Below are 288,358 nucleotides of genomic sequence, written 5' to 3'. Positions count from 1 at the left end.
CAACTTTGTAATTTAGTTGGTAATAAAATATGAAAGTTGAGCCTTTCACTTTTCCTAATTTACCTTTTTGAAGGTCAACTGCTAAGTAAGTGCAAGAATTCATTCTTGGTATGCAAAAAGGATCCAAACTTTTACTGAAAGAGTGTGTTATTTTTCTGGTTGAAGATTAACTAGTCATAAGCTCTTTCTTTCCTGAGAGAAATAGCTTTCAGACTTTTGAAAACATACAAAATAAAGCTCAGCAGCTATTCGTCTATACAAACACCTGCTCTACTTTTCCTGAAGCTAAAGATTATTTTGCTCTGCAAGAATAAAGTATTCTTTGTTGTGACAGCCACATATATATAGCGCCTTTAAATAATTTTGATTAGATTTAATTTTGATTGTAATTTTCATTTGATTTGATTTGATTAATCAAATCAAAATTTGAGTAACTGTTATCTTTTCCATTGCATGTTTTCCTTTCTCACAGATATGTTTGGTAAATACATAAACATGCTGCAGTTTAAAACACAACAGAAAAGCAGGCTATTATTTCATACTTATTCATATATAAAAATAACATTATGTGTATGGCCTGGTGTATAGCTTGGCTGGTGCTAATGTTCAGAAAAAAACAGTGCACAGACGGACACATGATGTACATGCAGATGCAATTCAGACATTATTTTTCAGCTTATTGTTGTTGACACCACATAGGAAGGGAAAGAAAGAGCATGAGGATATTTTTATGCAGATCACCCAATCCCTCTCTGTTTCCAGTCCCTCTCACTAACATGGAATGAAACACACTTACATTCATCTCAGGCTGATGTCAGATTTACTCTCTACTTAATATCTGCAAAGCCCAGTAAAATGGAATATGCTAGACTAGGGAACTGTAGAATGTTCTTATTTACTCATTGCCACATCTGTGGCAGCCTTTTTGAAAACTCTTCATCAAATTGTGCGTTTACAATTAAATGGTTACTAATTACAATGGTATAGACCTGTATGTTCTCTTTTGTTATATTTCTGTAGAAATATGAAAATAACATGTCTTATTTTTATTATTTCCTTTTCCATTGGTGTTAATATTAATGGTTTTCTTATGCTATTTCTCTCTCTCATCTCCATATACTCAGTAAAACTAACATAAAAATGCACAGCTCTGGGAATTAATACTGATAACTAAGCCCATAAAAACACTTCTCAGGCAAAACTTTTAGGAGCACAGTAATAGGTTCATTTAGCAAATACCTGAGGAACTTCCCAGATATTATTATTAAGATATTACTATATTTTTAAGCTAGCTAAAATTCACTTGTGTGCTCTTTGCTGCTGTCCCTTTTGATTTTTTTTAAATGACGCATGTTCAATCTATCAGACCTATAGAAGTGATAAAAGAAAGCTTTTGAAAGAAGAGGTTAACATATGAGAATGAAGAACCTGTTACAAACACACGACACATATTATCTATTCCTGAAAACCTACCTGGTTGATGAGTCTGCTGAAAAACATGAAAATGTAAATGGAAGTGACCGCCAGCATCCCCATGACATGGAATAACAGTGATAAGGGATGTATCAGACTACTCTGAGGCAAAGCATTGTGTTTGGAAGATGATTCCTGAGTTAATTTTGAGAGGGGAAGCTGGGTCCACAGCCCATTTCATTATATTGCTATGAGCAGTTCACCCCTTTTTATTCTTTACAGAGAGTTTCTCCTCTACCACCATCAGTTTCACTAACGGAGTGCTGTAGGAACTGCATTCATTTCTGAGACTCACTACTGAGTGCAGGCAATAATGAGGGCTGATAGAAACGGCTGTAGAAAATGGCCAAGATGTAGCAATTTAATAGATTTTACATAAAAAATAACATAGCACTTAAGAGCTCCGGCTCTTGGCAATTACTGAAAGTGCGAGGTGATTGTAGCTGTGTTACAGCAGAGGTCTTCCTCTCTCAGTACTCCCAGGTTACCATTCAGCACTTTCACATACCTGCAGCACTGTACAAATTACCATCCTTTACTAGGAAGTCCTTTTCATTTGCATCAAATTAGGTCATTGCCCAGTTGCCTTTCCCACAGGTGCAGGAAAATGCATAGATGCTTGGAAAAAGAGAGAAAGGATGCTTCCCACTTCCCAAAGAGGCAGGCAAGTAAAATGTCTGAGAAATGACACTAAGTGTAAAACAATCCTGCTCTTCTACTTTTAACATGTGTTCTTATTCCCACTGTTATGCACTGCTGCTCAAAAGATAATCCTGTGCAATGTAAGTATAACCACAGAACCAAACGAGGACAACAAAATATATACAGCTGCATATTAAAAATGACAGGCAGAGCAAATTAAGCTGTGATTAAAGCACAGCATAGCCTCACAAAGGTGGCTTCATACATCAATATGAATGGAACAGGGGCTACGGGGCAGGATGCTCATGTTCCTCTGCCACCAGCTTGCAGCAGGCACCTCCGCCACCTGCCGAAGCCTTGGATGTTGAGGCAGTGTTGGAGGCAGGAACATAGGGCTCCCAAATAACACTTAGTTCCTAATCTTGCCAAAGTGCTTTACAAACGTGAAGCTAATCTCACAGCAGCGTGGGGAGGTAGGCGTTTTCTCCTTCTGCCCAAAGTCAAATGACTTGTGTAGCCACATATGGAGTCACCAGGGCAGGACCAGAGAGAGAATATGGAAATAGCTGATTTTTTTTGCCTTATCCTAACTGCTCTCTATTGAAACCATCCCTAACTGCAGCACCCATTTCTTTCCTCAAAAACTGAATGGCAAAATTCACCCTGAATGCAGTGAATGCCAGACAGTGCCTTAAATGCAGCCCTTTCAATCCAACATGGAGGAACATCCAGCATTTAAGGACTATTTTATTGCCAGTCAGGGCTTGTTGCCTACTGTGGCTTCAACTAGCCTGTCCACCTCAGATAGTAAAACTGGATTAATCTGTCTATCTGAAACTGGCACTAGCACAAGCTAGTTTTACAAATCAGAAAACCCTATTTTCCAGCTATTTTTGCCAAGCAGCAAAGAAAGTCCACCAGCAGCAAAGTGGCTGGTTATGTAACCAGCCTCAGTTAACTGGGGCTGGGTGTACACATTATTATTTTTAAATATTTAATTAATGTTTATAAGAACCTCCCATAGGTTCTTAATGCTCCATGTTTCACTTGAGTTGCCCTTCGTAGGTGAGACAATAAGATAACAAGCCCTGTACCCATTTTGGAGAGTGGGAGACTGTCAAATGTAAAAAAACCTGTATCACAGTTTCTTACACTTTTAATGTGACTCCTGTTTTACAAGTGCCTCCCTCAAGCTTGTTAAACAGCAGCTGTTTTTATACAGGCACCGCAGCAGAAAAGGGACTTGAAAATGGATCACAGGAAGATGAGATGACCTCAGGGGGCTTCTTCCATGAAGAAGAGGATGCTACGGAGGAACATGTTATGCAGGGAAAAGAAAGAATAAGGTATCATCATAGTTATCACAGATAAAAGGGCTACAAGAAATATAACCTATTGACATTAAATCTTAATCTTCCTGACAGATGTTTGCCTAGTAAGACATGAAGTTTTGTTGATTTTCCATTCAGTATAGAGTTGGTGAGGTCTTCTTAACACAAGCTGTAGGACTTGCTTGAATTAATGCTTTCCCCAGTCCAGTAGTTGTAGCTGAAGCTGAAAACATCTCTTGGAAAAGTCTTTCATTTGGATTTTGAAGTTACTTGTGAAGGAGAAGCAATCTTGGGCAACTTGTCCAGGGGTTATTTTCCTTCCCAGTTAAGACAGTTTAAAAGATCTATCAGGACGACTCTAGGAAGCTTGTGTTGTCCTTTAAAATTGTTTTCCACACTGTGTTCTCCTTCTTGCTTATTACTCTAATGGCATTTTCATAAGCATTGCATTTCTCTCTGTGTATTCTCAGCCTGTAAAGACCTGTGCTGCGTGAACTACGCAACTGTCATAAATGACGGGACTGCAACTGAAGACAGCAGCAATAACATCAGGCTCTGCATACAGAGTCCTATTTTAAAATTTTTGCTTTGTTGAGGGGGGGGGGGCGGTTTCCTGTGAGTATAATGAAGTGGTGGCTGGCTGCATGCTACAAATAATTTCTCATGCAAATTTTACCCAAGGCTGTGCTTAAGGTTCTCTTATAGCCCTGAATGGAGAAAATAAAGTCAGCCACACAGGGACAATAGTTAATTAAAAAAAAAAAGTGATAGGTCATCTTCATGACAAACAGGATAAAATAACTTTCTCCAGAGAAACAGGTATATGAAAATAATGTACAAACTGCAATTTGTGCAACACAACTCTCATGCGTCTAATCCAGAATCTATAGGAATCTGCGGGAACCTCCCTGTAGCCATCGGTGTGCACTGGACCAGGTGCGGAGGTTTCTGAGCAGCAGCTACCAAAAACCTCAACTCCAATTCTGCTCCCTTACTGCAGGAGAGCAAAATTTTGTAGTTTACTATAGCACAGCAGTGAGGTGTTCATGTCTTCAAAGTCCTGCAACAAGCTTCCCAAGACCTTATTATGCCACTCAAGAAACAGTGGGAAACATATACTCTAAAATAACATTTTATTTCATCATTGAATCTTTCTGATGAGTGCAATGAGGATTCAGTCATCCATTATTTACTCCAAAGGTGGATTAAAATGTGCCCACCACTGAAATCAAAACAAAGCTTTTAAGCTAATCTCAGTAATAAACAGTCCAGTCAGTTCTTTCAGGTCTGAAAATATGTGCTGCACTCAAAAAAATTATTATAGAAGTCAATTAGCTCAGTACAGTTAATTGATGTGTTCTGTAGCATCCTTAGAATTTAAATTCTGTAATTTTAAATCATAAACAAATAAAATTAAGAAACATATTTTAACTCTTAATCCCATTAAATATGCACTGTATTTTAAGCATGAGGGAGTCTGAAATTCATAGTAAACCTTTAATGAATAATCTGATCTGGAAGATATAATTTGTCATAGCCACAGAAAGAGCTTGTTAAAAACCAAGGCTGACAAGTTAATTAAATAAGTCTGAAAATACTAGATAGTAAGAATATTTGCCAGCATTTATGTATTGGGTTTTTGCATTTATTTTGGCATATAGAAAAAAAAAAGAGAAATGAATAAGGGAGTCTACAGCATATAGAATTACAAATCTTGACAAAAAAATATTTAAATATCTAGTACCTACTCGATGCAATTCTTAATGCTTTTTACACAAAATTTCCTTCTCAGAAAACTCAGCCAATATTTAAAAGCATATTTTCATAAATAGCTTGGCCTTACAACCCTTTAACCTGATGAGTCATTCCAGATCATGCTAAAGCTTACTCATGAGGAAGAATGTAATTTTTGGATCCTTAGCTTCTGACCTGACAAAGTATGATGCATACTTTACTACCACGAGTGAGAAAACTAAGTGCAGTATCAGGGTGCTGGAATCTCTTGCTGGAAGAGACAGAGCTCTTGTGCTCCTTCATGGGTAGCTCCTGCTCCCCACTGATCACCACCTCCATCCACGTGAAAAGCTGTTCAAGTGGATCGAGTGCTTGCAACACCAAACCATAAGTGTCCTGTCTCCTAAAGGGCCTAGTCTGGCAGCGTGCTGAGTCTTCTCCAAACCAGCTATGTGCCTCCAAACTTTCATTAATGTTTTTTTTAGAGGGTTGTCATTGCCAGCAACTGCCTTCCAAAAACTGAAATCCTTGCCTTCACAAAGATCATGACATGGTTTTGTCTCTCTCTCCCTCCCTCCCTCCATACAGATAGATACACGTGGACGCACCCATCCATACCATATATACATATGCCTATGGGTGTATGTGTAATGTATATACACATTAAAGGTGGGTTTATTTGCTTTCTTTTTTTTCAGGCTTCAGGAAGCCTACGGTATCCAATACTTCCATGATGGCTGCCAACATCATCCTTTGGCAGGAGGGGAAGGACAAGAGGGAAGAATTTCATAAAATCCCATTACTCAGGAAGCTGGGATTCAAGATAAAACCTTGTCACTCATAAAGAACCTGTGAACATTGGCAGTGACTAAACCAAGCCCACAGCGCAAGTTATCGATGCTTACATGGTTTCCCATTTTGAACTTTTGTATTTTGAGGTATATTTTTGCTACTACAAAAGAGCAGCTAATAAGAAACTTGGTATTTCTGTGACATTAAGAAACTGTCATCATTTAAGTATTATTATCTTTCAGAGTAATAATTGACTACCCACTATTTCACCAAAAATGGTATTTTGGTTCATTTGTGGTAAATGTTTGACCCCTGGCTGGTGGTTTGTCGCCGTACAGCAAAAGGTATATTTTCTAGGAGTTGTCTCAAGTCAATCTCCTGACACCAGAGAGACACATCTTTAGTAGAACCATGTGGCCATAAAACATCCCTGCAGCTGTTGCCTTGGCAGTGGACTCTGTCCAGATCTTCCCTCCCAGCACAGAGTATGTAACAGAAGATATATTGCAGCCTGGGATGCTCTATTCTATAGATAATTTTTCTGCTGGGATCAAAGCTGACAGTGAACTCAAATTCCTTTTCATGCTCTTTCCTTGTAATAGCTCCCTGACTGCAGATGAGGGCTCTTCCTACTGTTTCGGAGGAAAGGCTGCGGTGCTAGAGAGATGAGTGGTACTTTCTCCACTCACACATACGCTCCCAAGGCAGAGTGTTTACCCCCATCCTTCCACCACGTAACAGCTAGGGGCTGCATTAGTAAATAAAGTGCCGAGCCTGGAATGGGAAGTTAAACATTCTGCTGTAAAGTCAGCAGTTTTAGTCGTAGAGTAAAACCTCCCGTGACGGCATTCCTTTCTGAAAGTCGATCCCAGAGAGAACAGCTTACAGAGCTGAAGAGATGCCAGGCAACTATCTACCACCCTGGCCTTCCTGAAATGTACTCCTCTCCAGCATCTGTGAGCTGTCAAGTCATCCATGTAGTCCTCCTGTATGTGTAATACATCCTTGAGCCATGACTTTTCTCCTGTGGTTCAGAGCTGTGTTTTCATGTGGCTCTGAATGCTTTAACTATGTGCAACATTGGGATACAGGTCCAAACAAAATAATTTTAGATCAGCTTCCCCGTTTTTAGAGGATATCTTATGTCCTGCTTGTCTGAGTGAACGGAAACATTTGGGAATCACCCCCAACAAACTTCTTGTAAGCTGGAAGTCTGAATGCCACAGCTAAATCCAGGCAATCACATGACTATGAGCGTTATCAGGACCATGCATCTGAAGGATGCCTTCAGCAGTTTCCAGGAAGTTTGGATCTGTCACAAGAATTGCAAAATTTTAAAAAACCAAGTATTTTCTGTTCAAACCTTTTATTACATACGGTAAAATTGTTTCTAGATAAATAAATCTATGAATGTTTAATTATTTGGGGGCTTTTCTTCCAGATTTTGGAAGAAGGCATGGGAGAATGAGGGAGAGAGAGTACTTCTCCTAGGAAACTTGGGATTTAGACTTTTACCAGCATTAATCTGACTCCCCCCAAAATTGTAGCCTAAATCATGAATCAGCTAAAGTAAATGAAGTAATTTTGATAAGAGGTTCCAGTGCTGAAATGTTCAGTCTGTGTAGAGTTTGGGATGGATGTACCATGTTTAGGACTTTTAGCTAACCTCTGGAATTAATGTGCACTTTTTCCATTTGAGCTGTTATGCCACAAATTCAATCTCACCATTGCAATCACAAGTTGCACAGAGAGCAAAGCAGCACTCAGAAACAGAAGGCAGCTCTTCTGCATGGGATCTGGCTGGCTGCATGCTGGCTGCATGACAGTGTCCAGGTGCCTTATTTCCTGGATAAAGTTGGACAAAAATGTAATTACTTCTGTGACTTTATCAAATGTTTTAAAAGGATCTCTAAGGGTAGTACTGCTTATAATAGAATCCTGAAATACCAGCTGAAGGCACTGCTGCTAGCAAGGAATATCTGTAACTCATGGTTCCTTCTTTTACAATCTGCTTGCCAAACCCAATATTGAACCTGCTGTGGTTTCCCACAGTTGTTGATCCTAGGATCTAGACGTAAGGTATACCTTTAATTACTGATATAATTATTTCCACCAATGTACGGTTTATGTTGTAGAATCCCATAAACTACATAATTGGCTACAGGTAGCATTTATGTCATTATCCATGTATCATAGGCACAAAACCACATGTGCTTTACTGAAAAAATCTTTGCTGTCATTTCTGTACACTTGTCTCCAGAAATTCTCCTGGAAATACCCTTCAAGATTTAAAGAGGTACAACTTTTACTTGCTAGCTTTTTCTTGGCTTCACAGGGAACCAGCGACCATCTCGTCTAAGAGCAAGCCCAGCTCTTACAGCCAGCATACTTCCTGCTCCACATTAATTCTCTCATCACCATCAGTCATTAGGGGGGGCTTGTCAGAGGTAGGATCATTCTGGGTTGCAATGATAATTCAGGGAATTTTCAGCACACAATGATATTTGATTTTTTTTTCCTGCTAAAACAGATAGTGAGAGGTCACCTTACATTCAAGGTTGCCCTACACTTTGGTAAATATGGTAGTCTGCAAAAAAATCAGCTAAAGCTGATTAAAGCTGCAGGCAGCCTTCTACTAAAGAGCATATTTTCAGTTTGATTGGCATTTTGGCTTCCCAGGACAGATAACATATACTACTTGGTGTTTACATTAGAATCTTTCCTTTCTCCATCTAAGATTACTGAAAACTTGACATGTCCACAACATTCTCTGTAGTCTTTCAAAATTATTTACAGATGACAGGAAGGGATCTGGTGGCCTCTCATATTTGTCTTGAGTCTTTTCCAGTTAAAGAATTCAGGCAGCGTGAAAACTTCAGCTGTATCTGCTTAGTCAAAAGAAGCCCATAACCAAAAGCTGTTTAGCGGTTGAGAATAAAAAGCAGTGGGACAATGGAGATATGGAAAATCATCAGAGGAAGACAAGGAGAAAGCACAACTTTGTGAACACCCAGAAACAGACAATGTCCCTGTTGTAGCTAGTATCCTTTCCACCACTTCAAATAGTTGTATTTAACTGATTTCTTTTAGCATTTTTAAAATATAGGTGGATTTGTTCTTCATTCCTGGCTTCATAGGAATGGAACAGATTGAAGAATTGAAACATGCATATATGAGTTATTCAGCAACATGAAGCATTTAGCTGCTTATTGGTTTTATATAGTACTTGCAGAAGTGTCTAGTAGCTGGAAGAATGAATAAGAGGAACAGCCTATGACTGATCTCTTGATCAGCTTAGAAAATAAGTGCTTTTATAGTTGGGTCTTTTTTTTCCTCATATTACCTCCTGGGCTCCTTTTTCGTTAGAGACTTTTACTGATAAGAAAACGTTTACAGTATGCTAGGTAAGCAGACAGTTGGATTACCAGGTATGATAGGATCAGAGCTGGAGGCTGCCAAAGGACCATCTCCCTCCTCTGTGGAAGGAAAGCACTGGAGTCACGCCACAGGGACGGCGGCACAGCATTGCAATGCCAGTGGAACAGCAGATGGCTGGGCAGATCTCAGATACCTTTGGCAACAGAGGATCAATAACTCTCATGCTTAGAATGGTGGGAAAAAAAAATTAAGTAAACCAGCCTTTCTTCAGCAAGTAGGAGACAGGCACAGATAGAAGGGTCTCAGCCATGCGTCCAGTATTTCTATTTGTGAGCACAGAAGGCCCTGCTTACTAAACAATTTCCCCTTCAGGGAAAGAAAAAAGGCAGAGCCTTCTGCATAGAGCCCATTAGACCACACTCACTGTTCAGAGCCATCTGATACCCTGGGAGAAGGAGAAAGAATTCAAATACCTGAAACCATCAGAATGAGGACTGTACAAGAGAACAACTAAGTTGTGATGGCACGTGCTATAGTTGCTAGATTGTATGGAAATAATATTCAGCAGCTGTTATTTTACCAGCATTACTAACTCTAGTTCTGTCACAGACACAAATAAATAAAAAAGCTGTCTGCTGCCTACAAATCTGAGATCACAAGCCACAGGCTTCAGAAAGGACTTTTGCCCTAAATGTCTGCATTTCATTACAGTGGTAGAGATACACTATAAATAAAATTATCTAAAATATTAGTTTGATTGGTAACTAAAACAAATTTCCCTACTCATCAATATGCTCCTCACAGTATGAATAAATGTGGACTGATGTCTAGTGAGTCACAGAAATAATAATATAATGTTGTTTATCTTTACACATCAGCTGTTGTGCTCGATGAAAGTCATTCTACATTACAGAGCTTATAAAGTTAACTGAGATTGTACTGCCACAGTAAGAAATTATTCTAGGCCTTTCTTTTCTGTGAAGAAGTAAAAAAAGAGAACAAAAAAATGTTGTGTACGATTCTAATGTTAATCTTCATAAGAACATCTATATTACTTCAGACAAAGTCTTAAACAAATATATTATTGCAAAGGTATGGGTAATGCACCTGGATCGGTGCCTTAGATCAGCCCACTAATCTTTGACCACACAGCAACCATAAACCAAATTGGCAGAGGTATGAGTCAATATTCTCTCACTCTGATAAGGAGGACAAGAGAGTTTGGCAAACTGCCTTGGTTGCTGTTTGTTTACCAAGAAAAGTATATTAGCAGCAAGCCTGGTCACCTAAAAGCAGGACTCTGCAGGTCTAGCTCCCAGTTCAAGGGCCAGATTCAGGGTCAGAAGAGTCTTGTGAGTCTCTCATCGTTGCCTTGACTTGACTTAAGCCTTCCTCTGCACAAAAATTGTGCATGGCTTTAACTCAACCATTACCTTTCTGGCAGCTCAGTTGCCTCTAGGTTGCAGGCCCCAGTCCCTGCTGTCTCCCAGATAGATGGGGGAATAAGTTGTTTAAAATGATTAGGCCAGATAGCACCTCCTCCAAAAGATGGTGATGTATTTTATTAATAACAGGTTCTACAGCTTTATACTGTAATTGCTGCCTCTGAGCCAGCAGCAGTAAAGCTGCTCTCCGCGCTGGGCATGTTCCTGCCTTTCCCTGGTAGCCCTTGAGTACTTTGTACCTGTGGCAGTGGGCTCCAAACAGAAAAAGCATTTCTTCTAAGAAGAAATTTGTTGGCCTTGAGTAGGAGGGCTTTCCAGTCACTGAGCTAATACTCTCTGAGGGTGAAGGGAAAGCAGGACAGCATCTTGACAGTGCTTCTGGATGGCAAGGTCAAAGCCTTTTGACACAATTTTTAATATGCAGGTGGTACATCTTGCAAAGCAGCATCTTACAAAACTTTTCATGAAGTGCAGGAAGGAAAAAAGCAGAAACGTGGCTCCTTGGAAATGCCGAATAAACAGAAAACCAAAAAGCAGCAAAGGGCAACCTCAACAGAGGCGGCTATTTGCATTGAGGAAGCTTTTTCTGGGGGTTTCCCTGTACTTCTGGTCAGAAGATAGTTTAAGTGAGGCACAACTTCGTGTATTGAATTTGGAATGAGTAATACAGGGAGACTGCATGCCCCGGGGGAGGCCATCAGAAACTCATGTATTAACATTTACTTTGAAAAGAGTTTGCACAAAGGCAACTCATAGTTTGTTAGCTGAGGATGATAACGTCGCTGATAATGCCATGGACAGGCTACCAACTGAGCTATAAACACTGAGACAGAAATTCAGGGTGTTTTTTTAAAGGTATCAGCTGTGAATTCCCAACCTCAGGGTGAGTCATTTAGACCAGATGCGGCATTTCAAGGAATCGTTTCTAGTGAAGTGACTAAAGAGTTGGAGGAGGCCCAAGTGCAATGCATTCATAGGCATCCCATGGGTCAGATGAAAGAAGCTGTTTCTTAAGGGGGCCCCAGGCCAGATGGTATTTGCAGATGATGCAGAGACAAAGGCCAAAGGAGGTGGAGTTGTCCAAATGGAGGGAAGCCTCATCCAGGAAAGCAGGAGCTGCAGAGATGTCAGCACACAATGACCAGAGCAACACGTGTCAAGGGCTGTCCAGGCACCTGCTGCTCTCTGCGGAAATCAACAGCCAAAAAGGGTTGTGATTTGGTGAAAACATGATCCATGAAAAATACTTGGGAGCTGAAGGGGAAGAAAACGTACTGCCAGAATAACATTGGGAGCTACTAATGACTAGCTGATGCAGACACCAGAAGAAATTCTTTTCCCATCAAATTTGGTGTGTGTGAAAACTCAGTGGATTATGTTGTGTGATCAGTATTTCAATTGCTATTGTACTGAGAGTCGCCTTCACCTAGGGACCCTGGAGGGGTTCTGGGCTACTGAAGCAAGTAAACATGCTCTGGAGCAGAACTGAACCCCTCCACAGAAAGCTGGCAGGAAGAGACATGGCTCCAGGGATTTCTCTGGGCTTCAGGTGCTTCTAGAATGAGTATGGAGTGACAAAGATTAATTGCTCCTTGTGATAGCTGTAAACTAGGTCACTGTGCAATAATACGCCTAAGTGAACCTATTGGAGTATTTGAAACTACAGCTGTGCCATCAGGTTTTCTCCTTGTCAGGATGCTGCCTCACGTGGCGTCCAAAGTTGAGCTTGAAGTAAGAAGTGGCGTCCAAAGTTGAGCTTGAAGTAAGAACAAAAAATGTGATTGATGTTACCAGTTACCAATGTCAAATGTTTCACAGCATGTCACAGCAAAGAAGTGTGAAACATCCCACTTTGTCTAGAAATTAGGGAAACATTCACAGAAGACAAAGAATAGAAGCTAATGCTCTGATACAACCCATTTTCCTTAAATTTGCAAGGATTTCAGCAACGAAACTGGGTGTAGTATCAGGTGACATATGACAATGTGCCCTTACATCTTTTTTTTTTCTTGTCACAGTGGGTAACTGTGAGGGATTACATTGGGTGGTGGAAAATGGCCTGACCATATCTACATCATCTTGAACTTCCCACACTGCAGCTATTAAAGAAAAAAAACCCTCAATGACTTCCCAAACAACAGAGTTAAAGCTTTGCAATAACTATAAGAAATGAAATTCAAAATAGCAGCACAATTTCCTGCAGTTAAGAGCAGAATGTCTTATTGGTTTTGACTGGGAGTCTGGGTCATCCAATTACATTGACACTGACAAATTAAGACAGAGCACAAAGCACCGCAAGTTCCGCAGAGTACCTTTCATATTCATGCACACGCCAGAGATATTTCAGAGGATGAGAAATTATCTAGCTCAAGATTTGAAAACTGAAGACACCCAAGAAAACTCACGGGAGGAAGATCCAGCCCAGGCCAAAAGATCTCTGAAGCTTTTTTAGAAGATTAGTTAAGAAGATTTAACTCACTGGGGATGTCATTGGCGTCGGCACTGAAGCCTTCAGGAGAAAAACTGCATGCTATGGCTGGGCCTGGGTGGCAGAACAAACATTTTTGTCTCACTGATAATCTGGAATGAAGAATGCAGTGTATGTCCCAGACTTGAGCAGGCAGTCTCACGCTGGAGCCTGCGAGGACTGGTGGGCTTCCTGCAACTACAGAGATCACAGCAGTGATCAAACCACTAATGCTTTCAAATTCTTGCTAAACAACATAGGAAAAAGTTGCAGAGAGCACCTGGTGGTGATGCTGCCTGGTTGTCTTAGTGAGAGATTGCTGTATTTGTATTATATTACTCTTTTTGTGTTTGATGGGTGAAGAAAGGCAAATGGAAATTGGGCCAGAACTTTTATTCAGAATGCTGCTCTAGGTCTTAGAATTCTACGTGTGAATGACAAAGCAACCTGGTGGAAGGCAGCTTTACATAGATAAAACTATGCCTATCATAAAGTCTTCAATGCCAAGAGTATTCCTAAGATATTTGCTTTATTCCACATCTGATCTCAGCTGACTGAGAAGAGCAACAACAGGAGTTTCACAGTGCCCCACCCAGACTCCTTTCGAGATTGGTCCTGTAAACTACAGGATCTGTGTGTGCAGGGATTATACTTTATGACTGTATAACTACATAGATTGTTTTAAAAAAAGCAAAAAGTTCAGACTGGAAATTGACACTGTTGTATAAATAAAAACCAGCCACCTGAAATAAGACCTTATCCATCACCACTTGTTCAGTGGAGGAAAGCAGCACATCTGGGCTCCAGTCCTGTAGCTGACTGGCTTGGGAACAGGGCTTGGGAGCACTGAGGAGCTACTGCTGCCTAGGAGGAAGGGAGTGCCTGGCATTAGTCACCAGAAACCAGGTCTGAATCAGTTCATGGAGTCCTGATTCAGCAAGTTAAGCATTGGTGTGAAACAGGAGATGGGTCCTCAGCACTCTGCACTGAAGCAGAAAACTGCTGGGAAAGCTGAGGGGATGCCAGCAACATGGCTCTGGAGATCCATCAGGACCTGGGACCAGGACAGGCCACCTGGGTCTCCATGGCCTTCGACCCAGGCGTGGGACATTGGTGTGCTGGGGGGAGGATATCCTGTCCCTGGGTAGGGCAGTGACCGTAAAAGGTGTATGAGGTGGTCCTGGGAGCTCATGGCCACGTTCAGAGTTTGCTTTTCTCCATCTATTTTTGCTCACCCCAAGCAGAAGATACAAAGGCTTACACTCAGGCCTCCCGCGCCCGAGAACAACTGCCCACAATTACGCAAAGCAAATGTGTGCTTGGGGAATGCCACATCAGCAGTCCTCCTAGGGTGCACAGAGGATTAGTGCCAGCCCTGTATGATGTTTACATAAGTGGATTGCTTCCTAGCATGATTCACAGGGCTCTGCCCTGCTGGAGTAGCTAAAAGTTAATTCCTGTGCTTCTGTACCTGCTCCTGCTCTCTGCTTTCTACAGCAACTGCATCAGTAACAGTAACATCACAGCAGTTGTTACAGTCCAATTTTAACACAGGTATTTTTAATTTAATTAAAAATTTAATTTAATTTAAATTTAATTTTTGTTTTTCCACATATTTTTTCTAACCATATTTTTTGAGCTTACAAACTTAGTTTTCAACTGCAAATCCTGCTTGCTTTATTTAGATGAAAACCAGAACACTAACGTTTAGAAATACAAAGTTGCCAGCACTGTTTAAACACCCTCCTTTAAATACATAGGTTTGCAAAAATGAAACTGGTGCCCCTGTATTTTGAAGAGCTAAAAATGACACTGGTTTCAAAGATATAAAGCATGAAAAGAAATGTTAAACTACAAATAACTCAGTTTTCACTTGTGCTCTAGCAATTTGCACAGCTGTCTATATAGGTAGCCTCTAGGGTACCAACTTACATAGCAATGACCAAATGCAGTAACAAGTTTGAGAATTTCACAGAATGTCACTGTAGCACTAGGGTTGGGGGGGTTTTTTGTTTGTTTTTTGGGGGTTTGTTTGTTTGTTTGTTTGTTTTTAATTAGGGACTGTAGTTTCAAAAATATGGTTTCTCATCTCTTTTCTTATAAATTTATAGGTTTTCTATTCAAAGCCTTGGTGTTCCCTCTTCCTGCCTTTCAGTGTACCCATTTTGTATCTCAGTTTTCTGACTTTAAACAGATCACGAGACTTACAAACCACACAAGAATCTAAAAAAGCTTCACTTACCAATACTTTTAAGTGTTTTGCCTTCCCTGTCTTTTAGGAGGGATGTATAGGTGAACCAGAAGGGATAGTAAATAACCATGTTTTGAGCAGGATCGAGAGCTTAATACCTGCAAGTTCTGGACGTGACCAGCCCTCGATGGGCTCAGACTCTTGCTTATGATACTGGATGATCTTTGCTTTCTGGCATGACTACTGCTACGCAACATTTTCATACCACTTTATTGTTAAAATGCAGGTTGTCACAGCAAGTATGTGCTTTGGCTGCTAATTTATCTTGGTTTGTTCTTCTTCTTGCAGATTTATTTGTTTGTTTCATTTTTAAGTGTGGTGTGGCTTTCTGGATACTTCCAACAGCAGCAGATGTTGCTTAAGGGAGAAGCCAGACTACCCAGATCCATCTGTTGTTGTTGTTTGTCCAAATGGTTCTCTAGGGATATTTCTATTACTAGTGTTTCCATGAAAGCAGGCTGATGGCTGGCTGCACAATCCCCAGCCAGGAAGTCCCCTTGGCTGCTTTTCATCTAGTCCTTTTCTTCTGACATGTCCAGCTTTGGTGGCCTACAAGGAGTCAGGCCTCCTCCTGGAAGAGCTGTTGAGTTCACTCAAGGCACTCACGCAATCACGCTGTGTCAAAGTACAATGAGAAGCAGAGGAATGTTGGCAAGAGAAAATTGGGTATAAGCTGTGATTGAGACATTAACAGAACCATTGTTTATTACTCAACTTTCTATGACAGCAACCAAGATCAGAGGTTTTGTCTTTTATCCTCCTATGAAAACCTTATCTGGATCAAGTTGAGTCATGTCAGTATACAGATTTTCTGCAGGAGTCCCTCCTATGTGGGTTTTTCAAGAACTTGCAAATGTACTTTATTCAGCTCAGCCTTCTCTTCCCCATTCACCACCTGAATCATTTCTGTACAAGTAAGTCTGGATTTCGTTGCTTACTGTTTGTTTTGGAGCCACAAGAAATCCATTTGTCTTTGAAAAGCTTATTTTAATTTCAAAGTAGTTTTAAATATGTCAGTTTAGAGCTGCTCTGGTTTTAATTTGTTTTTTCTTTGGTTTCAATGTATTGTCATTTCTACATTTTACTTCAACAATCCAAAGGGATTATATATTATGAAACATGAAATTATATACTAAGAGTGGTGTTGTCACAAGAACAGTTTGCTTCCACTGTGCAATGACTGACAATTCACTCTGTATCCGTGTACAACTGCTGCAGAAACCGTTGTGAGACCTGACTACTGCAACTAAACAAAAGTGTCTGTGCAGAGTGGTGCATGCAGTAACTTGATGTCTGAGCTAGCTGGATGTAAGCCAGACTGGTCTGGAGATCAGGTAACTGCATTAACCAAAAGCTCAGAGCTGTGTTGATAAGTCCTGCAGAGAGAGCAGTTATGGTAAATGCAAGCAGAGTGTCACACTGCTGCGGTTTCAGTTTTCGTATCAGAGCTGGCCTGCATCCTGGTAGCTCAAACTGTAAGAGTAGGCAAGCAATTCTCCAAATCCATCCATGCCATGTAGACATAACCCCTGAGGTATGTATAAGGTCTTTTGATATTCCAGAGAGGATATCAGTTCCCAAATGCTCTGTCTTCTCTAGGTTCTCAATTCTCCACCCTGTTCTTTCTGTTAGATGAAATTCCACGTCTGTCCTGATGCATGCCCAGATGTCTATACCTCAGTTCAGATGGGCAAGGCTGACAAATCTTGCCTTGCTGATGGAGAGCAGCACCTAGAAGAAGAGCAGCTGGTTCTTATTAAACACAAACTTGTTCAAGAAAATCGACTACTTATTCAGGAGTCTCAGCTCTGACTTCCTTGGCCCTACAACCTACTGCAGCTCCTCATCCAAGGCAGCGCTTCATCTTTTGAATCTTTTTGTACTCTGGTGTATAACAAAAGACAGGGATGTCTCACACTCAGTCATATCTCAGCTTATGCAGACTGGGATTTGATAGACACTAGGTACAATTTCGCAAGACAGTAAGACATGCTAGCCCAATTAGGATAAGCCAGCACTGGGAAGCCAATTCCTGAAGCACCAGCTACATCCCTTTTGCGGGACTGCTCAGCCCCATGCTGTTACTGAAGCCTCTTGCAGGAGCTGTGTTGCTCCTCTCCCACTCAGCTGGTGCCACTTCTCTTTTTTTCTGCCCTGACAGATCTGGTATCTCCTCTGAAGGGTGAAAGGGAGGAGACAACACTCACAAGGTCTGTACCTCAGGTCTGCAGACCCCACTCTTTCCCCCAGAGCCTACAGCACAAAGGACAGCACAGCACATTTTAAAAGAAGGTGGGGAGATCACAAATAAACATGGAAGCTGAGGGAATAGAGCCTTGAATGATCATACTAGCAGTCTATAGACCTTGGGGCTAACCCTTACCCATATATATCTCTGTATTGCTTGTTGGAAGCCTTTCCTTCCCAGTGTGAGATGAGATAATAAGCACTTGGAGACATTTTTAAGTGATGTCAATCAGTCCACAGCAATAAAATACCAAGAAATGTCTTTTCAAACCTACAAAGCTGCACCATGAGAGTCTACCCTAGCTTTTGGTCTCATCTCTTTTTTTTTTTTTTTTTCTATTTTAACATGCAGAACTGAAAGAGATGCTTACCCACAGCAGCAAAAGGGAAGTTGGACAACAGTGAAGAGCCATCATTTATACAATCCAACCCAGAAAGAGAAATGAAAGAGACAGCAGAAGACCAAAAAAGAAGAAGTGCACACCCGAGAGCCTGTACCCAGAATGCCAGTACTACCTGAAAGGACAGGAAAATCCAGACATCCACCTATTCATTCTTCATATCATGTAGCACATGACTCGGTTAAGATGGAGAAAATATCTAGCACTGTCCGAAGGGCAAAGAGAAGCTAATTACCAAACTATTCACGCTCTTGCAGAAGAGAGATTCTAAAAAGATGGAGAAGACACATCACAAGCACATAAAGCAGGAAGAAGCAGATGGAGCTGCTTGCAAACTTTAAGGCATTTAATCAAATTCTACCATCAGAATTTCATCCTGCCTCATCCTGCAAGTTGATCTCCATGCACAGATGTCTCTGACTTCGGTCTCCTTCTTTGAGGCTCAGGGGCCCAGGCAGCAACTGGAATCCACAGCACCTGATGTGTGCCCTTTTTGCATACTTCATCTATTGCTCTGTTCAGCTTGTGAATTGAAATCAACAGCACCTCATATAAATGCCCTCTTATGACATAGTGATATCTGGGTTCCATGTGCATTGGCAGGTAATCTGGGACTGAATAAACTCTGGCCAGGAATTTCAGATGGAGGTGTCTGTGGCTGGGCTTCTGGATCTGCATGAAGACAACTGGATAAATAATCAAGTGTGCTGATCATTTTCAAATTGCCATGAAAATCACTCACACTTCACTTGTCTCAGTATTAGCTAACATCTTTTCACCCAGGCATGGATACCCTTTGGCACTGGCACATCATTGCAATGTTGTTGGATGTACTCATCAGAAAAGATACACGTAGCTGAGTATATCAGCATTTTGGTAGAACCCCATTTAACTGAAAGAACAGATTTAAAATGAAGTTTCAACACTCAGAAAAGCTTTAGGAACTTAAGAATGTAGTCTGTGTATCTTTGGGCTGAACAGGGTATTTGGCTGGTCAGCACTCTGCTCAGGCCCATTCATTTTGTATTTCTTCCTCTCTTCTCTGTCTTTCTAATGCATCAGTGGATTGTTTCTGCAGTCAAGGGTGGTTTTGCACTAGATGCCTCCTCTTCCAGCAGAAAAATGAACATACAGAATTTACAACACAATTAGCAGCTACCTAGCATGATTCTGTGTGTACCACACTACAATACCACATTGGCAGTCTTGGTTTTCTACCAGACTATCATTGAGAAGAGTCCTGGGTTACAAAGTTCCAGCATTGCTGAATCACTGTGGAGTACAGGGGGAATAAATATCACACACCTTGCTGTCACACAAAAGTACCTGTCAACTACACCAGAAATTGTGCCAAATTGCCAAATATTGAGGAGGCAGTACTACTGTGCTGGCAGCAAAAGGGGGCTGTATTGCTGCACCCTTGGGGAATGAATCTGGGAAGTCTGCAGCATACTAGCAAGGCATCTAACAAACACATGGTCGATCAGGAGTAGTTCCCTTCACTGACAGTATTCTTATGCACAGATCTAACCTGGTGTTGATGTCTTCTGCTATGTTGGACTTTGCAGTGGGATTGAGCCCTTTGTGCTGTTATCTCCCAAGTTCTTTATGTCCCAGTGCATAGCACCGCATGGGATAGGGCATGAGGACACTGATAATGCATTATGTCAAGTAACAGTGGTCTGTTGCTCAGCATGGAGAGCTCATTTCACTATACTACAGCCACACAACGCTCATGTCTAGCTAGCTTCCTCTGGGTGCCTTCACCTTTTATATGTCAAACCGATATGCCAGATGCAACTAATTAGGTCATCCCAGATCAGACCAGACCACTCTGGTGCGAGGATCACAGTAGGAGAGAGGGGCTATGAAATGGCAATTGCATGGCACTGATGTAGCAGTAGGTAAACATGAAGTGATGGTCAAATGAAGTGATGGTCGAATGAATGAGGCTAATGCTTACCGCATGCAACTTTCCAGGTATGTACCCACAGCAACAATTCACATCATAGTTTACAGTAGTGATACTACAGCTAGCACTAATGCCAGCAAAATACTCCACCATTTCTTTTATTAGAGGAAACCAGTAAACCAAAATCATGCAGAGTGTCATGGTTTTTACCATGGCAAAGCTGAAAGCAGGCTCTCATTGGGCAAGTGTGTATCATAAATGACAAGCCCGATCAGAAGGCGATCATTCCTTTCTCTGAGAAAGCAACTTCTGGATCATTAAATTTAGTTCATAAAATGTAAAATTCTTAAAGAAATGAAGGATATTTTTTCTCAATGGGTTAACAAAAATTATATGACATGTCTTGGATTTTAATTTAGGTGCATGATCATACGTGGATTAAGTGAACAGAAAACAGAAGTAAAACAAGTAATAAAAAAGCAAATTTACCACTGTTTATCTAGAAAATAAAGTAATTAAGCAAAACATAACAAGGCTTCACTGAAAATAAGTTTGTAGACAATCTTGAATATTAAACCCCCAATATATCATATCTAGTCTGTTTTCTTCATGCACAAGTTTCACAATGCCATAAATAAAATGTTGGAAACCAAGCTCTCCAATGACTTGAAGCTGGCACGGACAATGAAGTGTTGGGGGAGAGCCCTGAGCCACTTGTCTTTGCTGCAGAGTTGCCTTCAGCACACAGGTCCAGCCGAGTACCAGAGCTGCAAAGTATCAGCAAGTAAAAGACACACCACAGATTCACAGGGTGGTAAACCCAGTTTTAGGGTGCTCAAAAATGTAGCCGAGTGATGCAAAGTGCTGAGGTGACGCAAACTCATTTTGGCAGCTCAAGCTTATTGAAACATTTCTGAAAGGACAACTTTTCCCTAGCAGACTCAGTGCTGGTATGTGCATCATTTCTGTGCAATCCATCATAATGTCAAGGCAAATGAGACAATTAAAGGAACAGCAGCAAGAATTATCTGGGAGAGTGGTTTTATAGAGAAAGTTTAAAAGAGCTTAATACATCTAGTTTTGTTAAAGCAGAGGTAGATGGAGGCATGTATCCAGCCAGCAAATGCTTAAGTAATGCAAACCTTAAGGATGGGGAGGAAATACTTGGGCTTATACATATGGGAAAAAGTAGGAGTAAATGAAAAGAGGGTGGGGAAAGGCTGAATATCAGAAAATCTTGTTGGCAGTGAAGAGCAGTGCTTGTGCAAATTTTTCAGAGGAAGTGGTGGGAATTCTTTTAGTTATTTTAAAAATAATTTGATAAATACTAATAAACAAGCTAGCAGAAGTAAGTCTGTACTAGCAGAAAAGTTGATTGGATGATCCAACAGCCTCTTCTCTCCCCATTTCTTTCTTTGCTTGGTTTATTTTCTACCAATTCACAACGTACAACATTTGGTAAAGGCAAAAGTGAAGAGAAAGTAAACTGGGGCATATTCACAACAGAAATCTCAATGCCAATTTAAGAGACTGTATTTCCCACTGTGAGTTCCTGTCCTCCCAGCAGAACCTGAGAAAGAGACCCCACAAACATTTCTCATTTATTCAAGTGCAACATCACCTGGATTTGATCCATGTCCTGCGGAAGAGGTAACCCCCTGCAGGTGAGACAAGGTGATTCAAACATTTGATTATTGCTTTTGGAATCTGTCAGGCAGATAACATCTAATGAGTACCAGCAGTTGAAGAGGTTACAGCTTGTAACTGTTCTGCCACTCTCCCAGAAGTTTCTGCCTCCATAGCAAAGGTGGCAGGACAGAAACTACACATCTGTATCTCAGCAGTTCTGGTTTCTTGTCCAGAAAAGGAGTATAAACTACCCATGAATGTAACTTCCATGACAGTTGGATGCTGACACTTGGATGTGCTTAGGAGGAATACTTCAAAGTACCATAGCTCAGTAAACGTTGCAGTCTTTAAGTACACACCTTTCCACCGATGGTAGGTAAGACTGAAGGTAGACCGACCATACCTCTTCTGGTGTTAAATTTACTCTGTTTTAGGAATCATGCTAACAAAGCAGACAATGGCTGCAAAATTCAGAGTATGGCTCCCCATTTCAAAGTCTTTCTGATGTCTTCTCCAGTAGAACAAGGCATTTCTCCATCTGATGAGTCAGTCAGCTGTTGAACTTAAGTGCCTAAGTATTCATGCAACTTCCATTTATCATCACAAGTACATTTTCGTAGTTTATTATAAGAAGTGGCGTTTTTAATATAGGAATTGTTTTTTAAAAAACTGCTCAATAGGCTCAAGCAATACTGCCATATCCAAATGTTAATATTTATATGCACCACATGCATAAACCAAGCATCTTGAAGAGCCTCAAACATGTATGAAATAATACAAACCAGATTAATTCAGAAATAAATTAACAGAACGCTTCTTGCTTTATCATTTACAGACATTGAACCATAGTGTATTGTTTTTCCTGCACAGAAAACAGTGGGCGTTCTGGACAAAGATGAAAGGGAGAATATGTACTGCGAGCTATCTGTTTTCTACACATCTAATATCTATTTAAAAAAGACATTCTGTGTATAGAACAATTAAAAATCGCCTATATTTTAATGCTGTAAGCTTTAAGAGTCATACATACCATGATGGTAGGACTCATAGTTGTTCTCTCATTTATATCATTGCCTTTTTTTTTAATAGCACAGTTGGCATTTCCATTTTTACTCCCAGGCAGATTTTGCCATCCTTACATCTTAGTTTCATTAGAGTTCCCATTCATTTTAGTGGGTAGGATGCTCTACAGCATGAATTAGAGCAATAAAGTCTGGCTGCTCAGTTGTGTAACACTGGATTTGAAATACAACAAATAGAAAATAGCCGACTTCTTTTTCCAGAAAAGTAATGCGTGTGCAGCAAAGCCTTGTTAAGAAGGTAAAATCAAGACCAAACAGAGTCCACTGTAATAAAGAAGCAGCACTAACTGCTGTTTGTCTTTCTGAGTTCTTTACTTAGATTTTATTATGCTCTTTGATGTACATACCTATCCCCACAGAAGTCAACATGTGGGCTTCTGCTCACAGCCATGACTGGCCTTTATATTTACTGTGGTTTGTGTGGTTCTGAGAACTGTGAACAGAGACTCATGCTCCTAAGTCACTGATTCATGTATGTTCTTTTTCAATGCAGCGGTCAAAAGATTATGCAAGTGTGAAAGATTAGTAATTATACAGAAGCCTCTAACTTGACTCCTCGCACATCTTCTGGAAATTATTACTGTTGCTGGGGAAGGCTTTGACCCAATGTTTCCAACTTTCCATTTCCTCCCTTGAAAATAAACCTAGTTGGTGCTGTGGCCATAGTTCAAGTAAACAACAGTATCCAGAATTTCAAGGCATCTTTGGGGTGTTCTGACAATAAAGCACAGTGTATGTTAGGGTTGTGTAAGAGCCATAATAAATGTTACTATTTTTAGGCTGTGTATTAGTCGGCCCTTTAGAGACTCTGGATCTATTACGCTATCCAAATCTCTTATACTGTTGTGACAGTTGAAGTTCAACCATGCATTCAAGCATGTCAAACCCAACGTAACATGTTGATCATGTAGCAAAATGGATGATTAAGGAACAGAGAGCATGGGTGCATACAGCTTTTTACTCTAAAAAGCTAAGCCAGTTCCATCACTGAGCAGGAAGTGCTTGTACTACAGACTTTTCCCTCTGCTGCTTTATCCAAGATGACTTTGGCAGTATCAGTCCTGATCTTGGACAGCCAATATCCTGAGCAAGCGATGGCCACGGTTCGTATCTCTTACTGGCAACCTCACCACACCGCACGCCTGGTTCCACAGCTCCTTTCAGCATTGCCAAAATGCACCCATTTGCTGGGGCAACATCGCATCCGCTTGACAGATACCAACCTCCTACTTGCAACAAGATACCTGCTCCCCCATTGCAAATTTGCTTCATGTGTTTCACCAAGGCCCCGTGGCCAACCGTGACGCCGAAACGGACGGGAACAGGTCTACGTCTTTCCGTGCCAACTGCAGACGCGTGGTATCATGCTCCTGCTGTAGCACAGGACCTCGCACCACCCCTCAGGCGTGCAATATCTCATTTTATTGCTGGCGAGGGTGTGTGCGGAAAGGCCCGGCCCGGCAGCGGCGAGGGCGTGGGGGCGGCGTCGGCCGGCTTCCTTCACTGGGAGGCCTACCGACATCCCTGCCCCACGACATCCCGGGCCTCCAGCAGCGCGGCCGTGGGCCGGGAAGCTAAAGCCCGGGAAAAGGACACAAACACCGGAGAGAAACGTCCCCGCCGAGGGGCGACTGCCCCCGGGAAGGGGGACGGGGAGGGGACGGGGCCGCCGCCGCCACTCCGCCCCGCCAGCGAGGCCGCAGGGCGTCGCGCGCAGGCCACCCCGCCCGCCGGAGGGAAGGGCCGCCCACCGGCGCGTCAGGCCAGCCCCCGCGCGCCGCCACCCTCCCGCCACCATCTTGAATGTGGGCAGGAGAAGCGCCGATGCTCTCCGTAGGGAAACAATAACGGCGACACCTCAGCCCTTCAAGAGGCAGGGAGAGTACTAAAGAGGCGGGAGGACCCCACCGCGAACAGTCAGCACCTGCAGAAGACCCAAAGCCGTATTTTTAAAAAACAAACACCAAAACATAAAACAAACCGAACACGACCCCCTTCCCAGACTCTCTGCCCCAGACAGGAGAAAGGGGGCGGCTTGCCCGCACTTATAATGGCACCTGCTTCCGCCCTTGCCTGGTAGCCCCGCCCCCTGGGCGCAGGTACGCGCCTCCGTGTATGTGTGCGCGCGCTCCCGTGGAATGTCCTCGCGGGCGCGCGCGGCGCTGGCCAACCCCTCCTCCCCCCTACCCCCCCCCCCCCCGCCACCTCCTCCTTCTCCTCCTCCCCCTCCCTCCCTCGCTCGCCCGTGACACACGCGTCAGGAGACGCAGCGCGCTGCGGGGTGCCCGCCCCTCCCTTCCCCCCCCTCCCCGCCCCTCCCCTCCCCGAGCTCCTCCGCGCGCGCGCCGCGGCCCGGCCGGAGACACGGCGGACCCGCACCGGCTGCGGCAGTGCGATGACGGCGCGGCGGGAGGCGGCGGCGGGGGCGGCGGCGGCGCCCGGCTGTCCCGGCTCCCCCTTCCCTCACGCCGGCAGCTGGGCGGCTGCCTGGCGGGGCGCGGCGCTGCGCTTCGCCCTGGCGGTGCTCCTCCACACGGCCCGGGCCGAGAAGGAAGGTGAGACCCAGATTTCCCTTCCTTTCTTGTCCCTCCCCGGCCCCCCATCCTCCTTCTCCTCCTCCGGCAGCGGTTGCGGGGCCGTTGGCGGCCGCGGCCCGCGCGCTCCCCGGCGGTGGTTGCGGCCTGGGGGGGGGGAGAGGGGGCGGTGCGGGCGCGTGCCGGGGGGGGGGGGGGGGGGGCGGCTGGGGAGGCTCCCGGCCTGGCCGCCCCTTCCCCCTCGGGGGTCCGCGGGGTCCCGCTGTCCGCCATGCGTGTGTGTGTGTGTGTGCCCGCGTGTGTCCGCGCCCCCCCACTCCCCCACCCCGCGCCCCGGCTGCCGGGGGGGCTGTGTGCGTATGTGTGTGAGGTGGCGGCGGGGGGGGGGGGGGGTGGTCGGTGACGTTGGGGCGAACTTGGTGGGGTTTGTCCTCCCTGACAGCGGCGGGGATGGAGCTGGAGCTGCCCTTTGAAAAGGAGAGAGGGGAAAGAAAAAGAAAAAAAAAAGAAAAGAAAGAAAATGCTTTCTCGTGTCGAGCTGGTTTCCCTGCGGCAGGCTTCCAGCTGGAGACCGAGCCAAGCCAAACAGAAGGGCAAACCTGCCTGAGAAAGGGCGAAAATGCACGCTGGAAGTGACAGCGAGACCCCCTTTGCCTCCCCGAAGTTCTGACAGGTGTCTGACGCCTTTGCGAGGTCGATGGCGTTTTCTCTAAACTTTAGGGAAAGTCAGACGGGGACTTTTAAACTCGTAGTGTCTTTGATTTTTGGCACACTGTCTTTTCATTGTGGTTTAACAAGGGAAAAAAATGCCCCGAGCGAAACACCTAAGCATATTCTGTAGCATTGCTGAGAACGGCTTTCAAGCATTTCCACGGTGCAGACTCAAGGTCTACTTTAAAGCGTGGCAGTGTTAAAAAGCAGCAGATAATTGTAACGTATTACAGAAGTATGTGAAACAGATTTACTTAAGCTGACATGAGAATTTAGTTTTCAAGCAACTTGCTGCACTGGAGGAGTATGTATGATATGAAGATTGAAATGTATCAGGCCAGATGAGGTCTGAGAGGATGAAACAGAATAAGAATAAAAAAAAATAAGAAGGGTATGGAATAGGAGTTTAGCAAGGAGGCTGTAGTCATGTCTCTAGACCAGACTTGAGGGAAGAAATACGTGCATTATTAGGATGCATCAGAATAAATGTAGATACACCCTTCATTTTCTAACGAAGGGTTCCATTTAAGTAATTCCTAGTAACCTGCTTGTACAAATACGATGTTGTTGATATTAAGGTGATTAAAAAAAAATAAAATCAGTTTTGTGTCACAGCCACTCTTGTTCGCTTCATTTTGTCTTTGGAGAATTTAACATTCAGAAAACAGTGTAAAGAAGATATAGTATCCCTAGAGTGATGAGAATTTCTAAGAATCAGTTCAGTCTGTCATGCGTTGAGGTACTAGAAAAGCTGAAATGCTTCGGAAATACCTTTTTTTAACTCTGATTTTGACTGCATTCCTTTACAGGTAATAGCTTATATGAGTTTATAAGATTTATCAGTGTTGTTGTATACTGGTATGGTGGAATTGGATCATGCGTTAAAAGTTGTGACAGCTGAGGCCATGTTCATCTGTGAAGGAGATACTGTTTTTTCTCTGTGGGTTTCCTTGTCATTCCTAGGTAAACAAAGGCAGGTTTAGATTCATAGAGTTTGAACAGGTATGATTGAAGTCCTTCAAGAAAATGGAATAGTTTGTACTCATACCATTTTCTTCTATAGATATAGTCTATTAAAACTTATCCCAGCAACACTCTTGTCACTTTCAAATTTTTGATTCTCATACAGAACACAGATTTTTTTTTTTTTTTCTTCAGTCCTTTCTGATTTCTGACACTCATTTTTTCTTCCCAAGTTTTCTGCTGCTTGAGTGTAGTATGAGTGGTTCATTTAAGCTCACTGATAAGTCTTGGTTTGGTGTTTTGGGTTTTTGTTGGTTTTGTTTGGTTTTGTTTTTTGTTTTTTAAATTAATCTTCTATGGACTCCTTAGAAAAATTCCTTGACTATCTGCATTCGTGGATCGCATGTTGAATACTGTTGTCTTGCAGTCTTCCTTTTGCTTCCTTTGCAATGCCTGTTTGTAATCTGGATAAAAGATCAGTGGAGTTTTAAAGCAAGACAAAGTCACAAGTGACTCCTGAGATCCAGTCCCACTGATGTTAAACTACAATCTAAGTGTCAGTCTGCAATGGGCAGTAACTGAGCATAGGAGAAGGACCAGCTTGGACAGTGGGCCTGTAGACCAAGGTATGGGCTCAAATGAAACAGTAGTTCAGAAGAAAGGAGGGGGGAGGGTCTTTCAGGCTCTGTCCTTCAGTGCCTTAGCTTCTACCAGGGGATGTCAGGTTAAATATAGTAAGACACAGTTTAAAAAAAAAGTAATCTGAAAGTGAGGAAATAGCTAGGAATATCCTTTCCATCTCCCAAATGTGGACATACATGTTTCATTACAGCTGCAGGAAGGAAGCTGTGGAGAGGGAGTAGAACTGAGGTTGTGCATTCTTCTTGCTCCTGTACTGTTTCTACGCTGCTGAGTCAAAGGTGACTGTAGTAAGACACAGTGCAGTATATATTCCAGAGAAGCTGCTGCAGAAAAAAATGATAGAAGCAGGGGCTCAGATGAATGATAGGAGTGAGGGAAGAATAGATAGAATATCTCAAAGTGAAAAATAAAGGTGGAGGACACTATTTTCTTCTTACCTTGCATGTGCATGAGGAGAAACTGGGGAAAGATGGAGGTGATGCACAGAAGAATATGCTGCCTTCATGCTTCTGTGGAGAAGGAGCAGCAAGCAGTTCTTTATGGAGCTGTCACGAGTAGGAAGAAGATTGATGCTGGATTATTCCAGATTGACGTGACTGCTTCTAGTCCCCAATCTTAGTTAAAGAGTTTGAGGGTAAAGATGTAACATAAACAGCTTTGCCATTTGTCTAAAAGCAGAACTGAAATCCTTTGTGTATATAAGCTGTAAATCAAACTCATGGGAAACAGTGATACCGTTCTGTGCTAGAGAAACAGAACTTGTGGACAGTATCTGGTATCTGGACAAATATGAGAGCAGAGAAAACTGCATGTGGACTAGCCAAAAAAACTGAAAACATCAATTTCAGACTAAACACTGATACGTGACTTTTTTTTTTTTTGGCCTAGCTGGGTCCTCAGTGCCCCTGTATTGCTGAGGAATGAGTCAGACTGAGAAGGTTGTACAATTTTTTGCTTGTTTTTTTCACTGAGGAAACCTGTGAACCCAAAGAATGACATGGCAGGAAAAAAAATTGTGCATTCAGTCTCAAAGAGCCTGTTGCCATTTAGGAGAGGCAAAACCAACAAGAGCTTCTTTTACAAATACATACCATTTTCAGGCTTTTTGTAGGCTCATCCTTTCCTAGTGTAATTATTATGTTCTGTATTGCCACATGGATTGAGGACAGCTTTTAGTTTATATTTGAGCATGTGTGGTTTTTGTTTTGGGTTTTGTTTGGTTTGTGGGTTTGGGGTTTTTTTTGAGATGTTGGGTTTTTTTGCGGGGTGGGGGAATGACATAAAACAGCCTTCTGGGCTTCAGGTTGAAAGAAGCCATAGTAATGCAATAAACCCTATGTTCAGTAAAATATTTTGAAGGCAAATGTCTATCATCAGCATGCTTTTTACCTGAGAACTGTTTTGTGTTTGTTCCTTTATATTGATTTCTATTTATTTATATATTTAAAAAAAATAAATCTTTATTTTATACAGAAGCAATTTTTTTAATCACTTTTTATTTGACCAGCTGACTAAAAGCCTGCTGAGACTATGTAGATAGTTCTCTTACCTACCCATCTGCTTAAAAGATCAGTGCAATTAGAGCAAGATTGATATTTAGACTAGGTTCAGTCCCTAACTGTAGCTTTTGAAGTTACATCTTGGTGCTGGATCTGGGAAAAAAGTTCTATTTAAACATCTAAGGTCAGTGAAAATGCAAAATGTTCTTGTTTTTTCTAAAGCTTGACACATTCTCTGCTAACATCCTAGAAACTTAAGATAGTTACTAAGTGTAAATGATAGGTAAAATTATCATGGAAGAGTTGAAGGGAGATGTCAGTAGAACAGTGCACTGAGATGCTGGAGTTCCATTTTTGTTATTCTGTCTAATCTCAGGCAAGTAGCTTTTCCTTTTTGCTTTTTACCAGTATCTAAAATGGCAATCCAGGATACTTCATATGAGTATCGAAAGTAGACTAATGCTGGAAGGTGATGTGGGAGAAAGCTTATATGTTTAAAATAACATTATAAAAAACCCTCTTCTCATATAGTGCTTGTTTGTCATACACTTCTGTCAGAACTAGTATGTAGCATGCTACCATTTATTTAATGCTAATGTTTTGACCCTGACTTAAATCAAAATGTTATCCAGAAAGAATGACCTCAATCAAACTGAAAACACTCTAGTAGCACATCAAAGTCATGAACAGTGTGGGGAAAACACAGTGAATAGAAATTGTGCTATCTCACTATGTTTTTGAAACTTAAGTATGGGAGAGCTGATTAGATTTGCACTATGTCTTTGCTTTTGTGAATGATAAATATTAACCATGTGCTTGGATTGAAAGGTCTCATACTTGTCTGCAGAACCTTTGGGCTAAATTAAATATAAGGAAAAACTGTAATGCGATGGACAGGAAGTTGAGACCCTGTGTTCTGCATGACCTTCTGTGTAATCTCGAAATGGTTGCTATTCCCACCTCTGCATCTCTTTCTCCCTCACCAGTGTCCAGTTATATTGCATGTGTGAGGCAGACTGAGGTACCCTCACCTCCCTCAGGTGATTGCCAGTGTTGCAGTATGGGTTACTTGAGTCATTTGGCTACATCTGCGCATGTTAAAATTTCAGCTGTTTGCAGTAAAGCTTGGACATTTGCAGTGTGTCACTTTAAGCAAGCAAAACTGGGTAGGTTTTGAAATAAAGTGATAAATGTTATGATTCTGTGGTGTGATTTACTAAGTTTATAAATATAAAGAATCTTTCAAACTGTAAGCGTGGTAAATCACCTGGGAGTTTGACAGTGAATGGTGGATGTTGTGGTTCATGCGTAACCAACAGTAAAAGTTGTGTGACTGAAGTGCAGGCTAGAACCAGTTTGGTTTGTTCCTGTGTTTGTAGGTTTGCAAGAATAAGTCAGTAAAGATCCGTTTTATTTCTCTTGCTAGTAACTGCTATCCAGTGTGGTGCCTCTGACTTTGTCAGTCTACAGCATGAACTTACCTGGGTGTAACAGGAGTTGCGAGAAGGTGCCTTTTTTCCCTGAAAGACAGCATTTGAAGTAAATCTGCACTCTTCATGGTATTAAGTGGGGGTACTCAGAACTGGACCCGCTCTGAGCAGGTGGGCTGGAGACTTCTGGGGTCATGTCCAGCCTGCGTTATCCTGTGGTTCCAAAAGGTGAGCGCACTGGGTGCTTATTACAGAAGCAACTGATTCGATCCATTCACCTGTGGTAGGCACCAAATTTGAGTTTAAATGACAGTTATTTTAAAAAATCCTTTCTGTTTTTTTTTTTTTTCTAAAAATTTGTGTTGGCATTTCAGCATATTTAATTATTAATACCAAGACAGAGGATGCAGAATTTTTTCTTGCATAGGGAGCATCTCAGTGCATTGCTGGAATGGCCTTTATTTTGTCATTGACTTGTTTGGCATTAGTAATCTACCTTGTTAATTTGGAAATAGGAACATAGTCCAACTTAGTTTGCTCACTGTCACCCACCTTTCCAATATGGAGGAACTGTTAACAAACAGTCCAGATACAGAGGCAGTAATTCTTGCCACCATCTTCACTTTTTCCATTTCATAAAGCTTGTAAACTGAAAATGTAGATGCCTGATTTAGGAAACCAAAGGAACCAATGACCATGAGAGTTAAAGGGGAGGTATTTATCTTTCTAGTCATAAATACAGGCAAAGATTAATCCTGTGTCAGATAGGGGTTTGTTAGAGGCAGCTGATAAAATTTGAACACGTGCTGCAAGAGTGTTGGTTATTTCTGTTTTCTGAACTGTCTACATGGAATAATTAGTGATTTACTGACTGTAGCAAGGATGTGATGCAGCATCTGCATTTAACACTTCTAAAATCTGTTTTTAACATTTTCAGATTAGCAGGCTTGGATAACTTGTGCTCTGGAATATTAAAGGGACTAAACCAGCATTGGGTGCACTCATGCTCTCTCTCCTTTTAAAAACTTTGGATGTAATGGGGAAATAGCAAAGAGCTGAAGGATTGCAATGTAATTCCACTCTCTGAAAAGGAGAAAAGAATTGAGGAGTTTTACACTAGTTTAAGGTTTTCCTGCTACACTTACCAGATCTATCCTCTCACTAAGACTGTCACAGAAGCATTTTTAATAGTTCTCCTACTGCCTGGAACGCATCGCGATAGAGAACCATCCGAGAACAACGGGAGTTTTACTGTAGTTATTGAACTGGTTTTAAGGATACCTGAATGAAATTTAATGGAAGGAGGTGTACAGGAAATGAAACTATGTACTTAACAGCTCCTTCTGTCTATGTACTGTATAAAGTTACATAATGTTATTTCATAGAACTATTTAGCTGACTGTAATACAACATGCTTAGGTTTTTAAAGTTATTTGATCAGTGTATCCATTAACTATTCTTCATAAAGCAATCTGTCCTAACAATGGTATCTTGAGGCTTATCTGAGGGTTTTTTTCAGTTGAACATCTAGATCTGTGTTGGACTGTACAGATTTGGTGTAAGAGAATGAGCACAGACTTTTTAAAGTTACTTAAACTTAAAAAAATCCCAAACAACCCTTGGTTATAGGTTGTTGTTGTGGGTTTTTTGGCTTTTTTTGGTTTTGGGGGGGTTTTGGGGGTTAAGTTATTTAAGTCAGGAAGTACAGCTGATCGTGGTGTTAAACAGGTTAAATCACCATTTGAGGGAGTGATGATAGAATGGAAGACAAAGTTGTAGACAAGCATGGTACTGATTTAAATAATTGGAAACACTTGTTTCCACTAAACCTCTTATATACCCATTGTTCATCAACTTGACTTTCTAGATCCATAGATCTGAAGCAGAATGGGGTCCTTGTAGAGGAGGGTGGTACTGAAGAAGAAAATGGCTGAGTTCTCAAAGAGAAGGTTTTTAAAGAGGGAATTTTAGCTTTTGAAAACAGAAATCTTGTTTCCTTACAGGCATATACTCTGTTGGAAACATCTCAAGGTAGTTTCCTCAGTGTGAAATTTGATGGCTTCAGCATAGTTTGATGTGACTGGCTTATGAAATTTCTTTAATTTTGCAATAGATAAGCTGCAGCCTGAAAATGTCTGGCTCAGATTGAAGCTGATAGAAGATACTGATATTGAGATAAAGAAAACGGCTATTTTTCATGAAATCTGCTTCCAGTAGGGCATTTTTGGGTCTCCCATTTAAGATCTTGATACAGTATGTTAAGTGAATTTAAAAACTGGTTATCTGAAGCTTGTAAATAAATATGAAATCATCTAGCAATGCAGAAAAATTCTTAATGAATCAGTGATTTACACAAAAATGCTGTACAAATATTTGCAGGTAGAATTTGTAGATAATGATAAAAACTATCCAGGCAACTAGATAAACTGCAGGGGGTTCGGGTTTGGTTTATTCCCAGCAGTGGTTTGTGTTCTACCTTGGAGGCTGGTTATAGGGACTTCCTCCTGGCTCTATTCTGGGACCTGTCCTGCTTCATATCTTTGTCACTGATCTGGAGTTGGAGTGTACCAAATCTGAGGAGCTGTCAGTATGCTCAGGGGCAAGGCTGCATTTCAGAGAGATCTAAACAGGACAGAGCAATTTGCTGACAGGACCTTCATGAAATCCAAAAAGGACAAATGGGAAGCCCTTCATATGGGACAGAATAACCACTTGCATGTGATACAGGCTGGAAATGCTATACGTGAGTCAGCAACATACCCTGGCAGCATACAGGAGCACAGCCACTAGTCTGAACAAAGTGATTATTCCTGTTTACTCAGCACTTAATAGACCACACCTAAACCACTGCATCCAGTTTTGCTCTGTACTGTCCCACTGGAAGGTCGCAGAGATGGTCAGTGGACACATGACCTGTGAAGAGGCTGAGGAACCCAGAGCTGCATGGAGATGAGGCTTTGGAGGGACCTCGTGGCAGCCTGCCGGTATCAAAGTAGACATTATGAAGAACATGGAGTCAGACTCCTGACAGAGATGCGTGGCAGGAGCCTGAGAGACAATGGTCATAAAGTGAAACAGGGTAGGTTTGTTTTGCGCCGGGACGTGCTGGTCTGTGATGATCCGAGTAAGAAAGGCACTCGGACACTGTAAAATATTATTGAAAATGCTATGTATTAGAGCTAACACTATAAAGAGAGAATAGTATAGATAATCTTGCATCTGTTTTGATGCTGGGAACCCTGAGTTATGCAGCATCAAACAGGCCTCCAGTCCATGTGCAACATACTGTGCAGACCCTGTCCATAGAAAGGGTTAGCCCCTATTGGTCCTGCAAGCTATTGTTGGATTTCCTTACAAGAAAACAACTCTATTAATAATAAATTTCTACTGCTAAGCAGAAGGGATACTTGCATGAGAACTTCTAGTTACGCTTTTAGATAAAGGCAAGGCCACCCAGGTGCAATAATTGCCAGTACCATGTGGGAGCTGCCTGCAGGCTCCTCTGTTAACAGTGAGCCGGCTGAGCTCATCCTGCAGCCAGCGGGTATGTGCCACACAGCACCGGCCTGAAGGCCAGCCTGTACATGCTGCACAGCACGGGCATGGGCCTGCTCAGGTTAGCTCTTGCATGGATCACTAACTCCTCCATGTATCGTGGTCTGCGGGTCAGGATCACTACAGTGTTCTGGCTTGACATTATGAGACTGTATTTCACCATGAGGGCCGTCAGGCATTAAAACAGATTCCCTAGAGAGGTTGTGGAATCTCTGACCGTGGAGGTTATCAAGGCCCAGCTAAACAAAAGCCTAAGCAACACCGTCCAAATTCAGCATTCACTGTGTTCCAGCAGAAGCTTGAGCTAGATGACATCTTAAGGTCCATTCCACTCTGAATTGCTCTGTCTCTGTGTTTTGGATCTCCCTCCTGATGCTAAAAACTGGGTTGCAAGTTGCAATAACTTTGTTGCAACTGATGGGAATATCCGCAAGAGGGGAGAATTCTCTGTTTCTATGTAACTCCATGGTGAAATCAGTGCTATGGTAGTAGTAATTTAGATATTATTTTGAAAGAAGCAGAGTTGTAATTGGATCCGGGAAGTTTCATGTGTTGCTACATCACTAAAGAAATGTCATAGCTGAATAAAAAAAAGACCCCGTTGGCTGTTCCTTGTTTCTGTATTCATGAATCACGTACGCTTTATTTGTCCCCTAGTTTTCATGCTTTCTCTCGAGAAATTTCTTTCAACAGGAATATTTGTATGCCGTCTTGCCATTAGTTTCCACCTTTGCTAGCTGCTGGTAATATAACAATAAATTGGATTGTGGTTGACATGTTAATATACAAGATGTATTAAACTAGTACTTAACAATCTGGTATATCTGAGAAAATACTGAAAGATCTCGATATTGAATGTTGCCAAGTTTGGCTGTTCCTACTTAGTCCTTACTGGAAACTGTTTTCTTCTAGGATGTTTACTTTGGTATTCTGGACACGTGTGTAACTTCAGTCTGTGGAGCCATCAATGGGCATAAATGACGATTATCTAGCGAGACCCTTGTCCCCAGGCATAATGCTGCTTAATTTGGTGATAGAAAGCACAGACACTTCTTGCCCTCTAAATTTTTGCTCCTAAATACAAGATAAGGGAGGTGTGTGGGGAACTTTTATATTATGGTATAGCTGCTTTTATATACAGCTTGTCAGTTGCCTTTCATATAGCTTTACTAGGTCACAATCTTCCTAAACAGCTTTGGCTAAACTGTATCTTCCAAAATAATGAAAAGATGAATAAATGCCTTGTTTTGGTGGAAACCTGGTTATGTCTGATGCTGAAGGAAAGATCATTTTCATTGACAGAGACTGAATCTTCTGCCAATTAGTACTACTGAATATCATTATCTGATGGAGAAAAGACTGAAACAACCTTCCAGTTCATCAGGGAAAATTTCATCAGAGTTCCAGTACTTGATGAGTCCCATGAATTCTTCCTTTGATTAAATTGAATTTCTCTAGGGAAAAAGGCGTTAAGAGTAAGGAACTCAGAAATGGAATAAAAAAATTCTTTATTCAGCATGATTTAATTGTGCTTTAAAAGTACCTGTATTGGGAAAAAGAAATTCTAATACTGAAGGGCCACTTAATCTAGCAAAGATGTGCATATTTAGGTTGAAACTTGGTGCTAAGCATTTCAAAGTAGAAAGGAGAAGTAATTTTGAGTGAAGATAATTGACTGTTATCGACTGTTAAGGGACCATTTAGTGATGTTGGATATTTGCAGTCTTTAAAGTAGAACTGGGTGTTTCTTCAAAACCTATTCTGCAACTGAACCTAGGGGTTTGGAATCATTGGGTGAAATTGTGATCTGTGTTGCACGGGCTGTCAACCTAGGCCATTGTAGCAGTTTCTGAAAGAGTCTGACCAGACAAGAATATTTACTTCTGAGGGGTAACTGCTTCCAAGGTATCTTGGGTAGGTGAATTTCTGCGGTTAAACATACTTAAGCATTTCATTTCCATATGCCTACTTGGCACCTTTAATTTCTTATTAATGTTTTCAGATTTCCCCCCCCCCCCCCCCCAGACTGGAATTCTCCTATTTTGTTTCACTCTTCTTGCCCTATATTTTATTTTCTTTGAAAACTTGCTTCAGTTATTCTTTTCCACCCATTTGTTTTCTGGCTTTGTCAGATGTTGTGGCCAGCTTTTTCCTGCTGGTCTGTGTTCCCCCATGGCAAGTCAGCAGACTGCTTTGCTGAACAATCAATAAGTAGCATTATTACTACATCATTAACACTAGGGCTTTAACGTTAGGCTTTTCCTACCTTTTCTTGACCTTTGATCATTGTATTTATAGACTTCCTATGGTAGCTGATGAAGCATTATCTTGCTGCTCTTTTACTTGTCCTCCAGGCTTAATAGCTGTTTCCAGTGGACACTGGTGGAACAGTTGCCACATGAGCACAGCGAGGGTGGTGATACTGTGCTCCTTCCCAATAATTCTCATCTCCAGTTGTAATTTAGTCTTAAACAAGTTGCAAGTGTTATGCAGCAAAATCTAAATTAATGTGCTGTCCAAGTTCCCTTGTTGTTCTATGAATTCATGCAGTTCCACCCTGATAAGTGACTAAACAAAAAAAAAGGGGGGGGGGGGGGAGGGGGAGATTAGCCCACAGTTTCTGTGTCATAACATTGGTTAAGACCAGTGTTACAAAGCATCCTCTAGCAGGTAGCAAGGTAGGAGTAGGGATTGAAAACTGAGCAGTGTATACAGAGCATAAGCTGTAGGTTGTACCAGATTGCATTCACACTGCAGCAGGACATTTAGATGTTGGGAGGTATCCATCTGCTGCTGTCATCTTCCTGTTCGGGGGCGGGGGGGAGGCTGGAAACTCTGAAAATCCCATCCTCCTTCCTCTTTTCTACAGTGTAGAGAACAATTCTTGCTCTCTGTGTAGGTTTATTACGGTCATTAATCAGCCTGGGTGTACCTTTTCAGTAGGTCTTTGCACTGTGTTGGCACAAACCATTTTTTTGAGTAAGTGGGTTTTGTGGGTCTGTTCAGTGGCTAATTTCCTAAGAGTGCAAGTCTGGAAGGCTGACATTAATGGTAATAGTTACAATTATTGTCAGTTAATGCATTGTTCTCCTGAGGCTGCAGAATCTATGAGTGGACTATCATTTCTTGTAGACTATGTATTAAATGTTTCTATGTGCTGAAAAGGTTAGAATTCCAGTAAGTCCATGTCATCTGCACACATCAATTTGCAGTGAGTAGTAAAACTTATTGCCACAATTAGAAGTTTATGATCTAAAATATGAGAACTGAAGTGTGATGAAGATTTAAGAATAGTTTGGAGAGGCTGCTTCTTTCCCCCTCTCTAATTGCAGGACAGGTTATCTTGTTTCTGAGGTTAGTTCCAGTTAATTTTATGTCTGTACAAGCTCAATAATGACAAATTTATAGATGTATAAGCTAATTTAGCATATTGAAGTTTTAAAATATTTAAAATTGCCATCATTAGAAAGAATAAAAAGCCATAATTTGTATGGCCCAAAGCCAGAAAAAAAGCATGCTATTTGCAGATGTTGGGATTCTCTTTAACTTCCTTTTAATTTTTTTCCCTCTCTTTAAATGATTTATGAGAAGATTCCATGAGTATCAGAAGTATTGTTCTCTTTGGCTTAAAAATGATGGGTGGTAAAGTCTTTCTCCAGATGAGAGAATTATTTGTCCTTTTTTTTTCTTTTTTTTTGTTTTCCAATTTATTTCAAAGTAAGTGTTCTCATTCATACACCCCTATGAAACCTTCATGAAAAAACAGAATAGGATGTTATTTTCTGAGAAGCATTTTGGAGCCAGCAATTAAATATCTTTGGAGGAACAAATGAAATTATTGAAAAATTTAAAAGTAAAGCACCAACTTAAACCAAATGTTTTTAATACCTATTTTAAAGCATCTAGCAAATGTTAAAGTAGTATTTGGGGTTTTGGTGTGGTTTTTTTTTTTTTTTAAAGTTAAGTTTTATGATATTTATTGCTGCCATCTGAAATAGACCATTTTGTTCAATGGCAGATAACTTTTTAAACTCTTACTACAAAACAAGTCAGATTAAAATAAAAATTGCTCTAGCTGAAGTGGATGAAAATGCAAATTTCTGTAAGGTGGAAATACAGGCTGGGTACCGAACAAGCATCTGAGAGTAAAGGTATTTGAATAATGTGTGATTCTTTTTTCTGTCCATCTAAAATAATCTCAAGTAATTATTTTAAAAGAATAACTAAATAAAAGCAAACTGCTAGGTGTAGTATGTGTTCCTTTCAGTGAGCTTTTTTGTTTCTAGGTATGTTTCTATAGTTTTGTTGCAAGGATATATCTATTACACAACACATCCAATCAGTGCAAACTCTGTAAAAGAAACCTTCAAGCAGTTGCACCATCTTTTGAAGCGTGAAACAAATGTCATGAGCCAGAGTGTGAACTATGTCTTCAGGACAGAGACCTGCTTTCTTCCTTTCTCAGACTAAGCCGTAGCTTCATTGTCTGTCCTGGGCCTGTGTTCTGAATCAGAATTGTGCTGTCACTTTCTGTTTTGTGGCTGGCTTTAAGAACTGAATTGATCACTGAATTCCTAAAAATCTGCATCAGCCTTAACTAAGGGGAAAAGAGATGAGTGGATGAACACAATGTGACAGCTCTCCTTACTAGGAAAGGGCCTTGCTGTGTAAAGAAGCTTGCCTTGTATCTAAAGTCAGAAATGACACACAAGTAAGTTAGTGAAAGATTATATGCAGACTTAGTCGGATAACAGTGTATACACTCAACTTTGTGCTCTTGTGTGCAGTAAAATACAAATGATTTAATCCCCCCCCCCCGTGGAATAGTGAGTTGTGCGCTCAGGGATTGCAGTGCAAGTGATCTACTGTCTCTGTGTAGCTTGTATTAACTTGGGCATAGGTTGGTGCATATGAACTTATTTGAGTATGTGTTGTGTAAAGTCACAAAAATAGGGTTTTTATAATCAGAAGTAGAAAATGAGTTTTTTAATGAAAATCCTGTCTTTTTGTTATTTAGCTTAATATATTGCTTTTTCGTTTCACATGATGATTAAAGTGCAATATCTATGAATGTGTCTATTTCAATCCTCTAATATGTAAACAGAAAATAAAAATTTGGCAAGCTGACTTTTTAAGGGGTGGTAATTAGGGGTTTTAATAAAGAAAAAAGAATGAATATATTTCTAGGTAAAAAGACTTCAAAGTGAGTTATTTTTGCATGTGATCTTTACTACTTTGTGTGTATTTACTGTCTTGGCTGTGATGGCTTTTCCAGAGGTCTGCTGAAAAAAGTGATTAATTTCCCTTTGTTATGGACTACTGGAAAAGAAATGAGTGAATTTGCTATGTAAGTATAAGAGGATTTAGCTGGAAAGGAAGCGTGCTGGCTAGTGATTTGCTCTCGGAGCCTCTTGCCTGAGATTCACTGGCTCGTAAGAGAATGATCTTTTACATTTCTAGTGAACAGTCACCTGTTGTGATGTAGGCTGAAACTCAGGCTGATAGCTACACTGACTGTCCCATCTTGGAGAACAGGCCTTTCTTTAAACAGCTTTTATTGTGTTTAACACTGAACTAGGACGTGTTTCTTGAGACTCACCAGACTTTTCTATTCTTGAAGCCGATAAAAATAGTTGCTTGCATTACAGCATAATAGTTTTCCTTTGTCTGTGTGGTATTTAATTTTTTACAGTGTTATTTTCCTTTTGTAATAATGTTATTTTATCATTCTACATCCACCTGCCTGTATTTCACATGCTGCTCAGTTTTCCACTGTTCAGGATGATTGAAGTTGTGTGATTGCACATAAGCAGTTAATTCACAGTCAAAACTTTAAAACCAACTCGTCCAGTTTTAGTTGTGCTGTTTAACCGGTAGTGATACAAATGCTATAATTACAATTACATAGACAGAAGGGACTGACATTTAGCACATTGTAATTGGCTCATGCGGTTATAGTTACCTTGAAGTGAGCTTAGTCATTAAGACAAGGGGTTAGAAACTGGACTTTTAAAAAACTTAGTGTAAATTAGGTGAGATTTAAATAATTGATCTGTCCCTGTTTTAGTGAGTTGGGACACTGTTTCCAGAATGTGGAGAAAATTCATAGGCTAGATGATACTGGACTGTATAAATACAGCTTATAAGAAAATTGGTTTAGATAAATTAAGGGAGAAAACAATTCTTACAAGCATGTAAGAGGATATATAATGATCATAAAAATAAATGAAAGCACTGTGTTGTGGAGTAGCTGTTCCAGAACTAAGTAATATTTCAGAATAGTGGTTTTTCTAAGCATATATGCCAAATATACACTCCTATTGAAATGAAGAAATTGTCAGTGGCTAAATGAAAGAGAAAACTTGCAAAGCCACCTTAAAAACCAGATCTCAGTCAGAGTAGGCCTCATAACCTGTGAACCATGGAGAATTTTTTTTATCATTGTGCACCAAGAGTCTTGGCATATTCAGTGGTCTCACATTACATACAAATTTATTCTGTCATGTGTAATTCAGGCATATCTAAAGACTGGTGTTAGCTAAAGTGATTTTTGATATTAAGTTCCAGTTTACTTTGGAGAAGTGTAGGACTTAAATTTTCTTCTTGTTACTTGATGCTTTACAGGTCTGTACTTCCCTGATTTTAAGCTAAAATACAAAAGGCTGCGACCAGAGACAATTAAAATAGGAATGTGTTTGAGCAAAATTTAGCTGCTAGCTATATAAACTTGTGAGAAGATGCTGCTTAAGCTTTGAGGAATTTAAGTGAATTCAGTATCTTTTTAGGCAACTATTTTTTCCATTTTTGTTACTTTAGGTGTTTACCATCAAGCACTGTGATGTTATTGGAAAAGGCTGGGGAAAGCATTTAGAAATCTACTGCTAATAATGACTAGATAGTGTTACTACACTGTGGTTTGGGGGGCAGGGTTTATGGCTGTGGTGGTGGTTTTTGTTTTGCCATTTTTTAAAGAGTTTGTAAAAGCTTAGAAAATGCTCTCTGTAGAAAAAGGTGTTTTGGAGCAAGTGGAAGGACCTACATTCATAGTCTTTTTCTGATATCATTTATGGGCTTTTCATAGTAAAGCTGACTTAAGCAAAGAAAGTGCATTTCAGAGGCTGATAATTGAAAACAAATAGAAAATGAAACTTACAGTATTTTTAGTGTTTGCTGTTGCTTATGTCACTTCGGTTGACAGTGACCTTCTGTCTGAAAAGAGGAAACCAGGATACGCAAGCTAGAAGCTGGAAAAATTTGACCCTGAAATCACTTAATGTCCCAGTAGTGAGAGTGACTGAAATTGTCATGGATTCTCATGAATCTGATAAATTTGCTTCTTGTGGGTGCTTGAAAGGATAAACATTTTCTGCTGAGAGGGATCTGTGCATACCACTTAGAATAAAATATTCTGCTCAGTGTAGGTGAGGAGGAAAGGAGACTGATTTTTCTGGCCTTGTGATCTGTGGGTATGAATCTTCATCCTTTTCCTTCTTTGGGCCATGAGCATGCTAATAACATTTAAAGTTTGACTAATAACTATTATAATCAGCCTGCAGGGCTTAAATTGCCTGTAGGGTCAGGAAGAAATTATTTTCCTAATGTGTAATTTGGCTTCTTGGCTGCTGATTTGTGCAGTGGCAGATCATGCTGTAACAGCTGAAATGCTTCCCACCCAGAATGTTATGTAGTGCCCCTCTCATAGCAGTTGCTAGTCATGTGGCAGGGGTGACTGAAATGGCACAGTCAGCAGTTCTTCATTTGCTGCAGTTTACTACTCCAGAGTATTAAGGTGTTGGCTACAGTATTAGACTGATAATGGAGCATGGTGGTATCAGCCTGGACTTTGGGAAGAAGTTTTTCCAGGATAAATTGTTAGGGGCTTTGCAGAAACAGTCATCTTCCTCTGTAGCATGGGGAATGGTTCACCTAATAAAGCATGCCCAAGTGATCTCATACTTAATTGCTTGCAGTCTTTTGGCATTGGTAATAACCTATTCTGTATTGGTGACATACATATTTTGTGTAAAAGGACAGAAAAGACTGTTTTTGGACTTGCACTGTAGAAGTTTGTGAACTTAGCTCAGGTAGTAGAAGTGCAAATGGTGAGCAACTGCTTCTAATTCTGGAATGGGCTAACACCCAGAAGGAAGCATTCTGTCTGCTCTTTGGGCGCTGTCTGTGTTTCACTTTGAAGAAGCCTTTGTCCTCGCTGTGGTTCATATTAGACAGTTTGAGAGCTGCTCTTACAGGGATTTGGGTGATTCTTTATGACTCGTCAGTGGAGCTTTTTTAAAATGTAATTGGCTTTGCCTCATCTGAATGAGGTGACTAGTTGCTTCATCCTGACTTGAGAGCCTGAGAAGTGGGTTGCAAAAACAAGCTTTTGTCTCGCAAAGGTGTAGGTATTTACTTGTCATTTCCTTGCTTTGATGAAATAACTGATAAAGTAGAAACAAAGGCTTGAAAGTTAGTCTAAAACAAAGGAAAAGGTATAACCACAGAAACTTCATCACAGCCTCAGTTGAGATGCGACTGCTGCGAAATGGCCAGCAGCCAAGTTTTGCAGTGCATCTGACTTCACCTGGCACTAACTGTCATTCTGCTTTCTGAAAACATTTCTTAAATGTTATGATGATGAATGGCACTTCTATTTAACAGTGTCACCCGCTCAAAATGTTCTGTAACATCTGTTGCTTTGTTCATGAGTTGTAGCAGAGATGAAGTAACTGAAGGGTGGTTGAGAGTGTTTGGGGTTTACAGAAGGGCCTCCTGCATTTAAGCTGTCTGAGTAGAAAGCTTTGACTAGTTTCTGTGTGTGTTATCCTTGTGGATATTGTTGCTACTTTCTGCTCTTTGTACCTACAGTGTATCATATTTAAAACAGGGAAAAAAGCCTCGGGAAAATACTAAGAATTTGTGAATTGATTAAATACCCTTTTTATGTTTTACTGGTTGTTGATAAATTACGAATATAAAAAGCTGTTTTCTAATGATTTTTTTGTTTGTGCCTGATGTCACAGTCAAGTGCTGTGTATTCTTTGTTTCCAAAGCAGAAAGCTAGAAAATGAAGGAATGCCTGAAAGCCCAACCTCAGACGTGCAATTCCTTTTGACTGTTAGGAAGGTGTGCTTGTATTGACAAATTCTTTTATTAAGTTGTGATTGTTAAACTTTCAATAAATCAAATAACATGAGAAATTGTAATTTCATTCTGGATTTCTCCCTATCTTAAAAATTGAGAATTTTCCCTCCCTATCAGCTAATCTGTAATTTGGGTTTTTTGCACAGAGGATAGGCATGACACTTCTATGAAATTGTGATTGTCATACTTTGCTTTTTAAACTAATATGTCAAAGTTTCATTTTCTTACATCTTGCACTGCAATTCACTTATAGATTTTTTTGAGTGATTTTAAAGACAAAATTAAACAGTGACTTGAATGTCTTCCATATGTAGTGCCAGTTAAATTAATAAGAATCCACTTGTTCATTGTTTCTAGAATTAAACTTTAAACTGATAGACGTGCTCCAGTAATTTAAATTTTAAAAGTCCAATTCTTCATAAGCTGTAGGACTTGATCTAATAACAGCTGTTTAAATGCTGTTTTGTTTTTGGTTTCGTTTTAATCTTTTGCCCTATGTGCTGTATAGTTCTTCAATATAAACAATTGACCAAACCCCCAGTTCTTGGATTAACGATGACTTTTGTTTGTTTTGGAAATCATTAAGGTAATAGCAATAAATACACACGCAAAAAAGTATTTCTAAGATACTGCTGACATGACTGCCTAGTACCACTCATGCCACTGTTTATTGCAGGACATGCATATTGTTTATAGTCTGAGCTCCACCGCTTCTGCTCTGTGGTGATTTTCACATTTCCACATGAGATGGGCTTCTTTTTCAGCCTGTGTCACTAAACGTTAGAATTCTGAGGTATGGTAGCTTGGAAAGTGATTGCATAAAATTTAGTCGTTTAAGGGTTTTGTTTATTTGTTTGGTTTTTTTCTCATACCAAAAGAGACTTTTGGAGCTGACAGCAGTAATCTTTGTTTTACATTAACTTTTACTTTTGGTCATATGAAAACAAGGTTATGGAGTTTGTACCTTTTAGGAGAAGGTATCAAAATATGAGGGGAGTCAGGGATGCAGAATGGGATCTGCAAACGGTGGTATGTTAAGTAGCAGACTGAAATTTGGGTGCTGAGTGAGGTGTCACTAAAGCAGCCAGTGAGGAAATGCTTGAGACAAACATGCATCAAAAATAGTGTTTCTCTGTGTGGTAGGTGCCTTTACTCCTGTCTGATGAGAGTGCTTTTTCCTTCTTTTTGCTTTCTGAAAGTAATGTCACTTTTTCTTTTAAAACATTGTAAAGCCAAGTGGCAATGTTGCTGACCTTACAATAATTGTTAATGTTAGAACACTGACTTTCAAAGTGGGAGATAAAGATTTAAATCTCCTTTTTCTGAGTAGGATTCAAATTCTATCTTCCAGAAGCACTCACTATGCTTCTGTGTGCTGGGAAATCTTTAACTTCTTCCTGTTGAAGTTGTTCCTTTTTGTGGAAAGAGGGGTGTGTTACCACTCTCTCAACTTCATCTAGCTGAATGGAAATGGAAATGGAAAAAGGTTATAGGGTAGGGGAGGAGTTATTTATAGGTATTTTTTAAAGGCAGTTTTCTGGTTTGAGGTTGTTATTGTATTTTATCCTAAAGACCTGCTTTTGTGTGCGTGAATAGTCTTTTGTGGAGTAAAATTTAGAGCTCTTTGAACTTTTCTTTCCCCTTTAACTCATGTTCATTCTTGTACAGAATACTATATTTTGCAGGAAGGGCAATGCCCTTATTTCTTTGTCTTTAAAAGAAAGTAGCATTCCCTACATTTTGAGAGGAATTGAAGAACAATTGCCTGACCAAACATTTAGAGGAAGTGAGTGGAGGAGGAATGCTTAATTTGAGGATCCTGTATGTGATTGAGGTGTGAACTTTTCGTGGAGTTTAGTCATATGGTGCAAACGTTTCTAAACCGTTTCAAATTTTATTACGTTATTGTCAAGTTGGAGCAAGCTGTTGCCATGCTGAGGACTAGGGAACAGTGTGAACAAGGCTTTCCAGATGTACAGTTAAGATTTTAGGTGTATAAATGCAACTAAAATTCTGCTTGTAAATGTTGGAATTCTTTGTGGGCTTAGATGTATTAAACTCAGTTGTTTAGGTACCCAGTCAGTCATATTGGTTGAAGTACTGAGTTAGCTTGGTACAGCCAGTCTTTTTAGGGAACCTAAAAGAAGTTGTTCACTTTTGACTTAAACATTTTTATGCCAAAAGGCTGATTTGCAAAGTGTGGTACTTATTAATATGAACATATTGGAATTAGAACTCTCAGAGGAAAATTAATGTCACAGAATTGTGTTTGGTATTCTGTTAGACTCTTTATTGTTATTTTGGTTTGTCATAGCTCTATCTACAAAATTGGGTACAGCAGATTTTAGATGTTTAAATAGCTCTTTAATTTAATAACGAAATGTTTTTCTGTTAAGTTACTTATTGTTTTTCTTTGCAGCTTTCATCCAGTCAGATGGCATAATAGAAATGCTACGTTTTGATGAAGGAGACCTATTGCAGGTACGTAGTCTGAGAAAATCATCTGAACTAGCAATGTTTCATCTTCTTTTTGATAGCAGCTTTTTGAAACTCATGGGTGAATGGATTTTAAAAATAAGCAAGGATCAAAAATAAGTAAGTCCAAAAAACTTTTGAACTTTCTAGAGTTATTTTCAACAGTATGCTTTTGTGTGTCCTGAGGTTCTGGTTCCCTAATCTTTTGTGTTGGGGAACTGGTGGAGTTTACCACAGGTTCTCTCTGGCCTGTTTGTCCAGGGTTTTTTTCCCCTTACAAAAAATGGGAGATGCTTTGTGTTTAAGACTTATCTTGATGTAGAGTTGGGATGCAATTGGATAGCACAACTAGAGGAACTGGGAAGTGTTGCAAGATTCTGAAATGTAAAGGCAGCCCTTGGGACCAAGTCGCCACTAGATTTAAAGAAAGTTCAAATTACTGCAGTGAGGTTATTGCTGTTGCAAATATGGATGTTTTCAGGTATAATGTTGCCATTCCTGTCAGCTTTCTTTTGTCGTGAGTCAAAAGAGACAAAAAGTTAACTAAAGAATATGTGCTGATATTTTGAGGTGGTGATAGTAGTAGGAATGAAATATATAGCAACTTGGCTTGATACTTTAGAGCTATGTAGTTCTGAAGTTCTATTGATTAGAATTTCATATGCATGCATTTTGTGGATTGTATTTATGTTGGCAATATCTTTTGTTAAAATTCCTTGATGATGTTAGTCCTGGTAGTTGAGAGAGAGGAGAGGAGAAAGCAAGCAATGAATTGTTTAAATGATTAGAACACATGGCACGTGATTGTGTTTAACTTCATTAGATACCAGTGCAGTGCTTGATTTACAATTCCTACCTCCTATCTGGTCTGGAAGAGTCAACAAATATAAAAGCTATATAGTTCTGGGCTCATGATAATATTATTTGTTTCAGATTTATGAAGCTGTTTTTTTCTTTTTCTACCACCTACCTAAGGTGTGTGTTTGTTTTGTTTGGTTGGGTTCTTTTCCTTCTTCCACAGCTTGGTCCTTAATGTAAATCAAGAATAACTTAATATAGATTTTTAAGATTATAATATAAAAGGATAAGATCCTTCAAAATGATCTAAACTGGTGACAGAAAAGGTTGCAGTTAAAAACAAACAAAAAACACCTCCCCCCCCTTGCCAAAAAAAACCCGAACAACTAAACCCATCAAACAAGCTAACAAAAAAGCCCCAGGTTCCTCATTAAACAGTTGTTCAGATGTCATGTGCTGAACACGTTGTCATAATAGATATCTATGTAGGCTTATTTTTGGACATAGAGAGTAGAATGGTGGAAGTTTTACATATCATGGTTACAGTCTGAATTATTGCAGTTTTTGACTGGGAATGTCTTTAATGTGCATGGAGATACCACATATCAGTATAAATATAAGAGAAAATCACTAGGCTTAGTTTCTTTTCTTTTACATATGCTATTAGAATATATTTTGTTTGACAACAGTGGTTTAATAAAAATGACAGACAGGTCTTGGCCCAATTTTTAAGGTAAAAATGATGTAGTTGAATTCTACATTTTAGGGGGTTTTATCCCCAGGATTCTCTTTTTTTTTTTTTTCCTAATTAAAATTAATCCTACAAATCTGAAGTTAACTTACTTATTTTAGCACTTTATTAATCACTATAGTTCTCAGGACTAGAAAGTAACGGTGCTGCTGTGAACCACCTCAATAATTCATATAAAGATGGAAAAGTAAAACAGAATTTAATCATTCCAACTTTATTGCAAGATGCAACAGATACAGGAAAATTAGTTTAAATATTGTGGTGGGACAAAGTCAAGCAATTCTGGAAGTTGCACTATAAACTTTGCAGTGCTTTGGATTGCATTTGGCTGCCAGTTATCCTAATACACTGCCGAATATTTGATTTAAAACAAAGCAAAAGGGACAAAATTTCTAATAAATGGTTTATATGTTTTATATTACAGTTGTGGCTCTCAAGCCAAAAATACCTATGTAAGTGAAACCAGTTCCTTTTAATCAGAATGATACAGCATGTTTTCTCTAGCTTACAATTTATTGTGTTTTTTCCTGTAGATTTTAATATGGTGACCTCTTGTGACTACTTACTGCAATTAAAAAAATAAAAACCAAAGCAAATACATTGTTGTAAAACTAGATTTACGTTGTGAACATCAGTTAAAAGTTTTAAACCTACTGTAACGTCATTGAATGTTTCTCTTTCAGGCTTTCTGTAAATTTTCACAAATGTTTGTTTGATTTTTAGGTAATCATTTCAGCACAAACATGATGATGTGGTAGTTACTCAGTATCGTCTAATATTATGTCACCTTCAGGTGATTTTTTTTTTTTTGCTTTTTTAATATTAAAAAACCCCCACAATTCAGTGCATAAAGTAATTAATAATCACTGAAGTATCAAAGCCATCTCGAGTCTTGGTTTACTTCTGCTCCCCCCTCCCTGGAGCGTGATATCTTTACAGTGGAAGCAAGCCCTTTTCTTGTTTGAAGGAGTTGCTTTCCAAGTAAGGCAAATCAAATGCTGAGTCTTACATAATTTAATCATTAGGGATTCCCACCACCTCCCTCCAGTTAGAGTATATCCTCTTGATACTGTTTGTTGTACTTACTTGGACTACATACTATTGGTGAAACACTCCTTACACGTTTCATCACATTTTAGGACTTTTGTTGTAAAAGATAAATGAAATGTTGGAAAACTGGGTTTGAGTAGAGTGACTTAAACCAGTTATATATTGAAAAAGCATAAGTCTTTAAATATTTAAGTCAAAACCCCTTGCATTTAGTAAAAATTAACTGGCAATGGACATTTCATTAATTCGTACTGGTGGGTAACAGTAGTGAGGTAGAGACTACTTTTTGGGTGTGGACTTCTAGTACGTGGGTTAGAAAGTGCTACACCATGAAGCTTTGCCCTCTGTCTTAACAGAACAAAAGTGAGAATTTTATTCTTTAGAGTAGATGTTTACATTAAAGGTTTATATCTAAATCAATGTCTGCTATTTCTGCCCATGGATTAAATAACAATAATGAGAGAATTTCCTAATTCTTTACATGAGTCAGTCCCCTTAAGGACTCAACAACTTTTTGAACTCTTGAAATAATTTATTTAGATCCTGAACACAGGGTAAGAATTGTATTAATGTAAATTGTCCATTGCTCAATGCAATATAGGGTTTGGGTTTTTTTGTTCAATAGCAGGCAATTTGCAGATGTCTATATAAATTGGCTGGCACTTCAGAGTCATAGGTTTGGTTGGAATGGACTTCACTTCAGGTAGTGTTATTTGTAGATGGACTACCCTTGGCAGATGCTTGACTCTTCTGTTCTTAAAACCTCTAGAGAATTAACTTTCACAGGTTTCCTTATGTACATACTTGTTTCAGGCCTAAGCTTGTTTTGCTGCTTTTATTCTCCAGTTGTTTTTTTGTTAGGGTTTTTTTTTTTCCCATCTTCATAACGGTAATTTTGTACTAAAAGACACCTATAGTTTCTTAATGCAAATTTTTAAAAACACCCTGTAACTCTCTTTAATGGATTTTTGTCTACAGATTACTTAAAGTGTAGCATTTAATTGGGACATTAGTACTCTGAGGCTTTGAGAAAGGACAGAGTAGTTGCTTCCCTGCATAATAACACTTGTTTTACTAAAGCCAAAATGAATTGTAAATATTTGACAGCATTTGGTTTGCTCATATAGTTTGTATTTCACTATGTTCTCCAGACACATTCTTTTGTGTAGTACCACTTAGTTAGTTATTCCCAGTTTTAGATTTGAGCTCTCCTTCAGCTGAACTTTGCCTTGTCAGTGTCAGGCCATCTCCTCCGTGTGTCCTGATTATTTGAACCCTTGTCCAGACCTGACAAATGCTTCAAGCCCCCAACGATGATGTCATCTGCAAATATTAGGAGTGCTGAAATAAGCTACAACTGTTACTTTTAATAATGTATCCTTTCATGTTAAGCCAACATACTGTCTCGCTTTTTGAGGACTTTATTTTGAAAAGTGAACAGTAAAGTAAAATTTATTTTTCAGAGCAAAGTTTTCATTTGCTTTTAGTTCATAAAGCACTGTTTCCCAGGTCATTCTATTTATTGTGAGAGCTCTTGCCTTGGGTATCTAGTGTTCTGCACAATGTAGTTGGGGCCACTATTTTCCAGAGTGAGCAATCTTCTATTCAGATTAAGTATTTGGAAAGTACTTCTGCTTATGTAGTAGTATTTTTAAAGTAGCTTATTCCTACAATGAGAAAGGAAAATGGTAAGACTCTTCAGTCAAATTCTCTTATAACATGAATCACTCACTACACTTACACTTGTTGCAATAATCTTAAGTATATGAAATGCTTTTTTTTACAGGTGAGCTCCTAGAAATTATTTTGCTGATACTTCTGGTTTGCAGAATAGCTAAAATAGGGGGAAAAGAAAACCTGTGTGATTATATATACTTAATACATATTTGCTGTCTTTGTTCATAAACTGCTAGTCACAAAAGCTGGTAATGAGAATAGCAATGGTCCTAAATGTCAAATAGACAGAACCTTAACATGACTTGTGGTGGCTTTGCTACAAGGAAGCTACAGGACTGAGTTATGTGCAGATCAGCAATGCTGATTTCTTACTGGAGGAATTTTAGTATTTTCTGCATGATCTGTACTTCATTCTGTATGGCATGGTAGAGAAGTATCTTAACAGAAGTGGTAACCATTTGGTTCTGGTGTATCAGCAATACTGTTTTCAGGGTGTAAAGTTTAATTTTTTTGTTTGTTTATTACCTCAAATTTTCATATTCTATATTGACTTTTAAAAGGGGTTTGGTATGATCTCCATTGATATCCATCTAGCCAAACTGCTAAGATATAGACCACATAAGTGAGTAATAAAATAGCTGGACCATTGACCTTGATGGGTGTACTTTACAGGACAAAGTTCAGCTGGCAGTCCATTACCCATGATGGAGCTTGGTACTGAGGACAGTACTGCTTAACGTCTTCATTAGCAGCCTGGATGATGGTATAGAGAGTCCTCTCAGTAAGTTTGCAAATGCTACCAAATTGGGCAATGTAGTTGATACACTGGATGGGAAGACTGCTATTCAGAGGGACTTTGGCAGGCTGACAGGAACCTTATGACATTCAGCTAAGGCAAATGCAAGTCCTGTACCTGGGAGAGAATAATCCTGTGTAACAGGACAGGCTGGGCAGTGATGGGCTATAGAGCAGCACTGCAGAAAAGACCTGGGGGGTCCTGGTGGACAAGAAGTTGAACATAAGTTAGCCGTGTACCCTTGTAGCAAAGAAGGCCCCCAGCCTACTGATGAACAAATGTGGAGTCAGAAGTTCCTACCCCCCCGCCATTTGTGGGGCTGCAGCTGGAGTACTGTGTCCAGTCTAGGCTACCCAGTACAAGGAAGGCACTGGCATACTGGAGCAAGCACAGCGGAGGGGTACCAGGATGATCAAGGGGCTGGAATGCTTCTCATGTTAGGATGTGTTTCTTCAGCCTTTAGAAGAGAAGACCAAGGGGAAAACTTAATTGCTGTGGGCAGTGTAGAGTTGACAAGAGGCAGACTTTTCATTGTGCACAGTGGAAGTATGAGAGGCTTTGGACACAAATTTCAGCATGGGAGACTCCAAACCCATGTAAGAAAAAAAGCTTTTAAACTTGAGGGTGATCAAACACTGGACCAGGTTACTCAAGTTGTAGAATTTCTATCTTTGGAGATATCCAGAACTCAATGGCCTAAAGCTGTGAACAACCTGCACTAACCAGACGTCCACTGAGTAAGGGTTGACTAGATGGCCTCTGGAGCTTCTTTCCAATGTGTGTGATTTTTATAAAAGAATAAAAGCTGTCTCAGTTCTTTGCCATTGCTTGTGAGCAGCTGAAGTCCTTCTGCTGCTCAGAAAAAAATGGCAGTTTCTTCTTGTACAGGAAGAATTGCCATCCCCAGGCTTTAGTTTAAAAATAATTAATTGATGCCCAGGAGTAAGTGACTGTTGAAAAGTCGATGTCAACAGCATGTGTTGCATCAGCTAAAGTCAACTGATGTTTTTGTTTCCTTTTGTGAGTTTGGGTCATGAAAGAGCATGGCAAGAATGACTCAGTTAAATCCACTTTCAGCTACCTTTCAGATTACGGCATTCATTTTCTTCATTACCTTAAACAAGATATTCATCATTAATTATGTTTCTTTTAATTAACCTACTTATAGCATAGAGCTCATGAATGCAGCAATAAAGATTTAAGCTGCCATCTACGTATCGGTTTTGTAGCTGTCTCTCAATGTTTAGTAGCAAGCAGCACATAGCTTTTCTACAAGAAGGAACCAGCCTTACTATAAAATAACAGTATGTAAAATGTTCTGAAAGAGTCTTTTAAATTAGCGTGGATACTCTTGTGCAGGAATACAGAAAGCTTTTGTTGTTGAGAATTTTGGTGACATTAAAGAAATGTATTTGGTGTCCAGAAACCTCAGGTCCTGATTAAGAGGGCCTCCCTGCTTTGCTCTCCCCACACCAGCCCTGCCATCCTTGTTTAAGACTTAGGGCTTTAAATCAGTTGCTTAAACATAGGTAACCAGTGTTATTTGAGATGTCCTGGACTGTCTTGGACATCTACGTGGACCTGGCAGTTATGGCACAGGGCATAGGAGAAACCGTGTGCCCTTCTGGGTGTCAGTCTGAGACCAGGCAGGTTGCCCTAGGACATTAATCTCAAGTGGCGGCGGATGCCTATGTTTAGATGACTGAATGTAATGCTAGGTAATATGACCTCTTACTAAGAAGTGAAGAATAGCTATTAAAACAAACTGGTGAGGCATTAAAATTAACCTCTTTTGTTGTTGTTGGTTGGTCAGGGGGGTTTTGGTGGGATTTTTTGTTTTCTGGCTAAAGTTAACAACCATGGGTATGCCTCTAGAGATCGCCTTCAGACTGTAAGGTGTGGGTTTTGATTCTCCATGTGCACAAGATTGTTGTCTTGTGTTGTGCCACAACTGAACTGAGTCTGTAAGGTGTGCTTTCAGGTAGAGATTCTCTGTGAAATCTTACTCGAGCAAGTCTTGAAACTGGTGCTGACTGACTGCCTTCAAATTTTCTAACTCGCTGCGTGCAAGTTGTCTCATGATCTTTACTCTGAAATCCCTTTGGTTATAGGGTTATACAAGATAGAAGTTAAGACATGGAACTGTTAGTAGCAACAGCCTAAATGCATATGCTATCTTTAAATTAAAAAGAATAATTTATTTAAAAATCATCCGTCTCCAAGACCTGAACCCAGCCTTTGGGGAGGATTTTTTCCTCTCCCACTTCTTTTGCCCACTCAGTTTTATATTTCTACTATTTCTTCTGTGCTGACCTTAGCTTTTGTTGTTAGGCAGTCGGATCAGGAAATTAATCCAATTTAATTTTTTCCCCTGTAACTTAGCTTATTATGTCTCTTGAAATATTAATAGTGTGCACATGCAGCCTTCTTCCTGATCTGTACATTGCAAGGTAGTATTTTGTTATTTGTAATACTTCTCCCATACAGGTAAGATTTAATAAAATTTTCCTATAAATCATATTTTGCTAATGCTGCTCTATTAGAGATGAATCCTTTACAGGAGAAAAAAACCAACTGTATTTATTAAAAAGCATGATTTTATTTCTCTTTAGCTGATAAACCAGCAGTATTCAACAAAACCTGCACTTTAAATAGTGGATTGATCTGGTACATGGTTTTAGTTCTTGGCATTTGTTTGACAGTTTTGTGCAGTCACACAGGAAAAATAGCATGCCAGAATGCAGCGCAGTAGGTCTACAGTTTTACTTGAAGATCAAATTTTAAAAAAAAGTATTTAGAACATGTAACTGAACACATTTGTATGTTTTTGTTTACTGCACGACTCTAAAGATTGACGTGTAATAAAAATGAGTGGTAATTATAGAAACTGCCACATGAGATTTATTTTTGGTTTAGTTCCATGATGCTATGGTTGATGAGCTGCTGAAGTTGGTATGCTATTTCTTTGCTCTTGATTGACCCTGATTTAAAAAACAAACAAACAAACAAAACCAACAACAACAAAACCAAACCAACCCCCCCCAAAACCCAAAACAAAACCCACATAACAAAATACCCACAAAAAAAACCCCAAACAAACCAAAAAGCAAACAACCGCCTGCTCAAAACACAAAAAGTCATTGAAATTAATTTGTCATTTTGCTTGCATTTAACAGACATCTGAATGCAAAAAACCAGGCTTTTCCTTAGAAGTGTGATCTTTGATTTTTGCTCTTAATTATATTTCAGCCCTATGATGTCTTACCAAAGTGATTTGTGATTTTAAACTTTAGGTACAGATATTAGACTAATTTTTTAATAGAAAATCTGCAATTTCAGAACAAGGAGGGAAAACTTGAGTGTGTAATCAGCCATAGAATTCAACTCCCAACAGTTAACTACAGCTATGGCTATGTAGTAGTTCAGCTATTGTCAATGATGTGTATTTCCATTTGTTTTTGGAGTTAAATTTGATCTCCACTGCCCTCTGTCTAAAAGTTGGCCTGGGTGGGGTCTTAGACTAAGGCTGATATTAGGGGCATTGAATGCCAGTTACGATGCTTAAGAGCATAGATGACAAACAACTTTACTGAATAATTTCAAACTTAATAGAACATGCTGTCTTGTTAGAGCCAAAGCTAGTTGTCAAGGGTGGGACAGTGTTGGTAATGACTATTTTGGTTGCCCTGTCATAGGATCTGAACCTGTTAGCTCCATCATCTGACCGTCAGGTAACTGCTGGTAGTTTAATTATGTGCTTTAGTTATGTTTCTAAAGAAAAATCAGTTACTGAAAGGAAGGTTGTATTTAATTGTAGCGAATAATGCACTTTAAAGGACATTGGTAAGGAATGCAGGGTGTTTAGTTTACGCACCTGTTAGCTTCATAGAGTAAGTTTGGTGGTTGTTGTGGTTTAAACCCAGCTGGCAGCTCAGCCCCACGCAGCTGCTCAGCCGCTCCTCCCTGGTGGGATTGGGGAGAGAATCAGAAGGGTAAAAGAGAAAACTCATGGGTTGAGATAAAGACAGTTTAATAGGGAAATCAAAAGCCATGCACACAAGCAAAGCAAAATAAGGAATTTATTCACTGCTTCCCCAGCCATCTCCAGGAAAGCAGGGCTGCATCACACCTAAATGGTGACTTGGGAAGACAAACACCATCACTCCAAACGTCCCCCCTTTCCTTCTTCTTCCCCCAGCTTTACATGCTGAGCATGATGTCATATGGTCTGGAATATCCCTTGGGTCAGTTGGGGTCACCTGTCCCGGCTGTGTCCCCTCTGGACTCCTTGTGCCCCCCCAGCCTGCTCGCTGGTGGGGTGGGGGGAGAAGCAGAAAAGCCCTTGGCTCTGTGTAAGCACTGCTCGGCAGTAACGAAAACATCCCTGTGTTATCAACGCTGTTTCCAGCACAAATCCAAAACAGAGCCCCATACCAGCTACTATGGAGGAAATGAACTCTATCCCAGCCCAAACCAGTACAGTTATATAACAGTATTTCACAGGAACACTGTCTTAGCAATTTTTGTTGTGTCCCTCCAGTAGTCAGGAAAGTCAGTGGTGGGAATGCACAGCATGGAAGAATGGAACTGGTGAAATCGGGAGAAGAATGACTTTAAATGACTGTGTAAAAAAGAGAGGGATATGTGCAGGTTTTTTGGTAGGCAGGAATAGCAGATTATTTCGTTTAGTAGAGAAAACACTCAAAATGGATTTGGGTCATTTTTGGGTACATCTGCCTTACTGATTGTGTTGCATAGAACTTCAGATCCAAAACTTCATTGTCAACACTTGGAGCGTACCACTTGCTACATGCATCAGAGATGTGGAGAAAGCTTATAAATGCTGAGACTTACTGAGCAATTTGTCCGTTAGCCTGTATCAGTGGTAGCTGGCTGTGGTGAAGATCAGCATCCCTCTCCGCTGCAGTCAAGTAACTCGGGCTGTTTAGTCCTTATATGCAAGCACTAGTAAGTTTCTATTGAGTAGGCTGTGCAGCATCTCTTGCAGAGCCAGTTGTACTCTGGTGTGTTTTTAGAGAGAACGGGTACATCTGCAAGCTGTAGGCAATAGTTACATAGTTTAAAATAAAAAATTTTTAAAGAAAAAGAAAATGGGAAAGTGTTGTGGTTTAACTAGGAAGACAGTTAACTCTATCCCAGCTGAAACCAGGACAGAAAGGCAGACAGACAGTGATTCACGGTTGTCAGATTTATGATAGAAAAGTAGATAATAAGAATAGGCACATGTAATTATAAGTAGCTGTTTGAAGCTTATTAAAACCATTTTTAAAATACTCAAGCAATATGTATTTTATGCAGGGCTTATAAAATCATGCTATTGTGAACTGGCTTAATGTTTTGAACAAGTGCTTGTATGGAATGTTGAATGAGCTTTTGACAGCACAAGTCCTTTTTGGATGGAGGGAAGATATTTTCAGCTGATTCACTTTGATTCAGTTTCCTATCTGTTTTCTTAAGTTGAGAAATTAATGGGTGGCAGTTTAACACTGGAACGTTTGCTCTCAGCTTTTCAGTGTGAGGAAAAAATAAGGTATGGAAGGCAGAGATCTGTTTTTTCTGATTAAATTCTTTAGATTTTGGAGTTAATCAATTAACTCGTTATGCAGTACTTGGATACAAAACATTCCATATCTTAAGCATTCATCAATTAACTAAAAGTGATTTTAAATTTCTTTCTTCTTAATTTTAATTGAATTTCTCTTCCTATTCTGAAACAATTCACTGCAGGTTGTAAGTATTTACTTATATCTTACTGGAAATAGAAAATGGAGGGTGACATCAGAAATTAAGAAGCTGAACTAAAAGCTTATCAATATCTGCATAGTATACCTTAGTTAGGAAAGCTTAATGGAAACATTTGCAAGCCAGTGTATTTTAATAAAAAAATAAGAAGTACCCTGTTTTCCTAATTACAGTACAAATGTAATACCTAAGTTTAAATGAAAGCTTGCAGACTTTAAATGAAAACTTGCTGATTTTTAGATTATAATAAAATTGGCAATATAAAACAACTTACGTTGTCTCTTAGCATTCTGTTCAGTGAGGAAAAAGTGCACTGGTCATGCTGTACAGCAAAGCGTAATTTCATGTGAACCCCTTCCTCCTGCAGTGTCCCTTTAGCATGGCAGTCTGCCCCTCTATTTCAGAGGTTTTAAAGCAAAAAAGCTAATTGATGCTCTGCCTAGACATTTAAAATTGCAAATAAATCCTCAAGTTACAAACTAATTAGCTTTGTTTTACAATGGTAAATAATACACTTCCAGCTTTCTTTAGTTTGATGCAAATTGGAGGGTCAATAAACCAATTTTTAAGTAAAGATAATTTTTAAAAATTTATTTTTAGAAAAAATACTTTTATCTTGGGAAAAACAAGGAAAGAAAGTGTAATTTGTAGTTGAAATAAACATCAGTGAAGTGCCCAGCCAAGGGACTTGATTTTAAGATATGAAAAATTCACATTCCCCTTGCAAACAAACAGCATCCTTATACTAGAGGTGAACTGTGTCAGATGAGCCAAGGTCCAACACAGACTTTATCCAACCTGTAAGCTTTCTTCCTGCTCCCAGAAGATAAATATTTGTCTTGGCCATGAAATGTCTTTAAGAGAAGGACTGAAATCCTCGATTTGATCCCCAAATCCTGTGGGAAGACAGAAGTTTTCAGTCAGGTAGGTTTTAACATTAGCTGAATCAGGAGGACGCTTCATACACAGCCTTTTAAACCAGTTGGGATTTCTTAGACAAGGGTAAACTAGTTGGAATTTCCTAGACAACCTAAACTCTTTGTTTTCAGGTAACTAGCTGTAATGTCCAGCTGAGTGGTAGTAAAGGTATGAATAATAAAGGCTAGAAGATCATTAGCAGGGAAGGAGATGAAGTTTCCTAATCCAATGGAGATTATAGCACTTTCTTTTCTAGTTCGTTAAATTACACCAGTGAGATAATTGCTTGACTGTTATTTGTTTTAGATGCTTTTCTTTGTAATTTGTTTCTTACATCTATGCTAGGTTTTCTTTTTGTTCCCTTCAATGTTATAATTTCCTGGACTTTTTTTCCTCATCTCAATTTTTAAGTTGTTAAATTGCTACTTGTCTTACAGTTTATAGGAGTTCCTACCACCAGAACTGACTGCGGTTCTTGTCCAGGGCCAAATAGTCTTTCGGTAGAGGCTTAATTTCTTTAAGTAAGTGGAAAAAGCCAATTTGCATTTTCTGCTCCAGATCAGAACTTTTTCTTTTGTCTTTCAAGATCTGATCTACTAACTTGTTAAAGTTGCTGGGTTTTTTTCCCCACAGGGAATAAAATGCTGTCAGTGTCTTAAAGTTAAAATTAGTTTTTTCTTTTACAGACTGAGACAACTATAGGCCTCAGTTCATATCAACAGAAAAGGTAAGCATGATTTTCTAAAAGTTTAAAACAGCCATACTATTGTGAGATTTGTGATATTTTTCATAAGAATAATAGTTTTAATGTAAATGAGATCAAATACAAATGTATAATTTTTCAATTATTTGTCTCAGGAAATTTAAACTGAAATGTAAAATAAGTTTTAATATTGGTCAGCCAAATCACTTCACATATGGAAAAAGAAATGGAAGAATTCTTTAATTCTCTTTGTAACATATACCACAGAGTAATTCTGTGTAAATGAAGACGGGGTAAACTGAGGCTCTGCTTGTAGATTTTTTTTTTATCATTTTACAGAAGTTTTATTGAGAAATGAGTGGGTTTGATTACTTGCTTCAAAATTTCTTTGGGTCCTTTTGAAGAAAAACTTTATGAAGTTACTTTCAATAGATTCCTCCCCGCCCCCTTGTCTGTCTGTTGCATTCTCTTTGCAACAAGTTTTGAAAAATCTCTGGAAGAAAAGCAACATCTTTCATTTTACACTTAAAATCCTTGATCCTATTTGTATCACTTGCCACCAGTTTCCTGCCCTCTGATTAGTTATGGACCTAAATCTTGCAATGTAAATCTTCTGAATTGTATGAAAATATTGCAGAATTTGGCTTTTCTAGTACTAGTTTTCTGAGTATACTTGGAATTCAGGGTTCTAGGGGAAAGAGTGAACATGAAGGTGCTGAAGAATCTTATGAGGATGTGGCAGGTCTTTCATTCCAGGTGAAATTAAAACATAAATTCAAATTATCTTTATTGTGATAATGTAAAAGAGTTAATATTATGTATTGAAATGAGGTAGTTACTTCATATTTTGATCTGAAGCTTGAGATAATTTGTGTACTATGGTAATGTGAATTTTGTCTATCTTGTGTTACACGACCTTCTCATTTGCTTTTTAATTAAAAAGTTTAGCTTCGTCATTCTGCATACAACTTGAAACTTTGTATTGCTGTACCTTCCCTGAATCTGTCGTCTTTCCCCTTCCCCAGCATTAGAAGCCCCTCTCTGCCCTTCAGGACTTCTGCCTGTTTATTTCTCATCTATGAAGTTCCTCTAATTAAACTTTCCACCTGTTTCTTTTACTAAACTATTTGTTTTCTACTTGCCTGTTAACATTGGATTAAGCAAGCAGAACATGCATTTCACTAAACTGCTCCCATAAGTAATCACTTCCAAAGATGTATTCAGTACTGGTTTCTCTGTTAACTGCTTACACATACTATATATACACCTCCATGTGTGTAACTGTACTGTGGTAGGAGAATGAATTACCACATGTAAAGTTACAATGCATTTAGAGTTACTTGAATATAATTCTCCTGTATGTAATCATACAAATCATAACATTTTGGTTAAGATAAAATAAAATAGTTTTTTAAAGATCAAATTAAAATGATGCAGTTTCAATAATTGATTTACTAGGTATTTTACCCATTTTGCTATCTTAAACTGCTTGTGTGAAGCCCTGTGCTCACTACCCTGTAGTGGACTCAGACTTTGCACGGCAGTAAAAGAATCTCTTCTTCTATGTTGAAAGATAAATAATATGATCCTTAATACTTCCGGAAGAACACAATCAAAGCAAATAGGTTACAGAGCAGTATAACTAATATTAACTTCCAAAACTTGCATTTCTGTAAGCGAAGTAGCTAGAGATAAGTGATCATTGTGTTCTTCCCTGTTATGGTTTGTAATATTAAATCAACTGAACTTCTGGTCATTCATAACTCACAAACAGCATGAGTGGTTTAAGATGGTAGTATCCCCGTTGTTGTTTACCTGTCCTTCTTGCCAAGGATTCTCTCTCCTGTGACAGAGAAAGTGAGTATGTGTGCCTGTGGCTCAGCTGCTGCAGTTCATGGTCCAGTGACTTATTTTACCCTGCCAGCAATGATGGGTTTGTACATGGATTGTGAACTGGTGGTGGTGTGCTGTGGGTTTTTGTTGCATTCTTCCACCAGCTCTTAGGGGATTGCAAAATGGTAGGGGACACAGCTGTGGACAGGAACTTAAACAGCTGTAGGTAAGTGCTGCAGTATGCCAGTCAGACTGCAAGTATGAAAACCTGAATTTAGGAATGACAATTGAATTTGAGAACCATGATTAGTGTATTTTGCGTCTTGGGTAGTGTCAGACTTTATGGAGATAGTTTAAGTGGAATATTATCTTGTTTAAATCATTGAATTTCAATGGCAGAAAGAAGGTGCCTTTATTGGGACCTAGGGATTATGAGCAATTTTTTTGTCTCCCAGGAAACAACTGAATTTGGTGGTCCCTGAGAACGAGACTGAAGACATGGATTAGATATGCTTCCAGGATTTTTTATTTTAATTTATCATCTAAGAGGATCACCTCCTGAGTTTGAAATTTCAATGTTCTAGAGTGTGTTCTAATAAAACACTGGCTTACAGATTTGAAAAATAGTCCATTCCACTTCAGAGCGCTGGTTTATTTGGGGTTCAATCACAATGTGATAAAGATCTGCACTGCAAACTCTTCAATGCCATATTACAAAGTAAATACCCAATTTGCTGTCTGTCCGTTTCCTTCTCTCTCCATCATTACTGGTTTTACATGGATCTTTTAAGTATTTTTCTAGGTGATATTTTTTTTTTCCAATGACGTTGCTAAAAAGTCTAGGTTCATTGTCCTTCTTAGAGACTATAATATCTTCTTCTTGGTATAGCTTGCAGATATTTCTTCCCTATCTAGGCAGTTTATTCGCTTATTTGATCTGCTTTTTAACACTAATTGGAAGGAGGGAAATGAACTAGCCATTTAATTTGTTTTGTTCTTGCCCATGGTCAGGTTACAGTGCATCTGCTCAAGCTTCTCTCTGTTCTTTCCCCACCCTTTCCCCAGACAACCCCCTCAGGAAGTGTTAGCTTTGAAGTTTAATGTCTGACATCATGAGTATGTTTTCTTCATGCAGGGTTAGTGTTGGCATACCTGAGCCAACCACTGGCTGGGTGTAGCTTATGAAAAACTTTTGTTGCTAGTCTTTTTATTCATCTACACTTAAAGCAGTGGCTACTGCCAGATATGAAAGTAGTCAAATGTTTTGTGGGAGTTCACTTTCTCACTGAGGCTGTGTTTAATACCCATATTTCTAAAATAATTTTAACTATAAAAATTTAAATAGTTTTTCTGTTATATGCAGCTCAGACTTATTTTTAAATATTAACAAGTCATGGATGTACCCAGGGAAATGTGATTGGTTATTCTTTTAGCCAAAAATGTTCTGTCTTTGAGGTGGCTCTTTCAAGGATGTTGTGGCACAAAAAGTACCCACTGTGAGGTATTTGCCTGTCATTTTAAAAATTCACGTGGTTATTTTTGGACACACTTTCATTTAATTTTGTGGTAATAGAAATAACAAAGTAGTGGCTTTCTAAGAGTTTGTGTTGCTAAATAAAATCATGAGATCTCTTGCTGTTTGACGATTTAATGCCATTGTCTTTATTTCTTGACAATTTGTGGCACAGGAGAGGAAATAAAACCCTTTAAACAACTGGAAAAGTAATGTGAGAAAAATACATGTAGAGTAACACTTAGACTTGAATCTTCCACGGTAGCAATTAAAGATAAGATCCCACAGAGCACAGACCTCCCCCAGAAATCCCAGACAGCTAGAAAGGTAAAGTGAGGCTATAGAGAAACAGTTATTGCCCAGCTTTGCAGAAATCTTTAAATACTATATTTGACAAGCATTTTCTTAATCTCCAAATGCAGAGATGTGTATGGATTATTTAAAATTGAGTGCCTAGTACTTTGTGATAAACAGCAAAACATTATAGAAGTGCTGCAGAATATCCCTAAACAGAAGAAAATTGTGTCTTATCACAGATGGACATCCATATCACCTACAGTCTTTCCAGGCATTGATATTTTGACCATCTTTATACTGCATCTGTGACTAACCTTATTAAGACATGAAGTTGCAGTTCAGTGAATTGCATCTGGTAGTAGGTTGCTTCTGGGTAGTAGCAGTACAGTAGTTAGTAGCTGCGGTAAATGCCCTCTCACTTGGATGACAGAGTGGATGGTATGGTGAGGGTAATGATTGTGTCAGGGGCTGTGCATAGTTCATTCTGAAGTCTTATTTTTAAAACCAAAATCCTTGCAGAAGGGAAAAAGTGTCGGGACTGTCTTAAATCATCAGCAGGAACTAGTCATTCCTGGTTCATAGGTTCACGTGACTCCTGGCCAGTTCTTGGTCTGCTGTAGCTTGTTGGCAGATGTCAGTAGTCTTCTCTCATTCACATGCATCTTTTCATGTTGTTCTTCTTGACTTTGAAAGTTGGAAAACTTGGAGGGGTAGGGAAAGGAAAATGTTTAAATTCTGATATAAGACCAGGAGCCATAGCTCTACATGCATACAGTACTAATTAACTTAAATGTCATTATGCTGTAAAGTTGCCCTACCCGTGGGAGTATCCAGCCTTCAGTGAGCAAGTGCCCAGCAGAGCAGACATTAACATCTTTTTGTAAGTCTGCTACAAGTTGACTCATGTTGGACCTTTCAGTAGGCGAAGTTTGGGAATTCCAATATTGCTTGTTCCCATTTGAATCTTATTACAGTTGTTGCTTTTATTCTAATAACTGGCATTCATTATGATGTAGCTGCCTTTACCAACCTTTAGCCTTTTAAAATACTGTGTTGTCTAAATGGCTATCCAGGATAATACAGCTATGCAGTCTGAGAAAATGTTGCTTAAACTTTTCATGTATGTGGAGAACTGTGTATGTCCTGATTGTTCAATTTAGGTCAGTTACTCTTAACTGTATTCTCAATGCATTTGAAATAAAGATGTTCATTATCGCTTTTGTAAATACTGTAAATATTTCTGGTAACTTTTCCGTAAAAGGAATTGATATGTCCTTTTACCAATAATTACCAATAAAAAAAAGAGGTGCTGGCTGACTGTTCAGAGTTTTGAAATTGGAAGAAACCGACAGAACTATTTTAAAAATCATTATTGAAGAAGGGTAGTTTCTGTTTAGTGTTATCTTGACAATGGAGGCATGTGAGTTTTTTGTCCTTTCCAGTTTAAAAATGCACTCTAAATGTTTTTAAAAGTGGACCATAAACTTTGAAAAGTGAGGTGATCACTTTGAACAGTTATTATCAATTTGTTTTATCCTTTCAAAATATCACTGCTAATATAATTTTCCAACTTTACTCTCTCACGTCCAGTGTCTTTATAAATTTCATTTTGTTGAGCACTTTTTCCACGAGGTTTGATTTTAGCCTGAGAAAGTATACCCAAGTTCTCTCTTATTTGACAACCATAATGAGTTGCAGCAGCACTTAATAGTAGCAAAAATTGTAATTTTCTGTAGATCTGAATACAGTTCTTCCTATTAGGGTCTTACACCTTCGCTTCTACTGTTTTGTGATGTATATATATACACACACATATATACACACATGCATGTGTGTGCACACACACATAAGTATACACTAAAGCTGACTGTACTATGCCTACTCTTGCCTCAATAGTGTTTTACTTTTGTTGTGTGGATAAAGCTATTTTTAACAACTGAGTGCTAAGTGGTATTGAAGAGGCTTCAACATCCAAACCTAGAGAGCTGTAAATTGATCAGCGTGCATAGATCTACCTATTACACGTGTATTATACTTGAAGTGTGATGATTCAGTTGTGGAGTACTAGAGTGAGTCATTAAGACATTTTATTTTTATTAAAAAAGCTGTTGATTTGTTACACTGTTGTCATTGCCCAGATCAGTGCTATTAGAAAATACAGTTAAGGTTTCATACCCTAGTCTTAAATTTTTACTCCTGTAAATAGCCTCCTTGTTGAAGTAGTTCTGGAATATGGAAAGATATCTAAATTTGATCAAGAATTAGTTTTTCTGGAAGTATGCTGGATGGAATTAGATTGAGTCCAAGGCCTCAGCTTTCATAAGGTGAGCCACCTGTGCCTGTCCGAGGGCATCTTCCCTCTCCTGGCTTCTCCCTCTGTTGAGGCAGAGCTGTGTGGTTCTGCTGCCCTGGCTGGGTTTGTGGAGCTGCATTTGGCTGCAGCTCTGGTTTTGGGTGTCTAGAATTGATACAAAGTCAGAAAACAAGGATCTAAACCAAGAGTGCTATTTTAGTGTAAGAAACAGAAGCATTTAAAGAAGAAAGCAAGCCATTGGTCTTGAGCCATTCTTTAGCCTTTCCTGTTTATTTCTTTTTACATTATTGTCTCCCTGTTTTATGTTTTATTGTATGAATATAATTTTTACTCAGCCCAAAATAAAGCATTACTGAATTATAGAGATACTTAAGTGTAGTCACAGTCACATCATTCTGAATAAGAAAATGTTTCAGTCAACAAAGCTGCTTTGTATTTTTTTCTTGTAACTTATGTTGTGGGTTATTGATTGTGCTCTATATAACTGTACTGGTAAAATAAACAGTAGTAGAGAATGTTTCTAGATACTTTGTTGTCTTTGCTGCTGGATTGTTTGAGTGGTATCTAAGTTTTAGTTTTCATCTACTAGCATTCTCCTAAAGACTTCTCAGTGGGAGGTTAGTATAGGCAAAGCTAAGGAAAGTTTCTAGAGCTGAGTCGCTGTCTACTGGAGATTATGAGTTTTTAATAGCACAGACATGGGCTGTTTTCTCCTCTGTAGCCTCAGTACCATCAAATGGGTCCAAGATTGTTTATGTCCTAGTATAGATGTAGATAGAAACTCATAATGCATATGTAAATTACTGTTATACATTGAGGAAGATGTTTGGATATTGCTATGAAAGAGGAGATAAACCTATTTAGCTTACTGTTTCATTTAGCCATGACTATGTAGAGGAAAACTAACACTTCAATTATGTCCATTTCCAAGATACATACTCTTGCATAACCTTTCTTGGAGAGACCACATAATCATGTAAGTGGCTGGTAAAATTATAGTAGTCTGACTGGACAAGTTTGTCAGGCAGTTTCTTCTTTTGAATTAGTTGTTCTATTATTAGTATTAATGAACACTTTGCTAAGAAAGGGCAATTTGATATGGGGAGGGAGCAAAAATGTATCATTTAACAGTATCTTTTACAGGATTTTAATTTTTCTTGCAGTGTATCCCTGTATCGGGGAAATTGCCGACCTCTCCGGTTTGAGCCACCAATGCTGGATTTCCATGAACAGTAAGTTGAAAAGTCTTTTGACCTGTTTAGTTAGACAAATGGAAAAAAAAACATCTCAAGAGCATTTAAAACTGATGGAGAAGGTTGTACACATAAATTGCATTGATAGGTTGTCTGTAAGTGTAGTTGACCTACTTGTTCCAGAGAGCCGGTGTACTTGGTCTTAAACATCATGTAGTGACCTATCAGCTGCCATGGTTTTAGTAGCATAGGTACTTGTACTTACTTTTTAGGTACTTGTACGGCTGCTCTGCAGAGTGGAAACAGTTTTAAGTCTGGAACTTAACGTGCTGAGGTGAGATTACCTTTCTGCTTGTACATAACCCATATCAGACAGCATTTATTCTAGTATATTCATTTTACCATTGCTTTGGTGGGGAAAAAAAACTTTGTCAGTGAATCTGCAGTTATTAGAACAGTTGTGAAAATAACAGCCTCAAGGAGAACAAACAGCCTTCAGGAACCTAGCTCTGTGCTCCACCTTGCAGCTGGTTGCTGTTTTGATTCTCAGTGGCTGAATGTAATGGTTTACAGCAAACTTACCTGTGACTTCTCTAAAAGATAAAAGAAAGATAGGAGGAAGGGAGTTTAACAATTTCAACAATGTACCTGTTTGTAATCAGTTCCTCTGAGAACTACTTCAGTCTTAACTTTTCCTACCAGTAACTGGTTCCTCTGTATAGGTACCTACAAACATTGTTCTTGTTAACAGTCAAAATCAAAAATCAGTTCTGGAGTTGGTGTACATGGATGCAGCCTCAGTGCATGTTTGATACAACATGGTGTATACTTCTGTGTTTCTGAAATAAGAGAGGCTGTAACTGTATATTGTTTGCATAGAGTAGTTTTCCAGAAAAAACCTTTATACAAAAAAAAATATGTAATGCCACTAAATAGCAAAGCTCTATGAAAATGCCTCATTTTATAGAATTTATTTGTGCGCAGTCTAATAACATTGTAACTGTTACTATTATGTAAAGACATAATAAATCACTCTGTCCCTTCTTCCTTATTCCTTCAAAATTTCAGATTCTCTAGCTTTTGGTGTTGTGCGTTTTCATTGTTTTGTTTTTTGTAATGTCAGTAACTGGTCCTAGATAAGAGGATGTTGAGCTTCTAAATTGAATAGTAAAATACCTAGTCATAAGCCCTGCTCTACTGCATCTTTGCTATAATTAAATTAGGTTATAGTTAACAAATTAGTGAGTGCAGTAAAAACTCAAACTTGTAGAGCAGTTTGCTTCTTGTTAGAGTTACTGTAAACTTACCTGTTGATTTGGTTTTAAGTGATTTTTCTCTTAAAAATGTAGAAATTTTCAGTTCATACTAATAACAGAATTTGACATTGTATTTTGTACACCTTTTTCTAATATGAATAAGGTGTTTTGTTGAAGTGCTCTGAAATGTCTTGCTTTTAAAAGTCATCTATAGTTTGCATGCTTATCTGAAGAAAGCTACATGTACTTCTTTGCTTTGTGGATTTCCAAAGATGCCTTTTTTTTTAATTTTTATTTTGCTAAAAATAGATCCCAGACAGGATCATAAATACTTTAAGCTGTTCTTAGTACTATTTTGGCTTTTAGGTAAGCTGTTCTTGTCAGAGCTGAAAGCATTGAAGAAATAGTGTAGATCTAGTATACTGTCAAAGTAGTGCAAATCTCTTACTTTTAAGAAGGGTTCTTTACAATAAGTTCAGAACTGCAGTGGGGGTCACTGCCTTCTATCAGTTAAAATAAAGAACCTGTGTGTTAGATCTTGGTTCATTATGTGTTCTATTTAATTTTTTTTCTAACAGCATATGATAATTAATTTTTCTGTTGTAGTTTAGGTCACAATCTCAGGCAGAAATTGTCTTTTGATTTATTAAACTTCAGTAAGATGTCAAAAACAGTTTTAGAAAAGGTTTAGATATAGAGCCCCAAAGTTCATTTTTAAACCTGTACTTAGGAATTTAAATAAAAGTGAACCAACTCTGAGAAATGGTGAGTAACTCAACCTTATGGTGGGAACAATCTGCAGGTGCCAAGCTTCTTGGAAGTCAAATAAAGCAGATTGAAGCTTTGGGCTTTTTTGCCTTTTAAAATAGGGTTTTCACATTCAAATTCTGGCTTTTCTTTCTTTGGTAATAATGATTTTTAGGAAAGGCATAAAATGCATATTTAGTTTCTGAATAAGTATTGTACCTAAAAGGTGTTTTGTTAACAGGTAGCATTTAGTAGAGCAATCTTATTCAAAGTTCATGTCTATGCTGAGTTATCAACATGTATCATTCCTAGGCTTAAGAAAGTTACAACATCTAATTTCACTTGTAAGCTAGCCCATTCTTCCTGTGACCTTTTTTGTCTGCCAAGAGTGTGTGGGTTTAATCAGATGTTTCAAAAACATGCCAACTTGAGCAGAAATAATATTTATTAAAAGTTATTTTATCTAGGGATCTCAGAAAATTAAAGTCAGTATTAAGTTGATAAATAGGTGCTGTAGACAATTACTGTGTTTCACCTGGGGACGAGATTACAGTGGCCTTATACATCTTTTTTATAACAGTTGGGGGGTGTGTGTGTTAATGCTGTTTTAATATAGAATAAGCACTACCATAATCTACCACTTTGAAGGCAGTCCAGGTAATCTCACATTTATCAAAGGAAATGTAAATGTATGCTGTATGTTAGGATATGCAAATCGTTAGCTCACTTGAAGAGATCCCAGATGTTCTCTGTATACATTAAACCTCTGGGAATGGGGTAGAACTGAGGCAGTTTCTCCCATATCACTGTTCCAGGGGGACTGCTTGGACTAAGTGGAATACTCATTTGGTTATTTAATGTGCAAGCCTCCTGCTTGTGTTTCTGAAGCAATAAAAGCCTTCCTCTGGTACAAATTCTGCAACATGTTAGATATTGGAGATTTGGGGTTTTAAAGTAAACAAAGCAGCAGAAAAACCTCCACCCAAAACCAACTCCACAACTAGCTGCCTTTATTCCTAGCTGTGTTTTCTTCCTTGTAATCTCTTTTAATCTGTTACTCTCCCCTGTTGTTAAATGGGAATGAAATAATTGAGGTGTTCTAACATACAAACAGTAACCACTACGTCGTCATCCATACATAGCTTTGGGAGTTGGTTGCTCAGAGGCTATTTTGGCAGAACAGTCATTAACTGTATGGCTTTCTGTGTTTGAGACAAGTCTTCATATTGGAGCTCTTGCAGGTGGCCCATCTGGGTGAACAGTGAAGAATACTCTTGCAGGGCAGTTTATATTCAGTTCTTCCACCTGCCTTGTGGGACAGCTTGAATCTTCATAGATCTTGATACATTGCCTTCATCTGTGTTAATTCAACTCTGACTATATCAAAAGTAAAGTTTGTAAGTTCTTCACAATTTTTTCGGTAGCAGTAACTTTTGGTAGTGGAGCATAGGTATTGAGTATTTTAGGATATTAACACAATATCAGCTAGAGCTGCTTACCATCTAGATTTTAAAATGTGGAATTATTTTAAAGATGAAGCTGACATCTTACTCCTGCTTCATAGAAATGACTGGTAGTGTACAAAATACTTTTAGCAAAAGTAATGTTTTAATCCTTGATCAACATATACTTCTCTGGTGAATGGAGGTTCTTGCTTCACTCAATTTGAACAAGGTTCCATTCTCTAGTCAAAGTTTGGCCGTTGGTAGGACAGCATTCTGAAAAATCTGTCTTTTGGTTTTCTCTTTATAAACAGTCTTGCTTTGCATTTCCTTTGAAATGTTTTCCTTGGGGTTTTTTTGTAACACTTTCATGTTTCTTATTTGTGAGCTCTAGTATTTGGCAGGATATTCTATGAAAGCTTGAGCTGACCTTGAAAGCAATTGCTTGGTAATGCTCAAATATTTGAGACCTTCTTGCAGGTCTTGAGACCTTATGTTACTTCGAGTAACATAGGGTTAGCATAAGTTTAGCAAATTGGTCTATTTTCTTCAAGAACTCCAATCTCTTAACAGTAAATAGTGGAGAATTGTAGCAACTGGAGAGTTTATCCAAATCTCTAGTTTTCTTACATTTTAAACAAGTATATTTACAAATGGTGAAAGGACCTATAAGGTACCTATAATGTGCAGCCAAATATTTACACAGTACAATTGATACACTTCTAATGTATGGGAGTTTGAGATTGTTGGTGTTTTTAAAAAATGTTGCAAAAGGAAATTTTTATTTCCCTTGGAGTTTGTTAAATGTAACAACTGTTGACAGTAAATTGATATTTAGTCCAGATCTACCTCTGGTTTTGGTCGCATCTCATGTTAGACTGCAAATGCTGCCTAAGCAAATAATAGTTTATTACTTTCTTAGATTCATTCAAATCACAGTTGATGACATGATTGGATAAGATTCTACTACTGGTGTTTTGTCTATGGGGTTTTGCTAACTGTTTGGAAAAGATATGATTTGTTGTATGGGATCTAAGTTAGATTTCTAACATAAAATGGGGTGTTTGCTCCATTTAGTATGTTACATGGACACTAAATTTTGTCAAGTGTAATATAAAAGAAATTTCTTGATTTGTTGAAAGCCAGTGAAATCTGGAAGCTGAGAAACAATTGGTCTATAGGCTAGTGCATATACAAAACTAATCCCCTTCTCTTTTCATTCACTTTTTCAAGTTAGAGACACATTTGCATTCTCAGACTTATGTGCTTCTGTTACTCTAACTTAATTAAAGCAGCAACTTGTCTGTTTCACTCAACCAGTGATGCATACAGTTTCACGTGAAACAGGAAGAATTCTGTAGTCACTAATTCTCTAGTCTGTACATCATGCAGGCTTCCTTCACGTAAAGGACTAGCATTTTCTACAGGATGGGATACAAAAGGCATTTCCTTTCAGTATCTATAGAGGTAACCTTGTAAGACCAACTCATTTCATTTCATTAAAAGTATCTGGATACAAGTCAACACCCAAGTTCTTATTGATGGAGCTCTCTCTGATCCTCTGGATGGTTGAGGAAATTCCCAAGCTGCATATATTTAGAGGCTAGGAGAGTTTTCTGCGCACCTGACTTTGTATGCTTTCCACATTGTTACACTTCTACCTTCCAGGCATCTGCTACTCATTCCTGTCTGACCCAGGATACTGATTTAACCCACGTGAAGCTTTTGATATGCTTTGTGACAACTGGTCTTAAGATTGTTTCAGCAGTTGTCAAAGATGCTAAAAGGAAAAAATACTTGGGGAAAAATGTGTTAAACTCTCAAATTTATGAGGAATTTACCTGAATTGAATCTTGAGTTTGTTTATCTATATTCCCAGCATTCCAAAATGTAAGTGGGAAGCTGTTGGTTGACTTCAGTTCTCTCTCCAGTCTCATTAGAAACAATAGGAGACAGAAGAGGAAGAATGTATCTGCTGAATTTATATCCTTTGCTTTTCAGTAATAGATTAGTATCAGTTTTCATAAATCAAGTGAGCACTTTACAGGGGTGTCTAAAGTATATGCGGTAAGAATAAATGTAATTGCTCTTTTAAAAGGCATTTTCTCAATCCATATTTGCTTCCCAGTGAGTAGCTAGATATTTTTGCAAGTTAAGTTTTGAGCCAATGAATCAAGGGCTCATCTCCCCAACTTTTTGCAGGAGGTGGTTTCCTTTTTTAAAATAATCCACCTCTTGATCCCTAGAGCAGGAATGAATTCCATTACAAGGACATGCTTACAATACACTGCAGATATTAACTCAGACTTTGGAAAGTTGCAGCAGTAAAGAACGTGAACACAGTTGTCTTTACCCATTTGAATAGGCACCTCACCCTTGTTAATTACCATCTTTGCATCTAGGTTGTGGTATCTGGTTTTTATCAGTGTAGGTGGAGCTAGCATTATGCAGGGACAACAGATTAGGAGCAAAATCTTAAGTGCTTTGACAGTTCATGTTTGCCTGAAGGTGTATGTCTGCACCAGCTTCTTGCAATGAAAAATGCTAGCTGAGACTGCTCCAGGAAATTCTGCTGTAAAATTTAATACCAGGTAACACTATACTTGTTCAGATCATTTTGGCTTGATAATCTGCAGCCTGGAGAGCATCCCTTATGTGATTATTGCTTGGGATGTAGGTTCATTAAAGGTGTCTGGTGCACACTGCTTTACCTGGATTTTACCATGTCTGATAGCAGAAAAAACAAGTGAGGTTTGTCCTATCTCTGTAAATTTGGCTACCATCAAGCTTAAAAAATTTAGGGAAAGCTGTGTCTGAGCAAAACATAATACTAGACTCATTGTTTCAAAATCAGAATGGTCAACAAAATAGTAAAATAAACCATAGTCCTAGCAACAGAATTCCTTTTTAGTGACTTCTGCATTTATCACCTATAATTATACTGTGGTGGTTTAGTCTGGAATCTGAAGTTAGTGAACTGTGATGTCTGTCATGGCTGCTTCCCTACTAGTTGTTTTTTATAAGCTTTAGCCTCTCAAATATAGTGTGTTATATTCCCCTATTTTCAGAGCTGAAAAAGCGTAAAAAGTCTTAAAATGTCGTTAATATTTGAAACTTTTCCTGGGATAATGAGTCTTACTTCCAAACTACTTTTCTGACAGGAACAGGCTGGCACTTTATTTTTATTGCCGGTTCATTCAATGTAGTTTTCTTGGCTTTGTGGTGTTTTACACATTATGCATCATAAAAAGTATCACTTAAGTCAACTATGATCTTAGGTTTTCTGGCTGGCTGTAGAGACCGCAGGTGATAAGCTACTCATGTCGTTTGCTCACACGTAATACAGTGCTTAAAATCTACCTCATCTTCTCTTGCTTCCTGCTGTTGTGGTTGGTGGGAACTGTTCTGCTTGATTCTTGTTTTCAGCTCCTAAGCTCCTCTTACAAAGACAGGTTGGAGTGCATTGTAATAGAGGAGGAGTATGTTTTCCCCTTCTTGGGGAGCTACTGAATCTGATCTGGGGAAGAGAAGTATCCAGAAACTGCACTGTGGCAAGCAAAAGAGTTGCAACAAGGTGCTGGGAGGACGTCTTCCACTGAGGAGAATAAGAAATTGCAGTGAGAACTAGGGAACAGACAGCTGATCCTCAGGAGAGACTGAAAGAGCTTTCTTAATGTTAGAGGAGTTGGACTCTTTTTTTTTTTTTTTTTTTTTTTTGGTGTTGGTAGAATCAGAGAGTATTTGTTTAAGGCATGACCGCTTTCTCTAAACAACAAATTCACTGCGAAATTGCTGACTGTTATAAAAGCTTGCTTATGCCTTTCACAGTTACCAAAGCAGATAAAATACTCAAGCCCATCTGTACTGATGTCAGTGACGGTGTGTTTGAAGCAGTGGGTTCAGGATTCAGGGAGTGCTGGGTAACTCCATATCAGCCTTTCTCAGCTGTGTTTTTGTGGGTGGTGTTTTTGTTTGGGTTTGGTTTTGGGTTTTGGTGGGTTTTTTTGCTGGGTGTGGGGTAGAGATGGGGAACTTTGGAGGGCTGTTTGATTCCATTGATCAACAGTGTAGCAGTTGCAGCAGTTAATGCAAAACATCACAGGTGATAAACCGTTTCCCTTTCTAATATCCCCATCTATACTGGCAACAGATACGAATACTTTTATGTTATGGTTTAACCCGGATGTTAGGTTTTGTATGGGTTTTAAAAGGTGGGGAGATAAATTGTCGTCTTCATTACTAGTTAAGTTAGAGAAGTCAAAATGAGATTTTTTTTTATTTTTTTTTTTTTTATTGACAGTGAAAGAAGGATCAAATGTTTGAGGGAGACATGGAATTAGGAGGACTCAGCAAGCAAAGCAAAGAGATTTACAGCAGTAGAGTGCAGATATATTCTACTGTTAGTGATGATGCAGTTTACTGAAGGTTAATAATTGTTTCTTTGAATTAATATCATTGGTCTTTAGCATCTATCTGTTTAGCCCATGTTTCATAACTAGGAGATTCTGTCTGTTACCACAATCACTTTGTAAATTGTGGTATAGGTTGATTACTGTCAATAAATCTTCCATTCAATGCAACCTTTAATTTACAGCAAACCTATGTTGCTCTATCTATTGAGACACGCCCCCCTCCAAGTTGAAAAACCATGCAACTACAATAGTGCTTATTAATTTGGCCTGATAAAGTTAACAGAGGATGGCAGAACAACTGCCTGTTACTGGTCGTCATCACTTCAGGTACTACAGATAGTAGTTCTTAGCAATTGTTTTGCAGTACTTGCAACGTTTGGAGAAGGTGACATTGGAGGGAGTGCTACGTGGATACGTGTAGCCTGAAAGTTAAGAGTTAACTATTTTGAATTCCAAAACTTAATTTGGAGCAAACTGTAATCTACATGCTTTATTAGTGCTTTGGTGCTGATGCTTAACATATATGTGATAAAAGGCATGAAAAAAATTCTGAAGAGATACCAAAGTCTGAAAAATAATTGGTGAAACTGAAACATTTATTGTCACGTCAGCTGTTGTAAGCAAAAAGGAGCAAGCTAAAGCTTGGGTGGAATAAATTGTTAGCATGTCTTGTTACTGAAAAAGTGTGCTGTTGTTTAACTGTTTGACTTCTGTGGTTTAGACTTGTAAATTCTAGAATTTATCTCAAGCATTTCTTATTTTTTTTTCCTTAAGGTATGAATTCAAATGCACTATACAAATAAAATAGTTGTTGCTGCACATGTCTGTGTACTTAATTCTGTAGACCATATTATAAAATATAATATCAGAAAAATTCTGGGTTCTAGGTAAGACTACTTACAGTCTATCAGGAAAAAAATTGTGCTTAGACTTTTGTCTAGAGTGTGTTCTGTTTATTTTAAGTTGTTGTGTGCAACTTTCTTAAGATAACTACTTAGAGTTCTAGGACAGGAATAGAAAACTTTGCCTCTTCTGACTCTGAAGTAAAACCCTGAAAAATAGAATTTCGTTTTGGATAGGTGTCATCTTAGAGGATGATAACAATGTTAGGTAAGCCTTCAGGAAAAGTAATCAATAAAAAAAAGGAAAAGATGTTAACTAAGTAATTCTTCAAGGTAGAATTTATGTATGTTACTTGAAAAAACATTTAATGCAAAGTTCTATTGTCAGTGTTTATCACTGTTATGTTCCTATCTGGTTTAATGGGACAAAGCCCAATGCTCTATTTTCTATAATTCTAACACTTTAAAAATATTGTCTCTCTGTTTTGACAGGCCAGTTGGAATGCCAAAAATGGAAAAAGTTTACCTACATAACCCCAGCTCAGAAGAAACAATTACGTTAGTATCAATATCTGCTACAACATCACATTTTCATGCATCATTTTTTCAAAATAGGGTAAGTTATTCTGCTTTCTCAAAATTAGTTTTTTCCTTCCCCCTTCCCACCCCAAATGGGAGCTTGATTTCCCTCCCTTCTTTAAATGAGGTACTTACTGCAATAATTACGTACCTAAAAGTATTAAGATACTGCAGTTCTTGATTCTCACATCAGTTACCAAGCAAATTTGAACTGAGCACAGAAAAACACACAAACTCTACTAGAAGAGGAGTGAAATACTGCATAGGAGTTCTGACTATGTTGGTAATGTGTACTGTAACTGACAGTGTAACAGCAGATCTCCATTGTTGCTGAAGTGACCAAATGTACATTGCCTTAAAGCACATATAGGAACAAACTGTTCTTACAGTTTTCCGGAAAAGTGTGTTAGTGTGAAGCAGTCACTAATGCACTTATGACTACTGCAATTATGTTACAGGAACTTGCAAGTTAAAAAGCATGGTGTCAGCAGGGTTAACTCTTAACCACATTGCTGTCAGATACAGTCCTCTAGTTTCAGTTTTGTCTGCAGGGCCTGTGGTTTAACAGGGACCATGCAAACACTAAAAACTTCAGAAAACCTGTCTATAAGCAACCTTTCTCACTTATGGAAGTCTTGTAGGAATTGCCTTTCTCTAATGTTCTGTAAACTACCAGTCCAAAATATTTATGTGATAAGCTGAACTCTTGAGAATTCAAAATAAAAATTAAATTAAATATGATCCTGCACTAGATAATGTAAGATATTGTATTTAGGTTGTAAAGTATTGGTATTTTTTATTATTTTGTTACACATTTTAATTTGTCTAAAACTTCTATTATTTTTTTCCAAATCCACAGTAGACTTTCTAACTTCAGTTTTCCATAAAGAACACGTGGAGATCTTCTGTAGCACAAAAGCTATTGTTCATCTGCAGGGTGGAATGTCTTCAATAAACAGTTTTGCTTATTCCTCTGCTTGCTTGCTTTTTTCCCCAGAAAATTCTCCCAGGAGGGAATACGTCCTTTGATGTAGTTTTCCTCGCAAGAGTAGTGGGAAATGTAGAGAACACTTTATTTATTAACACTTCTAATCATGGGGTATTTACTTATCAGGTAAGAGAATTACACTCTTTCAGAAAAGTTGTGAAGTGTGAATCAACGAGAGCAGTATCTATTATGGCATGCTTAACAATCCAAGGATATTTGCACAATAGTGGTGGGGTTTTTTTTATCAGCCCAGCTGAAGAAGTTTACATTCCTGCTTCTTGTTGTAACACAGAGGTATACCATTGTAAATATCTGTAGGGCAGTACTGTAAGCCAGATTGATGAAATTATGTAGGGTTTAAAATTCTCCCAACATTTTTTTTGTTATTTTAGTGGCTCATTGCAGTGATCTAGCTCATTCTTTAGCTCTGTACTCATCTGAGATTCAGAAAGATAAACCAGACAGAAGAGAGAGTCTGAAAAGTGAGAGAAATCCTTTTGTTGAAAGAATATGACTCTTACCATGGTAATAGTTTGAGAACAACAAAAACACTTCCCATATGGATAGTCTGTTCCATGATGGTATGATTAAAGGATATTTCACATCTTTTGTAACCTTTAGCTGGTATCTAGTGTTTCAGAGTATCAGAAAAAAAGATGTTATTTTCACTTCTTGTGTTCTAAATATGTCAGTGTAAGTAGTAGCTATGAGAAATATCCTTTAGTGGCACGCTAAACCAGTTTATTTCAGTGTGTTAGCATGATACTGGTTTTACATGGTCAGTTAGAAGTATACATAAAATTAATTAAAGAGAGTACTTGGTAGATTACTAAAATTGGCACACATGTTAGGCTCTGCAACAATTATATACAGCTACTTAAGCTTGTTTTTCTTTTTCTGAACTAGGTGTTTGGCATTGGAGTACCGAACCCCTACCGACTGCGCCCATTTATTGGGGCACGAGTTCCTGTAAATAGCAGTTTTTCTCCTATAATAAATATACATAACCCTCACAGTGAACCTTTGCAGGTGAGCCTAAGAGAAAACCATTAAATGCTCATTTATATTTATGATATTAAACTGATTTTTTTTTTATTTTGGTGGTACTTAAAATTCTGTTTGAACTGTAAAGCTATTTGAGACCAAGTCTTTCATATTATATAAATGTTTTTCCGTTTAAATGCAAATCAGTTGTTCTAAAAATCATAGCTTATGCTCACAGATATCTTAATTTGCTAAATTGAGGTTTACTGTGAAATTTCCTTTTTTAAAATGGTCATAATTACTGCAAAATAAAGAATTAAACTTCACTGGTAATTAAGAAAAATACTGAAGTAAACAAAGTAAAATAGATCTTGTGTTTTTAATTCAGGCATGCCTTCTAGCTTCCTTCTGCTTGTATTGCACAGCATAAGGTGTCTTTATGGTATTCATTAGTATGTAATTATAATACCTGATAACTAAAACAGGATCCCTTTAAAGTTGAGTGCTAACATTTTCCTGTTACCCGCCTCAGGTGGTAGAAATGTATTCCAGTGGAGGTGATCTCCATTTAGAGCTTCCAACAGGTCAGCAAGGAGGTACAAGGAAACTCTGGGTGAGTAGTCATGTCTTGCAGTATTCATTGTACTTGTTTGGGGAGGTTTTATTTTGATATGATTTTAGGTTTGGGGTTTTTTTTACCAACTTTTCTTCTTGTCATCTAATCATTATAAATACCTCATAAAAATTGAAATGATAACAGGGTCTGTTAATTGTATGGTAATTGGAATTGAAGGAAAGTTTTATTTAAAAGAAGCCACCTGTATTGAGCTGTGCTTTTTTGAAATGAGAGGAATAAGATGATTCCCTGTAGAATGAATTACACCTGCCTAAGCATTCAGGACAATGTAGTCCTCTTGATGGCCTGTGAGCTGGATCTAACCCACAGGAAAAATAAATGGAATTTTTTTTTTTAAACTGAGAAAGTCATTCCTGCAAATCACTATGAATGCCTACGTGGGTAGAAAAAGCAGCTGAATGAACTTAAGGAAGAAGAATCTATTAAGAACTACTAAATAATACAGCAGTATGTCTAGCTGCAATAAATCCCTAGATCATGAGTCAAGAGTGGCTGGAAACTGTTCTGGAAAATATTCTTACATGCATGGCCTACAGTTACTCTTCATGTCTGCTGCTGGAGACAGGGTAGCGGGTTGGATGGACTCACAGTCTGGCCCGTTAAATCTGTTTTGTTGTGTTCTTCACTTAATGTAGTTTTGAAGTAACACATACTGATATTTTTAAGTGAAATAAATTTTAGAAGCATCCTGAAGCTACAGTATTGGCTCTGTGCTGTATATCACACTTGGTAATGTCCAACTAGATACAAAACCTATTTTCCTCTTTAATTAGAATTATTCCTTTTTTTGATGACTGCTTTTTGTCTAGGAGAGACTTTAAAGTCATTTGGCTCCAAAACTTGTCTCTTGCTCAAGTGTATCTTTACAGTCACTGATGGTTACATCTGTTGTAATGAGTAAAGCCAGGATATTTTCAAGTGAGCTAAGAAGGATGATCACAAAACTTAATTCCTGGCTTTTCTGGAGAAAGTCCATGAGAATGGCAGTATTTTAGTTTTAGATACAAAAGTTGCAAATAAGTGAATATGAATACAGTTCACAATCGTTTTAAAAAATGCTGAGGGTTAGATGTAAACATTGAAATAGATTTTTTAAAAATGAATGTCCTAATGTTTTGACACCGTTTTAGTCAAATGGCAGTGCTTCTAAAGATAGCTCCTTCCTTGTTGTCAAGAGAACGCAAGGGGAATGTTGAATTCTGTACCCATTAGTAGGTATGTATTGTATGTACATACATACATATGTATTGTAGGTAGGTATGTATTGTATTAGTACAAACATGTTAGATCCACAAACAAACGAATAGAAGATTTTTAAATGTCTGATTTATTTCTAGTTCTGTTTTTTGAGCATGTACCTTTTCAGAGCATGTAACTCTTCAGCTTGTCTAGGCCAGGTTGCCAGTTAAAGCAATGATGACAGGCATGTGAAAGCTTCCAGTGTATTGCATGGAAAGGCAGTCAGGTTAATGCTAGTCAGTACTAACCCTCTTGTTTTTCATGTCAACCATTGCTATTTCAAAACAATAAGGCAATTAGAAGAAGTTAAACCAGTGGGAGGAAACACCCAGTTATATTGTTGTATTGGCTATGTCAAGAGCTGCACTGCAGTTAAAAAAAGCTGCAAAGTAGAAGAAATTATTTGAAATATGGGATGATACTTTGACATATGGATGCACATAATCATCTAAAATTGTTTTGATGCCAAATGTTGTTTGGGTTATGGACGAAGCAGTCTGCATATGTAGGAGTATTTTTGTAATCACTGTTCAAAGTTACTTCAGGGATCTGACAAACATTGGATCCCTGGTTACAAATATGGAAGAGTCAAATCACATCCTTTGAAACGATGAACGGCTACATTATGTTAGGTCTGTGAATAAGTGCGAAAACAGAACTTGAAATGTTCTTTGTTTAGGGACTCACTAAGTAGTACCAGTTGAAACTAGTTACTTTGATATTCAGCAGTTTTCAAAAAATACATCTACAGTCATTGTGCCGTGGATGTGCCAGCTTGACATCCCGAATGGACTGGCATGAGTTTGTACTACAGAACACACAGAAGAGATGTATGAGACAATCAGCACCTATATGGATTACATCTTGTCCAGTTTCCTTTCCTTCATCAAAAACACAAAAGAAAGAAGCTGTCAACTGAAAAGACATCAGCTGATGCAAGGACTACTCATCAAAAATTCCTGCTTTGTGCCATATTTATTTGCATTTAAAGTGGAGGAAGCTCCAAATTTCAAATCAAGGTTTTAATCTTCTACTTAAAAAAACAGAAGAAAAACCCAGTTCCCCAGCCCTTCCGTAATGTGATGGGGAAGAATATGCAGTGTTAGTAATTCAACTATGGTTCTGAAGCTAGTCTTGTGCTGCAGCTGTGTCCAGCAAATACAGAAAGAGTTCTCTTTCAAACCCTGAATGCAGATTGGAACTGATGAAATAGGCTTGGTACAGAAACTAAAACACATTTTGGCTTTTTGCTGTAAATTGCTTCGTGACTAATAAACCTGAAGCTCCACAGGCTTCTGGCTACTTGCAGTTCTCCACTGTTTCAGTTTGTGTTTAGCACTGAAACTGTATGCCTTGTGTCTGCTTTGGAGAAAAAACAATTAGAATATGCAAACCCAATGTTTGATGTTACTGTGCTCAATAACATTTTTATGAATAGATTTTGTTTATTGGTAGATGCTGTCAATTTAGTATACTGTCTTTTTACCACAATTTTAATAGATGAAAGTTAATGAAATGTGACATAAGTCCTCTTGCGTATACCTATTTTTAATCAGTGTCATATTAGATGATTACAGCTACGCTTACTAAATTTAATGGTAATTTTAGTAACATGCAGCCTATCTCTTACTGCTATTGCAGCTTTTTCTCTTACTACAGTCATACTCAATGCTTCTATTGTAATTTTTTGGTGTGGCAGCTTTTTTTGTAATTATTGCACTCTCATAGACGTGCTTTGATTATTTATCAGGAAATACCTCCCTATGAAACAAAAGGAGTGATGAGAGCCAGCTTTTCTTCAAGAGAAGCAGATAATCATACGGCCTTCATTAGAATAAAAACAAATGCCTCAGACAACACAGAATTTATCATTCTCCCTGTTGAAGTAGAAGTTACAACAGGTTTGTAGAAAAGTGGTTGGGTTTTTGTTGGTTTAGGGTTTTTTTGTTTGTCTGTTTTTAGGTTATTCAGCTTAATTAACTCTTAGTATAATAAGAAAATGATAACTTTTTTTTTTCTTTTTTTTTTTTTTTTTCTTAAAGCACCAGGAATCTATTCATCAACAGAAATGCTAGATTTTGGTACGCTACGAACGCAAGGTAAACTATACTTCAGGTCTCAAAAGTATTTATGAGGATTAGTTTGGGGAGAGGAAAGCCCAGTTATCTGTACTATTCAGGGTTGCTGGTGGAATGATGCTTTTTAAAAGCCAGAGTTTCAAAAGCAGAATAACAGTGTGTTATAACAATGCACAAATGTATTCACCTGCAAGTATACTTGAGATGTGTACAAGCAAACAGTAGTTTGCACATCCAGTTATAAGTCTAGTAATAAAATTAGTCTTATACAGTTGCACTTGGCTTAGTCTGAAAACCACGATCAGTTTACTTTATTTGTGAATTTGTTTTGAAAGATTGCTTTACATCTGCATAAGTTTTAATAATTTTCAGACACAGGGAATAGTAAAAGTGTGCAAACTTAATCAAGTCTGTTACTTATGATAAGATAAATTTTTTTAAGTGCCACTTACACATTTGTGCCTAACACTTTACATTTTAAATTAATACTGTTTAGCAAAATGAAAAAAAAAATATATATGGCAGAAAGCAGTAAAACTGAAGGTATCTTTTGAAACTTTAAAGGGACTCGTTACTAAAGAAAAACAGTATGTATCTTCTTTCAACTAAAAAAAGGTAGCTTCTGAAATACTTTTCTTAGCAACTTAACATATGACGATTTTTAAATAAGATTAGTTTCTGCTGAATATTGGTGCATCTGGCAAAATCATTCATTGTAGTATTTTTAGCCTCTTCATTTCTTAATGTGTTAGAAATACGAGTGGTTAGCTGAAGCATGTAATACCTACTAATACACAAAAATGTAGTTAAGTGTGTCAGACTCTTGGGACAAGCTATTTTGACTGGCTGTACTGTCATGTTAGTCTAACTTTTTAACACTGAACAACAGTGGATTTATATGAGAAGCCAGCTAGTGCAGATGACTTTGTATAAGGTTCTTATGTTAAAATAGCCTAATAGCCAGGTGTGTTTTTTGTTCTTTAACAGATCTGCCAAAAATTTTAAATCTGCATTTATTAAATTCAGGAACAAAAGATGTGCCAATTACAGTAAGTTTTATTTCCTTTCAATTTGAAACTTTCTACTTGGATTTACTTTCTCTCATAAAAATTGATCATTCACAGGTTCACCATTGTAGTGTTCAGAATTAGAAACTAGGTGATGTGTGACTGAAAACGTAACTTAATAGTAAGACAAATAATCTATACGCATGGTAAAATTCATTTGCTTCATAGCCTTCTTTGAAAGGCTGTTTCAGCATTTATAGGCTGTGCCTGCAATATCTGAACCTCTGGATGCTTTTATACTTGAGAACAGTAATTCCTGTTCAGTGAATGAGAGATTCTGTGGGATTCGTTGTCCTCATCATACGCTCCATGAGTGTATAAAGTGGTTGCCCAACACAAACTTTTAAGATGAGCAGAGTGGCTTTCAAGAGCAGACTGTAAAATGACTCTTGTTTTCTTGAGGTTATGTACTTTGTAGCTTGAAATAAGAAAAAAGCCTGAAAACGCTCTAGAGCCCTTTCCAATGAGATCACTGCAGCTGCATGTAAAGTGCAGCCAGCTTCAGAATTCTAGGTTTGGGATTTTCTACTTTCTATTTTTATTACAGAATTTTGGCTCTAGTCTGGTAGTCCAGTCTGCCTTTGTTCATTCATACCTTTTTCCTGTGTAACTTTTCTCATTGCCCACTATTTTTCTCACTTCTTCCTTCTCCCATTCCTGTCTTCCTTTTTTCCAGATTTAGTTGTATAGCTATCTATACCTTGCCCCATTGCACTTCAGAAAGTGTTGAAGTGTTGAAAAGAAACCAGAGGAGCTGGAAGAATGACTGAAGGATTGGCAAAGGTTTCTTACTGAGCTCTTGGAGAGCATTTCTGTGTTTTTAAAGCTGTCACTGTAGGGAATAGTATTTTAATAGTAGAAGTCTAACAAAAACTTAAAATATGATACTGGAAACAAGCTAGATGAATTTAAACTAGAAACAGTACACGTTTAGTAATGAGGATAACTTTCCACTGTGATAATAGTCCATTGCAATGCTTGCTAAGTTGTTCTTCAGTAATAATTTTCAAGTTGAGAGAAACTCGCAGTATAGCGCAAACAGAATTTAATTCATCGAAGTTCTAATGCTTATTGCATTAATGAGGTCAGATGATCCAATAAGGTCTCTTGTGGCCTTGTAAACTATAAACCAGCTTCCATGGAGGGTTTTTATTTAAAAAAAGACCTGTATATGATTTTTACAATCAAAGGGTTGGTAAACTTATTGAATTATTTTTCCCGTTATGTCTGCTGTCTTATGTCCATTTTTGTGGATTTGCCAGTTTTTTGGCATAGGGACAATTTTGTGTTTTGTTTTGTTTTTCGAGTGTGTAATATACTTCATGAGTACAATGCAAATAACCATATATTGATACCATCAGTATCACTTCTAATATCTGATAATGTAGTACCTAATTCATAGTCCTCCACTAAAAAAACCCTACCCATTTTTTTTAAGCTATGGTAACTAAACTATAGACTATAGACCATAGACTCCAGTCTAATGGAAGGCTATCATTCAATAACCATTATACATGTTATGACAGAACTTTTCCAGATGAATTATTCTTTTACAGTATATCAAAGCGGTAAATTTAGTGGTCTTAAAGCTTTTAGGACTCACTTTTGTAATGATAAAGTTACCACATAGGTCCAGATATGTATTTTTCAATGTGTCACATATGGCACATCAAGTCAATTGTTCTTCTCATTAAGGCACAGCTTTGTTGTGAAGTTTGTAACCTTTCTAGCATTTGAAGCACTGTGTGAATTTCTGCTGCTGTGCCAATCAAGGAATTTCAAAGTGGTAAGCAAGAGGAAAGAATTTTTGGAAGGAACTTGGTAGTAGCTTACTTATAGGGAAGCTTGAAAAATGGATTTCTGACCCTTTAGAGCTAGGGTTTAAAAGCAGTGAGACAGGGCTATGTGACAGATTTCATCTTAATGTCAGAAGAAAAGGCCAAGGCTATATTTAGCATATATTTAAGCCGGGTGCTGGAGGAACTAAATATCTTCAGGTCATCTGTGTACGAGAGACTGCTATTACTGTTGCCAGAGTTGTAGTTGTTCTGCCTTAAAGTACTTACTCATGCTGTGGTCCAACGAATTGGTTAAGGAAATAAGAGTGAGTCACTTGACTTTCATTTTTTGAGTTCTAAAACTCTTTATAAAAACTTGTTCATTACATTTTGTAGGGTTTTCTTCATTATTAAGGAGAATCATGTTTATTTCATGACTGGATGAACTGTTGTCATGCTGCAACAATTAAGCCATGCTGTCAAAAATCTAGTAAATGTAGATTGCTGAACACTTTCTTATCCCGTCTATAGAATGAAAATTTTGTATTTCCTTAAGGCAGTTTAAGCCCATTTGATTTCTAAAAGTAAGGATACGCTTTAAAATTTGAGCTCCTGATCATGTTTGCTGCACAAAGAACCAGGAACTTCAGGACAGACATATATTGAAGCTGAGTTCTATCAGTTTGAAAAAAGAAGTGTTTGTATGAGAAAGTATTTACTTACTTCTGTCACAAATCACATACTTCAGAGTAGATTTTTTTTTCTCTTACCAACCTGGGAGAAGTAGTTTACTTCTGTGTTATGTTTTCAGTCTGCACATTTGAGTGCTTGCATCTCAAAGTTATTAATGGAAAGTTACCTTAAAGGATTAAAATCTAGTAGTAGTTCATTCCCTGGCTGTTCTGGATGGTGCTTTATGGTGAAAGTGAACTTTACTTAGTTAGGTGTGTCCCTGTTTAAAGTGAAGGCCAAGTTATTACTGACAAAATAATTGTCTCTAAAAGCAAATAAAACAGTATAGAGGTGTTTCTGAAACTAATGGAACCAGCCTTACTCTGCTGCCTGTAGGCATGGGGACTTTTCCTCTTGCAGCAGGGTAGCTGTGTCTTTACTGTCTGTAAGCAAAAGTCTACAGCTTGCTTAGTCTTTAGAGCAATATGTTAGGTGGACAAGACAAAACTATGTTCAGGAGCCTGTTGACAGGTAAACGGTGTGGATGAACATGTGCTAGTGTTTCAGCTCATGCTCTTCTCCTCTTTAGTTTATTAGAATTGGTGTAGTCTGATAGTTTGTAAACCTTTGAAGTCTTTCCCAGTAACTGCTGCAATAGCACAAAGCTTACTCTCCCTTCTGTGTTCTAGAGAACACTTAAGGTCCTCATTTTCTGCTCTTATGCTAAATATTGGATGTATCTTCATACAGCAGGGTCAGGAATCTTGACTGGGGCACTCCATGGGAGAGCCATGTATTACTGAACCATGTCTATTTTAAATTCTTCTTCCCTACAGAAGTTGCTGTTGGGAGATTTTGAGAAAATTGCTGGTATTAGGTTCTTGATGGAGCTTGTTTTGCATGTATTCTCATGACTTGTCCATATCTGATGATTCTTAAGGCATATCTCAGGACAAGTTTCACTTGGGCTTTATTTGAAATAGGGTAAAGTTTGAGGAAAGTGAAGTTGAAAGGATTCTTAAGGATGTTTGTTTTTCCTTTAGTTGTCTTAATTCTTTATTTCCTTTTATAGCATGTAATTAAGCAACAAATGAGAAATGTGCATGATGTAGTTAAATTTTCAACAAAACAATGTAAATTCCTTCCTTAACTAAATTCATTAACTGTAGACATTTTGAGTAAATACATCTAGGTTTGTTACACTTGTAGTTTAAGAGATGCACCTCTGAAACCTGCCATTTTTCTGGCAACAGGCTGTCCTTTTGAATATTTCCAATTTGATTTATTAAATGAAAGCAGCATCATTTTGAAGTTCAATAGTTAAAAACCAGCCTTTTGCATGAAAAGAGGTACTAGAAATGGTTATCCTTTCTGCCATGCAAAAGTTGTGAACTTGATTACAGCTTTGGTTTTGTCTGCTTTAAGAGGGGTGTTTTTTTCTTTTAAAGACACCTCAAGATCTCAGGTTTTTAGTATGGATTTCATTAGAAGAAAATTGTTATAATCATGAATTGCCTTGTGAAGAGAAATAGCAAATATCTGCAGCACATGTATTCAGATGGTTGACAAAGGTCAGTACTATAAATCCAAAATACAAAACTTCTAGTTGAGTTAACAGAGATTATTCATTAGCTCCAGGAACAGTGCTGCTTGTTTCCTCTAAGGATCACGTGGTCTGCAGAACTTAGTTATGTATGCACAATTTTATGGCTTTAATTTACAATCAAGGACAGCTTAGCTCAGAAGAACTGTAATTGGTTTGTACCACTAGCTGTCTGCCTTGCTCCTCTCTGACCAAGAAAGGCTCAGCTGCTTATGAAGCAGGTGCTAAACCTCTGCAGCCCAGCATAAGATAAACCAGCACTCATTTCAGTTTCCTTAATGCAGCATCCTGTAATTTGCAGTAGCTTAACAGCTGCTACATGAGCAGCTGGACTGTTCTTACAGCAGAAGACAGCTGGGGAGGAGGAATCATGGCAGCCATCCTAATTTTAAGCAAAACAAGAATAAGCGTTTAAATGCTCCATGCGCAGTTTCTCTCCATGGAATCTAGATAAAGAGTTTACTAGCAATCTTTATAGAGTCTTCAGATGTTGACATGGAATCCATAATCCTGTTGCATAGCAATGAGTATTTCTACAAATCAGCTCTGGCTAATAACTGACACAATTGCTATTCCAGTAATGCCCAATTTACATTGTCCATTTAGTTTAGAACAGTAATTCTCAGATACAAAGGTGATCTTGTAAAATGTTGGTATAGAATGAGTGTCATCTCAGACTTACAAAATGGTTCTCTATACGGTTTATTATTTTTTTTCTCATGGCAGTTCTGCAGTCTTAGCATGAGATCAGAGACAAGGTGGATGTCTATATCATCACCAGTAATTACACAAGTCATTTAACAGCTTTGTTAATGAGTGCACCAGAAACAAATACTCCAGCTATTGTAACCCTGCAGCATTAAGAATAATAATAAAAAATCTTAATTTAAATAAAGCTTGTTTTCTCTTTTATTAACATGTTTCTGGCCATACTGTCACTTCATCCAACATTCCCAAGGAGAACTCTCTATTGCCCATTTTTCTGCATACTGACTGAGTAATTTGCAGAACCTGAAAAAAATTCTAAGGCCTCTTATAATGCTGCTTTGTTATAAGAAACACAGACCTGTAAGAACTCAGCCAAAACTAGTTGCAGTTGTATCACTTTGAAGGATATGCGAAGGCTGCACAGCATGTTAACAGTGATAAATTTACAAGTGCTTCATATTTTGATTGTTTGCAGAGTGTTAGACCTACACCACAGAATGAAGCTATAACAGTACATTTCAAGCCAGTTACGTTAAAAGCCTCTGAAAGTAAATATACCAAAGTTGCAAGTATTAGCTTTGATGGTAAGTACTGCTCCTCTCTTTTTAGAACTTGTCAAGTGCTTCTTAAAACTTGCTGAAACTTCATTAATTATTTTCACTCTCTTAACAAAATGTTATTTGTAATTTTGAGAAGGAAATGGAATTTTCCTACCTGGAAAAGGCTTACAGTTCTTCTAATTTCAGTTTTTTCTGAAGGGATTGTCTCTGATCATAATCAGCAAGTACCTTAGACTGGTAAATACTGGTGAGAAGAGAAGGAATTCTTAATTATTCTATTAAATATAAGCAGTATTCTTATGTTAAGACACTGATTATTTAAAATGTATTGGTAGTCTAAATAGGCATTTATTTTTGAGAAATCCTAACCAGGACGTGTTCCTCACAGTAATGTATATTAGAGGAGAGTATATCCCTTGGATTGCCTTTGATCCTTCCAAAGTTTAAAAAAGAATCCAAAATCTTATTTCTGAAAAAAAATTACATTTTATGGTAGGATGCCCGTGGAAACAGGGCTTTGTCATGCTCTTGAGAACCTTACTAGGAAAATGGGCTTATTTTATTTTGCTATCTTGATTTCGTATTAAAGAAAAAGGGAAGTGAAGGTGGAAAAAAACTTTTACTGGTACCTTTCCTACAAAGATATGTATGCTAATACTGACTTTCATTTATATCTTTATGAAATAAGTGTTGGGTCATTTTCCTCCTACATAGTGTGACTGTAAATACTATGCTGACAATTTGTAGAAGGCACCTCCATTTTTATAGATATTTTAATCAACTGTCAGAATGCTGTTGACCTACTCGGATGTTACTGCTTTAAGATACTGGTTGGTGCTGTAAGTCTTTCTGCCTGGACTGCTTAAAAATGGAAGTTTATAGATGCAATGTTTTTTATTTCAGGTAGACATAATTTTAGAAGTTGTATGGATAAAGAGGAAAGGATTGATTTTTATTATTGTTATTTATTGATTAACACTTTAGGTATTTAATAGCTTATGGCTTGTAAGGTGAGTGAAGTATGTTTTTAGCCTCTAAATAAACGCTGAAATAGCTGAACTGTGTCAACCTGAGGTGGTAATATGTTCAGATTTTGAAGCTGGACGGAATTGTTATATGAGGACGTACTGATTAACATCTTGGAAGGAATGGTAGTTGGGGAAAAATACCCAGTTAAGGTGCTTAATGTGTTTAAGGGCTTGACTTGGTGAATTCTTTTCAGTGATGCAGCCAGCCCTAAATATTTGCTATTTCAGCTGTCCTAATACATGCAGTGGCTTTAGGGGCTGGTGGTTTCTCCTAACTAGTATTTGAATCCCTTGACTTTTCTGGTGATAATGCTACCAGGCTAACGTTGCTTGTTCTGTGATCTTGGAGCAGACCTGTGAGTGTCGTTCTTGGTGCTTGTATATCTGATTCTATTCCTGTAAAGTTTACCATGTCTTTGTTTACTTTGTTATTAAAATGTTGCTGTGTTCCTAGCCCAAAGTCCTGCTTGACTGGTAGTTCTAAGTGAGGAGCCCAGCCATCTCAAGTTTCTGTTCTGTTAGTGGAGGGACAGGTGTATTCCATATTCTTAAGTGGGGAATTCAGCTCACCTGGGATCTGAATTATCCTCTGGACATGTCCAAGTTATTTATTTGATGGGAACAACCAGGCTTCCCTATCGCAGATAGGCTTACTAACTCAGGCAGGTCAACTAACTGATGTTAAGGGGGAGGAATTCAGAACTTGGATCTCTTGCTTCCTAGACTTATTCCATGTCAGTTGCTTATTGAAATTTCTTTAAGAACAATTTTTCTCTTTGTGATACTTCATTTCTGGGCTAGCTCTGTGCTTTTATTCTTCCACTCATGCTAGTCTAACCTAATGGATCATTTTTTTTGTCCGCTTTAACAAACTTCTTGTGTTCTTGTGTGTATAGCATCAAAAGCAAAAAAAGCATCACAGTCTTCTGGGAAAATAACTGTTAAAGCAAAAGAGAAGAGCTACTCCAAACTTGAAATACCGTATCAAGCAGAAGTGTTGGATGGGTAAGCTTACACTAAATGAACATAGTTCAAAAACTGAATGCTGTAAATTAGCTGATGTAGCAGGAAATTTAGCCTTCTTAGGGGGAGAGGGGATATAAAGAGGTAATACCCAGGTTTTCTAAATCTGGAGCTCATTTAGAACTTGTTGTAATTTTTCTGGTTTTACACTAGTAGATGGGGTAGTTGTAGTAATGCATAAGCTGGTTTCAAGGCTTGGGTTCAAAGTGACATTAGTGAGTTGTTTTTCAGAGCAGTTGAATGCTGCAGATGAGACATTTTAAAAATGCAGTATTGGAAATTTTTCCAGTTTTGCATTTGCTGTTCTATCACTATATGAAGTAAGGGTAGAGAAAATATTTTTGGTTTTAAGCAAAATTTTGGAAGAACTCTCAGTGCTTCCATATTTTTTGTTATTTATTTACAATGTCTGGCTAAGTTGACTTTAAAATTATTGTTGAAATGAGGTGCTACTTTATCAACAGAACTGACAGGGTATTTTAAAGGGAAACAACATAAACCTTACCCTTCAGAATTTTTCTGCTGCAGATGCCTGATTTGGTTAATAAGGAATATGCATGATTTGCAAACTATGTTAATACTGTTTTCTTATCTTGTTTGAATTACTTGATTATCAGTGTCCCTGTAGTGCTAATAATACAGGTTCAGCATGCAGTGGGCTGTGTACCTTTTTTGCTGTTTGATTGAATGACTTCTACTTTTTTATGCAGGAAAAACAGTTTATGTTTGAGGAGAGTCTTTATTTTGCTCATATTGTTTTCTTTTAATAGATATTTAGGATTTGATCATGCTGCCACACTCTTTCACATCCGTGACAGTGCTGCTGATTCTGTGGAAAGACTGATCTATCTAACAAACACATTCAGTTTTGCAGTCCTTATACATGATGTTGTGTTACCAGAAGAAGCAAAACCAATGTTTAAAGTAAGCCCCATTTCAGTGAATGTTTTTACCTAATACTAAATGTTTAAATGTGCTGCACTTTGTTGCATTGTAACATTGATCTTCACTGTTCACTGATCTAGGTCCAGAACTTCAGTAAACCTGTCTTAATTCCACCGAATGAATCCAGATATATTTTTACACTTCATTTTATGCCTTCCACATCATCTGTTCATATAGATAATAATATTTTGCTTATCACCAATGCTTCTAAATTTCATCTACCTGTCCGAGCATACACAGGATTTTTAGATGTAAGTATTTTCCTTTTTTTTTCTTTTTTTCTTTTTTTCCCCCCCCTACTTCAGTCTAATTAGGGGCTGACTTGATAGGACTGTTTTTAATTCTTTATTCTATATCTATAGGAGGATGGCTTTTTTAATTTCAAAATGATTTTACCAGTTCTTCCCTTAAACAGCTTTGGTTACTGCTGAAAAATTCTTTTTTGTTCCCTTTAGTTTCACATAGAAGATGTATAAATTTTGAGATTGTCATGGTGCTGCTATTTTAGACTTATTAATGCATTTGTTAATGAGCTTAGAGTTTCAGAACATTTAATATTTATCTTATGCTAAAATACTTTTATCAATCTTTCTAGTACTTTGTACTGCCTCCAAAAACTGAGGAACGATTTATAGATTTTGGCATATTGAGTGCAACAGAAGCTACCAGCATTTTATTTGCAGTCATCAACAGCAATCCGATAGAGGTAAGGAGGTATTTATTTTTAGTTTGCCTTTTAAAAATTTTACGTCAGTGTTGTTACTGAAAACAGTACCTTTTGTTGTTTTTAAGCTGGCTATAAAAAGTTGGCATATTATAGGGGATGGTTTGGCCGTAGAACTTCTATCAACCGAAAAGGGAAACAGAACAACGATAATTGCAAACCACCATGAACTACAAAATGCTAGTGCATCCGATCAGTCTTCAGTAAGTAATCCTTTGAATCCATTGCTTAAAGCTAGATTTAGGAGGGGAAAAAAGAGACAAATATGTGCAACTTCTTGCACAAATATGTGCTAATTTCACTTTAGCAGGGGGCAGGGAGGATGAGAATGCTTGATTTTTGTCTGAATTTGAGTATGAAAAAGCATGTATAATTTTTAAAATTTATTTTAAGAAGCAGTATTATGTTCAGATTTGTTAGATTTTGGAAGGGGAAGCTTCAGAAAAGTAAACTCTATGCCCTCAGATGATGCTCATCATTTCTCTGGGAAGAGTGGAATTTATCACCTCAAGTAATTGATAATTTTTGTGTTAGTAACATGTGTTTGAATTCTTTTTACCACTGACAATTGTTTTGAATGGATTTTGATTCAGTTTAAAGAAATAAGAGGATGTTGGGTATGTTCGTTTAGTGAAATTTCTTTCCTTTTAATGGAATGCAAATGGATGACTTTTTCTACCATTTACAGGTGATACTAGCATCAGGTTATTATGCTGTGTTTAGAGTAAAACTAATAGCGAAAGAACTTGAAGGAATTCATGATGGAGCTGTACAAATCACGACAGATTATGAGGTATATTTATTGTATGTTCATGGGTGTTGCCCAAATGATATGTTAAATTTTTAAGCATAAAGTTTTAAGAGTTGTATTAGTGGACAGATTGCAATATCGGGGAGAAGTTGAGGTTGGAAGGGACCTCTATAGGTCAAGTTATCTCTGCAAGTTAACTCTGCATCAAACGACAGTAATGCTACTTGTGCTGTGTCTTCTCTGAAGGAATGAAGAATGACTTTCACTACGATTTTCATCTGGCTTTCAGAAATATCCATTTAAATCTGAGCTAATGCTTTGAGGTATGGGTTCTTCAATGACTCGACACATTCTCAAAGCATCAGTGCATGGATCTTTTGGAATAACACATGCTGACAACGTGCTTTTTGGTACATTGTTGGTTACTGAAATCGAGCTATAATTTCAGAGGGTTTTTTTTGTCAAAACCCAATGTGAAAGTTGTTTTGGAGTAATTACAGTTTGCTGACAGTGGAAAAACCAGAGTTCATTACACTAAAATTAGTAAGGGAGAGAAGGAACAACCAGTTAATTCTCAACTTCATATGCCTTTTCTGTTAAGTTATTTTGCAGGAGAGGGAGATTCTAGTACATAATGGAATCTGTATTTAATATCTTTGAGTGATATATGTAGGGAAAAAAAAGTGACACACTGTGCTTATGAAGTCAGGAAATTATATAGCTTATTGTGTGATTCTGATGAAGCTACAGAAAATGGGAAATTTCTAATTTCTGCAAGTTATCTGAGATTTTAGGCTTTTTTAATACATCCATACATGTATGTGACCCTTCAGTTGTAGACTCTGAAGCACTTTTATTTTCTTGCTTGTTCTTACAAGTTACTTGATTTGTATTGGTAGCTTTAATAATACACAGAAAGGAAATCATTGCCATCCCTTCCACACTCCTTTTTCTATGTTTACGTCCATCTTGAGGTCTTACCATGACTTCTAGTGGTTTTTGAGAAGTTTGGTATATCTTCTTCCCTCATACTCATTTACTTTAAAGATGTTACCCTCCTGTTTTCCAACAAAGTAAGCCCCATTCAAGTAAGACCTATATAATGCCCCATTGGAGAGCTTATATTTTAACTGTGCTTTTGTGTTCCATATAGATGGTGCTAAGTATGACTGGGCAAAGGTGTGCTTCCTGACAATATGGAGTGACCATTCTGAATATGATAATGTGTTGAAATCTTAACTCATGTCTCCATGTCTTAAATGTGTATATAAACCTAGACTACATTAATTGTAGAATTTCAGGGTTTTTTTTATTCTATGAAATTTGAAAGTGTAAGAGACATTTAAAGGCTGAAGTTTAAGTATTTTTTTTCTAATCTTTTCTTGTTCTTTTTTTTTCCCAGATTTTAACTATACCAGTGAAGGCAGTGATTGCTGTAGGTTCGCTGACCTGCTCCCCAAAACATGTTTTTCTTCCACCTTCTTTTCCAGTAAGAGTTGGGTCATAGCACTAAGTGTTTTCTTGCTGTGTTTTTTATTTATCTGTCCTTTTCAAGAGAAACCACTCTCTTGAATTGTTGCATGTTAAATTGCTGGAGAGATTGTGCTACTGAACTGTCATGATTCAGTTTGTTGCTATTTTTTGGTTCCTCCCCCCTCCCTGCATGTCCCAGCCATGAGTTATCCCTACATCTCCTTTACTGGCCCTTTGAATGGGATTTTGGAATACTGATATGATCTCAAACTTGATTCTTTGAAGCTTCATTCTAACGTAGCTGTGGTCACCTAGTTATTACCAATTCATGTGAGTTAGCACCAAGAGTGAGAGAGAGATGAAATTGCACAAATGCATTTTTCAAATTCCTAAAGTGTAATGCCAAAGACAACAAAGTCGGCTAATAAACTGATGTTTTAGTGTAAGAAGTCCTTGATCTCTGTGAAAGCATTATTGTATTGTTTCCACACTGAAAGTAGATCTTCTTGAGGGTACAAAGTGGAGTACATAAACAGGAAAGCAAGAAAGCTGTGTGGGTCTACAGCTCTCTGCAGAAGTATGTAATAGCTGTTTTCATCCCTCCTCCTGCAGTAGTGTTCATTCAGTGAGTGCTGAAAGCAGCTTCTTTGCTCAGGGCTACAGACTCAAACAGCAAGCTATTAACCAGAAAATACTTTGTTCTCAGCTGGCATCCAGCATAACCATAGAAACATGGGCAGTAAAGGCATATTGACTTTGCAATTGGTATTTCATTGAAGTCTGAACTTCATGTGACTTTCTGATGAATGGGGAATTTAATATGATGGAAAATCATAGGGAGAGAGATTGAAAACTGGGGGGGGGGAAGTAGCAAAAGGAGATGGAGATGGCAGTTTTGTGAAAGGATAAAACTAACTCCATGCATGTTGGTGGAAATGGTTTTTGTTTCCTTGTCCTGCATAATCTCAATCTGTCATAGAGCACTGTCTGTTCTCACCTTCTCTTCTGATAGCTGCTTAGTATCTCCTGCTTATCTTACAATTAGTGTACTCTTAAATAGTACTTTTTCACTAGCACTTTATCAAATGCTTTATCTCATGCCTTGTAGGTAAATGATAATTTTTGAACAAGTGATGCAATAGGTCTTATCAGAGGAAGCTAGGAAGTCAGCAGGACTTCAGTAAATCACTGCTACGTTTGCCCCATTACCCATTCTGTCTTCCTTCTGATCTACTTCACAAATTGTTCTGAAGTCTTTTGCTACTCTTGAGGTCAAACAGTCATGCCTACAGTTGCAAAGATCACTTTTTATTTTTTATCTTTAGGATCTATGTTTCCTATTTGACTATATGGCCTCACTGTTATATAGATATTTATTACACTGACTACTGTATCTGTAACTTCATCTATGAAGTGTTCCATAAGCCTTTGTTAAACTGAAATAACTTAAAGGTCCACTTCCCTTTCTTTCACCAAAGATGAAGCAATTTCTATATTGTGTAACCTAATTTGTATATCCTAATTGCTGGCTAGATCATTGTCCCTCTTGAATGCCACGTTAAAATACTTTGTTCCATTTTGGGCCATAAAGAAGGAATTTTTTTTAGTCTCCCTTCATTTTGTTCTAACTGGAATGGCTAAAGAGCTTCTCAGTGTATCTTAGTGTACTTAGGTCTTGGTAAGCTTGGGTTGTTGATTTCTTTGATATTTGGCGGGGGTGGTGGTGGTGTTGTTTTTGTTGTTGTTTGGTTTGAGTTTTTGCATTTGTTTTCTTTTGACAGGTACTACGTGTAGCACCTGTGTTTCTCAGCCCCGAAGGCTGACTTCCTTGCTGTCATCATTCTTTCTCACCCCCAGATGGCTGTGATTTTTTTTTTTTTTTTTTTAAATTGGCTTAATCCTCTTATCTAGTAATGTTTTCACATAATTACTCATTCAGGGGACCTTTGGGCTCTTGCATTTTGTTTGGAACTGTAGATTCAGATATAATTATCACCTTTGACAAGATTCTAGACTGTTTTCTGCATTCAAGACCCAAGCTTTTCAGAGCAGTCAGCTTCACTTAGTACTTCTGTTAGTTGATCACTCAGCTCTTCTGATATTTGAGAACATTGACAGCAGACTTACTTTTCCTTGTTCTTGGATTCATTTCAAACTATACTTGTGATCACTGTATTCATGATACTGTTACATCTAGTTGTTCTGTAATGCCTCCATTACTTATGAAAATAAGCCTAAAATAGCATCAGTTCTTCTTGTTTCAGTGTTTGGTAGAGAAATTTGACAGCTATAACTAGGTGCTACAATTTTAGTAACACTAGCTTTCCAGTTCATACCTAGGACAGAATTCTCCTGCAGCTGCCTGCTTCCCAGTGCTGTCTGTTTATAATTTTACTGGTTTTGTACCTAAGTCTGATTTCTGGTATTCTGTCAAAGTTTGTCAGTAATACACTAACAGTGTATACAGGCCTTGTAAAGATCGGTGTCTGGATGTAAACAGATCTTGTGTTGACTTTTGCTTCATAATGGCTTTTTTTAGCTCACAGTGCCACATCTCAACAATTCCCTGATCAAAGCTAATCTTTGAGGACCTGTATGCTAAATAGCATTGTTCTACTTTTCTTACTACTGATGGGCAAAGTCTTCTTCCCTTACCTGTTTCACGTCTAAATGCTGTGTAAGGGTTTTAGTAAGATACTGTTCATTTGTTATACAGAGTTTAACAAACCTTTATCTTGCCCAATTGATGGCAGTTTGTTACTCATGGGATTCCATAGATGAAGCTCAGACATACTCCTATTCAGGTTAACAAGACTATACTGTTTAGAGACTTATTTTTGTAGTTTCTTTCCCTCTGCAGTTGCTACTGTTGAGACTGTTACAGTATGTGACTCTTTCCTGAGGCCACAGTCAAATTTTAAGCCTGCAAAAGTGCATCTCTCCCATCTCTCCACTTCAGTCCTTACCTTAGAGAATTTTTTCAAAAGCTGAAAGTATTGATTTAAGGGGAACATGAAAAACTCTATTCATGTTTATTAGAAGATAGTCTTGGGTATTTAAACTTGTTTGTATTCATTTATTTTATATGAATCTGATAAGTTGTCACTGGTCCTGGGTTGCACTTTTTTGTTTGTTCGTTTTGTTTTTTATTTATTGTTCACTCTATACTTGTCAGGGTTAGGTTTTGAGATAAGGTGAAAAACATGGCCACAGAGTCATTGATTTACAAGTGAGGGCAGGGGGAAAACTTGACCATTGTAATGATTGTGATTGTGACAAACAATTAAACTACATGTTCTATGCTTAAGAGGTAAAATAATGTTTGGCTCAGAAGAGGAGGCAGGGTGCAGAGGTGTAGGGAAAAAACTTGCACTGTTTTCTTTTGAAATGTTGTAATTTTAATGCCTGGTGTCTTGATTTCATTGGGGGTGGGAAAGAGGGTTGTACCTATGTTTTTAAATGCCCTCTGTCAGGTGTAGTGTTTGTAATCTGCAGCTTTGCTCTACTGTTCCTTTCAGGTTGTTTCTAATTGCTAGCTACTATGTACTAGATCTCTTACAAGAAGCTTGTTTCCCTTTTGTAATAGGAGGCTCAGAAAACTGAAGTTTTTTTCTTGCCTTTCCTCCTCTGGTACTTTGCTAAAATGATTTGATTAAGCAGAACTGTTGTCCTAGCTCTTCAAGACACATAAGGTGTACTTAATTTTGGAAGAGGGATGAGCTGTGTTTGGAAGCAGATGGAGGAAAGAATACAACTTAACAGAAACTTACCCTGAAGTGTTACAAGAATTTTTTTTTTAAGATAGCATAGTTAAAAATCTCAATTTAACGTTTCAGCTCTCCTGTGGTCTTTGCCAGCCTGCATAAATAAATATATATGCTAGGGGAAATGGATATCCTGCAGAGTTTTTTCATCCTTTCTTTTCTTTAGGGGAAAGTAGTTCACCAGAGCTTGAACATTATGAACTCCTTTTCTCAGAAAGTGAAAATACAACACATACACTCCCTGTCAGAGGATGTAAGGTTTTATTATAAGAGGCTAAGAAGTAATAAAGAAGATTTAGAGCCAGGAAAAAAATCAAAGGTTTGTTTATGCCTTATTTCTACATGTTTACAAGTTCTCTCATATATAGCATACATTAAGTTTCTGTGGTCATCAGAAATCTTCTTTCTTTTTTCTTTGGTCTTTAGAGTTACTGTGCTGTTTCTTAATTGATCTGCTTTTATCTGTTTTGCAGATTGCAAATATTTATTTTGATCCTGGTTTACAATGTGGAGATCATTGTTATGTAGGATTGCCTTTTCTATCTAAATGTAAGTAACATTCAACTTTATTAATGAAAATCTTAAAAAAAATTCTCCTTAAGCAATGATTTTTACATGAAGAGTTTAAAAAACACATTGTTTCTTAAAGCGGAATCTAAAGTTCAGCACAGCGTAGCAATGCAAGAAGATGCGTGGGATTCTGACTGGGATTTGCATGAGAACTTATTCAAAGAATGGACAGAAATAAAAGAGAACTCAAGCCATAGGTAAGTATTTTATCCCCGTTACTTTCTCAGTCCTTAAATCACTAGATAGTTCTGTGTGCTGTTATAAAATACAAGATTTCTTAATATTGCAGTGCTCTTTGTGAGGGGGCCAAGAAGGAGTTACTTGGCCTTCTCTGCAAAACCTTTAAAGAGAACATTTTAAAAGTTAAAAACCAGTAATAATTTCCTCAAGTCAAGCACAACACTAGAATATGCTGGAGTTCTTAAAAAGATGGCAACAGCAACGCAGTCTCTACTCCGCAGAAATTTCCTAAAAAAAGATTATACTCTTTGTGCAATATCCCTGCTTAATCTGTTTTAAAGTATTAACCTCAGTATCCCTCTTATGATTTCATAAGTTTTTTCTATTGCTACTATTCTGAGATTATTGCATTTCAGTGAAATATCAATACAAAATTGTATTTTTCCTTGAGATTTCCTAAGTAGAAGATGATTAATGATGGCTACTCAATATTTAGAAAACGTCAAACTCTGTAGGCTCCTAATATACCTTTTAAACATCTGCCTTCTCATACAGAAAGTGATTTAATCTCCAAGAGATGTAAATTAGCATTAACAGCAAGTGCATGTGTCTTTTGTGATGATAGCATCCAGAGTATCATTTCAAAAAAAGTATGTGCATTTGTGGAGAAACAAAATGACTGTATGTAGCTAAATAGAGTAACAAAAGCATATGTCCTTTATTACTTTTTTGTTATAATGTTGATAAATTAGTAACTCCTGAACAAATTTGATGTGAACAGAATCCTCTATTTAGTCACACCAGTAACTTTCAAGAATGTCCTATCACCTACAGTAAGAGGACAGTAAAGGAAAATTCTATTAAAACTACTTCTGAATAAGTAGCAGTTCTAGCTAGAATATACAGTGCTCTAACATTATTTAATATAATATACAATCTAGAATCTATAATGCTTTTAAAGAGAGTTAAAATGAACCAGCTATCTAAGGTAGTATTAAGCAAAGGAGAAACTGCTCCTTCTGAATAGAGAGGGGTTCTGACGTGGGCATTTGGAGTCTCTCCAAAATGCTTCTCTAGGTTGGAAGTCTAGTGTTTCATCTGTTCAGCTGACTGGAGAACTCAATACTGTTAGTCTTGTCTCAGCTTATGGTGGAGAGCTTGTAGGAGAACAGGAATCCAGTCTGTTGCAGAAGCTGGTTAATAGCAAAGAACTTCTTTCACTGATGGAAAGAGTAGCTGGCCCCAAGTGTGACTAGTCCAGATTTGCTTTAGATTTGTTAGATAGAAGTATAGGCATATACTGTTCATACCTTTGCAAATCATCAAATGTATTTGGGGTTATATTTCTTAGTGCTCTGAATTTCAGTTATGTTCTCAAAATTTGCTTTTGCAATAGTAAGGGCTAGGCACTTCCTAATGAAAGATAAAATTTGTGTCTCTGTCCAGAGAGCAGTGATTTAAGGGAAATGCAAGTACTGAAAGATTTGTGATGGATTGCATAAGTCCTACCACATTTTCTGCTCACCTTTATCCATAAATAGGCCATAACAGAACTTGGAATGGATGGATGTTGGCAACAATACTTAAGTAGAGAACATATTAAGAATCTTTGGGTTGGTCTCACGTAGCACATTTTTGTGGTTTCTGTCGCACATTTTAATAGCAGTACATATGGGCAGAGCTCAATGGCTTTCTTAATTGCATATAAATACAATGTACCCTTCTGTTTCTCAAACTAGTGTTGTTTTCAGGGTGCTTTTAAGCACTCTGTTTTTTCCAGGCTTTTCCTATTTTACTCCTGTAAAGTAAGTTTTATAACTGTTTCTCCAGGCTGAATGCTGTATTTGAAGTAGACACAGATCTTCAGAAGGATGTCCAGTTGAAAATTACAGCAGAAATGGCCTGGCCTTCCGTACTTAGCTCACCACGCCATTTAAGCTTCCCTCTGACCAATACAAACAGTTCATCAGTAAGTTATTTTGTTGATAGTATTACTTTATGGGGACTGCATTTTTAACAACTGTTTCTAAATAAATTAACCCCAATGTAAACTTTACAAAAATGGTGTTTCTGAATAGGAAGAAGAAATTTTTCTAGAGAATCCAGCTGACGTTCCTGTGTATGTTCAGTTCCTTCCTGTAGCTCTGTATTCTAACCCAACCACCTTCGTTGATAAAATGTTAGAACGGTAAGTATTGTTTTAGAGTAGTTACGCCATTCTCGCTCTACAGCAAAATACATTTTACAAAAAATCCACGCTATATTTGGCAGCTGCGTTGGTAGTTACAGTTTTGGCCACTTTTAGAATTTGAATCATTAGGCCAGTTGGGAACTAAATCTAAGCTGATTGCCGTTGAACACACATGTGTATTTTTTGCTAAGCTAAATTGATCTTACATTCTTTCCTTAACTTGAAGTATAAGGGGGAGAAATAAGAAAACTTGAATGATCCTTTCAGCTGCATATTATTTGAGTCCTACCATAAGCTCTTGATTTGTGCTAAAATCCTTAAGTGCAAATATGTTGTTATCTTCTCTCATGTGGGGAAAAAAAAATTATATGTCTGTTTCAGGTTTAATTTGAGTAAGCCAACTAATTTCAATCTGAGGACTCTAGAGTTCCAGGTCTTCAGAAATTGTGTAAGTATGTCGATATATTCTTTAGATTTTTAAATTTAGAAATTTTAATGTTTTATTAGGAGTTCAGTTGTACATGTCTTCAAGTTTAGGTATCACTATGTGAAGAATGTGATGCTTCTGTGGGCTATTTTCAGGGAATTAGGAAAAGTAGTATTTCTTCAAATGTGACAGTTAAAATGTAGCTTTTTCTGTATGCTTACTTTATAATAGGATTGTGGAAGTTACAGGAAAATGCTTTTATTCATTCTGTTACTGATACAGGATTTTTTTTTTCAATGTAGTGGTTGGTAGTTCTAAAATTAGCAAAATATTGAGTTTTCCATTGTTTTGTTCTTTATTTTAAATTATTTGAGTTTTGTGGACATCTTTAAGTGTGTGCTTTTTCATGTAGAGCATGCCACATCCTGAACACTTTCTTTTCTCATTTAATATGTATGCTTTTTTCCCTCCATTTGCAATTAGTTTTATATTAGCGATTTGATGTTTGCACAGTATCTAAAGGCAAATTTAGCAAAATACACTTTTTTCAATACTTCTACTATTTTAAGTTTGCTTTTTCCCCTTTTTTCCTTTACTTATGAAAAACAATATTCTAAGAATGTTTTAACAATGGAACATTTTGAGGGTAGAAAATTTTATGTAATGGCTGAATGCTAATTTGGTGTTCAAAATACACATTTAAAAAACTTCTGAACTCTTTCTTCTACCAGAGGTTTATGAATTCACATGTGTATAGTTGAGCTCAGTTCTATCTTGCTATGTTCTTCTGCTTCTTAATAAACACAGATGGTTTACTAATAAGGCAAAATTCCTGTGCTGTCAGACTTTCTGGTTAACAAAACCAGTATATAACATTGGGTAGTACACTGCTTTATGACAAGACCAGTCTTCTACTAAAATAATATAATTTCTGTCAATTATATGTAAAAAATTCCTATATTTTAAAGTGTTACTTTGTTTTCCCCACTCTCTTAAGGTCCAGCCATTACAAAGCACTGTAGGACTTACAAAGGGCCTGGCTCGTCATTCAGTTTTAAGCCTAATATTAAAACCTGGTGAGAGAAAGTCTGTCAAAGTAAAGTTCACTCCAGTTCTTAATAAAACTGTTTCATCATTAATTGTTATCAGGTATGATAGATATTTCTGAAATGAGTGTGAGTTTTTCTGATGTTTTTTATTTATATACAAGATCATACTTGTGATCGGCTGCCAATAAGAAACTATCGCTTTTACAAGAATAATTGTAGAATCATATGTGTCTGGAGAAAGATTTAATTTAAATGTAATTGTGATATGTTTTACAGTAGTTAAACTGCATGCAGTACATACTTTCTAATTTAAATATATAATCCACTGTTATACTTGGAGATTTGAATTCTTAAATATGTACTACACTATCTTGAAAGTAGGGACTGTAGTTATAGATGCCATTTGCAAGATCACACTGCAATGCAAATTCAGTCTTTCTAGTAAAGAGCTCTGTTTGAATAGCTATTCAACTTTTGTGTCAGGTATGATACATTCCTATGATGATGAAATATAAACTTTAACTAGTACCTCATTGGAGTTTTTATTTGTATACTATGTTGTGATTTCTTAGCTTTTTGTCTTGTAAACACAGTGTTTGAGACCCCCACTATTTACTTCCATATTGTGGGGAATTATCCGTGGAGCTGCTTATATTTCTGTCTTCCAGATTTGAGATATTACTTCATAGTCTCTAGAGAAGCTTGCAGGAGCAATAGACTGCATAATCCTTTTATGAATGTTTCCCCTTTTTTCTTTGTACACAGAAATAATTTGACTGTAATAGATGCCATAATGGTACAAGGACAAGGAACGACTGAGAGCTTGAAGGTTGCAGGCAAACCTCCTGGTCCAGGAAGTTCTTTACGATTTAAAATCACAGAAGCATTATTAAAAGACTGTTCAGAAAGTGAGTACTTCATGAGCAACTATGCTGAACAGAAAAGAAATTACATTTTACATGTACAACTTGAAACGTGTGGAAGTATTTTTTCCCATGTTCTAGTGCCTCAAAACTTTAATTCCTTTAAATACATTAAAATTACTTCTTCATTTAGGCAGAGAATTAAATATTTTACCTTTTTCATTTTAGTCTGAAAATTAGGAAAGATGAAACAAAAGCCCTTCATCCACTAAAATTCAAGATAGAGGAGGTGAAGATCCTAGTACATTTACTAGGATAATCTCGAATTCCTAAATTTAAGTCAAATTGGATCACAGATTAAACTTTGTGTATTTTTTTTTTTCTTTCCCCCTCACACCTTCATAATCTGTATGCACATAGCCAACAGGGAAAAAGGTAGTGTATGTTCCTTGATGAAAATTAAATCCCAGCTGGATTCTATTCTGGGGCCAGAGGTTTTCTGCTTTGTGGCCCCAGGCTTGCTTCTGAGAGGAGAGCTAAGAGCACCGTATTACCAAAGGAACTGGTAAGAGAGGTTTAGTTGTTTCTGGTATTAAAATCTGCTTTGTTACCTTTGCAGATTTCCAGACACGTTTGTAAGGTGCCATGTTAATTATTATCTGAGATTATTATGCTTTTTTTAAGGGAAGAGTAAGAAAACTTCAAGTAAAGCTTAGTCATTACCTCTTACATGTTGTGGTTTAGGGATTATTTTTTTGTTGTTGTTTTTTTTTTGTTTTGTTTTGTTAATAAGATATGTGTAGCTCAGCCACGGATTTTATTTTTAAGACACAAAAAAAGTAAGCTTTAATTCTCCTCATGCTGAGACTTTTCACAGAATACCACAACACTAAGCAGTACATCAAAGAATGTTACAGCTTAGATGATTTTTTGTGAGGCAGCAGTGCTATTGGAGGTCTAGGGTTTTGTGGTTTTTCCCTGATGAGTTAGAGTACTCTCTGGAATTGTACAACTGCCCTTCCTTGACAGTGATGAGAATCTGGTTTCAGAGATCTTTCTGCAGGTTACATAAAGATTTCCATGGGCCTCGCTAGTCCTCTTTCCTGCTAGAATATTGACAAGAACGCTCTTCTACTGAAGAATATGAATACAGTGAAGGATATCTGTTTAGCATAACACTAACCACTTTCTGCTGTTTGTTTCTAGAAATGAAATACAAAGAACCGAATTTCACACTGAGAAGAACATTTAAAGTGGAAAATACAGGGCAGCTGCAGATTAATGTGAAAAGTATGGAAATTAGTGGCTATACATGTGAAGGATATGGATTTAAAGTAGTTAACTGTAATGAGTTTGCACTAAGTGCCAATGCCTCTAAAGACATTGTCATATTGTAAGTGTTTTTTCTTACATCTAAATGGAGTCTTACATTAGGAATTCTGTATACCTAATTCTGTTTCAGAGGAAAACTGATTAAATTCTGAGGTTTTTTACTTGAGCTTTGAGTGTTTCGGGGGTTTTTTTAATACAACTTAAAGCATGAAATGTTTATCTCTTCTTGCAAACACTATTTGATTTTTAAATAACTTCAAGTTTTCATGACTGACTATAGTATTACTTTTATTACTATCCAGTAAGTATAACTTACTGAGTTGGAATAGTGTTACTATATGGGTTTTTATAAATTTCCTTCATTTGGGTTGTGAATGCACATGAGATCTAGATTTACATATGTTTTTGGTGCATTGCAGTACGTAGAAAAGAGCCTTTAGACTAAGGATTATTATCATAATGCACAGCATATTAGTTTTGAATATTTTGTCTGTAGCCTTAATGATAATGATTGTTTAATTCTGTCAATTTTTATTGTAAAATATCTTTGCACTAAAACCTGATCTTTTAACACTGCTTGGATGTAAAGTTAACTATTCAGAATGGTATCTAAGAAGTTCAGAAGATGCTTCTGTTCTGTGAGAGGATGTATGAGGTACTGCAGGCAGTGAAACTTCACTAGTATTTCTGCAACAATCTTAGTTTGTGATGAGATGGGAACATAGTGGTGATGTTTTTGAAAAGGCATGCAGTTGTGACTTAAAGGCGAAGTGTTTAAAAACTTTATTAGCTGACATAATGGTCGGTTCCATTGCTTGCTTACCGCTGCTGTTAATTTTTTACTGCGTTCATAGCTTTCTTGTAGCAGATTTGGTCAAAACTTAATTTCAGTTATAATATATCTTCATATGGTGTATGAGGGGTAATCTAGTATCAGATGTGTTAAGCATAGGTGTTTATGAACTTAGTCAAACACATCCTGAGGTATTTGAAAGGTACTCGTAAGTATTTTTAGGTTAATTGCATGGATGGTTATTAGTCATACTTACTAGGGCTATTTGTTCTAAATGTTTGATTGGGGTGCCAGTCATGGCAGTAACTGGTCAAGGTTTTAGTTTTTTTTATTTATGAATAATATAAATTATTGCAAACTTTCGTGCTGTTCGTATGAGAAGTTCTAATGTGCTTTACTTTTGTTTTCAGGTTTACACCTGATTTCACTGCTTCCAGAGTCATACGTGAATTAAAATTGATCACCGCAGGAGGCTCTGAATTCACATTTATCTTGAATGCATCCCTTCCATATCACATGTTAGCAACGTGTGCAGAAGCGCTACCCAGGCCCAACTGGGAATTGGCACTGTACATAATCATCTCAGGAATAATGAGGTAGCGTGTGTATGTTTGTTCTTACTGGTATATGTGCACGAACTACCACTGCTTGAATACAGGTTACAGAGAAATATGTATGTATTCAGTACACGCTGTAATTGTTGTAAAATAAAATAGGGTGAGGTGAAAAAGGAGAACAAATTCATAAACGCTGCTATGGATTGAGTGCAAACAGTTTAAGGCTGAGGGGTACTGACTTTCTGCTCAAACTCAGGACAAAATAATATGCTTCTTGCATGGGCCTGTTTCCTTAAGTGAGATACATATTCCTGTTAACCCTGGTCATGTGTAGTTTTTTGAAAAATAATTAAGCCAAACTTGAGTCAAATTAGGTATTAAAGCACTGCTAACTGTGAATTCGCATAAAAATTTAAGCATCTTTCTGGAGTATTGTGCTTTAGAGAGATAGGAGGCAGTGACTGTAATGAGCTTAGCAGATGCCTTGGACAAGTTTAACTTTGCTGCCACTTGTATGTGACAGACAACTGGTGATACTAATAATGGGATTTCTGAGAACTTGAAGGGCATTGTTTGCAACACTGCACACTCAGAGGTTACGTAGTAGCTTATTAATGCACTTTTTTTCTCAGCAGACCTGTGTTAGCTATGACTGGTTGAAATGTGAGTTGAAAATTCCACTGTGTTTTCCTAGTCTAACCTCTACTTGTCTTTATTTATTTGAAATCTGAGGTTATAAACAATGTGTCCCTGTGCTCACCTCTTGGATGTGAGACACTTCCCCCACTGCCTTTATCCAGAGAAAACCCTAGCATAGAAACTTATCAGCGTAAGTTGTTACTTATCAGTAACAACAAATGCTGTTTTTCATTAATGTTAAGCTTATATCTTAGTGTGAGATGGATTGCTGCTGTAGATACCTGTGATGAAAAAGTGATCTCTCTGTGTGCTGCAAATCCAAAGCATTCTCACAGATGTGAAATATTCCTGCCTTTTTTTTTTTCTTTTTTTTTTTTCTCCTTATTAAGATACTGGCTCTTCCATTTTGCTGTACTATATCACATAAAAGTTCGGTTAGGCAGTCTTTCCTTCTAGGCACTGATAAAAAAAGTAGAGAAGATAAAGTTACAGCCTGCTTCATTCTCTTTTTTGACTCTTCAGCACTTTCCTAAGTGGTGCAGTGTTACTTAGGAAACTGCATTTTCTAAGTAACAGGAAAATTTCTGTTACTTAGGAAATTTTGTTTCCAAACTAATATTCCATTACATAGAAAAGTGCTGAGTAAGTACTGAAGTGGTTTTCTTCTGTATGTTTGCTAGAAATTTATAAGCTTAGTTTCCCTTCAGTATATTGACAAAGTGAATAATGCTTGTCAGCTCATTAAGGGTATATTTGCGTGGATAATTTTATGTATACTTTATTTGTTAATTATACAAAAGAATACAGAATACTAATCCTTTCCCTCACTATGTCTTTTTCCTACAAGTCCAAAACATTCTTCTTAGCAGCAAACTAGAGGAGTCTGAATGTAACCATTTCATAATATTCTAAGGATCCCGTGCACAGACAGCCTCTAACTTTTAGGTTGCCATCACGTAGGGGTTTGCTAATTGCCACTAAAACAATACTTCTATACTGTTGCAAAGCTGTCCTTAATTTCTAGGAATGAACAACTCTAGGAGTTTGTCTAGTTCATGTTTTTCATTTGATAAGCTGGTGTTTATTGTTGCCTTCCCTAAATCACTATTGGTTTGGATTGTTACCATATTTGTGGCTCCAAGTTTTGAAGTCCAACTTGATAGGATCTGTACAAACATGACAAAGGAGCCAGTCCTTTTTATGAAGAACTTACTATCTAGGCATGTGTGTGCTTCAGGATAAAACTGTGAGAGGAAAGAGGGATGTGCCAAGATCATTCTTAGGTGTCTAGACAGTGTTACTCCCCACTATGTGGTGTTCCTCACACTAATTTGTTCTATAATTTAAATGCCATGCTCCCACCACACCAAAACCAGAAAGTGCAGTTTAAAAGACCACAGAACAAGATTTGTTCTGTTTTTCATTTCAAAGCTGGTATTCATTTATCAAAACACCAAAGTTGGCTTATGTAGAGGGAGCAGAGTCCTTACCCAGGGAGTGGCAGAGGAGGAGAAGCTGCCAACGTGACCTTTTGCTGCAGCTTCCCCTGTACAACCTCTGTGGACCCCCACATCAATACTGTGAGGGAAGTGCTGGGGGACTAAGGGGGAAGGGTGCCACCCAGCCCACCAAAACCCTGCCACTCCATCCCAAGTTTGCGTAGAGATGCGATGCTCTTGTTAGTATCAGTCTTGTGAAATTTTAAAATAGCATCATGGATCACAATTAACAATTAAAAGAAATTATACCTTATTCCTTACATCCCAAAGGTAATTCCATTTTTGATGGCATGGCACCCAAGGTAAGTGTTACTCTTTTGAGTAACAGTTTGTGTAAGCTTGTCAGAAGAACTCCCCTATTTCTTTAACTTTTCTGTTTCTTGTAACGTCTTGGGTGAAAATTATCTTTCCTACCTTCTGCCATCTGGTTATGCACCTAGAATCCTTTTTAATCCCTGTGACTGGGAAAAAAGCACTGACAACCAGCTATCAACAGCTGACTGGGTCTCCGGAGTTTCTTGTATTTTTGATGATAGTTAAAAAGATTATATCTAAACTAGATTTTTTTTTTAGGTAAAATTAAGCAAAAGGTATCTCATCCTTCGTGTAAATTGATGCTGGTTTTCATACACTTGGCTTAGAAAAACTGGCAATCAGAACAGGGGGGAGAACAGAAACTGAAGTTGCTAATGTAAAGTTCTTTTCTCATAAACTTTCTAGGGTAATAGGCAAGGCAAGCTTTAGTCATCGTCACTGTGTCTCCTTCCCCTGAAACTCCCACCTGTTAGAAGATGAAATCGGTAGCAGTGCGATGAAGGTCTCTGCAGTAGTTTTATTGCTTCATTCAAAAATATAGTTCACTGCAGTGCGTTATGTAAGTGGAGAAACTCCTATGCACGGTATTGCAGCAGATGCAGTTAGTTGTAAAACTCCTTGAAATAATGCTCTTCAATTTTACTTCTCTGAGCAGCAGTACAATTCTCTGCAGAGGATCTCTGCTTTTAAAACGGAATTGCACCAACGAGCTGCGAGAGCTGTGACCACTTGGATGCCATTTAAATATTTTAATTATACCTCTTTTTTTTAAATTTTGGATTAATATTCTTGGCAACTGCATGTCAGACTTGCATCTAGCTTCCATTCTCAGCGTTAAGTGATGTGTATATCAGGCTAGACTTGTGTATTTCATGTTTCTATCAGACAAAGTTGTGGTTTAGATGCAGTTTTCAGCTTTTCGGTAGAAGATACAAACTTTTTGTCTTGTGCGATTAGATTCATTAACCTTAAAATGCTCAAAAATAAGAATACTGAGACGACTGCCTCTCTTCTCTGCAGTGTACTCTTTCTCTTGGTAATTGGAACAGCCTATCTAGAAGCTCAAGGAATTTGGGAGCCATTTAGGAGACGCTTGTCTTTTGAGGCCTCAAACCCTCCCTTTGATATGGGAAGGCCACTTGATCTCAGGAGAATAGTTGGAATTTCATCTGATGGAAAGTAAGTATATGTTTGGAGTTTTTGTGGGATGTTCTCCCCTTTTTTTTCCTCGTTAGCTGTAAGGCGAGTAAGAAAGTAATACTGTTCTTTAGAACAGGTGAATTAATAAAGATCCTCCTAGTTATTTATAAAAAGATGGCTTGGATAAAAAGATGGATTTTATGATTGTGAAGAATATTCATCTTTTGAAAGAAAGAAAGAAAGAACCTAACCAAAACCAAACCCTATCAAGTTTCCTGTTAAAGTTCTCAAGAATGAAAGGTATAGACTGCAGAAAAATTGCAGAAAAAGTTCCTACCTTTGGTGTCTTAAGTTAAAGAAAAATAAATCATCTTCTTTCAGTGTTCCCTCCAACATATATATTGACTGTCATTTTACTGTGTTTTTGCTCATATGTACAGTGAGCAAGTGAACAGGAAATGGTAAAGGCTACTGACTTGTCAAACAAGTTTGGGGTATTTTTTTTTGGTTATATGCCAGTAACAGTGTAGTTCAAGGATTCTTTTGGACATAGCAATTCTTTTTCTTGTGTGGAAGAATGGAAACTTTGTAGAGTATGTATAAACACTTGTTGTTCTTCCAGCTTGAATGCGCTTGGATCAGATTCTAATCACAGTTCATCCAGAGGGATCTATGGAGCAGGCAGTTCATCTTCACGATCCAGTGCAGGGAATCATAAGCAGTGCAATGCAACAGCACACCTTCACAGCAATAGAAATGCACCTGATGTTGAAAACATCAAATCCAAAACCAGTTCAAGCATACCTAATAGGACTTCAGCACAAGCAGCTTCCATGCAGTCAGTGAACAGAGCAGGCCCCTTTACCTTGGATTCAGGTGCTACAGCTCAGACTCATGCCTTGGGCAAAAGAGCCAAGGGGACAAGGCAGAACCAGCAGTCGACGCAGCAGCAGGCACCAGCTCTGGCAGAGCAGCCCCTCCAGCAAGCCCCAGCATCAGGGCCCCAGCAGCAAGAGCAACAGACTGAAAGTGCTTTGCCACAGCTACCGCTTCTCAGCCCGCCTCACGGCGAATGTGCCAGCAGCAGAAGGCACAGCTCGGAGGATTCAGATCTCACTGGGCTCATAGAAACTATGGAAAAAGACTTTGACCACCCAGAATCCCCTTCCCCAGATGTGTTTACAGAGCAGCCCCCATCTCCACTAGCAAAAAGCAAAGGTAATACAATTCTGCTTTTTTTAACAGGATGATTCATTATGTAAGCCACAGAACAAGATTTAATCAACTGTAAAGGTCATGTTTTCATAGCATGGAAAGTGATAGCTTCTCAGCTTTTCCCTACGCTGCTGTATATGCCTGTGTCTTGAGCACTTCCTTTATTTGTTTTATGGCAGTGAGGTTCTCCATGCAATGCTAGGTTGTGATTCTTCCTGAAATTTTTTTTGAATGTTTTGATGAAAGCACATGTGAATATCTAGCCATCTGACCCTCTGAAGAAGAAAGATGCTTTTGGTTGCTACTCCCTTTGCCTTTAGGTTAACATCCATCCCTCCTACCTCTGTCGTTTGTACTTGGGACTGGGAGTTGAGGAAAGGAAAAAGAAGTTGTCCTGGTGTGTTACAAAAACTGAGATGGGGAAGAAGGGAGGAGGGGAAGAGAGATGGCTAAACCCCTGTGGGATTGTTTGGGAATGGAATTCTTTGTGCCCAGACTTGCAGCTGTAGAAAATCCTTGATGTCAGGTGGTCAGTAAATTAATATATAGCACCTGTCTTTATAAGTTGCATTCATCTTTGCATGAGGTTGGAGTTGAATTTGAATTGTTTATGCATCTTTTCAATTGTCTAATGCTTAAAATAACTTACTGGATTTCATACATTTAGATACATTCAGACTTTTAATATTATATGTCAGTTATTTTCCTTATAAAATTTTTGTTAGATTAGAACTTCTGATCATGCTTTTTGTATTAGCCATTTCAGTTGTGTCCCACAATTACATGGTTGTAAATTTAATCTTAATGTGTCTATTTCTAAGTGATTTTTCACTTTTTTCTACCACCACCATTGTATATAAACAGTACTGATCCTGTGTTGCTTATTAGAGATAAAGTTAAGAAAATGAATATAAACCCTAAGCTTCTGTATGATCACACACCACCAAAGAGGAAAGCTTCACTCTGTTAAGTAGTAATGAGCAGGAAGGTCTTAGCTCAGAAAGGATACAATGATGCATCTGGACTTTCAAAGTGGAGTTTCTAAAGTGATAAGAGGTTTTGGCATCATGCTGAAATATACTACTTTATTTCTGGGCTTGTTTGTTTTTAGTTTCGACGAAGGGGATGTGGTTGGGGGAATTAATCCTATGAGAATTATGACCAGTCTGTCAGTTATTAATTTCATAAAGGCTAAATAGTACTCCAGCAAAGTACATTCCAGCATGACTGTAAGTAGGTTTCATAGGCAGCGTCTATGTTAGCAAATATTACAGTATTGGAGCTCTGGAAAACAAAATGGCTGTTAGCAAGGATGCAACATCTTCATGGGGCATGTCTGAGTAGATTTACGGTGGACTGATCCAGTCCCTGTACTGGATCCAGTCCCTGTACTGAATGCCTGAAAGAGCTGGAAGTGCTTCTGGAGTGCATCTTCCTTCCATTTGTAGTTCAACCTAATAAGAAAGCAGCTCTTGTGCTCCAGTCCTGCTGTATGATCCAGCTGCTACACAGCATGTGGGGACCATTGAGCTTGGTTTCAAAAGCACATTCCTGATCCAAATAATGTGGTGTACCTATGTTAATATTTTTGTACCTATAGTAATTTCTAGTAGTCTATGTACTGGGAGCTTGACTTAGCAAACAGTTGCTCCTAAGTGTTGATAGACCTTTGATTACATTTTTTCAACTATATTTAAATGCATTTTCTTGAGATGGGTGCTTGTGTTGATTTGTCTATCAATTTCAAATGGTAAAATACTTAGTTCCTAATCACTTACATGGGTTCCATTTTTTGGTGTTACTTTCCTGTTTCATAACTTTCTCCTGATTACAAATTCCTTCGGAAAAATTCACATTTTTCCTCCTGTTACAGAGTCTTTGCATCATTTGTACTTTGGCATGGTGGTATACTGAATATTTAAACATATTCTGTATTGCAAAATATATTATGTTATATTTTGCAATACAGGTAGTTTTCTTGACCTCTTCATTGTCTCAGATCAATAAATCAGATTCATGCATGTAGACTTCTTTTTTGACAAGCTTTATAAAAAACCCCCACAACATTACGTGTAAACCATAACTTGACTGTCAAAAGCTTAGCGCATCAAATAAAACTTGCCCATTTCCATTTGCCCTCCTTTAAAAATGTAAAGCTGTAGGGGAAGTTCCATTATCTATCTAGATCTACATACACACACCAATATTTGTCTTTAGATAAATAGCTAGAGCTAGTCACAAACATTTGCAGAAGCAGCAGCTTCTGGACTAAAACTGGCTGGCATAATGTCCTGTGCAGGATTCCCATCTTTATAGTCTTCTGTTTCAGCTGCCCAATACTTGGGTCCTAGCAGACTGCTACAGAGTCTACACCAGGTTTTTGTTAAACAGCTGTTTTACATTGTAATTTTATGTCATGGTAACATTTTAAATAGATTTTCTAATGACGAACATTAAACTGTTTAGCAGTCCGGAATGTAGACTAAATTTTAAGCAAATCTTAGAACGAGACCTTCTGAGGCAAGTTTGAAGGCACTGCCCTTTGATATGTATCTGGTATTTGCCAAAATAGTGAAGGCAAATTCATGTTTCGGTACAAACTTTCCCTGAGGAACAACTTGCCAAATAAAATATGACAGCTGTCATTGTGCTTCCAGACTCGGTTCTGATGTGAGCTGGTACAAATCCCAGCAGGGGCTAAATCCACTTATTCAGCACAGGTTAATTGAGTCTTTACTTGAGTGAACTATTGCGTCCACCCTGGAAGCTGTATGCAGGCACTGTGCGGCTTATAAATAAGAACACTTAGTCTGAAGGGCACTATCTCAGAAAGATCTTATTGGTAAAGGTGTATGTTACATTGAATGAAAGACATAAGAATATTGTGAATGCTCTCATCCTGTAAGGTACTAATGACATATATGCACATACAGCTTCTCTGTATTGATGCTTTTTTTGATAACGTTTTTTTACTCCCCAGGAGCCTAATCCTGCCTATTTTCCAAGCCGGGACCTCTGGCTTGATATTGAAGGTTCTTGAACCTCTACATTTTGAACTTACACTATGCTACATTTCAGCTAGCCTGTAGGAATTGCAGGAAAAACAAGCAATTGTTCAAGTAGCATTATTTCTTTGTATGTGGATTGCTTCAAGAAAATTGATTAAAGATCCCCTACAGCGTTTAATGCATTGTTTTACCTACTTTGAGGTGCAGTAACACTTTAATGTGTCATGCCAAGTTATTTTACATTCAGCTTAGTCATACCTTCTAGGATAGTACACTCCCAAAGAATAGAATATGTCAAGGGAAGAAAGTATACTTGGGTGTGAGATTTCAGGTTTTGGGGGTCTGGGTTTTTTACATCTTTGCTGGACAAATACTGTTAGTGATTTTTCTCATCTGCTGTAGTCTTACTGCAACTTGTTGTGTTTTTTTTTTTAACAGACAAGCATGCTACTAATTATTCTTCATTTGTTCAGATGATAAAGCTTGTACCAATTTCTGAAGTTCATGTTTAAATCTAGTCTTACATGGTTAAATTGTGAAACTGGATTCTAAAGTATTTAAAAGGAATGCCAGGAACAGAGCAGGGAAGAATTATAGGTAGCCAGGTGCCCACCATCTACAGAGAGGCAATGGAGGTAGGGCTCAGGAGCATAAATGCAACAGTGCCGATCAGGGTTCTTCAGGTTTGATGCTATTGCTCACGTTTGGTGTGAAGTGGCTGCAAATAGTTGGTGTATCGTAACAGATGACAAACCTCAGAGACTTAATCATGTGGGTTAGCCTCTAAAATTAACTAGCCCATCTCAGAGTACTGCTGCTGAGAATCTGAAGCATCCTTATCTCCCTAGGGAAAGGGAAAACACTTCAGCGCAAGACTAAGCCACAGAAGAAGCGGGAAGAAAAGGATAAAAGAGGGAAAGGAAAGCAACAGGAGGATGAACTGAAGGATTCCTTGGCAGATGATGACAGTTCTTCAACCACAACCGAAACCTCCAACCCAGATACAGAACCACTTCTCAAAGAGGTACAGCACTGCTCATAAAATGAGATTACTGTGTAGCTGGTGGGTCACCTGTTAGAGTAGGAATACAGTCTTTTCGCCCCACCCTACCTGCAGCTTTCATATACACTGTAATACCTAACAAAGGAAGAATGTTAATTAAAAAACAACTTTCCCAATCCGTACCTTCACTTCTTCTCTACAAAATTTGGTCCTCTGTGTAAACATGCTTGAATCATGTAGTCTCAGGACTGAAAGTACCTGAGTGACTGTGGGTTGAATACGCCACCGGTTGTCAGCAGCCTTGTGGTAATTATCTCTCTGCACGCCCCTCGCCTATTCTATTTGCAGAATAAAATGCCAAAGTATGGACTCTAATTTTACTTGATAATTAAGGTGTATGCTACACTCATGCATTTCATCAGTTACAAAGGGTCCGTTCACTGGTGGTAACTTGTCAGCAGGTAGTTAACTTAATTACCTTTGACAATACCTCTACCTTTTACTCATTTGGCTTACATGCTTCTAGGTAATAAACTAAAGCTCTAGCAACTTGTGTAGTGGTCAGGTTGTCATAAATATTTTATCCTAAAGCATGTGCTAGGGAACCAAACAAAGCAAAGGTAATCACAAAGAGAAGAAAACCAAGCCTAAATTTTGACATGTCTCAAATTTGAACTTTGGAAAATATAGAGATTCTAGCTGGGGGAAAAAAAGAAAAGAATTCCATTTAATACATTTTAAAAGTTACGATTTAGTAAGTTTTCATTTGAAAATCACCGTTGATTTTTCAGGATGACTATTTGACAGTATACTTGTATTCAGAAAGTCTTAGAAGTGTGGTTAAAGAAAAAAAAACCAAGAATGGTAAAATTGCTCGTATTCTTTGCTTTGTTGAAGAGTCTGTTTTAGACAGCTGGGACTCTGTGCAACAGCTGCAGTATAGGTCCCAGTACAGACCTAGCATCCTTTTAAGTAGATTTGGAGGCTGTGGCCTGAGAAGCTGTGTATTTACAAATATCAGATCTGCTTGAAGCACATTAATTTGCTAGATATTTTGATTTCTACTTCTCTAATAGCAAAAATAGATACCATGTTTTATAGATATACTCATTAAGAGGTAAAAAGATACCTTCTATGCTGCAAAAATGCTCATGTTTTCAAACAGCATTCTTTCCTCAGCTCTGTTTGTACTACGTATGTTGTGATGCAAGAAGAATTTCACTTTTCATTAATATTAACTTGTTATTATAATGTCTTTTATAGGAACCTGAAAAACAAAAGGGAAAAGTTATGCCAGAAAAACCTGAGAATGAAATAGTCCAAGTAAAACAGAAAACTAAAAAACTGCTAACAAGTATCAAGAAAGAAATCCCTGTAGATGTGAAAACCAGGTAAGCATAACAAAGGCTTTTTAGTAGGGAAGGCATTGTGCTTGAAGGGAAGATGGATTGATAAAAATCTGTGTTTTCAACTGTTGTGGCTGCCAGTCTGTCTAATGCCAACAGCAGATACCTTTAAGCAGCTTCCTCTTCCTTCCTGATATCAGGGAATATCTGAAGCTTGTAAATAATAAATTATTTAATGGGAGTACAGTGTGTAAGTGAGAACTAAATCTGGAGAAGAAAACCAGGTTAAGCAATGTTAAGCTTTCTGTAACAGGTATCACATACACAAAGTAGGGTTAATATTTCTACAGGAGCTTCTAGTGGCAGCACAGTAAGCCAGCGCTAACATGAGTGAGTGCCTTTAGTTGCCCTTGGTGAAATTACAGCCATGCAATTTCCTTTTTTGTATCATAGAGTAAGATCAGAGTCTTGGATATGTTATTAAAGGAGGCTGCTGCTGGTGCCAGTCCCTTTTCCTTACTGGCAGGTGGTTGATTGCAGATGATAGAAAACAGAAAAATGAAGAACTTTAGTCTTACTGTATCTAGTTCATTCTGAAATCAGATCGGTATCCAAGTGCCACAAAAGTAAACCCAAACTGAGGCTTGTGTTTTCCCTGTTGCTGTAATTAATACTAGACTAACTGGGATTAGTAGTTAGTATAAATTTATTTTCTTCAAAATATTCCTGAAAACATTGCCTGGCAAAGTCTCCTTCTCATCCTATTTATTCTTACCATTATCTACTTTCCATTATCATATAAATCACAAGTTCATTACATGTGACAATATTCAAAGGCCACAATGAGAGCTGGTTTGGAATTCTTCTGCAAGAAATGGGTAAAATAGTTCTTCCATAGAAAGTGAGAGACATAATCAAATAGTTGGAGAAAAAGAACAATATATAGCCAAATGGATTTGGTGGTGGGTTTGAATAGTTTTATGTCATCAACTAAAAGTTGATCCTGTACATTCAGGGCAATGGCATTATCAGGAGCATGTGATCTAACAAGAGTGTGTGAGGGCAGAGTCGAAACATGGCAGTTGCCATCTCTTGTTGCCTCTGTATAATCAAGCAGGTTTTGTAATCCTGGCACTCCAGGGTGAAAGCTTCTCCTGGAAGGTGAATGATCCCTAATAAATGTGTGGAGCACTGTGGGTAGAAAATGAGCCAGGGCTAGGAAGGATGGAGTTGCATATAGGAGAAACAGAAAGCTCTGCTTATGAATAGCTTTGAAGATGAGTGCAAGTTTGACATAGAATGCCACACGAGACCAGGATTTTGTAAGACCGTATGGTGCATATACATACATTTTAAAAAAAAACACAAAATAAAATCTCCTTCAGCACTTCAGAGAGCTTAAAAATAAATGGATCTCTGTTTTCATTTAGTTCCTTGGATTTGTCTTATGCTCCCCCACTGGAAAACAAGCAGCGCAAAACCTTTCCATCCAAGATATCTACACAACACCTTTTGGCAAATGGGTCTAAATCAAGAAACCTCCCCAAAACAAGAGGTACTGTTAGGCTATTTTTTATAAATACCTCGGGAGTTTTATTCAGTTGTTTGTAACCCCTCTTGAATGCTTAATTCTAAGTCTGGTGTGCGAAGAAAGCTGTTCAGTTTACTACCCATGGACTTGCTTTTCTTCTTTTGTCTTAATAGGTCCAAACAGTAAGTTAATGGAGAGCAGGCCATCAGTATTAGCAAAATTTCTCCCCAGTGGTTCTGGTCAGGAGCTAGGAAACACCAGCAGCTCAGAAGGGGAAAAGGATTCTCCACCACCAGAGTGGGACTCTGTGCCTCTTCACAAAGCTGGGAGCTGTAAGTAATTCCTAGAGGATGACAGAATTAGTCTTCTGCAACTAATATCCATAGGTAGGCTTGGTCTGTTTATAGATCTTCCTATCTTTTCTCACTGCATGGTTGTGCTCCCATTTTTTGCTGTAGGCCTTATTGATAGCATCAGGTACAATTTGGGAGGTTTGAAAACCGCTTGGGCAGAACACGGACCATTCTGCAGTTCTTCAGGGATGAACAGGATTCAGAAGCTGCTGGGGAAATTGAGAAAATGAGAATTACTGCTTGAAAACGAAATGTATTTTGAGAAGCCTTTGTTGTAATGTAAATACTATAGGAAGATGGTCTGTGTTTCTCTCCATAGCTACGGACAACCTTTATAAACTCTCTCTGCAAACCCTGAATGCAGATGCTTTCCTGAAACAGCGACAGCCCTCACCGACACCTGCGTCTCCATCTCCTCCTCCCGCACCATTTGCTTTTGGGCCACGAGGAGGCACTTACAGCAGCATTGTGAACAGCAGCTGCAGCAAGTGAGTCCAAATCTGCACCTCCTACTGATTTCCTAAGCACAGAAAGTTGTGGAACCCATGTGCTTCATATGGTGCATCTCCTTTTTCTCAGACCCATTTCCTCTTCCCATGGAAACTCCTTTTTTGCAGATACTACTGTGCATATCTTACCATTCTATTTAATACTTTCCTGGGGTTCCTTAGGACTTGGTAGATTGGAAAAATGTGCAATTACATGAACTGTTGAGCTGTTGTTAACATTTTCATGAATGCTAGCTTAAATTGCTGCTTTTTATCAAACTGTTTAAGTCCAAAACCTTACTCTTTTTTTTTTTTTTTTTTCCTCCCCCCCCCACCTTTTTTTTTCCCCCTTAAGTGAAACGAAAAGCAAGCAGCCTAATGGTACCAAACATAAGCTGGCAAAGGCAGCTTCTCTTCCAGGCAGGAATGGTAACCCCACATTTGCTGCTGTAGCTGCAGGTTATGACAAGAGCCCAGGTACTAGAACCAGTTTGGAGTTCTAAATATTTCTGCATATTTCGTGAATATTCTGTTATTTTGTTTTCTTATTTCACTTGTTTTATATACATATATTCTTGCAGGTGGCAGTGGTTTACCAAAGGTTTCTCCAAGCAAGATGGACGTTTCCAGTAATGTCAGCATTTCCCACACAGTTGTTGACAGCGATGGCTCTGACAGGTAATTTTTATATTCTTTAGGCAAATACCTAGGCCCCTAGAAAAGAAGATTTTAAGCTGTTGATCTGTTAATCTGTTAATGGCATTTTGAAGGTAGTGACAGAATACATTCTGGTTCCCCGCTTCCCCCCTCCTTTTTTTTTTCTGCATGTGATGGGGACACCCTCCCCTCCTCGCTCCAAGTAACTCAACAGTTTTGTGTTCCCCGGCATCCAAACAATGAGAAATCAGCTTGGCTCTTTACGTATTGAGGAATGTGTACCAAGGTCACTTGAAATAGTTTACAGGCAGAATATGCACTATCTTTCACTCCCAGTTTTAACACTGAGACCAGAACTATCACTGGGCTTTGTGTTATGAGTAAGAGCAGAATATAGCTGTGCTCGGTCATGTTCCCCAGTGCATGCTCTCTTTTCTGACATGTTGTGGCAGTGCATGTCTGTCTTGGTTGTAAAAAGCAGTGAGCTTTTGGTAACCTTTCTGGAATAGGAAAAAGACTTGAATTCAAGTTTCAATACACAGAGGAATTGCTTTTCTGAGCAAAGTTTGTGGGTGGAGTTTTGGTTTGGTTTTGTAAATGTTTATCACTGGTTCCAGTTAACTCATCTGTATTTTCAAGAAGCTTGCCCACAAGCTAGAGTGTGAGTGTTTGTATCCCTTCTGAGTGGTTCTAAATTTTATTTTCTTGTCGAAAAAAATTCACCATGGCTTGGACCCTGTAAGTTTTCTGAGAAACTGATACTACGGTTACTCTCAGGTTTGTGTTGGAGGTCAGTCTACAGATTAAAGTGCATTATGTCTATAGCAGTGTGTTGCTCCAAGGTGGGTATATACACAGGAAAATGGTATTTCACTGAAATCTTTTGTTAGAACAAAAATAAGCTGATTTCCTAACTCTTGATCCCCATTAAACCTATATATAGAGAGAGTTAAATATATATATACACATATACATTTGTATATAGGTCAGTAAGTTAATATTGTCAGTAGTACTGTGTTAACGAGTTGCCTATTGCTTTCCCATTACTCTAATATTTAGTTCAGGTTTGTGGAGTCCTATCAGCAATCCCAGCAGTCCTGACTTCACGCCTCTCAACTCATTCTCTGCATTTGGACATTCTTTTAACTTAACGGGAGGTGAGTCTTTTGTTTTCAAGTATTTTTCTGTATTCAAGTACAGGTTAAAGAAATGGTGTGTCTCCATTCCACCAGTCTAAGTACAGACAGCATTCCCATCCCTGCACCCAAAAAGAATGACTACATAGGAAAGCATGATAAAAATTTGGTGGTGTATTCTGTGTTTCAGCCCAGAGACAGTTAGTGGAAACTCTTAGAGTGTTGTTTGGGCTGGAAATAAGTTTCTCAGTTTCAGTAAAATTTCTTGAGATTTGTTTCTTCCTTAGTCTTCCTCTTCTCCATCCCTCCCCCTGAACTTTACTGTAGGTCTCAAAAGTGTGCCACTAGGCCTGTGGTTTCCTGAGCACTCCCGCCTGCATAAAACCATTGCTCTATAAATGAGGCAGTGGCCCATCCATTGTGTTGCTTTCTTCTTGTGTTCTCCTTTAGTCTTTGTATAGCTGCATGATGTACCAATGCATACTAAACTGAGCAATTAATTCCTGTATTTAAATATTTAGGCAAACTTTGACTATTGAGATGGGCCTTGATGCAAGCAGGCTATATTGTAGGGCATGGATGCTCTGTGTACTTACGCAGATTTGCATACCATGTTTGGGGATGCATAATAGTTTTTAAGGTGTCTGCAAAAGATGATAAACAAAGCAAGTTTTTTGTGTGGCATTTGCAAAATGGATTGTATGTCTACTGAAAAAATTGTATGTCTACTGAAAAATGCTGGGGGTCTGCAATCAAGAGCAGCTGCTGCTGTGGGGTTCTGTCATCTTCATCAGCAATACTAGGCACCAGTGACTGATGCCTGGGATCAGTTTTGTGTATGGGGACCAAGTGAACCATGAGCACTGGTGCCACCCTCCCCTTCTCATAGCACAGATGGGGTCTGGGCTGGGGCATAGCCAGTGCTGCCTCCCATACCATGAGTTAGAAGGGAGCGCTGCAAGGCAAGCAAGTGCTGTGATTATGAAAGGCTCCTTCAGCCTGGTCGTTTATTCTACCTGCAGATAACTTGTTATGAGGAACTGTCAGGGCTCTCTGTCCAGGCTGTGCTTCTGCCTGGTTCCCCAACTGCTTTTGGGTAAATAATACCAGCAACCACAAATCCCATAGGCTGATACTGAATTATACACAGTAAGCATGTAACTCCTTTTTTCCCCACTGTAACCATAATTCTAACTTTGTAGCTGCTGTCTGATGTAGGGCACATGAGATGAGGTCTGTATTACTGTGTGATCTTTTCTAATCTCAATTCTGCAGCAGGACCTGCTAGAAAAATATGGGAAATAACTGTGCAGAGTATTAGTTTGCTGTGGTTCTTGGAAAAAAGAGAAAGAGTAATGTACTCAGTTTTATTTCATTTTATTTTTAGAGGTGTTTAGCAAACTTGGTTTAGCTCGATCTGCTTATGGGCAGGATGTTCAGAGAAACTGGAGTGAATTCAATAATGTTCCATCATCCATCTGGGATCCTTCAGCTACAGATTCTGTACCCTCCTGGCCAACAAGTTCGAGTTCCCCAACCCATACAACTGCAGTAAGTATTAAGTCCAAATACAGCATTTTATTATTGTTACCAACCTGTTCTGTATCTGTTATCTAATTTCATTTAGAGGATTTTTAAATTTGAATGAAAAAAATCAACTGAAGAATAAAGGAAAAGGGAAGCTATACATATTTATCATTCTGTGTAGTTAAGTTGACATGGCTGTTGGACAAAGAGTGATTAGTCCACTCACTTGCGGATGATGAATCCATGTAAATTGCTTCACATAAAAATATTTCTCACGAGAGCATCTTGCAGCACTTAACAAATGTGTGTTCCATTTCCATGTACGTCAGGATTGTAGAAAGAGCTGTTCTGCTCCTGTGCCATGGCTGGACACTGCCTCTGTCACTTCCAGTTTGATGGACAGTTGTAAAATAGCCAATGTGGTAATGTTCAGACTTTGATTCTGCTTCTTGAATCCAGTGTTGCACCTACTTGTAAATTAACAAAAGGTCAAAAAAACCTTATCTAAAAGACCTCAAATGTATTATTTTCAGCTTAGAAAAAACACTAAAGGACTGAGCATAAGGTGAAGCCTTTAAACTGACTACTAATTTTGATGGAGATCTTGAGTATAGCCAAAGAAGAAGAAAAAAACAAACTTTTACACAGATTGCAGCACTGCTCTCATCCTTGTGCCTCTCTATCTGTCAGAATAAAACTTATACTGCAACAGCTGTCTTCAGTGCCAGCTGAAATCATTCTTCATCTTGTCTTCTGAAAATGTTTTTGTAGTGAGTAAGAGGCAGTGTTTACTTCACCTGGTAGCAGTTCAGATGAAGTAGGGGAAGGCAGGGGACAGGAGAAGCCAAAGAAGGTCACACAGCTTCTCATAGACACACATTCACTGATCCCACCCTTGTCATGCAGTTACAACTATAGCTGTAACCTCACTAAAACTATGTAAGGAGAGATTTTTGCTCTTTGGTCACATGGAGAGCAGATTTCTCAGCATTCGATAGAAGGAGGGATTGGGGACAACCAGAACAATCTCTCTAGCTCCTAACTGCTAACCTATTTCCTGGCTGCTTCTGAAAAATATTTGGAGGTGTGCTTCAGGAAGCATCAAGATGGAAGCCAGAGAAATTGTATAGAAGAATTGTCAATCTCTCCGTTTAAATATTTTGGGGAAGAAAAAAAAAAGCATTTTAGGAGCTTATTCAAGGAGATCACTTAAAAAACAAGAAGCAGCAGACAGACTGAAATGTTCAAAGCCTTTTTAATGATAGTGATTTTTTTCAAGTGCTTATGGTGAGCCATAACAGGAAAACTTAGCTATTCCTGCCACTGAACCTCCTTGCTTCAAGTGCTAGATAAGAGAGCAGGTACCAGGCCAGGGCCCTCTCCTTTCCTCCTTCCTGGCACAAGACCCAAAGCTGTTCTTGCAAACAGCACTTGTATAGTGGCTTCTGTGTTACCCTCTTTTCTAGGAAGGTTTCTGGGGAGTTTTGATCATCCTCCTTTCTTATTCCTCTTGCTTTCCCATTTTATGTATAACTCTGCTTCTGTACTAAATAGCATTTGACTTCTGGGTCCCATCTCACCTCAGGCCTTGCTGCATTGCTGATACTTCTTTGCAAGTTTCTTTCTAACCACAGTCCCTTATTCCTCTTTCCTCCATTTCCCTGCATGTAGTTCTGTCTGCCAGCCACTTTGTACCTCCCTCCACCAGCCTTAAAAGGGAGTAGCAGCCTAATCTAAGGTATTCTTCTCTACCACTGCTTTCCTGGTTGCTTCTACTTTATCAGCAAGTGTCTTTCTATCACGTTCAAATGCTTCTGGGACACATAGGAATAGTTTATGGCTTTTGCCCACAGGAGGAAATAGGGTGGACTTTTAGTGTGTTAGGGTTGGTGTCTGAGCAGTAGAATGAGTTTCCTGCTGTAGGCTTAGTAGTTTAATGATTGTATAGCTTAAATATAACCATTTAGTTATATAACAGTAATAAACTGTGATCCTAGTTGGCTCAAGTTCTCAGTGGCATTGAAGAGTCCTAATGATGTTGACCCATTTAACCCCTGAGTATGCTCAAAATTCCTCTCCAACCCTTGATATCAAATTATTTGAGGACCCTTTGGTAATGTGTTGGTGTCCAACCAATGTCAGGTATGATTAGACTGAACATATATCTTCTTCATTCCAGGGGACAAAATAAAAACCTGAAATGAAAGCATTTTCAGAGTTTACCTTGTTTACTTTTCTAAAGGGATTTTTATTTTAATCTTCAGATGCACAGTGCACTGATACTGGTTAACCTTTAGTGCGCATTCTCTGAGGGCTGAGATCTTGGGAAGGGATGCCCTATCTCCACCCAGTAAATCCAAACATAAGAATGTTTGTACCTTTACAGCACACACTCAAGTCCACTGCCTTTTGGATGTGTCAAGTTTACTGTATATTTGCAAATTGAATTTACAGCATATGTACATTAAATCTATTGGCACTGAGGTATGTAGTGCATTAAGCCTACAAGTAGCAGGTTCTGTGCTAATATTAGCATGAAAGTTATGCTAACCTTTCTCATCTCCATCTTTGGCTGCTTCTGGGTATCACTTCCCACCACACCATGGGTTAGATTCCTCTACTTGTTGCTTGCTACTGTTTGGGCTTCAATAAAACAGGTGACAAAACCTGGGCCTTGTTCATTTCTGCATGTGTTCTCTAGGCTTGCTGTACCTATCCTATGCATCTCAAATGCATATGTGACATGGCTTGCAGCACACCTGCATCTGCACCATGACCATTTGTCAGACTTCCAGATGTCTTGAGCCAGGACAGACTTACTGGAACTCCATGACAAATGGCCAGTTCTCTGATACCCTCTCCCTTCATCTGGAGAAATTTTGGATGGGGGAGAAAGTATATACTGGGAATATGGGGAGGTACAGTGGGGCTGAACACAGGTAGGTTCATCCAAAACGTACAATTTATAACAGATATGTCTGAATACAAGGAGATAAGTTTGCAAACAGCCAAAAAAGGATTAAGGAATAGACTTTGCTGCTACCTTCCATTACAACTTGAAATTTGGTTTTTTTGAGAGTTGAACCATGTTTATCTACATCATTCTAAGTAGTTTAATTAAACTTGAGCTCTTTGGCCCTTGTGTGTTAAAGCTTGAATGCTAGTAGTGCTTAAATTAGTAATGGTATGGGGATGTATAAGCTCAAATGAAAACAGTTTAAAAGCCTGTAATGTAATTGCACTCTGCAGCCCATTCAGTTACCAGATGTGTTTGATGACCATTAGTAGTGTGGTTCCTCTGGGGCAAGCTCTATTAAAGGGAGTTCTAAACTCCCTGTTGCAGTGAAGACGGAAGGGGTTCCAGTGAAGTTGGAAGCAGGCTTGCTGCTTCTTAGATACTTTTCTTTCAGGGCGGCTGTAAACAAGGTGAAAATAGAGGTTACCAAACTGCTACTTACCTGGCTCTGTCTTTACTGCAGTCAATCCTTGGCAACCCAAGTGGCCTGTGGTCCACCACTCCGTTCAGCAGTTCCATTTGGTCAAGTAATCTCAACAGTGCCCTTCCCTTCACCACTCCAACAAATGCGTTGTCAGGCATTGATCTCATGGGTAGTGAGAACTCCTCCACTGCTCCTCCTCCACCCACTGCTGCCAATGTTGCCAATCCTGCTGAAGACATGGGACAGACCTACAATCCTTGGAGAATTTGGAGCCCAACAATTGGAAGAAGAAGTTCAGATCCTTGGTCTAATTCACACTATCCTCACGAAAACTGATGTTAAGCAAAAGGAAAGAACTCTTGTCCAGGTCATGATACAATTCTGAATGCAAATTTTTGAAACATCATTTTCAGGCTGTTGCTGGTCATTGCTTCCCTCCCCCCTGCCCCACCCCCCGAAAGTCATGCTTTCATCACTTGCTCCTTTTTGAAGTCTGTCCTGCAATATGGTAGTGTGAGATTGCAGATAAGCTTGAAAAAGTCTGGGTGTGGTCACAAATCCCAACTACAGCTGAAGCCTGTAAATCTGAACAATTTCACTGGTTTCATATTTTACTATCTGCCATCATTATTTAGGAAACAATTTGAACTATAAAACAGTCCTGGCATGCAATACTTTTATGAAAAGTACCAGTTTGGGTTTTTAAACTTTTCCAGTATTATCCTCCAAGTTCTAATTTAAAATCAAAAGGCACTTTGTGCTAAAATGCAGAGTATTTTTTTAAAAACAAGGCGGTCTTTGTTAACACAGGTTCTAAGAATGTAAAAAAAAAAACAAAAACAAACAAAAAAACCACAACCAAACCAACACAAAACCTTAAGAGCAAAATGGCTGAATGTAAGAGCATTCTGTTGAGACTGTAATACACTTTCTGTGCTGTTTGTACATTTGTAAACCTGAATGCATTTTTAAGTTGAACTGAAATGCACACAGCCAAGACTTGTGGAAAATACAAGATACCTTGTGCGTTTCTTACGGATACAACTTTGGGTTGTACTTTAAAATAAATACTGCTTTTTTTCAAGATCTGTCTGCTGTAATTCTGTTCTCCTGGTATTTTCTAAACTTGTGCATGCATGAATCCACTTGGCAGTGGTAGCCTTTGGTTGAAAATCTACTGTGCATAGAGCCTATGTTAACAGAAACTTCACTGCAGGTGAAACCTGGCTTCTGAGCAGCATGGGTTTGTGTAGCAGTGGAGAAGTAGAAATTGTTTTCAGGGTCACAGTGCTACCCACTTGAAAATTTGCTGGCTAGCAAAATGCTGGAAAAATGTCTACACTGTTTAAGTTTCCAGGCATCAGACATGGTAGCAGCTGCTGCTGTTTATGCTACACCAATACCTTTGTAACACTGTTCTTGTATAGGTCTGAACAAGAACATTACTACTTTTATATATGATTTATCTGTCCCTTTAAGATGCCTGTTTCCCTTTGTTAACAGTAAGGCAAGCCCCAGTGACTACATATATTCATCTGAGCCAAAGCCAGTTAAAAATGAACCCTTCCATTACAAGACAGCATTAACAGACACTAGCAACATAAATTTACTTATGACTCAGTGGCACTGCTTAAAATTTACAGCAGCAGATTTTTATCAGAATTCATCCTTTAAGAGTAAGAACTCTATTTTAGTTAAAACCTTTATGCTACAAGGAATGTTGTATGCAACAAAGTATGAGAGTTAAATAAATAATTGAGACTATGTGACCACTTTTCCAGCTTGCATTATGTAAACAAAATCTCTACAACTGTCAGATTGCTGTCTTCTTGCTGCCACCAGCAGAAGCTTAAAGATACAGATCTCTGAAAAAAGAACCTGCTGGAACTCCTTTGTTCTTAAAATTTGGGTATTTCTAGAACCATGCAAGGTCATGAAATGTTCAACTTGGATTTGTATGCAGTTTCCTTCTGAGTTACTGGGCAAACAATTCTCCTGCTGCATGCAAAATGAAGAATAAGCAGTTAAGCTACTGACATGCCAGGGCCTGCTGCTGGGTAAATGGAACTTGGGAAGATAACTAGCAGTAACTTCAAGGTGAAAGGAGCTCCTTAAGGTACTGTACCACCTCTTTTTCCCAGCAGGTTTTTATATTAGAATTGATTCCATGGAGGATAGGAGCAGAAACAAATTCTGAGACACTAATAGTCCTCAGTGGTTTAAGCAGTTGTGAGGACAGGAAAAATTTTCTGCTTTAAAAACATTTCCCTTTGAACAAGACAAGGCGCCACATGAGTAATTTAGACTTTTTTCCTCAAAAATGTGAGCCATTCCCTTGTGTTGATGCAAATAATCTCTGCCACCTTTAGAATATTCTCAGCTCTTCCTTTTGAAGAGTTTCCTCTTGAGGACCAATTAAATATTACTTAAGTTCTAGGGGTGAAAAAACCTGAATGATCAATATCTTTGACACACAGTTTTCAGTTTCTTAAGCGAGGAAAAAGCATGCCCTTCTTCCAAAATTTATAAGGAAAATGGCCTAGGCCTAAAGACTTCCTACTTCTGAGTGTCCTATCTTCCTTCTCTCTGTCAGCAGCGGTATGTACCATAGCTTGGCCACTGCCCTGCAAGAGAAATACCAAACTGGGGAAAACTCAGTGACATAGGCTGCAGAATGCGAGTAAACAGCAGATTCTCAACACTGGAGCATCATGGTCAAATTGTACTGAAGTTGTCCACTGCACTCTAGCTGACCATGAACTGTTTACCTAACCCAATGAGAGGTAAAATTAAGAGTGCACAAGTGTTTATCTTTATGAGGAAAGAAGCTATCTTTCACAAAACTGTTTCACCCGGAGTGATGTTTTACACTAAATACAGCTTTGACTGGGCCTTGTCTGGTTTTCCCAACCTGTAATTATGAGCAAGTTTTTGAGCTTCGGTGTTTTGACCTTGTGAAACAATGATGACTTCAGCTCACAATGAGTCAGTCTGTTAGAAGAGACACGCCAGGAATGGAAATAATGCAGCTTCTACTGCGTGTGTGCTGTGATGGGAAGAGCATTCAGTCACCTCATTTTAAATAGGCTCTGCTTCAAAACTGAATCTTTTGCCCAGTGCTTGTTTTCATCTAACGCCAGTCAAGGACGGACTTCATGTTCAATCGGTGCTTTAGTCACATCAATACTAAAGCAGTCTTCAGGTTGACTGGATCAGCATGCTTTTCAGCAGTCCTCTGAATACCACTGCTAACCATACTTAACTACTACTAGTTTGCTACTTAGATGCTGTGTGATCCAGCAGCAAGTGGAGAAAGACTTTGTTTTTTGGGGTTTTTTTTTGGTATATCGCAAAGAAGGAATCAAACAACCAGACAGCAAAGCCACAAGAATCTGCAGGAGCCAGAGAAAATACATTGAAGCACTAGCCTAAACTTGGGGGACTAATAAGAATTGAGAGTCTTAAGAAGCAATGAAATCCCTAATATCACTATATTTGCTGGTACATGAGGACTGTCCTGAACAAAACTTTTTTTTTTTTTTTTGAGCAGAACTGTGTAAAGGTGGCTGCTCAGACCCAAAAAACATCAATTGGTTCATTTAACCTTAAACACCAGATTACATTGTACCAAGAGAAATGCAGGAAGTGGGAGGAAGTGTCAAGAAAGATTTTTTATGGCCACTGCCTAAGGAAAACCCCTTGAGGTGTTTTTGTCAAGCTAGGATCACCAAATAGTGGTCCTTCAGGAAGGACCCTGTATCTGAGACCTGACTTCACTCTCTGTCTGCATACCGTGAAGCAAATGTTTGAGTTGGAGTGCTATTAACACTCAATAATACGGGCTCTTCAGGTGGTATGCTCAGTCTCCCCTGAAGTTTTACAAGATAACAAGTAGTCCTCAAGTGGCAGCAGGGAGTGGGATGTTCTAGCACTGTGATAACGAGATTTACATGGGATACATGCCAGAGAGCACCTACAGCAGGTGAAGACTGTCCTGGAGTCTGAGCCAGACTCTCTTGCAAGCTATGAAAAATCACAGTTCAATTACTTGCCCTCAAAAAGACAGGGATCTGGAGATCTTATCCTACAAGAGACAAAAGGTATTGGCTGGGGCGGGTGCAAGTGGGGGAGAGATACCTCTAGGAAGGAAGTACAGGCTGTCCATTCTGTACTTCTGGGGCTAATAAAATATTCCCAAGGAAAAAAAAATTAGCTATTCTGGAAAGTTTCCTGGGCATTTTTTGGTATGGGTCCATGGGCAGAATGAAGTCACTTGTGGTGTTTTGGCTTAGTTACAAGGAACCTTGTGGGAAGAAAGTACCAGGAAAGCAAGCACCTGGAGCAGCCTCTGCCTCACCCGGTATCACTCACCATTCCATTCCGGAGTTACTGTCAGGGAAGACAACACTCACTGGAGAGAGCATGTTAATCTGCTTTATGGCAATGTAGAAGACAACAGAAGCAAGGGAGGATGGCTCACTGCCTCTCAAGAGGGAAATAGACAGAAACTGGAATCAGACAAGAGACTAAAATGCTCCTTGGTATGCTTTTTCACTGGCTGCTGTTGGCTTTCTGGAAGGGGAAAGGACTTTTAGCCCCTTCAGCTTTACATAGCCCATCCTAGTATAGCCTGTCTTTAGCAGTCAAGTTAGTTACCAGCAAAATTCTGCCAACACTGAAGAGTTTGGCAACAAAGAATGAAGAAAGTCCCTAAAAACTACACAACACACTGCATTAAACAGGTATGACTCAGCATATGCCTCACAGGGAATTTCCTGTTGTGATGTATAAACTAGGAGTCTTTTTGGACAACAGTAATTTCAAGGAATTTTCACTTGTCTCGTTCCAAACCAGCAACACAGAAGTTTCTTCCTATGAGCTTCTGGTGCAGGTCTAACTGCCAGACCTTGGTCACATTTCCCTCCCTGTGAAATTCTATTCTGTGGCTGAAGACTTGGCCTCCATTCAAGGGAGCAGTGGGGTGTAAAAATAAAAAGAGCTTAAGAAAACATCAATAATGCCTTCATGCCTCATTTAAACTAAGCAAAGGCCATGGCAGCATGGAATATCTTAATACTTGGAAATACTATGGGTGAAAAAAAAAAAGACACAATGACTAAAACAGTTCAGCTACATTTAGAAAGTTAGTGACAAATTCAGATGTCATGTATGTGTGAGGAAAGGAGGAGGAAAGGTGGGATAAAAGAGGGTTCCTTTCTTTGAAGCAGCTGAACTCAACAGTCTAAAGAAATGCTCCGAAAGGGTAACTCATCACTGTTCAAACAGAAAGCAAACATCCATGCTACAAGTGGCACACCGAATGTCTCACTATTACGCAGAGCTTAATTTCAGATGTGCAAATGTGGAACTTGGGCACTGGTCATGAGTTGAACCCATGGTTCCAGGTACGTGCAATGAGAATGAGGCACACTGTGTGCTAACTTAGTGCCCTCGCATTGATCAACTGCATACAAAAATCCATATGATGCGGTTATTAGAACAATAAAAACTGAATATTGCTGAAGTCAGCAGGTTCAGCACAAGAGAGCTTCAGAAAATGAACAGTATTTAACTGTGCTGGCTTTGTTTTTAAATGGAGCCTCCTTGTGAAAAGTCACTGATTTGGTCTATACAGCAATATTAACTCATGGGAAAAAAATCCCTGTAGGCTTTCAGAAATTCTGATTAAATCAGCAAACTGAAAACACTTTCCCTAACTCAAAACATTTGAGTAATGCAATTTCCTCTCTCTGTACAGTGAATAATAAGAGACCTACTATTTAGATAAACAGCACCCCTCTGTGGCTACAAACAGAATTCGGGTCATCACAGTGGAGCTAGCTGGCCTTAAAATTTCTTCTCTGATTTTTTCCCAAAACCTTTAAAAACAATATCTCAGCTATAATAGTAGCATTTTGCTTTAACAAGTTGTACACTGGGAAAATTAACATTACTTTCCCCACTGCCAGTCTATACAACTATCATTCTCCAACAGGAATTTGCCAAAAATCCTAAACCAAGATTAACTGGAAATTCTTGAAATTCGATGGTGAAAGTCCACCCTGTTAGTCATATCAGGCTTTTGCTTCTCTTCAAGCATAGTATCACAACATGCCAGACAAATCTAATGCAATCAAACTATTTATTTACTACATTCATTTTAAAATATCTTTCATCAAACTATCAACAAATGAACCACTTTTCTTTCTTTCTTTCTTTCTTCTTCTACATGCTTTCAGTATTTTTCTTCTATATCTGCTCATCTAACAAAATTATTTCCCCAGTACTGAATCCTTTTAACCTGTGATGTTGTGTACATGTTCAAGGCACTCAGTTCCTCCAATGTGCACAGAACTTTTTTACAACTCATTTCTATACCCCTACTTGACGAATTTTATGCAGTTATTTTGCATTTTTGTTCAAATCCCCAACACATTGATTGCCACCCTCCCCCTCAGTCTTTCAGTCCAATTTATCATTGAGAAAGACCTCTGCAGAGCTTTTTTCCAGGGCTCTGCATTCCCTCCCCTTTGAGTATTTCAGTTCTTACTGTTCGTTCTGTCCCACTTAACTAGCTGCTGCAGCCCAGCCCTCTTCCACGTTGTATTGGGAGCCTTGTGGAACAGGTTGTATTCGAGGAGCCAGTGATCTTGGGCAAGCAATGCCCTCACTGCTGGGCCCACTACTTCAGGCTTGAGAAGCCAGTACGTTACCACGAGTAACCGCTGTACAACCCCATGTATGCAGCACTGTAAGGGGACATGCTGGAATGCCCTGTGCCTGCAGTGCTGCGCTCTGGTGATCATCGTGAAAGAGAGGACAGGACACTCCTACCTGTCAGCAGGAGATAGATGGTTTGTTCCTTATGCAAGATAAAAGGAACCATGGTGCAGGAGGGGACTGAACCTTCCCAGGGATACAGTTCTGTATTCTTTAAATAACTATCAATCTTGATTTACAATATGAAAATAAGAATAATGATCAGATTACTGTCTATCTGGATCCATAGTCTGACAGTAGACAGGAATGGATCAGTAAAATGCAAAAAACCCACCCCAGCTAAAGTTTGTTGACAAGCCATCAACTTTCTAGTTAACTACCTCCACCATAAAGACAAACTCGTATTATAGCTTAATTCAAGTACTCCATGCACAACCTGCATAAACCTCATAATCCTCATTCTTTGAGGACTCAAATAATGAGAGCCCAAAAAGAAACAAAGAAATGAATACCCAGAGAAGGGGAAATAGAGACAATGTGACACAATGGAAAGCACCATAATGGCACTATATAAATTGATTCAGAGCTAGCACTTCTGACACAGACACTTCTGAAAATGCAAGTTGTAAACAAATTGTACAAATACACTCGGAAATTCCATGCTATATTTTATTCTGTCCTTTCACAGTTATAAGATAAAAGCCACTGTCAAAGACAGGACATGAGGCTGGGCTGGTTTTTCCTATCACAAAGTACAGATTTTTTGAGGTTCCTAATTTAGGTTGGTAAGCGTCAAACATAGCTGGCTGCCCAATCTTACCTGTTAACTGCCTGTTTAATTAAGTAATTCTCAAGACACCTAGAACTACCTCTGCGTCTGCCCAAGCCCAAGCAGGACCCAGAAAATGAGCACTTCTCTGGCACCTGGGGATCCCCAGCAGTGTGAGCATTCCTGGAGCAGACAAAACACCAGCAGAATGGCACCGCTCATGAAATGTAAGCCTAACCGCAAGAACCCTGTACCTGGGGAACATTTGGCCCATGGAATTACAAACAAGAGGCTGCTTCTTGCATTCACCCCAAACCGTGAAAAACAGGTGGCTAACCTAGGTTAAGGACACTCCAGGAAAGAGTTTGCACCTGGAAATGCCCCATGGCACTTGACCTGCCTGCCCTACTTGACAATCCCTCCAGGCAAAATGAGAAATCACTTTCCCATCTTGTCCTGGGTTCAGCTGGGATAGAGTTAATTTTTACAGGAACCTGGGAGGTGGGGGCATAGCCGGGGCAGCTGACCTGAACTAGCCAAGGAGCTATTCCATACCATGTGCCATCCTGCCCAGTATATAAATGGGGAGCGGGCCGGGGGGTGGTCTCTGTTTTTTTCGGTTGCACTGTGCATCACTCTTTTTGTATACTTTTTTTCATTAGTGCCGTTGTTGTTGTTGTAATCTCTTTTGTGTTTGTCCCAGTAAACTGCCTTTATCTCAACCCTCGAGGTTCCAGTTTCTTTTCCTTTTCTCTCCTCCGTCTCCTCCCCATCCCACCGGAGGGGGGCGGAGGAGTGAGCGAGCGGCTGCGTGGTCCTTTGTTACCGGCCGGGCTGAAACCACGACAGTCCTTTTTGGCGCCCAACGTGGGGCAGAAGGGTTGAGATAACGACAGATCTGGCCAGAGCGTGTTGAAACAAATTTGCCAAACGCATTTCTTAGATATATAGATGTTAGTCACAATGTTGTTTCATTTGTTTACATGGTGGCGTTTTGTAAGCTCTTATATGCTCTATGTATTGCCTGTAGTTGCGTATCTCATCTCTGGGAGAGTGATTGGGATTATCATTTTGCTGTACTGGGCAATGTCGACTTATGAAATGATTACATCACTGGTCATGAGGTTAAGCTGGTATCTGTATGAGGCAGTGATATCATTTCCATACTTTGGGCGCCTTCTGTCGGATTTTATTGGTAATTACACCCAATCCATGGGGAAATTAGGGGGGGATACCTCCCCCCGTCCGTTCACCTCCCTCTTCTCCTTCCGACTAATTACAACAGCTTTTGAGAATTTTGAATATCCTTGGGATGCGCAAGCCAGTGTGCTGTTAGTGCTATGCCTCCTGAATATGTTTCAGGTCTTGTTTAGGGCTACAAAAACGCTCTTTAAGAGTACCACTCAGAGATCTCCCCCAAAGCTGGAGACTCATGGGTGGCACGGCATGTGGGAGCATATGGGCAAGTATCTAGAGAACTTCTCACCGCCAGTGACTTGGAAGTTCACTCCCGAACAACTACAGAACCCTTATGAAGTGACAGAATATTTGAAAGAAAAATGCTGTGGCTATTCCAAAGACATACAACTCGCTGCACTGTGCTGGGCTCTGGCCAATATCTACTAAACACAGGCTTTCTTAGGTGTTGTGGGTTTTTGGAGAATGCATATTCCAAATTACAGTCAAATTGTAAGCCCTCTCTACCAAGTTACTCGGAAGAAGAACGATTTTAAATGGGGGCCTGAGCAACGACAAGCCTTTGAACAGATTAAGCAGGAGATTGTTCACGCAGTAGCTCTTGGGCCAGTCCGGACAGGACAAGATATTAAAAATATGCTCTACACTGCAGCTGGGGAGAATGGCCCTACCTGGAGCCTTTGGCAGAAAGCACCTGGGGAGACCCGTGGCCGACCTCTGGGGTTTTGGAGTCGGGGATATCGAGGATCCGAGGCTCGCTATACTCCAACTGAAAAAGAGATCTTGGCAGCATATGAAGGAGTTCGAGCCGCCTCAGAAGTGGTTGGTACTGAAACACAGCTCTTCTTAGCACCTCGACTGCCAGTGCTGGGCTGGATGTTCAAAGGGAAAGTTTCCTCTACGCATCACGCGACTGACGCCACGTGGAGTAAGTGGATCGCACTGATCACACAGCGAGCTCGCATAGGAAACCCCGGTCGCCCAGGAATGTTAGAAGTGATTACGGACTGGCCAGAAGGCAAAGATTTTGGAATGTCGCCAGAGAAAGAGGTGACACGGGCCGAAGAAGCCCCGCTGTATAATAAACTGCCAGAAAATGAGAGGCAATATGCCCTGTTCACTGATGGGTCCTGTCGCATTGTGGGAAAACATCGAAGGTGGAAGGCTGCTGTATGGAGTCCTACACGACTAGTCGCAGAAACTGCTGAAGGAGAAGGTGAATCGAGTCAGTTTGCAGAGGTGAAAGCCATCCAGCTAGCGTTAGACATTGCTGAAAGAGAAAAGTGGCCAGTGCTCTATCTCTATACTGACTCGTGGATGGTGGCAAATGCCCTATGGGGGTGGCTACAGCAATGGAAGAAGGGCAACTGGCAGCGCAGAGGTAAACCCATCTGGGCTGCCGCACTGTGGCAAGATATCGCTGTTCGGATAGAGAAGCTAGTGGTAAAAGTACGTCACGTAGATGCTCATGTACCCAAGAGTCGAGCCACTGAAGAACATCAAAACAACCACCAGGCAGATCAGGCCGCCAAGATTGAAGTGTCTCAGGTGGACCTGGACTGGCAACGTAGAGGTGAGCTATTTATGGCTCAGTGGGCCCACGATACCTCAGGCCATCAGGGAAGAGATGCAACATATAGATGGGCTCGAGATCGAGGGGTGGACTTGACCATGGACACTATCTCACAGGTCATCCATGAATGTGAAACATGTGCTGCAATTAAGCAAGCCAAGCGGCAAAAACCCCTGTCGCATGGAGGACGATGGCTGAAATATAAACAGTGGGAGGCCTGGCAGATTGACTATATCACACTCCCACGAACACGCCAAGGCAAGTGCCATGTGCTTACAATGGTGGAAGCAACCACTGGGTGGCTGGAAACATACCCTGTGTCCCATGCCACTGCCCAGAACACTATCCTGGGCCTTGAAGAGAAAATTTTATGGCAACACGGCACCCCAGAAAGAATCGAGTCGGACAACGGGACTCACTTCCGAAACAACCTCGTAGACACCTGGGCCAAAGAACATGGCATTGAGTGGGTGTATCACATCCCTTATCACGCACCAGCCTCCGGAAAAATTGAACGGTACAATGGACTGCTGAAAACTACATTGAGAGCGATGGGGGGTGGAACTTTCAAGCATTGGGATACACATTTAACAAAAGCCACCTGGTTAGTTAATACTAGAGGATCCGCCAATCGGGCTGGCCCCGCCCAACCAAGAGATCCACATACTGTAGAAGGGGATAAAGTCCCTGTAGTGCGCATGAGGAGTATGTTAGGAAAGACAGTCTGGGTTAGTCCTCCCTCAAGCAGAAGCAAACCCATTCAAGGGGTTGTTTTTGCTCAAGGACCTGGGTACACCTGGTGGGTGATGCAGAAGGATGGGGAGGTTCGATGTGTACCTCAGGGAGATTTGATTTTGGGAGAGAATAGCCAGTGAATTGGGCTGTATGATATTTAACTGCTAAATAACCTGCCAATGCATGTCATTGTATCTATAGTGTCTATATGCCATATCAAGGGTATTATTGTGAGAATTATCCAAATGACTACAGGATGGACTTTTGAAACTGAGCCAAGTACAACAGCGATAGAACTTGAACTGGCACCCACCAATTTCCTCAAGATCAACATCTTCGACCTGCAGACCAGGGGCATGAGTTGCACCAAATGTACTAGCCACAAGTTCCAGAGGCAGCGTACAACAACCCAACATCTCACACCATCTCTCTCTTATCCTGAAGAACTGTTACAACAGATAGAGCCCCAAAATTGATGGACACATTAGAGGGATAGCCCATAGGCTAAAGGAACACCGTGTGTGTGTGTGCGAGGTCAGGGGGTGGAGTCCATATACTTATATATAAGACAAGGAAAGTTGTAGTGGTTGATTGGAAAAAAATAAAAAAAAGTAAGATCTGGGCATGATGTAGATGGTATAGAATAAGGGGTGGATAATGTCCTGGGTTCAGCTGGGATAGAGTTAATTTTTACAGGAACCTGGGAGGTGGGGGCATAGCCGGGGCAGCTGACCTGAACTAGCCAAGGAGCTATTCCATACCATGTGACATCCTGCCCAGTATATAAATGGGGAGCGGGCCGGGGGGTGGTCTCTGTTTTTTCGGTGGGGGAAGTGGCGGAGCGTCGGGTCCCGGGTGGTGAGCAGTTGCACTGTGCATCACTCTTTTTGTATACTTTTTTTCATTAGTGCCGTTGTTGTTGTTGTAATCTCTTTTGTGTTTGTCCCAGTAAACTGCCTTTATCTCAACCCTCGAGGTTCCAGTTTCTTTTCCTTTTCTCTCCTCCGTCTCCTCCCCATCCCACCGGAGGGGGGCGGAGGAGTGAGCGAGCGGCTGCGTGGTCCTTTGTTACCGGCCGGGCTGAAACCACGACACATCTCTTCACTCAGCAAAATCCACACCAAGTTCCCACAACCTAAACCAGCAGCACTGCACTGCCTTACTGGAAGGGGCTATGCTGGATAACAGCTCATGCACTGAAAAAGCCATCTGGTGCTTTTGGAGGTGTCTTCCAAGGATGACTGGGGAAAGGGAGAGGCACAGAAGAGAAAAAGAAGAGCTCAGTTTCCAGCATCCCGTGCAAACAGCCTGTGCAGTGGAGCTGCAACAAGGATGTGGAGGGGAAGAGCGGAGCATGCTGGTGACTGGGTTCATTGTGGCTGCAAAGCAACAGAGAGCAGAGGGTGCAGGCAGCAAATGAGGACCTTGTCCACAAGCTCTGTTACTTAATGGGGTGTGACAAATGCAGCTGGGTAAGGCTATGGCTGTGCCTGCGAGGCTAGAGGTACAAAGCCCTGTCTCTTCTCCCAGCACTGGGGTGGGAGAAGGAAGCCCAGGCCAAGGCAAGTCTCAACAATAAACTTCCTCATTAGTAATTCCCAATATAGAAAGCCTCAAGAAGCTCAACACCACATCAGGCAACAAAGATACCTACAAGTTAGGCAAGCTATGGGTGTCGAGCACCCTTTGTAGATTTAGTGCTTGCAAAGCTTTGCTGATTGGCAGCAGTGGAGTCAGATCTGTAATGTGTAACTCCATGCAGAACCAGCATACACAGCCCAGGCTGCAATGTGGATTTTATGTGCTGAGTCAGCCCACGTTACAGTAGAGAACCGATTTAGATACACATAGTAAAAAACAAACATTGTCCATTTTCCTTTTTTGCTCATGAGGGAAGAAGGCAGGACAAACAAATCTTCCATCCTCCTTTCACATAGCTTCCTCTTCCCTTTCGTAACACCTGATCTCACTTCGCTGCACTTTGCAGAGCATCTTAATACAAGTGTTCTCAAGTGCAGAGGTACAAAAACCTGGACCTGACACAGGTGGAAAACAAATCCCACACCTTCTGTTTGCATCAGCTCCTGGGACCAGCTCTGCAGGCAGCCCCTGATACTGCTGCCATGGAAAAAGACAATTAAGGGGATGCCGCTTTTCACGGTGACTTGGAAATTCAACCAGTGCCTCGAGAAATGGCTGCCAGTCAGCTGCACTGTGCTGCTGTGCGCTGCACCCCACCATAGGCTGCTCCTGCACGCTGGCCTCCCGCAAGCGCTGAGGTGCCCACTGCCCCTCTGGCAGATGAGGGAGTACGCCTGCACTTTCCGAATTACTGCTGTGCTGATGAGCCTTCTTAGAGGAAAGGGGCTTAGACTGAGGAAAATAAGCCAGCTGCGCTTTTTAGTAGCACTGCCATATTTCAACTCAGTAATTAAGCACTTCTATTGGCTGATATTTCTCAATAAGCTTTATTCTAGCTCCTGCCATTGAGCCATGTCTCACAGTGGTGGTGCAGATTTATCCACTCCTAGAGACTACTCCCACAGAGATTTTGTGAAGCTTTATTTCACTTTTTTGGAAGATCTAGAAGTTTCATGAAAGTATTCTAAATCTGGCAAGGAACGGAGAAAAGTCAAAGATACTCATCTTCAGCCATTTGCCTATAGACCATGAAGCTGTGGTTATTGCCACAGCATTTCAAGGAATACCCACTGTCTCATACAACTTAAAGTTGATTGAAAATGTAACTTAAATGTGCTGTAACTGAAAGGCCTGTCAAGCTCATGGGAAATTTGGTCAAAACACGACATGAAGAATGTGCATTAAAATCTCACGGTCAGAGGAACAAAATGGTGCAGGAATAACCCTGAATCAGAGAGTTCTGAGGTCAGAAAGAATTTATAGAAAAAAAGCCATCAGAATGACTGTATGCTATTATACCTAACAAACGCTATTCAAGACCTGACAGATGTCTCGCACATCTAGGCTAGATCACCTCATGTTTGTCACAAACCTGTAACGTGAAGGGCACTTTTACAGACATTTTCAAACAGAGCATTTCTATAGCAACGGGTGATCTCCAGGATTTCAATGTCAGATGCCAGAGCCACCACCTGCCCAATACCAACATCAATCAGTGGCAATTTAATAAACGTCTTGAAATACCAAAAAAAAAGAGTAAATTATTTCAACCTTGCTTTTCAGGTCTTCTCAAATCCGCACTATTTGCAAACTGCAGTATTTCAAGACATGGCTACAATTTAAGCAATTTGTAGTCAAATATTAAAAGCACTTCGCTATCTTTCCTTCATATAAACGTTTTATTGCTACAATACCTTAAGAACTCTGGAGATCAACTTGCCTCACTTCAACGTGGAAATTGCAAGTCTCACCAATATGCCAGGTCAGTAGAAATCTAAACGATAAGCAGTTACCTGAATAAAATTTTTAGGAAGTTTCATTTAAGTGCAGGATCCAACAAATACTACAACAGGGTTCTCAATCCTGTTGGATTAAAGGCTACTAGATTACTAGCGCATTTCTAGAAGAGATGCCGCAGGCTGGGGCTGGCCCACACTGACGAGCATCCCTGGTTTATGAGGAACGATAATCCGGAGTAACACGTAGGTGTGGGGAGGCTCTACTCCCGGCCGAAGGGACCAGCCAGGCTGCACCTTCCACAGCGGCCTCCCTGGCTGGTGGTGTCCCTCCCCGAAAGGAAGGCGGCAGCGACCGCCGCCGCTGCCCCTCACTGCCTCTACCAACCGCCGCCGCGGCCGAGCGGGGTGTTGACGACCGCTCCACACACCGGCCGGCACCGGCGGACCCGCCCGCTTCTGCCTCCCGCTCACGCCGGTCCCTTCGGGGGGCTCCCGCCGCCAACCCCACCTGAGGTAACCTCCTCCCCCGCCCGGCCTCGGCCTCCTCGGGCCGGGACTTAGGAGCGGCCCCGGTACCGGGGTCAGCCCCGCGGGTGTGGGGAGAGCGTTCCCCTCAGGGCAGGGCCGCCCCCGCCGGGGCTCGCTGGCGCGCGAGGCGGCGGCCGTCGGGGGCAGGGGGCGGACGTGCCCCCCTCCCGCCCCGCTCTAACCGGCGGCCGCGCGGCGGGGGGGCGGCTGTGGGGCGGGACCGGCGCCTCGCCGGGGTGCGAGGCTGGCGGGGGGTCGATGCGTGTGGAAGCGGGCGGGGCGGGCCGGGGGGGGGGGCGCGCGGCTGGAAGGCCGCTGGCAGGGCAACGGCTGCTTTCGCCTCAGGTGCTGAGCGCCGGGGCGCTCCCAGACCTCCCGCGCCTGCCTGCGGCAACAGCGTCGTCGTCGTCGCCGGCTTCGGGGAGGTATAAAATACTTGCCGGGCCTCCCTGCTGCAGAAACTGCCAAGGTTTACGGGTTTCTTTAAACCCTTTGGTCCCGGTTAATCGCTTTGTTGACGTTAATCACTCCCGTTATTAAGTACTGATTGCTGGCTGCTTACGGAGAAACCGCATCCATCCCGACTTCATTTAAAACCTGTGAGTTCAGCAGTTTTTCCCTGCATCATACTGGTACGTAAGCACAACTCACATAGGGCCTAGGCAGCAGCAGCAAGATTTTTATTAGTGCTTTGATGTGCATATTGAAAAAGCTTCATGGGCGTGTGAGAAGTAGCAGACTGAAGCAATTAAGCACACACCGTAGTTACCAGAATCAGGGCTGATCTGGAGGTCCTGCGGATAAGTAACTGCTATTTATTCCAGTTCTATATTCCTTGTCATTAAAACTTAATTTCAAATTAGATTGAGAATTTTCTAAAACTCCCCCCCCCCCCCCCCCTTTTTCACCCACCATTCAATTGGGACATACTTCCAGACTCCCTTCCAAAGGTTTTTGCCAGGAATCCCTGTGTAGTTTTAGCACAAAAGATTTCTGATGACCCCGATGGGAGCACTAAGCAAACAAAACCATTCTTGCCCCAGACCACTTTTTTCAGCCACAGTGTAATCTGTTCATATTCCCGGTAATGCCTTTCCCATTGGCTGTTGTAATCTCTCTTAACTTTTCAACTTTATGAATAACTAAATGTTCAGTGAGCCTGGTGGGCCGCAACTGACTTCAGGCCTAGCAATCTAGCCTGGGTTACAGCTGCCGTTACTGTTGGAGACATTGTGAAGGTTTCTCCACACTGCTCTCTCCAGAACACTCAACAAGCATAGCGATTTGGGGTTAGGTACAAAATGATACACGTAAGTATATACAGCACATTATCTCAAGTATTTTCAATGCAAGGACCAAAACTTTACAATAATTACATTAGGGGATGTATAGTACGTTCCTTACGCTGTAAAATCTGTGAAGTACAGAATTGCAGAACTTTACATTCAGAATACTTAGGGTATATGCCCAAATACAATAGCCACCACAAAACCCAAGAACTTCTTGATGCTGAAGTCTCTGCGGAATACAGAAAACATCAGAAATTATGGGACCAGACTGGCAAACAACATGGAACGTAATATTGGCACGAGTTAAGAAAGAAATGGGATGCTTGGCAGGGACACCAGGCTCTTATAAACTGTGTTTTCATGCCATCAACCAATAACATTGGACACTACTGAATAAAGTAGGACACAGGTCCATGTGTCACTGTCGTGCTGCCAAAGGGAGTCAGTTGCAGTGGGCAAAATATTTCATTAATTGGGAGCAGAAAGTTTGTCTGACATTTAAAATCATGTGAGAAAAGGGGGTTACTGTTGAGTTAAGCTTTCCCATTCATAGCCTGAAAGTCTTGTCATTCATTTAGGGAGAACTATTTTAAACAAACCCACATGCAGTTGGCAACAGTATATAGATAGAAAATTTCTGAGGTGGATCTTGGAGATGTTTAGGAATTTGCAAACTGAAAAACACTGAAAGAGCTTACTCTTGGTCACCAAAATTAGCTACAATTTCTTCTGATGAGGACTCTTTTTCTGGTTTAAACAAATGTTTTGCTATTTTTTTGTTGTTGTACTCTTCCTGGTTTTCTATTATCATCTCATGCATTTTTTTGTATTGCATCTATTAACATTTCCTCTCTTTTGTCCAAGTGCACGTTTCAAACTTTAAGACGTTACATTTGTGACATCAGGTAAGCCTTTCTGAAGTGCAGGTGCTGCGCATACACAGAAAGCTGCACCAGAGCTTCAAGTCCTGCCTGAAGGCTGTCGTACAGCAGGTCATGGCAAAGAGACGGAACAAGTTCTGGTCCCACACCAAAGCACACAGTCATTGCTGCTCCCAGCAGCTCCCACAGCATCATTTACAACCCATGGAGACGCATGTGCCCTTCATACGGCCACAGTTCCACAGGCAACCCGGGTTATGGAGACAGGTACATCAGCTTCAAACGAGTGGCAATTATTTCCCCAAGAGCTCAGAATGCCTTTTAAAGATGTTAAACTTTCAACCGTCTTTTAAACACCTCACCTTTTCAAATTAAAATGAACGCTGGTAGATAGTTTTTGAGACCGATTTAAAAATTCTGAAATACAGATATGCATATATACACACATGTATGTACATGTATTTTGCATTTGCAATTTAGGAATTCCCACCTGTCAAGCATCTTTTCTTTCTACATTTTGAATGAAAGCAGTGTGGGTTTCTTCCTGGTACTGTTTTCCTTTCTGTGTAACAGGAAAAACTAATTCATCAAGCCCCCCCTGTGGCCCTCAGTCCTCTTTCATGCAAATAAGATTGTATTTGGCAGTTCTCAAACATCCAGTGACAGCAGCATTACATTTTTATGTTCTATGATTTGTATTTTATAGAAATCAGAATGCTCTGGATCATTGTCTGTTACATTATTATATAAAATTTATATTTAACCTGAAATCAAAATGACAATCAACAACGACAACCTATCCCTGCTGAAAAAGTAGCACAACTACTAAAGCTGCTGGAGGGATGAGCTGGCTGAAGGGGAAGCAGCAGCAGCAAAAGAATCCTATTAATGAAAGGAAGAGTGAAAAACAGAGAACGAAGCTCAGGAAGGTCTTATAGAAGATTCATGGAGAAAGTATGTAAAATTAAAAAATCTCACAGTGCTTCCTTGTTTAACTGTTGTTGCTGAATGGATAGCATGTGGGACAAACTGGTGCCTGGCCTAACTACAGAAAATTGACAGCAGCTGTACTTTAGCAGGGTTTAGGAGAAACTATTTCCTGACTCACGTATCTGTTTAAAGTATCTCCATACACAACTTAGCTCAATCTATTTTCCAACAGATAAAGCGTATCAAGCCAAGGTACCTGAAAGTGTTTATTTTAATTTACCACAAATGCATTAAAAATAACCCATGATTTGTTATTCTTGTCAGTTCTTTATTGGTTTTCATCCTAAAGACTAGCACATTTACAGCATACATGGATTGGATGAACTAGAATATATAAAACAGTAGCCATATGTTTATGATATATTAATACTGCCCAAAACCAAATAAATAAAAATATTTCAATGCACAAAGCTTGGCAAATACAATTGTGTTCGAACAAAACAGTGTTGTATTATACAATAATTTTACATGTATAAATGAAACAAAAGGCAACTGTGCTGTAGGTATTTTCACAGAACATACACAGAACATACTTGGCAACAGTTTTCTTTTTTTACTTTTGTATGTTTCATAATTTAAAAAAGGTACTCAAAAGAGAACATTAGACAGAACTTCATTTTACAGTAATCCTTTAAATTTGCCTCTCCTGTGCAACAGAAAAGCTTACTCCACCCTTGTGAAGCATCCTATGTGGATTTCAAGTTTCACAGTTTTTCTTTTTTGATGAACTCCTCAAGATCTTACTGTTCATTACGCCCTTTAAACAAGCCCGTCGATGTGCATGTACTGACAATGGCATATATATAAAATGTTAGCTGGACAACAATGTTTGACATGTAAGTGTACTAAAATAAAAGTATTTTAAACAAAATAATGCAGTACTTGAGACCAGTATTCCACCACTTTAAAAAGGTGAATGAAATCCATGCACATACAAAATTCAGCAACTTCTTCTGATTACATTGGTATACAAAATAAATAAAGGATCGCTAAGCTCTAGGGTAGATCTAAATGATTGTTGGCCACAGTCTAAGAGAGTGGCTCTGCTAATTGTTACCATAGACCTCGTTATTTTCGTCTGAAGCTGAACATTGGAATATTTTTAGTGTAACAATACAGGACTTGAAATATAATTAACTATGTTTGAAATATACAAAATAAAATTATCAACCATAAAAACTAAGGGATATAAAGAGTATAGTTTATACAAAAATAAATGTAGCATTTAATAATGGGCCAGGGACTGAAGGTTCAGCAGAACTAATGGAATTACATGTCTAAAGAGATCCCATTGAAGAGTTTTTCACCATACATTTGTTTACATATTAGCAATACAATAAAATCAACAGTAATGTATTAATTGGCGAACAGGGTTTGTAAAGTTTCCAAGGGACTGTTCTACTGTAGATGACTCATTCAGACCTAGGATAGGTAGTACAATACATTGATTTTGCACAGAATTCAGTGTTTTGTTATCCTAGAGAGACTTTCTGAAAGAGTGGTAACAACCTAGTTCAGCAGAACTCTCTGACCTGACTTTGTGACATGCTGCTCAGTGTTTGACTGCAAAAAGCAAAATGCAAAAACTGCTAGACCTGTAACCCCCAAACCTACATGGGAGCAGAATGAACATGACTGATTGATAGAGCAGTGACAGCACAGACAAACATCAGTGAGGGAGAAAGAAATCAGAAACCAGCCACATACTTACCTGGCCGTTGCTACTTGTACAAGAATAATTGAACGGATTTTTCTATTCTAAAACTTGCATCCTTAGAAACCAGGAAGGAAAGGGCACAGTGTGCTGAACAAAGCTAGCTAGAGATGACTTAATCCTGTTAAAATTTGGAAATCAATGTTGAGCTGCTTTTTAAAAAGGTATCTTAAATTCAGAGGCATTCCTTGGGAGATTATTTCCAAGGAGATATGTTGAACATTTTTTATCAAATGCTAACAAACTGAGCACCTTAGTCATAAGCTAGAACACGTGAGGCTCTCACGCATTAGCAGTAGCACATGAGCAGTTCCTTTCTATATCAACATGGGCCATTGCTACCTTCCTCAGAAATACTCTGAAAATGGTCATACTTCCCCCCCCCCGGATTCTGAACATCTACCCAGGTAAAATGCAAAGGTAAACAGAAACCAGTTTTGGTTATGGAGTAACGAGGATGCGTTGGGCACTTTGAGCATTTTTGTATTGATGTACAAAATTGAGGTGGAAAAAAAATCAAACCTCAATCAAGAAAATGTAACAGCCCCCCCCCCCCCCCCCCGCCCAGATACTAATGCTTACAATCCAGAAGCGATATAAAAAGCCATGGGTAAAAGTGTTGTTAATTAATACAGAATACCATGGAACATAGTGAACATGTCACGTGCAACATTAGCAACTTGCTTGTTGCACTTGCCTTATAGTAGGGAAGGGCAGGGGGAACTGTTGCTGGCATTAATGGTTAGGCATCATTATGTTTCCAAAACACTTTTTAATATCAGTTAAGATGTGTGCCCAAGTCCTTATTTGTTGAAGGTGACAGGAATTTGTTTTATTTGGACAGAACTAGAAACTAGACCTCATATGCCTGGCCTTTTATGTATTGTTAATTTCATATATGAAGATGGCATCCTATATACAGTAAAACAATTTATACTCCTGGCTTTTGTTGCGCTGATTTTTTTTTTAAAGTTGAACTTCTGTTTTTTGATTGTAACAATGCATTCTACAGTTATTAGACTGTCTAGGATCCAATCCCTTTTTATTTACAACTTCTGAATTTTACTCTCAGTTTTAAAAAGTTTATGAAAAGCTCAATCTCAAGTCAACTCAGTATAAAAAGATGTTATGTGAAACAGCTGCCTAAATGCCGTTCCTAGAGTCCTTGCCCATCCAGGAGTTACCTAGCTATTTGCATATAGGTAATTATTAAGTAGCACAATATCTGTTCATCTTACACACACTGAAGGCTATTTAAATGGGCAGAGAGTCATCACACTATTCTCAAGCTAAGGTGTCAGAATAACTGTTACTATAGATTCCAATTCTGTAAGTAACATGCTCTGTATAACCTAGTGAAACGTACAAAAAGGTTATTTATCTCTTCTGGATGACAAAATCATGTGTTAATCTAGAGTGTATCCACATGTTTTAATGGAACAGCAATTAAAGGACATAGTATGATTATGTTTCAACTTTTCCATAAGTTCCTTCTGGAGGCCTGTAATACTTTGGGAAAGCCTTCAGTTGCAGGGAATTAAATGCATACTTGCGACATCCAACATTCTTCATTGTATTTTCTCGCCGACAACCCTCACTGGGGAAAAAAAACAAGCACAAAAAATGACAGCAGTAAAAAGGAAAAAAAAAAAAAAGACTTTAAGATGAAATGAACTGGTTATTTTATAGCATTAACAAAAAGTTGGTTATATTTAATGAGCGTTTAATTAATTTGCCACCGCAAATATTAAAAATGATGACTCATCATACAATGCTAGTAAGAAGCACACAGAATGGACACATGCTATGTCTGATTGCTAGTTTTGCATTTCTAAAAAGCAGCAGTGCATCTACTGAAAAAGTTCTTTCACGATGGTTTCATGTATTTCAGGGTACACTGTTGTGGAGTACACATGCCGCTTCATTGCACAAGGAATCCCAAGAGATTGCTTACAAGCAGTTCTGCTAACTTATTAGTATATTATGCTGAAAAAGAAAAACTGCTGTACTTTCTGTAAGTGCTTTAAAGTAATACTGTTGTTCCCTGTATGTCAGTATTGTAAGTACGTACTTAAAGATTAGAGCTGATACAAAAATAATGACTTTCCAGTTATCTCTGCATGCATAAATTGACTTGAAAACCAACATAGTCTGGAAAAAAAAATCTTAATCATGAAATAGCAGCTTTGTGTGGGTGCAAAAAAGATTGGCTGCGTTGACAGTCATCACCCCAATGAAACAAAGCTGTGCAGAATTTAATTTTTACCCAATGTTTTGGTGCAACTGCCCCACATTACAAAGAGGTTCTGTGCTACAATAAAAAACTACTCCAGTTATAAGGCTTCTGTATGCTTGTGAATCTACTTCAGAGTTCCTTTGATTATATCCAAAAACAGGCATCCAAAGAGAAAGCATTATCTTTTAAATATATATTATAAATCAATTTAGGCTTGCAGGAGAATGTCCTTCCCCGGTAGAGAACTGAAACCTAAACAATGAATACTAGAACTTCATGGCAAAGTGTACAGTACACCATCTTATGGTTGAAGCGTCACGTTATTCCTGTCTTGGAGATGGCTGCAGCATCTACCAGGTAAACTGTGGTCATCTGATTCAAAAGGAAGGTTTGGATTTTGGTTCAGTTTGAAAGCTCTCTTGCTCTTACTGACCTCACTATTCTTCTAATTTTAGCTAATTAAACTGACTGTGTTCTGTATATACCACTCTCCTGGTTTCAGCTGGTGCAGTGCTATGTTTTTGAGTTAGATATGAGAAGAATGTTGGTAACACTGATGTTTTCAGTTGTTGCTAAGTAACGTTTATCAAGGCTTTTTCAGCTTCTACTGCCCAGCCAGCAAGAAGGCTGGAGGGGCACAAGAAGTTGGGAGGGGACACAGCCAGGGCACCTGACCCAAACTGGCCAACAGTGTATTCCATACCATGGGACATCATGCCCAGTATATAAACTGGAGGAAGTGGGGGCAGGGGGATTGCCGCTCAGGGACTAACTGGGCGTTGATCAGCGGGTGGTGAACGATTGCACTGTGCATCATTTGTATATTCCAATCCTTTTATTATTAATGTTGCCATTTTATTAGTGTTATCAATAAAATTATTAGTTTCTTCTTTTCTGTTCTATTAAACCGTTCTTATCTCAACCCACGAGTTTTACTTCTTTTCCTGATTTTCTCCCCCATCCCACTGGGTGGGGGGGAAGTGAGTGAGCGGCTGCGTGGTGCTTAGTTGCTGACTGGGGTTAAACCAGGACAACCACCTAGTTTAACTTCCTAAAACATTGTAACTTTTTGCTCTAATAAAGAGTTTAAGTTTCAAATTTGCCTCTGCAGCACATTCTGTGACATGGCTTTTATAGAATGGATCATATGTGTTGACACTATTTTTATGTCACTCTTTTGTGTTTCACAGACACCTCCCCAAAAGGCTGTTGCAGTCAGATAGATTAAATAAAAAAATTGCACAAATTATAGTTCAGAGCACTAATAAAACCAATAAGTTTAAATAGCATATATGGGATAGCAAATGAACATTTTCACTCCAAAGTGAATCATTCTGTTCATAACTCATTCCACTGCATCTGGTTATTGCACATGTCACTCCATGGCACAGGTGGGCCACAGAGATGGTGACAAAGATGTATTTCACACACCATTTCATGTGCCATGTTTCTTCTGCTGGAGGCATGTAAGCAGTATGCATTACAATATTTTAAATCTGAACGCCCGAATGAAAGCACAGAGTAAGCTAAAGAAGAAAAAAAAAGATGAAAACTCGTCCCCATCAAAGTTTAAGAAAAAAAATTTAAAAACTACATTGTTTTCAAAAAGCCTAGGCTTTCATTCTAGATGAATTTAAGGGTGGTCTTACTGCAACCGTAATGATAGTCATGAGCAAAGCCTTCATACTTTATTTAAACAGATTAATAATCTCGTGGAGTTCAGTGGAGATATGCATACTAAAGTTACTTTCACATCTTGTTAGATTGAACCTAGGACACTCATCACATTGCAAGAACAAGGCCACAGTCCAACCTGACATTCATTTACTTTGTAAAAGGTAGATTTTGGTAGCCATAGCAAAAGAACCAGTGTTAATCAGAAAGAAGAAATGATTTGTACAGAGACACAGTGCTACTAGATATCAGCACAGGACATGAATATGTCCAATATCATCATACCATGGTTTTAAAGCTAATCAGCAGTAAGGATTTACCTAAACTCATTGCAACTAAAAATAAATAGGATGTATGCTCAAATGTGTATATATGTATATATAAAAAAATATATATATTTTTTTCTTTTAAAAACAAAATTGTGAGAATAGTGAGGAAAAATATCAGAAGATAGTGTACTGTACAGTCTTATTTCATGAAGACACAAATATAACCACATACTTTTTTAAAGTTAGAATATTCACCAAATTTAGGATTTTATTCTAATTTTTATTCTAACTCTGCTTTTTTGTTTTTTTAAGCTTACCTCTCTCAGAAGTGTTCAAATTCCATTAAAATTGATAATAAAAGCTATAGCTACTTAGTTTTTTTGAGCGAGTTAATAATAGTAGAAAATAGAAATCACAGTACTAGAAGGGTTCTCCTCAGAAGCCCTATTTTCTGTCATGTCAGGCACCAAGCGAAGTAAATCCCTTCACAAATTTAGCAAACTACATTAAATGAGGTTAGGTTTTTTGATCAGCTATTGCTATTGACAAGCTCTGCCAGACCGCTGCATCAACAAAATTTTTCAGTTTAAACAGGCCTCTCCCAGTTTGATGTTCTATATAAATGATGATAAAATTTCATCTGCAATTATTCTGCATGACTAAACTAGGTAAGCCGCTTTAGTCTCACCACTTAAGTAAATGTTAACTTAACATCATTCGTTTATCTCTAAGTCACTATCAACATCATAACTAATTAAAGCTGTCCAACACTTAAAAATGGAAATAATAGTAATATTTAGTCTACTGTAATTAAAACAAAGCCAAAAGGAAAACCTCAAATCCATCTACTAAAGGAGCTAACTGATATCTCCCTCTTCTTGCCTGAAATATTGAAGACCAGTATCTTTAACTTCTAGAATGATAATGACCCTGTTTCAGAATAAGTTCTGTAACAGAGCACCTGAAACAGGTAATGGATCATTAGCAGGCTAATGCCAATTACATCCTTTTCCTAACCACAGGTCATTCTCTTTATGTCTTTAATACATTACAAAATGGAGATCTACAAATAGAATGAAATAATTCTGCATGCAGCACACCGCCAGTTTTCTGAGTGGGTATACTAGTCTATTAGAACATACTTAACCATGAGAAAGGAACAAGACTATGGCTCTACAAACTGTTCAGCAATGTAATTTGGATATTATGCTTTGAAATGAAGGTAGAAATTTGTTTATTTCTTTAAATAAATTTCTTACAATTTCTTATAAACCCCACCCATGTTTTTATTTTTCTCTTCACAGCTTGTAAAAATGAAAGGCAAGATTAGCATACACCTTAAATATACAAAAAGATACAAATTCTTTTCAGACAGAGTTCCTTTCTCTGGAATACATGAAACAAGTAACACAAAACTATATTTGGTAAGAGATCTTCAAGGCCGGCTAAAGTAACGAGGTAACAGGCCAATGTCAGACTATGTTACAAGCACTGAAAGCAGAACAATAATTTAAAGTTTCAATACAATTCTTTTTGATAAAATAATTTGATGTATATTTACAGTTTAGTACAATAGAAACGTAAATTGTAAGGCATAATAATAATTCTTGGCAGACAATGCTATGACACATTTCCTTTGTCCAGCAGGTACCAAGTGGCAATACACATTCAAGAACTTTTTTTGTTTTTGTTTTTTTTTAACCTTATCTTCACTTGCAACGTAATCTGGCCACCAGGTATGCTATGCTCAGAAACAGCCACACAATCAGTAAATTGGGGCTGAGAGCTAGTAAAGGAATAGAGTAGAGGAGGCTGGGATCTAGTCTGAAATCTCGGATGGGCACCAAGCCACTCAGGTTCTTCTGGGTGACTATCTCCCGTGTTCCAATGCTGTGAAAAGGAAGAAGGTTGGGAGGAGGGAAAATAAAACAGAAAAGACGACGGACATGCAGATGAATGTATAAAAAGAGATGGCAACACAGGGTGGTCAAGAAAATGAAAAAACATGGAAGAAAGCACAACAAAACCAGAAGATGAAGTAAAGAAAGAGTGGAAAAACATCTCAAAAATATGTATCAGCACAATTACAGAAATAAGGAGAGGGAAAGAGAATAAAAGAGAAAAATAAGAAAGAAGTACTGTAGTCTACTGAAAATAAACACATGTAGGTTGAACATAAATGGTTTTCCATGTTCATTCTTTCAGATTACCAAGCAATAATATCCCATGCTGCTCTGCCATGCTTCTGCATGCTGCAAAGAAGCGGAGCTCTGAAAAGCAAGCTGAACATGAATAACCATTGTAGTATTTGACCCTTTCAAACATCTTTCCATGTAGGCTGAAGTGAAATAATTTAACCTCTTAACTACCTGCTCAATATGTAAACAAAAAACCCCAAACCACCCACTTATTTTTCTGCTTCAACATGAATTCAAGTGTGTACCAATATGCTTTCCAAAATACGTGTTTCTGAAGTGCCTCAATATACGCATGTGAAGACAAGACATGCTGCACAGCCCATCTCATTATGCCTCTGCCTCCTACATTGCTTTGAGCACCAAAGGCCTACCTACAGTGGAGAACACCTCTTCAGGTAACCCAAGGCTTTGTAGTGTGCTGTTTCATTTTGGATCAGTCTTATACCCTGTGCAGTTCAACTCTATTTTTAGTTTACAAAGCAACAACTAAATGCAACCTGTGAGCCTGATCCTGTTAGAACAAGTGCACTCACTCTATCCATAAAAGGTGATACATAATCTTGCTGGTTGCGTAGCAAGGTTAGGTAACCAACAGACAATGTCTTGGAAGCCATCAGAGATACACTGGAGGTGGTGAAAGAGAAAACAGTCTTCAGATGCTGGCGACACTTTAAGTCAAATGGAATTAGGTGGGCTGGGAACTAAACCAACTGTATTCTGATCCGGATTAACACATCCAAATTGGTGATCAAAATATGTTTTCACTCCTGGTGCCTACACTGGGTAAGGGCAGATTGAGTCTGTGATGCCTACAAATCCCAATTATCTTTGTAGCAGTGGGGACAGGTGTGTGTGTGTGTGATCAGGAGAATCAGTAAGTGGAAAGCTAACGATGACTGCAAAGTGGTGGACAAAGGCTCAACAGAATAGTCTAGGGGAAGGAAAGTGTTTTAGGATATAGATAAGGAAGTAAAACAATGGGAGAGGGAAAGAAGGAAGAAAGGCTCAAAATGACAAGATGACATTATGAACATCACATGCCACATCTCTACCATTAAAGATTAGTATCAAGCTACTCATTTTTACACAAAGACATGCACAGACACGTACAGTGGGAATGGAGGCAAGAGCTGGAAAGTGCTTTCCTTGTCACTGTTGGCCCACGTAGATGCTTCCACCCAAGGGGTGAAAAGCCACCTTTTGGAAATATCAAATACACCAAATTGTACAGTGTCTTAAATCAAAACATTCAGCAGACTACCTCTAGGAAAGGACCAGGGTAAATAGACAAAGCAAATTCCCTGCTAATCCAGTCTGGATAGGGGAATCCTCTCTGTGAGGAGAGGCTGGGGCTGCCCCGTGCTGGACACAGCTGGTTCCAGCTGGCTCCAATGGACCCACCGCAGGCACGGCTGAGCCCCTCAGCCACGCTGGTGGTGCCTCGGGGAAAGTGCACGTAAAAAAAAGGCAAAACACTGCATGGCAGTGAGGAGAGACAGGAAAAGATGTGAGAAACAGCCCTGTGAGCACCAAAATTAGGGAAGGAAGGGAGGAGGTACCCCAGGTGCTGGAGCAGGGATTCTCCTGCAGCTGTGGAGATGACCATAGTGGAGCAGATGTCCACATTGCAGCCCGTGGAGGACCCCATGGTGGAGCAGGTGAGTATTTCCTGAAGGAAACTGGAGCCCATGGAGAGCCCATGCAGGAGCAGGTTTACCCTGAAGGACTGCAGCCCATGGGGAGGGCCCATGCTGGGGTGGGGGAAGATATGCAAGGAGGAAGGAGCAGCAGAGAGGAGCTGTTACGGACTGACTGCAAACTCCCATTCCCCATCCCCTGTGCACTGCACAGTGTGGGGAGGAGGTAGAGGAGTTGGGAACAAAGAGCGTGGTACCTGGGCCTGGGACAAAAGGGGTTGTGGAGGGAAGGTGTTGTAATTTTTGTCTTTGTTTCTTACCATCCAAATCTACTGGCAAAAAATTAATTCTCTTTGAGTCAAGTCTGTTTTGCCTGTAACAGTAACTGGCAAGGGATTTCCCTGTCTTTACCTCAATCCACAAGCTTTTTCATCATATTTTCTCCCCCTGTCTTGTTGAGGAGGGGAGTGAGAGAGCAGCTGGGTGGGCATCTGGCAGATAGCCAAGGTCAACCCACCAAAATTTTATTCTTAAAGCAGGTCAACCAGTGAAGAAATTCAACCAAGCTGTTGAATTCAATCAAAGCTGTTTTATTGCAGTGAGTGGTCATAACCAAACATGACTGTCAGGGCTTTATTATGTAGTCTTTTTAGTTAGCAACCATGGCAGCTAGAAGACATTATTTCCCTCCCCCCATTTCCAGCTGGTTTTCAAGAGCACATCAGACACAGCTCTTCTCTGTTGGCTGAACTGCTTGTGTCACAACTTCCTAGTTGGTTTAATGAAAATGAGCTGGGCTACCTTAAACATGTAAAGCATTTTGCTACCCAGGCTGATTTTGACTGAAACTGGATTAGAGCATATTCACACAAACAGCTCCACTGGCGTATCTAATAGGACAGTAATCTGGTAGGGGAGGGAAGGCAGGGAGTCACAGGTCCAGTGGGTAGTATTGGCACTGCTGCAGTTGGAAGAGGCTATGTGATCCAGTTGGACCTTGACTCTTGAGCTGCCTTTATTGGCCAGTTAGTCATTTCCTCTGTAGCTTGGACTTCCAGACATACCATCATGATTTTACTATTTGTAGGCTATGAGTTACCATATATTTGATTTAGGACTGGAAAAGCTGCAACTTATTTACAGAAAAGTGAGTTTATTCTAATAGGATATTTGTAAGGTGAAGGCCACAAACTTGTATCTGTGAATTTCTACAAGCATCTACAAAGAGCACTCAATGTTCTCTCCCTGATGTCCAGCTCACTGAACATAATTATCATGGATACATAATTATTGCAAGACTAGGAAAGAAAGGAGGTCCCTGAGGACAACTAAGTGGGAACTAACACCTCTGAAGACCAACATCACATGGAAGAAGAGGGTGCTTTCTTAATTTTTCAAGAACAGTGTAAGCAAGGATGCTTTTGTTCTCTAGAAGGTTACCAGTAGAGAAGAGATGAAATACTTTGAGTCCCACAACTTAATAGTACTTCTTCCCTGCCATTCCAACTGCCCCAGAAACTTCAGAAGTCTTCAGGACCGAGCCAAGCCTTCAATTTCCAGTACACTTACACAAATAAAAGATCCAAGTTAAAAGAAAAAGCAAGTTTTCTGAATGCCGTGGAAGTAATTTGCTACCCTTTCACTTCCTGTGCCTGTTATCTAGGTCAGGTCATCCTGTCCAGGCTGAAATGGGTTTGGGTGGAGTTGGACTCCTACATACTTGTTCTGTAATCCTATCTCTCTTGTTAAGCTTTGTTAATTCTGTGCCATTGTTCCTGAGCAGAACTGGCAAATAATTTTAAAACCACAACCACCTACCCCAAAGAGCAATGACATGTGAGGAAGAAAGAGTGATGGGCTTGAAAAACGGTCTAATCCTAGTATTCCTGCAGGACTAGTCAGTATTTGTTCTGCACAATCTCTCTTAGTCAAAGATTTAACAGAAGAGGTCACATCTTTCACCTGTCAAGCAAGTCCCTGGTGTTGCTAGAACATACAAGCAAACGTTTTGATTAAATTGGCCCTCTTTCAATATCCCTGTGCAGGTCAACATACAGCAATGCATTTCTTGGGTCAATATTTTATCTGATCCTGTGTTCACAACTGCATTAAAAAAAACCCTAAACATTAACTCAGTAACTAATTTAAAGAAAGTAACAAGATTCCTAGTATTATACTCATTCAGTTTTTATTCTTACTAAATAAACAACTGTGCAACAAAGCTTTTTTTTTCTTTCAGATGTCTAAGTTGACAAGTCGCATAATTTAAATAACGATATTTGAGAGTGACTTGGCTCCATTTTAAGTTAATAACTTCTTCCTCACAAAGCCGTTCCAAGTTTTGTTTCTGGTATCAAGATTTAATTAGTTTCTGAATGCAGTTTTCACATACTGCACCAACTCTCTAACAATGCAGCAAGAAGTGCAGCAAAAAAGTGAAAGTACAAAAGTCCAGTGACATCCAATTGGATGTAGATATAAAAACCAAATTATTAGTGTAAAAGGCTGCAAGTGTTATTATATGAGACATTGTCCTTCTAGGTAACCAAAGAGTAAGAAAGGGTCAAACAGCAAAAACATACAGAAAGGATAAGAGAATTGAACACTCTAGAGAATTTGGTGAGAAGACGCACAGTACAGTACATTCAGTAAGAGTGAATGTTGAAAAACAGGACTGAACAGCATTGTTGAACTACACTGATAAAGACTAAAGCTAGATTTCTTATCCTTTCTTTTGGTATGTGAGTTACGGAGTTTTCCAGCAGTGCTTGAAACAAGGCATTGAACAACAGTAAACAGATTTTCTTTTTTTTTTTTTTAGTACAGTATTTAATTCTGCAAACATCTCTGCTGCTTCAGAATACAGAACATCATTATATTGATATGACAACAAGACACTGACAAGTTGTGATGAAATTTGGTTGCTGTATTGTGAAACACCCATACCGACATTTTGCCCAGTGAGCAGTGTTTCACTGCTGAACAATACACGTGGCAAACCAGTGCAAACTGCAGGTGTCTATGTTTCCGAGAAAAAAAGACAGGTCATCCCTGAGAAATCTGCCTGATCTAGAACTAAGAAACCCAGTGCTATGACAGTTCAGGTAACCTCATCATTAAACAACTTTCAAAGAAGCACCAGTTTCCTGTTCTGTAAGCTCAGCATTAATTGAAAACACGCTTTTACATGCTTCTCTGAACTCCCAATTCACTACTGAAAACTAAAGCCTATCTGATGCAAATCTGGTAGCAAGCAGCTTTAGCATATGCAAGTCACTAATACAGGCAAGGGAGGGATGAATTCTAGCAGTTGGTTTTGCAGTTTTCTGACTTTATTTTATTTTTTTTTTCGTTTTGATAGAAACAGAGACCACTGTTCCACTGCAGTTTGCATGGTTCCTTATTTAGGAGTAAGTGACACTCAAACTCTTACCTCCTCATACATTCCAGAGCCTGGGTGAAGACCTGTGGAGCCATTCCATGTTCATGCTGTAGGATCAAACACTGCTCTAGGGTGACCGACATGGCAGTCCTATCCTTGGCACTTTTACAGCTTGTAAATCGAACACCATTTAGTCTGCGGCATATCTAGAAATGGGACATACAATTCATCATTTCTTCCTCATGCATAACCTTCCGCCAGAGAACACACCTGTACTTCTCCTTAGAGAGACACAAATGTTGCATAGGACTTTGATGTCGAAAGTTGTCATCTTTGAGAGAGCAGAACTTCATTGCATGAGTTGTAAGGAAAATACTGATGTGGAAAATACATTTTATCTCCCTATGTCTCATTCTAGAGGAGGTTTAACCTGGCAGTATTTCCAAGCTACATGCAAGCAAATGGAAGAAATTTGAACATATTGGTAATAAAAAAAGGGGAAAATACATATGCATAGAGAAAATGACCTGAACTATGCAGAGATGCTTAGATGAATAAATACCTCAGCAGCTTGCCAAAGGATATCAACATTCTTATTTTTCCTTGCATGTACATTTTGTCCCAGAAATCTTAACAGTTCAGGCAGGCACGTCTGACTACGAGATCGAGGTAGACCTATAAAACAAACAAAACCAACTCCACTTACTTACCATATGCAACCCTTTTACAAAGATAAGTTACATGGAAAGTGTTCCTATATGCCTGTGCAAACACAACTGTGTTTTCTTGAAACTATCAAAGCTTACAACAATTAACCCAATTCTTAATTACTTAGTACCACCAACAAAACAAACTCAAGTTTAATTAAAGTCAACTGGAAATATCATTCAGGTTATTTAAAACTTCAGGGGCTCAGAATCTGATAGCATTATAATAATAGAGTGAACAAAGGGAGCAAGATTGGTATAGTATCTTGTTCTGTGTGTCACAGATGTACTTGCTTTCGCACACGATTCATAACTGCATATAAACATATAACTGCCTGTATTATCGCCCCTCAGAGGTGATAGGGTATCATGCATGTCTCCACAGAAACTCTGAAGATATTTTATACGCTGCTCACATTTTCAATTTTAAATTTGCAAGCTTGCCAGTTTCCAGTTACAAGAAACACTGTCTCCAACAGGACACCACACTGTCATGATATGTTTACTAATATTTCACTAAGTGGCAATAAATCAGTTGAAATTTTTCAGTATTTTAGAATGCTTTCAGTAGTCATATGTTCAAAGTGTTACACATCATCTCTTACATATATAGAAAGATACTCAAGACAATCAATGACAAGTATTAAATAGGTCATCTTTTTGTGTTTGGTTTTTTGTTTTTTTTTTTTAAAGAGGTAACTACAGAGGACACCAACTAAAGCTATGACTGGATAAATAAGGAGGAATGCACTGCTAAAAAATGACTATGCGACAAAAAGAACCCCACATGGGTGATATATGAGGTTTTATTTTTGGACCATGTATCTTCTCACAGCAAATCGTATGTTAGAATAACCTGATCTCCTTCTATGACAAGGCGATCACTTCGTGGATGGGGGAAAGGCTGTGGATGTTGTATACCTGGACTTTAGTAAAGCCTTTGACACTGTTTTCCACAGCATTCTCCTGGAGAAATGAAACTGGCAGCTCATGGCTTGGATGGATGTACTCCTTGCTGGCTAAAAAACTGGCTGGATGGCTGGGCCCAAAGAGTTGTGGTGAATGAAAGTTAAACCCAGTCGGTGGCTGGTCACAAGAGGTGTTCCCCAGGGCTCGGTTTTGGGGCCAGAATTAAGAGCACAGGGACAAGGACAGCAGATCAGGAACCAACTTTCCTTGTGTATTGTTCTTGAAGGGAAAATTTCCTACAAGCTGCCAGCAGATACTTCACTAGGCCTCTTGTCTCCTAGAATGACCTGCCTGGTTTTCCTTTTGCCTCTACTTACTTACCACAGACTACACCACTGGCTGGTCATAACCACCACCTGGTTTACAGTTAAATGTAAAATGTTATTCACTTTGTACATCCTAAATATCACCACAGAGGAGGTACAAAACACACCCTCATACCTTCCTTATGACAACCACAGTCCCAGGTTTGTCCATATAATCTCAGCTTTTCACAGAGCATCTCTAACACACTTGGCTGGGACACTCGCAATATTTTTTTCACACTTCTAATCAAAACTTTTGCTTAATGTTTATAACCACAAACCATTTGTCCAAGCTGGATTGCAAAACCAGGCACAATATGTCTGCATTTACCCAGGAGAAACAGTGAAGCAGAAAGAAGGTTTGGCAGAAGGAAGATTCTCCACCTTTGAGGCATTCATTTCATGTGGCAGGGATCAATGTAATGACAAGTACCCAGAGTAAGGGAGAAAAAGCACGTGGACACAAGACTATTTTGTTTTCTTTCACTGTTAGGGATCATGTTAACACCATCTGTCCAACACTGCATGCCAGCCTTGTTCACAACTTCAAGTTACTTGAAGAAGAACCTCTGCTATAGAGCGTTAAGTGTTACTGGTAAATAAGAAACTCAAGGTCATGGCACCAGTGCTCTTTAAAAACAGAGGAGAGTAGGTATAAAGTTAAAACAGAGTTCAAAAAACATAAAAAGAGAAGGAACAAATGACAGAACAGAAGACAAATTGCAGGATTAAAAAAAAGTGTCAGGAAAAAAGGCAAAAGCTAAAAGGTGACTGGATCAACATATGAGGTTTGGGGACTTGAGAGGAGACTGAAGTAAAAAAAAAAGCGAGCAAAATCAAAGAGGAGAGGAAGGAGCTGAATGGGAGCTATTATTATGGAAGACTAGACAGAGATATAAAGTAAGGGGGAGAAAAGCAGAAGAAAAATCACTTTAAATTGATTAACTTTTGAACTTTACAAGAAAGTCTGATGCTAGACTACTATGTAATAAAAAATCAAAACTTTGCAGCTAAAATTTCAGAGTACTAATTATGCAGGATTATAAATGCCTGGAAGGAGGGAAACAGCTTCTGCTCTCAGCTGCATCAAAAAAAATCCAGGGTAACTGAAAGTACAATAACGTACTTTAACAGACAGAATTCTTACTATCCTGTGGCACATTGCTGCATTTGTATTTCTGCAATAAAACTGCAGTTGTGGGACCCAGGAAATCACCCTACAAGAGGTTTGATACTAATAATGAATTGATGAATTTTCACCATTTTTATGGTCACATGTAAATAATATTTATGCCACTGCCTCCCAAAAAACCAGTAACAAGCAAGAAATTTTCTTACATAACCAGTAAAATTCAAGCTTGTAGCTATTGTCTCTCTTCCAGGTGCTAGACTTCTCTGTTGCTGGCTGCAGATGCAACAGAGAAAGGAAAGTGCCAAAGGATAAGCAGAGGGAAAGTGATTAAGTTCCTAAAAACTGTCAGTTGCTTTCTGTGCAGGTTATCACAAGTGCAGAGAATGTGACCAAAAACTGCATATACAAGTGCTGCTGCTATAACCTGTAACTTTTATGCCTTCCCCTCACGGTAATCTAACTGCCTAGCTGCATGTTTACACAGCACATAATGCCACTTAGAAAGAGATGTAAAGTAAAAGTAAATTAAAAAAGGAAAGTTAATCAGACTGCCCTTTACACCTCCTGAATCTGCTCTACTTAGTACTAATGTATTAAAATAGAGTTGCATCATTTCTTGGAGGTTACTACTGCCAGTGTTATCATCAACATTTAAACAACTAGCATGAAGCAAACAAATGAAAAAATCAGCCTGAGTTGTGTTGTTCAACCAAATTTGCCATTAATTACCAAATACTTACAATCATCAGGCAAAACTTCCTTGAACTGCTCAAAATACGAATTCAACCGCACTAAGCTTTCCATGTTAATTACTTCTTGCAGTGAGGTGTCTCCAAACCTTTAAAAGGTAAAGGAGGGAACAGTTAAACTCAAGGTAAAAGGTTTCTCCTCTTCTTTGAAACAACTGCACTTGGCAATATGACTACCAGAAAACAGTTTAAAGATTCAGCCCATGAAATTCCTAACCATTCAAAAGCAGAGTAAAGTGTAACAGAGAAGTGTTGTAGTGATTCATTACAGGAAAAGAAAATATATGAGTGTGAGGGGGAAAGTGGGAAGGAAGGTGAAAGAAAAATCTTGTAGAAAATAGTACTTAGAATTCTTTGGCTTTTGTGTCTCTCTCTCAATATTAAATACCCATCTGGTAAATCATTTTGCCTAAATTCAAACTTTTAATAACAGATTTACTAGTTTAGTTCATAAGCTAGTAATAACTATAACACCAGTAGATAGGATTAAGAACTTTGACTTCAGATATGTAAATGACAAATACAGATCTAGGAGTAATAAACCATGAATGTAATAAGTATTGTCAGTGATGCCATGATTCATCTCATCTAACTATATCTACATACATAGATACACACACAGTGTTGACATCTGTAACTATGCTAGTCACCTTGGGCTCCCTTTATAGGTAACACAGGACAACAGTAACTGCTGGAATGCCTTTGTTAGACTTTTTCTAGCTGTCCACCATCATATTGTATGCTCCACCCCAGTACCAAGGCTGCTGTCACAACATGCATGTGCCTGACTTCACTGGAGTTCTCCATCAGAGCAGTGCCCTATCAATGTATTCTTTACAGGATATGGCCATAACAAAGGGAAGCCCTGGTGGCTCTTCCAAAACTGAACAGTTTCCCTAGCAAATAGAATTACATAATTATATTTTTTAGCTTTACAAGAATATTGTTGCATTACATAAGCACTGCAAAGTTATGTTAAAACAAAGGTCAATCTAGCCCATTATCCTGTGTTTTGACAGTGGCCAGAAGAGGAAGTCTAGGAGAGAGTGCAAAACCAAGAAGGCAAATAAACAGCAATATCCAGAATGATCTCTCAGCCTCTAGTGATCTGTCACCCACAGAGGTCTTGAGTCACAAGCAGTATAAATAGCCCATGACAGGTTTCCTTTTCTGTAATTTCACTTCTGAACCACATAAACCTGCACTAGACTCAAACCCATGAGGTAAGGAGCTCCACAGCTATAGGCTGTATAAAGGACCTCTTTTTTTTTTGTTTTGCATTTGACAGCTTCATTCAGTATTCCCTTGTTTGTGTATTGGAGAAACTGAATCACTGTTAGTAATGCAACAGTGCAACTCCATAGAGACATACTTCCATCAGAACAGGAGATTGCTGAACTACCATTAAGTTTGAGCTTGCATGACTGAATACATACTTCTCTGCTAGGGTTTGCTGCTCATTGATTCCCACATTGAAAAGAACAGGCTGAACCCTCAGTAACATGCCACTTTGAATCTCTCGTGGCAACAAATCAAACAAGGCGCTTGGCAAAGGGATCCTCACATTAAATCCATCACTGCAAAGAAATAAACAGCTATTAGACATAAAGATCAAAAAGCTACATTCCGAGAATGTGTTATTTATGTAAAGAGGGATAATATCTAGAACATAATACAACTATTAAAAAATAAGTATCAGTCAAAACTGACGACTTTAAGGAACTGCCACAGCTTGCTCTTAATTAGAAAAGCTATTCTAGTTCAAAAATAAACCTGCAGCAACCTGTAATGCTGATTTTGCATCCTCATGGACATTTTAATCATATCTGCCAATTTCCTGACAAAAGCTGATTTTGCTCTGCTCATTAATACTGCAGCTCTTGTACAACTTGGGTAGAAAAAGCCAAATTTTGGCATGTCCCCATCTGATCAAGAGTAAAGTATATTTGATTTTAAAGTGATAAAGGCTAGTGATGATGCATGTGCATAAAAGGACACATTTTTGGATACAGTAAGTAGTACTGACTTTTCTGAGCAGAAGGATAGAGGCAATGATAGTAGCAACCAAAGCTTAAATTGAAGGGGGAGCTAACAAAAGCACTGATACAGAAACATATCACTCAGACCTACAAGCTGCTCCTGCAGCACAACAGGTTACCTTGGGTCAGCCGAGCTACAGCAAAGAGCACTGTGTATGCTTTATCTCATGGCATATGTGAGGTAACTCAGCTTACCTTATCTCATAACATCAGTGCAGACTAAGGTATGTCATACTACCCTACGTTGGAACTGCCAAGACACAAGTTACTGTGGTTTGTGTGCTGTCTGTTGACCTATCAGCAACAATACCTTGGTGTTACGTCCAAGTCTTTACATTGCAGAACTCTCAAGTGCAGCATATATGCTCAAGTATAACAAAAGAACTCTGAGAAGTATACAATAAGGTAATCAAAATTGGTCTGTCCCACACTTACATTGGACAGACATGCAAATCCTATGCTTTGTCTGAAAGCAAAAAACCTATTTTCACCTCTAAATGTAAACCTTCCAATAGTTTACACCAAAATAAATACACAATTTCTTTCTTCTCTTTCTTGAGTAAAATCTAGACAGCAAAAGAATAAGCAACACTATCAGACCTGCAACTAATGAAGACTGGTTTCCTGCTGATTATTGTCCTATAGCTGATGGGAAGTTTCAACTAAAGATTTCCTTGGAACGGAATTTTGTGTCAGCTGTCAGCCATTTCCAGAGGTCTCAGCAATTTCTGTAACATACATGATTGTACTGCAGACCTCCTTCAGCTGAGGCACTTTTCATTGCATGTGAACCTTAACTTAAAATTCCTCTAAATATTTTTACCTTTGAGAACTCTTGCTCTTTTTCAGACGTGGATGAAACTGGGCAAAGCTCCAGTGGAGCTTGGTACAGCACACTAATCAAATAAGCCTTATTTCCTCCAGAAATGAGATTCAAAATTAAAAGATTCTAAAGACTGGAACACAGAAACATTAAAACATCGATTTCTTTTGCTGCTTTCTTTCCACAGCTTCATCCCCATCTGTGAACTGGCTCTCTCTGGGCAAGATTTCTATTGCATCAGCCCCATGTCAGAAACGAGTGCAAGGCCAGCTGATAAGCAGGCTGAGGCATTCAAATTGAACTGTGACTCTGTTGTAAATGCTTCCTATCATAATACGGCTGTAACAGATCACTCCCACTCCACTTTATGTGAGGATGTGAATGTTTGTTACTTCAGACTTTTAAAACAAAAATTGCTCTTAAGGTCAAACTTGAAAATACCTCTTTTCAGACAAGTGGCCAAAATGAGCGGCAGTCTGGCCCCGATAGTTTGGAAATTGATCCTAATTGGCCCTAAATAGGCCTCATAGTTTGGAAATTGATCCTAATTGGCCCTAAATAGGCCTCACCTCAGCAACAGCCCATCAACTGCTTGATATACATTCCATGTCCGGTTGTGCTAACAGCAGCCCATTAGTCAGTGGCATACAGTGAAGCAGTGACCAACTGAACAACAGCAGTGAATTTCAGACAATGAGATCAGCCTCAAAAGTCAGTCTGAGATTTAAAAACAGCACAAGTGCTTAAGAAAAGATTGAATACTTCTGGCTTATGTTTGTGGATGGCTAGGTCAAGATGATATTTATTCATAAACCAATACTGCCATGGTTCGAGCCTTGCCATATACCCCTTTCCAGCTTAGCTCCCTGTAAAATGAAACATCAGTAAAAATGAGTAACTCCAAAACATTTATTTGAAGTTCTGAGAAGAGAAACAACACAGTACAAAAAGCACATAATTAAAGTGCACTATCACTGCTTCTTGTGCCTGCAGTCCCACCCCACTTCCTGCTCCCCGCCCCCATTTTTTTTTTACCGATTTCCAGTGATGACTGGCAGCATGTCAGTAGATGTATTTGATGTGGCCTGAGTTACTTTAAAGGTTACATTCCTCAAGTCCATGATTCCCAAACTCATGTCCTCCAGCATTGCCAGCTCCTCACCTAAATCAAGGAGGAAAAAGTGAATCGTAACATTACTTGTTACGTACAACTTCCCTTCATCAATTTGATGACGTCCGTAGGCCATTGGTCTCATAAATAAGTTCTATGGACGCGGAAGGTCTGGAGCCCAGGCCTTCACCTTGACCTACAGACTGCACACAATGTCAGGGTTGACTTTATGAGTTTAGCAAGTTTAGAAAACACCAATTATCTAGCACAGTCCAGACTACCGCTCTTCAAGTAGATTATATGCTGATTTTCCAATTTAGATGACTCTAGGAAGTACTTTTCAGCATTGTCACAGCCATGATATCCTTTGTGTAGGAAAAGCGTGTTGGAAAAGTTACAAGGTATTCTGGATTCATTCAGTAAAGCATGCCCTAACTGGCATCCAGATGGCTGTTCAGACACAGGAGTGAAACACTTTCGACTGAAGTACTTTCCCTTTTTGTATTCTCTCTTCAATCTCACTTTGCACTGCAGGATTACAGGAGGTCAAGAAAATTCAAAAAGCGTACTTTGGGCACAGTTTCTCTTAGCTTAGCAGAACTTTAATCCATTTCTTTTCTGAAAAAACAATCCCTATGATATGTTTTGTCTTTTTTTAAACCTTTGACATTATATTATAAGGCAAGTACACTTTATCTTTTAGAAGTAATTCAATTAAATGCAAAGAAACTCAGAGTTGTTAACTAATTTAGTACTCCACATATAATCTGGTTTTGCAGTTCAGTTTTCAAAATTGTTTTGTAGCTGAGCTGCAGATTGTTCCAAACACTCATATTCTGCTGTAGCCCATTTCATGCAGAATTTGCTGACTCAGCAGCTAATACCACCCACTTGCCCTGTGCTTTTACCATAAGTGCTCAGCAGGCTCTCAAACTGTGCCAGCAAGCCAATGGTGTAGAGTTGTCTTAGAAATCCATCATCATGCAGGCAGTTCCTCAGCTTGATAATGAAACCACAAATGAGAGCTGTCAGCTGGGAGAGAGAAAACAGATAAGAGTGAAATGATTCAATACAAAAAAGGCTCTTCATTCCCATACAGAAAGAATACCACATACAAGAGATGCCATAACATCTGTCAGACTGATGCTCTTTTCCCTTAAATGTCACTCTTTTTTTTCTCCTTGCAGCTGAAGAGAGACAACCAACCAACAAAAATCCAAAGCATTCATAAAATCAGACTTAGGGCACACTGCCTTCATCTTGCAAGCTCTCCCAAAATGGGACTGCTGTTGATCTTGCAAGCTCTCCCAAAATGGGACTGCTGTTGATCTTGCTTCTATTTGTTTTCTGGACACAATCACCTGTACTAGGGGTCTACAACATATGAATTACAAGAGTCTCCATGGAGAATTGTTTTAGTTACAGATGGAAAAGCAACACAGCTAGTTCCAGGCCATGAATTTTGACAGTATAAATAAATGATTTTTTTAAAAAAATGACATTTTAAGAAAGCTTAAAAATCCAGTATCTGTTTGTACTATGCAGAGACTCAAACTCCACTGTTACAAGATATTCTGGACAAGGTCCTGAACACCTTGTACTAAGATCTAAGTTCAGTACTAGTCTTAATTCACTCTGTTAACAAAGGAATTTCCCAGGTGATTGCCATATGCTACGTACACAGGTGTATGACTGTCACAGAATTAAACAGAAGGGAATAAAGTTCTGTTTACAACAGGTAAACATATTCAATGCACTGAGTTTAAAAATTACCTGCAATATGGAGTGGGTTTTGTATAGAAAAATTCCCTGAATTTACCTCTATGAGATATTATGTTTTGGGACAACAGCCCTACCAAACAATGTCCAAGAGATGAGCTGTTTGAAATAAATGAACAAGATACTGATTTCATGGTATAATAAGACACAGTACAGAAGCATAGTGGGCAGAAATGTGGAAGGTTTTTTAAGTGCAGACACCTGCTAGTCAATGGCTGACACAAGAGACCCTAAGAGGCCCAGAAACAGACTTCCAGGAAAAAAAACCAGCACTCATTTCTCTCCCTGTAGCTGGACTTTTTTTCCTTAGGTACCACAAGTCCTGTTGGTTTTCTCAATATGTAAACCAACAAAAGGTAACTGAGGGAGTACACTTTCTGCTCCTGGGCTTTTTTTTGCCCTCTTTCACATCTTACTTCTGGTTTTAGTTTGGTGGCATCGGAAGGCAAAGGTTGTTTCTGTAGAGAGCAGTATATTTTCACTAGTTCTGGAATAAATTTTTTTAAATAGTGAATGTATATCCAAGGGGACACTTAAGTTATATATTGTCAAATGCATGTAAGTGACCAGTAAGGACAGGACAGCACAGCCTGTGAGAGGAGATCAGTGTTAAACCTGAGAGTAGAATAGATCTTAAAAATTCTGAAAATGGTATCTTTCATATTTCATTTAAAACCCACCACATGTTGAAGTGCAATCAAATCATGCATATTTGCTTGCTTACAGTTTGGCAGAAGACAACATCCCTGCGATACTGAAGGCTCAGGCAGAGCCCTATTGTTGGGGCACTGTCCTGCATTAATAAAAAGACCATGGCTTTCTTTGCCTTGTCACTCATCATGGCTACGCAGTCTGTGAGTGTTGTCAGCAAGGGATAAAGAGCTTCGCTCCATTCGCCTGGTTAAAAAAAAAAAAATTAGCAGCACTAAGTACTTTATTTGAAACAAACAAACATGCATTAAGAAAAAACATCCCGTTGCAAGTCAAAGTTGTTAATTCACATTTAGGGCTTGTTTTATTTTGGCTGGCTGGTTACTCCCTTCTTGTTATCAACTAAGTAATCTTACAGACTGGTTATCGTATGAGGAAAATACGGAGAACTTTACTCTGTAAGGCTGTTATGACTTTCCTGACCATGTAATAGCTCCAAGATTTGTGCCCACAAAACAGGCTATACAATAGCTGATTCGGAAAGTATAACAGAGAGATGAACATCTATATACACAAGAGTGTATCACTGTGTGTGCATGTTCAAACACACCCTTTCACAGTGCATACATGGACAGATAGTATGGAGTCTGTCATATAACAGAAATAGTGAACATCTGCTTAGCCATTTCTGTCCATGAGACTTCTCCCATATATCTTGCCTTTGAATCTTTTTTGGGCTCACAAGTTCACCATTCAACTGCCTCACCAGCTTATTGATCCTTGCTGCACCTCAGTGAGGTAAGACGATGCTTATCTCCCATTTGCAGTATAGGAATAATAAGGCAGAGAGGTGAAAAATTCATGTAGGTACTCTCCTAGGTGTCCTCTGTCTGCTGAGTGGCTTTGAAGGCTTAGAGCTAGCTAGCAAGAAACACTAAGTACAGTGATTTAGATGGGATTTAGCTAGATCCTTGGAAGTAGGTCTGAGCTTGACTTCCACTTAAATACGTGAGGTATGTCCCAGAAGGACTCTGTTCAAAGTCCTATACAGGAAGCATAGAAATGAAACTGCATTGCCAAAGTCCTATTTTAGTATCCCAAACATTGTGCCTTCCTTCTCCCTAAGAGATTTCTCTGCTTTAAAATGCCCTAGAAGCTCCATTTCTTTTCTTTCCTTCTTTTGCTTTTTGTCTTAATCAACCACAAATTTTAAAACCCCATTTCCGTGACCTTATGAAAAATTATTCAGATGCTTTAACAAAATCCATTCTCTCTGCAATATAAAAAGAAAATAGAACAGTGCTTTGGTTTTGCCCTCCTTAATGTAAGGCTGAAACAGAAGAACACTTCTCTTTTTAAAAGGAGGGACAATGTGTTTATTTTTTTAAAAGCACTGGAGCTCATAAACTGAACACACACAACCCCCAGCCTGGTTGGCTGAGGAACAAGGCAATGTACAGATCAGAACCTGCATGAATGGGGTACTTCAAGCCCCTGAAAGGAAGTTGTTTGGGATTCTGACTGAAAGGCAGGACTAAGAGCTAGTAATAATAAACGTTTCTTTGATAACCAGCCAAAGATGGGAACTTTGGAAGTCTGCTAACAGAAACATAACTGACAAGATTAACAGAACTATCCTTTTTGCTTTTATTCTATGCAGTAGATAGATAACCTAATAAACTACACAAAGGGGAAGTTGTTTGGCTCTGTTCCATTGCCATAAAAAAAGCAGGAAACATCAAAAGAACAGGCAAGGAATTACAGCTTATCTTTTATATTCTATTAAGTATTTTCTCTCAAAATAAATCAGATGACATAACATGGCCCCATGAACACTTAAAAAGCAGAACACAGATGATACTAACAGTGTTTCTCTTACTGCATTTAAGTGCTTTTCTATAAACAAATGAGAATGATAAAAAGAACTGAAAAGATCTTCCAGCACATCATCATCATCATCTTATTGCCTGGATATATATACATGTGTCTTGTTATTAACTCAGTGGAGATTTAAAATTGTTGTGTGTCTGGCAGCACTTCATTTGAAAGATATGTTTACCGGTGGTAATCACAAAGTACACTGGTGGTATACCAGCCTACCTGAAGATAAAGCAATTGTTAGATATTTTTTTCCTCCCGATACTCATATGCAATGCCATGGCTCATCCGGAGTAACGAGTGAATATCCTCTGTGCTGTGTATTCGCTTGGTTTAAAATTTTGGCCATGAAAAAACAAACCCTTGTCAGTCTGCAAAATTCTAAATGCTTTTTGCTGCCTCCTTCACAGAGGTGTCACCTGTGTTCTTTTAATTTTTTAGTCAATGGTACTTGCTATTAACAATAAACAGGAATAAAAGGAATTGCACTCCCAGGCTCCTATCAGGTTGGCACATTTCACTGGCAGCATTTAAATAAACATGAAAGGACTCTAAGTGTTCAACTTTCACCTGGATTCTCCTGTCCTTCTGTCTTCCCCTCATTGATTTTCCTAACAGAACTATATTAATGAAAGTGTATTTATTATCAAATCAATCAATGGCACCTTCAAACATCATGAGGCACTAATTCTAATGTGCAATCTACTCTGAGCTCTGCTGTTATGTTCTATGAGACAACCAGAACTTTTAAAAACTATTATAGACTCCACTGGGCAGACCCATAGGTAGGGTGATTTGGTGTAGGGGCTGAAACAATGGAGATGCAACAAGCTGTTACAGATTTACAACAGCCTGAGACCTAGTCCAAGCTAGCTGTTGGTATGTCTGGGACACAAATCAAGCTTTTTAATCAGAGGTTTCTAGCTCATGTTAAAAGCTATTCCATTTAAAACCAAACCAGCAGGATGACTGTCATTTGCTTCAGGTGCCTTATATTTTACAGCAAGAGACAAATCCTGCAGTCTCCACTCAGACAGCTACAACTGAATTCTGGCTGGTAAATAAGGGCCAGACTTTGGCCTTGTAAGTCTTTGCTATTTTTCTTATGACTGCTGCTGACCAAAGTCATACCTTAATGTACACTTTGAAATGTGTCATTTTGAAAGGGGGTGGGGGGAGAGAGAGGGAGGGAGGGAGGGAAAGAGAAAGGGAGGCAGGGAAGGAGGGAAGAAGGGAGGAAGAGACAGAGGAAGGGAGGGAGCAAGTGAGGGATGCTGGGAAGGCCTATTAGTTCACACAGTGGACCATCTCTGACTATACATTACTGACTATTTTATAAAAAAATAATGTCTTGTTAAAAGAACCTAATACATAAAGCCTGTATAAATCAAGGATGTAATGTCAGGTTGGAAAAGTTTTTGCTTTTTTCCCCCTAAGACTCTCTCTTCTCCACAGCAATAAAAATATTATTAAAATAACTGTCCTCCAGAGCCTTGAAAAGATATTTTTAGTCTTTTCATATTAAAAAAACCGTAGCATCCATAAATCGAACTACTGGGCACCTGCAGTTGCCCATGGTTTAGGTCAGGGTTGCAAGGACTCATGATGTCTAAAAGAAGAGATTTATTAACCAAGTTGTAGTTGCTTAGCCCTCATCCAGTGAAGTGTAATTGGCAACCCATTTAAGCACACAGTCAGGTCACATTTGGCTTCAGAGGGAAGCAAGCATTAAGTGCTTCACTACACTGCAGCTTCAGCTACTTAAGTTTAAGATGCAGTTCTGGGTATATTTGGGTACCCAGTTGGGGTGACCTGACTGCTGTTAATTACTCCCATCTTAAAAATAAAGAAAAAGCATTCATTTATGCACCACATTCATGTTTTGCAAGTACTATAGGGATGTTCCAAGAATTAAAAACTTGTGGAGTCTTTTATTGATTAAAAACATTTTCTCAGTGATAGAAGGAAACAGCATGGATAGCCGAATATACTTTGTGAAGATGTAAATCATACCTGCACTGGGGCTTTAATTTCCATTGGTTTCACTAAAGTCAGAAGCCCATGCTGTAACAGTTCAAGTACTAAACCTTCACTGAACTCAGATTAAACTACTCTCAAATAGGAGAAAGTACAGCCATCTAGCTGGGAGACAGTGGTATTACAGAGGCATATTATTCAGACCTTGTAAACGCAACAGAAGTGTGCAGAAGTACAAGGACAGAGGAAAGGTTAACAGTGGGAAGAAAGTCTCCTAAATTCTGTATTCTGTAACGTTAGATTTGCAGTACCCAACACTGCTTGGTGTGTACCCACAACAGAGACTTTCCATCAGCCTTGTTGACTGCTCCATGTTTTGCTCAAGTTCTCATTCAGAAAGGCCAGCTCAACAGCACATATGAAAGGGCATGTCTGAAATGTCTGAAATGTCAGACTCCCACAGACTTCAATGACATTTGGAACAGGCCTCAAATCATTGTCACCTACAACAGTTGCTGAAACACATCAACTGGAGAAACCAAAGGGACCATGAACAAGTGCTCTCCCATACCTGGACATGAGAGGTTACCAGATACTCCCTTGCACTATTATTTAGGAAATAACAACTTCTTCATACGCTTAGGTAACTCACATGATATTGCGGAGCATTACCATTTCAAAATGGTCAATCTTAACAGCAAGGCACTTGTTCAGTTGTTAATTATGAACAAAATCCTGCAATTTTCAGAAGAAGCAGAAGCCATGAATGCACATACCTGGGCCAGATTCTTCTGGAGCGGGGCTGCAATCTGCACAGAAATGGAGGGGCAACATGCATGATTAAGGAGCAGCAACACAGTCTAAACATAAGCAACTCAAATGCTCAATGCAAAGGTTCTCAAACACTTTCACTGAGTGAAGAGGAGCTCAGCAGGAAACTCCTTTGCCTGCAGGCACCGAGGGCATGGGCTGTCTCCTCCACTCCACTGTTTCTGATCAGAGGAACATCTGGATGGGGACTTGGAGTAAAGCCAGTACCTGCTAGCTCAGGGGCTCTCTGTGGATTACCAGCAAGCGTACTGACAATCCCCAGTGATCCACAGGGCGCAATTTGAGAACCACTGGTTTAGTGCAATTATAGAATAAGCTGGCAGTAAGGCTGCTAAATAGAATAGCAAAAGACTAGCAATAAGTTCAATGCACTGAACAGAAAATGACATTAAGGCATCCACAATGCAAGAGTAATAAAGAAACAGTACTTTGCTATCTTAGACAAATTTCTGTTACACAGTTTCTGAAATAGTTACCACAAGCATTAGATTGTATATTAAGGGCTGAAACCTCACCAGTGAAGCCTGTGAGTGTTCCACACTCACTTCAGTGGGAGGAACAAGCTGTCAGATGAAAATACACTACACTGTAATGCAAACAGTAAAAAAATAATATACACCCTGTTATAGTAAGTCTTGCATGAATGAAAAGTAGTTTATTAAGCTAACAGGATGTAAAATTCTGTTGTTTATATCCAGATTCACTAGTCAATGAATTATGAATTTGAAAATAACAACAGAAAATATCAAATTCAATTGTATGCATTAGGACAAACAGCTGAGCTAGACAATCTGAGATAAAAACCTCTCAGTAAATTAAAACTCATCATGTTCATTAAAGAAGCTATATGCCCCCATGCAATTTTAGTAATGAACACCTAAGCCTATAAAAAAAGTACGTTTAAAAATAATTTCTTAAGTCTCCCTTCTACTATTTCAGGCAGTATTTTCTTTCACAAACATTCATTTCTAGAGAGATCCTCTAAAGTTCTTCAACAGCATTCCACTGTCTCTCTCTTACAAATTCTGGAACTATCTTGGTTTGCTGGTTTTTACATTTGTTTTCAAAAAAAATTTCTGGCTGCTCTCTGCTCAGTGTCATTTATTCAAAACTCAGAATTGCTAAGAGAAAAAGTGTTAGTTCTTTGAATAGATGACAAGGAGAAACTTTAAAATGTTGTGAATCTGAACTTAGCTAAAGGATCTTCTTTGTCCCTAAATTACTCCCACGATCAGTTGTGGAAAGTGCCAGCGAAAGGGAAATAATAGAATCATAGAATGGTTTGGGTTGGAAGGGACATTTAAAGGTCATCTAGTCCAACGCTCCTGCAGTGAGCAGGGACATCTTCAACCAGATCAGGTTGCTCAGAGCCCTGTCCCATCTGGCCTTGAATGCTTCCAGGGATGGGGTATTTATCACCTCTCTGGGCAACCTGTTCCAGTATTTCACCACCCCCATTGTAAAAAATTTCTTCCTTGTATTGAGTCTGAATCTACCTTCTTTTAGTTTAAAACCATTTAACAGGCCAGGTTTGGTGTGGAGTCAAGGAAAGTAACTCAACAGGAAAATTCCCACTGATTTCAGTAAGACCAGTTTTTATAGTATTGAACCTGTTCCTCTGTCAAAAATACTGACCGTTAATTAGGAACTACATCTGATGAGAATGTGATCAAGTACTCAGCTTGCCCTTGCTTACAATAAACTTCCCAAGAGCAATTCAAATTGCTCATTAAGACCTATGAACAATGTTTGCACCAGATACCTAAGAAACAGGATTCCCTCTCCAGGACTTTTTACATTAAATTCACCCAACATGGGTTGACAGTCAGACTTCAGATCTAATCCTGACACTTAGGTACCAATGGGAAATGGCAGCAAGCCCCTTTGTTTTAAAGCTTGTGACACTTCTTGATTTAATGTTTCTGTACCAGGTTCTGTGGATTAAATGGAAAGATTTTTTCCTATTTTGGAGGAACAGCAGGGAAAGGTTACAGAAACTCTTGGCACAAACCAACCCATTGGTAGGTAAGTGCAGCTAATTCCACTTTTATATGGCATAGTGTCAAGATCCAGGGTACCTTTAAAAGACCGACTGAAAACAAAAGAAAATGATTGTTCTAAGATGCTTTCAGCATCAAATTGTCTTGGGAAAAGCTTCTGATATCACCCACCACAGGTTTTTTTCTATTTTTTTTAACAGTAAAAATCCACAACTTTTAAACATTGATATGAAGGTGCACTGAAGTTTACCAATAAAACTTTCATGTACATACATATAAAACTTCATGTAAACTAGCTAGCAAATAAAAACATTTAAAGGTATCAAACTGGTAGAAGAAATTTTGTCAAAGATTAATAGAGAACACATTCTGAAACAAGAACCAACTCTCCTATTCCTTTATAACACACAAAAATGTCAGTCTAGTCTAGAAAAACATGGTCATTTCAGATACTAAGCAAACCATATGTAACATATACAAAGCTACAAAAAAATATATTAACATTTATTTTAACTTCCATCTTGCTTTCTTTTTCTTAAGGTACTGCCTTCTACTGCAACATTAACAATGGGATGGACATGAAGTCACAGACACATGTAAGAGACAAAGGGCCATCAAACAATAAGACAGCACAGCAAAAAGGAAATGAAAATACAAATCAATCTTTCTAGAGCTTAGCTTGGCACACCTGCTCTATTAAGCGGCCAAATCATAGAGACCACACATACAGAATGTGAGAATAAGTCAAATAAGTACATATGTAAATGAAATAATTCTGAAATTTAATGCACAGCTGCAAAACTGTCAACTTAAACTGGTAAAAATATCTTTCATTCACATGCTCATGGCATTAAGCTGAATTCAATTCAGCACCCACTTTACCTCAAATTTTGATAGGATTATTCCACTGAGAGCTTGCACTGCCAGTTCCTACCTTCCAGCTACAAGAAGTCTAACTAATTGAGTGCCTCAGCACCACAGCTTTTGACAATTTGGGTTAAAATTTGCTTTAAACTCTAGTAGGTTCATCCAAGTTCAGCTCAGTCTAATGGTACTGCTTGGCTCCCCTCCTATGATTTGGCAGCCCATCTGGGACCATTAGTGTTGCAGTAGTGCTGCACTTCTCTCATGTTTTATTTATCTTTTATAAAGGTTCACTGTAATAAGCTTTGATTGCTGCAAAGAAGCCGAAGCCAACAGGAAAGCTACCAGAGGTGGTGTTTTACATATTCTAACCCAAACACCTGTTTTACCAGCTTAAAACACCTGGTGTGAAAACCAAATGCCACTGTCATCAAAGGATTTGGCAATGATTTCAGTGGGATCAGGATTTCAAACTAAGCAATGGGCTTAGCAGCTCCCAGTACACCACCAGCCCTTTCTGCCTGACATCAGTGCTTAACTTCACCACTGAACTAAAAACACATGGAAGGATGTAACGGAGGCTTAGGAACGATGCCAGCGCACAGCAAGAGAGCAGCAGCGAGAAGCAGCGTCTGGCATACGCACTTGTCTTTCTGAGAGAATGGCATGCACAGGATGGTGTGGATGAAGGTGGTGGTGAGGATGATGAAGGCGGTGAGGATGATGAGGTCTCATTTAAATCTTCTGGATTTATCCAGTAGGCACGAGTGTCCCGATTACCTTTCTTACTAGTACAACTGATGTCGCACTGGAAAACATCTTCGCAGCTGTCACTTTGCAAGCGCTCCTTCTGCAGAAGTTTGTCCACTCTCTGTATAATACACTCCAGACTTTTGTCAACATTCAACCAAACTTTCTCCTTAAAAGAAAACATTTCTTTCTCAATTTAAAAAGAAAAGAGACATTAGGTAACAAATCCCTTGGCAATATATTTTCTCCTGTGATTCCAGTCACAACTCCTCTGCAAAGTTTCCTCTGGGCTACCGCATTTACATTTTTGCACACACAAACTCTGGATATATAAATAACATATACCAGCATGTCAACAATATGTAGCAACATGACTTGTGTGGTAAATTGCAAAGCTATTTTCTAAGTAAATTTGCTGAACAATTTTAAGTGCCTCTTCCTGCACTATTATTCCAATTTGCAGTTGGCACTATTGTTTATTCCTGAAACTCATGTTTGACATAATAGTTGTATACAGTCACACATCTTTTTTCCTATATAACTCAGTGAGTAACAGATAAAATTACTATATTGTATTACTATCTAAATAACTGAATTGGCTTTATTCATATCTCATTACTGTGAGTTTGACTGTAAGGCAAAGTATGCCAAAATGATTAAAACTAGCAAGGATCCATTTCCAAAATGAATTGAATCTCATTTCTAGATTGATATTTCACAATATTAATAATGGTTTAATTAATCTTGACTATTTTTGAGATTTAGCTCACTTCTGTTTATATTACACAATGACAGAATTTACACAGCCCAATTCTCATTTCAGTTGGCAGTGTGGTAAGGAAAACCATTTGAATTCTTTGTGCAGACAGTTTTAAAATGCTGTTCGTAATCAAAACAGAGATGGACTGCAAGTTCCAAATATTTAGATGAGAATAAAAGCCAGGAAGGCTGAATTGTACAGCTAACACAAGCAAAACATGCTTTATCTTGGAGAAGTGCAAGAGCCCTTTGTAGTATGGTCAGTTTTTTTACTTTAAAAGGTATTTACTTTCCCTTGGAACCAACTTCAGAAAAGCCATGCACCTACTGTAATGATCTCTGCTGTTTAGGAGATCCAGAAATATTTATTAAGGCCTGTTTGTATCCCCATGCCAAGGAAGAACTGAGCAGAGAATGGAGGGAGCGTCTTTGCTAGTTGACCAATACCTCCAAAATAGTCATCCTATGTGTTTATGGTGAGCAGTTACAGAACTTATAAACAAAAGAACACAGCAAACAAAAACTAAGAAAATATTCATCACGCCACTTAGCAAACATACCCATTCCTCTTCATGCCAATCCACTTGCAGAGAAGATCGGCTATTTCTTCCTGTCCATCTGGCCACGAGTGTATCTTGATCATTCCTCAGCATCACTTGCTCCCCTTCTCCAGAAGTTGGAGATGCTTTTGAAGCTATATAGTCTGGCCTTGCAGCATTCAGTCCATGTATTGAATTTGCCAACAGCTTGCAGTCACAGACTGTGACAAGTTGCCGGGTCTAAAAAGCAATAAACCCCCCACATTTTAACACTTTTTCATTATTCTGTACACAATTTACACCATATTCTTTCTCAGAAAGAAAAAGAAGAACTAGTATTCTGTAAAGGAAGCTAACCATTGCGTAGGACTCTCTAAGGTGCCTTTAAAATCATTTAACAGAATGGTCTTAGAAAGCGATATAGGATACCAAAACACAAAAGGTACATTTCCAAAGTCTGTACTACCATATTAGCCTTGCAATTGTTGCAAACTTTACTAATTTTTGTGCAATTCACTTTTATTTGCACTGCACTTTCCATTTGATGAAAGCTTAAAACAATGTGCATATTTATACCTCACACAATAGCTGCCACACCAGAGAGACCATGCTTAACTTCCACCGTCCTGTCTGAAACGGTAACAAGACTTAAGAGGAGGGCTGACGATATAACCCATTAATCAATGCAACTTGTTCCCTGTCTTATTTAGTTATGTTGTATTAAAGGATTTCTGTAAGTTATGTAAATATGAAAAGTATCTGGCCTGAGTCTCCATTAAAACAAACAAACAAGCCCTTACTACGTTATATATACACATTGTCCAGCTGTAGAAAATCCCACAGATCAGTTATACACACTGTACTCGTTTACAGTGAATATTATAATACATAATACATTTACATGGGGTCACATTATTTTTTGCACTCTACATGTACATGCCCTCCACTGGGACAATTTACGGTAAGCTGATTGGCCATTACTGCCATTTACAACCTTCAGCTCTGCTTCAGGGACAGAAAAGGTCAGTAAAACTGCATTTGTTCTTCTGTCTCTGTAATCAAGATTGTGTTCAGCTGCAGGTCCAGTCTGGTTTCTGTTAGCACCCAAGCACATCAAGAAATAACTCATTTGCACCACTATAATTCAAACAAAGGCTGTGTCACCATTATTCCTTGTTTCCCCAGTGGAAAAATACAGAATTGTTTCATTAACTTTTGCCCAGTTGCTGCTGCTTGACAGATGACTCAGAGGAACATTAAAAAACCCCAGGTAGTTATGGAGAAAAGGGTAGAAAAGAAAGTGAAGAATGCACATTTCTGGAATATGATGAATGAAGAGAGGGAACCAGAGGACATTGCCCTCCACTGCAGTCTCAAGAGGAGGTGAAGGTAAGAGTGTGAAAAGTAGGAGACAATCTAAATAAAAAGCAGCAAATTTTAAAGGCTGGTCTGATTTTGCTTTTTCTTTAGGACTGTACATGTTACAATACACTACTGAACAAGGTAAAATAGATGTTTCAAGAAAACCTACTGGAGATAGAGACAGAGAAAAAAAATACATCGTGTTTCAGTGTGGAAATGTATTATTCTCCTACCTTGTCTGCTAGGATGGCAAGTGTTCTTTCAAGGCCATTAGCTGATCTATCCTTGGCAGCTCTTGAGAGCCTTTCTGCATAGTAACTGACTTGCGTTTTCAGGGTGTTGATTTGTGCAATAATTTCCTTTGCTCTAACAATGTCCTGTGGGATGTATATTATAGACTGGGAACTTGTTGAAGTGCTGAAAAAGAAAGACTGATTTTAGGGGGGAAATTGATCTAGAGGTACACACATTACAGTGGCATGCTGGGGAATTAATGGCAGACAACAAAAATTTACCTAAGCTAGCAATCAACAGTGAAAGGCCAGTGGGCAATTGCACAGCAGGAACATGATCCTAGAGCCTTCTCTGCCTTTACTGAAAGCATTTAGATGAAGATTTACTAATCCTTTATGCCAAGGGGTTGTGGGCAGAGCTTGTACACCAGAGGGACAGTTTTGCTGAGGAGAATGCGGGTGATAAGATTTTGCCATCTATCCACTATTTGCACAGACAGCTTGCCCCACTCTCCCTCTCCTTACAACACAGACACTTCACTAGGCCCTGGTTTGCAAATCTGTTTTATCACATAGATACTAGCACCATTAAAAGAAAATCTGCACTCCTTGTAACATAGAAATGCCACCCAGATCTGCAATGCAAACACTGTGGTTTTAACAAAAAATCCTTCTGCTAGTATACCATTTCCTCTGTTGCAGGTCTGATTCAAGTTACACCAGCAAAAGCAATCTTAAGATATATAAAAAATAATCTCCAGGCTAATCCAAGGACCCTGTCCTTGGCGTAGCTTCTGTTAGCACGCACTTACTGTGCTAAACTAGGGACATGATACAACTCTCCCTATTATAAACTCAGCTGTAACAATTTAAAGCAATAACAAATTTTGGCCTTTTCCAAATAGTAAGGGAAATAAACTAGACCAGTTAAGTATATCTTTATATTGCAATACTGCAGATCCACTAAGACTGCTTACTCGGCAGCGGAGGAGAATAGTTTACAACCTCTAAGTTTAGATGTCTACAGAAGTTGCTTATCCGGTCCAAGACAGATGCTTGGACTACCTCTGTAACTGCTGGAGAGAGAACAGCACTTCTAAAGGGTGATTTAATCCTACCTGAGAAGAGCCACTCACAAAAGCTGCCTTTTAGCTTAGGAAATTTAAGCTTTAAACTGAAGTTGTGTTCTTAGTTAACTATTTGGAACCAACCCACCACTACTCCATTTACCAGGCAATATGCTGGGGTTTTTTTCCTCCCAGTAAGAAAGCCATGCAAAGATCAGGCCTTTACATCAGCTCCAGCTGTGACAAGATGTGACTTGGCATCAAGCATGAGGTGACATCAGTTGTGTATTATCTTAATTTTATTCATTTTTTTCCAGTCATGAATGGTTTCAGCATAGTAACAGCACAGAGGAACCAACTATTTGCCCCAATCTCAGCACTGTTGATGGACACAGCTACACTGAGAAACTACACAGATGGGATTCTCTTTTCCATGCACAGTTACCTCAGGTCATGACCTCCGAGGAGTATGAATTCCTGTACTAACCTTAGACCAATACTGTTAATTTCTGCAGTGTGTCTGTGAGGTAAGACAGGAGGGTTGCATGGGGCACGCTTTAAAATCATTGCCACAAATGCCAATTCTAGTCCCTTAATTGATATTAAGGCAAGGGAGGAGCTTAATCCCAGTATCTGTCTGAGGTCCATTACAATAAAAGATGGGGGATTTGTTTTCAAAGGACATAATGCACAAGTGATTCTTGAAAGAGTTTCCTTATTTGTGTCCCTCTGGTTACCCACCTGAGTGGAGCAGAGAACAACCACTCCCCAGTACTGCTGCACCATATAGCAAATTAATTTCGGCTTTTAGGACTTTACCTGTACATGATTTGTGCTCTCTATTAACCGGTGATCTTAGCGACAATTCCTCTGAGCAATTTCTTTCCACGACAGTGTGGTTAACATGCATAAAGACATATTTGGAAGGAAAGGCCATGCAGCATATTGAGGTCTGATTTAGAATTATTACATTTTTAATCACAAACATTTGCTGGGATGATTGGGGGGAAAATTTATGGTGTAAAGTTCACATATATTTACCTTCCAACCTGCAATTGCTTTTTCAAATGAACAGCTCTTATTGTACTATATCAGCAAACTTTAACACATCCTTAAACTCTCAGTGAATTAGGGGTTCAACTTTTAATATGAATAATTTAGAGCAGAACTTCTGCGCTGTTGAACCATCAAGTATTATTTCCTTTTCATAGCACTGAACACCACAACATGAAGAAAAATATAAAAAAGGTAAGTAAAATGTTTAAATGAAGACATGGATTACAAAAATATAAACCATGCCCAATCTATCACCATAAAGATTTAAAAATACATAGAGTTATCTTAATTATCTTCCACCTCTGGCAGAAAGTTTCTCTCTCCAGGCAGTTTTCACTGGAAATAACAAGAGGAAAAAATATAAAATTCTTGCGTTCTGATCTTCAGCTTTCTAACTTCTTATGATCAGAGAGAGCCAGGAAACCAGCTGTTCATTACAAACAAACATTGCAGGTGAAATGAAATTCATTCACACACCATGTTCTACAAAGCAGCTACAATTACTTAGAGCACAATTAGGGATGCCATGATACACGACATTAAAAAGCCCTGCACACTTTAAAACATACCAGATCTTTGCCAAAGAAAAGAAAGAAAAGAAAAATAAAACAACCCAAAGAACAGAAACCCTCTCTACAGAACTCTCAGAAACAGAAAACTCACCAACACTCCTCATAACTGCTAAAAAAAACAAAAAACCAAAATAAAATTAGCAGATTGTTAGCAAATACTAAAAGCGGAAAACAAAACAAAGGATGTCTGTGGAAATAACTTATCTGAGTCATCTTTTCAACGAGGTGGGTACATAATGATTAAACTTGTAAGCAAAAAAACACAGATTGCCAGATGCCCATGTGTTGTTCTGGGGAAATGTTGTAGATGTACCAAGCACAGTTTTGTCAATGAAAGGAGAAAGAACTGAATGATATCTATGTAACAGTGAAACTGAGATGGATCTCAGGTCTACTATACCGGCTTTTATGATAACATAGAAGTACTTAAAAGGAAAGTTATTCTTCAAATGTTGAACCTGCAGTTTTCATGGACCCAGGCGGAACAATTCTGTAAAGCTTAGAGGAAAAGTACTGGATAGAAATTAAGCTCTCTAATCAGCTTAATTACTGGGTGAGGGGAAGAGTGTAAAAAAAAAATAAATAATAAAAAGACATGGGAACTTAGATATTGCACGAGTGAGGCCCACTTCAGTAGCTAAGCTGACAGAAGGAGGTTATTTCAGAAAGCAGTAGTGGTGTCAAAAGAACAGGAAGGATGAGCCTAGCATACCAGTATTGGCAGGTTTACAGCTTCCCCTAGTCCTATCCTAATGCACTCTGTAAGTCAGGAATAATTACACCAGGCATATTTTTTGCACCAATCTTTTTCTCAGTACACATCTGACTGATGTTCACAGGATGCTGCTATTCACTTCTCCACTGCCAAAATTAATTTTGCAGTTGGCAGAGCCTTGTTCCCACATCACTCCCTCCTCCCATCAGCTCGAAATCCTACAAATCCTCTCTTTGGAAGGGCATTATCAAGGTCTCCTCTTCCCTTGCTACAATGACTCCTTGTCCCGCTGCTCTCTTTGTTCCTTAAATTCTCCATACTGCAGCAAAAGTGATGCAGACCCAGACACCTTTATCTGTTCCTTGGGAGCTGGAGCAGGTGCCACGCAGGTCTCTCCCTTTAGCATATATGACCTCCCCAATTTCTGCCCCTGCCTCTACTACATATGATTGCACTTCCAGAGAGGTCACTAGACAGTTCCTGAAGACAGGACTGTGGAGGCCCAGTATCCTGCCCGTAGAGCAGAGCGAGGCCAGATTCAGAAGCCTAATCTGTGCACAAACCTTAAGGCAATGCAGAAAAGCCTCCAGCAATAGCCCCAGAACTAAACCCAAGTTTTCAACCAGGAATTTGCGTATCAGGCACAGCTGTTCTGTACTAAAGAGAGTTCAGCAACAAGACCTTGAAGGTATGAGAAGGGTGAAAGTCTCCTGAAAATAATGGGTTGAAAGTATGATGTAGTGCAGCTAAGGAGGCTCTAAAGACAGATTTTCTAATCCACAATTAGGCAGAACCCAAACCCAACATCTAAAATAGCTAAACTAAATGAACCAACAAGTATTCAGGAAAATGAAAGATTTCACTAAAAAGACTATTAGAAAGGGCCCATCAGTAAACAAACAAATATGGTAATATAAAAGGGAAACTGTTTTCCCTCTCCTTCTTCAGAAAAAACATGGAATAATCTTCACATTGTATAGTAGAACTATTGAATGAAGTGCAGCAAAAACATAGAATGGAGTGATTTTCCAAATCACTAAGCATGGACTAGGAGGAAAAGGCACAGTAACAGCTGACACATTTCTACTTACTGTTTCTTTGCCTCTTCAAATTTATGCAGCTTTTTCCGCAAGCCACCTGATTTAAAGCCTTGACAATGAGCTGCTGGTGCTCCTATGGTGACTATGTCGTAGTTCTGATCTGGAATGGACAGAAAGGACTTACAGATGAAAGCTTATCATCTCTAATGTGGACAAACAATCGTGGAAATTCAAAAACTACTCTGAAAGTAATTTTTGTAAAACTTTGTTCCAGTGTTTTGAAGGACAGGGAAAACTGAATTGTTTTATAGGCCCTGGAAATCCATCAAGTACTTTTGAGGTGAAAGAACCATACTTGAATGCAGGTCCTCTGTTTCTTAATCTAGAAGACTGTCAGTGAAAAAGAAGCCTTGAACATCGGTCTTTACACAAAACTTGCCATTACTGGAATCCCTCACGTGGATACATGGGACAACTGTGTGTCCATAGTTAGTGGGAATTACTGATAAAAGAATGGAAAACCTAGGTTATTCATGAAGAAGCAGGCTTGATGTGAACAAATTGGTGTGATTTTGCATAATTGTACATGATGGTTCCAGCAAAAAAGCGCACAAGCTTAACAACAAGCAACAGTCAGAATCTTTGCTATTTTGCTACAATTCAAATAACTGGAAGGGACATAGCAGCTTAACCCAATATATTCCCTAGTACAAAGGCTGACTTGTGTCACCTAGAGTACAGTCAACTCCAGAACTTAGTTTTGCCACCTGTAGAATAGTGATAATTATATTTACCCCTCTTCTTTTGCAAAGAGATTTGGAACTTGAGGATAGGAGGCGCTACAAAAATGCCAGGTAGCACTAGTACTGCAGAGAAGTAGTGTGTAGAAACTTGGCTATATAGAGGATATATGAGGATGGAAATCATAAAATGGAGAGAAAAGTAACAGAATAACGTGAAGAAAGAAAGAAACAAATACCTGATCCTCCATCATCCTGGACTCTCATTCTCTGTATATGTAAATTCGTAGGAACAAATTCCAATTTTTTATCAGCTTTCAAGCTACTGGCTTTAAATGAAGGACCTGAGAAATGCAGGAGAAAATTAAGTATAAAACCCCTCTGCTTATGCTAAAACATTCAAGGAGCTTTGTTCATCATTTGCTATGGGCTGAAAATAAAGCAGAGAAAAAGAAAAAAAATAAAAGATGTATCGTTCTGTTACTGTTCATAATTGTTCTCTACTTTCAAGGTAAAATAAGAGAATGAATAAGGCAGACAAATATTCCCAGATCATTAGCAAACTTGTAATAAATGTTAATAAGGAAATCTAATAATAGTATTTTTTAGTCAGTAAACTAAAACCCTCTGGGTTCCCAATTTCAGAGAAGTATTAACAATCACAGTTGAGAAATATCATGTTATTATGAAAAAGAAATCACCTTTATACTGGTGCAGGTCAGTTAGATTTTCCTGATAAGTTAAAATAATTGTTTGGTACTGAGTAACTATTTGTCGACGAAGGCTTTCCCAACAAGGAGACAGTTCTCCCAATTCTTCTAGTTCACAAACCCTGGGGGGTGGGGGTGGGGGGTGGAAGGAAAAAAGACAGGTGTTTAGGTCCATTGTCCACTTGACCAAGAACGAGTTTCACATTATATCAGCGTAGCACCATCCTCAGCTGACATTCTCAATTCACTCTGGCCTAAGTTACTCATCAGACTGGGAATGCTTCCAAACCTATGTCCCAAAGCTCAGCTGTTGAGCTCTGCTCCAAGGTGCATAGGTTCCTCACAGGCAGAATGCACTCTGTTCCTCTTAGGAGACTCAGGTGCCGGTCAAAACCAAAGCCTCCCACCTTTCTGCAGGAGCTCTCAAACTATATGGTGATCTGCACATGATGGGCACTGTCATCATGCCAGGTGACTTGGGATGATGAAGACCTTTTTAGGCCACTCAAATTAAATCAGAACTGTGACAGAGGTTAGGTGGAAGATTTAGCACCTAACTGACATTAGGTACAGGAAGTATCTGCGCTGGCCAGGTATCTACACAACAGTTTTCAAGGCCAGGCAGGGAAGGCCTAAGAAGCGTAAGCAGTAAAAAGGGTTTGTAGAGACAAAAGATGAGCCAACAAAACCTTCATCTGAGATTCAGGATTTTACGCACTTAAGTTTCACTGTAGGTGGAATAAAGGACAATTGGACACCCCCAGATATGAACAGGAAAAACTCTGGCATTCTTATTGCCCCCTGACTGCTAGGTTTTCAGTCACACATGGCAATCCTGTGTTACATACTGTTCCTCAACAGCGCTGCTGAGAAAATATTCAATGTGTTTCATGTCATGCTTGTATTACTGTCTTCTTGAATTAAGATATTATTTGGAATAAAGGTAGAAGGAGAAAAGTAAACAAGTCAACACCAGACACAATTCAACAGCACATTACCCCAGAAAAGGTAGAACAATCAGCTGTCAAAAGGATCCATCAGTTCTTTTTGCAGTTCTCTCAATATCCCTAATCCATAGTTTTAATCAATTGTCTTTATATAATTTAAGACAGCATTTAACAGAACAATTTCTACTCCACAGTATTTAGGATATTATCAAAAGGAAGCAAATTTTCAAGAAAAACATCAGATTGATTTGCCAATAGGCAACAGTTTAAACTATATTTATCAGTGACTTTGAAAACTACACTTCCAGCTTCACCTTGTAAACTGCTTCTGCATAAGATGCTATTATGACTACCTTGTCAAACTCCCTGCTCAAAACTAGCCATGCATCTGAGCCCACGTCTTCCTGATGTAAATTCACAGCTTAGCACTTCAAGTTTACGTTTTTGTCCCATAGGGCTAAGACAGCTGGGGATGTGCACACCATAAATAATTAGGTAGTCAAAATATCCCCCCCCAGTTAGATGTTTCCTTTCAAAGAGCTCTGGCCCTGAATAGCTTTATGTAAGAGAAAGCAGTTGTGATTATCCAAGGACGTTTTAAAAGTCACCAGGATGTTAAGACAGAAGCAGCTGTGCTTGTGTAGCTGTCCAGCATTCCTCTGGGCTGCAGCACAGAGAATGGAGAAAAAAAATGAGCTTGGCCAAATCTGAGAGATCCTATGAATACAAAGTGTGATCATGCCTATCATTGAGGGTCACCTCAACTGAACAGAGAGAACCGAGTTTCTCTTGCTAATTACACAAAAGTCGTATTTACCTTTGAGCCACACAATTCAGAGCATACAAAGTTGGATTAGCAATCACCTGGGCTGCTATTAACCCCTAACAGCATACAATATGTATCCATCGATCTATATATGATTTTAGCAAGAGCCTCTGAACAGTCACATTTCATGGCTACCACCTGAAGAAACTTCACTGTGCACAGTCTTACAGAAAGCCACATCTTTTTTCCCCATTCACCCTAAATGCTCCTCTTATTACCTTCAAGTCCTTAAACTACATCCATCACAGATGGCACCTTATGGGTAAGCTTGCCAACTCTTTACATTATTATGGCTGTACCTCATAATGAATTGGTGCTTTTAAATGTACTGTGAGGAAAGCTGCAGAGAAACAAAGATATAAAATAAACAATGAATAACCCATGTCTAAATGAGTAATGGCATATCCCAAGCCCCCTCCATCAAGGTTGTAGCAGGACAGCTAGGCAAGATACAACATTCACTCTCTAGAATCTAAGATCTGACTACTCTTACTAAGTCCACGTCACTAAAATCCAAAACTCAACAGCAGGAAAAAAACCCAAACCAACCAACAACCCCCAAAACCCAACCAATGTGACCCATGTGGACTTCGGAAACTCAGTCACATCATGCATTAGTTTTTCCATACATTACAAAAAGTCACTGACATCTTCCAGTGTGAATTTATCATTTCTGCAAAATATGAAAATACTTGAAAGCACCGTAGACTACTTCTGCCTGCTCATATGGATTAACACATGATTTTCTTTCACAATATCCCAACGGAATTGAAATGTATTAATATAGGATAATGAGAGCACTAGACAGTTTTACTTTTAATTAAGGTCAGGCTTACTTAGGTCTCTAGGAGTGAGTTCAAACACAGCCAAAATAAAAACCCAATACTCAAAAATACAGCTAAAATTCTTTTACCATCCCCATCTTGCTTTTATAAAGAATACACAAACCACTATGCAAACCACAGCCTACAAATGTAGGGAAGTAAAACTCATAAATGAGTATGTTGCCTGGAAGAAAGTTAACTGCTTCAAAAAGAAGCAAATTCAGAATAAACCCACAAAATGCAAGAGATTTCCTTCTCCCTCCCACCTCCTAAAATGAGAAAAAGTCATTACTGTCCTACAATGTCTTATTTTACTTGCTTTTATTCTGTTTTTTTTCCATTCAGAACTACTCTTCTGACTCTCAAAGCCATCTCTTAACTCACTGAGTGAAGCCAGTGCTCCTGTCATCTATCTTTGCTTTGCTTTCATAGCACAGAAGTCAACTGACTTTCTCAAAGTTCACTTTAAAAGTGATTCAGATTTTTCTTTTCTGTCTGCTACCCTAATTACTCATTCCACTCATCTGGTTTCTATGTTGTCTCTGTTCCTTTCTCAAAGTTCTCAGCAGCTGGAGTTATTACTCTTTCATTTATGCTGTCTCATCTATCCAGACTTCCCCCCACCTATGAAACATTGAGATATGTTTTATTTTTAATTCAACTTCATTTGTGTCTTTATATTAAAATAAACCATGTTTAAAAAAAAGTGTAATGAAGTATATAGATGATGATATATATAAAAAGATAATGTATTCTAATGTGCTGGTCCTAATACAGTCACACAACTACAGAATAATATATTCTGTGGCCTTATCAATACTTTTGTGAGAGGAACAGATAACCCCTAAGTGCAGCTAACTGCAGTCTGATCCTAAGTGTTCACTATGCCAACAATTCTCTCCCATCAGTACCTCTGTATGTTCACATTACCATATGCTGAAGGCCAAACACTATACTCTGACATGAAATTCTTATGCACTGTAACTGTACAGTCAGAAACTTGCTTCTTTTACTATTTTTTTCTTCAGTGCCTCTGTGCATTAACACATATATATTCCTTGGTAACTAAGTAACAGCCATATCACTGCTGTATTACTACTGCACATGTAAACCGGCATGAACCCACCTTGCTGCATCTTCTTCTAGAAGAAGCTTCACAAATTGCCTGGGGATGTGCAGCGACAGGATGCTCTCAGCCATCTGCTCCAAGATTCTCAAATGATTTCCATCAGTGGTTGGGAAGCGATACATTCGGCAAATGGCACCACCAAACACTAAAGAATTAAAATCTTGTTATTTAAGCATAGGGTTTGAGTTAAAAGCATACAAAGGCTCTCCTTTTTAAAGTAAATGGCTTTGATTGACTAACGTGCTGTAACACACTGCTGTAAAGTTCTGGTTTAACCAGGCATCAGTCTAGCTTTTCCAAGCATGGTTGTTCTGCAAGGACCATTCTTCCAGTGTTTGCAGGAAAAGCCTCCAAATGATTTAAAACACTGGTAAGGAAATGAAATATATATTCAACTTCTGAAATATTTTTTTTTAATGTACTGTGCATTTTCCTCTCATACAATCATTTGCTGGAAAACTAACCTTTCTTCAAGAATTTTTTTTAAAACCAACCGCTTTCCTCTGTCTCTCCCCTCACCCCCCTGAAGATTGCTTAGGAATAGACTAGCAAATTGCATGGAAAATTTTATACTACAGTGAACTTTTTGACAAAAATTTGCTTCTGCTGTTTTTACTATACAAAATAGTGCAAATGATAAAATAATTTATTCTTGTATGACCCTCAAAGGGCTGCTCAATCAGCAGCCTGTTCCTATTCAAATGAAACATCTGCTTAAATGCCCTGGGGCCACAGGCAGACAGCATGAGATTAGCTTTTATTGATACCTAAAGCTTACTTGTTACAGCCTACAGCAGCTTACCAGATTTCAGTAGTGCATCTTTCCGTAATGAAGCATATTTGGATCTGATTCCTAAAGATTCTGTTAAACTTTCATCAACTGGCAACACAGTCTAAACAAAAACAAAACCCACAAATAGTAAAGAATAAAACCTCAGTGCCAGGGCAATATGCAGTGATGACCCTATTACACAGACTTGAAAGGAATACTCAGCACATCATTAAATATTTGAAATATGTTTATTGTGGACAAAAAATACTGCAGGCTGAAATAATAAATCCACGTAAAACCTCCAATCTAAGCACTCTTATTTACTTCTACTACACAATACAAAATGCAGTAAAAATTGTCATCCAACCCTTCAACTACTCTATGTTAGCACAACTCCAGAGTCCTTAAAGGTATTGCATCAATATGGGGCAGCTACAGGTGTGGCTGGATACAAAGTGATACTAATCCACACTGTGACTGTGATACACAGATACCAGTGCAATTATCACCAGGATATTCAGAACACAAGGTTTACAGAATTAAACATATCTCTAGGCTGAGAAAGCACTATAAATATCTGCTCTTAGACAAATATTTGGGGATCAGAAAAAAAAATAATAATCCAGTGTTCAAGTAACCCATTCAGTTTTATTAAAATCTTCCAAGTTGCCTGTGAAAATTCTGAAAATTCCCTGAGCATCCCCCTTACAGCTTTGCTTAATGCCACCTTTCAAATCTCAATGTGAACTGGAAAACCACATCTTTGTGAAACTGGTTATCAATGCACCAAGTGCACCAACGTACAGTACCACAAGCCTATTCTGATGAAGGGCATGAACACTTGAAGCTAAAGCTTAATCACTGTAAACTAAAATTTTCCCCACAACTTTTAACCCCAAACATGAGCACCAGGAGCTCTGCAAAATAGAAAACTGCTTCATCATCATTAGGCTGCTCTTTACAGTATTTTGAAATTGTAAAGCACTACTAAATATCTAGATGGACAGGAAAGTTGACAGCAGATGTCAACCTAGCTCATTTCAATGCTGGCAATAAAACTGCATTTTTCTGAATTTGACAGAATGCTCATACTCACCCTTCCATTAATTGTATCAGGTGACCTTGTCACTGGAGGCCTTTGGTCAGTTTTTTCCTCCATTTGCCATCCAATAACTGTAATGTTACCTACACGGTCACTTTCAGCCGACCTGCAACAAACACTCTGCGTTGAGATTTTTTTGGAGGTGGACCTGTTTATCAACAAGGGAACACTTATAAAAGGCTATTAATCTTCAAACTTAATGAACACTTAAAATAGGAAGCTTTTCAACTTCATTTTACGTATTTTTATAATGCATTATTCCAACAGGAAAATGCTCTCATCATTCTGCAGGGATGCTGTACAGACCTCCTAACTCAAGACAAACTAAAACCATGCATGTGTTTCAATACTTCTGTAAAGCCAGAAAGAGTTCAGATTTTACAATTAGCCTGTTGTAGGCAAAAGCAGCTTAAATTGTGAACATTAACATGGAGCAGATAATTGGATGTACATGCACACGTGTGTGTGTGTGTGCCTGTGCATGTGAATGTCTGAAACGGAACTTTCAAACTCTTTATCAGAAGCCTGCTACCTGCTGGCTGCAACTGGTACAGTTGCAACCGGTAAATTTTGATAATACGTGGACTAAACAGAAGTAGCACATCCCAAATCTTCCACTTAATAAAGAAGTCAGTCAAGGCCACCAGTTAGGAGGCTGATCACATCTTGTGCTTCTGCAGATAGACTATTTAGATTAGGAAAACTGTGGGCCTGACATTCCAGAAAGAAAAGCTGATGCTAAAAAGAAGGATCCTGAAAAGAAGTGGTCTAGGGAAGAAGAAGGTGAAGATTCTCAATGGAGGAAAGATCCTCGAGGTGGAGGAAGATCCTGGAGATCAGGGAGTTGTGTGGAAACAAATGCCAGGGACCGCCAGGGACCCAGCCAGTAACCGCTGAGACAGGTCACCAACAGCTGGGCAGCTGCACAGCACAAACTGATACCACTTTCTGTCCCACCTTCCCAGACCAGCAGCCACCTCCCTGCTGGGGAGAGAGGCTGACACTGTGTGAACACATGACTGAGAGGGGGAAGTGAGGGACTGAGTCAGAGAATCAAGTGGCGTAAAAGCTCTAATCTTGCTGGGTTTTAAATACACAACAGTAATCCACCATGGCTGTCATTTATTCTGTCTCACCCATGACACAGTAATTCCGGCAGAGACTTTATGTTAGTATTTTAAGACAGATTCTAAATGGTATTTTAAGATTGTTGTTTACATGTAAAAAATGCTTGGACAACTAAGACAAAAAAGGCTACAGAACAAACAATACTGTGGAGGCAAAAGAAATAAGCACACAAGATGACTACAAGAAAAGGTTTAAGTATTCAAATCATGCAGCTTGTTTACAGACACCGCTCAGCATCCAGCTTATACATCCGAGGGGTAATGTGACAATGAGAAGACATGCATGTATTCACACACTTTCATAATCAGAATATACTTGGTATCAACACAAGAGAGTTTAATAACGTCCATTTTCAACTTAGTCATGAAAGAATAAACCTAACAGAATAACCATGTCTAACAGACAACCATGAAACTCCTGCTGCCACACTCCTGCCCTTTTTCATCTCCCTCAAAGCACCCTCATCTTCACAGTCTGATAAATTAGACTATTTTACCCACCATCAACGTCATACTTCTGGTGCCTTTTCTGACTCATTTCGCTCATCTGCTTGTCCCTGTTAAATCATGTCAATTTTTTCTTTACAACACATTGTGGAAAAGCCAAAAACCTTACCCGTCTCTTCTCTTAGCATGACAAGCTTTGCCCATGTTTTATTAGTTGTGTCTGGGCTAAGAAATTTCTGCAAGTTTATCACAGTCACTGTTTCTAGTGCTGATTATGCGGATACTACCAACATCACCTTCCTCAGTCTCTCTGATTATGCTTCCCCCCTTCAAGTGACTTCCCCTTGCCTTCTCTGACAGGGATGCCTGTCCTACTTTCAACACAATACTACTACAGTGTGCATTTACACATCAGAGCTCTCCTTCCTTAATCTCACTTTGCTTTCTTCATTCTTCCTCAACCCACTACTTAACTCCATCCCACGCTGGCTTTCAAGAGTGTGGTTTGATTCCTATGATTAGAACTACTACCTTAAGGATTGGTATTAGACTCACACCCTCTTTCATTCCCTCCTGGATCATGTTCCTTCCACAAAAGTTCCCAATATGAATTAAACTAGAAAATTACAACAATCAATGTCGCTGTAATGCGACTCCTCCTATTCCTCGTGCATTATATTGATAAATACACTATTTAGCAACAAATACACAATTTAGCAACAGGTAGGTGTTGAAACAGTAAATAGGGCCTAGATTTATCTAAATCAAGGTATTCCAAACAGGTAAGATAACCCCTTGTTTCAGTGGGTTTCATTCTCCCCATCACAGCCTCTTTATACATCAGCATGGTTAAAAATACTTTATTTTGCCACTCTCCACAGACACATACACTGAGGAGATAGGTTGAAATGCACAAAAATGGAATTGGTCTTGACAATACTTTCCTGACTTGTAGAACTAGAACCAATGTGTAATATTATTCACCGTGTTGGAAAGGTCTTGTTCACATGTTTTAATTACCATGCAACATAAAATAGTTTTTCCTTAATAGAGGCCTGGAACTAAAAAACCAACCAACCAACCAAAAGGTTTTCATCACATTTCACAGACAGTTTTCATCGCATCTTAAGCATGCTTTCAAGAATTAAGCATTAATTCCTAAATGGAGGAGAATATTACAAACCTTAGTGTTAAGTGCAACCTGTGATTCTTCTCCTGAAGAAGTTCTTTTACAGTGAACATCCCAGAACCCAACAAATACATCTGAAAGAATACGAGTACCAGAATTGTAATTATTTACTTTTACAACGAACAAAGGCTTTGTCCACAGCACTAAAGCCCAAAATACAATTACTATGCACAAAAGTCTGAGAAGAAAAATATAATTATATATGCCCATACGTAACTAATTAAAATGCTTTAAAATTTAATAAATCTGGTAATTTATCAAAAATCCTTTTCCTGCTGCAGGACAATAAGCATTTTCCTTTCTCTAGGATTTGAGTGGAGGCACCTCAAGATATACAGGCTTAGGCCCAGCAATACAGGAACACTGAAAGCAATGACTGAACAGGGCTCAGACTAAGTCAACAGTTCATAGTCCCTCCCTGACCCAAACTTGGCTCGTCCTGACAAACTTACCTCCTCTGGAGGCATTCCTTTTCCCCCAGAGCCTCCCCATGAAGCACTGTATGGAGATGGACAGCTCTGCTGCCCCCGAGGAAGCCATGGAAAAGCGACATGTGGGGCCTGAAACCATATTTTGGGCAACAGTCTGAGAATAAATGGCCTGAGCTGCCCACAGATCCAACTAGTTACATGGGAGGGCTGGCACTTGAACTTTTCCAGTAAGGGAACAAATGCTACCCCTGAACAAAATCACTAAGGTATCAGGGCAGGGTAATTTCTGGGATTTAGCAGTCCTGTCCAAAAGGACTGTTTCATTATGGGCCCAACAGACCCAATATTTTGGCACAGGTTAGAGGCCTCAGTTAGGGGTGTTGAATCCTATTCATTGTCTAGTTCAGTAAAGAGGTCCACAATGTAAGAGAACAAGTGACAGAACCTCTTAATTTAAATCAGTGGTTCCCAAACTTGCTGCAGACAAGCTTTATTTGCGAAAACTGGCAATGCTCCTCACTCTGCCAAGTCCATCTCATGGCATTTGCCCTCCTTCCCTTACCCATCTTGCTTTCTCTAGGATCAATGCCGCTACCCTTTTGCTTTCTTCCACAGAAGTTACTAGTTTTATCTCCTTGCCTCTCATTTCCTTGCTCCACACTGACTGGACAGGCAACAGAATAAAGAAAACTTACTGTTCCCTGAGATCTATCTTTGACGTCATACACAGAGAGTTTGATTTGTGTCATTTGATTGATAAGAGAGTCTTGGAAAAAGGCAATGCTGCTTAGAAAGATAGGATTACTTGTTCCCTGTAATCACAAACAAAAAGGGAAAAATTAATGCAAGTTGGTATTTGTTAGGAAGAAATGCTTCCTGTGTTAGCTTCAATTTTATATCTAATCCAGGAGTACCTCACCACTTACCTCAATAATCTCTGTCTGTGCATGCTTCGTCCAGAATGCCTGAGGTGGTGTAGTTACACTCACTGCTACAAAACTATTTGGTTTTCGATCTAGCGATGGAGTTAGCAGCTCACTGCAAGCTTTAGGTATGCAATAGATAAATAAATTTAGATTCAGGATCTTTTTTATGTTGCTGTAAGACTCTACATTTTTACAAAAGCATATTATATACCCACAGAAAGCAAGCCATGAAGGGCCGAATGTTCATTCTATCGCCACACTATAGAGGCAGACATCACTCCCCTTTGTGCATGCAAACAGTAAACATGCAACCAGATCAGTTTGGATCCAAGCTGTAGAGCTGTAATTTAAACATGTTCTCTTTTAACACCTGCCTATCCACCCCCCTAGCACAGCTCATTAAAAGAGCATACATGCATAGGTTTTCCTCTGGGAATCTCATGAGCGTGGCTGCATTTGATTTGAAGTCACGCTCCATTAAGCCCATTACCAAATGGCATTTTGCCATGGAGAACCAATAGAAGTGCTTGAATGTTGATCAAGCAGCACTACTATGAGGAGAACTAGCTTGTAATTGTAAAAGGACAGTAGTTTATTTCCTCTAAAATGTTACTGTGAGTTTAACTGCTGGGAAGGGACTATGGTGAGTAGGAAACAACTATAAAAAATTTCAGTGAATGACTCTACACATTTACACTAAACTTCAGAGCCAAATTCTATTTAGCTAGATACAGATAACTACAGTGTGCTCCACCTCTGCTTCAGCTAGATGCAGAAAGTTAATTCTGAAATTCACCTGGGCAAGCAAAATGTTCAAATGTACACTAAACAGCTTTGCAGTTCTAGATATTTTTAATTTATCTGAAAACATATAAAGTAACTTATTCAGCTCTAAGGAGTGTTTAAGATCATTATTCATAACAAAATTACATACATCTGAGAAAATTTTCTAATTTTTCATTTTAAACATACTGTTAAAGAACATAACCTTCCAAACATTAGTCCACTATTAAGCCAAGAAAACCATGCTGCAGTTAAAACTGTGAACTGAATTTTCATTAAGAAAATATTTTTCACTTATTCTTCAAGTGAGGTCACAGGCTTCTTGTCCAAATTTAACTATCCCAGAAATTAGGTCGCCTCCATTTCACATTATCACTTGACAGCAAAGATCACAGGAAAGAAGGTATGTGTAATAGCTGGTAACTCTTAGAAAATATTCTGTCCTAAAATGGTGTTTTCAGCAAATCTTCAGTTTGTTTGAAGACCTGAACTGCTGATATAGTGAGACTGAAGACAGTTTCACTGTATCTTCACATAAACAAAATAAACATTTAAAAATAACATTCACATAATAAACATTTAAAATTTTACAGGACAGATGTTTTAATTACAGACTTTTAAAAACATCACAAAATCAAACTACTGGCTGCTTATCAAAAGATACTGTACAGGCAGCAAGAAAACTGTACCACATCTCTGTAAAAATCAAAGCAAAGTTTCAATCCTTACGATATGAAAGGCACTTCAAAATCAACAATTAAAAAACCGCACACAAACTCAGTAGCATTTATCATCAAAATTAGCATGAAAATCACTAAGCCTACCTAAGCTAAACTCTAAAATCGGCTCATCTGGATCCTGAATGTTTCCTGTAAATCAGAAGAATTAACACAAGATTAGCCAAACATTGCTGTCATGTGAAACCCTTCCTGAAGTTGCAGTCATACAGAGAAAGAAATTAAATTTACAGAAAAAAATTAGTATATTTAATTCAATAAGCCATGACTGGTATTTAAAATATTTATTAGCTAATCTTTGGTACCTAAAAATTATTTGAAAAACCTAAGATGATCTCATTTTATAAAACATGTTAAAATATGTAAAACTATGCAAGGTTATATGGAATATGGGAATATAAAATGTGCAATCTCAGTAGAAAACAACAGGATTAAAGCCGCTTAGTGTCTGAGCCACTATGAACTCCAAATTATTAAACTGGATGCATCTCATCTATGATCAGTAAATAGGGAGAAGTTTGAAAGTACCTGTCTCTCTCGCTAATCAAAGAAAGCCTCTGGGGGTTACATTCCTAATTTACTCACCATAAAAGATGAGGGAGATAATTCTCAGCTCCCGAAACTCTCTTGAAAATTTTATACAATGTCAAACAAGGAGGTTGCCAAGATTCTTTCTAGACCTTGACATTCTTTTGTTTTTTTTCCTCCCCTTGCTGCTTATTTTTGAATGATAAATAGAACTGTACAACATCTAGTTTCTTTTTTTTCTTCCCTCTCCAATTTTAATTTTTTGTCTATTTTAAAAATGGTAAGTTTAAGATTTTTTAATTTTTTAGTATAATTCTTTTATCTCATTCCCTCCAGATAACTAGACACATGTAAATCTTCTAGCAATTAAAAGAAAAAAACAACATTAGTACGAGGTAGATTCTGAAAGGACCAACAGAGCAATAGTTGACATGAAGGTACTTACCTGCTAGAGAAAGGCCTAGCATGTCAGAGGTGACATCAATGGTGGAGGCCCGTTGCACAGTGCGGGATTTTGCACCATGGCGGGGACTGTGTTCTCTTGCTGTCATTTTGTCATGAAGAACCCTTCTTTTCTTGCTGCTTGGCTTTACTGATGTTTGTCTTACAGAGTAGCAGAGTGCAGCAGGTTGTCTCCAATTGCTATTCCTCTAACACTACCACGCTAAGCAAGAAAGAGAGCAAAAACATACACCAAAATTTTAAGCCACTGTCAGCTACTGTTCTTTTTAACAGCAGTAAACCTACTGCCATAAAATTGCCTCAGGTAATTAAAATAAAATGCTCAAGTTAGATCCAATGCACAGTAACTCAATTTGCATGAACCGTACATCTGTAGCATTTTACTGCAAATTGTTGAAGACTGTAGCACATGCAAGAAAGGCTCTTCTGTCAGAGAATGGGGGTTGAGACTCGTTAACAGACCAGCTGCTCTTCTCCTTTGTCTAAGTTATTAAACCATCCTTAATGAAGTTTCCTGGTTTTCATAATCCCTGGGGAGCACAAGTAAATTCATCAGATGGGGTCTCTGCAGAGGTAGGACAAGGGATAAGGACAAAGGGACAACAGGGTCAGCAGAATGCAGAACAAAAGGGCAGGAAATGTTGTTAGTGTCAGCACACTGTGTCATTCCAGGCTCTACTGCTATGAGAAAGGGATATTGAAAACTATAAATAAAACCTACTAGGCCAGAGTGAGGCTGAAATTCTGGGATGGTGATGGAAAGAAAAAGCAAAATGGGATCCCTGCTGATGGGGCACATGGCGGCGTCTGTGCTTTTCTTTCCTTCACCCTACACTTTATCGGACTACAGATATCCATGACAGTTCTTCCCCTCACATTGCCTACAAAGTGAGATGTTACAGTAGGAAAGAAACATACAGTCTATAGAAAATTGGGTTCTGTTGTTAAATGTGGTGCTTTTGGTTTGGCTGATAAATTTGAATGTTCCTTCCGTCAGCCACATTAGCACTGCAGTAATGGAACTTTTGTATTCATTTCATGCTATTATGACAAACTCCATTCATTTAGGAAGTGAGATTAGGAGTAAGATCTGATAAACCTGAAAGGTAGTAATACAGTGACTAACACCTTCACAGCAGCCCCTCATTCATTCTACAAAACATTTGAACCATGCTGCATAATGGGAGCATATTTTTTTTCCTCTTAGGCCGACAGACCTAACAATGGGCAAGAGGCATTCTAATTAAATAAAGCACCTAGCTTTTACTTGTGTTTTAAATAGGCATTTTAAAACTGTCTCAAGGCCTCCAAAGGAACATTCAACTTGCCTAACTTAAGTCTCTGAATTTAACTAGTCAGCATCTCCCTCTGGAGGATTTCACTGGTTCATGTGCGATCTAAAATTCACATCCAAGTTAAGCATTTAAGACAACTGAATTGAACACAACCGTGGCCACCTACCTAAGCTTAGGAATGAGATTTAAAAATGGGGAGCTCATTATAGGGAGGCAGGAATTTGGGCTGTACCCACCAGATGGGGCACACTGTTGCCACTCAGAACTAATAATTTGCCTTAGTGATTCAACTCAGGTTTATACAATATAATGTCATAAGCCAATTCCAAATAGGAAAAAAGGGAATTCTTGAGTGGAAGAAGCAGAAATTGAGAGCTCTGAACATCCCATTCCCAAAAGCTTCAAAACTCAGCGACAGCATACAAAACAACACCCTGCCTATAAATATAATTTATGATAGTCAAAATTTAAAGCAGGCAGTTTTCCAATTCATATGGAATCACAGAATAGTTGAGGTTGGAAGGAATCTCTGGAGTTCATTTAATCCAACCCCCCTGCTCAAAAGCAGGGTCACCTACAGCAAGTTGCTCAGGACTGTGTCCAGTTGGTTTTGGACAAGAATGGACCTCTCTGGCCATAACCTCTCTGGCCAACCTAGTTATTCCAATGCTTGATCACTCACAGTAAAAAAGTTTTTTTGTTTTTTTTTCTTCTTCCTTTTTGTTTTTTAATGTTTCAGTGGTTAAGTGTCTAGTGAACCACCAGTCCTTCTTAAATAGCACTGAAAGTCCTAAGATTTGGTCAAATAAAACTTCCATCAAAATTCTTTGCCAGTTTCCAAGTCTTTCCATTCTCCTATTTTTTCTTCCCTTCTTTCAGCAATAGGTTTTCCTTGGTTTGTTCTTTATGTAATGTGACATTTAATGGTTTGTAAATCCATTAAACCTAACTGCCTAATGAAACAGAATACCTACAAAATATGCTTGTAGAGATTTAGACAGGATGCCATAGGCCCTTCCCACAAATCCTACAAATACCTTTTTAGAGAATAACTAACAAATTCACATAGGTACAGGTCAGACAGCAGTTAGGTTAAAGAGTCCAGCTGTTTTTCAGCTAAAATCTCTGTACTTGCTGACATCCTTAAAAAGAGTCAATCCTTGAGAAATTAAAACAGGGTCAGGTCTTTTCTTTGTTTTGAAACTATTTCTACTTAAGATATTACTGAGTGTAATAATTTTCCAAGGTGCTCTAAGTTCTCAACTCTTCAACTAAATTGCAATATTAGTTTCTCACCTAATGATACATTTTTAATTTACTTACACTGATCATACTTACAGAGGGTTCTCTTCCTCATGTGTGGACGGATTTGGCATATCATAACATCAGTTAAGTCCACATCTAAAAAATTAACAAAATAATCAGCATGAATAATCAATCTTTTTATACAGCATAAATCACAACCAATGTGCAGGTACCATTCTGAGATTAACTGTAAATTTAACATCTAATTACTAGCTCTCACATTAAAGTTTACTGAAAATAGAAAAAGAGCATGATCCTCTGTTGGACCTCACCCAGCACTAGTCATAGCAATAGCTGGGCAGAGCAGGAGCACAAAAAAATAAGCTTATGCTGAAAAGGACTGACTTCAGGTCAGCATTTGGTGAGTGGGTAGGATGGCTGTAAGAAACATACGTTAACATGTTTACTGAAAGGCTTGATGCTATCAAGAAAAAGGAATGTATATGATATGTTGAGTATGAAACAGCATTTGTTACTACACTTGCTCTTCTATAGTTAAACTTTCAAAATTTTGCTGTTTGGAAGAATTATAACCACCACTGTCAGGAGAAAAGATTCTGTGTCAAAACACAGAATTGCAAATGATCAGGATGTAGGACTGGGTGAAATTACTATGCGAGATGGGCTTCTATGAACAGCTAGCAATAAGCATACAGGAACAGTGAATTATTTTAAATCTACTACAGGTTAACTGAAGGTTTGTATTTGTTAGTGGTACCATCTCATTCAAGTAAATTCACATTAATGGGATATACCTTTTAAGACCGCCCATGTACGCCATACTACAATAAAAGGGATGGAAAAGTCCAGTCTGAGCTTTTTCACTTAATTGCCAGCCCTACCAATTACCCAAGACTGCTTAAGAACATAGGTATGAGCTCTTATCACTTATGGAAAGGGTTTTATCTCACCTAAACTGCATGGGAGGCAGGTATCTGATCTCAACTCACTGCCCAGGTTCTCTATATAATCAATGGTGAGACACAGGCAGTTCCAGAGAATGAGTCACCATTTTCCAAGGTAGGTGGGATGAATCACCCTAGGAAGATAACCCCCTCCCCCCTCTCATTATAGAAAGAATTTAGATGACTAGCTTAGGCCTGATGCTGCAGCTGGGCAAACTGGATCCCTCCCACAGCTGTGCTAGCTCAGGCAGGGATGACTTCACTGTATTCACTGCATTGCCTGACATACCCAAATGACAGGTGCTGTGATCACTCTCTTGAATTACAACTGTTTCAATAATTACAGCTTTATGACCAAGTTTTTGATAAAAATCAATGAAGGTAGGATTCCTACCAAATTAGAAGTAGTATTAACACAGCAGATAGTTTCCTTAGATGGTACCAAAGGCTGGTACCACTCCTGCAGCCAGCAATCCCAAGGGCTGGTGTAATTCATGTCCAGGCAAACCCTATCCTGAAGGTGGCATGATGCATCTACACATAGCCTTTGGCTTTGTCCTTACCAATACTGCAGACAGTGGATGTTGGCAATATGTGCAGCTTTTGCACTTCATGAAGTTTTGCTGCAATGCCAGTTTTCATCTGTGACTTCAACAGAAGTATGAAAAGCTGTTGTTGACCCCCAATACCAGTAATGGTCATTTCCACTGTTCAGAAAAGGCTTCTGAACAAGCCTCCCCTCTGTTATGTGAATATTTATTTGGTGCTCTGTTAGCACCAAAGCACATGACCAGAAGAAAAGATCTTCATCAGATGCCACTTCTGGCCTGCTACCTTCAGTCCTGGCAGTTGGCTGTGGGAAGCAAATGCCACTCTGCTGAGTTGCATGGCCTCACATCTGTGGGCTTGAAACTTTTGGACGTTTGGTCTCTTACTGCCTGCAAGATCTCAAGCAAAAATGATGATCACCTCAGCCCCAAAACAATCCCTTGGTGATTAGCTTGTACAACAACAAGCAAATATTCTCCTTATCTCCACAACTGTTTTGGCAAAGTGCTTTGGTCTGTTGCTTTCTTGCAAAAAAACCCCAAAAAACAAAAAACAAACTCCTACCAAACTACCCCTTGAAACAAATGTGTCAGGTGAGATCAAACCTTTCACCCTAATAACTACTTTTTTGACACTCATTACACAACTGTAAGAAACAGGATTTTCCAATTCATACACCAATATGCAGGAGAAAGAGGCTACTCCATTTATAGACTAAATCAAAATCTACTTTGAGACTATACTTTTCTACAGCCATAGTGCTCTGGGCTTATGGCATTTGATCAGGTAAAGAGACATGTCAAAGCAGAAAATGTAACAGCAGTGGAAGGCTAAATGTTACTGAAACATCTATATGAAGAGAATAATAGAGAAAGGGAGAATGTGACAGCTTCTTTAATGCTTTAAAAAAAATTGGGATGCAATCCTACTAAAAGTTTACCATCATCTCCAAGAGGCAGTGGAAAGGTAGTTGTGGGGTACTTAGAACAATCCATTTTGAAACGTCAAGAGGGATCCTTCAGCCAACTGCATTCTTCAGATAACATCTTAGTAAAAAGTTTCTCTGATTGAAAATTTTTTAGCAATACACAAAAAAGTAGAAATTAATACTGCCTAAAACAGTAAGTATTTTGGATCTGCCACATGGCCAGGTTCCCAACTAACATCCTATTAACTGTATCATTATGGACAAAATAAGGGAAAGGATGAAATGCCAGACTATGCTAAGTTATGACTATGTTGCCTTCCATGTAAGAGCACCATCTCTAGCATAACTAGCATACAGGGTTGTGTGGTTTTTTTTAATTTATTTACTTTTTAGTTCCAACCATGAAAAACCTTGGTAGTGAAACAAGATTTGCTCAAGATTTGGCTCCAGGATTTGGCTCCAGACCAATCTTCCAGCAATTCCAGCATCCCATCTCCAACAGCTATTTCAAACAACATGCAAGAAACTTTAACTAAGCATGCTTCAGGGTCCAAGGTGAAGGTCTGGATTAACCCTATCACTCATGGCTGCAGAGGCAGCCCAAGAGCAGAGCATCAGCTCAAAGGACAGAAGCTCCCAGCAAAAGCCTGCTAAGACTATCACTGATTAAGAGCTTTTTCTTTTTACAGTTTCACAAGCACTTCACTCTTCTGTCTCATTTAATGAGAGACTGAATGTCCTGAATCTCACACAGAGCACAACAGGAAAAGTCAGAGCCGTGAGCTTGACACCTTGAGCCAGATTCTTCCTTCCAGCCAAACTCATGCGGGCGGCAACACAGACTATGCCTACTGCAAATCCACAGGTTGACAACAGGGTTTCACTCCACTCACTCCATATCAAGGACATCCCCCTTACCATGCCCCTTGGGAAGGCAAAAGAAAGCAAGTGCTGCCAGCATCCAATATGGACTTTTGCCTCCCACCAAAATTACTTTCCCACCAAAAACGTACTCAGCAGGTTCTAGTCTGCCAGCTCCACAAAGAAGTTTTATTTCCCCCCTCTCAGTCTACTCCTTAAGTCTAGGTTTCCCTCTCAAGCTGGTTCAATGTCCCCCTCTCCCACTGACCAGAATCTTGATTACCATGGACAAAAAAATAAGTTTGCCCTGAAGAGTCTTCTTGTCACTCTCTGAAGGCCTCCTGAGGATTCTGAGCAAGTGGGTGACCTCAGGAAGAACAGGAAAAAATCTTTCAGAAGAAAATTAAATAAACTACTGCAAGATACAATGAATGTATTTGTGTAGCGTGGAAATCCCCAAATGCAACCTTTCCGTGATATTTAGATAAAAGGCCATTTCAGCAGCAGAAAGTAGCTTGTTTTCTCTTTGCTCTCCTGTCTACCCTCTCCCACTTACTTACAGACAAATCTGTAAATTACAAACTGTCTTGATCCTTCCTCGCTATGAACTTCAGCAAACTCTATTAATCTAAAAACCTAATTTTATCCCTTTAATATATTTGAGTACTTTTAATAGAAAATTGCAGTTTAGGCCCCTTTAGTTCTTTGTGCAAATTAAGACCATTTGTCTATATTCACAACTGAAATACAATTAGCATTCTTGTTAATGAGATACTGGTTTAATTTCACTTGTCATCACAATACTTCTATTTCTTCAGTACTCCTATGAGCACAAAAATACGCACACCCACAGGCGGAGGCAAACATTTGTAGCACACAGATTTGCTAGCTAAAAAGGAAAAAGCATAGCTCTGTTTCACTTTGCAGAACAGCTTTTATCAAGTTGAGCACAGCACAGTGCCATGGAAAATGATGAGTCTTGCTAAAGAGCAATTTGAAGTCCAAGCCTCTCAGCCTTCCCTGTTGTTTACAAATGGTTTTTACCCTAAATTAATATTTACCCTCTTCACAAGAAAGATGCTGGGTACATTTTGGTGAAGTTTCCTGTGCATGGGATGACTTCTCATGAATAGGGTTGTCACACTACCTATATGGACATGGAAAAGCCCATGAGAACAGGGGACATATCTTCTGTTGAGGAGTTTGGACTGGAAACACATTTCTGAATTCGATGGTCCTTTGGACACCCTCCTAAAGCCTGCCTCTTTAAAGCAGTCTGTCATCATAACCATGATGCTCACAATGCAAAAACAGCGGTACTCTAACTGGAAAAAAAGAGCTTAACTCCCTCTCTGAGCTCCTCCTGCTGCAGGAAAGGGTGGGGTAGGGGAACAAAGGCAGAAAAAACCCAAAACCCAACCAGCAGTTTATGACCTGAAATGGAAATGAACCAGATATATCTTAACATTTGCTAAAGAATTCATATTGGTGTTGATTACAGATGGATGGCAGTAAAATACCTTCCAACATACAGGCAATGAGAAGGGGGACGACAGAAGACACAGAGGGATAAAAGCACTGAAACTACATCTGTAATCAGATGTTTTCGTCAAGCTTAGATTACAACGAGAAGTCTGGGGAACTATCTGATCTATCTGCCTATAATACTCATCCAGTTCACAGATTAAGACAGCACTAATTAAAATTAGTGTACGCTGGTCAAAACAACCCAGGAATCACAGACTACTGTTAGCACTGTTCTCTATGTGTTTGATGGGATCTCACATTCTGCTCTGAAACCATCGAGCCTCACTTGCGCAATGGGACTGCACTCCAGGTTCACAGGCTAAACGTGTTTACTTTCCTGACACCACATTTTCCCACATGGAAATAATGCTCCATCAGGTGACAGGCACACCAAAAAAATCTCCCAAGCACTCTTCATTTTTACATGGCATTGCTCTGACTTGCTGTGATTCCTATGCTTACTGTTTAAAATGTTTATATAAATTAAAAATGCATAGCAGCATCTGAGGACAAATCAGAAATGCATGAATTCTTTCTGTAACATATGTGTTTTCAGTAAGACATAACTAATTGACTCAGGAAATAAAACAATGTCAAGTATTTAGAAAATTTAAAATAAATGTTAGTGTGGGAGTAATATTCCACAAAGGTTATTACCAGGATTTAGGTAGCATAGCAAAACTGGAGTCTTATGCTACTAATATAAACCTGCTGATGCATATTTCTCCATCAGCATTTGTTTTGTACTCCTGAACTGTGTTTTATGAGTGTATTTCTGATTCATATATCTTTTTTTCTTACACAGTTCATGCCTAGACTATGCCTAATGGACACGATACCGGATGTCCTTTCAAATTAAGTAATACATTTTTGATTCCAGATATCTGATTCCTTTGTGCTGCTTTCATTTCTTCTTCCTGGAAAACAAAATTATTTGTTTGTTTACTCTGATCTTTCTAAATCAATGGGAGAGAGGGTTGCTGTGGGCCAAGATGCTGACTGCAAGGCTGCTTCCAGGATTCCTTTCTGGAGTCATGTAAACAAATGGTGGGATGCTGGCAGTTTGGAAGCATAAGCATCCAACTCCACACAGACCAATAACAGTCTACACTTCCCACCACTGCTCCCATTTCAACGCCTCAGTGGGACAGCTGTCCCACTGAAAGGAATCCTTTTTCATGCCAACCCTACCCTGTGGGTTAACAGTAAGATTACCCTGTAAGATGTAAGAGGGGACAGGGGTGCTACTTCAGTGTCTTGCCAGTTTCTGAGAACATTTTCCTTGACAATCTACTTAGCATACAGACCCCACTTTGTGGCCCTGTCAAAGACTTCAAACACATGCAGAAAACCCTGTCCAGAAAACCCTGTCCAGATTCCTAGGATCTGGGCCAAAGACCCCCAACACGTGGCTTGCTTTCTTGCCCAAGTTGTGAGGAGAAACAATGGAGTTTACACAGGGTTCTCCACCAGCCAGAAAAAGGCAGATGTGAGCTGAGATGACAGCCAAAAGGGAGTACAGCTTTGAGGTTTGAGGAAGGATGGATTGCTGAGCTGTTTCTCAAGAAGTGGTAGGACTCAGGACTAAACGGAGCAAAAGGTAATGCTTATCACCTGTCAGCTACTAGCTATGCCTCAAGACAGACACTGAAAGAAGAAATAAACCTATTTTTGAGTGGGCCTTGAGCAAAGTGCAGCCTTTATATACTCAAAAATGTTTATACATTCAAAAATGATTCAGGAGCACAAGCACTGGGAAGGAGCAAGAGGAGACTCAGGGATGACTAAAGGGATGGTGTTATCCTGTGTCTGCATTGCCCAATGCAGCAGGCGAACTGTGGGTCGGTGGATGCACTTGTGCTATCCCAGTTCCTCCCTGTGCCCCATACCTTCCTCCCACATGCACACACATACACATACACATCGTCCCTGCCCTTCACAACGTGGTTATGGCAGCTGTATTGTGATCAAGGTCAAAGGGAAGGGGAAGTGGGAAATGAAGTGACAGGGTCTGAAATACAGTAATTTGTCCAAGCTTTGCTGCTATAGGCAAGCAACTGCTGCAGACGCCTCTCTTTCAGAAAATGAAGCCACAATTTCATTTCCCAACAAAGCCAGAAAACATTAAAAAGCAAATTTTCAGAGGTCTTGGAATGTCACCATCTGCCCATTGCAGGTCACAAGGACGGACACTACTGACGTTCTTCAGTAAAAACAGGTTATGATGGTAACTTCAGAGAAACCAACATTTCTACACTTAAATATCAGCAACAATAGTTTCATTTTAGTGACTGTGCTGATAAGAGTTATCAGCAATAGACAATACATCTAGAATTTAAGAAAGAAAAAAGAAACAGGAAAATGGAAGCAAGGCCCAGTTCACAGAAAGCTGGAATTGTACCGGGAACATAATTAACTCTCCTGACCAGCATACTTGCTTATGTGTTATTAACACAGAATAAGCTGTACCTGGATTTTAAGGGAAGGTACATTTCACCACACTTGGAAAAAGCAAAGTCCACATCAAGTATAAACTGAACTGTTGCTAATAGGACCTGACAATGTCATTTAAGAAACGGATTCTTAACTTGTAGCAGAGCTACTGAAACACAACTGCGTGGGAAGATTACATGTACTGACAGACATGGGTCATTTTAAAACATACTGGAAAAATATCTGGAATATATTGAAACTTGCCGTATTTGCTGAATTTAAAAGGCCTAAATCAGTAGCACAAAACTGCAATAAGTAAACTATGTGACCTACAAAAAAAAATAGGTCATAAGTGGCTTGCATGTCTTTGAAGTGACCTCATTAGAGGAAATCAGACCAAATTTCACTGAAATATTTCCATGAACTTGATTACAAATCATTCTCCAATGTAAGATCAGCAGCTTTCTATTAGAACATCATATTTCAACAACTGTCCCCTACTTGTGAAAATTCCCCTGAGGTTTCCCATATTTGACTATCAGCCTTACTGAAATGCTACATTCTCTGTTGAGGCGTGATTAAACAAAGGAGCTATTATAGAAAATAAATGTATTGTAGTGGATATTATGATGCTAGCTCTAAGAAAAAACAAAGATAAAATAGTTTAGAAAGAGTAACTAAATGTATTTCTACTACTCTGATTGGCTTAATGTGTAAAATGAGAAAACATGAACACCCGTGGACAAATTAAAATGTTGCAGGTACTTGCTTAGAAGGTTCATGTCTCCTCACTCCAACATATTACACATTAAAGTGGTCTGTTCGGACAAAGAAGGTAGCAAATACTTGTGTAGATGTAGTATGTGTTGTGCAATACTTTATTCTGCTATAACAACATTCTTTTCTTTCACTCTCATCTACTAACAGAACAGATGTAATAAACATTTCAGTCCAAAATTGAGAATAAAATTAAGACTCCTATAGGGTATGGCCATGGATTTCTGGAGTCCAGGGCTTTTAAAAACAACTTTCAAATAATTGTAACTACAATCTACTGGTTTGTTTTCAGCAACTAGTACTGATCAATCTTTAAAACTGATGTAGTTTAGTGGGCTTCAAAAGTTTATTTAAAAAAATAACCACTACAGCAGGGATGGTAGCAACAATCATAAAAAGATATAAATACTATGCAAGGACAAAGGGCATATATTAGTGCCAAGTTCCTTGCAGCACTCAGTGCTCAAAAATATGAGCTTAAATGTCAGAATTTTGTCAATTCTCCAAGCACTAACATGCCTTGTAAAACTGGTGTGTTACTACAGGCCATGTTTATCTGAATCCCACTTTTTTATAAAGGAAATTTTGCATGGATACAGAAAAGCCTGAAAATGTGAAGGATGCATCCCAAATTACTTAAAGTCCATGACTAACTCACTCTCATGACTGATATATGTGACTCTCAATTTTTGCATGCTGAAGGCAAGCGACAGTGATGCCGGCTTCTCCTGCTAACTCCTGGTGCCTCCCACCACACCTTATCAGAAATTCACAAGCATGCTGCCTACCTCAGTAGTCAAACCTCCAAGGCAAGGCAGCAGTGATGATGTTTCTGCCCACAGCTTGCTCTTCTGGCCCAGATGAGAATAGGTACCTGCATTTCAGCCACACAACTTTATAGCCCCCCATCTCATCAAAGCCACTTTCAACAACAGGTTAAACTGAGATACTGAACTGCATCTCAGTGTGGGCACACATTCCTACAACTGCTGTCTCTGCTAGAGAGGCACTACTTTCTGGCAAAAGCACGGGACCAAAAGCTGAATATAAAGACTGGGTCAGAGCAAAAGGTTAATCAAGCCTACAGTCCTCTCTGATAGCAGCCAGCACTAAAGGCTGAGGAAAAACAGTATAATGAACAGTACTGGTATTTTGTGAGGCATCTGCAGATTCAGCTGACAAGCACCCTAGGAACTTTCTGAGCTGGGCATCACACCCAGACCTATTTAATGGTTGGTGGCAACATGACAGCTAATGTGTTACCAGTGTTTCATCCTTGGACCTTGCAGCACTGTTAGCCTGTAACACTATATTGCCATCACTAGTGACTGGATTAAGCCTTGTCGGGGGGCTTCCAAACCTTGAGGACTTAGGCCTTTCGGGTTTCCTTTGTTTGAACTTTTCTTGACCTGCCTGCAACTTTTGTTTTAGCCGGCAATTAAACTTGGCTTAGTTGTAACAACAATTTTTCCAACTGCCCAGATGTCTGTGGCTAATTTGGTTTTACTTTTATCTTTGCATGGTACCATCACCATTTTACAACTCTAACACAATGATATATATAGTGTAGAAAAATACAGGCCTGGTAAGATAGCAAAGGCCTTGAGAAGTGGAGACACACAGGATGTAGAGGAATACAAGCACAGGATAAAAAGAGATAGGGTACAGAATAGACACTTTGAGATACTCTGGCTATGGACAGCTCACCCATGGTCACTTAAACAACTGCACACTTGAGGCTGAACAAAACTGGTTTTAGGGTAATAAACAGAATAACGAAATAGTATCTAACATGTATGTAAGGTACCACATATATTAAATTTGGATATAACATGGAGCTGCAGACCAATGAAGAAAGACCCAAGTTTAAAAACTTGTTAGCAAACATAAAAATGACCCCAAGTGAATCCTAGAGTGAAGAAGAAACTATCAACATGAACATCATATTCCTCCCATCAGCATCTGAAGTCCTTTAGATGCTGACAACTGCTGAAACACCTCCACATCCTCACCACCAGAATGAAACCACCAATAAGACCCAGAGCAGCAGGGGAAGGGTGAGCATTACAGCAGGATGAAGAGGTAGACACTTTGTGTGTTCAATGATTTTAACTGTATTGTTATTTATTGAGACTTTCCCCTGTACAGAAGCATTCTTTCTTTTCCTGTAATTATTAGATCTGAACAAGCAATGATTCCTGGATTAGCCTGTAAAGTCTTTAATTACAATAACAACAACTTCTTGCCTTTAGATATAAGGAGTGTTTCACCCTCACACATAAAAAAAGATCTTGAGTGTAACAGCACAGATGTGGAATTTAGTTAGTACCATTCTTCACTGTTTACTTTTACCAGCAGATCCTGTTGTCATCCTCTGTTTTAGGAGAGAAATTTTTCAACAGTTGGGAGCACTAATTTTACTCTTTCCAGCTTTTTAAGGTCATGCAGATCTCATCTCTACAGCTTCATTTAGAGAGTTTTTATAGACTAAAGATGCAAGAATGAGAACTAGATGTAACATTGTCAGGACAGTTTGTGATCATTGGGATAACATCTATGCTCCAAGCACAATCTATTTGCTTAAACTGCAAACGCAAAATTATCATCTGCCCACAGTGATATCACTGTGAATCATAGACCTCAGTGTAATGCATCTTTGTCAAATAATTATTTTAAAATAGAAAATGTCATAAACCTAAACTTTTTAACTGTTTGAGGTGAAACAAGCTAGAACTATGACAAAATTAAATGGGACATTATGAAATTCTTATATCAATAGTTTTCAATCTTTTCTGATTTGAAAACTCCCTGAAAATTTTCCAGTGGTAGAATCCTTTGCTACAAGCTAATTTAAAGCTACTGATCGTAGGCTTGCTTTCCTCAGTCACTTCCCACCAACTTATTTGCATAGTTCATGGACAATTTAAAACCACAGACTTAAACACTGTAAGAACCAAACAGCTATGATTGTTAACACTAACTTTTTTTTCATTTTAGATTGTTTCCATCTGCTCAGAACTACACAAATTATTCACCTAACATTCTAAATTTTTCCATGTTTGGTCTCAATTTAGAACTAAATTTGTATTCAGAAACTGTGAGCTAAAGCCTTCCTGGGCATTTTCCAGTTCTGAAAAGGGAAAGTCTAATAATAACTTCTTCATCTAATTAAGAAAAAAAAAAGTAATCTTTTTCAATAAAGAAAATAAAAACAAACTGTAACTGAAACCCTACAAGGCAAATAGTTCTTAATGAGGTATCCACTTACAAAAAATCCAAGCAATTTGCTAACCCAAATAAAAGTGAGTTAGGAAAAATCAGTTTGGCATTACCTATGGGGAATGAAGCCAGGGAACACTGGTTGAAATGCAGGAGGCTAGCACTCAACCCAAGCCCTATGGATCTTTTAATACTGAAGCAACAACAGTGTTAAATCCCTATGAAAATTCAGGCTACTAAAGGATGATGCAGAAACAGTGATATTAATGTGCATTCAACAAGCACTTTGTTAACTCTTCCATTCTGAATAGCTCTGTGGCTAAGCATCCAAGGGATGGCTCTGTGGTAATATGACCCGGATTTTAAGAACTCCATGCACAACAAGCTACCAAATCACATCCTTATCTTGGCTATGAAATTATCCAAGTGCTAGACAACCTCAGTTATGCAGCCTTGGTTCACAATAAAGACTGTGAGAGCCACAAAAACACTGTTCTCTACAGTTCTGCTGGTTTTATATGACCTAAGCCCCACAAGTAGTTTAGCTGATTTAAATGATTGGTACTGTAAACTCCAATCTTATAAATGGATGAGTGTTTTCAGAGATCCAGAGGGGGGTGAGAAGGTAGAGAAGTTTAACTGCACAGTCAGGTAGAAGATGCAAAAGTTAACACATTTATTAACATTTCCATTTCTAAAACATGACCGCTACACAGAGACGGTTTTGCTTGCAGTTAAACTGTCATAAAAGCAGTTGTCATGAAACTGCATCTCTATCTGCCTTTTACAACTGTAGATAAAATTACATTGCCTGGGAGTGGACAACGGTGGCATCCAAATAACTAGTGTTAAAACATATTCTGTTTTCCTCCCCAGTGACCCCCCCCTTCACTCCTGTGTGAGTTAGAATAGTTTGCAAACACTTATCCAAATGGATTTTCCTAATGTGATCTTTCATATAAAAGGGCTCTTTAATCTGCCAAGACTACAAATCAGACTGCAGGAGTCAATACTGAAAAATATACTACAAATTTCTCCTCAGTTCTGGGAAAGCTGTGATCATGTGGTAATTGCTGCATCTGTTTTTCAGGCACCTTTACAACCACAATCTTTTCAGCTCTCATGTTCATACTTCCCTTTTTGATCACTAATATGGAAACTGACCTCAGGACAGAAGATATCTTACTCCTCTTGTGCTATACTATTTCAAAGCCAAAACATTAAGTTACAATATGCCAGTGCCGCCTCTGTAGTGATGGATGCAGCTGGACATGGAAGAGATCTTTGCTATTCTGCGAGGCTCCTATTTAGCACACTGATTCTGTCTAGTCTAATTAAAGATGTTTTGTAACAGATGCCAAATACTTATTAGTACTTACTGGTGCCCCTGGGGAAGGCGAAAAAAGACAGTTTTTAAACAAGATCCAGAAGAGCAGCTCCAGATGACTGGAGCTGCGCTGGGAAATTACAAGCTGCTTTTACTTTAAGACTTGAAAGGAAAATAATGAGAAATTTCTTGCCTGTGCTTGCCTCTTCCCTTCACTGTATAGCAAGATATCCAAGTTCTCAATTACAGACAATCTCTAGTACCAACAAGTGCGTTTCTCCATAAAGCTGAATAAATATCAACAAACATATATGGTAAAATACAGTCACTCGAGACCACTCATACCCAATGCTCTGGGCATCCGTTTTGTCCATGGGGATCCATAACCACTGCTCCCCGAGTCACTTTTGCTCCCAGCTGTGCCTTCTTGAAAAATCAGTCCTCAAGAACTTTTTCTTTCAATTTTTCCTCCTTCTGCATCAAATACTATCTGAAAGCATTGTTGTCCCAACTTTCTTCTCAAAGAAATAAAAGACTGTGTGGCAGGGTTTTTTGACTTTATTACTTAACCCATCAAAGCAAATGGGTTAACACATATAACCCATTGTTTGTCTGAGGATAAAATGCACCAACAGGCACCATACAAAACAAAGCTGATCTGTCATACTTATGAATCCAAAATAGAAAAGGCTTTTCTTTGTGTTATAGTATATGGATTTCAAAGCCGATTCATAGAAAAGTATCAGGGAAATAAACCAGAAAATATTAAAGTTTGTAATGCAGAAATTAAATGCTAACTTTCAAGCTATTAATAAAGTGCTACATATGTATGAAACGTTTACAAAAGACATTCTTTCAGAATTTCTCTTTAACAGCCATTTAAGTATACTGTTAAAGAACTCACCCTTGAACTAGCAAAGAACTCATCTGTTTGAGAGTGCATCAGTTAACCTAGAATATTTTGTATTATCTCCTACCTTATTGTTCAAGAGATTAAAAATCCCCCCAAACTCTAATTTCTCTTTTTACTTAGTTTCTATTTATATAGTCTATGAACTATAAGGCAATAACAAACAAAAGCAGCAATAACATTTTTTTTCTTTAAAAATGAAAACATGAGAATCGTTTATATTGATAAGTAACTGCAATTTTATGCTAAACTTAAACTTTTATAGACTGGCATGTGAAAATACTCATAGCTCTTCTGCTAAAATGTTCAAAGAACATCACAAAAAAAAATCCAGAGAACCAAACTAAACTATTTTAATATACAGATACACATAATTAGAAAGCAAGAAACTCCTCTCCCAGTAACAGTGGATAGGAGGATTACATTAAAAATTGGCTTCTGCTGAAGAGTATGGTATTAAGCCAAACAGAATGGGGTCTGATTGTTTATCATCTTTTCTCTATTCCCATTACTAACAGATTATTACCATGATATTCTAATCAGTAATTTGACACACTTTCAACTTGGTTTTTACCAGTCTTCTGTCCTAACGCTGCTACCTTATTTCTGTGTGGAAGGTGTTAATTTTTTTCCTTTCCTAAAGGTTATTCATTTTCTTCACAGTAATAACATAGAGTTCCTGTATTAACCCGGGCTCATGCATTAAAAGAAACAGAATACACGGAATCCCAGTTACTTAAGGTATAGAGGTATTGAAAATGTTTCAGGAGTGTTTTCCTTTAGTTTCTGTGGCAATTTAGCTAGAAAAAGTTTCCTCTCTCTCTAGACTGAAGACAAGATCTTTACCCCACACCTTAAAGCACAGTGATGACCTTTAAAAAGGAAAATCAACAAAACATAGCTTACGGTGGCTGCTTTCCTTTCCATCACCCATAAAAAAATTACAGGTGGTGCCTGGGTTCAAACAGGTTTAGCTTCTGAAGTCAGGCCTTGTTCATATAGCACTAACAGTCTTCACTTAAGACTAAGGTACCTGTCTGTATTAACAGGCATGTTTATTAAATGGAGACTGGCTCCCTTATGGAATGGAATGAACAAAGATGAGAGTGCCAGCTGAATAACAACAACAACAAAAAACCCCAAAAAACCAAACCCAACACTTCAAAGTGGAGATCTCCAAGTTTATGGAATGAAGCTCCCAACCAAAGTGGCGGAAACCTCACTATCCAAGATGTTTCCAGGACACTATACCAAGCCTGTAGGTTTACACAGCTGGAGTTTCCTCCACACAGCCATTTTTCTCTACACCTCCACTTTGAACATTTGAGAATATTTGGCAGCTGCCTGGGACAGCTCCAAAAATCACCGTATCACAAATCACAGCAGATTTGCTTAAAGGAAGGTTCCCAACCTGAACATGCGCAACCACTGTGAAAATGCCTCCTTTCAGAAACACCAGATCAATGTTCAAATGTCCCACTAAAAATAGCTTGGTGTTAACAGCTTAGCAGCACTTTTTTATTCTTTTTCTTTGTTTGCTCATGTTAACATGGGCAAAAAGTCAACAATAAAGCACAGTTTCAGACAGCCTATTTTTTAACCGCTTTCAAGGAGTAAGTTCTCACAAGGGCCTGAGCCACCATACAGCTTTTAGAGTATCTCATCTTTGTGTTCTAGGCATTTCTGCAGTTAAAATCTAGATGGAGCTGCACTAAGATTTTTTTTAATACGGAAATTACAGAACAATCTTCAACATAAATGTTCCCAAATGGATGTATTTTTGTTTCAAAGCAAAATTAGATAAACACATTTGAAGAATAAATCAATATTCTCTCTCTCATGCTTGCCTACAACCCCCCAAAGTACCTTGGCACCCTTTATTTTTAGTTTTTATAGCATATAATCTATCCAAACAGAAAACATACTATTAAAAGTTTTATGACAGAAAAATCCAAATAAGTTCGCACAACCTTCTCTCTTGTACTGCATACGGTTCAGCAGAGATACAGTTCACAGACTCTATTTAAATGTACAAAAATATTTCATTTTTTATTAATGTTTAAGAATCTGTGTGAACAAACCATGAGGACAGTGTTTACCTTGATTAAACGCCATGCTATGAAAAGGTTAAGCAAGGTGTATACTCTTTGGATGGGATTCACTTCACTGAACCATACTGCAGTTAAGCAAAATACGCAACTAGTTAGAACTGAGTAGAGAGGGATATGAACCTTCAAAAGGTAATTCTTTCTGACTTTTAAACAGCTATCTTAAGAGACTATGAAATAGGATTAAATTTGCATTCTGACATGTCAAGTTTAATAATAATCTACAACAGTTCTTGGGCAGACCAGGGAAGTATTCCAAACCTCACACTACTCTCGTTTGTCTCTTCATTTGGGTTTATTTAATCCATTCCCCCAAAAAAAGAATTGTGATGGGAAGGAAAAGTTTGCTAGAAATTCCTTTATTTCTTTTTCTTCCTCAATAGGAGTGCAAGATGACTTTTTCCTGAAACTTAAGAGGCAGAATTCCCTCAGACCTGATCATCTTTTCGCCTCCATAAATCTCTTCAAATGGTATCCTTCCAGTTTTTCTGGGCATCCTTATAAGTGACAGCAATACAGGCCTGAGATGCTCCAAGTGCTGTCTCTCAGGAAGAGGCTTAAACAGATTTTCAAATTAAAACCCCAGTTTACTAGCCAGAAAAACATGACGTGATGCTAAATAAAACCAAGAATATAGAAAAAAAGGGCAAACCTAAACTAGGATGGATTCTAAATCTAAGGGAGTTGACCATGACTTTAATAAACAATAAACATGAAAAAGCACTCACACGTTTTCATGCCTATCTTCTCAGTCCTCCCTCCTTGCCATCCATCCTCTAAGTGTCATTCAAAGCACTGTGTTTCCAACAGAACACCCCCCTTCCAAACTATTGACAATGCAGTCCATAAACAGTTTTTTTTTTTCTTTACTGTGGCAATTTTCCAAGTAAGGACTGTGAGATCATCACACAATTGTTTTTACCACAGAACAATAACGACTTAGTACCACTATGTAATAATTAGTTAGGAAGCAGGAAAAAAAAAAAAAAAAAAAAAAAAGAGAAGCCACACTATTCTCTCCTGATATTCTTCTAGGTGCTTAAAAACCTCAGAAACACAGGCTAAGCACTAATAACTAGAGAACTAAACATAGCGTTGCCAGAAGTACATTAAAAAGATTTCTTGCTGTGGCATTTTCTTCCTGTTATTTTACAGATAATTCTGCCAAAGAATGGCCTGATCAATGTCTTAATAGCTCATAAAGCCACTTAGAGCAACTCAGGATTTGCAACAGAGCAGAAAGCACATTACTCACATTTGCTCAAAGAATTCAGCTCCTTTTCGAACCTGGTGTTGGGACAAACCAATGTCTAGGCAAAGGGCAGCTCTTCACCAACACAGAGTTACAAGTTTAAGCATTTGTCAAACTAAGGAGGTATGTGGGGCAAGGGCTGTCACTGACTGTAAGTACTGCACCCGTCACTTGTCACTACAGGCACATCAGGGATCTTCAACCACAATTTTCACTTCATAGCAAGCTCTTCTCTCACTGGTCATGAGTTTGCCACCCAGCAGTCTGCTTCTAAACGTATCTTTGTTACAGGCTAAACTTAATGTGCCTTTGTCCAGCCCTACAAATTCACTTGATGCCCGATTTATCACATACAGCTTTCCCTGTGCAGTGCAGGGAAACTGCAGGGCAATACAGTAGACAGCAAGTATCACACTGTATAGGAGTGACTCAAAAGCACAAGCTGCCAAACAGTCTAAGTCCAAAGAATCCAAGCAATCATTGCCCTTCATAAATCTTTAAGCACTTCCTTAAATGTACATCAAGCATTGTCCTACTGACTACTGTCATGTATTACGGGATTATCACTATGCATTTCTATGTTGGTTAAATATTTTTTCCATATGCTACGTACACACATGAACTCTAATCACTAAGAAGTGCAACATATTCAGTTCACGTCACCTCTAAATCATACATCTGGACATTTCTGTTTCTGTATCATAACCTTCCTACGATACCACACTGTTACACAGATGTTCATTAGTCCTCTGATGGAGTACAGACATCCTGCTTGTTAGCCATCACCGAGCTGGTATCAGCCACATTCCAAAGGTCCCCATGACTCCAGCAGCATAGCTGGAGCAATTACATTTCCCATTTTGCTAGTCTACCTGACATACCCAACACAGCTGTTTCAGACTTCTCTTGAAACATTATTCCTTTGACCATCCCTGAAGGTCTTCTCTTGCATCTGTAACCTACTGAGCTGAAGTTTCTTGGATATTGCAAGAAATGTTGCACTTACTCCAGATCAGGTCCCAGCCCAGACACACCCAGCTGAGTTGCCCTCCCTCAACTGGAAATACATCTCCTGACACTTTCCTGGATCCCATCCATCGCTTTCATGATGGTGTCAAATTGACAGACTAGAGACAAAACTTGAACCCACTTACCCTCACATAGGCATTTCTCCTTCAAGGTCTTCCATTGTTGAACTCCCTGTTCATAGGAAAAGCTGTTGCATTACTTCCCAAGCTGAGGCTGTAGCACCATCCAATTTCAGGCATTCAGCACAGATGCCAGAGTCAGGTGCCTAGGCTCTGTTAACAGCCAAGAGAGAAAGGCAGGAGTTGGGTGCCTAATTAAAAATCTGCCTCTTTCCACTGATTATATAAGAGCTTAGACTGCTAATTTTGACACCAAGGTTAAACTCAGTAAGTGAATTCCTGCCTGTGTGTGTGGTCTGACACTTTGCTGTGTTGAATTCCATCCCTTCGGTATTACCTAATTGTACAATTACTTGTATAGTCATTCTGTCTAAAACTGTGTACTGGAAATTAATGTCCTCCTCCCACCAGCAAGTTTCAACAGCCTGCTTTCAATACAACATGACAACAAAATCAACTCAACAACAACAACAAAAGCCTCAAGAAAACTAAACAAGTCAACTCCCAATAATCTCATACATCTACCTCCTGTTGTCTCCCCTCGTGCCAGCTCTTTGCATGAGTTCACAGTTATTACACTAACCTAATCTTCATCTGCCTTGAACAGTGATTTTGATGCAGCACCATGTTAAATGGTTCAGTAGAATCCAGGGAGACTAGATCTAGCACATTTTTTCTTTTTCTAGATAACCTACTTTCTTATTAGAAAAAGATACTAGGTCAATCTGACACGACCTATCTTAGCAAAACAGATCGTGTTTCATCCTCCTTCCACTCAGCTCCGGTGTCTTAAATTATTCCTTCCTTCAAAAAATTTTGAGGTTATTAAGGTCAAATTAACAAGCCTGAAGTTGCCTAGATCACATTTTCCATTTCCTTAGAGATACATATATAACATTTAATAGTATCAAATAATAAAAATCCTCTAAAAAATCTTAGTAACGGATCTGTATTTTAATTACACATAAAAAAAAAGGTGCCTTTAAGAAATTCCCTATTTGGAAGTTCCCAATACAGCAACTTAAAAAGTCGCTCTGGCAGCCAGAAAGTCTGATTGCTTTTAAAATATGAGAGATGCAAAAACTGGATGCCTCTTCTGAGATTACAAATGATGAGTAAAATACCCAAGACTTCCTGAAAGCTCCTGAGACCCCAAGATCACAAGATATACAGCAGGATATAGCTAGGGCCCTTGTTTAACTCGATATGGGAAATCCCAGCGCGGATCTGAGATGCTTCTTGGATCTCTGTTACACAATCCTCTAAGTGCTGCACAGTACCTTAGATTTCTACCATTCAGTACAATTTCTTATATTCACAAACTGTTGAATATGTTCACATAGACTTTCCAATTTGTTGGGTCACTCAAGCATGCTACATCTGGAAAAGTTTTTGTGATGAGGCATGATTTTCTTGACAAAATTTAAAGACATTTAAAAGGATAAATATGTTATCCAGTTCAAGAAAACTGCCTGATAGGATGTAGGAACCTTTTTTCTTTTTTTCCTTTTCTTGTTGTTCTAGCACTTTCGTATCTCTATCAGCTTGCCATACACATGAAAATTTGCAAAAAATACCTTAAAAGTAAACAAAACATTTGCTTAGTCTAAAATTTTAAGATCTTTTTTTTTTTTACCCAAATTGGCATTTTCTATGCCTTGAGCTGAAAGCAATCATCGTGTTAAGAACGTGATATTTGTGTACATTGCCTCCTTCAGACAAATTGGGCCTGAATTTTAAGACACCTGTTTATTGATTCATTCATTCTTCAAACAGTAGAAGTGTGAGTTGAGCATCCTGCTGCTTTACAAGTAGGTTTGTAGCTGTCTGTACATGTCACACAATGTTCAAAACAGGCAGCCAGTTAAGACTCCTGAATATCATGGCTAAAAACTTCTACTTGGGCTCTGCCTAAATTAATACTTATGGGGCACCTCAATAAACTCTGATGCAGCATGGCAACTTAGCTTAGAGGCAGAACATGAGCACATGTGTAACTATAAGCTTCAGTCCGAAATGAGCAGAAAATTAAGATTTCTCCTGATGTAGACTTTAAGACTGGCCTGACTTCCTGTGAGACCTTGGATCACTGACAACTGCTCCTGACTTCACCAAGGGCTGCAGGTGCTCAGTGTCTACAAAGGACTTTTATTGAGATGTCTGAGTTCAGATTAAAGGTATGTATTTGAAAATTTGACTTCACGTATTTGAAGTCCATCTGCCCTGCCCTCCCAAAAGTTGTGAAATATCATGCACTAAAGCTAAAAATAACTAGGAGCCTTTTCTGCTATTTATTCTGCAGAGACAAGGATGCTAGCAATGCCCCAGTCTGAGGCATACTATCACTGCAGATTTTTGTCTTTTATTACAGTGCTTCAAGCTATTGTATTCCACCTAGCCTTGGAGACCATACAGAGATTTGGCAGGTGTTTGTACTGCACAGTCCAGACCTTTTGAGATGTACGGAGGTCTGGGCTTGAGGACCTGCATGGTCACTTCCTATCTTATCTTCCTAGCTATATGGAAAATATCACTGGAAGTAGGAAATGATCCATATGCAAAGTTTCCAAGAATGCAAATAGTATGGTAGGCAGCTGATTTTGGGGATTGGTTTAGAACATTCAGATTAAGCGTTAATCCTCTCAGCCTCAGTATGTTTTAGTGAAACCATTATTCCTGAAATCCTCATAATGATTCTGTGATAGTTCATCTATGTATCTCCCAAGGATAACACTGAGATTGTTAACAATTAGGTACTGGACATTTTGGAATTTTTAAACACTGTAACAGCTTTATAATTAAAATGCAAACACAGGAGTAAAATGAATATGTTATTGAATTGAATGTAAGCTTGGACAGGATAATGTTCCAAACACTTGAAATGCCTTGATATAAGAGTAGCATTTAATTCCAGAAAACCCTTAATTCATTTTTGTGCTTGCACAGAACATATGTATGTTAAATACTTGTAAAAAGAGACAGAAGTCATCATAGTAAAGAAACAAAGTAATAACCCACAGATCATTGTAATCCCCAGACACTTAAAACATCTGAAATTCTGCTGCCTCCTTCTCCCTGACTCTGTGCCCTCTACAGCCGTTCTCATTAGCTACTTATCATCATGTCCTCTTACCCTTCTTTCTGTCCCTCTCCCTGCATTCAGGCTCTACGCTAATTATGCCTTCATTTAAGATATTATTCAAACTCAGTCTTTCATCTCTCTTCATTGCTAAAGTCATGGTTAACTCTGCAGACTAGGATCAGCAGAGTCAGAAAAACACCTAATGGAATATATAACATTACTGAAAGGCCAAGTGCCTCACATTATGCAGTAACAGCACATGTAGTTACTGCAATTATACACAGCAATCAGGCATGGTGCACGCAGTCGATCTAGCACTAACAAGAAGATGATGAACATGATGGTCTAAGAAACAGCATCACTGCACATTTAACACAGCCATGCATTCACGCATGGCCTGCTCTGCATTTTAACATACTTTACAAACTGGCAAGAAGCGAAAAGAAAGAGGGGAAGGAACAAACTAGTGAATGCTGGGTTTTGTTCAAAAAACAAACTGTAGAAGCAGATAGTAAACTTGCAGTAAAAGGTAACAACAACGACCTTAAAGCAGCTTGCTGTGCTAATAACAATTATGCCTCTTTAGTCAGTCACTCACACAGTTTGTTCGTCACCTATATCAGTACATGCTTTAGCACAGCACATTTTCTGGCTATGTCACCCAGAGAACTGACTGAACAGAAAGCAGGGACTACTACTTAAAAAGGGTGCCACTAGAGATAAACTCTGTTTTATACATTAAGGAGCATCAATCAAAAAAGCTATGTGGAGCTTTACACATGCAACACTGAGTTTGACTTGTAATGCTGCCAATAAATCCAAATCAGTTGAAAGAAAACATGCACCAAAATACAAAGTGAGCAGGCAAACAGAAGTGGGTGGCATTCTCTTTTCTTTCTTTCCTATCTTCTCTCCAGACCTAATCTAACATAAAGTTTCAAATGAGTAGTGCAATCTGTCTATATGAAGTTGATTGCACAGCCAGGGCCATACTTGAGAAACACTTCATTACAATGATATGCTGTCCCTGTAGGGGAGCCCCAAATGCTGGTCTTTTCCTCTGTTGTTATGGATTTCTTTTAAAGTGTGGAGACAGACCCCCAGGGGAGAAGACTTAGCTGTTTTGGGGAAGAATGACATTCTTTTTTGATTTCTTCAGCAAGAAGCAGCACTGAACTGGATGGAGATGCTGAACTGCCCCAGGCCTATCTTTTCCAATGCAGACAATGATTAATAGAAGAAAGAAAAATGGTATGAATGACTAGTATTACTGCAATTCCTTCCAAATCACAGTAAAGCCAGCTACAGGGTCTGGCAATGCTAATTTACTGCTGGCAACTTCATCCCTGCCTTCTTGGGATTGAGAAAGATCCGTAAGTGCATGCCTGATTCCCAAGTTATTCTTCACCAAACAGTTCAAGATGGTGAAAGGAAAAAATTACACATAAGCCCCTGCAGCGTCCTGTTGTGCACTGTATTCCATTCTGCCCCAGTTAAATAACCCACTCCATGGTATCGACCCCTTGCTTTAATTCCAGATGTATGCACAACCATGGCAGCACACCTCTCTAGACTTTTCAGTAATTAATTCTCAGTCTGCATTAAGACACACATCTGACAGAAGAAAAGCAATGCTACACGAGAAAGTGCATTTGCTGACTCTGTCTGCTTGATCTTACAAATGAGCTTGTTCTCCTTTAGCAGGAGTTGGGGAATAACATCTCTGAGAAGTCACTACTGTTCACCACTAACTATACTCCAACGTTCATTCTTTGCTGAATTCTATAAAAGGGTACTGAGGGCACTGCATGAAAGATGAGGAGACTGAGGGTTCCCCCTCAATTTCTGCACATGATTACCCATGTGACCATGAGCATCAGATGTGACCATGAGCATCACGTTTCACCTCTCAGTGCCTCCTACCCCCAGAGCAGCAAAACATCCTGCCTCTACCAGAAGACTCATTTGATTGGTGTCTGCTTCATATTGCCTTGCAGTTAAGGCCATATCCCACACAACACCAGCACATGTGCCACAACTTCTCTTACTCTCTGAAATCCCAGAAGCCAGGCGCAGCTGGTCAGCCTGACACACACCCCACCAAGTGCTGCTCTGGCCCACAGGAAGCAAGAAGAGTCCTATTACTGAACTTTGCTTGGAAACGAGTGGGGAAGAGTCTTCTCACAAGAGTCTTCTTCTAACAGGAACCCCACCAGCACACGTACTCACCTCTCAGGGCCTAGTAATGTGACCATCAGCCTCTGCCCCCTGCCACATCACAAGACATAAAGTAGCTCTTTCACTGTGGAAATGTCTGTGAAATGCCCAATGGGATTCGGTTCTTATCCTGAAGGATACTGCTCTATGCTACAGCAATATTCAGTGACAACAAAGGCAGATCTATCTTCTTCCATCTCTGTTGACCTAAGATGTTCAAGGGAGGAAAATTAAAGAACCACCAGTTTGTTCATATGGTGGGAAGAGGTGACAAGTCTTGGCTTTTCAGCATAGGCTGTACTTTAAAACTCACAAATTTCCAGAAACACATCACTTTTTCAAAGATGAACGAATCACACTGTCACTAGATAATGACCTACCTGAGCTTCTGTGGACAACGCACCAATGATAACAGAAAACCTCTGGCCACAGAGCAAAACATAGGGTAAGCATGCCACTGATACCAGAACATAGGATCTTGTCAGCACTTCATTATTTCTGAGGCTGAAGTTGCTTTTGCTTTGTCTGCCTCTAATTTATTTAGTCTTTGAACCTTTGCATTCAGTGTCCACAGATCATCACACATTATAGTACCAATCAGTAAAATTACATTACCTTACTCCATCTTTCACAGATGAAATTTGGCATGTGCATCCAGTTCTTTTTTAATAAAGCCTGAAAGACACAAAAAGGACAAACTGTTTCTGACTGAATGGATCCAAATAAGCAGGCTTGTAGTATAGGAAAAAAAATTTGGGAGAAAGCAATAAATATAGGAACAATGAAAAAAAACCACCCCAAAAACACTAAAAGCTTGTTAACACTCTGCATTTTTTACATTTTATAACACAGCTCCTTAACCATTTGAAACAGAATCTGGACTGTGGATCAATTCTAAGGAAAGAGAACATAAGAATAAAGCCAAAAGAGAAATTTCAGAATCAGGTACTGTTACTGTACCATTTTACACTTAAGGACTGTGATGTCTATCTCCCTTCTACTGTATTAATGAAAATACAATGCATTTAACTAAAATACTTTTCTATTAAGTCTGTAAAAGACTCATGGCAGTTACGGTATAGGAAGCTCAATAAAGTAGCTACTTCATGTCACCAGTGACAGTCCAGCTCTCCCATCACAGCTTCTCAACTCAACTATCTTGTCCCATCTGCTCATTCCAGCTGCAGTCAGTGTTGAGGTCACCACATGGCACTGCAACTACTTTCCCAAGAGGATGCTCTGCAAAACAGAAGAGCTAACAACTGAACCCAGATCCCCAAAGAATTTTTACTTCCTGCAGGTCCAGACTGAATTCAGATGCCAGTGGCTGAGAGATTAAAGAGCTTCATTTCTGGCTGCCAACACCCACAGCTCTTCCATCGTGACAAGGAACATACTGTCCTTGGCCATACCAACATCACTCACCTCACCTAAGCAACAGGCATCTTAATGGGCTTTTCTCCCTTCAAGGAGTATAATCAAGACATTTCCTAGCACATTTTATCCCATAAATCAGTCAGTCCAGAATCCTTATTCAAGTTCATTGTCAGATACACAATTCACATGGCACAAAAGTAAGGCTGCTAGACATGAAGGTTAACTTTAACCTGAGAAAGCCACAGCCTTCCTAGGCTCCCTCTGTAGCTAGCCAAATCCAACTTCTACACCACTTAATCCACCAGCTATTGCAGTTGGCCCCTGACCGAGGCCCTGAGGTGCAGGCGAGGCTCCCCGTCACATTGCCCAAGGCTGCTTCTGTTCTGCCTAAGCCAGTTGTCACACAGTATCCTAACATTTCACTCCCATGGTCTCTTCTCAGCCCCCACGGTCATCTTAAGGCACGATCATTATTTTGTGAGAGTACTGTTCTGAATTTCAGGTTTACAGTTTCCAAAATGATGCAAGAGCTGTGTTGCAACCCAACAGAAGAACAGTACTTTATAGAGGTAAACTGGGAGCAGGTGCCTCACACCCTGGCATGAAGGTAGCTGGGGTGCTGGATAGTGCAAAACCTGCTGGCATGGAGAGCGAGGTGAGGTACACAGACAAACCTGGCACAGTGCTGTCCATATGGGGAGCAGCCCGTGGAGTGAGTTGTCTCTACCAACTAACGCCAGAAGCAAACCCAGAAGTAAAGTAACACGCAGTATAAAAAAGTGGGGGATCAGGACGAGGGAGCAAACTGTAGAGTGAAATGTGGATGAATCTGATGGGAAATGGGCTGGGCTGCAGGACAGTCCAAGACAGCAGCCAGTTGAATACTTCAGGCTCAGCTTCTCAGCCTTTGACCTTGAAGGCAAGAGACAGACTTCCTCTAATGTGGTGCTACTGAAATTACTATCTCCTGCTATAGCTGAGACATGACCACCTCAGTCATATCCTTTTTTTTTTTCTAATGACACAAAAATCCTGTCAGAATGAAAGAGAATTTATGTGAATCCATGCAGGCTAGCTGCACAATTTCCCCTTTGCAGCGTCACAGCATCTTGCAGGCTGAGACATTACAGAAGAGCAGAAGCCAAACCCAGCAAAGCAACACTAGTGTGTTCAGCACACACTGCTGAATAATTACTCCACTGCACATCTCCTTCCAAGAGGAAACCTGTTCCTCAGCAAGAGGTAGTAGAATCTGACTTTACAGAATAATTCAGGCTGCAAAGGATAGTCCAGCTTTCTGCTCCAAGCAGGATCACCTCTCAGCTCAGAAAAGGTTGCTCAGGGCTTTATACAGTTGGGTCTTAAAAACCAACAAGGACAGAAACTCTTCAACCTCTCTTGGCAAACTGTTCCACTGCTGGACTACCTGTTGTTACAGGGCCACTGGAACCAGCAGTACAGTTATTTCACATTTCCAAAAGCATTACAGAAGGAAAACAACAATTTATAACCAATTGCTTACTGCACAACTGATGCACCACACAAGTTGATCATTCAGTTTCACACCTTCACCTGTCTATTTACACTCAGAAGAACAGAACAAACACATTAACTGTGTACCTGGGAGTTAGCAAATAATTATGGATCAAATTTTTTATCTTAAGGCCAAAACAAAAGCTCTTCAACTAGTATGGTCTCCAGGATGAGAACAAGTATGATTTTTAACCTGAAATATCTGCCATTTTGCTACAACAGTGCATGTTAGAAATCTTTGACTGTGGTACCACAAAACTGTTGCAAGGTAACAGGTTGCTATGTAGAGAAGATACTTCTCTAGTAAAATTGATAGATGGGGGAAATATATAAATATATACAGTAGAATTACGAAAGCTGAAACTTTAATTCACAGAAAAATATTCTGATCAGTTTAAGCAGTTTTACTTCTTAAAACATTAAATTCAGGGAAGATTCATACATAAAGCAAACGGTGTTCAGATTTGTGATGCAGTAATTAAGACGCAATTCATCAGTTTACAGTGCTGTATGTAAATATTAAGAAAATCAAAACTATCAAAGAAGAGCCAGGACTGAAGTAAAAGAAATATTTGAAGTTCAAAAGCATTAAGACAAAACAACACACTACAGACTAACAAGAAGAACTTCCGCTACAAATAGGGAGTTTATCAGTTGAGAAAAACTAAGAAGGAAGACCTCGGTATCAGTCACAAAAATGCAGATACTGTGTTGTTAGGTTGTACGAGCCAACGGGCTCGTCACTACAAAAAGCAGCAAGAAGACTGAGTCAGAACACTGGCTACAAGCTAAACATTGCCAACCTCAGTCTGTAAAAAGTGTAGAGAAAAAGCTTATGAGAACAACACAGAGTCAGCCTCCCCAGAGCAGACAAAAAAATTGTTAAGCTCAGCAAAGTGAAGGCTGAGATGAGTTACAATTTGCTCTCAGAAATACATGACAAGGGCTAAATGCCAGAAAGGTGAAAAAAGCATTAAGATAAGTGGATCTTAACAAAATAAGTAACCTAACTGGAATAATAGCAACCAAGAAAGCTAGTTTAGCCAAGGAAAAACTTGGTTTCCATATAAAAGGAGCATTATGTCACTGTTAAGACAAGTCAACAACTCAGGAAACCCCATCCAGCCCTATGCTTCTATGCACCCATCAGCAAAGCATCTAAAATTTCTTACAAAAGTATACCTCTTAACAGAAGTGACCTATAAGGCGGCTCAAGTTTTCTTCTCTTTTCATTGTCCAAGGTGAAGGCAGAACAAACTTGAGGTTCACTTCTATGACTGTCAGTTCAGATGAGAAGTTACAAAGCATTTTACTTACCCTGGCTTTTGGAGAGTTTCTCAATGAGGACAGAGACATCTGACATTACGTGGGACTCAGGGTTAAATGTGATATGCAATAGTTTTTGGCAAAGTCATTTACTATTTTAAATCATTTTTATTTTGGTAAATTCAGTGCAGGCACACAAAGTTCCAAACTGGTATCCTTTATAACTTCAACTGTATTTATTTGGTATAGTTATTTCTTCTTTTTCCATTCAAAAAGCAGGGCACGTACTGTGAAAGCTCCCAGACACCACGAAAGCTACTCAAAAAGCAAGTCACAGCCAGCCACAGTCACAAGATCAAGGGCTGATACAATGGACCTGCTACATTATAACCCTGTAATATACTATATCACCACTCACCTTCAGGACATTTAATATAAATACGTAAACCTGGTAACTCATTATTCATTTCACTTAAAAGGGAGAAATAAAAATGGCAGGGATGATAAAGGAATTGAAAAATCCTATTTACAATACTATGACAAAAAAATTACTAGTTCTGTGGCCACAGGCAAATCCCTTTCATCTCTGTGGCTTAGCTCACACACCTGTAAAATAGAGACACAATGCGACCTAGTAAGTACATTGAGTTTCTCTGCTGGCAAGTTATATTCATACCTTGCTCACTAACATCAGGAAGTCACACCCATTTTGCATAGTAACACTGGAAATCACGCATTCTAGAGTGACGTGTTTTAAAATCAGTCCATCAGTGAGATTTTTAGAAAAATATTGCAAATTCTGCAAAGAAGGCAAGTCTTACCTACCTATCTCCCAGCAAGTTCTGAACCTCCTGCAGGTGCCCTCCTGCTCTGCACCCCATTCTAAAAGCAACTCTGGTTCTTCAACTACATTTCTAGAGTCTGCCTGTAAGTTCTCCTCTTCGACACAATCACATTTTTTAGTTGCATTCCAATTCTGTTGTGCATTGGTACCTGATTAAGAACCACTAGAGTGCTAGAACTGAACACCAGTAGTACATGCCCAGGTAGTAAGCCCAGAGAGTCCAAGGTCACTTGCATATGAAAGACTTTAACTGGGCACCAACTCAAGATCCTCTTTTTCACCCTACATTGTACAGTTTTTAAATTACATTGTCCTGTAATAGCAGTAAAACCACAGCACAGCATGGTAATGCGCTACTGCACACCACACCAAAGCACCAGCTTCTTGGCATGTTCTGCCTCTGGCCTTCTGCATTAAGAAATGATGATGATGGAAAAAAAGATTCTTCAAAGAATGCAGCATGTTTTTGCTTAATTAAAACCATATAGAAATTGTTTTGCAATCGACTGATGATGGCAGTTCAAGCCTTACTGCTTGCTGCCGGATTTTAAAGCCATTCACTGTAAGGAAATGATATATAGTGAGATTTTTTCCTCCCCAATTGCTTGTACTTGCAACCAGGGCTACCACACAAACTGAGGAGAACATCATTTCTCAATTAATTCTGCCATGCCATTATTCCTAAATACTGCAGAAAGTGAAGCACATGACATCATTTCCTGTGGAGAAACCTAAAAGTGTGATATAAAACAAACATAAAAATGATAGGGGGTGTCCTGTTGAAAATCCCTCACTTTCTTCTCTTTCTTTCCCTTCTTCCCTCTTTCTCACTCACTGGACAGCAGCTAAATCACTTCAGGGAGGAACGAAACAAATACTTTTCCTTTGCAATTAAATGTGGTGTCAATATCTCTGAAGGGTACCAGCAACCCATGACACCAGGTATGATTTCGTCCATTAGTTAAACAGAGAAAAAAGAGAGCTACTTTGCCCAGAGGCTAGCTTTGATCTGGGCACAGTCCAACAGACATGCTCTTCTGATGGGAGTTAAACGAATCCAAGCTACTGCCTCCCATTGCTCGTACTTGCTTTTCCCCTCCTCCTTCAGCAAAACTGCACTTGTTGGTACAACCTATGCTTAAAAAAAACAAACAAACAAACAAAAAAAAACAAACCAAAAACTTGGACAGAAAAAAAGAGCAAAACAGAACAGTATGCAAAAGGTACAATGTAAACCAAAGCACTTTGACAGAACCAAGCTGGGGAATGACTGCATTTGCTGTTTATGCTGGCAAATTTGAAGAGCAGAAACCTCTGCAGCAGACAAGCAGCTGAGGATCAACCACATGACAGTAGAGCTGCAAATAAATACTCATTCAAGCAAGCAGTCAGACCCAATGCAGCTCAGAAGACATCTCCCGTAAACATATTTTAAAGGCTCCAGTTTCCAACAATCAGCCTACAAACCCAGGCAGCACATTCTTTTTCTAGGTCAAGATAGTTATGACCCCTGCTACAAACCTCAAGCAGACAGAAGGTAGAATACACTGTGTGTCCCGCTGTGCTCTGTCTGATCTTCTCCATTGCCTTGGGGCAAATAAAATGCAGCATTCTTTAAACTCGTTTGTAAACTATTTATGATTTCCCAAAGTCTTCCCTTATATTCCCCATTTTGAAACACCAGTCTTCAGGATTTGAAAGAACATCAACTCTCTTCATTCTGAGCAAATTATTATTGTGATCAATGTGGCAACTCTTTCTGCAGTACTTACACAAGATGCTATCACCATCATATCAAAATATGCTTTACAGAAAAAGAGGAAACTTGCCTTGTCTTGATCTGACTTCCCCAGAATTATTTCAGATTTGCTTGCATTATGTATGCAACCTGTACTTTCACAACATTAAAGTTTCAGCTATTTTCAGCTCTCAGTTGGGAAGAAATAAAACACACATCTGTGACTGTATCTAGATCACCGGCTGCAGCAGTGCTTTACCATTCCTAATGCTAAGCTGTGTTCCTAAACGAGTCACAACTTCTTGTCAGGCAGAAACACAGTCACAATTTACCTTGCTCTGCACCTGATTTTCATGAGAAGAAAATCATAGTACATGCCAATACGTCCCCAGGTTGAACAGACATGGAGCCAGAACCCACAGCATGCGCTGACATTGGGTCTGTTCCTCAACATTGTCACATACACACCTCCACAAGCCAGTCTAGCTAAGGAGTGCTGTTGTGCAAAATGGGAAGCAAGGAAAAGATTACAAAAAACAGTTCCAAGGTCAAATTGGTTTGCATGAGCAAATTGTGTATTTCACATTCTACTTTAAATATTAAGGAAAAGTCCTGGTTTACTATTAATTACAAGCATGATCAATCCAACCATTTATTATGTGCTTATGCAGAAGAGATGAGGTGTATGAAGAACACCCAGGACCACAGTGAACCAACTTGAACAGTTTTCTAATATTGTTGACAATAAATGAATGGTATCCAGTACCTAAAATTTGCACTCCCTTCTTTCATTTATTATATTAGTGTCACAGTAAGACACATTTTTCTTAGCTACTGAATGCCCACATGCCTGTCTCTTTTTTATCACAGAAGGCTATACTTTCAGGCAAAACAATATTCCATTGTAAAACTAAGCATCCAAGTACTAATGGGAGGAAATTATCTTCAAGCAGTATAACCAAATGATAATTTTCTGAGGTTTTCAGTTTTATCAAATCCCTGAGATGTTGACATTAAGATGGGTTTTCCTTTTAGGGTAATCCATTGCACTGACCATGTCATGCAGATGTATTTTATGGACCCCCAAATGCAACTTGAGAGCTGATGCAAATTGGAACATTGGGCACTCCAGCCATGAAATGTGCGGCACAATGTGGGGGGGTTGGACTAGATGACCTTTAAAGGTCCCTTCCAAACCAAACTATTCTATGATTCTATGAAATCTAGGCTGCATTATTAATTTTTGCATATAAACAGTCACATGGTTACTGTGAAGACATTGTTTTCTTGGGTCCCAGTAATATGAATCACAGAGGAATGGGGGAAAAAAGTGCAAGTTGTAGGAAAGTTGGGAAAGTTGTAGGGAAGTCAGGAAAGATGTCATACTTTCAAAAAAAAAAAAAATGCTGCAAAATATTGCACTCTTCATCAGCTACGACAGCTCTCCCAAATGCCTATTTGCTACCTCCCTTCTTCCTCTTAGAAGCCTTTTAGAAATTTGCAAACATTTTTAGTATAGTTAGGGTTAGCAGCAAGTAAGCACTGTGCTAGGAAGCAAATACTCTTCCCATTTATCCTGGATGTTTTGCTCATTACAGGAAGGGGTATCAAATCTTCAGACAAATTACTAGCGAGTTCTTGTCTGCTACTTACAACAAATAAAACATCAGCTAAGCAGATCTTCACTGATAAGTGGTCTGCCCTCCATTTCCATCTCTCTGCTAAATTTTACGTAAAATCAGCATTTAAAGACACCCCCGGTTTTTGAAGAGACAATAGTTACATGTGCCAAATTGTTTCTAACCCTCAATAAAATCCTACCAGTGGCCCCTTGTAACATTTTTTGATTTTCCATGAAATGAAAGCCTGTGGGGATGTTTACATATCTGAAATATAAATCCCACTAACAAGCACAGAAAAGAACGTTCAGTTCTTCTTGAGCTATTAGGAAACACTTGCATCCCACAAAAAAGACAAAGTATTTACAAGGTAGTGAAAAGTCAGCAAGGTAGTGAAAAGTCAGACACCATGGGTGTTAGGTGAACCTAAGGCCCTCCTTACACACACACGCTGGCAGCCTCCCATCACTTCCAAGCACAAAAGCAGCTGCTGCCTTCAAGCACTCCCTGTGCAAATGGAAGTTTATTTTTCCACATGCCCAACCAGGTCCTCTCTCTCACTGCTCTCTGTACCCTGAAGGTGCTCAGCCCTTTCTGCTGCCCCCATGCACTGAAGTGACATGGCAAACACGTCAACTGCCCCATGCAAACCGCCACCACCTCCACCTCCCTCTCCGGGGCACAGAGCAGCTGGCAGAAACCGGGCTTTCATGGCAGAAGGGGAGGAGAAGAGGGCTGGATGGCAGGAGCCAGGAGGACTGTTGCTGCCTTGGCCCCCCACCCACAGGCATCTCTGCCCTTCATAATCCAGCCTGCCCCACTGGCAGCGAAGCCCTGTCTTACTCCGCCCTCTCAGGCCCACAGGAGCTGACTGCTGGGCAGCATTTGCAATTTCACGACAGAGGAGCCCTCAGATAACTGATTCAGACTCTCTCAGACTGTATCAGTTAAAAGGGCAATAATACTCGTGTGCATTCAATTGCAAAAGATGCTGGTAAAAGGAAGGCAACAATAAGGGATGTAATTTCACCATATAGCAATGTGATAAATTAAGGTCGTGGCATGGGAGACAATCCTGACTATTTCACTCTGATGCCTCCAGCCATGGCTTTGTGGAGCTCACCAAAATAAGCCTCTTGAGCACCTCTTGCAATGGTAGTGGCAGTTTCACTCCAGAGACCACAGGTCTGGATCCCTGGAGCATGGATTAAACGCTGTCAAACACAATACCCTTCAATTCAACTCCACTTTCTTACTTTAATCTATAACATCGCCCACACCCTTAAGTGGCTACTTCCATTCACCATGTATTTTAGTGAAAGTGCTATAGATAAACTGATTGTACAAACTGTTTGTGAACATTGAGTAAAGATGGCAAAGCCCTGTAGGGTCTCTCATAGACACTACATCACTTCAAGATGAGCTTAGGATTAAAACTTCATTTAACTTGCTTCTGCCCAGTAGCAAGCAATACCTAGTGCTGGGAAAAAGCAAATTACATGACGGTATGAATGCTTACTCACACTATGCTATAAATTCTAAAATTGGCCTATCTGCAAACATAAGCACTCTCAACTTACTTTCTGATGTAAGATCACAAGCGATTTCTCTGAAATTCATAAATTTGAGATCAAACTTGTCCCAGTTCCCTTCTATTCCCCAGGTAAACTGCAGATTTCATAGGAGGGCACCCAAGAAGAATCCTCTCTAATTCCCCATTAGTCTTTCTTTCCAAAGTCCATTTCTGGTCTACTTTGCACGTCTGCCTCACTACATATGTACTGGCAAAAGAGTAGTCACTTTTCCATGCAACTCTGCTGTGTAAAACCACCGTCCTGTAGAACTATCCGAGTTTTTAATATCATGTTATCACCAATGAGTCTACAAAGCTATGGGACAATAATTAGAAATCTTTCTAATGTAGGCAAAACCACAAAGGCCACATTCTTCCTATTACTCACTACCTCCTGTTTACCAAAATACAATTGAAAGTCATCCACTTATCTCAGGAACAGAGGATAATTTAATGAACTTTTCCCAGGCACCCACATTTGAGAGAGAGTTTATAACAGAAAGACCTCATTCTAGCCAGCTCAGCTGCATGTATTTTTATGTCATGTATTCACAGCTATATTTAGTGATAGTAATATTTAGTGATACTAATATTAATACAATATTTAGTGATAGTAATACTCAGGATGCAGTCCTTTTCATACAAATCCTTCATACTAATGTACAGAGCTCAAAAGAACTCTTTTTGCAAGCTTTCCTGAAACCACAGAAGATGCTGTCAGCATGGTATTATTTTTTTCACATCCTTCTATGTGCATTAAAAGAATCAACATTTTACCATGTTTGTCCATATGTCCTCAGGGGCAGCCCGCCGAGTTGCCCAACAGAAATAACACTGAAGCCAGAGAAAAAAATAAATCTTTTGCTTTAAAGTCAGACCATTAGTGTCTATTTCTGATATGAGACAGAAGAAATCTTTTAAAGCAGCTTGTATTTCAGGAATCTGGGGCTTAAAATACACTGGCCGATCACACACGGGAACCCTGATGAAGTTACTGGCTTTTTAGTGCAATCCAGAATATTGCAATGTTGTTGTCTTTTTTTTTTTTAAAATCAGATTTGCTGCCAAAATATCCTGCAGAAGTGAACATGCTCTGTTATTCACCTCTGCCTGTAGCAGCTCTGCCATCTGGCACTAGCAAGTATTTATCTAAAAAGTAAATCTGAATTAAGGATCATGAACCCACTCCTTTTAAACTGTTTCACCTGAACACAGAATGTCAATTCACAGTAATGTGAGATATCAAACCTACCAATTCACTACTATTTATTTAAGCCCACACAGCAGACCCAGAGGTACTCTGCTGCTTTAAAAGATGAAGCATCAAACTGAAACAAAAACTGAGCTAATCCCAGATTTCTGCGTCCCTATAAAATATAAGGAGAATTCAGCACAGAAATAACATCCCATCGTAATCCAGGCCATAATCTCATTTAACCAGAGCAAAACGAACTATACTCATCCTTATGCTGGCTCCGAGTCCAGAGCAGGGCAGGGGGACTATAGTCACGACAGACTAGTCAAGTGGGAACTCAGACTCTGAAGGCAAATGAAAGGACCATCATTGCTATATTCACAGTATAGGCTGCACGCTTCACTCTTTATTTAAACTAACACGTGCTCAAGAATACACAAAGGTTTCAACAGACGAAAATTGAGACTGTGACTTTTTCCTGTGTGAAACAAAACCTCACGCAATGCAACGAAGTGGGAGCCCCTCTAACAGTTTGGGCCTTCCAGGGCAAACAGGACATATTCACTGCCTCCCTCTGTGTCCCCCTGCTTGAAGTGCTCCAGGGATAAAGTGAAGAGCTTTTCAGGACACAGTATAAACAAAGATTTAACAGTTCTTTCCCCTGCCTCTTTAAAACCAGGCAACAAATCTAATCCGAACAAGACTTATTCAGAAAACAGGAAAAGGGACAAAGCAGATGCCCTGTAGATACATATACAAAAAGACCCCCAAAACAACTCATGTAAAAATTGTCATTTCTAAAAATTAGGCAAATAAAAACATGAGTTCTCCAACAAACAAGATGGTTCAGTATTGCAAACAGTGCTATTCATACTGCTCACATGCAAGGATTTTATTCCAGTGTAACTCCTTTCCAGGGGCTTATTTATAACATGCAAAAAAAGAAACAAAAACTTGTAAAAAACCCAACTCAAACTTTTTCCCTCCCTCCTGTGACACTGTTCTGTGTCACAAGGATGTACCACACAAACACCAATATACTGCTGCTTTTTCATATACTGCAGAGTCCTCTTTCAGAAAGTCTAATGTCAAACAGCAAATCACCATAGAAAATATACCAACCATTTTGGGGTGTGTGTGTGGGGAAATCTTTATTCAGTGCATGGTCCATCTTTTACAGTGTGTAAAACTCAGCATCTGATACAGCAGTGCTCCAGTTTGGGTTGATCATTAGGTAAGAGAGTAACATGATCAACAACTCACCCATAATTAAAGATCATTCACATAAATTCATTTCAATAACAAGACTGGATTTCCCCTAAGTTCTTTACCAGCCATTTAGCAAGGCTAGCTATAAATCATTGCTGACATAGCTTTTGTGTAAAGTAAGAGAGTGCTTCCTCCCACTGAAGGTCTCGGAGCTTCAAGAATTTTGGAGAAATGCTTTAATTTCACATGGCCCTCATTTCTCCACTTACTACCCACAGCAACAGCTGTGTTTCCTGCGGAGTCACTTCCCCCTGCCACAGCAGGGAGAGGTAGAACAGCATACACAAGGATGATGCCACTGCCCACTTCAAAACTTCTGCTCGAGGGCTGAGGAAGCAGAATATGTACGAGATCAGAGCTAATCCAGCAGCACTGCTACCGAAGTGCCAGGAAGGCAGGTGAAGGGCTCAGAATAACACAGGGCATGGCCATAAAGAAAGCCACAGAAAACAGCAGCAGGTTTTACAAAGGAAGAAACAAGTAAAAGGACAGCTGAACACCCCACCTGTCCTTCGCAACACAAACGGCACAGGAGCAAAAGGGAAGAGCTTTGGAGCTTTGCACCATTTAAAGCTTGCCTAGGTGGAAAACCTAACAAGGGGAGAGAATCATTAAATAGGTTACAGTAGAGCAGCTGAAGTGAGAATGAAAAAAGGGGGCTTAAACTTCAGCAGGAAGTACGCAAAAGCTTCAATAAGGGCAGACATAACAAAACATGGCTCTAGAGTAATGCAAAGACAAGAAAACCAGCCATGCGAGCACTGGTGAAGTTCTGTAGGTTAGGAACAGGAGGGGAGAACAGTGAGCTGGATCTTCTGCTTGGGTTCACTGGCGATAACAAACCTTTACTACAGAAAAGAAAGGCCAAGGAGATCATAAACTCTCACACTTCAAGTCCTGCCAAAAGTACAGGTGAAATGGTCCCAACAGCTTCTGCCATTTGTTGCCTTTACGGCCTAATGCAAAGCCAACTTGAAGCAACAAAAACTAACTTTCAGGGTGCTTAGAAGGCAGACTTTAGGAAGCCCTATTATACTTACTACAAATCCCTGCGTAGAAGGATTAAACACAGCTGCTTCCTTTGCACTTAACACAGAGTTATGATCACTTCCCTGCACAAATCTCTCCTACCTTGGATATTTACGCTTTAGTTGTGACATGTTAATATACCTAAAAGAAGGCATGTAATTACCAAGAAAGGATCACAACAAAGACCACTAAAATTGCTGTAGATCTTCCCAGAAGCTTTCCAACTCAATAAAGCAAACTGTCTAGCCATCTTCTGAGGCTGGGCTTTTTGTTCTTTTTAAGCTGATGCTCTTTTTCACTTAGTGGCATTCCAGCAGCAGACAGAGAGACGTAGCAGGCAGCACGAGAATGAGACAAATCAGAGGGAGTTCTCTCTGGTGGTCAGCACTTGCACAAATAGTTTACAGACAAGTAAGATGGAGAGAGGCTGTCTTCAGGGTTGTGTTGACTCAGAGGCTGTCATCCTGTTTTTTAGGTGTTAAGCATGTTCTTTAAATTTCTTTTTAAAACGGTAAGTATTTAACTGTGCCCACAATGCATTAATAAATAAATTATGTAAACTCAATTGAAGATAATTGAGTTTTATCATAATAAATTATTTGTTCTGGTTTGACATAATACAGAATCCGTACTCTAAATGCATACATACTTGAAGGCAAACACAATTCTGGCATGCTATCTCAGAAAACAGTAATTCAGATACATACCAGCGGAACAATTAAGACTGTAAAGACTTGTTTGGATTTGGGAGGGGAATGAAAGACTGCTGTGTGCCAGAACTTTGTTAGTGAGCAGCCCTAAAACCAACCATAACATTGTTTAAACTAGCTTGCATTTATAATGTTGTAACATGAGAAATATTTTATAACAGAAACATAAATCATTAAAATTAGTCACCAAAATTTTGCTCTGGGAGATGGGCATCCATGAGTGACTGTTTTAAAAACTTCTCTCACACTATAGTTTTCTAAGTTGGATGCCACAAGAAGTGTATACTACCAATGCACTAGCAAATCTTACTTTCCATTTTAGTAAGAAACCTAATATTTTTTAAAAGAGGAAGTAACACCAAATCTAGTTAATTCACAGCAATGAAAACACTGTGCATCAGTGGATGCTACAAATTAGCAAATAGAAGAACCTGAAGTATGTTGTCATTTTTAAATGACCTTATTACAGCACCATATTTCTTTGAGAGAAGGCAGTGGTAATTTTTATGTAAATTGTACAAGAAAATGAGTGGTAATTTCAAGTAGCTGAAAGTAAGCTAGTAAATGACCAGGTTTTGAAAATATACTCCTCTCATTCTGAAAATAATACACAGAAGTGACCAGGCTCCCTTGTTATTAAGAGCAGCTGCACTTTAAAAGGACACTGCCTTGTAAATCCAAAATAAATGGGGGTGGAGGGAGAGGGAGAAAAAAAAAGGAAAGAAAAGGAAAAAGAAATTAAGATAAATGCATTATTGCAGTTCTTGTGAGGAGTACAGCAAAGGTCAAGACTCAGTGGATTCCACATAATTAGCAATACCAGTCTAGACTACATTAAAATTACAGCATGAGAGTGAATAAAACAGCAGTAAAGCCACTACGAAAAAACTGTTTTACCCACTCTGCATATGTCAACACTAACTAGAATATGTCCTATTTTTTGCATATAACCAATTGTCAGACCAGGACATACATATACACACTGACTTTTAGTGGCACAAAATGAAAACCACTCCAATATCTGGAAGTATCATTTAAAGTATTTGAAGAAACTGTTTACATCCAGGCACTGCACAGATCATAGCACGCACATGCTCCCAGCCTGAATGCTGAAGGCAAAACAACACTGTGATTCTAAAGGTAAACAATTATTTTGCTATTTCTAATGCCACTGGTTTTTATTCTATTAACACAGCAATTCAGAAGTCAGTAGATTTATTTTTAAGCAAGAACTACAGAACTGCAGCACTCTCCAAGGAACCAAGGGCTGCTTAAAAAGTGGTTGTTTTCCTTGCCCTACCATCTAGCAGCACTGTTTCTTCGAAAGAGGTCTTCTGTCTTTAACATGGCTGCCATGCCTTACATAACATCAATGAATGAGAATATAGTTATTTTGCTTCCTAGGTCATGCACTGCTCATTAGCCATATGATTCTCCACATTGCACTGCAAACAGTCAAGACAAAGGTTTGCAGTAATGCAGCTCCAAAGATCAGCATCCTCTGAGAATAAGCAGCAGCAGAGACTCAGCCTTCACAAGCTCTAAATTCCCTTTCCTAGCCTTCTCTAGTAAATAACAGGCATTCTTACCTTAAGAAAATAATAATATAACGGTACTCAGTAGAGCCTCCTCTGTTTCATCTGTGCTTGTAAAAAAAAATCTTGGCGCAACTGTCTGCTGCAGCAGGTAATCAATAATATAACCTCCTTCTTCTGTTGCCAGAGCTGCTCCATCTGAACGCTAGCTAACGTGAACACTGTCAGTGTGAGTCATACAGTGACTCAGAGCAGATGCAGAGCTGCAGGAGGAGTTTAACTTTCAGGGCTTCCTCTCGCTCGCTCGCTCCTGCTCTCTCACACAGGCACACACGCACTCGCCACCAGTGCATGTCTCTGTGTGCCTGCAGACTGCCCCAGCTTTTTCCTTTAGCAGCAAGTTTGATTTCATCCTCCACATAATCTTGTTTGGTTTTTTTCCTGGATGGCAATTCTCTTTCTTCACTGTAAACATATTTATCTTGAATGCAAAAGCTTGCTCTGCAAGCCAGGTCAATACTGTGGTATGCCAGGTGGCGTGCTACTACAAGCTGTCTGTGGACTCACACCACTCATCAAGACTAAGGGAGGAACTCAAATACCCCAGGAAAGATTCTGAAACAAAAGTACTGAGTTAGGGCAGTATCTATTTATTCATGACAAGTTTATAGCAAAGTGCTTCTAATTTCATTAAATACTCTGGGGAGGACAAATTTGCTCTCAAATGCTGTGAGATAAAAGAACTGTAGGAAGGACTATGGGATGCACGTCAGCAGAAATCCTGCATGCCTGACACCAGTTTAGCAGGGAGAACTGCCTGTGGGAAAAGAGTATAGCTGCATTATAGACAGTAGCAGTTTATTTGGGTTTAGGGTTGAATTCTGGCAGCCTCCCCCACAGCTATCCATCTCACTAGGCACTGATTGCCACAGTCAAAGCAATTTGATCGCCTGTTTATTTCCCAGGACTGCCAGACAACCCACCACCTACAACCGAGAACAGGCATCATGAAGCCAAAGTTAGGAACTTAATGCTAGACACTGTTGATATGCACTGCTGTACTGATTACACTTTATTTCTGAAAGGCACATTATACTAAGCAGTTGCAGTGTTGAGCAAATCCAGCCTTCAAAGAGGCAGATGAAGCTTTCTACTACTGACCTAGCAGGTCAACCACATGGAAACAAATTATGGTGGGATGAATCAAGAGCGTATTGTCAAAAGAAGCTGCTGGCCCAAGGAACAATGCCATTAAAGTGTGTAGACCTGCTTAACAGCAGATAGTTTGGGAAAAAGGCACTTAGTTTATGTCAAAGCATTTACAGCAGAACATCTTTCCTCATACTCAGTAAATGTCCAGCTGGCTATTGCCCAGATAAACAGATTTGTGTTGAGATTTCTCACAGAAAACCTAATATCAAAGCATGACTTTCATGGTTATGTGGTTTTTGTCTTTGCAAAGCTCAATCAATTGAAAGGTACGCCCACCCATCCAATCCAAGTATGTGCATGGCACTGTTCAGTACTGTATCTGGTTGTTATTAAAGCTACTGAACAAACTTCATACTATTGATGGTGAATGTTTACTCTCTCCATGTATCTGAAAGCAGCCAAGAACACTGGCTTGGCAGGGATCAAGACATGAGAGGGAATCAAGCTGAGCAAAACAATCCTTCAAGCATGGCCATGGAGATAACATAAACAAGGGGGATAAAGAATAGCTGGTGTCTATGAAAATACACTGAACTAAACTCTTTCCCCTAAAACCACCAGTATTCTATCATTTGGAAAATCTTCCATTGAATCCCATCCTTTCCCCAATTTACTAATGATTTTCGTGTCTTAAATGGCTGAATAGGCAAAAGAATGCTAAAATCCACAGCATCCCAGGGGACGGATGGGGGACGCAACAACAGCAGCAACAAAAAACCAAACCAAGCCCCCTGAGATTTTAAACAGGAAAACTAATAGCAAGGCCATGGTTCAAATGACATCTATGACACAGGCAGAGAAGATGACAAAACTGAAGACAAAACTGGAAGGTACTTCAAATGTCTGGGGCTTTGGGGGTTTTTGGGGGGGATGGTGGTGGTGGTGGCTTTTGTTTGTCTGGTTTTAAATGTATGGCACACAACTGTGTATCTACATTCAATTTTGTGCTGCTGTCCACCTGAATCAAAGATGACTCAAAGAGAAGAGCCCTTAAAGGCCTCAAAGAGATAAAACACACCAAGAGCGAGCATGAACTGTGTAAAATACTTGCCTCAGCTGCAAATGACCTCATCTACAAGTCAGAAGTGATCTAGCTGCTGTAGGCAGCAGTTCCGTGTTGCCTAATTTATCAGTCTCCTTAGCTAGACCTTCTCCACTAGAAAGGGTTTGGATCATGGGTCTAAAAGTGAGAAAACCTGAAGCTTCTTACCCCAGCACAGGTAAAACCCAAAAAAACTGACATTGATGTGGATGAAAACTTGAACAGGAATTTAGAACAGCCTGCTAAACTACATACTGCTGCAAGAGATTTTGCATTAAAAGGCAGTATAGACTATTATATACTTTAAGGACTAGAGATAATAGTTTTTCCTTTTTCTCCTTTAGGAAACAAGCAAGCAAAGGCTTTTCTATGGTACCTATTCAACATGGTACCCCAGAACATGCTATGCTAAAGAATCCTGTTCCTCCTCATCATCTCCCCATCTCTGGGAATTTGTTTGTTTGGGATCTTTTTTTCAAAGTCATAATTATGCCAGCGATGGTGGAAATGGTTTCCCACAGCCTCTTCTAGGTTGTCAGATTCCATATAAACCTGCTTTCTCATGAAAGCTCAGTCTACAGTCATATTGTCCTTACTGAGAACACCAACCTCTACTCCTGTTCTCAAGCCCTTTTTTTTCTCAGCTATACTATCCTGGGGGGGTGAGTGGGTGGGGAAGCATCCATCTTCTTCAAGGACAGAGCTGGCTCCCAATGCAATTGAGTAACAGAAGCAGACTGGGGACCACCACCAGTACCCACCCTAATGCCTCCCCTCCTCACCCTCCTAGCCTTCCAGTTATCCTTCCTTCAGCTGCATCCTAATGTTTTGTAGCCTTGTTTTTCTGAGCCTTGTGGAAAGGTGGGAGTTCAGAGATACTAATTTTTGAGGAGCACTGACACACGTTTTCAAGACAAAACGCAGAGCTCATTTTCTGAACAGGCTCACGCTCCCTTTATCATTGTTACGGGCATTACAGTACTTTCCAAAGGTCCTCACCAGTGAGCAGCCACACATGGAGGTGAGCACTATGCACACACACAGTAGAAGAGACTCACTGCAGAAGGAGCACGTATTTTAAAAAGACATATAGGCAAAAAGTTGAGAAAAAAAATATTTTTTGCATCATCTTACAAAGCACAGCTAACTGACTTGACCAACGTTGCCACATGTCCACAGCAAAGCCAAATGCAGAAACTAGATTTCAGTGTCTTTCTCACTAGACTATCAGACTTCCCTTTTGGCACATCTCAGTAGTATGTTCATTTCTTCCAGCTAATAACCTTTCATGGGTATTTTGATATGCTATGACAAAAGCACTATTTGCTTCTCAGGAAAATTAGAACTGCTGGGAAAAACATCAGCACCAGAAACTTAATCCTGCGCAGACAATGAACAGAGAAAGCCACACATGAAAGCAGAGCTTTAGTGATTGGGTATGGGAGGAAAGAGGAGGATGCACTTATTCATCACATTTATCTCAAGGCTTCTGAAGATAAACAACAGGACACACTATAGCAGTTGAACTTTTTACCGTCACTACATCATCCACCAATGTCTCACAAGCACCTTGCACCAATCTCTACAAAAGCAGTTAGCAAAGCAACCCGCAAGCGACTGTGGGAAACTGTTTCCACTACACCACACAAGTACATCTCTTCACTGAGATCACCTCCTCAAGTTACTGCTATAGCTACGACCCAAGCAAAATATATTTTTTATTTCTCTCGTAACAATCCAAAGCTACATATCCTGCACTGGAAAGAGACTATGAAGTGACAAGGTGCCTGTAACATACTGCATGCAGATCTTGGAGGGAAGTGCTTCTGCACATCCAGTGAAAATGCACAAGACAACCTAAATGCCCATTTCCTCTTTATGGTCTGTTCTCAGCAGATGAAACAAGAGATTCCGAGAGACTAAGATCAGAGAAATAAGCCAAAACAAGGCAAGAGAAATATCTCTCATAGCAACAAAGATCTACTGACCAGAAGACAGACTAGTTTACAGACACTGCTGTGGCTTCTGCGTATATGGGCATCTACACATTTGCTGTATGCAAAGGCTTGCTTGGATGAGAAGGACTCCCCAGACTGCACTTGATGTCAGCATAGTGTCAGCTGACCTTCTGGCAGCTGGCCTGCTCGTATCTATCCACTTCTGTTCTCTTTTTCTCTTTAATGCCAACATCTGCCCATGTTTTGCATTGACAGAAAAGGTCAGCAAGACCCTCATGATACATTAAACCTGATAATCAAGTGATGCACCACTTGCAATTACTGTGTGCCTGATCTCATTCCCCTTATATTCAAAGCTCCGCTTTTTCCTAAAAAACTACACAGTGCAAGTGCAGAAGCATCTGTAATCTCAAATCTTATGTATATGCCACAGAGATCACTTTGGATAACAGAGAAAGCATGTCAGATAACACGAGTCTCTCCAGGCTTCCAAGAATATTAAAAATTGTTCTATCAACATAGACACAAATTTCTGATTCCAAACAATCTTTTCCTCTACAATGCACAACTACCTCTCTGTTTCAAACCAGCATGCCCCATTTTCTGCACTCATACAATAATTTCAATTGAATATTGACCTACGAATACTAACAAAAGAGACACCCAAACCCAGGCATAAACTCATTTTGAGGCGAGCATATGTTAGTGCCTGACTTAAACATCATGGTTCCTTGTACTGTCTAACAAAATGCTATACTCTGGTGCGAATTGTCTATAGCCATTCATTTTGCTTATTCAATACACTCTATACATTTTCTGAGTGAAGTTTTTCCTGTTGTCTTCACAATGCAGGACTTGCAAATCTCATGCTGGTCTTTGTGACCTATGACGATAGGTTCTTCAAATGCCTCAGAAAGAACAATTGTCAGTGCCGGAGAAAGTCGATGCAAAGACAAAGGTTTCTCAGTACCATCTCCTGCACTGGATAAACTAAATCAAAACCCAGTAAAACTGAATGTAAAGCTGGACAATTTTGATAACTATTCTGCAACATTTCTTATAAAATTTACTCCTCATCATCTGCATGAAGAAAGAGCAGCTGTAACACAAGACTTCTGTGTTGCACAACAGATGCCTAATGCTTCATCTTGTCTTCTCAACTTATCTGTACTCCTTTGCAATTTAACCGACCCTATTTTTATCAGGGAAATCATCTTCTGATATGTTCCTCATCAGTGAGGTCATGAAAAGGAACTGCCTATGTAGACATGTTTAAGGGCCTCATTCTCTTACTCCTATTCTTGGCATTCTTTGCCATGCAAAAAAAGTCCTGTTGTTAGTATAGTGTAATACAGCACTTCACAAAAAGCTAAGAGGGTCCCCAAATGTATGTTGACAAGTAACATCTAATAAAAAGAAAAGCCATGGTTAAACCATTTTTCTTCTTTTTCTCTCAAAATTCTTTATTTCTTCTTTCAAAATAAATTATGTAACAATCCAATCAGTTATCTGCAAGTTCACAAATTTTAAGTCGCTATGTGTGAATCCAACCTTTATTTGTGGTGCACTGTAAATTATCCCCCAGATTAACGCCACGAAAAAGCAACAGGACCATTCAAATATTAAGGTACTGTACATGTTGCATTGTGTATCAGAATCCAGATCAGTGGGAGCCTGAGGTGGAAAAGCTTATTAACAGTGTTGATAATGGAAGTGTTTCTTTCACGATTAATCTAAATTTTGACATTCAGAACTTAACAGACTTGAGATCATTTGGGATTTTTCCTAAAATTAGGCCATGGAAAAAGCTCACAAAAAAGAAGCACCTCAGTGTTCTTAATGTGGTTTCAAAAAATCTTAGTATCAAAGGCTACATGTTCTAAGAACAGTAAACTACAAACCAGCAAACGTACACAGATAATAAGAGAAGGCAAAAAATACAAAAAACAAGACTAGGTTCAGCATCTGCTTATTAAATAAATTATTTTCTCTTACTTCAGGTACATAAAAATACAGACGGCAGCAGACAGAGCCCTGTGCACCATTTGTTGGCACTTCCACCAGTTATGACATCTTTTTCCATCTATCTATTGAAAGATCAGTTGGTGTATCAGAGCTGAGTGGTTGCTTTGTCTTTTTTTAATCAGCTTAATTTGTTTATGTATAATCCAGAAGTATGCACTGATATATTGCTATATACATTTCTAGATTACTTTCATCTCCTAGTATGGCAAAAGGTCTCATTGCATGGGATGTCTTGGGGACTAAAGAGAGACCAGAGATTACAGATGTTTGCATCATATATTGTTTTGGGAAAAGACTTTGAGTCCTTGAATATAATGGGAATTAGACTGGGCAGATAATAACTGAAGACATTGCATCATTTGATTACCAGGTTTAACGCATTATTAGAGTCTCACCGACCTTATCTAACAATGTTTGTGTGTCTGTATTAAGGAAGCATGATTAGTATTTAGGAATTATGATTAAATGGAAAACATTGGTAATCGTGCTACTTAAAGGTAATTTTTTACATCTATATCTTATGATTCTACAAAGTCTTCATCCACTCAGTTTCCCATCAAATGTATGGCATACATTCACTCAGTTGTTGAACAGATCCATCTAAGTCACCAAACAATTCCAGCTATGCAGGAAAGCGATGTGCACAGCTCCACATACAGCCTCCTGTTTATAGTTCTGTTCCACCAGCCTAAACTGGTAAGATTACTGGCATCATCCTTCTATATTATAGAGGCAGTAAAACATATATTTTCTATTACCCTGCCCCTACCCTACTTCCACCTTCTTCTAATTCTGCCTGTGATGTACTTCAGCTGTCTGGAACTGATGGCTACTCCTGCACTTGCCTGATGAGGCTTGCAGTGGTCACAGACCACGGGTCCTGCTGCCCTGCACCACTGGGAGGGAGCTGCAGCTGCCTCTTCCAGCCCCGCCTGGGCTACAGACCCAAGGTTTCCTTGACACGGAGATTAGTTTCGTGAAAAGCACAGGTCTGTTGGCATGCGTTTTGCACCTGAGACAGAGTCAGGTTAGAGAAAAAGCATGCACCCAGAGATCTGGGAAACAACAGGTCATGTTATCCTCATTACCTATTCTCCAGCTCATCTCACAGTTTTCAACTCAACACAGAGGAAGGTAAGGTTTCCCTCCTCTCAGATCATTAGTTTTGGGGGGGCATGGGACTGGGTGGTTCTGTTTTGTTGTTTTGGTTTTTTTTCAAATGGAAGAATGAAACAGGTAGAGCCTGAGGCTCAGAGGCATAAGTTTCTAGGGCCCACCTCACTAAGCTTGTAATGATTTTATCCATTACTTGCCTGACATTACCCAAAGAGTCTTGCAAACTGAATCTTAAGCTCTGATCAGTGCACTAAATATTGGACAAGCTTTCTTTCAAGGTATTAAGTAAATTTGGGATAATGCTTAGTTTTGGAAGGAAAATATCCATTTAATCCAAATATCCAAATCTTGTGAGGTGATTCTAATCAATACAGAACTGTTTAAAGAACTATTTAATAAATGACAGTCACATTCCCAGAAAGGTATTCTCCAAAATACGTTAGCTTTTGCAAGTTGAGTATTTTAGACACTCACAAAATAATTTTAGAGATAAAGAAGACATACTGAAAAGAGCTGGCTATAAATACAAAATCACCAATACAAGCATAAGTCAGCAACAGCCATAAAGACAGGTAGCGTAAAATCACTTTATCAATTGCCATAGTTCAAAATAGCATTAATTCTCTGTTAAATTCTTGTGGGAAAACCAAATCTATTAACCCTCCATGAAAGGGCTTCTGAAATATAATACAGTATATTCATCTTTGCTGATTGTATTAAGATTGATCGGAGACACCAAGCTGAGCAAAGAGAAAGAAGACAGAGCCTTTATCCATGTCAGTTCTTTAACAGAATTCAAGTAAGAAATTATCTCTCTAATACAAAGAATAGTCATTTGTAGCTTCAGAACCGTCCATGTTGCTTGAGAACCACTGGACTATCTCCAGCTTGGTTAACTACTGCACCGTACTGGTTCAGCGAGGAAATCACAAGTAAGGGCAAATACCAGCACCAAGCTGGAGTTGCCTTGAGCCAGGCACAGCAGAGTATGGAAACTACGTGATCCACACCCATCACTATGGAAGGACTCTTAAAATACACAGGTTGTAATTCAGTGTAACAGCTGTAGCTAAGATGGAAAAGGAAACACACATTAAAATTAAAGGAAGACAAGTAAAAGCTATCCTCACATTAAACCAGTTTCAAAAGTATGGGTGTCTTTCTTTTTACAGCTGATCTAAAAAGGGGTAATATACAAGCAGCACCTGTTAGGCAGTGTTTCTAAATAGCCTGCCTTTTTTAGGAATTCATGTGACAGGCTGAAACCACACAAATACTGGCCAAACACTATTTCAAAAGGACGTGATGCTTTGTCAGCTTCATATAAATGAGGTTAAAGTTTATTTTTATAGACTATAATTTAGATAGCAGCTAATCCGTACAAGCCTTTTCTTGTATAAAAAATAGTGCACATTTCTTCTACCCACTCTTCCCCCCACACCAGTTCTTCCTCCCAAAAAACAATTGACTGAAGGTTCAAAAAATATCATTGAGACCTGCCTGAGCCTTTTTACAAATAGCAACAAACTTTGCATGAAATTGCTATCAATTATAGCTTATATAAGAGAATGAGAAGGAAATAATAATTCTTTTAACCTGCATAAAAAGTTTTCCACGCAGGAAAGCAACATATTTCTGGTATCTTACTTGTGATCTTTTGGGTTGTTTGTTTTTAAGAGAAGCCTTTTCAGCTTTATTATGCCAATGTTCCATATCACTATGGGCTAACAACCTGTAATTTAGGTACTAAAAAGAGCAAATATGTAGTCTGTAGAGTTAAGCTTTTCATTGAAAAAATCTCCCATTAAGGAAAAAATTTAAAGTGGGAACTTCAAAAATTGCCTTAAAGAAACAATCTATTGATTCCTCCTACAGATGCAGCCTGCTAACCAGAAATAAAAGAGTATTTAAGAACATAAATTAAAAAGTCGTGGCTTAAAATTCTGTAATGCCTCTGATCTCTTTAACAGGTTGAAAATTACTACAATCCATGCATACCTCTTACATGCAATGCGGACGCTGAAGAGACTACATTAACAAGAATGTCCAGGAGAGTCAGAAAATGCACTGAATTCTCTACTTTCTCAGAAACAAGACAGGCTGAGTGCAATTCAGAACACCCAAGCTAAGCAGGAGCTAAGTTGCTAACTTAGGTGTCAGGAATCACCCCTCTGAAGGCACTCACTTCCCTCTAAAACCACAGAGGGGATGAAGTCTGCTGGTGCTAATATGCCCCAGTCAGGCCTACCAACAAACAAAAAAATCCACAGAAGATATACAGAAATGCTGCCGTGGCTTAAGTGCTAAAGTTAAATAGGGAGACTATCCAGTAAAAGCAGAGCTCAAAATAGAACACAGATGGGAAGAATTTGGCTGTGAGGTATGAGATGTTTTCAGAAGATGACAGACAGAAACAGAGGAAATGTCAGAGCTGCGGAGTCAAGACTTTCAACAAGGCAAAAATCGATGTGACCATAAAGAGGATACGAGTTCCAGTTAATATACCAACCTGAGAGCAGTTCCTAGCATATGGTCTTGAAAGGAGAGAAGTTAATGGCACTGTTGTGGCTTGCTAATGGGGCAAGCTGGTTTAGAGAGCAGGAAATGGAGAAGTGATGGCAAAACTGCATGGCAAGTCATCTTAGCGGAAAGCGTGGCAGGGCAAGTTTAACAGCACAGTTAACAGTATGATGGAGAAAGATCCAAGGAGGCGGATTCAGGAGAGGAATGATTCAGGCAGAGACACAGGCACACATCTGTAAGCTGCAAGAGTGAGCTGCCTGCCTGACAGGCTGCTCAAAAGCAAACACAAGAAAATAAGATGTCTGGGGAAGCTGTGACAGTAAAGGGAGAGAGAGGAGACAGAAGGACTTGGGAAGAGATCATCAGGAAAGCTTTATAAAAGTATTATTTGGCAAGAAAAACAATGTCAAGTCTCTGGAAAGAGACCCCAAACTTTTTTCAGCTCCGTTTCCCCTGTTTTGAATTTAGGCAGAAGAGTTTTAAGGCTGTTAAGACTTTGCTGTACCTACCTGCACTCATTCACAGTGGTAAGGCTTCTTCCACTGACACAGGTGTCTGAAGAGCCATGCAGACCTCTGCAGGTTTCAGTCTGGAAAAATGTCCTAACCACATCTTGACCAATGTCATTTTCCAATGTGAACCTATCACTCCCTGAAAGTTCAAGTCTGACTGGCAGGAACCCGAGGAAGACACTAAACCATACAACTCTATTATCAGAGGCCTCAAAAGTCATTCCCTGAATCAAGCCTTCCTTGTTCAGTGGACTAACTATTTACCATCATGGAAAAACTTCTTCCATCAAAGCAAGTGCTACTTAATATGAAGTATTTATGGTTTGCTTAGCCTCTTTAATGCAATAAAGGCAATAATAATGAACAAAGGGAAAGCAACACCATGCAAGTTCCCATCGCTTCATGGACTGCAGATCAGAAACTCCTGGCCTGCCATTAAGCAGTGCTCAAAGGTTTGGCTACTGAAGCTGCAATACAGAGCTATACAAATCCGCCATGATTGCTAAACATGCTGTAGCTCAGTTACACAAAACACATGACATGCTGAGCTTGGATGCTCTTTTGGGCCACCCGTCCCTGAAACTCCTGGGGTTTTAGCTCATGACAGAAATACTCATTTATAGTCACTACAGCTTTCTCCAAGTGTCGCATTGCTGATTGGCTCTAGAGCCATTTTTCAGAATTGTGTGGCACTGACAGAAAAGCCGACAAGAAGAAAAATACTAGTAGCTTCAGAAGAACTGCTGTGCAGAGCCTCCACGGGATATTTTACTCCACAGGCTGCAGGCCTGGAAAGGTACCATGGCAGGTTTGGCCTCTAAGACTGCAGAAGGCACACATCCACAGAAAAAGAAAAAATGGTACGGCAAAGTTTAAGCCTCCTATGATACTCTATTATCAACACCCTGGAATTTATAACACAGCTGCCTGAAGCAGTTGCCTTTTGTTGTCCTCTTCAAGTCCACACACTGCTTTTTGTACTATAAGGAGGATCTACCAAGTACAATCTCTTCTTGAGGAGATGGATGACAAATACAGGAGGCAGGGATAACTAACAGGACTGCTTCTTTACATCTTGGAAGTTTCGTGGGCCGCTCATCCTCCTTCTTCCTCAGAAATGTCTTACTCATCAGTTTTCTGACAGTACAAAAAGCAGTGCAGGAAGGTGGGGAAAAGGTAGATAGACAGAGAGCAGTATTATGGTACTCCAGCCTCAGCCTAGTTTCTAAAAACTGAAGGCAGTAACAACTGAAGTACAAAACAAAGCTGGTTTAGATGCAGCATTGTGGAGAATAAAGCACCAGTCAGAATGTAAAACTGTCTTTAGCTCACATAACACTCAACATACCCCAATTTGTGTACCAAAGCAGACCAGCCCTACTGTTTCAAAATAGCGTAAAATTAATCCCAGCAAGACATGAGCCACTGGTTAGCATCCTCAGCATTCAATCTGGGAGAGCACTGAGAGCAGCTGGTGCAGAGCAAGACATCTCTAAACTAATCTCTAAACTGCCATCAAGTCCCAGAGTGCTCCTACCATCATCTGCAAGCACAAAAAAGAGAGAATTCAGGAAATGACTGTTACTCCTTTTTCTCTCCCCTCAATCTCTCAAGCCTGAGAGCTAACAACCCTGATAAGAAAGAAAAAAAAAAAAAAAAAGACAAAAACATTTTTCAGATAAGTAGTTAAACTGGTATGTCTTATTTTAGACTGAGACTATACAGTTAAACATCCAAAAAGTATTCAATCTCCTGGAAAATTTTTATCATGTTGCCAGTTTGAACAAACAAAATATAATCTATTTTTGCAGCACACAGACTGACATATGGGTGCTAAAGAAGGGTGAGACTGGTACCCTTGGGGCTGATTAAAGGTAATGTCTCACTCATGCATACAGGCACCACTATCAAGCACTTACCTTTATTTGCAGGTGAAAACACAAAATCAATCAGCTAATGTGTTAGTCATTTTGCTCTATTTTGTCAAGTCTATCTGCCTTGTCACCCTTCAAATGATTAAAACAGAGCTGCCACAAAATCATTCAGAGCTAATTACCTATTTGAGAAACATGCCTATAAGCAGGTGTAATTTTTAAAAGGAAAGGCAGGAACAGTTTCCTCCTGGCATTCTTTTAAGCAATGTAAAATTTGTGCCAAAGAAGTAACTCTTGTATTTACAAGAAATCCTTCAATCACTTAGAACATGAAGCTACACAAACCACAAAACTTGAATACCTTTAGATTAAGTTCAGCAACTACAGTGAATACATTGACAGTACAGAGGCACAGACCTGCTCATCTTACTGGACAGGTCAATATTCATCCACATCTGGCTTGGTGCTGCACTGGGGGACTGGAGATCAAACCAAGAAAAGGTATATTTGCAAAGAAAATTACGGCAGAAAAACACCTTAGGATGAAACTACTGGGAGAAGCATTACATTGACAAGACATACCCTGTCATTGCATTTTCTCAAGGCTGGGGCAGGGTCATAAGTTTTAAAGCAGCTGTGGACCTATTTAGCGTATTAAGAATTATAAACTGTGTGATATTCAATGCTTTCCCTAAATGCCCAAATGCTAACATTGTAAGACTAGGCAAAAGTCTCAGGTCTGACTTCTTAAACTAAGTAACCATCACTGCAAATCTCTGCTCTTTCACGATTTAGCAGAGGGAAGTTTGAAGACATGAACCACATAAGTTCAAGTGCTGCAACTCAATTAGAAGGACGTCCACCTTAGGATTACTGAAAACCTCATCAATGTTTACACCTAGCTTGAATAGCGAGTTTTGACCACTGGCAGCAAACCAGCTGCACCCAAACCAGCTTCCAGTTGCTTGGACCGGAATACTGCAAAAATATTTAGCCCAGGTTCAGTAGCAGAATCCATGTTGCCACAAAACACAACCAAATATTCTGTTCCTTTGGAAAGGAAAGGGAGTGCAAATGCGGAAGAGCAGACACAGAGTAGCTGCCACAGGTAGCTGCTAGCTATCCTTCATGAACTCACAGGAGACCCAGGAAAGCTGCAGCCACAGCATTCCAGCTATGGGACCAGAAGAACCAGCTAGCTCAGTGAAAGACCATGACTTCTATTTGTCTGCTGTGAATCCCTTCAACCGAGCCGTGACATCTGAAACAAGCTTGCATCCCGAGACATGAGAAATTTAAGAACTCCTAACACTGCAGCTTGCTTTTCACATGAAAATGCACGATAATTGAAACAGGTGTATAAAGACTCACTCCTGCAGTATGTCAGACTATGGCCTAACCACAGAAATATGTTCTTTTTTTTTTTTAAATCCAGCAACCAAATAAAAGTAAGGCTTAGTTCAGTGTAGTAACACTGTAGTATTAACTTGTGTATGGGGCAGAGTGAATTGCAGCTTATTCTTTCTGAAAAAATTATTCTGAAAATTATGATTTTTGTTCACTTCCACTAACCCACTACTAACAGTAGGATCAGAGAGTTATCAAGATGACAGCTACATAAATAAGGTAGAAATTTTCCCAATTAATAGTTCTGCAGACATATCAGTCATTCTTTGGGCTTCTCAAGTGGTTACATTAAGTAAATTTCCTATGCTAAAAATTAGTAGATACCGTAATGAAAATCAGAACGAGTACCGTGCTGACTTTTAACATTATTTTAGGCAGTCTATACTGGACACCACCCTAAATTTTCTGTACGTCATAAATTCTAGTAATGTTTTTTTGGCTCTTGGCAATGAACTTTTTTTTTTTCCACAACCATGGAAAAAGTGAGCTGGTTCCCTCCATAAGGACAGTGCTTTTCTCTCAGAAGGACAGCACCAACGTGAGACGTCCCCCTAACAAGACACAGGCATCTCCTGTGCCTTGTGACATTGGAGGGTGCTCTCTACTCAGTGACTCCTGCCCTCTGACCTATAGCCCTACATCTGCAAGCGAAGCCACCTCCCCTTCTCCCTCTAGTCACTCCTTTCAATTTGTTTTTGAAAAATGCTCAAGGACAAACTGGTTTTCTGTATGGTTATAGGTAATTTCTTTAACAGAAGTTATCTAAAACACTGACTCTAGTCAAGTAACTCCTTAGTCTGCAACTTCGATGATGTCAGTAAAATTTACTCAGCACAAGAAAAGCACCAATGCTCAACTTTAAGCTGTTTTCAGTATATAGGATTGGGTAACACACAGGAGGAATTCAGTTTCCCAAGGCAGGAGTTTTGTGCCTCTGAGCACAGCTGCCAAAGAAACAGGAGGAATCCAATACGTGTTATCAATCATGAGTGTCTCAAGTATCTTGTGCAAATTTGTCCCCTTTAGAAAATGGCTAGGAAGCACTAATCAATAACTACACATAACTCTGAATTGCTTCACTTTGTGCATGGCTGAAATATTCCATTTAGCAATTAATTAAAAAAAAAAAAAAGCCAGAGAATCTGTGGGGACACAAGGCACAAAAAGGAGAGATTAGCAAAGCCTACCACATCTGTGATCCACATTTCCAGGTTTTTTGACAAGTATAAACAAAAGTGACAGCAAAACTGAAGAACCTCTACTGTAAAATGTAGACTACTCAAGAAATCCTTCTTAGCAACTGTTTCCTTGTTTCATGCTTAATACAGCAAAAATAAATAGTCTAGTGACACAAATTAAAAGCATTAAGAAAACAAAAAGTTATTTAACTTTGCAGAGACCTCAGGTTCCTCTGACTACATCCGTTGCCTTCAGCCAGCAATCCCCAAGTACCGTCTGAAATCTCACTGTGCTTTAGACCTCAACTTGCCTCTGGCTTGCACCTGTTATCCCCATAACCCTTCAGCAGAAAGAACCCATGCCATTAATATATCATACAATTTTTTACCTCTTTGCTACAAGACTTTCTAACATGTCTACCTGTAGAGGCTCGAGCAACTTGGCTCAAGCCAGACTGTTTTTTTCTGAAGGTTTTACTGGTGAAACCAGCACCAATCTGAGCCAGTCCTTCACTCCCATGCTAATTCCAACAGCAGGCCCACATCCCTCAGAGTGCAGGCAACTGGGCTGAAGCCCAGAAAAACATGAGTGCACTTACAACCTTCACAAAAACAGTAATACGGATGCAAACAAGCACATCCTGTTTCAGCTGGTTTCCAACAGTTACCCAGAAACCTCTTAACTTTGCTTAAACTACATTTAACTATCAGCCTTGGTATTTTGTCTTCCAGTTAATCACTTCTGAGTTCCAAAGGTCTGCAAGTAGAAAGGAGACATCAAAGCTAAAGCAGGGCTTTTCTATTCCCCAAAGAAGCAACATGCAGCTACCCCAACTCTCACCTGCAAGAGCTAAACCTTTCAGACTTTGTTGATGAATCAGAACATGATACCATTTTGTTTAAAAGAAATTACTTTTTTCATCTAAAACAAGAGCTACAAGTTCTAGTAGTATTTCTGTTTTCTGTACATTGCTTGTTATCCTTCCTCATGTTTGCTTTTCCTATTTCAAACTTCTTGGGATTTACATAGCAGGAGGGAAGAACAGCTCAGTTAAAAATTACTTTCAGTGGTCCACTAGATTTTTTTTCATTGATGCACACTGTAAGAGAGAAATACACATTTTTTTATAATTGTGAATGACATGTCTTCTGTCTGTTCACACGATTAATTACGAATTATTTTCCTGCTCCTCAGTCTGTTTCACTTTGAAGTTCTACCTTTGCAGGAGCAGTTATTACACAGTAAAATCATTCAGATGAGAAATTCAGGTAACATGCAAATCCTGCAACAAAACATTGTACTTAAAATAAACAGCAAAATGGGTATAAACAAGTACTATGACTTTTCATCATTAATAGCTGTGGAGGTCCAAATGCAAACTCCAAGGGTCAGATATTCACTGTCTATTTTTGTCAGATTGTGTGGTTTTAGAGGCAGAAATGTAAGGCTACAGGACTGTGACTTAACACAAGAAGGTGGCCTTTTCCTGTACAACAGATGACATCTGCCTCCACCTAAAACTACAGCGAGTGTTGATCATGAGACTTTCAGGTTTAATTGCCTGTAACCACAAGCAGTACAAACCACAGTAGGAAGTCAGTTAATGAACTTGCAACAAATGTACCAATTGCTACCAAGACAAAATTATGGGGCTGTTTCAAATAACAGTACTCCTTACTTCCTGCATTACATACATTTTCTCCTGCTACAAAAATTTACAGATGCGATTTTCACAGAAGTAAAGGTTTGATCCAACACCCAGTGATGTCAAAGGAAAAGACAAATCAGACCATAAAGAGAGGAAAATATCCAGCTTGTAAAAGGTCTGTTCTGACCAATTTAGTGTCTCGCTTTAGCAGTTTTCAGTGACACCAAGAAGAGCCAATAACAAAGACTCCCTGAGCTGGAGACTTGGCAGGTATCATAAAGCAAAGTCGAGGATGGGTTTTGTGTAGTCTTCATTCTCTGTGTATCATCATGAACTCCATTCACACACTACAACCTATTTATGCTCCTGCAACAAAACAGAACTTGAAATTCTTCTTTCAAAAAGAAAAAAAAAAGTAAAATATCAGAAAATATTACATCTCTTCATCCCATCTTCTGTTACCTATAAAAGTTTCTAGTTTGGTGTCTGTCCTTACCTGAATACACGCCCTGTACCACCGTAAAGCCAAATTTAGGAGTTCGTGTGTATATGTGATTTCCATGCATATGTAAGTTTGCATATTTGTAAATGTTTCTCACCCACAGATGTGTATACAAACACCTATTTCTGAGCAGAAAAACATCTACAGATTTCTCATTCATTTGCTCTCTCTGTGCCCATAGCCAAAAAATAATAAATGTAGGTTCCCAAAACTTTATCTTAAGCAAATCTGTCATTATTAGGTCAAGTTCAAAGAGGAAAGCAGCCAACAGGTCAAAAGAAAAAAAACACATAATATTTTGATTGGCCTTTTCATGGTTTTTGGAGAGCTCCCGAATAACACACCATACAAGAGACAGCTACCCATTGTTTTCTGTTTCACTGAAATTAAAAGCCAATTTCAAGGGTAGCAACAATTCTGTCCAGCAAATAAATTATCATAATAATTTACCGTCACAAGATGTCTCCCTTTTTATACTTCATTTTCCTTGAGCAATAAGAAAGCACTCATTTTAATTTCTCGTGCATTAAGAAAACTCTCTGTCTTAAAGCCTACATTTACATTGCATGGGAAAGAACACATACTTTTTCCAAAGCAAGATCATTATTGATCACACTGTAACAATCAGCAACTGCCATACACTTCATGTCCCTCTGTAAAACCAAACTTCAAAAGCTCAAAACATACCTATCAAATTCAGGACCCCAGCCTCATTCAACTGTCCAAAAAGAGCTCACTAAAAAAGCATCCGGCATAACAATCTAAGAAACCCACAGTCCATATGCAGCACAAGTATACATATGTTAAGAACCAGAACTAAGGTCAATGCTGAACACTCAGCCCAGCACCACAGCACTTTATTGATGAGGCTGGCAAGTCTCCTCTTGCACTGCAGGGGATCCCAGACTGGGTTCTGTCCACCCATGGCTGCTCACCCCTGCTATCAGCGATCACTTTGAACAAAACCAGAGGTAATAAAGGAGAGGAAAGCCTGCAGATTCCAATACAGCTGGTGACTTGTACCAAAAAATCAACAAAACCACCCCAAGGCCTAAAGAACTACTATGATGTTTGTGCTTACACTTTTTCCTGGGATATTCTAAAAGGACTGGGACTCTCACCAGTCAACAGCTGCATATAGCCTTTTATGTCACCCTCCTATGAGCCATGTCACATTTTTCCCCCATGATGCAAGCAGACATAAATAGATGTGGGAATCCAAAAATATTAAATGCGTTTTGTGGGATTTGTTTTCTTTACTTAAAAAGGGAGGAAGGATGAAAGAAAGAAAAAAAAGTTAAATTATACAGTGCAATACATTTAATTACATTTAGAATCGTCTGGGGAAAAAAGAGAATTATCTGAATAAATTTAGCATCTGAAACAAAATCCAGAGTTTTATAGAGTTTTTGAGCTGTTGCTCAAACTTTATACTTTATTTGTTTAAAACTTAATTCCTCTGAGCTGTCAAAACACACCCTTTCAGCAGTTCAAATCTTCAACAAAAAAAAAAAAAAAGACGACATTCACAAACACCTTTGGGCTTACAAGGGGAGACCTGGTTTGCATCAGAGCTGGCACAAAAGCCTTTTGCAATGGACAATTCTCTTACATAGTTAATAGCCAGCCTAAAAACAACAACAACATCATCCCCCAAGATACTCATTATGGAGATGACACTGCAAGTTTGAAAGTCCTTGTAGATGAGCATTTTTACTTTGGTTTAGTATCAAACATTTCTACTGTGCACAGCCCAACACTACCTGGTACCTGTTCATGCTGTGAGTGGCAGAGCGGGGCTCTCCACTTGGAGCAGGCAGTATCCCACATTCCCTCAATGCACAAACAGCCCTTGACCTTCCCTTTCCCCTCCTATTCTCAGCAAAGGAGGGACAAGGAAGATGAAGGTCCCCAGTTAAACCATACGTGCACACACAATCCAGGCCCATGAGCTCCCTCCCTGCCACACAGGCTGCCTTGTTCAGATGGTGTTAGTGGGACCCTACAGTTGTGCAACTATCACCTCACCGCCATGTTGAGCTGTCACATTTCTCTACTCAGCTCTAGTCCCACAACTCAAATGGCTGAGGTAACAACAGAAAAACAGCACCTGTACTGAGTTATAGACTGTTTTCAGCAGAGAGCATGGCATTCTAGATCCCAGCTACAAAGTACTACGTTGAGCAAATTAGGTGAGAAGTTTCTTCTCATACATGCCTGAGAACCTAAAAGTGGCTCCACCTAAGTATGCCATAGCAGTTCCCCTTTTGCCCTGCACTGGCCCATTTGTGTCTGTAAAAAGTATCTTTTACAATCAGATCTAGACAACCACCGCTAATGACTCACTGAAGCACCATTACTAATCTGGGATTTATGCCATCATTTTTCAGTCAAGACTGATTAAAGAGATTTGGCAATATTGCAAACATAATTCAGCATCTCTGGCACTGTTTAGAAAACTGTGATCACAGCTTCACATGTATTAAGACTGGTGGCCATCTGCAAAATTACATGCTGATGCATCCAAAGAACATATATTCAGCCAGCCATTTGGACTGTAGGTGAAAAAGATGGGTGGGAAAAGAAGAAGGTAAGATCCAACGGAGTATGATTAAGCAAATATCCTGTTCTAGAAAGACTAAAACTCCAGCATTAAAAATAGACACTCTGTGCAATGCTGTCAAGTGTTGCATATGCATTTTATAAAACCAAAATATTTTTATATTAACAACAAATTAAAACCCAAGACTTCTATTAAAAAAATAGACAAATTATTTTGATACATCACACCTTAAAACAATAATTATTCAAAGGTGTTATCAAACTGCAAAAATGTTTCTCCCCCACGCTTCCTCTTCCCTTTTGACTTTGCCTGAAATCAGGACTCCAATGACAGGAGCAAACCCACATTGCTTCAAGCATTCTTCTGGCACCATGAAATGGAAGCAGGCTATGAAGTTAATTAAGAGTGCAATATTAAAAGCTGTGGTATCAGCAAAGCAAAGGTGCAGACAGCAGCAGATTTTCTGTGACTTTTTACTAGAGAACTTGTCTCTACTTCCATCTGAAAGCCAACATCTAGTGCTCTGAATATGGAAATTCAGTTAAAGCCTGGAGGCCAAACTGCTGCCAGTAACAGATTTCAGATTCTAGCAGATGGAAGAGAGAAACTCCAGCTCTGACAGATAGGGACTACTGCTGATATGTAGGGCTATGCCTTCGTTTGGAGGGTTTTCACACAGTTGTTAGCAAATCCTTTTCAGAGGAAAAGTAGGCCAGTCAGCCTGACAGTGCAAACAAATGACAGTACCACATTTCCAAAGCCTATCAATGTGTTGCATATCCCTCTGATCACCCCCCCCCCACACACACAAACATTTTCCAGTAAAAATCATCTTCATGGGGACATCACATACCTCCCACTCCAGTTTCATGCTCCTCCTGTTCTCCAGAGGAGACCACTCCCTTCCTACTCATCTTACAAACTTTGCTCATCATGTGTGTCATTTCAAGGATTTCCACACTGGCCATCGCTGCCAGGGGCACTTCTCTTCTTGGGTCTAAATCCTGCCTTCATTTCCACCCCTGCTAGCACCAAATAATGAATGTTGCAGAGTAATTAAGTATCCGATATCAGTACCAAAGTACTGCTTTCAAATGTGAATGTGACAGAAGAGGAGGTCTGTGGGAAAGGACTTTCTTGAGCATCTGAAGCACACTGAGCCAGAATATCAGGTCTGAGCAGCATATGGCAGAGTTTCTTACTGTAAAATCAGAGGAACAAGAGCAGGACACATGTCTGAAAGGCAACATGGAAAATGGCATTAGCTGGGCTGCCACAAAAACAAAATGGTTATGAACCATTCTGGTATTTTGGTAAACATGGGCACATGCTATATATACACCTACAGGCGCAGTCTCTTTTTCTCACATAGACCTTCCCTAGATGTTATTTAAGAATATTCAAATGAATGCCCACAACAATGCAAAAAAATGACAAAAGCAAACTACCCAGCTATAAAAAGGAAACATGTAGCTTTATCTTCCTTTCCAATCTTCAGCTACCTCCCCACTACCTTAATCACAGAACCCGCTCTCAGACCTGTGCAACATGTCATTTAGGAGAAAACCAGGTCTACACCCAGATTACGTCCAACTACACATATCACAACAGGAAGTCACAAACATATCCTGCGTCATTATATCATCCCATTCCTGTCTGCAAACAATAACCTCAGACAAATGCAAGACTCTATTACAAAATACCTACACTAAAAAAAGCAAACAAACAAAAAAATCTTTTCCCTACAGTTACCACCTGCACAATGCATTTAAGCACTATTGTATTTGGTTCTGATATTGTATTTGGTTTGTAACCAAACCCTTCCTCAACACACACCCATTCACCTTGTCAGTGGGTGCAACAGCTGTTCAGTAGTAAACAGGGAGGCAGGTGACCAGATGGGGAAGGAGGCTGACTTCCATTTGACAGCCTGGGAAGGCTTACACTTTAGAAAGGATGGGAAGCAGCTCTTCAGAGGCAAAGGCTGTTCCTCTGACCAGAACCAACTCTCATGCTGCCTAGTCTGGAGGCGGATAGAGTTGTTGCTTACTTGTGGGATGCTACCCTCTTAATTTGATTCAGTAGGAAACAAAAAACCCTTTACATCCAATATACCATGGAACTTGGAGCTACCTGACAGAAAGGACTACTAGCCAACATTTTAGTAATGCATTGAAGTTTCAGCTTCAACACACAACAGCCACAAGACTCTTACCTTAAAAAATATTCTAACCAAGCATCTGGTCAGAGGTAAAAAGCTGTTCATTTGGGCCAACAGAGAAGAAATTGGTATGTATCTTGGAGCTGATGGAAATGGGAAAGATGAGATCACGACTGTAGATCACTGGTGATAGCGTAACAAGCCATTTCCTTGGTGTAAATGGCTTGCTGAAGACAATCAATTGAGCAACCATGGTTTTATTTTTAAATAAAAATTTTCTTCCTCTCTGGAAATCAACTACATTTGCATATTTCTTTCTACCCACAGGGTAACCATTAAAGCAGTTTTTATATTAGTAATTGTCATCACTAAAATCAATGCATCTGAGACAGAGTAGTTTAGAATAACCATGCAAATTGAAATATCATTTCTATACACAACAACTGCAATTAATAGTTTCCTTTGATTTAGACATCTGTAGTATGGTAACCTAATGTTTCACTTTTCTTTTTTCCTGTTATGCTTGAGGAGGCTGATTCTGAAAGTACAGCAAACTCTTATCACTTAAAAACTCTACACGGCCTCTGTACTGGACCTTCTAACTCACACAGTGCCTTGAAGGTACTCCTTTCAAGCATTAGTTCAGTATTTTGAAAATTTCTTGTGCAGAGGGCTGCTTCTCCTTTCATTTTCTTTCTGAGAAATGTGAATCTCCCAATTTTTAGACTTTTGGGTGCTTTCACTTTCTGACTGCTAATTCTGTTAATTTAGTACTACCAAAGTTCCCTCAGAGTTCTTAGTTCCCCTTCCTTGATGTTTTTCTTGGGGGTTTTGTTTTCTTTTTTTTCAAGTCTTGATTCTTGCAGTTCTCTAAGTTATGCTCTCGTGGTCTTCAATCATAATTCTAGAGGGTCTTTCATCATCTCCTTCCCATGAGCTACACCATAAAAATAATGACAGATAAATGATATTTTCCCTATCCTCTCTATAAATTAATGTCAAGGTCCTTGAAAGTCTGTTTGCCTAGAACTCATATATACAGGTTTTCCTAATCCTAACAAACTTTCACAGACAGCCCACGCCTCTCAACTTGGGCTCTGCAAGTACCCTTTCTGTTCAGGTATATGTCTTGCCACCTTCACAGCTTCACTGTTGCAAATGGTTTCAATTCTAGTCTAACCCTAATGTGCAAGCATAACTGCAGCAATGAGGAAAAAGAAGCCACGGAAAAAAATTCCCATTTCCTTCTACTTATGGAACTAACACTTATATTTTCTTTTTCATTCCCCAAGCTCTTGACACTTTTTAGGTGAAGCTCTCCTCCTTCCACAGCCACACAACATTACCCTCCCTCGAGGCATATGTCTTCATGGGCTCTCCAACCTACCTGCTACACAATAAACCAAAAAAAGGGCAAGAATATAGATGGATTTTTACCACTTCTTGCCTCCTCCAATCCTTAGACGTCACAGTTTAAATTAGACTAACTGTTGGCAAGCTCTAATTTATAAAACTCAGTAGCAGGTCCCAGATGGAAATTACTGGAATACACTGTGCTCTCAGAACCTCAGAATGCTGCTGGGTGGGCACTCATCATGACAGGGAAGGTCACAGTACTGGATACAGGAGCAGCCTGAAATTAAATGCTTCCCATGAAACACCTGGCTCAAAACCTCTAGTCCAGCAACTGTGTAGCTCCTGATACTGCTCTGCAGAAATAGCACAAAATGGACTTGTTTGCGTTTCACTAATTCTTCACCTTCAAAAAATTCCAGGTAGATGCAATACATATAGATACTGATGTCAGCATCAACCTGGCATCCTGTGCATAATTTTGCACCATGAATCCCTAAAACAATGAACCACGTAGAATTACACAAATCCAGACATATTTAGAAGCCCATGTACAAGTGGGTTCTGACTATCCTCCTAACCACTTTAAAGGGCCTCAGAGAAACACAGAAACACAGAGATTTTGTAGAACCTCCAACAATTATTCCCTCAGGAATCACTGTTCCTTATGACTATTTTACCCAAGTCTCACAACACTCACCCTTTTCCTGAAAGTCTCAGGTACTTGAAGCATGTATTACATATAGGAAAGACAAATCATTTCACCTTATCAGTATCAGAATACAGCCTGCAAACATGCCTTACAAGTCATCTCGTAAAGAGGGCAGGACACATGTTAGTTCTTCAGCACCATTCACAGGCACAAAAAATTTAAAGACATGACGGTTTTCAGGAAGAACAGAATATGAGGTGACCATACAGCATGCTGTATTACTCAATATTATTGAATGGGGACCATCAAGATTGGGAGCTACCTAAAAGCTCCCAAAACTGGGAGACAAATATGAAGTCTATGGCAAGGATTTTTTCAACAACCCTCAGGATTCTGAAGGCTTCGTGTGATTTTCAAATGCCCAAGGTTGATAATACTATGGCCATATACATTCCCTGACACCCTTTTTTAACTGCTGCATGTAGAAGTTAGGCTTCACAACCTCCTTTGTTCAAGAGAGAATTACTCATGTCCTTATTTTACTTGAGACATGACCACCACACCTTCTGCTAAAAGAACCTTTCACTGGATTCTCACAAACAGTTTCAAAAAACTATTTCCCTTCCCCTCTTATCAACCTCCTATAAAGCTCACCAGGTGCATGTCCCAAATGCAGATTTCCAGAGTAGGCAGTAGGAAATGTGAGGGGGAAAAAGGTGCACTTAGAGCAAAATAAATTTCTGCCCTCAGACTGAAAGCTCTCAGGAGCACCCCTGCAGAAGAACTACTGTACCACTGTGTCTCTCTCCAGCCCCTACCTGTCAGACACGGTCTGGAAGGGAAGACAGGTTCCAGTGATAACTCCTGGGATGAATTACCCTGCTCGTATACACGTCAGTGGAGAGGACTACGTTGCTTGCCTTCTTTCTTCACACAGCAGCAGATACCCCAGGAGCAAACACATTGTGGGGATTTTAACGCTCCAAAGCTAGACAGGAGATGTTCAAAGCAACCCTGGACTGCTACAGCAAGATGGTAATACAACAGTGCTCTGCTGTTCCAAGAGTAAGAACTAACATGTTACTTTGAAAGCTGCAGGACCCTAAGTTAACTCTGAGGTAAGGGAAACCAGGGGCAAAATCTGCTTTTGTCCTTTCAGAGCAACTAGAGGGAAACAGAACAAGGAGGCAACATAAGAGAACCATGGAAATAAGGAATTTCTGTTCTTATGCCAGGTCTTTAGCCCCTGAAACATCCATGTGAGACGTGACATTTACATAACAAAACACTAGAATTTTTCACTGCTTTTCCTGAGAAGGGAAATCTCACTAGGAAAACACCGATCCTCACAATTTGTTCTCCACTAATTGTCTCCCCACCTACCTGCTTTCTGCGAGGACTGGAGAGCAGTGTTTTTAGAACAGGTCTCAAAGTCTCCCTGTGCTTAGCAGCTAGTCTAATTGCTAGGTTGCTTCTACACAGCAGAGCAGAAGCCATCACTCCACCAGCATCTCTTCTCCCAGGGCAATGTTATCCTGCTGAGAAGTAACAGGCATTATGCACTTACTGAAAAGCAGCACACTACACGTACAAAGAGCCAACAGTGAGCCTGTGATGACTTCTAATAGCTTTGTTTACATCTTGCCAGTACATTTTTAGCAGCATGCTCATTTTACCTTTGAGTTTTTAATACAATTGCTCAGTTCACATCCAAGCCTGCAAGGTGCTCAAGTTCCCAGTGTCTGACAGCACCTGGATACTTACCACTCTACTGTAATTGGGCTACTTATGCTATACAACAGAACTGCTAAATATTTTATGTAGGCCTGTTCATTCAATACATTAATTAGATATTTAACCTGAAATGTTCTCAACATGGAATAAAGCACACACATCCAAAACTCTCATTGCAGATTCACTTACTATAGGAGCTTTCACATAGATTTCTTGACTGACTGTATTTTGCTGTGCTCTTTTATAGAGTATATAACCTTCTGGTCATAACAGATTGCTTGCTTCCAGCTGGAAAGCCTCTTGGGAACACAGAACTGTAACCTATCATTAATATATTAAGTACAGAACATTTCAGACACCATGACGCAGAAATCACAAAGATAGAAAGCTATGTGAGAACCTGATGTAGAATTAACAAGGCTTGTTCCATATACATCTCTAGCTCAAGTGAGGCAGTAAACCTACAGCTCATGTTGGAAGCCTGTGTCTCAGGCGCTGCTACCATAGCCGTTAGTACTTCTAGCAGAAATCCAGTTCTTACTGATACTTCTTGGAAAGGGTAATTTTACTAAAATATAGATTGGGTCAAACTAACAGGAAAAAATAACTATTCTTGGGTAATCTGTTCTTGCCAAAAGAAACATACTGTCGAGAAGATTCAATCAGAGCATATGTAGTTTTCTCAAATCTTGCAAACTTGGTAAGATGAAGTTTGTCTATTACTTGATGAAAAAAACCCTAAGTAATGCAGACAATTTAGATGGCAGCACCCATATATTTTGAGTTAGCGGTCAACAAATGCTTCCTCACAGTTGTTTGGGAAAGGTACATTGCCTGGGGAGAGAGTTTTGGTATACATCAAAGCAAAGATGCACTTCAACATTGCCACCACTCTTACCAAAAGGGGAAGAGTAGGAAAGTCTCTGTTTACACTGAAAGCAGTTCCTTGCTACACAAGACTTGCCCCCATTTCTAACAGACAAGTCATTTACATGCCATCACTAGTCCCACATTGTTTTAAAAACCTCTTATATGCTACTGCATGTCAAACATTATGCTGCACAATAGCTGAGATACATAGGTTCACGTGACATGAATGAACAGTTTGTAAAGCACTTTATAATCCTTCAGCAAGAGAGAAGCAATCAGAAGCTGGGACCGGTAGCACCACTACTCATAACTATGGCTCCTCAACACCACTTCTTAAAAGACTAGTGTTTTCAGTTGCTTACAAAGTGTGTGCCCGGAAATTTTTCATGCTGTGTGTTTGCCTTAGACTGAGTTTTAAAGAATAATCATTAGTTTCAGCTAAAACAGTTCAGCCACTGCCAAGAGTAAGGGCTAAAAGAAAAGTGTTTTGCATAAATCTCAAAACCAACAAAACCTGGCAGTCTCTCCCTTCTATCCTAATCCTTTAAAAAGTCACAGTAAACAAAGATCCAGTAGAGATTCACTCACAACTAAAATCTCCAAAGATGCCAAAAAACTGAGTACTCTTGATTTCCACAGGTGACCTGACTGCACATGCCTGCCCCACAGGCAGACTCACTGCTCCAGCCCAAGGGGTTTGGGAAACAGTTCATTTTAATAATAATTCAACAACAGTTTGGCTCAACATTGACCTGGGCCAATAGAACCTCTATCTCTAGGACAAGCCTTCAGGAATATGAAAGAAATATCAAATTCAAAAGCATGGGGAAAAAATGGCCAAACTGAACGAGTAGAATAGATTTGAAGAGCAATACTGGCAAAGCTGGCTTAAAAAAATGAAGGTGTCAGAAGATCAGGACTGAAGGTCTGTTGGTAGAAATAAGGTCAGAAATTACTTGGCTGGGAGGAATCATTGCAATAAAGAGCTGGGGAGCAGACAGCTATGGGCAGATCAAAGAAACTGGACAAGTAGGATAAGGAGGAAAACCAAGGGGGGCAGCCTAAGCTGGCACAAGGAGGCTGGGAACCAGCTGTGGGAATGGGAGAGGTACTGGGCACTGATTTAAAGGGAGAAGCAGCCTTCTTCTATAGAAAGAATAAAGTATCAACTAGCTTGGGGTGTCCAACTGGAGATATCCATGATTCAACTTTGGAAGTATACAGTCTTTTACATAATATATGCAGAAACAGCTGGGAGGGCTTAGCAGTTCCGTAAAACTGAAATTAGATCTTAAATCAGGCACCCAAAAACTGAGAAATATTGTCTTGACCAATGGCAGAAGGACAATTTTTAAAGACTTGCCTTGCACCACACAGGAACTGTGGGGAGTGGTAGGGTTGCATCCCAGGCCTCTGGAAGCATGCAGCTCTCAATTAGAAAATAACCTTGTCCTCTTCTTCCTTCAATCCCCTGCTTTGCTTGCTGTACAACTTGCAATTTCTGCAACCAATAAAGCTGTTACACTCACCGATGTCCTTTACTGCACAGTTCAGCCCCAGATTAGGCCCCTCCTGTGCATTAAATTCTACACAGAAAAGTAGATCATCTAACTAAAGATTTAGCATAATTGGAATCCATGAGGCCAAACTGTGGTTACATGGATTGCTCTTTTAAGACAGCTATTTTGTCAGCAGTGTAGATCATTTGTTGTTTAAAATGCTGTCTTCATGCCTATAGCTGTCTTATTTGTACGGGGCAGCACTGCATGGAACCAACAGTGCCAAACACTTTCCCTGATCCCAGAAATGACGACAGATGGTCCACCCGCACATTGGGAGCAAAAGTTATCATCACTAGAAAACATCAAGGACCATGTTCATCCGTGTTTCTAGAAGTACACGACTGGACAGCAGAGCAAGTTCATGAGTCCACAGGGAGTTAAGTGTCACGCAACACTACCTCCTAGCTTCCAGCTGTGACACCAACTTTTAAACATGGCTAGACATACATGACTTTTCTACTGATATTATTATCTACTGGTCTCATATTAATTGTTGCTGTATCTTTCTGTATGATACTGTACAATTTTGAACTTAAAAAAGTGACCCATAGAAACTGGAGGGGATAAGATATCCACAATATAATGCTCTTGTGCAGATATGTCCACACTCACAAAGCACCTGAGAAATGCTCTACAGACTTCTGGACCTGGACAGGAAGACCGATCCTAGATTTTACATTTTATATATAGCATCTTCCACAAGACAATACACAAGCACCTTTTTTTAAGCAAATGCTGTAATATTCAATAAATTCTGATATTTACAGAACTGCTATCAGAATTAACAATGCACTAATACTTATCACTTTATGGTAAAAATATAACAGAAAAATGGCACACAGAGCTCGGCAAGTAGTTCTGATGAGTGAAGATACGATGCTGCTATTAAAGTTTATGGCCTCCCAAGCAAAGTCAATGGACCAGATCAAGTGAACGCTCTTCAGAAATGTCAAACCAACAGTTTAAATTAGGCCACTGAACTTTGCACTAAAGTTGCTGAAGCACAGGCACACATTTCGTTCCACCTGCCCTGCTGGGGAAGGCAGTTATTTCCAGCCTAGCGAATGTAAAAAATATAGGATCAAAAGAACTGCTGGTGGCAAGACAAAATGCAGCAAGATGCACAGAGAAATCGGGGTGGGGGGTGGGTGGGGGGGGGGGGGGTGGGGAATATCTTTAGAGGGTCTATCAATTAACTACTTTATTCCGAGCAACACTGAAAAAAACCCCACAAGTTGTTTTTCAAAAGAGCACCATGAATAATTAGAGGCTGAGCAAACTACGAAAAACTATTCCCTTAACACAGGTCATCACAGAGAAAATGTAGAAAGAGCTAGAAAAAGAACAGAAGTGATTCCAAGCAGGCAAGTATTTTTTGACACCTTATACAAAGCAATTTAATTTTAAAGTCGTCTTATAACTCTTAAAGACTGGACAATGCCTGAAAAATTCTTCTAAAGCCTGAATCCAGGCTTCAGACTGCCAAGGGTTAAGGCTTGAAACAAACACAAACCGGATTTATAGAAAGATCCAACCCCTAAACCTAGCAGTAAGCCCAGCACTGCACCTTCCCCAACACAATAGATTTAACGACAGAGAATGAGTGGGAGAAGAAATTCTCAGCAAATCCAGTATCCTCTGTGCCTCCACTGTCTGCCATAATTTCCACCTTAGAGATTTGTCCTAATCATTGCAAGGAGAAATTCCAGGCATCAAATTCTTTCTAAGCACAGTTCATTTCGCTTGCACGTGCTTCTGTATCTGGAAGGAAGTTACAGAAAACTCAGTGATACAGCAGGGTACCGCCAGGTAAAGCAGCTATTCAAGCACAGAGTTAATCTGGACTTCTTAGCCTTGTAAAAAAAGGAAGGAACTGAGCATGTGCAGAAGCATTCGCAGGCACTGATTTTATTTGTAGTTTGTTTAGTTTGCTACACTGCAGTAAGAGTGCCTTAGCTATAACACTGCCCCAAGGAACTAAGGTGTGCTGTTTCCAAAGATTTGCAACATCTGTACATAGACACTTCCTATAATTAGTCATATGGTGGAAAGAATGATTATTCTTATAAAAGTTTAGATGGGTGGTAAAACATACTATTTTCTTAAGCAAGACAAAAATACCCATGCTTGTGAGAGCAGATCACCCCAACTTCTTTACAGCATCTTATCTACCAATGGGAGTTAGCAACACGCAAACCCTATACCAGGCCTTTTCCTGCAGGTTCTCATTCAGAGTGGCACAGCCCCACTCACTTCCTATATGCTCAGGTTCAGGATGCATTTGCCAGGGAAGTCCAGCTCTAAAGCCTAGCCCCTGCTTTTGCACTTTCCCCAAGCACACCCCAGCTGGAGCTACAGGTTCAGAACTCCTCCAGTTTTCCGCAGAAACTACAACTTTGAAGTGCTCCACTGGCAAATGCTAAGAAACACAGATCAGAAAAACACTGGATGCATTTTTGTACCACTCTTTCTCTTCTTTCCTGTATGGCCCATCTACTCTCTCATCCTCCCTTCTCTTTTCCCTTCACTTTCCCCCTCTATACCCACACTCCTTTTCTATGATGCTACTCCTTTTCACCTCACTCAGTTATCTCCTCTACAAAATCTGTTCTGTCTGCAACAAGCTGGAAGAACAGAGCTGTATTTCGAGAACATCATCTCTCACACAACAGGCTTCTCTGTTACCACGGCAAAGCAGTAGGCCACAAACAAGATGCAGGGCTTCGTGAGAAATAAGAACATCAAAGGGGTTATACTGTCATGAGTGGGCCAGGTCTACATGTAACAGCTCAAGAACGTCAATGTCTTTTTCAAAACATCCTGCTGATTTCATACAAGGTCTTAGCAATATCTCACTGCTGTATGTAATGAGTACTTTTAGTGAATACAGCCACACATCCACAAACCTTGGTTGCAGAGAAATCCTTGGTTGTGTATTGTAAGCTGCACAGAAAGTCTCCTTCACCCAAGACTGAGATGTCAACTTGCCTGGAGATTAGAAGGAAAACTCTGTTACTCTCTCACATTTCATCAAGATGGTTTTAGATAAGTTAGGATGTACCTTGGTACTTCCATTTCCCTATTTACTACTTATTGCATATTTGGTATAAATATCATAAATTCAAGAAATTCACACTCGGTGGAAGTATAAATGGCCAGGGATAGCCTTCTTGTTGAGTGAATACACTTCAGTGCAGCTTTCAAATGTTGTTTTCAAGAAGTGCTAACACACTTCTGCAGTGCTGGCACCTCCCTTTCCTCTGTGAGACACAGAAAAGCGGCTGGCTCCACAGGCTGACAGAAGCAGAAGCACAACGTCCACCTGTGCTGGCTGATGCAATGTCCTTAACCCCAGTTTCTGAAACAGGCAAAATACAACAGTAACTGCCAGGGAAGTCTGGGGAGTTTGCCTTCCATTATCTCGTGCACACCTCCCTTACCGCGTGCCATACAAACCCCAAAAGCCAGCTATGACCGTGTGCAGCCAAGACACACACCCTCCTCTCAGTCACATCCCTAATTTACAAATGCCCCTGTTATTTCACTGGGTCCACCCTCTATTCATAACCTGCTCTGCCTTGGTTGTTCTTTGGTTTTGCCTCGCACACTGCCAATCTGTGGCAACACTTTGCATACAGTAAGGAGACCACTACAGAGAACAGAACGTGGGAAGCAAAGGAACAAGAGCAGTGGCAGCAGGAAGCAGCTGTGAAGCAGGAAAGGGAAAATCCTCCTTCCATCTGAAAGATAGAAGAATCAACTTCATCTGTCGTAAATAGCTTATCATATTAGGTTAAGCAGCAATAGGTGTGATTTAAACACACTTGAGGCTATGCCTATCTGTCTGACAGATGTAGATGAGGTAGATACACCCCAAAGCTTTCTTCTACCAAGGTCAACAACATTTTCCAATGATGTTTCTGCAAAGGATGTCTGTTTGAGATTTAGGTAGATAATCCAACAATAGAGAGGAAATTCAGTTTGTCAGAAAAGAAACAGGAAGGGAAGTGACAAGCAGGAGCAAAGAGTGCATAAGATAGAGCTCTGAGCTGTGCTGCCTGTGCTATTTGATCTCCTATCTCTCTTCAAGGACAACAGGCAGAAGTTTCAAACTTCATCTCTAAGCAAGGCAATTGCTCTCCACATCCAGGCAAGAAATGGGGAAGTTTTTCCAACAAAGTAATCTACAAAGGGTGTCCAAGAGGTATTCTTATATTCTAAAGGTGCATCTTATGTACTAGCATTTATGTTAATCAAAATTTGCTGTAACAAAGCACATGCCAGAAGCCTGAATTAAATCTTAACAAGGAAAACAAGAACCGAAAGGGGATCCTTGGCCTTCTTATTTTCCTTCCTAATTCCAGTATAATAATACGGAGATTAAGGAGTCCAAAACAGAGGAAACAGAGCAGCCATTTCTCCTAGCAGTCATTTCACTCCACAGTGAGAACTTCTTTCATTTAATACATCATCTGTGCAACCAGACTGGACTTGAACAGGTCTAGGAAATGGCTGAGGATGTCCGACCTTCAATATATCTGAGTTCTTAAGACCAAAAATTCTACTATCCTAGTAGGGGTATAGCGCCCTGTCTCAGCTGACAGCAAGAGAGACAGAAGTAAGTTTCTGCAGAGGTGTGATCACTGTCTTCAGTAACGGAGCCAAACACCCTCTGAAGATCACATGGCTCCATGCCACACTTTGGCAGGGTTCTTTGTTTCTTCATGGGTCCTTACAAGCTACCACCGACTATAGATTAAGTTAAAATTAGCTCATTAAAAATAAATTAAATCACCAGCAAAGTTGTCATGTATCAAGAAAAATGCATACAGCCTTGATATGGATACTTGAAAACAGCACTGAAATGATTTGCTAACAACTTGGTACTGCCAGCAGGGAGCAGTGAATAAAAAAGGTCACATCCACCTCAAGTGCCAGAACTTCTAAATTTAAGAATACTGAATTTCAAGTTCTTGCCAAAAATACCATCCCCCCCTCCCCCCGCCCCCATTTGCTCCCACCTAATATTTGCATTGAGAGTCAGAGAGACTTGTAAAAAAATTGGGAAGATATTGCATTCCCTGAGTTCCTAGAAGCAAGGTAGCCCATTGAATTAAAATCTTCAGAAGCAGGAAAAACCTTAAGAAGTTTTTATATTAAGAGCTTTTGAAAAAAAGCATTAGCAAACGGTGGTTTCTTGAGGGAAAACAAATAATCTTGTTTCCAGGACAACAGGGTTCTGCTACCTCACCTCCCTTGCTTTAGAGGGAATACAAACACAGAAGGGTTTCTGCTTCTGTTGCTTAAGAAGTAACCCAGCAAGACCTTCCCAGCTAGCTCTCTATGCCAATGCAGACAGGCTCAATACTACAGACTTTTGCAGAAAGAATGGTATTGGCCTGCAGATGGAGAGCTACTGTCAACACAGAGAGTACTTGACTGCCCAGGCAAAAGCCCCTCCAGTGCCTATGCAGCACATGCAGTCCATGCTGAGCTTTGACCAGCATATATTGACTTTGCTCATTGTATGGGGGAAAACATATGCCACCAGGACAAAGCTACAGCTTCGTTCTTACACTGCTCTGTCAAAGCCATGTGGAATGGACGATGATGCACCAGTACTGCAAAGGCAGCGCAAAGGCATTACTACTATATTTCATAACCATATTCTAGGTTAATAAATGGGCAAAAATCTGAAATATGCACCAAGCTAAACATAAAATCTGTTTCCTTTTAAGGCTTCTCTGCACGGGAAAGGAATCATAAAAGCTGGTCTGGAATAAATTAAGGGAGGTTAAATGCTCTTAAACATCTTATCACTTTCCACAGAGCACTCTGCTCACTATGCTCTGCTCCTAAATTCCTGTTACCTGAACCATGGCATCGCTGCCGAAAAATCGGAGCTCACCGAAGAGCACGGGTGCACCACGCATCATCAGACAGCAGTCACAAACGGACCCTCTGATCTTCACTTTTCCAAACTCCTGCTAGCAACACTGAAGGGATGATCCCACCTCAGGACGTGTGGCCTCCTGCACACACAAGTGTTTCCATCACTCTTTTCGAGCACAAAAGCATGCACGTGTGGAGGGAACAGCACTACTTATGGTGCCAACCACACCACCTCGCCTCGGGGTCAGCTACCGCTGCAACAACAAACGTGGCAGATCACCAATTTCTCAGGGACACAGGGCCTGCCAGCCTGCTGTTCTACAAACCCACACTGGGGCACAAAACCATAAAAAGAAGCGTCCGGGCTAGTATCGAAAAGCACAGATCTCATAAAAATACCTGGAAACGGGAACGCACAGGAGCTTTCAAGCACCCCCTTAAATAACAAGTTAAGGGCAACATCATCCTTGGTTTGGATGTCTCTCTTGCATCTCTTCGCGAGACAGCTGTTCGTACGCCCCAATTTACACACGACAGCCCGGCACGGCTCGCGGACGCTCAGGACGAACCTTTAATAAAAGATAAACACGTAACGACAAACCCAGCGACGCCGTCAAACCCCGCAGCGCGCTGCAGATGACAACGACGACGACGACCGAAACGGCGCGGCGGCACGAAGCAAACCCCGGGTGACAGGGCCTCCCCAAGATGGGGGCTCGGCGGGCGGACGGCGTTCTCTCAGAGGCGGCAGGCGACGAGGCGCGAGGGCGCTGCCCCCTCCCCCCCCCAGCTGTCAGCGGCACCTCCCGCCTCCGCCGCAGGAGACCCGCCGGCCGCGGCCCCCGCCCCTGAGGCGCACCTTCTCCCTCCGGCCTCCTCCTCCCGGCGCGGCTGAGGGAGGCAGCTCCCCGGCCGCCTACCTCGCTTACCTCCGTCGCCTCGCTTCTCCCGGCACCGCCCCGCGGCAACCGCCGGTCCCGCAACCCCCAGCGGCTCCGGCGGCCCGACGAGCGCCGGCGCCCGCCCGCTCGTGACGGCAGCGGGGAGCGGCGGCCCCGCCCCGACCGCTGGGCCCGGCCCCCTTGCGCCCGCCGCCACCGGGCCCCGCCGCTCGGCGCCGCGGGAGGCGGGGACGGCAGGCGGGGACGGCGAGCGACGGGGAGGGGAGAGGAGGGGAGAAGGCGCGGCCGCGGCACGGCTGGCATCGCCCGCCCGCTGGGGCCGACGCGAGGCCGTTTTCAGCGTGGCTCCGGTCAGCCGAGGCTCGCCTGCCGGCCCCCGAGCCGGGCGCCCGGTTATTCCTGCTTTGTCATCTCCGAGGGATCCACAAAAACACGCAGCAACCGGGGTTCGCTCTTGTATCACCATCCGCCGCCGGGCATTGGGGATTTCGAGAAAGAAAATGTCACGGGCCTGAGGAGTTTACCCGCAGGGCAGCTACGAAGCATGGGCTAAAGACTTGGAGATAATAAGCCAACTTTTTATCTTCTAATAAAAGCGTCCCTTCATCCTTACTCGTTGCCCATGCCTGAAGTTGCTCAAGAGCTGGCTAAGCCAGCTACCCTTGCCAAAACTGCTGTATAGCTGGAGTCTGGGTTCCATTTCTTAATCAATTCCTACACCACACTGCTATCAATAAGGGATTTAACTTGCTTGGGCAGCATCAAGTGTAATTCGAAAGAATGTAAGAGGAGGTCACAGTCCAGCTCTGGCTTGTTCTATTATTTTTAGATGGTGCACAAATGCCAAGGAGAAGACAGGTTACGCACAAGCTGTCCGGTGGGAACAACCAGGAGGTACGCGAGGGGCTCCCGCGCACAGGAAACGCGCTGAAGCGGGGAATTAGTGAGACACACAGACACACTCGTCCGGATGCCTCCAGCCAACTGTGCATGATCTGCGAGAACTGCTGCCAAGTACCAGCTGAGTCAGTCCCAACACCACTCTAGTGTAAGAATTCTAATTTGCCCGTTGCAGCTCCCCAGTGCCAGAAGCCGCCAGCTCAAGTCCTCAATATGATCCAAATTTGGATGGAGAAGCTGGGATATGCAGCTTGAATTTTTCATTTTTCTTTCCACCTGTCATTGGTGAAATTCCACACAAGCACTTCTGCTTCAAAATCACACAGAACTTAGAGAAGAGGCATTTTCAATGCCTAGTCAAACATATGTGATTTTTAACATGTGTCTTTCGTCACAGTTTAGCACAAAGCTAACGAGCCATGCCATGTTTTTCTACAAAAACACGACAGAAAATAGGAGTTCCTCTGCATGCCATGCAAGTTTAAAGCCATCCTGTCATAAAAATACTAAAAATACTTGGCCAGAATGGGCTAGAAAGCAAGTAGACACTGTCACTAGCACCATTCAATTTGAATACAGAGTTCAACGGGGTTACGAAGCACAAAACACCGTAATTTATTTGTAGCTGATGAGAATTTTAATCATAATCCACCAAAATACGACCTTCACAAACAGCAGGCTTAGACAACTCCCCACCAAGGATCCTGGAAGAACGGTGTTTACTACTGATGTTCACTTGGCATCGGCGAATCGAAACAGCACCAAAACCCAACAGACCAGAAGGGCACTCATGTTGCACCAGCGTCGAAGGAGTATGTGGAGAACCACGTTACTTGTAGGCAGAGCAGTCTGAGTTACCCAGGTCAAAATAAGAGAAAAGCCAGCAGGGCAGGAATGGATAGGGTAGGCAGGTTTTTCATTTACCTATTTTTTGGCAAGATTATACATTTGTTCAATTTAGAAAACCTAAGTAACAAACCTCAAAAACTAAATGTCAAAGGGGAGTTGTATTTGAGTAGAGGTACTTGGAGAGCTGCCCTGGAGCCACTACCAGATTCAAGACTTTTCAACATTTTCCTCAAAGATGTGGAAGCATGTATAAACTCACTGCTGACTGTATTTACGGTCAACACAGAAGCTGGCACTATGGTGAACAAAAGAACTGGGCCATCACATAAAGAGTTGTGGAACAGGCCATAAAGCACACTGTTCAATTTTTTTTTTTTTTTTTTTTTTTTAATAGCCAAATCTCAGGTTATGCATCCAGGAAAGGAATACAAAGCCATACCTTGAACACTGGGAAAACAGCAGACTGACAAACTACTGACTCTGAAAAAGGCATCAGGGTCATAGGGGACAAGGTATTGAACACAAGATCCCAATTTAACACCGTGACAAAATGTGACATGCATCCTGGAAGTACCATCAATACTGTACAAAGAAAGAGGGGATTTTACCCATATGTAGATCACTGAAAAAAACCCTTAACAGGGGTTTATCTTCTTAAAAGAAAATCAGAAATCAGAAATTTGTGAGGGGACTAAGGAAGACAGGCATAACACAAGATTTTAGGATGTCAATCCATGCATTTCATCAAAAAAATATTAAGAGCACACTTTTTTTTTTTTTTTTTGTAGTTTAAATGCATTCCCAGCAGGAAAATACAAGATACTACTGACCTCTTCTGCAGAGCCATCCCCTCTCCTTCCCCTGTAAGTGAAAGCTGAAGTCAAATTCTAATCACAAGATAGACATGCACTTTTAACAGAGGGATTACCAACTATTGAAATATACTATCAAAACATAGATTACATTTTACGCCTTCTTCAAGAGCCAATGCCTTTCTCTAGCATAAAAACCTTCACAGGAGGTCAGACTAGATGAAGGGTGTCAAACTCTCTTACCTTAAATGCCAATATAAAGCAGGAAGGGACACTTCACTGGACATCCAGTCTCAGCTGATAAAGGGGTTTAGGTAGTTTCTGCCTTTATATTGAGCAATACAAAATTTTACACATCTGATAATCAATCCCCTCAGCACACTGTCTCTTTACCCTCATCTTCCTCGGTATGCCAGCGATCTGATGACCTGTAACAGATTTCTTCCCACTCAGATTTCCAGAAACAATCCTGCTGTATCCATTAAAGAGGTATGGCTGATACAGAATCAAAAGCCTGAGACAAGCAATATCTAACAAATATTAGACCTCTGTGACATACATACCAGAAAGACTTCAAAACTTCCCCCACCAAAAGAGCCTCAAAAACTCCTGCCATAAATTGGCAGAAAAAGTCTATATTCCTCATCCTTCATGATAATGAAGGACAACACAATACAATTTTACAGTAGCACAGCTTATCATTAGAACTTATGAATTATGAGCCAATTTCTGTATTTGCTATTTTTGTCTAGCTCCTTTTAAAGTAATAGTAACAATATTGCAAAAATAGTTTTGGATATCTTGTTCTAAGTCACAGAGATGCACTTGTATCATTTCCTCTGTTACTAAATCTTTAAGAACTTACTCCCATTTCACTGCAGTCCATTAGTACCTACAGGCAAAGAAAGAAAGAATACAGCACATGAAAGCTTTCATCAGGGCAAACCAACCCCAGCTTGTGTGGCCCCTCTCCTGGGCTGCTCTATGATCTCAGGAACTCCTGTTAGGCCTTAGCATTTGTGTAATGAGTTGGGCAGTTAAGCATCCCTTGACTGTACCAGGAACTTTTGCACAACTAAGGTGAGGAGCAGCACTGACCGTACCAAGGACTCCTGTTGCCTAGAAGAGGCAGAGATACAAAAGCAGGAATACTAGTCATCTCCTGACAGCCTTGGAACATCCCTTATCTGTTTTTTGTTGTTTCCTGCCATCCTTGGCAAATTTTAAGTCATTCCTCAACAGCCTTGGAGTCCTCCGTTATCTGAAATGTAGGTCATGTGAAAACGGTACCAGTGTTACTGGAATTCTAGTAATTTGCTGATGACTAAAGCCAATCATCTCGCAAACCTATGAACAGCGGTCCCAAGTGGGGCCCTTTGAGCTCTCCTGGACTGCAGTGGGCTGCATCCAGCATCTCCCTCTGAGTGGGACACCTCTCAGAGCTCACAAACTCTCCAGTTTGCAAAAACCGGAGGGATGTCACCAAAAGCTGACGACGGGACCTGGGCTGATACCCTTCATTCCTTGAGGCTCAACCCTTCTTCACCCTTTGAGAAAAATGCTGAGACATTTGATGTGAATATTTTCACTGAACTCAAGGGGAACTTTTAACAAGTACACATATATAAAAGCAAAAGCAAAGGTAGGTATCTCTCTTAGTGTCTGTGTGCACGTGTGTGTGAATTAACCCCAGTATCCTATAGCAAGTATAGCGTAAGTGTTGCCTTTTCTAAATCCTGTGATTCATCTCAAACTGTGAATGAATCTCAGACTGTTGTTACACACATAATTCCTTTAAACTGTTGACCAAGTCTGAGACTAGGAGTGGATCCAGCCGCATCTAAGCTCCAATGGGAGTTTAGAAAGCAAGGGGGTCTTCTCTGAACCCTGTGACTCAACAGGAGGGTCTCCCCTCCCTTTTTACAAAGCCCCAATTTCTGTGCAAATCATGAAAAATCAATTCTGACTCGATTTTCCTTTATATGTTTCTCTCTTGCGCCTTTGGTCTCTGTATAAATAATTCTAGTTTGATTCTAACTTGATTTCCCTAGTACATTTCATCCACGTACTAAGTAATAGAGTGAACTTTGCCATCAAATTCTGTGAAGTCACGCTATTAAATCATTTTTGCTAACACCCTTGATGGTGATTCTTTCAGCAATCCAAACCACTCATTTTGCAACAGCTTGACAGAAAAAATAACGTCAATGTTTATCTACTAAAATACGTTATTATTTGAAATATATCACCTGCTACCAACATCATTAAACAGCTACTAAAATGCTAATCTTGTTGCTTCTTCTTCTTCTTTCAGTGTTTCAGGACATTATTAACCTACTGTAAAACCTGAAAATAAAGCATAGTCCACTTCAAGAAGCTGCTCTCTATGTCTCTACATTTACAGAATTTTCCTCCTATATCAAATCATCATTGAGTGTACCACTTACAGAAATAACTGGTTAATAATTTTCTGCGGGTATCTGCAGCAAAACCATGCCAGAGACAAACAATGCATCATACACATTTGGAAAAAGGAGAAAGGATCTTAAGGTTTCTGGTTACTATTGTCAACTACAGTTTATGATGGTATTTGAACTCTGTCATGCTCTTCAGCTTTAGGCAATGAGATACATATTTAGAATAAATACACATATTCTAAATGGCCACATATCAAGTGCTAAGGCAGCATGAGTACATGTGAAATTCATCATGTCAACAAAGCTGTTGCAGTTCTGTGTTTCTAAGTTTTCCAACCAAAGTCTTAAACAACAGATACTGCTTACCACCTACATTCCGTGGCTGCATTTTTAGAAGGTGACTTCACTTAGTGCTCTTCTTATAAGCAGAAGGTGTCAGTCTAGTTTGTTCCAGGCTTCCACTGAAATAATAACATTATTTTTAAAGCCTGCTTTGAAAAAAAGCATATCATCCAACCTGCTACTCCCCAGAAACTTAGAAGTGAAGAGAGACACACAACCAATTTCTTATGCCAACCAGTGAATAATGAAGCTCTTTGTAATACAAATGCACACATTCTGGAAGCAGAAAAGCTTTCAAAATGTTGTTTTTTTTTTTTTTAAAGATGCTTTGTCTTTCCTTTTAGGCGGCATAACTTAAGTAACAAATGCATGCCTACTTGTTAAACGCCAACACCTTTCTCTCACTTTTCAATATATGTACACATAGGCCTTCCTTAAACAGATTCTGCTTAAACAATATGCTTATCACCTCATACTAACTTGAAAGAGCAGAGTTAATAACCTAAAGAATTTTCAAACCAGAGTAAATAACCATGGCCTATTTTTTTGTCATGATAAACATCTGAGTAGTCCTGCAATATGTATTTACAGCTATGTAAATACAAAGTTGTTCTCTCCGTGGTCCAATCCTGCAAACATGTTAATTGATGAAACTAGAGGCAGTAAAATAGACAGGTTCTAACTGACAGAGCCACAGTCTGTGACGTGAACCTCAACAGCATTCAGCACCCTTTGACTCTGCCACTATGTAAAACAAATGGGAGACACTAGAGCAGCAGTGAAAGGTTGCAAACTGCATCCTGTACTTATTCAATACAGATTATTAGCACTGGATATATTTGTGATTCTAAAACCAGTAAGAGCCTTTTGGTGCCATTTCGACCTTTTGTCCTCGGCCGTCCAGTTTGACAGATTCAAAAACATTACATGTTCAACCTTGCAAAATCTACCATAGACTAGAAATATGTACTTTCTAATAAAAGCCAGTGGTGTAGCACAAGGCATGAGACTTAAAAATATCAATATACTCAAATAAAAACATTTTGTGTATTAGGAAAAAAGTTGGAATCATATACACAAATTTATAATACTTAGGGCTTTCCATTAATGAAACAAATTCTTTTTCACACAAGAAACATTAATAGCTCTCAAGTAGGACAGTGTTCAAAGTCCCAAAGCAATTACATAATTAGAAATTTTTAGAAGAATATTATGTTACACAATATTGGAACTGAACAATGATAGTCTCTCAAGTCAGTATTTTGATACATATTATATGTATTTTTATACTGTCCTAGATAGCTTAGCGAACCATCAGGAAGTCTTGGCACAAAGATTCTATTGGATCAAATAATACACATACTCTGTTAAATTAATTAAAACCTTAAACGTTCAATAGCAAACACTGCATTTAATTTTAACACTTGATCTTCACTGGATCAAGCCAATTACTAAAAATAACTTTAACTAGTTATCTGCCTATGATGTTATGTGCCTGTTCCTTTCCAAAGGGAGTTGCTGCAGCACCATTAGGTAAGGCTCAGTGATTATGGCTGAGAAAGAAACAGATCACCTGAACCATCAAGCCTACAGTCCCCTGCGGCAGGGCAGACCATGGAAGAGTCCATGACTACCAAAACCATGTACCATTCCCACTCTTCTCTCTACCTGACATTTAATTACCTGCCAAGTGGCTTTAAATTTATTTTTACACCCTTTTTAATTTTTTTTTCCCCATGGAAAAGGCTTGTGAGTAATACTTTGAACTTAAGAGCGCTAAGTTAAGAATATTCTTATAGACAGCACATCAATTTATCATTTTAGTATATGTAAAGAGACAATATGGTAACTAGGCTGTGGAAACAAAGGATGTTTACAGCACTTCAACAAATGAACTAGCTTTCACATGATCAACAGAACATGAAAATGTGAAATCGGTGTTGATTTATGATTGCAAAAATAAAATCCTACACACAAGGAATACAAACGTACTTTGATCACAGAGCAGTTGCTTAAGACAGAATTAAATAATCAACAGGCACTCATTCACTTAAGTCATCAGTTTTACAAACTGTAAGTGTTGCATACATCTGTTCAGACTAAATGTAAATCAGGCACATGGCTATAAGCTTCAGGCAATAAAAGAAGTTACTGTGACTCTCTCCCCTCTCACTATTGCCTAACCTTGCTTATAATCAGCTTGTCTGAAGTTATTTGAGTTTCCACATGTATGAGTTACACTACCAATTATTTTTTAAAGGCTTCAAAAGGCGGGGAAGGAGGTAGAGACACACTGAAGGAAGGACAAAGAAACATTCTTCAGAAACAAGTTCTTAAACAGAATCAGTAAATATTGATCACAGTCACGGTTTAAGCAGTATTTAATGCTTGTTATCCCCTTAAATCCCACTTCCTTACCAGGGTGGGGCAAGAGAGACTAACCAATGTTACCTATGTCTCGAAGAACACTGTCATACTGCAGACAGATCTGCCACCATCATCCTTGATCAAAGGAAAGCAAAACAATATTTTCCTCTATTAATCTCTTTGCTTTTTCACTGCAGCTGGTTTATAACTTATGAAACTATATAAAATTTGACGACGCACAAAAAAATTCTAAAGGAAGAGCAAGTTTTAAGCAGTACATAGCAGAACCTAGTTACAATTTAAATGAATATGAATGGCAATTTGAACATTTTACACCCATAAATGTGAACCAAAGAATTCAGAGAGAAGTGATAAAGTAAAATCAAGAAAAATGCTCACAAAGTACATTTGTGGAACAGGACTTCCTATAAACACAATAGTCCAGATCACCATCCCTTGTTTGTACACTTTTGGATTAGTATTTATACTTTTGCTTGGAAAATAATACAGAAAGGTCACACATGGTCATCTCAGAGGAACTTAAATACTGTTGTAAATACTTTCAGAACACAGCAATAGCAGCCATGGTCTCCTTAACTGCTGGCCTGAGGAACACCTTCCTCACCCATCCAAAGATACCTAATTAGCTACACCCTGGCATACAGCTTTCAAGTCATCAACTAGAATAATGCTATAGTTCTCTTGGACTTGTGTCAATACAATAAGAAGACAGATTACTGAAAGATAAATCAGGTATCTTTTAATTTGGAGTAACCAAATTTTAAACTACTTGTCCAACAAGACTAGACTGTGCTAATAACCACACACATCAATCATGACTTTAAAAGGAATTCGTAGCAAGAGGAAAGAGATGCCATTCTTGTATACGTGGGACTGCAAAAACATCCATCGCCACTCCTACCTATTACTGCAGGTTTATTGGGTAACAAACCTACCGGGTAGGAAGCAGCTTGCACTTACATTTCACAGCCTTGGTCAACTCATCATCTCTAGGAAATGCTCTATCCTGAGGTATATCCTCTGTGATACCAGTCGAGTGAACTCCCAGTTCGATATCTTGTATTATTTGTCATAGTAAAGCATGATCATAGTTAGTAAAACCACAAAAGACAGCCTCACTTCAAAACACAATGATAACTTCTGCAGCTTAATCTGGATTTTATATATTTTATTGCAAGTGCGTGACAACTAGCCATTTTGGCCAGAACTTGCAGTTTTATGCCTGCCTTCTTTTAAACATTTAAATGCATATCCAGGTCAACCTATCGGAATACTCGGGAGTAGATACCTTCCATGAAAATACTGCATGAAAGGATGCAGCAGATACAATCTTCTTACTTTAGTCTCTGTTTTGCTTAAAGCGTTGATGAAACCTGATTTCCCATGGCTGGGTCTCTTCATGAAGACTTCAGTATCCCTTCCTTCCTCTGAATCTTGCTCTGGTATCCAACTGAAAATTTAAGTCAATATATTAAAAGCATATCTTTTGCAAAAGAAATACTGTGCTTGGCGATCTCAGCACTTTGTAACATCAGAAGAAAGCACAGAATAAAGCAGAAGTCACTGTAAAGAAAACCAGTGATGTAGCCAACAAGTCATAGAGCTCTTCCAAGGAAACAGATGTTGTATTATCTTAAATCTCACACAAAATTAAAATTATGCGATAAGCATCCTGTGCGTTCTGATATAAACAGCGTAACAATACAAATGACAGAACAGCACGGTGGCATGGCAAGGAACACATGAAAACAAGGTAGCGTAAATCTACTTAGACCTGTTTCTCCAAACTCAACTGACAAGCTGATGGAGGAAAATTCAGATTGGGTTGAAGTGGGAGTCACTGCAAATGTCAGTGAGGACAGGGATAACTTAAATACAACAAGTGTCTGAAGAAAAAAAAAATCAGTAAAAAATGAAATAATATTCAGCTTGTAAAATCTGCAAATTTCTTCTTGGCCGTTACAAAAAAGCATTTAATGAAAGGCAAAAAATGGCAGTAAAGCTAGAATAACAGCTACAGTGCCGCACTTACTGAAACTAAACTGCAAGTTCTTTCCCAGTGCAGCAGAAAAACATACTTTGACCTTGGGAGAATTCTCCTGAATTTAGATAGTAGTCTTGAAGATGGCAGTTACAGATTGCAATTCAGCCGTATTCAGATATTAGATTGAGGACAGATCTTTTACTTCCCTTAACCAACCCTCTTTCAGGATTCAGAACTGCAGCAAAATTTGTAAAGAACTAAACTGCAAGATGGCACAGCTTGTCCAATAACCAAGCAGCGTCCACTTTAAACCTTGTTCCCACTTCAATATCTAAAGCGTACTAAAGTTTACTCCTCTGATAAGAGACTGTATTTCCTTACAAAGAAAACAGCATCTAGGAAAATACCCTAATGATTTTAGCATATTGTAAATTACATCTGCATTTAGCATCTAACTTGTTTTTAAACACTCTTTAAGTCTCACTATTATACCAAGTAAGAAATTTGGCAGAGCACAATTATTGAAATTTACAGAGTTAACAAGACAAGAAAAATGTCATTCCTCAGCCTTAGAATTTGGAGCAGATAAACAGAATCATATGAGAGCCAGGCCTCTTCCCGCATGAAACTTAAGTTTCATCAGGCTCCCTTAAATACAGGCCCATCATCTGGAGATGCATATATTGCTACTGAAGCATCAAACAGGTATTTCAAGCACTAAATACACAGCATTTTTTCCTGTCCACAGAAATAATAATTTGTCACTTTATGGATTAATACAGATTGTATGGGAGAGGTACAAAAAGATGCTATGACTTAAGCAAAAATACAGAACGGAAGAAAAATTTTAGGTATAGTTGCAGCTGTGTATTCTTCATTATGTATCACATCAGCTAAAAATAAAAATGAGCCCTGCACTAGCCATGCTTAGAAAGTTTTAATACCATCTTTGCCACACCTTAACTATTTTTTAAGTGTTATGGAAAAACAAGCACGGTGTTTCTAGACAAGGAACTCCTACCAAAACCAGGGAAACATTATCTAATTACATTTTTACAGCTGGCTTCTCATCACCATACTTGACAGCTCACCATATAAAAACCCAAACCATTCTTTACCATGAATTCAAGCCCTCCAAGAAAATTAATGAACGCAAGAGCCTGGTGCTTCAACAGTGGAAATCTCTTTCAGTAGGACATTCTTTTCACTTAAGTGTTCCTTACCCATAGACAAAAATTAGCTTGTCAACATCTTATCTTACAACTACCTGATCTACTAATGCTGCTTAAAACAAAGCTTTACTAAAAAAAAAAAAAAAAAAGGTAGAAAACCCAACCTCATTTACATGTCAAATGCTAAGCCTAAAGAAGCCAGTTTAAAGATGCTTTTTTCCATCTTGTTCACACTCTGCAACTTTTTCTTCTTGAGAACAGTGTACAACATCCATATTTTAAATGGAATTCAAAGGCAAGACCTGTTCTGCTTAACGACACCAGTTTTAACGAATTAAAGTGATTAAGTGGTTTTCTTCAGAAAGCAGGGAAAAGGGCAGAAAGCAACCAGGCTGCCAGCAGAAGAAAAAACACTACAAACACTTACCATTGATCTTTTACACGCAAAAAATGTCACTTGCAAACTCCTACAGTGTCCTTCCCTCAAACATTGTTTGGGGCTTTTCTTTTCCTGTTAGATGAAGAATAAAGGATTAAAGACTTAGTGGATTTCTGCAGCTTGTCAAAGAGGCACCGAAACACTTCAGACAAGGTTCACTCGGCGTTTTGCTACGGTACGGCGACTTGCGCTTTCTTCTGAAGCTGTCATTTCTTAACCTGCTCGAAACGCTAATTAACAGGCTTGGAAGGGGCCAGGTAACTGCCTCTCGCCCCCTCACCCCCCCACCCCCTCCTCAGCAGACCTCCCCTCCCTCCATGTGAGGCACGCTGCCCTCAGGGTTTAACCGGGGGTCGGGGGGGTGGAAGGCGAGTGCGGCAGCACCGCCGCGGGCCCGGGGATGGCGGCAGCGCTCACCTGCAGGACGCAGGGGCTCTCCAGCAGGCACTGCCGCAGGTCCTCCCTCACCCCCCCGCAGGCCCGCCCGTCCTCCTCCTTATCCTCGTAGTACTTGGGCATGGCGGCGAGGACGACTCTACGCCTCGCTGCCGCCTACTCAGGCACCGCTACCCGCGCCCGCCGCCATCTTGCCGCCCCGAACCCTGCCACCGCTTCCGCCGGCGGCGGGGAGGAAGGGGCGGGGCAATTACGGGAAGGAAACCGGAGCGCCTGCGCCGCGGACGTTGCCGGAAGAGCTGCGGGCGGGTGGAGGCGGGGGGTCGCGCCGCGCCGCAGGACCGGGGCAGCAGGTGAGGCCCCGCCCCCTCACCGCGCGCGGAGGGTCGAGCGGAGCTCGGGTGGCGCGAGCCCGGCCGTTGTGGGGGGGGAGGGGCTCGGCGCTTCCCGCTGCGGCGGCGGCGGCGGCGGCGGGGGGTCCCTTTGGGCGATGGCGGGCTGGCGTGGGCCGAAGAGCGATCGGGGACGGTCGGTCATCCCGCCCCTGCCCCTGGCCGCGCGTCTCGGCCCTTCGCCTGCCGCGAAGCCCATCGGCCGTCAAGGCCTCGAACGGCGTTTGCGATCGTCAGAAGAGGTGTGTGTGTGTGTGTGTGTGGCGGGGGGGGGTGCCCGGAGAGAGCCCGCCGCTTCCCGGGAGCGGCCCCGCGGGGCTGAGGAGACGGGGGCGAGGTCGCGGGGCCGCCTGAGGGGCGGTGCGGGGAGCAGAGCTGCCCCCCCCGCAGCCGCGGTGTATACTTGTGCGCGGGGCTGGGGGAGGGGGGGGGGTCGTAACGTCGGTGCCGCAGGTGTGGCCCGCGTCGCGTGATTTTATTTTGAAATGCCTCTTTTTCGAAATCCCTTCTTCAGCAAAATGCTGCCGACCACTTCGGTTAATTCTCGGAGCCAGGGCAACGGTGCGCTGAGCCCCAGAGACGCTGCGAGGCACACAGCTGGGGCAAAACGCTACAAGTACCTGCGGAGGCTCTTCCACTTCCGACAGATGGACTTCGAGTTTGCTCTTTGGCAGATGCTTTACCTGTTTACTTCACCGCAGAGGGTTTATAGGAACTTTCACTACAGAAAACAGACGAAGGACCAATGGGCAAGAGATGATCCTGCTTTCTTAGTGCTTCTCAGTATCTGGCTCTGCGGTGAGTGCAGGGGAACAGCATAAAAGAGAGGGAGGGAGAGTTTAGGGATGAACGTTCCTCACGCCTCTAATCTCTCACACACACACACACACACACAAAGGACAAAAAATCCACGTGGACTATCTTTTAATCAAAGTAGCGTACAAGAAAATGGCCTAACCTTTTGGAATTTAAGGTGGAAACTAGAAAACAGAGGAGGCATAACTAATGCTAATAGTCCTGAAGTAACCTCTCTATTGCAACGCATTTTCTGTTGCGTTTCAAACTACATAGTTCTTTGTAACGTTACAGACAGGAATAAAAACCTATGCCACACAGCAGTGCTTTAGTGAAAAAATACCAAACATTTGCTTCTTCTGAACATTACGGATAAAATACTGTTTTTACAATAAAGGCCCTGGTGAGATTCTGTATATTGCAGAATTAAGCTATAAACAAAGTGTCTCATGTAATTTTTTGATTGAATCGAAAATGCAGTAAGAAGCATTATTCTAGTCTTCTGTTACGTAGCACGTTGCTGTTAGTAATATCAAAACTGTTAACTGTGCAATAAAAGTATGTATCGCCACACACATGATTTGGGTCACAAGGAGCTTTTATAACACAAAGAATATTCTATTGTGGCATTGTGTGAATTCTTTAAAAATAGTTTGTGCAGAGTAATACAATTTGCTGTTATATCATTAAGACCAAGTACAGATGAGTGTTCTCCAATCTGTGAAAGGGATTACATTATTAATAAATTGCATTATACCTAGTCTTTGGTGAAAAAAATTGAGCTGTCAGACTGAAAATCTTGTGGAGAAAAATAATAAGGAAACTGGAGATTTTGTAACAGTATGCTCAAAAACCATACTGGTTTAAGATGTCATGCTTTCTTTTCCACAGCTAACTTTAATAATCTTTTTCTCCCTTCAGTGTCTACTGTAGGATTTGGATTTGTGCTGGACATGGGTTTTTTTGAAACAATAAAGCTGCTACTTTGGGTTGTATTCATAGACTGCGTAGGCGTTGGCCTCCTGATTGCGACTCTAATGTGGTAAGTAGTGATGTCTGAAACTGAGTTCAGTATTGTTGTTTGGATACAGGATAGTCCTCTGCTGTTTGCAAGACACTTGGTTCTCTGTTTGGGGCAAAATTATAAAGTATGTATTGACTATAGGTTTTGTGCTGTCGGGGTAACTGTTTCACAATGTTGCTTTAAAAAAGAACACATCTTTTTCTTTACTATTTCCTACAAAAGATGAGTGTTTAGAAAGTCTGTATTATGATGAGCATTTTGGCTTGTTTTCTTCTTGAGCTGGTTAATCTTCAGCAGTTATGCTAAATAAAAAAATGTGGTGATCAAAAAATTCTTCACTCCTTATTTTGGTTGAACAGCTTAAGTAATGTAAGCCTGAGGACGATTATGTTTACGTAGGGCAATATACAATTGGCCCATGCTTCTTGCTGAAGATTTTAGCTGTTTCCACTACAAGCAATGTCTGTTCTATTTTGCGCATGTTGGCTTTGTTGCTTCGGTGGTAGTCGCTGCCAGTCTTAGCCTGAAACATCCAGAGGCTTACAGAAGGGGAGAGGCAATAGCGAGTCAGTTTATAGCTCAGGCATCAGCACGTTAGAGATGTGTCCTGTGCCGGCAAGGGAGCCACGGGAAGTCACTGTTTCTGCACTATGGCAAGGGGAGGGCACCAAAGAAAGAATTTTTATTTTACCAAGAACTTAAGGAAGCAAGGGTACTTAAAAGAGTTCTTAGCAATGGAGCTGACGTCTTAAACTGATGCCAATCGGAAAAGGGATAGATTCCTTTCAAACAGTGACCTTGGGAACTCCCACTTGTAATTGCAAAATTTAGGATGGGGCACATAAAAGAACTGTAGCTGATAGATGAAAGATAGAGTCGGATAGAGAGCCTGACCTACTCTCCTGCCTGGGACAGCAACTCATAAATTGCTCGGGGAAGAGCATATTGTAATGCTTCCCCCTGCCATCCTCCAGCAATCTGTGATTCAGGATGCAGTCTCCTGGCCCAGACAAAATTTTCCTCTGTCCTGTGGTTGGCTTCCTGCAGGCCTCAATACCACTTGCCTGGCTCCAGTTCGGTTCAAGTCTCTTCTTCCAGTGCAGGCTCACCTTTTTGTTTTCAAAAGCTCCCCCCATTCCTAATGAGTCTAAACCCCTTCTTGCCTCACTTCACCTTGCACACAGGCTCTGCCTCTTTCTGACCCTGCACTTAGCGCAAAGAGCATGTCAGAGGAAGCTACCATGAAAGCTCTGGTATCTAAAGTCATACTTCTGGGCATATATTGACTTCTTGTTCCTCCTCTAAAGGGGATGTCAGTGGAACTTCAGCTGAAGAAAACAAAGTCTCGAGGCTTGTTCCGTAGTCTAGCACCAGGCAGTGCGTCTTCCATTAGCGCTCATTTTCAGTAAGGAGAATGGGCTCATCTTAAGAGTGCTAGCCTGCTCTCTTTCTGTCCTCGCAGCGCAGCACTTCTGTAGAGGTGAAATAAACCATTTCTGCGCGAGGGGTACTGATCACGTACACACTCACGCAGATGACTTCAGAAAAGTGCACTTTTCTGAAGTCATCTGCGTGAGTGTGTACAAACAAAAATGGCACTCTGCCTGAGAACTTGTAACTGCATCGATAAAATTGTAACACTGATCTCTTAAAAAAAAAAAAAAAAATTGTTTCTGTATTACCAGCAGTGTATTTCAGCTGCCTGTTGAATGCAAGGGTTGTAATTACAGTTCTAACAAAAATGTTTTAATGATAAGTCTGGTCTGAATAATTCTTGCATGTTTTTCTCCCATATAGCAGAAACTTTGTCAGGGTAGAGAGTTAGGATCACTTATGGCTTACTATCTGTCTCAAAACCAACGTTTTGTCAGTCAGCTTTATATATTCACATTAACAACATTCTTAAATATCTTTTCATGTAGGTTCATTTCTAATAAGTACTTGGTGAAGCAGCAGAACAGAGACTATGATGTGGAGTGGGGATATGCCTTTGATGTTCATCTGAATGCTTTCTATCCACTTCTAGTCATTTTGCATTTTATCCAGCTGTTTTTCATCAACTGTAAGTAGAATATTTTGTGCTCTCTGCTTCAAAATCATACTCTATCAAAACAGCTGAGAGTAGTTGTCTCTTGCAGATGTCATCATATCTGATTCTGTCATTGGGTATTTTGTTGGGAATACATTATGGCTGATCGCAATTGGCTATTACATCTATGTGACATTCCTAGGATACAGTGGTGAGTAACAGCAACTTCTTTTCTCTTTGTTTGACTAAAATCAAGAGCACGATTTCAACCTATTAATTTGATCTTAGTCTATTCATTTGTAAAGCAGAGGCTCAGCTGGCTGTTGAAGTAATTCCTTCTTTGTGGTAAAAGAAGTTTGATAGAAATTTGCTAATCCGTGTTTCCAGCTGGGTGGACATCTTAACCAAAGAATTTGTATTCTTCACCATACCAACTTCCCTTCTTGTATTAGACCTATAGCACTGCAACTTGGTTTTCTTCTTCCTCTGTAAATCCACTTCAAAGTGTTCACCTTGAATAAAAATGCTGTAGTGAGTTTAAGACTGGAGTTTTAGGTAAAACAATTTCCCAGGGCATTACCTATACCAGTTATCAAGTACTCTTTAATCTGTGATAATGGTAGGACTTGTAGGGCAGAGATGACAGACGCACCCCTCTGAGAAGGCTGGCAGAGCAGTACTATTTTTTTCTTGCTATCTATCTGTCTTCCCCCAAGGACATTCTACAGGAAGCACCTCTTTTTTTGAAAGAGCACTGCTTTATACTTGCTTCCATTGTTGCTTCTGTTTCAGCATTGCCCTTTTTGAAGAACACAGCTATTCTTTTGTATCCATTTGCACTTCTCATCATGCTCTATTTGATCTCACTGGCATGCGGATGGAACTTCACCAAGATGCTTTGTTCCTTTTATAAATACAGAGTGAAATAAAAACAGGACTTCATGTATCTAATGTTTATTTTGTTTTTATCTTAGCTGTCTTGACAGTAAAGAAGAAGTTAAGAACATTTTGTAAATGGTTGTAAATTTCTCTTTATTGTAGATAATTGTGTAAAAAAGTTTGAAGTGTCCTTTTTTTATTAAAATATTTACAACAGTAAACATGTTAGCAATTTTGTTCAAATACTTTGCAGCACATTCCTATAAACAAGTTACTTGTACATCTCTGTAGCTTAAATTTAACTGCAACAAGTCTATTTAGCATAACTCTTACTGCAGGTATTTTGCACATACTGGCATAAGCTCTACATTATGAGGGTTTTAAGTGACACCAAAAAGCAGTTTTATGTAAGAATAATATTGGAATACCTTGCCTTGGGACTGCGTGGAAGTACAGATCTTAGTAGTGTTGCAATGGTAAAGCAACAACTGTCTGTAGATACAGAACTGTTCCCTCCTTTTATGAAAGAAATTGAGAACAGATTTATTTTAATGACCACTTCAAATATACATGGACAACTCTGGCACATAGAAGAAACAGTGATGAAAGGCACAATTAACATGACCCATATCAGGTTTCCAAATATAGCAGCAAGTTTTTAAA

General features: G+C 39.5%; 4 protein-coding genes across 35 annotated transcripts; 2 read left to right on the top strand and 2 right to left on the bottom strand.

The window, feature by feature from the left end:
* Positions 1-25,179: 25,179 nt before the first annotated feature.
* Positions 25,180-124,979, top strand: TMEM131 (transmembrane protein 131). Of its 4 annotated transcripts, XM_049834116.1 has the most exons (41): positions 25,180-25,339; positions 45,679-45,740; positions 58,174-58,214; positions 65,311-65,379; positions 74,532-74,655; positions 75,616-75,732; positions 76,513-76,635; positions 77,123-77,203; positions 80,217-80,367; positions 80,509-80,565; positions 81,532-81,593; positions 86,848-86,956; positions 88,857-88,965; positions 89,754-89,907; positions 90,009-90,179; positions 90,524-90,634; positions 90,721-90,855; positions 91,341-91,445; positions 92,806-92,892; positions 96,807-96,959; positions 97,114-97,189; positions 97,290-97,407; positions 99,221-99,359; positions 99,469-99,578; positions 99,963-100,029; positions 101,006-101,157; positions 101,823-101,965; positions 103,127-103,313; positions 104,456-104,641; positions 108,076-108,234; positions 108,818-109,413; positions 113,267-113,442; positions 114,685-114,812; positions 116,198-116,322; positions 116,472-116,630; positions 116,971-117,139; positions 117,495-117,616; positions 117,721-117,817; positions 118,856-118,953; positions 120,320-120,483; positions 123,939-124,979. In XM_049834116.1, the coding sequence occupies exons 1-41, from the start codon at positions 25,180-25,182 to the stop codon at positions 124,233-124,235; spliced, it is 5,649 nt and encodes a 1,882-aa protein (XP_049690073.1). In that variant the 3' UTR covers positions 124,236-124,979. The 4 variants fall into 4 exon arrangements, with proteins under 4 accessions (XP_049690073.1, XP_049690075.1, XP_049690076.1 ...); XM_049834117.1 differs by lacking the exons at positions 25,180-25,339; positions 96,807-96,959 and adding an exon at positions 30,570-30,791; XM_049834118.1 differs by lacking the exons at positions 25,180-25,339; positions 117,495-117,616; positions 117,721-117,817; ... (1 more) ...; positions 120,320-120,483; positions 123,939-124,979 and adding an exon at positions 30,569-30,791 and having other exon boundaries at positions 116,757-117,064.
* A 17,210-nt stretch (positions 124,980-142,189) lies between these two features.
* INPP4A (inositol polyphosphate-4-phosphatase type I A) lies at positions 142,190-271,002 on the bottom strand. 26 transcript variants are annotated; one of them, XM_049834418.1, is made up of 28 exons: positions 270,905-271,002; positions 266,990-267,071; positions 221,118-221,177; positions 197,293-197,355; positions 194,643-194,861; positions 193,757-193,801; positions 192,150-192,268; positions 191,919-192,035; positions 190,787-190,866; positions 188,024-188,177; positions 186,958-187,048; positions 186,153-186,300; positions 182,421-182,551; positions 181,959-182,063; positions 181,031-181,139; positions 179,316-179,333; positions 176,530-176,713; positions 174,956-175,174; positions 173,532-173,805; positions 169,968-170,000; positions 165,410-165,582; positions 163,815-163,938; positions 162,831-162,957; positions 160,370-160,510; positions 158,925-159,022; positions 155,634-155,746; positions 155,123-155,277; positions 145,281-149,744 (listed from the first exon to the last, which is right to left on the bottom strand). In XM_049834418.1, the coding sequence occupies exons 5-28, from the start codon at positions 194,746-194,748 to the stop codon at positions 149,564-149,566; spliced, it is 3,045 nt and encodes a 1,014-aa protein (XP_049690375.1). In that variant the 5' UTR covers positions 194,749-194,861; positions 197,293-197,355; positions 221,118-221,177; positions 266,990-267,071; positions 270,905-271,002; the 3' UTR covers positions 145,281-149,563. The 26 variants fall into 26 exon arrangements, with proteins under 26 accessions (XP_049690388.1, XP_049690396.1, XP_049690390.1 ...); XM_049834421.1 differs by lacking the exon at positions 266,990-267,071 and adding an exon at positions 215,210-215,356; XM_049834420.1 differs by lacking the exons at positions 266,990-267,071; positions 270,905-271,002 and adding exons at positions 215,210-215,356; positions 236,245-236,403.
* Positions 271,003-276,221: 5,219 nt separating this feature from the next.
* Positions 276,222-282,805, bottom strand: LOC126053003 (cytochrome c oxidase assembly factor 5). 3 transcript variants are annotated; one of them, XR_007510215.1, is made up of 4 exons: positions 282,598-282,792; positions 282,169-282,252; positions 279,924-280,035; positions 276,222-276,316 (listed from the first exon to the last, which is right to left on the bottom strand). XR_007510215.1 is itself a non-coding variant. In XM_049834467.1 (3 exons), exons 1-3 carry the CDS (start codon positions 282,697-282,699, stop codon positions 279,994-279,996), a joined length of 228 nt encoding a protein of 75 aa, XP_049690424.1. In that variant the 5' UTR covers positions 282,700-282,792; the 3' UTR covers positions 278,058-279,993. The 3 variants fall into 3 exon arrangements, 2 of the variants coding, with proteins under 2 accessions (XP_049690424.1, XP_049690423.1); XM_049834467.1 differs by lacking the exon at positions 276,222-276,316 and having other exon boundaries at positions 278,058-280,035; XM_049834466.1 differs by lacking the exons at positions 276,222-276,316; positions 279,924-280,035 and adding an exon at positions 280,042-280,471 and having other exon boundaries at positions 282,598-282,805.
* A 40-nt stretch (positions 282,806-282,845) lies between these two features.
* On the top strand, positions 282,846-288,043 carry UNC50 (unc-50 inner nuclear membrane RNA binding protein). Of its 2 annotated transcripts, none has more exons than XM_049834456.1 (6): positions 282,846-282,929; positions 283,483-283,766; positions 284,685-284,805; positions 286,710-286,849; positions 286,926-287,027; positions 287,609-288,043. In XM_049834456.1, exons 2-6 carry the CDS (start codon positions 283,487-283,489, stop codon positions 287,743-287,745), a joined length of 780 nt encoding a protein of 259 aa, XP_049690413.1. In that variant the 5' UTR covers positions 282,846-282,929; positions 283,483-283,486; the 3' UTR covers positions 287,746-288,043. The 2 variants fall into 2 exon arrangements, with proteins under 2 accessions (XP_049690413.1, XP_049690411.1); XM_049834454.1 differs by lacking the exon at positions 282,846-282,929 and adding an exon at positions 283,042-283,210.
* Positions 288,044-288,358: the final 315 nt, after the last annotated feature.

This window comes from Accipiter gentilis, chromosome 31 (assembly GCF_929443795.1).
Source record: "Accipiter gentilis chromosome 31, bAccGen1.1, whole genome shotgun sequence".
NCBI lineage: Eukaryota > Metazoa > Chordata > Aves > Accipitriformes > Accipitridae > Astur > Astur gentilis.
This window is presented reverse-complemented; position numbering and strand designations above follow the sequence as displayed.

What these genes read in the sequence shown, in the direction of transcription:
- TMEM131 (XM_049834116.1), top strand. Translation starts at nt 25,180, where the DNA reads ATGACGGCGCGGCGGGAGGCGGCGGCGGGGGCGGCGGCGGCGCCCGGC. An exon ending in GGCCCGGGCCGAGAAGGAAG is followed by an intron (nt 25,340 to 45,678) that starts GTGAGACCCAGA and finishes TTTTCTTTGCAG; the next exon opens with CTTTCATCCAGTCAGATGGC. An exon ending in AAATCACGACAGATTATGAG is followed by an intron (nt 91,446 to 92,805) that starts GTATATTTATTG and finishes TTTTTTTCCCAG; the next exon opens with ATTTTAACTATACCAGTGAA.
- INPP4A (XM_049834418.1), bottom strand. Translation starts at nt 194,748, where the DNA reads ATGACAGCAAGAGAACACAGTCCCCGCCATGGTGCAAAATCCCGCACT. An exon ending in GATTTTAGAGTTTAGCTTAG is followed by an intron (nt 192,269 to 193,756) that starts GTAGGCTTAGTG and finishes GCATACCTAAAG; the next exon opens with CTTGCAGTGAGCTGCTAACT. An exon ending in CTGATACAATTAATGGAAGG is followed by an intron (nt 187,049 to 188,023) that starts GTGAGTATGAGC and finishes GTTTTTGTTTAG; the next exon opens with ACTGTGTTGCCAGTTGATGA.
- LOC126053003 (XM_049834466.1), bottom strand. Translation starts at nt 282,699, where the DNA reads ATGCCCAAGTACTACGAGGATAAGGAGGAGGACGGGCGGGCCTGCGGG. An exon ending in AGAGCCCCTGCGTCCTGCAG is followed by an intron (nt 282,253 to 282,597) that starts GTGAGCGCTGCC and finishes TTCATCTAACAG; the next exon opens with GAAAAGAAAAGCCCCAAACA. An exon ending in TTGCGTGTAAAAGATCAATG is followed by an intron (nt 280,472 to 282,168) that starts GTAAGTGTTTGT and finishes TTTTTTCTTCAG; the next exon opens with ACACTTGTTGTATTTAAGTT.
- UNC50 (XM_049834456.1), top strand. Translation starts at nt 283,487, where the DNA reads ATGCTGCCGACCACTTCGGTTAATTCTCGGAGCCAGGGCAACGGTGCG. An exon ending in CCAGCTGTTTTTCATCAACT is followed by an intron (nt 286,850 to 286,925) that starts GTAAGTAGAATA and finishes TGTCTCTTGCAG; the next exon opens with ATGTCATCATATCTGATTCT. An exon ending in GACATTCCTAGGATACAGTG is followed by an intron (nt 287,028 to 287,608) that starts GTGAGTAACAGC and finishes CTTCTGTTTCAG; the next exon opens with CATTGCCCTTTTTGAAGAAC.